We start from the raw sequence: 288,358 nt of genomic DNA on the forward strand, positions 1-288,358 counted from the left end.
AAGGACCAAAGTCGCTCACCTTACATACAAATAAACTGACCTGTTCTGTGCAGCCCAAGATATCACAAGAACAAATGTCTGACCAAGTTTTATGAAGACTGAACTATAAATGTTTCTTTAAGAGTGTTAACAAGATTTTACTATAGTCGTATAATGAAAAATGCCATACCCCTGGTGGCCATGTTTTTCAACCAACCGGAACCATTTTTCCACTCAACCAAGATATCATTGGGACAAATCTTCTGACTTAGTTTTATGGAGATCGGACAATTAATGTGTTCTCTAGACGTGTACAAGGTTTTAGTATAGCCATAAAGCCATATTAAGACAACTGCACCGCCCCCTGGTTGCCCTGCTTTTTCAAGCAACCGAATCCATTTTCGAACACATCCAAGATATCATTGGGAATTTTTTTCTTACCAAAGGTCATGAAGATCGGGCAATAAATGTGGCCTCTAGAGTGTTAAAAAGATAAATGTTGACGCTGCACAGCGCACGACGGACGACGCACAACGCATAATGCACGCCGGACGACGGACAAAAGGCAATCACAAAAGCTCACCATGAGCACATTGTTCTCAGGTGAGCTAATAAAAGACAAAACAAAATCTACGCATGTTTTGGAAAAAAGGTCATTCAATGTTATTTTTAATTATTGTTCGGTGTTTCTTTATTACGTCATGTGTTCTAGATTGTTATAAGTTTTTGATAAGAGTCCACTTTTTTGTCGCCCTTAATGGAATAATTATACTTTTTGTTTGCTGACTTAACGCAAAATATTTTGCACCGCTCGAAATAGATCAAGAGTATTGATACGGTTCTGAATGCACGTCTAAAACTTAATGGGCTTTGTCAATTCACATACTATACTTCAGCACGTGCTCAACGTGTTATTAAAGAAGAAGTCAATATTGGAAGCATGCATTCGTGTTCAATAGCTGTGTTTCGTTGTTATTATCAATTATTCAACAATTATGTCAACAAAGTCTGTAACACGTATCCGTAAAGTATCGAAATATATATATTTTGCAATGTTAGAACGAAAAGATATCATTGATTCTTCTGTTGCTTCCTAATAGTCTAAATTCCTTCACATCATAAACATTGTTTTTTTGGCCACATTTTCCTGTTTCTTTTTGTGTGTTTTTGTTTGTTGTTTTTTTTTAAAGTTATTTATCTATCGACATTATGTGTATGCTACGACTTACTTTCCTATTTGTGTGGTATAATAATACTAATAATAATCAATATTGCATACAATGATTCTCTGTATAGCCAAACTTCATCTCACTGTGTATATGTATTTATCACATGATTTATTTTGCCAAAAGCATGTTATGCTGATTATGCGAATAAATAAACCATTATCCATAAAGATTCGACCTCTGTGTTAAAAAGACCAAAAGGCGAATTTTAGAGAGGACTTAAAGTGCACGCAAAATGATAATTATGTCAGTTATTATCAAGTGATTTCTATTATCGTCATTTAGATTGCGTCCTCCTTAAGTGTCAATTTAGATTTTCTTGTTACGGTAGTTTTCTGCAACGCGGGGAGCTTCACGTTGGTCTCGATTGAATCGTTATTTTAAACAAAAAATGGAACACAATTATATAATATTTGCTGAATAAGCAGTTACACCATACTGTGAAAAAAAACACATAATGAATATATCTTAAATTGCATGTCAAGTGCGTTCATTCCCGTATCGGCTTCAAATATTGAATGAGATCCGAAGGATTATTTTTACAAATTGTGTAACTCTAAACCTTTTCGCGATAAAAAGCATTGATGGCAGATTTTCAAATGCAAAGAATGACGATGTCCTTGTCGAGAAACGTTATTTTAAAATTTCAAGTTTACGAAATTATAGCCATATTAGAATACATACTAGCAATTTAGCCATAGGCAGTATTGAATACGGAGGTGTAAGGCGTGATGCACTCTGATGAATTATAAAGAACTTCGAAAAAAGTCTCGAAAACGGCCTAATTTCAATCTGTCGATACAATTGACATGACGCCGCCTGTCAATCGAATCCTTAACTAAGAATTGATCTACCAATCAGCGATCGATTAATCGGGCGCGCGAGTTAGCAACGAACTGTCCGCCATTTTCCTAGACAAGCTATGTCTAGGTTCACTTTTATTTCAACGAGTTTTTTTTGTTTTCCTCTTTAAAAAACGTAGATTAAAAATGGTAAAACGGTGTCGATGGGGATTATGTAACTCGGACAATCGATATCCTGACAGATTAGTTAGTGGCATTGAATTTATATCGTTTCCAAAGCCGAAAAGAGATCTTGAGAAGTGTAAGAGATTGATAAATGCAAGCGGTCGTCCCCACGAACAACTGAACGTCAACACTGTCAAAGACAATTACAATATCTTTTTATCAAATATACTAGCAGATTTAAAAAGTTTATGTTATCGATCTGATCATCACATAATAGTTCATGTTTTTAATAGTTTTGTCAGTTACTAGGTGATTAATAGAAGCAAGGTTCATCTGCATTACTTTAAGAGAAGTAAAACCCAGCATGAAGCCTAATTCATGCTGTGTTTTATTACTCTGATAGTAATGCACTTTATTGTCATTATACATGCTAACTCACGCGCCCGATTAATCGATCGCTGATTGGTAGATCAATTCTTAGATAAGGATTTGATTGACAGGCGGCGACATGTCAATTCAAATTATGGAATGGCTTAATGTTTCCGTCAGCAGAAAGTATACAATCCAACAGGAACAACACAATTTAGGAGCAAATTTGAACTAGGTAAAAGAACAAAACTCGAAAATAACAAATGAATTATACATAAATATTAAAGAGAGTATGCACGATTTTGTCAAATATTTATATAAAATGTGTAAAAAAAAACTTATTATACATATATTTCAATATAAATTAAGCTAAAAGATAAGAAGAACATGTGCCGAAAAATGAGAAATAAACCAGATATTTAATTCTGAAATAGAAATGTATGTACAGTCGAATTTGCCAGCATGTATATCATGCATGTACGATGGGAATCAAAATTTAGTTTTACGGATAATTTTAATTTCCTGCAACGATATCTATTCATTCGACACACGATCCGACTTCGATCCTAATAAAAAGACAAATGCTTCGGTAATTGTAGGAAAATATGAACCAAATATCTTCGTCACAATCAGCTCGGGGCGCTAATTTGTCTTTGCTGCATTTTATGAAATACGTCTTCAATGTATAATTTTTCTTGCCTATTGTGTGTAACTGTAACATGTTTTTATCAATATATTACAATTTAACACTTATACAAATCGTGCATACTCTCTATAAAGTTGCATAGATTCTTGCTGACACCGTACGGTGTGATACATGGTCAGTAACTAAATATTGGTCAGGAAGAAAATTGTATGCGTACCATTCCTTCGTCAGCATTAGAGTTACAGCAGGAGAAACGTAATAACCTTATATAACCTTAATGTGTAGATGATCATTAAGGATATCATTTGGTTGAAACAATATATTTTAATAAATGATTGCGCTTTGTCTTAAAAATAAAATAAAGTATACGTGTATTAAAATCAGTTTAATAGGAAGAAAGTCCTCTTTATCTAATCGCTGAAATGTAATGTATCGATTTTAGACAATAATTCCCAATAAGTCTTGCTGACCGGCATGTCTGACATTTTACAGATAAAGCTTGTTTAATTAAAGGAAAATGTTCAAATATTTGGTATTTTTGAAAAACCTAATACAATTCTTTTTCTGTAAATTTAAATTAATCTAACTGTTTAGAATTTAAGTTGAACATTTGTTGTTTTTGTCCGTAACATTAGACCCGGGACAGCAAAATCTAACGCGAATTTGCAAAGTAGGTTTTATAGATTTGACTAGTGCCTGTTAATCTCAATATTACCAGTGCATTGATATTCCGAATCTGTGAAAAAAGCGTTGTTTTACTTTGCTTGATGGAATATAATGTAACTGTGTTTAATAATCTTTGAAACTTCATTTGGAATGGTCGTTTTTCGAATATGTCAACAATGCCTTTATATAAATAAGCCTGCAAAAAAGTGTATTTAACATTATATCTACGATTTTAAAATAATACACAATAATCACAAAACAGCATGGACTAAGCAAATATATGTTACATTTATAAACAAAGTGAAAATTATTTCATGAAACTTACTTTTTGCAAGATGCGAAGTCCTATGGTCGTCTGCAGACAATCTCGCAATGCCACTGCACGTCAACAGGTATACCGCTCGAACTGATATTGAACTTCGCAATACTTAACATATTTTTCGTACATCACGCTAACCTTTCATGATTATGTCAAGGCGTACCGAGAATATTACTTTATAATTGATGTACTTTTCAGGTTGAATGCAAGTACGTATTTAACAAGTTTGCTGAATATGAATAATGGTTGAATAACGGTCGTTATGTCCTTGAGTAATAACACGCGACGAACGTTCAAATAAAGTATCCACAATTATTAACTAAACAAACACAAACTGAAATTTAGTATAAACCGATTTAAAAAAATTAATATGTCGTTGTACTCCAGTAAACGATTTCACCAACGTTTAGAGAAGCCATTTTATATACTCTAGTGATACAAACATATGTTTCTTTTTTTAAAGTTTGTTTATTTTTTATTTTGTTGTTACGTATGGGGCACTGAAGAAACTGTGTGCACGTACTTAAACGTTGTTGAGATACTTTTTGGAAAACATCTATGGATATTGAACGATGTTGACTACTACTACTACTACTACTATTACTACTACTACTACTACTACTACTACTACTATTACTACTTACTACTACTACTACTACTACTACTACTACTACTACTACTACTGCAACTGCTCCTGCTCCTGCTGCTGCTGTTGCTGTTGCTGCTGCTACTACTACTACTACTACTACTACTACTACTACTACTACTACTACTACTACTACTACTACTACTACCACCACCACTACTACTACTACTACTACTACTACTACTACTACTATCCATTGAATTTACACAAGTATTTTACGAAGTTCATTGGACATAACAAGCCCACAATTGTTCGCTGGTCCAATAAGTATGTACACAACCTATATACAACTCAAACAGCTTTCAATAGCTTAAACATGAGATTGCCCTCACTGAATTGCTTTACGTCAATTGGCCACGATAAAAATACCCACATGCTTTGGTCTACATTTAAGTTGAAAACAAAACACAGCATGCTTTAGAATGGTTGGGATACGGCTATATACCAATTATTACTGGCATTTTAATTTAATTATCAGCATAATAGATTTTCTAATAAGTGCCATGTATAACTCTTTGCGCAAATTTCGTGCCCGGCAATTTAAATAAAAAACCTTTAATTGCCTTTATACATATTTTTCACACAAAAGATTTGTGCAAAAAGCTCCAATTTAAAATACGGTAAACCGTATTCAGTACTTTTGAAATGCATTGTGAATCGTATGGCATGACCTTCAAGCAGTAGTTACAAATAGTTGTTTTGATAATGTTTATTATTAATTTCCTTACGATTAGATTCAAACAAGTTTTTTTAGCTATGGACAAATGTAAAGCTTAATTAAAGACCTCAATAATGCATGCAAGAAATGCGTTCAAAAAGATGACATGCTGGAAATAAAGAGTACCAAGATGATCGGCTTACTGACTTCTTAGACCCAAGGTGTACTTTATCATTGGTGTGGAAATTGGTGCACCGTCGTTATGCGCACTTTTGCCCAGTGAAAACCTTGAGAAGCGGTAACAATAACGTACAATGTAGTATGATATCAAATTTAGTTCTGGTTTACAATATATTGGGGTTAAGGATAAGTCTAAGGTATTGCCACAGACCAAGATAATAAATATTATCACATACAGCTGCGGTAGGAGTGCATTTTAAAGTGGCATATTTGTCCAGATTGACGACTTCAAATGTTCAGCGAATGCATTTTAAATTGCTATATCATACCCGTAGCCAGAGGTGGAGGGCGCTTGGAGCATTGGCACCCAACATTTTTTGACAAGTAAAAAAATTTGTACTTTAAGTTGCACTTAACTGTAATAGATATCATAGGGTAATGATGAAGCCTACTTATTATGGGTTGAAATCCCAGTCCAATAACCCTTTTCGACAATCATCTAAATGGCTGGAAAAACTTTTTGATTAACTTGAATAAATAATCTGATAAAAAGGAAGTACATTTTAGATGATTATTAACGGAATATTATGCCAGCTTCCGAAAATGACTGACATCAAAGAACGCCCTGTCGACTATTGCCGAAGACTAATGAGTCACTGGTTAATAATTTTGCATTATACCACGGATTTATAACAATTACACATTGTTCACAGCATTTTCGACAGACTGCGTTGTTTTTTTGTTATATCCCCGTACAACCATTTTCTGATCACCAAAAGGGTTTTCCAACAAAAAAATATCAGCTATGCTCAAGACAGGATAATGTTTTGTTGTATGACAAGAAAACCAATCATTGTTACAAAGCAATGTAGCTCTTTTGTAGTTTACCAACACTATATGGCATCGGTTCTGCTCAACATACAGAACTTTGCACAATGTTTAAATTATGTCAAACTTGACACTAGGAAATATGTCCTACTCTTAAACAGTTGTAATGATACATTTAAAACGTTATAACATATGATCAGGTGGACGTTAACGTTAAATGTTCATTAACTATGACGGATCTTGAGCATAATGGGCAAATAAGTCCATCTTTTTTTCTTCAACGTTCTGGTATAAATTGTTAAGGCATTTGAATCCATAGGGCCAGTATTTTGTGGTTATAGGTTCATGAAGCCTTTATTGTTATAGGTTTTTGAAATTCGTTTAGAAAGTAACCAGTTATGCCATTTTTATTTCTGTTTAGTATTGATGCAGATTAGAGAAGGCCCAGTTTTGTTTGTTGCACAATACACTATTAGCACGTTAAAGCGGGTATATACGATTTTTTATATGTGTTTAATTGTAATATATTGATAAAATATGTTACAATAACACAAAATAGGCAAGAAAAATTATACATTAAAGCCGAATTTCATAAAATGCAGCAAAGACAAATTAGCGCCCCGAGCCGATAGTGACGTACATATTTTCCTACAATAACCGAAGCATTCGTCTTTGTATTAGGATCGGAGATAGTGTTCGTGTGTCGTATGAATAGATATCGTTGCAGGAATTCAAATAAACCGTTAAACTAAGTTTAGATGCACATCGTACATGTATGGTATACATGCTGGCGAATTCGGCTGTACAGCCGTTTTCAATTTCAGAATTAAATATCTGGCTTATTTCGCATTTTTCGACACATGATCTTCTTAACTTTTATTTTAATTTATATTGAAATATATATATAATAAGTTTTTTACACAGTTTATATAAATTCATAAATATTTGACAAAATCGTATATACCCGCTTTAATAGCAATGCGAGGCCTCTGGTACAAAAAAGTAAAATATTTCCTTTTAATTTGCTTGATTTATGAATGGTAGAATTTTGGAATGGTAAAATACACCGATTGTATCAAGATTCCAATAAATCATGATATTTTATACCGTTCTTATTGTTGATTTAACATTCTATAAATATATTAATGCCAATGTAAACAAAGTGTAGGCGCGCATACTAGTGTCGGGTTAAACACCGTATAAAGTAATGTATTTCCGTGACTGATCGAAACAGGTGGTTATTGAAAAACGGTAGTAGGGAATAAATGTTTTTTATATCATTTTTTTTTTTTTTCATGATACTTTTTTTTTATTCAATATCATACATACAATGTAAACATGTATATGATCATACAACATAGTGATTGAACAAAGCAATAAAGTTCAGACATGTTGTACAAGATATGCTAATATATATATTTTTTTAGAGAGAAAAGAAAAGAACAACAGAGGAATAGATATGAAAAATGATGAGTTGTATAAAGTCGGAAGAAAGCATACTGGACTTGTGTGTTTTGTTGTATATTCACAATGATCTTGTCAGATTAAAAAATAAAAGTATGCCAAATACTGCTGTTCACAGAACATTATTGTATTTCAGCTAATGGAACCACATATATCTCAGACACGTGAAGTATCATATGCAAATGATGATGATGATGGTGATGAAAATGACGACGACGACCACGACGCCGCCGCCGCCCCGTCACCGCCGCCGATGCTGCTGCTGCTGATGATGATGATGATGCTGATTATGTTCAATATCACGACCGCATTTGAACATAGATGTAGAAGTAGACCGCTAAACATTAGAACTGACGTGTATACATGTACATCGAACAAGCATAATAGGCTTCAATTTAACCCTTTACCACTTAGATACGTATTTTCACGCATTTGTAGTCCCTTGGAAAGTTATATTTAATTTAAGACCTTTCTTACTCGATTCAAGTTCTTAAGCCTTCATCTACAAACATTAGATACTGATGAGCAGCAAACAGCATTAAACCTGAACAGACTGCGAGTTACTCGCAGGCTGTTCTGGTTTTATGCTGTTTGCACATAGCCATTTCCACTTTGCTGATAGGGAAAGGGTTAAACAAGTGTTCTGATTAAAAATAAGTAGCTTTTCTTCACATGGACTGGGTATTAAAGATAAAGACCGCAGGAGCACATTGGCAATCGAATAGCGCGAATTCTGTACCCCGCAAATTCATGTGTTGAACATTACGTTAAGAAAATAAGAACACTGTCATTACATTATTCTTACAAAATTTCTTGCGTGTCATGAATTACCAAAAGGCTGTAATCGTCACACCATTATACGTTTGCCTTACATATACGTATCGAAGGCAATGATACGTGAAGTTTTCAGTGGTAAACCTTTATCATGATTTTTGGCAAAATATGCATTGAAACATTTGGTATTTATACCTGCTCTAACTGCCACACTTAAAATGATCGCACTACCAAAAAGCTTTAAAATTACGACGAAAATGATCACCTGAACACTATTTTAGACTTAAATAATCAATTTACATAATCGCGCCTGTAACTTAAGAAGCCTCTCCAAGCAAATATTCAGCAATCAATACAACCATGACCTACTTAAATACAATGGCTGTTTATACAAGTTAACATGTAATATAATGTGATTCACATAACTACTGAAAACCGCACTATGGCGCATAGGCGTTTGCAAGTAACAGGATTAAAGATCTTAACTACAATGTAAAGCGTGTTGTTCATGAATGTTCCTTATTCTTGATCATACAAATAGTTGTCTGAAAAGGCTTGATGTATAATACAATGCATATTGCAAAACATTTACAATGGCAGGAAAATAATATGATCGGAAGAAACACGTATTAAATATCCTTGCATAATGACACATCAGACCACCATTGCATGCACCTGTTTAATTGTTCTTAAGTGTTAATACTCTCTTGGTTAGTCGTTGGAAATTCTACACATTCGATACTTATCTTCCTGTTGTCATGGACAATTAAGAAACTATATATTCAGCCTGCTGGTATGCAAAATATATTAATGTAGAGCAGGCTTGGCTGGGATATCGATTTTATCAGACCGCCATTCCCGGGCGTTGTATCAGATTACAAAGATACAATACGTATTCAAATGTTTGTTTGAAAACTAACGGCGCACTGTCATGTTTTCAGCGCTAACATGCACGTAGGCCATGCTTAAGTACGGTATACTTTTCCACAAATTGAGGCCTTGACATAAATTATTGCATTTTTAAGAGGGTTTTAACATGCAATTTAGTTGCAGTTTCGTAACATGTTACCGCTGTGTGCTGTAAACATTAAGCTTGTAATATGATGCGGGAATAAAAGTAGGCCTGTTAAAGGGAGCTTAAACTTTTGAATGAAATAAGAAAACGAATGAGGTGTATTGCCAATATATGAAGGTGTGTCCCCCATTTATATGTGGTACTATATTATTGTGCTTTATTATTCACATATCCATAATACTTATAATGAGTTAATGGAAAAGACGATTATATAAAGTACAACATGGTAGATAATAAGACGAGACTTAATGTCATTTGCAGTACATAGGATATACACTTTTTTTATTAAAAAAATAAACATAATAAAATGCAACATGAATTCAAAACCATAAATATATATAATAAAAATATGTTATGTGTTTCTATTATACAATTAATCGATTTTATGATGCTTGTTTCAAACAGAAAATGATAACTGATCGCACTTAATAAAATAACTCATCCTATTAACTGTATATCCCAGTAAACCATGTCTCGTAGGAAAAGAATATTAATACACATCTAAAAACTTTAAGTGTATTATCAATAACGTAAATAATGGCCAGCTTGTAGGGGAATTTTCTTTTCTTTATTTAAGAGTGTGCAAATCTAGTATCAGTTTAACGATCGGTATGTCCAGTTCCGAAAATTGGAATAACAAATATATATCAAGCATTTGCGTTACACACGGAAGTTTTATACATAAAAGTAGTTAATAAGATATCAGCTATGTCTGCCCGACTTAAGTTATTCATTGAAAATAATTGGCATTGCAAATATGTTCTTCCCGTTTCACAAAATCTTAAAACAGCAAGCCCAAAAATTAAAGGACGTACTTGCAAACCTATTTTATCATATACAAAAACAAGCTTTGCAGGGGTATCGATTGCAACAGACCGGGATTTTTCAAAGCCGTATCAGATTTCACAAGTACAATTTAAACTTATGAAGCGTTCGCCATGGGTCTTATAAATATTGGGTGTATTAACATAAACGAAATATCACGCGCACAAGCCCTCCCGTTCATCATGTTTAAGGTACACGATCTTCAACAATAGACAAATACATACTAGTAATACATGCCATGGCCAATGCGTCCCAACAATATATACCAGAGTGCAAGCTTCATTTTTATATTATAACGGGTATTTGAACATAATATACATACTTTGGAATTTTTACAAGTTTAAGATTTATAAAAATATGTTATGTTAAAGGTTTTATAATCGTACGGTCAAATAAAACATTATATCAAATCGCTGAAGGCACTGAAGTTGTTCGCTATTGCATAATCTTAGTTTTCAAAATTATGTTGTAGCTTTTTATACCGCAAGTTTGAAATGCACACAACCCATTCAAATTTATAAAGAGTGTGTCGCAAAGCACAGGTTGAGATATGGGTGCACTGTTTATCCTCATATTAATGTTATAGAGATAACTTAGACAAAGCAACAACAATATATCTTTCTTTTTTCGCAGATGGTTGCTGCACTGGCAGCCATCTTTAGAATTTTGGTTGCCTTGCTAAAGAATAATAGGCCTAGAATTATGTACATGTTGTAAAATGTGTATCTAATACTACATTTATTTTCTTTAAATTATTAAGCAACAATTTTCGTTCCCGAAATAATCTACGTGATTTAACAGTGTAAACTTTAACTCAATATAGATCTAGTTATCGACATACACAATAATTGTTTTGACAGATGACATCCGATTGATAATTTAATTAAATGTATGCAGATATAGAGAAATGTTAATAATCGCACAGCGTATTTTCTGTGTATGTTTCTATATTTCGATAACACGTGTTATAGATTAGTATACAATCAATATTTGTAAATAGTTATACTCGGCGAATCGCCGCATCTACGCGGCGTTACTCCGCGAATCGATGCCGAGGCAAAAACAGACGCGGCGTCACTCCGCGAAATTTCGCCGAGTGCCTCGGCATCATGCCGAGTAAATACGCGGCGAAAATACGTTAACAGAAGAATCTGTCCGCGGCATAGCCGCGGACTTTGTTGGTTTTGCGTGAGCTGTACTGTAACTACATGTTTACGTCTTTTGACTGCACAATTTAAATAACCCTACATGTTTACGTCTTTTGACTGCACAATTTAAATAACCAAAGTTAAGTTTTTTATTTAAATTGTGCAGTCAAAAGACGTAAACATGTAGTTAACATATAATTTCCATTGTTTTGATAAAGGCATTATGCCGAAACGTATTCATTTTGTATCAAATTTAATGGAGTTGGTTATTTTTCTGTATAACAATTACTTGCATATTTCATGACAATTGGCTTTATACTAAGTATCGAACAATTCTTGTATCTGATATGTCAATCACACGAAGTTTATTCACAACAGTTATCAAACAGATATGTAAAGTTAATATTAAATGAACAATCAAAATGAGGAATTTGGTTCAACACTGGGGCATGCCTTTTGAATTGTTGTTGTGATAATGATCTTAAATGTACGTAATTAAAGGGACACATAGAAGTTTAATAGTTTATTATATTAAAACAAATATATATAAACTTAAAAAGAATAGATCAAATGGTTGCCCTGGACATTGTTTGTTAATGTGTTTTATTTTTATACATATTCATAAAACACTCACGGCATAATAGTTTGTTGAAATAAAATCGTTATGAATCACGTGGAAATTAAGTACCGCTGTGTAAATGCGCACTATTAATAAGCGGATTTTAATGTAGTTAAGATTTCACTGAATTAGACTTTCGTAGACGTAATTTCTAATCCCGCCAGAGGTATGAAGAGAAAATTGGATTGCATATGTTTTTTTTCATTAGTCGTGTATTAATATAACATCTTTACATAGCTGCTTGAAAATAGAAACAAAAATGTTGTTTTGAAAAGTGTATTTTTATGTGGACGTATTTGCCCCTTTAAACATTTGGGACTTTTGCTTCAAACAATGCTGGTGGATATTTTATCACGTTTATTTAATAAATGAAGATGATTGATACTGAATGCTAATTGTATTATAAAACAGTTTTAAAATGCGTCTTTGTTACTGCTAACATTGTTTTCAATAGAAAAGGTCATACAAGAACTGAACTGTAACTGTGTAAAAAATATATAAAGACCAGAACGATAAAAGACATGTGATAATGCTTTTGTTATTTCATAATGGCTATGACATTAAGTCAGTTGCCGATTTTATGGTATATTGTTTAAGTATGCTTTGTAACTGATTTTTCTCCAAAAATATTTTGAGAAGAGGTCTACTTGTTAATGTTTCAAACTATCTAAGCTAAAGCATGTGCGTTGTTCAAGCAAGGAGTGTGTTGAAGTTGTTTTTACTTCATGCCATTTTTACGCAAAATGTTCCAGATTTTGTAACTAAAATGTAAGGGTCGGAGGCGAGAAAGAATTTTATTTAAATCTGAAAGTGTAAAGGGGTAATTTTGTGAAAATATTTACCAAAGTTTTTTAAGAAAATTTGGATTAGTCATAGCTAGGAAATTGTGGGAAAATCTATCATGTGAAATGACGTAAATGAGAAGAATAGATACTCAGTCTTGTAGACGTCGGAAGTAAATATTAGATGGCACTTTATATACATTTATTTATAGTAATCCAGTATTTAAAATACTGGCTGCGAAAAAAAAGCAAACTGCGCGTGTATTTAATGGGGAACAAAATTGTCAATTTTCAGTAGGTGTCCCAACTAGTCTTGGATATAATCCTATCCTAGGTCTACATGTTAACTACCTAAAAAAAACAGCACGCTTCCTTCATCCAAACACTACTAAATTAATGAAAACTGTTGTGTGTGTTTTTCATTTGTATTACTAACCTCGTTCCCAATGACTCCATATGTCTACATGTAAGTTGCATTCGAGTAACATTAAACAACTTAGTCCAACCACACTAAAGTTATTCAGCGGAAAACCTTTTTATTTTAATTTGTGTAACAGTGAATTTGGACTATGTTCTTCATAAATAATGTTTGTTTATAACCCGCTTTAATTTGTTCATTAAGGTTACGGTATTTCTGTATTATTATTATTATTATTATAATTTGTAGAATCCGCAATTACAATATGCAACTTCAGTAAACTATGTGTTCACAGATCTATACAACCTGAAACACTGAGATAGCTAGTTAATAAAAATGGGTTACTTTGTTACTTTAAGTGCTATGATAGATATATAAATATAAATATATATAAATTCGGTTTGCAAGCCCCACATTGATTGAGCTTGACGAAAGCTAATGTTTTTTATTGATAACCTCGTTTTTCCTCGTTGTTCTTGCGGAAATTCTTTGTAGAATTATGGGCGAAAATCAACGAGAGCCAGGTTAATTATTTCGTAAAATACGTGTTTATTGATGTTAAAATTGCTAATTGACACGCAATTGATTCCCGTCATATGCTTGGCATATTGTTTGGAGTAGGTATGATCGTTAATTAGCAGAGTTTTGAGTACTAAAAATGCATTATTTTTTCCATTAACATGCATTAAATTGGTTTTAAAAAGTCGTAGGTTAACCTTTCCTGGAAATTAAACCGGTTAAAAATCGTTCAGTAGGTTCATCGGCTAACCTTGTGCATCCCTAATTATTGATTTAGGTTTAATAATTTCTTTTTATTTTACCAGTTATAAAAAATCTATAAAAACTAAAATCTTTCAAATCTGTAAAGAAATAGATATAAACTTAATATTCTATATTTCTTGTCTACTAATCGATGGCCATGCAATTCAGATGTAATACATTCTTATGTAAACGGGTGTTTTTTACGTGTTTAAATAACGCCTACTCATTGTCTAATCCATAACAACACTGAACGTGGATCATTAAGGTGTGCTTTGGTAGATTGAAGTAATTAAAAAATTATTTGCAGTGAAAAAATGGATAACGCCGGGTCTACTCGGCTTGACTTTTATCGTTCCTTAATGTGTGTGCGTGACAACTGGAAAGAATATTAAATGAAAATTTATACAATTATTAAAATACTTTCGCTATATTCGTTTGCCGAAGGACAAACTCTAACAAGCCAACGGAATCAAAGTTCTATCGAAAAAAATAAATATTAAAACCCAACGTTGATGATGACTGATAACACTTAATGGTGTGTTTTTTTCTAACTATTACTTTTCAAATTAATTTTTTAAATATTTAAAATAATAAATAAAATAAACACTTACCCAATTAAAATCTTTCGGAAGAAACAAGATCTATTTACAGCCCAATCCTTGTTCAATAATCGGTCGTTGCACAACGAGGGTTTAACAAATATTGATATATAAGTAGTTTAAGACTTGAGTTTCAATGCCACCTAATAAAGTTATGGTTTGAAGTATGGTTGTCTATTGAAAGACGGTTAGATAAAATATGGCTGACACTGCCATTCCATGTACGTTTATATGATGAACAAATGCCTTAAAGGTAGAATCGTTTTAAAAAGAAAATACTGCGTTTACATACTACATTTATCATGATAATCTTTGTAAGATAGTATCATTTGGTATATATTACAAATAAATTTAACATTAGAATAATATATTTTTTAAGGCAGTATATTTAAACCAAGTACATGTACTACTTCCCGGGAAGACACACACAAATCTCTAATCATCGTTTACAAGTCTGAAGTTTGCAATACCCATACATTATATTTTACTTATAAAGAAATATGCCGAACACTTGTGACGCTTTGTGTAACTTAAAGTGGAATATTATGTAAAGCGTAAATAGTTAAACATCTTGCATGCATCTTTTTAAAGGTTCACGTGATAGTGTATGTAATAGCGCTTTAAATACAAAAAACATCAATTAGTAATAAAATATCTGGACATTTTTTTACGACTTGTAATAATCGTAATAATCGTAATCATCGTCATCATCATTTTCATCACCATCATCCTCGTCATCATCACCATCACCACTTCAAACATCATCATTATTATCATCATCATCATCATCATCATCATCATCATCATCGTCGCCGTCGTCATCATCATCGTCATCATCATGATCATCATCATCATTATCAGCAGCAGCAGCAGCAGTATAATCAGTAGCAGAGTCGTCGTCGTCAGTTACGTCGTCGTTGTCGTCTTCACAGTCGTTATCGTTCGACGCCAACGCCGACACTATGGGCAATTAATAATTCGTAACTTACTGAGTTGCTCGTTATGCTTTACTAAAATTCTAAATGTCTTTTACCCAACTGATGATGAGTAGCGATTAAGTTTTGACAATTTTGTCAAATGTATCATATAATCTTTATACTCGGTAGTTGGACTGCTTTGATAAAATATCATATCATTGTCTGAATTAATCAACTCTCAAATGACTAAGCAATTGTTGAGTGCATTCATATTATCAGATAATGATTCCAAAGCACGGTATCGCAGTGTCAGAACATAGGTATAGGAGTCCACAGGTGGTTAGCGTGTGGCTATGATATTAATTAGTGAAAACATAATTTTGAATGATAAATAATCATATTATAACGAAAAATTAAATTTTATGAAAAAAATCACTATCAAATACATAATTTTAGGTATGCAACTCAAAATCACCCCAAAACGGTGTGCATCGCTTTGAACAGCCATATCTTCATCAATTGTGCAGCGATTTTCACGACCTCGGTCTTATTCAACGCAGAAATGAATTTCCTTCCTGGAAATGTATATGTCTTGCAATATTTTTACAAATGCTGGTCAAGTTTTAAAAAATAACACGAAACACAACTCGCATGACCCAGTTGACAATGATCATGCAGTCTTTATGAATGAAATCTCCAGTTGTAAAGACACACCTCCGCATCGGACCAATGAAATCACTCGTTTGTTTACGATGTCAGTTAGTTGAAATGTGTGTAAACAAAGCTTTCAAACGGCGCTGGACAGTTAGTCTTGATGCATAATGTAACGACAAGAACGGTAATAATATTTTTTCATACGCTTTATTGAATTATGGTATCGATGTACATGAACTTTGTAGGGAAGATGCACTTTACTCCGTGAAGATTTCAGTCTTAAAGACTGCATGATCATCGTCAACTGAGTTGAGTTTAAAACCTTCTGCATGTTCATTGTCAACTGAGTTGAGTTTAAAACCTGTCATTTTATCCTGGTTTGTTGTCAGTTATTAAAAAATTGTGATAAAAAAGATATGACACTTGTTCGCATTTCAAAAAAGGCGAGCTTACTAACACAATTCCTGGACGAGTTTAATAAAACATGGTATGATATGGCAACTCGTGCCAGATCCTATATATAACAATCACTTTACGACATTTTCAACTGAACTGTTCGATCAGCTGCTGCCTCTTACTGACTGCTGCTCTCTTTACAGATGCGTTGTTTGTAACCGCAGAATCTATCATGTCCAAAACTTCTACCTCTATCAGCGGAATGAATATTTCCAAGCACATGTTGAGCAGGCGCATGCAAATTTTTGATGTTCCACAGCACTCATTTGGCTTGGAAAGTCAGGCATCCACCAGTGCAATGCAGGCATCTAAACAAATATCACAAGTCTTTCTTTAACATAGCACTTAGTCTAAAAGGTTGCCCTCCTTCTTGAAAAATCGTCAACAATTTTCTACATTTTAATTGACTAAATCATGCTGTTTCCACTGAGGTTTATTTGATGTCAATATAAAGTTATACTGTATGTTCATTTTTAAAAATTGTCAATAGCCTATGAAACACGTATTTGTGTATGTATTAGCTATTTATGCACAATACCATTTAAATACACTGGAACAATTAATTTCATAAAAAGAGGACAAGCAAAAAGTATATTTAAGAGTTCAAATAAAATGTTCAGATATTGCTGTCAATTGATCTATTTTGTGAATTTATGCAACACGTTATCTTAAAGCCACTGCAATCAAACACCGAAGCATCATATGTAGCATTCTGCAATCTTTACACAGCATCAATGAACCATAAAAAAGAGTTAATGTGTTACTTAAGACAATTTTTCAAGATATAACTGATAGCTGCATTTGCTTAAGCATTAAAGAAAAGAAGCTTGATTACACAGTGCCCATGGTGTCAATTATTGGTAGTTAATGTTATTATTGCATGTACATACAATAATCATTATTTTATGTCAAAGATGATAAGCAGTACGCTAGTTCAATCTGTTGTGGTATTCCTCAGCTTTATTATCAAATTTTATTATAAGGTGATGAATCATAAAACTGCATTTACATTTACCTCATGTTGGCATCAATGAAAGCCGCTCAGTAATGTTAATAAACCCTTTCCTGCACACATCAGCTTCTTCAGATTCAGCTGGTTTTATAATTAGAATTACAGTCCCGTCTACTGCTCCAACTACATTTGGCAGCCAACATTTCTGTTTCAAAAGCATAAAAGCTCTTGTGGAAATCAGAAAATATCAATACATTTTTATTCAACTTAGTATAACAATTGGAAATAAGACAAGGGCTGTTTGTAAAACATGCATGCCCCCAATATGGGCTGTCAGTTGTAGTGGCAGCCATTGTGTGAATACGTTTTTTGGCCCTGTGACCTTGACCTTTGACCCAGTGACCTGAAAGTCAATAGGGGTCATCTGCGAGTCATGATCAATGTACCAATGAAGTTTCATTATCATAGGCATAAGCGTTCTTGAGTTATCATCCGGAAACCATTTTACTATTTCGGGTCACCGTGACCTTGACATTTGACCTAGTGACCTGAAAATCAATAGGGGTCATCTGCAAGTCATGATCAATAAACCTATGAAGTTTCATGATCCTAGGCATAAGCGTTCTTGAGTTATCATCCGGAAACCATTTTACTATTTCGGGTCACTGTGACCTTGACATTTGCCCTAGTGACCTGAAAATCAATAGGGGTCATCTGCGAGTCATGATCAATGTACCTATAAAGTTTAATGATCCTAGGCATAAGCGTTCTTGAGTTATCATCCGGAAACAATCTGGTGGACGTACGGACATACGGACGGACGGACCGACATGTGCAAAACAATATACCCCCTCTTCTTCGAAGAGGGGCATAATGAATATAATGAAATGGACATTAAACCACCAATTTTGTTTATACAACAAAAGATTATTCTAAATATTAAAGCTCTAACATGGAAGTCTATTCGAAATCTTTTTGTATTAGCCTAGGTAAAGATCTAAAATCTGGGGGCCTCGGGTTCCCGGACCACCGTTAGTGTCGAGGCCTGAATATCGTACTTAAGTATTGTTCAATTAAAACTTGTTGAAGGTCACAATATACTAAAAGATTTCCTTAACAAATTCAATGTAAAAGCAATAACTTCAACAATAAATAAAGTCAAACTTAAGCGCGTAGAGACCCCATAACCATACCTTTTCTTAAAGAGCATCCCAAGACGAATTGATTTAAACAATAAAAAATATAGATCATGTGGTATGTAAAAAAGAACTCCACGCGAATCAACAGTCACTGTTTTATGGCCATCTTTTTACCAGTTTTATATGCAGTTGATGATGGTTTCCCGCCAACGCCTTTTGGTAAACGGCCCTTCTGGTACTATACTGTCTCCAACCTAAATCAAAACAGTGAATTTCTAGTATGCAGCAATGTTTTCCTTACCACATGCACACAGACACGTTCAATAATAAAGTCATGGCAAGCACAGGGATCGTTAGGTAAAAAATACTCTATTATACTATATACATATAAACAAGGGATACAACTGTCAAATTTCCTGCACAACATCATGGTCTGAACAAAAGCAAAAAAATCGCTTCCAAAAGCTATAATTACACACAAAAAAACTGTATAACAACAGCTCAGACATTTATCTATCAGAAAATAACCATGTTTATAGCAGTAAAAGTGTTCATAGTTGTGTTTGAAACGAAAGTTTCATGAAAAACGGTTAAATTTTCGAAATGCGACACAGGTGTGCACATCCACTTTGACACATTTTGTTTCATAATTTAATTATTACAGAGAAGTTGAGCAAATTTTACCTTGTTTTTATTATACATCGACACTTTATTAATCAAAGTAGACACCTTCCATAATTGCATGTAACTGCATATATGTAAAACACCGCAAATATTAAATTGGTTTACATTTCTACTATCTTCAATGATTTCTATGCAATTTGTCAGGTAATGTTACGTGGAACGTGAATGGCTGAATTTATTACTGCAGTGGAATTTCAACCAATCAAATCGCATGTTAGAAATACATGTGAACTATCCAAAATGAAAGTAAAACATTGTCATTGTGAAATTGAAGCAGATTGATATGAATTTCTAGCAAAATATGCTCACTAAATAGTAATTATGTTCTATTTTACTATGAAAAAAACTATCCAAGGAATATGTACCAGCAAAAGAGCTTTATAACAAAGGAATACGAAAATTACTTCTAGAATTCTCAGTTTTCAGCTGTGCACACCTGTGTCCAAGTAAGGATTTTTGAGAATTTTGAATAAAACTTTCTCTCTTAGTTCAATGAAAAGCTTGTACTTTTTTGCCAAGTGTATTATTTTCTGAAAGATAAATGTCTTGGCTGTTGTAATACAGTTTAATTGGTGTATTTATTGCGTTTGGAAGCAAATTTTTCGCTATTGTTTACACCATGGTTGTGTGCAGGAATTTTCACAGTTGTATCCCTTGTATATATGTAGTATAATAGAATATTTTTACTTAACGGTCCATATTCATTATTGTGTAATGAACGACGAGTCGGTGCGTCCAATTCATAAATCAGCAATCAAACAATGAAATATATAAATAGTTTCCGGGTGAAATCGATATGTATCGCTTTCTTTTTCTTAAGGGTTGCTGCTTACCTCAAAAGCGCGTTAAATCGGCTAATATCCTCGTAAACGTTGAATGCGTTCATCAAAAGCGGCCATGATTGAGTACTGCTTTACAACTTAGGACAGGTTGAACGCTTGCTCAAATAGTTGTGCTCAAACTCAAACATGAGTTAGACTCAGTACTCAAAAACGTTTCGTGATCACCAATTTGAGCAAGGTGTTTAAACTCATCTCAACAATTGAGCAAAATCTCAAAGTTGAGTCAAAATAGCGACTTAAGTATGTTCGTGATACTAGGCCAATGACTAGCCTTTGCGGAATGCACCATCTACTATGGGACGATACTTTACGCATATGCCTTAAGCCCATTTTTTTTCAGAACCCATTTTATGTAACGAATCAGTTGCAACTTATAATAAATCCACCTAATTTAAAGGAATTTGCTAAGGGTATTAGTCTTTTTAAATGACTATTTTAATACATAAAGCACTGAATCACTTGCATGGCGTGAAAACACATAAGAACATGTTTGTGCAACATAACAAATCTGACAGTCAAGTGTTGGGCGTGTGATTTCTTGGAACATGTGTACATTAGCCGCGTGAACAAAATCGGTGCATTTTACTTTAAGTGTTTGTCAAGTAAAACAAGACAGGGGTGCAAGAGAAACAAGAGCTGTCAGAGGACAGCGCGCTCGACTATTCGAGTGCTTGACAGTATAACGTAAGCCATCATGGGGAAACTGTTCATTTTCAATAATTTATTAGACGATCTTTCCAAAAAAAAAGGGAAAAACAAAATATTTATTTAATTTTTTGGGGGGGGGGGGGTGATCGGGGGGTTTAATGTGGGGTGTGGTCATTTATTAGACGATCTTTCAAAAAATAAAAAAAAGGAAAAAAAATAAAAATTTGGGGGGGGGGGGTCGAGAGGGGGTTATAATGTGGGTTGGGGTAATTTATAAGATGATGTTTAAAAAAAAATTGGGGGGGTAGGGGGGTGAGAGGGGGTATAATGTGGGGTGGGGTAATTTATTAGATGATGTTTAAAAAAACACAAGAAATGTGTTTGTCAGAAACACTATGTCCCCTTCTGCGCCGCTTTTATTTAGTTTTTTTGACCTTTGACCTTGAAGGATGACCTTGACCTTACCACTCAAAATGTGCAGCTCCATGAGATACACATGCATGCCAAATATGAAGTTGCTATCTTCAATATAGCAAAAGTTATTGCAAAATGTTAAAGTTGGCGCAAACCAACAGACCAACCAACCAACAGACAGGGCAAAAACAATATGTCCCCCACTATAGTGGGTGGGGGACATAAAAAAAATAATTTGGGGGGGGGAGGGATTCTGGGTAGGGGCGTGGGGTATTGTTTGGATGGAATCCATTGTGGTATTCAGGTAAGTGTTGTTTTGTCAAAGTAATAATAAAATGTGATCATAAATAAAGAAGTTATGGCAATTTAAGCAAAATGTTCAATTATCTAAGTGTAAAAGGGGCCTTCATTATGTCAAAATGCTTGATACAGTTATCTGCTCTTGTTTATAGGTTGGGGTAATGTTGGTAAACAAGTATGAAACATATAAAAGCAGTATGTCAAAGGATATAGGAAATATTTGGGGTAGTACGCAAACTTTAACATATATTTATCAATAATATGCATATTCTAAGTATAAAAGGGGCAATAATTATGACAAAATGCTTGATAGAGTTGTCTGCTCTTGTTTATAGGTTGGGGTGATGTTGGTCAACAAGTATGCAAAATATGAAAGCAATATGTCAAGGGACAATGAAAATAAATGGGGTTATACCAAAACTTTTACATTTGCTGCATATTATAAGTGGAGAAGGGGCCATAATTATGACAAAAACATGCTTGATAGAGTTGTTTGCTCTTGTTTAAAGGTTGGGGTCATGTTGGTAAACAAGTATGCAAAATATGAAAGCAATATGTCAAGGGACAATGAAAATACTTGGGGTAGTACGAAAACTTTAACATTTCCACGCTAACGGAACCGAATGGAAACGCCGACGTCAGGGTGAGTAGGATAGCTCCACTATATATATTTCATATATAATAGTCGAGCTAAAAAACCAATGATACAATGTGTGTATGTGAGAATAATTTGAAGCATTCAACAGTGACTATCTCATAATAATATCGGCGGTAAATTAGCCGCATTACTCTTTTCGTGTGTAACCTGGTTTACCCTTGCTAATTGCTTTTACTGACGCCAGTAACTGACAACTACCCGGCTTGAATCAGAGGTACTTAGGGGCTGGACGTACACAGTATTTCATGATTGATTCCCACACAAGTGGCCGGGTCGAGAATCCAAGTCACTTCTAGCCCAGCGCTTTACTCGATGTACATGTACACACTTTGCACACGGTCATTAGTTTGAAATTGCTTCATGTGTTCGATATAAAGATTTTCTGTTTAAGAAGTTGTTGTTTTATGCAATGTGATTACAGCAGCGTAGGCAGTGTAAACTAAAATGTCTGGATAATGAGTATAATTCATTTGAGGTTACACAATTTGCTGTGTAATACATATATCTTGCTTTGTTGAAATACATGTACAATACACTAATCACTGATTATGAATTATTGCAGAATATCCGATTTTCTTCTTTGTTTATATGAAAGTTTACTGTATCATGCATGAAATGCACACTTTCCACGAGGATTATGAACATTGAAGTTTTCATCTCCGAAGTAACTGTCAACGATTTTACACATTACGGACCGATTAGTGCGCTAGGTATAAGCCAGTGAAATTATCGATGGATATAGACACGGGGTTATTCACGCATGACTAATACACAACAGCGCGAAATTTTGGCTGCTTGGGGTCATACTCTGATACTAGTCGGCTGACACGCAATAAACTGGTCCTGACTGGTTTAGAGACTGCAGTGAATGGTTTTCACACCTACTCGAGATAAGAATGTAATTAGGGTAGATCTATGTTAGCATGTACACTGTGTAATCGTTTTCATGACATGGGAATTTTAGCACACAGAATCGGACCGACTGTTTGGGATTTTCAATCGGTCTTTCACGACCCCAATCGGTCTAGGACCGACAAAATCGAAAAAAATATGATGCCTGCTAATCAGTATACAACGGTATTATTTGCGATGTCTTAAGCAATGGTTATTTGACTCGCATAATTTTGTTATAACAACACTACCATTACTAAAATGATTCAGATGTAAAAAAAACAGAGATTTTTAATTTTTTATTTTATAAAAACATTCACATTTACCAACATTTCAAAGCAAGCATTCGCCACACAATTCGACGTGCTAATATTTAACCTTAGACTTATTGAACCCTTTAAGATCGTCCTTCTTTACGACCTGTACGCCGTTCTTCCAGCGTCCAACCTGCCCATCCAGATGACCAATATCATTCTTGTCCCTCCTGAAAACATAACAGTATATATCATAAAGCTATTTATCAGCTCTTTGTCACAGGTCCAGCTTTGTTATCAGACACATAACAGCTGTCAGTCAAATTACAGTTGTCTATCTTTTTCTAATTTTCAGTCAGTAATATTCCATTTGTCAGTCACTTTGAGGTTCTCAAGTCACATTCTTGTTGTCAGTCCCGTTCCAGTTGGCAGTAACATAACAATTGTCAGTTACATTCTAGTTCTCAAGTCAGTCACATTTTAGCTCTTATATGTCAATAAAGTTGTCAGTCACATTCTAGTTCTTAACTGTCATTTAAGTTAACAGTCAAATTCTAGCTCTTAACTGTCATTACAATTTTCAGTCACATTCTAGTTCTTAACTGTCATAAAAGTTGTCAGTCACATTCTAGTTCTTAACTGTCATTAAAGTTGTCAGTCACATTCTAGTTCTTAACTGTCATTAAAGTTGTCAGTCACATTTTAGTTCTTAATTGTCATTGAAGTTGCCAGTCACATTCTAGTTCTTAATTTTCATCAAATGTGTCAGTCACATTCTAGTTCTTAACTGTTAATAAAGTTGTCAGTCTCATTCTAGTTTTTATCTATCATTAAAGATTTCAGTCACATTCTAGTTCTTAACTGTTAATAAAGTTGTCAGTCACATTCTATTTTTTAATATATCAATATATCAATACATTTTTATTCAACTTAGTATAACAATTGGAAATAAGACAAGGGCTGTTTGTAAAACATGCATGCCCCCAATATGGGCTGTCAGTTGTAGTGGCAGCCATTGTGTGAATACGTTTTTTGGCCCTGTGACCTTGACCTTTGACCCAGTGACCTGAAAGTCAATAGGGGTCATCTGCGAGTCATTATCAATGTACCAATGAAGTTTCATTATCATAGGCATAAGCGTTCTTGAGTTATCATCCGGAAACCATTTTACTATTTCGGGTCACCGTGACCTTGACATTTGACCTAGTGACCTGAAAATCAATAGGGGTCATCTGCAAGTCATGATCAATAAACCTATGAAGTTTCATGATCCTAGGCATAAGCGTTCTTGAGTTATCATCCGGAAACCATTTTACTATTTCGGGTCACTGTGACCTTGACATTTGCCCTAGTGACCTGAAAATCAATAGGGGTCATCTGCGAGTCATGATCAATGTACCTATAAAGTTTAATGATCCTAGGCATAAGCGTTCTTGAGTTATCATCCGGAAACAATCTGGTGGACGTACGGACATACGGACGGACGGACCGACATGTGCAAAACAATATACCCCCTCTTCTTCGAAGAGGGGCATAATGAATATAATGAAATGGACATTAAACCACCAATTTTGTTTATACAACAAAAGATTATTCTAAATATTAAAGCTCTAACATGGAAGTCTATTCGAAATCTTTTTGTATTAGCCTAGGTAAAGATCTAAAATCTGGGGGCCTCGGGTTCCCGGACCACCGTTAGTGTCGAGGCCTGAATATCGTACTTAAGTATTGTTCAATTAAAACTTGTTGAAGGTCACAATATACTAAAAGATTTCCTTAACAAATTCAATGTAAAAGCAATAACTTCAACAATAAATAAAGTCAAACTTAAGCGCGTAGAGACCCCATAACCATACCTTTTCTTAAAGAGCATCCCAAGACGAATTGATTTAAACAATAAAAAATATAGATCATGTGGTATGTAAAAAAGAACTCCACGCGAATCAACAGTCACTGTTTTATGGCCATCTTTTTACCAGTTTTATATGCAGTTGATGATGGTTTCCCGCCAACGCCTTTTGGTAAACGGCCCTTCTGGTACTATACTGTCTCCAACCTAAATCAAAACAGTGAATTTCTAGTATGCAGCAATGTTTTCCTTACCACATGCACACAGACACGTTCAATAATAAAGTCATGGCAAGCACAGGGATCGTTAGGTAAAAAATACTCTATTATACTATATACATATAAACAAGGGATACAACTGTCAAATTTCCTGCACAACATCATGGTCTGAACAAAAGCAAAAAAATCGCTTCCAAAAGCTATAATTACACACAAAAAAACTGTATAACAACAGCTCAGACATTTATCTATCAGAAAATAACCATGTTTATAGCAGTAAAAGTGTTCATAGTTGTGTTTGAAACGAAAGTTTCATGAAAAACGGTTAAATTTTCGAAATGCGACACAGGTGTGCACATCCACTTTGACACATTTTGTTTCATAATTTAATTATTACAGAGAAGTTGAGCAAATTTTACCTTGTTTTATTATACATCGACACTTTATTAATCAAAGTAGACACCTTCCATAATTGCATGTAACTGCATATATGTAAAACACCGCAAATATTAAATTGGTTTACATTTCTACTATCTTCAAGGATTTCTATGCAATTTGTCAGGTAATGTTACGTGGAACGTGAATGGCTGAATTTATTACTGCAGTGGAATTTCAACCAATCAAATCGCATGTTAGAAATACATGTGAACTATCCAAAATGAAAGTAAAACATTGTCATTGTGAAATTGAAGCAGATTGATATGAATTTCTAGCAAAATATGCTCACTAAATAGTAATTATGTTCTATTTTACTATGAAAAAAACTATCCAAGGAATATGTACCAGCAAAAGAGCTTTATAACAAAGGAATACGAAAATTACTTCTAGAATTCTCAGTTTTCAGCTGTGCACACCTGTGTCCAAGTAAGGATTTTTGAGAATTTTGAATAAAACTTTCTCTCTTAATTCAATGAAAAGCTTGTACTTTTTTGCCAAGTGTATTATTTTCTGAAAGATAAATGTCTTGGCTGTTGTAATAGAGTTTAATTGGTGTATTTATTGCGTTTGGAAGCAAATTTTTCGCTATTGTTTACACCATGGTTGTGTGCAGGAATTTTCACAGTTGTATCCCTTGTATATATATGTAGTATAATAGAATATTTTTACTTAACGGTCCATATTCATTATTGTGTAATGAACGACGAGTCGGTGCGTCCAATTCATAAATCAGCAATCAAACAATGAAATATATAAATAGTTTCCGGGTGAAATCGATATGTATCGCTTTCTTTTTCTTAAGGGTTGCTGCTTACCTCAAAAGCGCGTTAAATCGGCTAATATCCTCGTAAACGTTGAATGCGTTCATCAAAAGCGGCCATGATTGAGTACTGCTTTACAACTTAGGACAGGTTGAACGCTTGCTCAAATAGTTGTGCTCAAACTCAAACATGAGTTAGACTCAGTACTCAAAAACGTTTCGTGATCACCAATTTGAGCAAGGTGTTTAAACTCATCTCAACAATTGAGCAAAATCTCAAAGTTGAGTCAAAATAGCGACTTAAGTATGTTCGTGATACTAGGCCAATGACTAGCCTTTGCGGAATGCACCATCTACTATGGGACGATACTTTACGCATATGCCTTAAGCCCATTTTTTTTCAGAACCCATTTTATGTAACGAATCAGTTGCAACTTATAATAAATCCACCTAATTTAAAGGAATTTGCTAAGGGTATTAGTCTTTTTAAATGACTATTTTAATACATAAAGCACTGAATCACTTGCATGGCGTGAAAACACATAAGAACATGTTTGTGCAACATAACAAATCTGACAGTCAAGTGTTGGGCGTGTGATTTCTTGGTACATGTGTACATTAGCCGCGTGAACAAAATCGGTGCATTTTACTTTAAGTGTTTGTCAAGTAAAACAAGACAGGGGTGCAAGAGAAACAAGAGCTGTCAGAGGACAGCGCGCTCGACTATTCGAGTGCTTGACAGTATAACGTAAGCCATCATGGGGAAACTGTTCATTTTCAATAATTTATTAGACGATCTTTCCAAAAAAAAAGGGAAAAACAAAATATTTATTTAATTTTTTTTGGGGGGGGGGGGTGATCGGGGGGTTTAATGTGGGGTGTGGTCATTTATTAGACGATCTTTCAAAAAATAAAAAAAAGGAAAAAAAAATAAAAATTTGGGGGGGGGGTCGAGAGGGGGTTATAATGTGGGTTGGGGTAATTTATAAGATGATGTTTAAAAAAAATTGGGGGGGGTAGGGGGGTGAGAGGGGGTATAATGTGGGGTGGGGTAATTTATTAGATGATGTTTAAAAAAACACAAGAAATGTGTTTGTCAGAAACACTATGTCCCCTTCTGCGCCGCTTTTATTTAGTTTTTTTGACCTTTGACCTTGAAGGATGACCTTGACCTTACCACTCAAAATGTGCAGCTCCATGAGATACACATGCATGCCAAATATGAAGTTGCTATCTTCAATATAGCAAAAGTTATTGCAAAATGTTAAAGTTGGCGCAAACCAACAGACCAACCAACCAACAGACAGGGCAAAAACAATATGTCCCCCACTATAGTGGGTGGGGGACATAAAAAAAATAATTTGGGGGGGGGGGGAGGGATTCTGGGTAGGGGCGTGGGGTATTGTTTGGATGGAATCCATTGTGGTATTCAGGTAAGTGTTGTTTTGTCAAAGTAATAATAAAATGTGATCATAAATAAAGAAGTTATGGCAATTTAAGCAAAATGTTCAATTATCTAAGTGTAAAAGGGGCCTTCATTATGTCAAAATGCTTGATACAGTTATCTGCTCTTGTTTATAGGTTGGGGTAATGTTGGTAAACAAGTATGAAACATATAAAAGCAGTATGTCAAAGGATATAGGAAATATTTGGGGTAGTACGCAAACTTTAACATATATTTATCAATAATATGCATATTCTAAGTATAAAAGGGGCAATAATTATGACAAAATGCTTGATAGAGTTGTCTGCTCTTGTTTATAGGTTGGGGTGATGTTGGTCAACAAGTATGCAAAATATGAAAGCAATATGTCAAGGGACAATGAAAATAAATGGGGTTATACCAAAACTTTTACATTTGCTGCATATTATAAGTGGAGAAGGGGCCATAATTATGACAAAAACATGCTTGATAGAGTTGTTTGCTCTTGTTTAAAGGTTGGGGTCATGTTGGTAAACAAGTATGCAAAATATGAAAGCAATATGTCAAGGGACAATGAAAATACTTGGGGTAGTACGAAAACTTTAACATTTCCACGCTAACGGAACCGAATGGAAACGCCGACGTCAGGGTGAGTAGGATAGCTCCACTATATATATTTCATATATAATAGTCGAGCTAAAAAACCAATGATACAATGTGTGTATGTTTGAATAATTTGAAGCATTCAACAGTGACTATCTCATAATAATATCGGCGGTAAATTAGCCGCATTACTCTTTTCGTGTGTAACCTGGTTTACCCTTGCTAATTGCTTTTACTGACGCCAGTAACTGACAACTACCCGGCTTGAATCAGAGGTACTTAGGGGCTGGACGTACACAGTATTTCATGATTGATTCCCACACAAGTGGCCGGGTCGAGAATCCAAGTCACTTCTAGCCCAGCGCTTTACTCGATGTACATGTACACACTTTGCACACGGTCATTAGTTTGAAATTGCTTCATGTGTTCGATATAAAGATTTTCTGTTTAAGAAGTTGTTGTTTTATGCAATGTGATTACAGCAGCGTAGGCAGTGTAAACTAAAATGTCTGGATAATGAGTATAATTCATTTGAGGTTACACAATTTGCTGTGTAATACATATATCTTGCTTTGTTGAAATACATGTACAATACACTAATCACTGATTATGAATTATTGCAGAATATCCGATTTTCTTCTTTGTTTATATGAAAGTTTACTGTATCATGCATGAAATGCACACTTTCCACGAGGATTATGAACATTGAAGTTTTCATCTCCGAAGTAACTGTCAACGATTTTACACATTACGGACCGATTAGTGCGCTAGGTATAAGCCAGTGAAATTATCGATGGATATAGACACGGGGTTATTCACGCATGACTAATACACAACAGCGCGAATTTTCGCTGCTTGGGGTCATACTCTGATACTAGTCGGCTGACACGCAATAAACTGGTCCTGACTGGTTTAGAGACTGCAGTGAATGGTTTTCACACCTACTCGAGATAAGAATGTAATTAGGGTAGATCTATGTTCTGGATCTGGATCTGGATATGTACGTCGCAGGACCTTTCGGTGTAGGCGCGACGGAAGAGAGGGTGGTTTAGTCCCACTGTAGGACAGTTGACCTGAATATGTCAACTGTGTCCGCGCGAACAACACTTTCTTCAAGATTGTTCCACTCTATTAATGTCTTAGGGAAAAATGAGTTTTTGTATAATTGGGTTTTGCACTGGATTGGTGTGAAACACTTAGAGTTATTAACTGAATATTGTTCAACGATATTGTTTACTTTGAAGTCTTTGAAATGTTTAGGGGTAATTTTACGCTTTGATTGCCGGACTGGAGTAAGGAAGTCTTGGCTAGGCATTGCTGGCACCAGCCCCTCAACCACCTTGAAGAAGAAGATAAGTCTATTGGCCTTCCTTCTTTCCTGGAGAGGTGGGATCTTCATACTCTTCAGCATGTTTGTCACGCAGCCTGGTGTTTTGGTGTAGTAGTCGCCGGTTATGAACCTCGCTGATTGTTTTTGGATCTTTTCAATTTTATCGATGTCTTTTTGAAGGAGTGGGTCCCAGACAATGGAGCTATATTCTAGAGTTGTTCTAATTAAGGCGAAGTATGCTGTTTTACGGCAGGATTCGGGGCAGTGTTTCAGGTTGCGTCTTAGGAAGCCGAGTGTAGAGTTTGCTTTTTTGGTGATTTTATTTATGTGTGAGCTCCAAGTTAGGTCTTCTGATATTGTCACTCCAAGGTATGGGTTTTCTGGGACTTGTTGAAGGATGTGGTTTTCGAGTTGGTAAAATTTTGAGGTTTTCTGGTTTATGGTTAGGATGTAGCATTTTTTGGCGTTGAATCGCATGCCCCATGTGTTAGCCCAGGTTTCTAGTTTGTTCAGGTCTTGTTGTAAAATTTCATGGTCATGGCGACTTCTGATGGGTCGATAAAGTAGGCAGTCGTCTGCAAATAGGCGGACCGATGACTTAACTGAATCGGGTAGATCATTAATGTGGCAGAGGAAAAGCAGAGGGCCAAGGACTGTGCCCTGTGGAACACCGGAGTCGACAGTTACCGGGTTTGATTTCTCTCCCTCCACAACAACATTCATGCTCCTGTCTGTAAGGAAGTCCTCGAGCCAGTGATTTATGCTACCAGTGACGCCATACTGCTTCAGTTTATGCAGGAGCTTTTTATGTGGAACCGTATCGAAGGCCTTGCTGAAATCCAGGATAGCCATATCTATCTGCGTGCCAGAGTCATAGTTGGAGAGAAGGTCATGGACAGTGGTCAGTAGTTGTGTTTCACAGGAAAATCCGGTTCGGAAGCCATGGTTAGCATGTACACTGTGTAATCGTTTTCATGACATGGGAATTTTAGCACACAGAATCGGACCGACTGTTTGGGATTTTCAATCGGTCTTTCACGACCCCAATCGGTCTAGGACCGACAAAATCGAAAAAAATATGATGCCTGCTAATCAGTATACAACGGTATTATTTGCGATGTCTTAAGCAATGGTTATTTGACTCGCATAATTTTGTTATAACAACACTACCATTACTAAAATGATTCAGATGTAAAAAAAACAGAGATTTTTAATTTTTTATTTTATAAAAACATTCACATTTACCAACATTTCAAAGCAAGCATTCGCCACACAATTCGACGTGCTAATATTTAACCTTAGACTTATTGAACCCTTTAAGATCGTCCTTCTTTACGACCTGTACGCCGTTCTTCCAGCGTCCAACCTGCCCATCCAGATGACCAATATCATTCTTGTCCCTCCTGAAAACATAACAGTATATATCATAAAGCTATTTATCAGCTCTTTGTCACAGGTCCAGCTTTGTTATCAGACACATAACAGCTGTCAGTCAAATTACAGTTGTCTATCTTTTTCTAATTTTCAGTCAGTAATATTCCATTTGTCAGTCACTTTGAGGTTCTCAAGTCACATTCTTGTTGTCAGTCCCGTTCCAGTTGGCAGTAACATAACAATTGTCAGTTACATTCTAGTTCTCAAGTCAGTCACATTTTAGCTCTTATATGTCAATAAAGTTGTCAGTCACATTCTAGTTCTTAACTGTCATTTAAGTTAACAGTCAAATTCTAGCTCTTAACTGTCATTACAATTTTCAGTCACATTCTAGTTCTTAACTGTCATAAAAGTTGTCAGTCACATTCTAGTTCTTAACTGTCATTAAAGTTGTCAGTCACATTCTAGTTCTTAACTGTCATTAAAGTTGTCAGTCACATTTTAGTTCTTAATTGTCATTGAAGTTGCCAGTCACATTCTAGTTCTTAATTTTCATCAAATGTGTCAGTCACATTCTAGTTCTTAACTGTTAATAAAGTTGTCAGTCTCATTCTAGTTTTTATCTATCATTAAAGATTTCAGTCACATTCTAGTTCTTAACTGTTAATAAAGTTGTCAGTCACATTCTATTTTTTCCCTTTCATTAAAGCTGTCAGTCACATTTTAGTTCTTAATTATCATTAAAGTTGTCAGTCACATTCTAGTTTTTAAATGTCATAAATGTTGTCAGTCACATTCTAGTTCTTAATTGTCATTAAATTTGTAAGTCACATTCTAGTTCTTAACTGTCATTCAATTTGTCAGTGACATTCTAGTTCTTAACTGTTATTTAAGTTGTCAGTCTCATTCTTGTTCTTCTTAGTTGTTCTTAGCCCAATTTTAATTGTCAGAAACATCTAGTCATATTCTAGTTCTCAGTGCACATTATCATTGACAGTCACGTTCTACCTGGTAGTCATATGCTAGTTTTAAGTCACATTTTAGTTCTCAAGTCACATAACAGTTGCCTAGTTGACAGTCATATTCCAGGCCTTGAAGAATCCACTCGACCGCTCGCATATGCGAGTGAAGTTGATGGTCGGGCGAGTAAAGTTTGTTAAATACTCGACCAACTGGGCGAGTGCTGTTTTTCAAGTTGAGAAATATAAATTCAGTTCCAGAACTCCCACATCACATTGATACAAATTGCGAACAATTTTTTTCGAACGAACAAAAAATAGGTTTACTACACAAAGAAACTGCACTTTCGTTTTGACAATGAAAAATGACGTCACGGGCACAGTAAAAATAATTCTTGAAATCGGCTGCTCTCTTTTCGTAGGTGTCAGTGCTCTTAGCTAATCGATTCAAAATAAAAAAAACAGTTAAATATATTGATCATTCCGTGAGGAATAAAATTTAATTTTAATGTAAATATCAATACAAAAATAAACAGAAAAAATAATTATTTATAAACAGAATAATTCGTGATAAGAAGCCTTAGCCGTAATTTACCATATTGTAACCATTTGTCAATCAAGCGTGTCTTTCAGTAAAAGTTCGTATTAATTGTATTTTTTCGCAAAATAAATGCAACTATAGGATTGACTTATAGATGTTTGTTTATTACAATGAGACAAAGTCACATGATAGTTTATGTTTACAAAAAGGTTCTGGTTGATCATAACTATAAATATAGATATATTTTTTTTTAATGCAGGGCGAGTAGATTAAAGTGGAGGGCGAGTGGATTGTCAGGCTTACTCGCCCTGCAGGGCTAGTGGCTCTCGAAAAATTCTTCAAGGTCTGTATTTTAGTTCTTTGACCAATAATAGTTGTCAGACCAATTTGAGTTGTCAGAAACATTCTAGCCATAAGTCGCATTCTAGTTTACAGACCAATTATAGTTGTCAGAAGCATTCTGATTGAGTGGACAAATTTCAGTTGTGAATACACATTAAAGTTGTCAAAGCATGAAAAGCCAGAATGCAATCTTGGCCATGGAAGCCCATGGAACAACATTCCCTTAAGAGGGACTTAAATGAGGACATTTTAGTTCTCAAGTCACATAACAGTTGCCTAGTTGACAGTCATATTCTAGTTGTTTGACCAATAATAGTTGTGAGGGCATTTTTAGCATGTTTTCTATGAGCTTCATTTTCATTACCAATCTCATCATTCAGAGCATATGCCTATCAAACAACATTCCCTTTAGAGTGTAAAAAAAATGCGTCGGAAGCATTTAATGCAGGTTTCCAATGCATGCATTGCAAAATGGTTAGAGGGCATTTTAAGCAGGTTTTCTATGCAGTTTTCTTTCATTGCCAATCTAATCATTTTGGGCATACACATTTATCTTCATGTCTATAGTATACATTTTGTTAATTTAAGACATTTATATGATTTATTATCATACCACTAAATTGATATCTGCCTGATATAAGACTGCCTGATATATTTTTTTTAATTAGTTCAACAGGCACAAATAAAATAACGGCTCGACAAACCTCGCTATTAATTTTATTCTAAGCATCTCTGGATATATGACAAAACTATCAGGCAGTAACATGTTATTCACTATTTATCAAACCTCCCGCATAAAATAATTGTAAAGGGGATAGGGGTGTGGGGGCGGGGGGGGGGGGGGGGGGTAGGCTGGTTTTAGGTTTATTTGTATGTCCATCCATCATACACAAGAACCCATAACTCTTGCTCCCCTAATTTTAGAGTTATAGCTCTTTTTGTCAGGAGAATTCTCAAAGCTATAGGAGGTATCACCTTGAAACTATATAAGTAGGTAGATCGTATTGACCAATGTGAAGTGCACAAGAACCATACCTCTATCTACCCTGTTTAAACAGTAATCACACTTTGTTCATTTTCGTACCAACTTTTTTTCTGCAGCATGTCTCAACTAGAGCTTTGTCACAGACGTGACATATACCCCCACGTGCCGCATTGACACAGACTATTTTGCATGCTGTCTTCACAAAACAAGAGAATCAGATTTATGGCGATTGATAATAATTATAATGTCATTATCATTTATGGCCATTTCCACCTTTAAACTCTTGAATTTTTTCGCATGACATGCCATCCAAATTTATGGCCACTGTTACTTTTGAACTCCAAGTGTGACCTAAACCTTGGAGTTATCCACAATTCTTTCGCGTGACACACCGTCCCATGATGGTGAACAAATATGCCAAATGATTTTAAAATCTCACAATGAATGACATAGTTATGGCTCGGACAAGCTCATTTATGGCCATTTTTGACCTTTGAACTCAAAGTGTGACCTTGACCTTGGAGATATCGACATAATTCTTTCGCGCGACACACCGTCCAATGATGGTGAACAAATGTGCCAAATGATTTTATAATCTCACAATGAATGACATAGTTTTTGCCCAGACAAGCTCATTTATGGCCATTTGTAATCTTTGAACTCAAGGTGTGACCTTGACCTTCAAGATATTGACATAATTCTTCCGCGCGACACAACTTCCCGTGATGGTGAACAAATTTGCCACATGATTTTAGAATCTCACATTAAATGATAAAGTTATGGCCCGCACAAGCATTTGACCTTTGAACTCCAAGTGTGACCTTAACCTTGGAGATATTGAAGTACTTTTTTCATGCGACACCGTCCCATGATGGTGAACAAATGTACCAAGTTATTTTAAAATCTGACAAAGTTATGGCCCGGACAAGCTCGTTTATGGCCATTTTTGACCTTTGAACCCAAAGAGTGACCTTGACCTTGGAGATATCGACGTAATTCTTTCGCGCAACACACCGTCCAATGATGGTGAACAAATGTGCCAAATGATTTTATAATCTCACAATGAACGACATAGTTATTGCCCAGACAAGCTCATTTATGGCAATTTTTAATCTTTGAACTCAAAGTGTGATCTTGACCTTCGAGATATTGATGTAATTCTTTCGCGCAACACACCGTCCTATGATTCTAAACAAATTTGCCAAATAATTTAAAAATCTCACAATAAATGATAAAGTTATGGCCCGGACAGGCATTTGACCCTTGAACTCCAAGTGTGACCTTGACCTTGGAGATATCGACATACTTTTTTCACGCGACACACCGTCACATGATGGTGAACAAATGTACCAAGTTATTTTAAAATCTAACGATAAATGACATAGTTATGGTCCGGACAAACTTTCAGTTTAAAACACACTAAGTGACCCCACGACCTAGTTTTTGACCGGGCATTACCCATATTCAAACTTGACCTATACATCATCGAGATACAACTTGTGACCAAGTTTGGTGAAGATCGGATGAAATTTCGGGACAGACCGACAGGCCGACAAAGTGACTCCTATATAGCCCCCATTACCAATGGTAATGGGGGTATAAAAATTCAACTTTAAACTTCATATGTGGGTAGATCTCATACATTTTCAGGGGTGTGTGTAGTGCAGAGCAACAAAAACTCTTGCTCCACTATTATTAGATTTACTGCACATTGCTTTTTGTACTTACAGAGAAAATTAAGAAAAGTATTAGAGGTACCAACTTGACAAACTTGAAACTTCATGGGTAGGAACATTGTTTATTGTTTATATTTTTAAGTGAATCATTGTATTAAAAGATTTGTTGGTATTATTTACAGCATTTCTATCAAAAGCGCTCCTCATGTAAATGTGACATGTCTACTCCTACCATAATACTGGAGTACAGTGAATGCATTTCACATATGAATTCACTGATCTACAGGTAATATCATGACTTTCAACATGTGGTACACAACTGAAAGCTCCACAAATATTTTAAAAACTAATTTGCAACGCTCATTAGTTAAACACATCTCTCAGACCGAATTAGAGAACATTAAAGGGCTTTTTCACAGATTTTGGCATGTATCGCAGTTTGTCATTAAATGCTTGATAATAATAAATGTAAACATTGGATCTTAAAAACTCCATTAAAAAAAAAACAAGAATAAAATGAATGAAAGAAAAAAAAGTAACCCTCAGTAGGCTCGAACAACTGACCCTATCGCTTAGACCACTTGGCTATCCGTGCTCATGCAATAAGGGATGTATTTTATACTTTATATAAGCAATCCTTGTAGTATCACAAAATATAACGACAACAGAACTCTCTAAATTATTCAATCATTTCGCGTTGCAACGCTTTATAATTTTTTGGTTTTTAAAACGTCAAGAGATATTTTAGAGCATGGTTAATGATCAGTATTACTTTCTCCTAACAAATATCATAACTACAACGAAAATTTGCGAATATGAAACAATTTTTTTTTAATTTTATCAATTTACAAAAACGTGAAAAGGCCCCTTAAAAGTTTTTACACAGAAAGATTTCCAACATCAACCTTATTAAATGCATTTCTTACTAAAGATACAGTTTTTATTGAAATATACTTCATTTACCTTCGTTTCTCAGGACCACTTTTCTTCACCTTGAATCCCAACTTGCGGTCCTGAAATACAGACAAAAAGTAGGCCTTTTAGTTACAAATTTGTTTTTTTAGTAGGATTGTTTAATGTTTTCAACAGCATTAATGAAGTCAGTTAACCAACATCCACTTTTCTGGGTTTCCTAGTTTACCAGTACTAAGTGCACATACTTATTCCAGTAATTGACGCTTGATTGGTCATTGTCGGCTCAGGTACTACTTACATGTACCCCAGGTACTCTTAAGTATACTTATATGTACCCCAGGTACGGTAAATATACTAAAACGTACCCTGGAATTTTAACGCTAAGTCTGTGGTTGTTGGCTATTTTTTAAAATTTATTATTTCACATTTATGTCAATTTTCTGTTAAATAGCATCTATATTATCGAAAATCATACTCAAAAAGAATGTTGATGCAGTTTTTTTTAAAGAGAAGTTTGTTTAAGATAACTAATATGGCTTTAAGGTAATCGGTAGTGCGTTTTACGACATCAGATTTTGGAAGGAAATACAACTCAGGTACAGTCTAATATCGACCGGGTACGTTTAAGTATATTTACCGTACCCGGGGTACATGTAAGTATACTTAAGAGTACCTGGGTACATGCAAATAGTACCAGAGCCGACAATGACCAATCGAGCGTAACTGACATCTGCTCGACTTGAATCTAAGGTAGAGAGAATGGACCTAGAAAGGATTTAATGAATAATCCCCACATAAGTAATGTTGCAGTACAGGAGATCAAACCAGTTATCCTTAGAAAAGCGCCCTATCAAGCCGGTCATTTTTTGTTTGTTCTTAACTGAGGTGTCCAAACCTGCAGATTTGTAAAATCCACATAACTGACATAATTTAGTTTTTCATGACATTTGTATGTGCTTGGATGTTTAAATACCAGAAACACTGTATTATGTGAATTGGGAATAAGACATCAAACTGGGAATGGACATCATATTGGTGATTTTCTCAAACAAAACTATTCATTTCATGATCTACATATATTTTTGTAATATATTATCTATAATTTAAGCTTAATAAGAAATTTTCCATGACTTTATCATTAACAGTAATTGAATTTGTATCATTTAAAGTGTATTTTTTAACCGTGTCCATGTGCGGCATGGACACAGTTTCATTTCATGAGGATTTTTTTTTAATTAATAAAAAATCCAGTTTTGAAGTAAAATCAATTTAAATGATGCTATTATATATGCAAGTATATGTTTTAATTATAATTTGTAAAACGAGATAAATGCAACATATAAAACTGCAAATTATGCACTTTTGATAAAACACAATTTATCCCCAAATTGATGTCTTATTCCCAATTCACATAATACAGTGTTCAGAATAAGTACACTGACAAACAATATATTAGTTTTCAGAATATGTACACCATGCAGAAACAGTTTTATTTTTATTGTCTTCTGTTTGTATAATAAATTTAGCTCAAAAAGTCAGTCATACAGGTAAGTTATACGCAGACAAACTTACGATTTCTCGTTTCTGTTTCTCGTCCAATATCTGCTGTTTACGTTTCTCCTGGTACTCCTTGTAATTTACATACTTGTTCTTTGGAGGCTAAAACAGAAAACAAACAAAACTCAAAATAAAAATAAGGTCGGCAACAAAGAAACGGAATCGCATTGCGCCTGTTTCTGGGAATACAGGGCTTAATACATGTGCAGAAGGTAGTGTCCCAGATTAGCCTGCATAGTCTGCACTACCACAGGCTAATCAGGGAGGAAACTTATTGCCTAGACTGCTGTGTGGACTGCACAGGCTAATCAGGGAGGAAATTTATTGCCTAGACTGCTGTGTGGACTGCACAGGCTAATCAGGGAGGAAACTTATTGCCTAGACTGCTGTGTGGACTGCACAGGCTAATCAGGGAGGAAATTGATTGCCTAGACTGCTGTGTGGACTGCACAAGCTTATCAGGGAGGAAACTTATTGCCTAGACTGCTGTGTGGACTGCACAGGCTAATCAGGGTGGAAATTGATTGCCTAGACTGCTGTGTGGACTGCACAGGCTAATCAGGGAGGAAACTTATTGCCTAGACTGCTGTGTGGACTGCACAGGCTTATCAGGGTGGAAATTGATTGCCTAGACTGCTGTGTGGACTGCACAGGCTTATCAGGGTGGAAATTGATTGCCTAGACTGCTGTGTGGACTGCACAGGCTTATCAGGGTGGAAATTGATTGCCTAGACTGCTGTGTGGACTGCACAGGCTTATCAGGGTGGAAATTGATTGCGGTGCAGTCTTATCAGGGTGGAAATTGATTGCCTAGACTGCTGTGTGGACTGCACAGGCTTATCAGGGTGGAAATTGATTGCCTAGACTGCTGTGTGGACTGCACAGGCTTATCAGGGTGGAAATTGATTGCCTAGACTGCTGTGTGGACTGCACAGGCTTATCAGGGTGGAAATTGATTGCCTAGACTGCTGTGTGGACTGCACAGGCTAATCAGGGTGGAAATTTATTGCCTAGACTGCTGTGTGGACTGCACAGGCTAATCAGGGTGGAAATTTATTGCCTAGACTGCTGTGTGGACTGCACAGGCTAATCAGGGAGGAAACTTATTGCCTAGACTGCTGTGTGGACTGCACAGGCTTATCAGGGTGGAAATTGATTGCCTAGACTGCTGTGTGGACTGCACAGGCTAATCAGGGAGGAAACTTATTGCCTAGACTTGCCTAGACTGAATTTTTTAATGAAAAGAATTCCTTCTAGTTAAAATTACCATAAAAGTGGAAAGCGATGACCCTGATTAGCCTGTGTGGACGGCACAGGCTATTCTGGGACGACACTTTAGGCACAGGTATTAAGCCCCGTTTTCCACATAGAAAGGCTTAAGTGGAGTTTTGTCACAATAGAGATTAATAACCAGAAATTGCAAATAACTCGGGAATATTTCGATCACTAGGATGGACATAGGGTCATTGACATCTGCACTTCTTGGTTATGACAGTGCTCCAGCTAGGATTTCAAAAAGGCAGGGGGGCTATTTTGTCAAAAGGGAACTTTCAATGCGCAGAATTTTGTCAAAAGGGCACTTTGGAGCGCGCGTTCGTATCTGGAGTGCTCCCTGTTCCTGTTGCATATTTATCTTTATGTTATTAATAATTGTTAGAATATATTATTTCCATTATTATTAAACCATGCAAATAAAATGTCTACAATGAGGAATAAATTAAATACAATGTTATATTTATAAATTATAATGTCTAAAAAAAAAAAAATTTTTTTTCTTAAAAAAAGGGCAGGGCAGGGCGGGGCGCCCTTCAATTTAGGCCTAGCTGGAGCACTGTTATGAAATTATTGAAGTCTTTAAAACGAAGTCTGCTTAATAAACTTAAAACATTTTATTGCGACTGACCAAAAGACAACACAACAGAATAACTCCTGTCTTAACACAGAAAACAGGGCCCTGTCATACAAAAATGTCTTGGTACATAAAAAAAATGACTGAAATTTACTCAACCCAAGTTTTCAAGAGACAATTTCTGCTAAACGATATATATTATATACTGTGAAACCATTTATTTTCGACAGCACAAAATTTCGTCATTTTTATAAAAAAGGACGATTTCGTCAGCACTTTAATTCGCCGAATTCTGACTTTGAATTTTTAAAAAATGCGTCAGTCAATATCCGATTTGTGTATAGTACATATTCGCGATCAATCGCAGTTGCGAAAAATAGTAGTACGAATGCGGGAACACATTTGAGAATCACTGCAGGAGGTGGGGCCTGTTTGTCACATGCCAATTAACTAGTCTTTTGTTATCAAGGGACAGTAATGGACTCTTTTAATGTATGCCATTCACACGTTCATTGTTATGATTAGCGGACAAGTGGGATCGAATAACCGTTAACGAGTGTTTGTAACAACAAAGCCAATTAGTCTTATTGCAAGCAAATCAAACTAGTCACTTTTGTTTATGTTCTTGGGTATGTGTTCTAGTTGGTATGATTTTTATTAAAAATGCTGTCAATACCGTTTTAAAACTGTTTGTGTTATACGAAAGAGGTTCCAGTTTGTTAAGTGTTTTTTTCCAAATAAAATGCTTTTTTATTCTGATATCAACATTAAAATTATAAACTCTATGTGTGTGTTTGTTCTTAAAAAGTAAACTACCGGTATATAAATCAATAATGTCAATAATTTAAAAAATAAATAAATTGATACATATACAATAGTAATAAGTGTGGTTAAACGCAAACAATCAAACAACAAACAGCAATTAAAGTTTTCTTTATTAATTTGTGATAAATACACATGTTGATCACACATCGTCATCTTTTCATTTGATTTATTGTCTTTTATCGGCATTCGCTGCGTGATGGCTAATATGCAACAACCCTGAAAAACACAATGCACCTAATGGGTAATAAAGTTATAAACAATAAGCGCTAATTCATTACCAATCTACATAAATTAAGTCAACGCATTCGATACAGCTGTACTGCACACGCGTTTTAAAGAAGTGTCACGTGTCAGTTAAGTACCTTGTGTAATCTACATCCCTTTGTGTCAAAACCGGATTAATCTTGATTACAAAACAGCAGTGAATGTGTGCATGGATTATGTTGGAATTTAAAGCCTCATGTCTACGGTAAAGTTTTAAAATATTGTTCAACTTGGTGTTTGTTTTTGTTCAAACATAAAGCATGATTGTTCGTTAGGATCTTAAATTCGCCGATCGGTCGACTGACGAAATTTATAAAAATTAATGCCTGACGATTAATAATGGTTTCACAGTATATGTAATCTGCAAAAAAAGTTTTGACATATTAATTTAACAAATAAAAGCTTAGTAGTTCTTCTTGAAAGCTATGAGCTTTTGTGAGTACATACATACATCTCAAAGGTCAGTAGCTAGGCGTTAGATTATTGTAACAAGCAAGCTGACATGTTGACCATTATAATTAATTTTTAAGGTTCAACATAGCCTATAATAGACCAGGTGTCAATGCCAAAAAGCCTTCACCTTGGCTCCCAGTTTGATCAGCAGGGCTGTCATTGCTTCCTCTTTCTGATCTCCCTGGAAACCTGCTATGCCGTATTTTCGCACCTCAAACCTTGCCTGCTTCATATCAAACTCGTCCGATTCAAGAGTGAACTTGGTCCGAGGTCTCACTACGTCTTCTTTTTTAGCCTTTAATAAATAAAACCCAGTTAACAACTGTTTTATTATTTCTCATACCATAACTGTTTTCAACTTATTGGCAAATAGCCTGTCAGAAGATAAACTAGCCTTTTTAAAAGGGGCCTTTTCACGTTTCCATAAATTGTAAAAAAAAAGAAAAACAAGATGTTTTTGTGAAACACAATGTCCCCCTATATGACGTTTGACCTTGAAAGATGACCTTGACCTTTCACCACCCAAAATGAGCAGCTCCATGAGATACCCATGCATGCCAAATTTCAAGTTGCTATCTTCAATATTGCAAAAGTATTCATAAAATAAGCGATTTGGGCCACATATATTTGACCTCTGACCTTGAAGTATGACCTTGACCTTTCACTACTCAAAATGTGCAGTTCCATAAGTTGCACATGCATGCCAAATATCAAGTTGCTATCTTCAATATTGCAAAGTATTCATAAAATAAGCGATTTGGGCCACATATATTTGACCTCTGACCTTGCAGGATGACCTTGACCTTGACTTTTCACCACTCAAAATGTGCAGCTCCATGAGATACACATGCATGCCAAATATCAAGTTGCTATATTCAATATTGCAAAAGTATTCATAAAATGAGCGATTTTGGCCACATATATTTGACCTCTTACCTTGAAGGATGACCTTGACCTTTCACCACTCAAAATGTGCAGCTCCATGAGATACACATGCATGCCAAATATCAAGTTGCTATATTCAATAAAGCAAAAGTTGTTGCAAAATGTTAAAGTTGGCGCAAACCAACCAACAGACCAACCAACAGACCAACAGTCAGGGCAAAAACAATATGTCCCCCACTACTATAGTGGGGGACATAAAAAAGATAATGAATCACAAACTTTTAGTTATGATATTTGTGAGGAAACACTAATAATAAACATTTACCATGCTCTAAAATATCCATTATATGCATATTTTGGCGATTTAAAAACTTGACAATTATAAAGCATTTCAACGCAAAATGATTGAATAATTTGGAGAGTTCTGTTGTTGCGTTATATTTTGTGATACTAAGAGGATTGCCTATTTAAAGTATGAAATACATCAATAATTGCATGAGCAAGGATGGCAGGGTGGTATAAGCGATAGACGTGTACTCCAGGGGTCAGTGGTTCGAGCCTAGTTGAGGGTTGCTTTTTTTTCTTTATTGTATTCTTGTTTTTTAATGGAGCTTTTAAGATGCAATGATTACATTTATCAATATAAAGCATTTAATGACAAACTTCATTACGCGCCAAAATCTGTGAAAAGACCCATTAAAGACAAATTTATTACTGTAAATTCATTCATATTCGTGGGACTTTTGTTGATTTGGTGGGTTGACTGATCCACACTTAAAAAAAATGTAATCAGAAAATTATAGACGCAAATTCTTCTTCTGGTTGCAATTTCATTCGAGTCAAAACGTTTTAAAATCCTAAACAAATACAGGCATTATCTTTTGCTAAATAATGCTGAAAAAAACAAACACCTCTGTATTGTGATATATGGCTCTGGTGGCTTGCCATTTTTTGGCTCCACCTTTCCAGTGATTAGTCATAACACAAAACACAGGACTCAAACACACTTTTTGAAAAATTGTCTACCCTGGTATCCTCTAGTTACTAAAATGCAAATACCGGTAAGCATGAGCTGTTATTCAGGTGTATTTTTAATAATTATGTTTGCAGACACCCCCAGTTTTGCAAACTAAAATAGCTACCTCTCGTTCCTTCCTCTCTTTCCTTTTGTGTGATTGGAACACTACAACTTCTGGTCCAGCTATTGTGGCATTCTGTTTCTCTTCTTCAACTGTTTTCCTATGCAACTCTTTTTTGAAACTCACTAAACCAAGTTCCTCAGCCATTTGTCGAGCCTGATTCTTTAACCTTACAGATTTACTGACTTTTTTCTCAGGCAGTTCTTTGACATTTTCCTCTTCATCATCATCATCATCATTATCAACATCATCAAAGTCATCCATATCAATGTCTGTGTCATCTTCACACATTTCAACATCAGGTTTTTCAATTTTTTTCATTTCTTTCGTTTTCTTCTTTTTCCTCCTTTTCTTCTTTGAAATACTTTCATGAGTACTATTGGCGCTGGAGACAAGGGTTTGACTACTGTTAGACTTGAGTGTGTCCAATACAGAGCTTTTAGCACGTTTATCAAGTTTTCTTTTTTTAGTGTTTGATGATCCACCCACTAATGAATCTCCTGAAATGTTTTGCAATCATAAAGTTTTCTTTTATACAATAAATAATCATTGCAACATAAGGTACTCGAAGATGCTGATAAACACTTTTATTTACTATATGTGTACACAAATTGAATGGTAAATTTAACCTACTGACATCAATATCAATATGTACATGTACTTAAATGATGCTCAAAAACTGAATTATCAATTCGTGTACTTTACTAAAGCTGTGAAATATCCATCAGCATATTTTAGTCATTGTCAAATAAAATACTTGTTGTTAACAAAATCACATTTTCAGTAAACTTTAATGACTTCTTAACAGGAATTCCTACTTGAAAATTTAATATATATATTTTTTTCCTATTTGTTTGATCCTATTAAAAGTCCTGCTATCATATGATGGGTTACTGCTGCTTAATTTATTGGTCATTGTCAGCTCAAATAGTTACTAAAAACTCTGGGTACGCTTAGTATACTACAAATAACTGGGAGTACAAAAATATACTCAAAAGTACCCTGGAGAATGGCTGGGTGCCTTTAAGTGTATATTCTGTACCTAGGGTAATTTGTAGTATACTTTATAGCACCGCGGGTTATTTTAAAGTAGTAATTAACTGAGCCGAAAACAATGAATACGGTCTTTGTGATTGGTCATTGTCCGTGCAGGTACAACAGAGACCCTGGTTTAAGGAAAATATTATTAAAGAAACCTGGCCGGTGGCTAATCAGTTAATTTTCGTTCCCCTCCATACTTACCAGTACCTGGCTACTTAATAAGTAGTATGTGAGCCAACAATGACCAATAATTATTGAGCTTCACTGATGCAACTGGTAGAAGATAACAGTGATCAATATACCGGTACTATAGACACATGACAATTTACCATAGGCTTCCAGCCTTTTGAGAATATGTTCCATAGTACTGGGGTCCAGAGCCTGATCATCCTCCATGGCTGCTAGGTTCAAGGCTTTCACAGTGGGTTCTGAAATAAAATTAAAAGAGCTGCATTCTTGAAAAACATGCGTTAATGCATGTGAATTAAAAGTTGTCCCTGCTAGCCTATGCAGTCTGCACAGGCTAATCAGGAAATACAATTCTGCCTTGACTGGATTTTCATTTAGAAGAGACTTCCTTCAAATAAAACTCCATAAAAGCAGACAGTGATGTGCCTGACTAGCCTTAGCATGAAGTGTTACACAGACAACATTTATTATTCAATTTCAACAAATAAATATCTTTACTGAATGTTAATACAAATATTTAAAGAAACTTTCAGTCAGATTTTATCTTTTATAATTATTAATTCCATTATATTACATATACATAGAGGATATTTGTTGGATTCCAAATTTTCTTTTTATGTTATGCTTTTTTCACCGTTTATTTACATTGTAAAAGAGTTTAACTGGATAATGTCGCTGGATTTATGACGTCATTTCGTCGAAAAAATGACGTCATTTCACTGTAAAACAGTGAAAAATATTGTTATTTTTCATTATTACCTGATGTCTTATGTCAATGATAATTAATTATTTTTTGCTATTTCCTCGTCGAAAAAGAAATTTGCAATGTTTTAAATTGTAACAGGTGAATATCGAACAGTTGACCGGTCAACAGTTTGAATTATTACCTGATTTCTTATATAAATGATAATTAATTATTTTTTGCTATTTCCTCGTCGAAAAAGAAATTTGCAATGTTTTAAACTGTTACCGGTGAATATCGAACTGTTGACCGGTCAACAGTTTGAACTGTTGCCCGCTGGAATAATGACGTCATTTCGTCGAAAAATTGACGTCATTTTACAGTTAAACAGTCAAAATTATTTATTGTATCGATTACTGTTGTGTGTAAATAAAAATTTAGTTTGCTGTTATTTCTATGTTGGAAATTTGATCAGGTAATAAAACACTTATTTCATGGATGCTTGGTGAACAGTCAAAACTGTTGTCCCTCGGTATCAGGGCTGACATTTGGAACTGTTGCCCTCGGCCTATCGGCCTCGGGCAACAGTACCAAAGTCATCCCTGATACCTTGGGAAACAGTTTTGACTGTTCACCGCGCATCCATGAAATAAGTGTATACTGTTGCCCGCTGAAATAATGACGTCATTTCTTCGAAAAAATGACGTCATTTTACAGTTAAACAGTCAAAATTATTTATTTTATCGATTACTGTTGTGTGTAAATAAAAAGTTAGTTTGCTGTTATTTCTATGTTGGAAATTTGATCAGGTAATAAAACACTTATTTCATGGATGCTTGGTGAACAGTCAAAACTGTTGTCCCTCTGTATCAGGGCTGACATTGGGAACTGTTGCCCGAGGCCGATACCAAAGTCATCCCTTATACCTTGGGAAACAGTTTTGACTGTTCACCGCGCATCCATGAAATAAGTGTATACTGTTATTTTTCACTGTTTCAAACAGTGAAATACCAGTTTTATTTCACTGATATTTCTCTATAAACCACCGGAAAGCATACAATAAAATTATTAATGACATGATATTACATATTGTCCGTAATAGATCATATCCGAAACTGAAATCAGTATACAGTTCAATGATCAATCGGCAATAACAACACAAAATGAAACAATCCAGCCGTATATTACAAAAAAGTAATGTCTCATATACTTACTATTATTAGTATTTCAGTTTTCTCTCGATTCCATCAGCTGTTTATAGGTAAAATGTGTGTTGGGGTTTCATGTGTTAATGTGCGGATATTATAATCGAGCGCAAATAAATATATACCATTACACCGTTAGTACAAACGGTGCAAACGTTAGTGTTAACTCCAAAGATTAGTCCTAAAAAACATGGTTAAAATTTAATGTTAACATCGTTTTTTGGCTATCATTCTGAAGTCAGTTCACTTTGAAACAGGTAAAAAGCAGCTGACAATCAACTAATAGACACACATTTAGAACGATTTCGCTGTCATATTTTGTTATCGCTGTAAAGGATCATTTTTACACAAACACCTGATGACAGCTCAAAAAGGAACAATCCGGATATTTCAGCTATCCGGATATTTTCTTTTATAGTTGCAATTATCCAACTCCCAGCTATATACCCTGGCGTATTAACTCATAAAAGCTCAAAGCATTCAATTATAACTATTTTTAATGTTTAAATACGGTACGACTCGACACCTTTAGTCAAAGATCAATTCATAAGTGGAACAGTTTGGAAGAATCAACAATAGCTGCCACTACCTTGATCTTCGGGTCGTAATATTAGACAAAGTCTATCGTGGCCTCTCTTCTTTAAAATGTTTATACGCAACATAGAGTGCGCTACACAGTTGTTTTAAATTTTTTCGTATTCCAGTTCTCTTTGTTCAAATGCGATTTGAACACATTCAGGGATGTTGCAGAGACGTTTTCTTCTGAAAGGGCATTCCACATGTTCACTGTCCTAGCTCCAAATGAATTTAGCTTAACATTATGATGGCACTTTTTTTTGATGAATTTTAGGTGATGACCTCTCAAATCTCCTTGAGCCAAGTTAAATTATATTGCTCCATTTTAGGTCGTCCAATCCGTAAATAGACTTATACAGAGTATTAAATCATATCACTCCTATCTCTTCGGTACTCCAGAGTTGGTAGACCAAGGAATTTTAGTCTTTCTTCATATGGGAGGGTAGAACATGCAGAAACAAGTTGTGTAGCTCTCCTCTGAACATCCTCAATCTTCTTAATGTCTTTTTTAAGATATGGCGACCACACATTTGATCCATATTCAAGAATAGGCCTAACTAATGATTTATAGAGAGGAAGCAACATTTCCGTCTCCATGAATTCTAAAGATTTGTGAATAAGTCCTAGTACTCTCTGTGCCTTAGAAGTAATGCTTGATATGTGCTCTCCAAAATGTAAATTTTCATTGAAAGTAACTCCAAGGTCCTTCTCAGTCCAGGTGTATGAAATTTCCATCTTTATCCGGCATTGAATAACTATGCCTTTCATTAGTAAATCCTATATGCATGACTTTGCATTTTTTGGCATTGAACGAAAGCTTCCATTTCGAACTCCAGTCACACAGGTTGTCCAGATCTTGTTGCAATTCATCGCATTGAGTAGTGGTATTAACATTTGAGTAAATCTTTGTATCATCCGCAAAAATTTTGACTATTCCATTGACAACATCTGGCAGGTCATTTATAAAGCAAAGAAAAAGTACAGGACCCAGAACACTTCCTTGTGGAACTCCGCTTATGACTTTAGACCAATTGGACGTTGCTGGTCCTATGCTTACAAATTGAGTTCGTGCTGTCAGAAAATTCTCAATCCAATTCAGGGTATCATCATGCACACCCAGACAATTTAGTTTAAATAGGAGCCTGTCATGTGCCACGCTGTCAAAGGCTTTGCTGAAATCTAGATAAATAACATCTATAGGGGATCCGTCATCAACACTTTCAGCCCATCTGTCGAAAATTTCCAGTAATTGTATATTACATGAACGTTTAGCTCGAAAACCATACTGATTGTCCGAAAGTAGGTTCATATTTAAAAAGTATGACAGTAATTTATCCCGGATAATTTTTTCACAGAGTTTACACACAACAGATGTTAAGCTCACAGGTCTATAATTCGATGGTTCCTTCTTATTACCAGATTTAAGTACTGGTGCTACAGTAGCCCTCTTCCAATCACCTGGTAATTTTCCTTTTATTAGGGATTTCCTAAATATCATGTGCAGAGGTATCAAAATGTGTCCTTGTGTTTCAAATAAATTTTTTGGGTGAAGACCATCTGGACCAGGTGATTTATCAGGTTTCAAGGTTTTCAACACTTTTTGAACATCAATAATGGATATCTCAAAATCACTCATAGAAAACGGTATGTCATTTGGCAATTCCTCATTGAAGGCTTCACTTCTTACAAACACAGTGCCACTACTAAAAAACGAATTTATGACTTCTGCTTTCTTAAAATCTGACTTTGCATCTGAACCGTCTGCTCTTTTTAGGATACTTATACTGTCTCTTGTTTTTCTCTTAGAATTTACGTACTTCCAGAAGGATTTGTTGTTTAATTTTATTTCCATGGCGATTTTCCTTTCACAGTCTCTTTTAGCGCCCTTAACAGTGGATGAACACTCATTTCTGGAAAAGGCGTAGACTGCATAGTTCTCCCTGTTTCTCGAATATTTGTACCGCTTCCACGCTTTACTTTTCTTTAAAAATGCTTCTTTGCACTTTTTGTTGAACCAAAGAAGGTTTCTCTTGTGTTTATCATTCTGTTTTCTCTTAGGTACATATTTATTGACAAGATCAGTAAGCGAGTTCTTAAAAAAATACCACATTTCATCTATATCCTTATCTTTCATATTGTCCCAGTCTATTTGAGCTAATTATCTGTTGATAGCATCATAATCCCCTTTATAGAACTGATAACTTTCCGAAACTTCCTCTAATTGAAAGGTCAAAACAGAATGATCACTTAAACCAATGGGTGGTTGAATACTTAAAGAATCCTGGTCAATCATGGTCTCTTGGTTTGTGAAAACAAGATCCAAACAACTTGGAGTTTGTCCCTCTCGATTTCTAGTGAAAGTCTTGATATGTTGATGTAAATAATTATCCAAAGAGCAATCCAAGAATCTCGTTGCAGAGGCATTTATTGCGTAATTACTGTTGCAGTTTTCCCAGTCTATATCCTTGTAATTGAAATCACCCAATAACATGTAATGACTGTAGTTAAGTGCACAGGACTGGGTTATCAGCTTTAAAAGTCTCTCATTATTGGCCTCAGTAGATGATGGGTTACGATAAATCACTCCAATAAGTATCTTATCATCGTCTTTCAGGATTTATTTCACACCACACATTTTCATCAAAATTTATGGCTTCAAACAAGTCTATCTTTGTAGCCTTAAGGTTTTTTCTCACTAACAATATGACATCACGCTTTCCATTATGACTTGGCATGAAAATATTATAATTTAAAAATGACAAGTTATTAATATTATATTTGTCATAACTGACCTTCGGGAATACTTCACATAGTCCAACAATATCCGGATTTTCAGTTGCAAGATACGCCTCAAATTCTTCGAGTTTATTACTCAAAGTGTCAACATTAGAAAAACAAACCTTCAATCCATGATGAAAGTTAATATAATTGCTTGTTTGTGGATTCAAAATATCTGACTGAACAGTCTTTAAACTTTTAACAGGGTAACATTTGGAACTGTTAACGATAACATTTAACTTATTTACAGGAACTTGAATAGCTATTCATTTTTGATGGTCCCCGCATCAGGGACTGCATCCGGAGGGATAACTCTCGTCTGCTCCACAATTTTATCCCGACGGATAACCCACATTTTTCCCAGGTACTCTTTTCTATTCCTCCAAAAGTTTCCTCAAATTTGCGTTGTGTTCCCTCTGTTTCTGAGTAAGGTCTCGCCCGATACCAACCTTCGATGGCTTACCCATCCCTTTTAGTTTAAAAGCGTTCCTAAGGATCTCACCTCTCTTTCCTCTGTTTTCAATTCTCACCCTTATTGGACGTATTCTGGAGCCATTTTCTGTAACTCGGCCATATCTGGTTATGTTAGCCAATTGTGAATGTTCCAACTCAATGTTCAATCTATCCAACACTTCACCAATCAAAATGGCATCCATCTCCTTTGAGTTACCTCCCTTTACCTCTTCCACATGAAAGAAAATCATGTTGTTTACCCTTGATTCCTCTTCCTGCCTGTCCATTATCATTTCACTAACCTTCTCACTAATCATAGCTGGCATGCCATTTTTTATCTACGAAACATCCTTCATAAGATCATGAAACTCTGATGACTGGGTGTTCATTTTGTTGTTAAACTCCTTCATACCATTGTTCAACTTCTTTACCTCATCTTCAATTTAGTCTTGTCTTTTAGAGACTAAGGTGAGCATTTTAAACAACTTAAGTGAAGCACCCCTACAACCCTTGCAGTACCACTGTATGCTATCGTCAGACTTAGCCAGAAATTTGTAGTCCTCTAATGTGACACGCTGGCAGTTAATGTGGAACCATTTTTCACACACACAACACACTAAAGCTTTATCCTCAGATCCCACGTCCTTTTTACACTCATCACAATTATTGAGGTTTGATTTTCGCGGAGGCATTTTTGTGATGATCTCACGAGGCTTCACAAAAAAAGTCAAAATACGCCTAGCATACAAAAAATATATTGCTTAAAATAATAAACAATGATAATCCACTTATTTAAGTACAACAATGACACAATTTAACTATGATTGCACCGCGATGTTAATGGATAATTTTGAAAAACATTTTCAATTATTTCACTCTCATGAAAAGTTGTTTAGGTATTGGGGGCAAAACTTCTTAACAGCTTGAGCAATACAGTATTGAAACAGACAATTAGCCCCTCGTAAATATAAAATTTGAATCTGCAGCATATATTGTATCTTTCATACATTGTATTCCGATGGAGAGTGCTATCCAGAAACCCTATTAACAGATGCACATGTTGTAACTTTGGACCAGCTCCGAGTGGAGTATGCCGGCCACAAGTGTTAATCAATTTAAATTGTTGCTTAAGTCTGAGAAATGGAACATTAAGAAGTTTAACCCGTCTGTAAATTAAGTTTAATTAACATTTAATATTTACTAAGCGCACTCTAGAGAAGTTTTAACAAAATAGTACAAATCAGAGAGAGATTCTAAAGAAGAGACCATTTATCAGAGGGGCCACTACAGCATAGCTTAATTACGGCCCAACAGTCCAGGTATCCAGGTACAAATAAACACGTTATTATATTTATAGCTAAAGAAACTTCAGCGAGCAGTTTATATAGTATTGACAGACCTGTACGCTAAAGTGAACCCCATATCGAAAGTCATAGTTGAGATTGACCGTTTTGTCATAAGATATGTTCAGTATCAATTTAAAGTAAGTCGGTGTAGAAATGAAGAATTAATAGTAAAAGGCAATTTTGGGTGGGCGTGGTCTATGTGGGCGGGGCGCCCCAGGGTTGGTAATGGGGCCATGCATAGTTGAGATTGACCACATTGTCATAAGAGATGTTCAGTATCAATTTGAAGTAAATGGGTGTAGAAATGAAGAAGTTAATGTAAAATAACAAAAAAATGAGTGAAAATCTCTGACCTGGCCCCACCCCAACCCCCATAACCTTTGACCCAGGGGTAAGATCAAAATTCCAAATAGTGCAGGGTCGCACATATGCTCATAGCTACCATGTGTAAGTTTCAAGGTTCTAGTGCTTATAGTATAGGAGGAGATAGTGGCCAGGACAGACGGACAGACAGACGGACGACGGAGATAACCACAATATCCCCACGCTTTTCAAAAAGCGTGGGGATAATAATTTAAAATACAGAGAAATGTCATTCTGAATTTGAAAACACTTAAGCACATGGTATGTTACTAAAAATAGAAATAACATCATATGACCGTGAAACCTCGGGAGATTCTCATTTTAAAAATGTCTATCGCATCGCTGTTTTTCTCGATATGTTAGAGCAGAAAAGATATTCAAATGTTTAAGATAGTATTTTGTGAAAGAATATATCAGTTAAATGTGAAAAATGTCAATCTTTTCGATCAAATGGTTGATTTGGGCTAATAACTGCATTTAAAAGCTGTTTTGGACCGGTCTTTGTTAACTGTCAACTGTTCTGGAATTTCTGGTTTACTTACCTAATGGGGTTGGTCCATAACTTTAAAGTCGCGCCAGTCAAAAATTATAAAAAGTGACATTTAAAGTTATGGTAGCCAGAACTATTATATTTTTAACTCTGTATTTCATGTTTTAAAACTGCCAGAAGATGGCATCAAGAAAATTGGTGAAGATCAAAGATGTGTGGACTACCTACCTCAAACACTTGAATGGCGTGTTCTGCATTTATAAACCAGTGGAGTTCTCATCACGTCTCTCCTTGCAGATACTACAGGACAGACTGGTCAAGGGTATGTTGATCACATGTATGCACATGCATGAAACCCCCTTTTCACAGAGCCCAGCCAATGTTTTTTTCATCCCCTTTTCAGTCATTAGTAGCTGATGCAAATCCGGCTTATACAAAGATGCTGCTGCAGTGCAAGTCTACAACATTAAAGGTCCACACAGGCTTATCATGGACTACACTTGCCGCCTAAACTGGATATTTGCTAAGAAGAGACTTTCTTTAAACAGAAAATATCATAAAAAGAGGAAAGTGTCGCCCCTGATTAGTCTGTGCAAATCTGGGAAGACACTTTACGCACATGCATTAAACCCCCTTTTCACAGAGCACTGCTCAAATGTAGTCCAACTTGTTTACACTCTCAAATATTAAGCTACTTTTTATATTGGTAATATTTGGAGCGTACAACTGGGGAAGGACCAAAACAATGGTGGAAAGTTTTCCTTCTTTGTCTATATTGTTGCACAAGGATTTTGTGCGCAACATTCAAGCCCTGATTTCAGACACTTAATATCAACGGATTGCAATAATATTTACATACCTGTGTAGATAATTAATTTTTCTTGATAATGTTCCGTAAAAAATTATTTAATGACACTTTGAATATTGCACACCTAATCAATTTAAATCCAACCAAATCCAATTCAAATTTTCAATATCTCTTGATTCGCTCGCTGTGTAGATATAAATCGATAACACTGCCTCGATGTAAATATTTTTGTTTAAATGTGAAGAATAGACGGCGGAAAATACAGTTTGCGTTTGTCTGTTGTGAGCGCAGAGCGTTATGTAGTAAAGAGATGTTATTATACTTTTCTGGTTAAATTGAGCATTGTTTTTTTTTCTAAAGTAACAATTAAAAATTTGCAAGTTCTTAAATAATTAACATCTTTTATTTCTATATGGTACATAAATAATCATTCCGAATTCACTCGCTGATGCATTAGTAAGATGACATTAATAGACAAATTGCGCGTACATGTTACACTGTTATGCCTTTTTCTGATTGGTTGACATTTAAATCTGTTTCAAAACATAATTATGGCGTGAGGTTAGTAATTGTGTTGTGATTTAAGCAGACGTTTAACTCAAGAATTATTGCCTTTTTAACTTCAATTAGACGAAATTTGAGGTAAAGATGGACTTCTGATCTAAAACTGAATGAGTTGGTAATGTAACTTTGCAATTTAACGCAAATTGATGAAAATTTAAACTTTCTGGTTTCCACCATGTAATTGGTCCTTCATCGATAAGACGTTCCAAAGAATTTAGCCAATAAAAAAGTATCTCTAAATTCTTTGCGCGTCTTATAAATAAGACTATGCTCAAATGTGATTGTTTGTTTCAGATTTGAATAAGCTGCCTATGTTTAAGCATGAAAAGCTTGCCCAAATTCATCCTCTACAGAAACATGCAATAAGGGAGGCACCTGAAACCAAGCTATTGTTCAGCAGTGTTCAAGCTGACAGACAGGAAACAAAGCTGCTTTTGGACAGTGTACAAGAACAATTCGTACCTGATGCATCTTCATCTGTTCACAGCCACAATGTTGTACCTTTTTCCAGTAGGTGAAATCTTTGGAATGAATTCTTATGAAAAAAATCATTAATGTTGAACTTGATGATCACTGGGCTGTCTTGTCAGAAATGTGATTCTAGTAATGTAATATTGGAGTAAAATAATCTAGTAACTGTGAGTTTGGTTGTTGGATAAAGACATAAATTTATATCATTTGTAAAATTTCAATGTCTCCATAAATTCTGTATCCAGGCAGTGATGGGGCCACTTCACTGGCAGAGAAAAATAAAGATCCCAGTGACGATTACTTCCGACTGAGACTTGGTAAGTTTTATTGGAGCATTCATTTTGTTCGTAAGGAATAATTATTTTTTATTCATAAAAAAAAAAACGTACACAACTTTAGAACAGTAGCAATTGTACAGCCACCAGACACTCCTGCATTGTATCGGCTTGTATCCCTTATATTTGACTTTTGGCTGTAGGATCTTCAAGTAAAATTACTAAATGTGTATGTTGACAACATTGTTTTTACCGGTATTGTGTTACTGTATTTTTGGTTGGAAAGGTATTACTGTATGTATGTGTTCTGTCAGACGATTGACTGTTTGTGTTCTTTTAGTGGTTATCAAATGTTACTGAATGCTTGTGTTGTTTCAGTCGTTATCAATCTGTTACTGCATGTTTGTGTTATTTCAGTCTTTATCAACATGTTCCTGAATGTTTGTGTTATTTCAGTCATTACATGTATCAACATGCTACTATATGTTTGTGTTATATGTATTTCAGTCGTTATCAACATAAAACTGAATGTTTATGTTATTTCAGTCGTTATCAACTTGTTCCTGAATGTTTGTGTTATTTCAGTCATTACATGTATCAACATGCTACTATATGTTTGTGTTATATGTATTTCAGTCGTTATCAACATAAAACTGAATGTTTATGTTATTTCAGTCTTTATCAACATGTTCCTGAATGTTTGTGTTATTTCAGTCATTATCAAAATGCTACTATATGTTTGTGTTATTTCAGTCGTTATCAAGATACTACTGAAGGTTTGTGTTATTTCAGTCATTATCAACATGTTAATGAATGCTTGTGTTATTTCAGTGGTTATGAATCTGTTACTGAATGTTTGTTCTATTTCAGTCATGTTAATTACTGTCTATGTTATTTCAGTTGTTGGTAATGTATTTAAGCTGATGGACATTGAACTTTCATATACAAGCCACCTCAGCAAGAACTCTTCAGGTGTAATCGGTATGAACATTATGTTGTAACTTAATAATCCATGTGTATGCAGTGCTCCAGGTAGGATTTGAAAAGGGCAGAGGGGGGAGGGCTATTTTAACGCGCAGTATTTTGTCACAAGGGCACTTTCAAACGTGCGGTTGTATCTGGAATGCTCACTGTTGCATATACATTTTTATGTTTTTAATAATTGTAAGAATATATTATTTCCAGTAAAAAAATATTTATAAATAAAAGAGCAGGGCCGAGCTTTGGTAGGGCAGGGCGGGGCGCCCTTCCATTTAGGCCTAGCTGGAGCACTGTAATGTTGTACTGGTAACCAGTTGTTCTTAGACAACTGGCTATCATATTTTTAAAAATAGGTTATAGGGAATAAGTTAAAAGAAATACAAGTTAACAGGGACAGCCCTTACTATAAACATAGAATAATAAAAATAATTTTTTACAATAAATTATAACTATTTTGTGGATACTTCTATCTTAGCAGAACTTGACAATTAGCAATGTATATTTTGACAATTTTTTTATATTCACATGCATTTAGAGAAGTTTTCCCAGAAAATGGGTCCAGTGACAAAGCAGAAGATGCAGCCATATTGGCCCACTAATTAACCAGACTCTGGCTTGTTTTTTCCAGTGGTGGGGGTTGGACGGGAAGGCAAGGCATTGATACGAGACATCCAGGCAGCAAACTATCTGGCGGTATATATGGACATGCATAAGATTTTGTATTACAAATAATTGAAGTTCTCATTTAGCAGTAGTGATTTATTTTCAGGTATTGTTAGGTTTATTGAACCTCCATAAAATATTGAGCTGCTTCTGAGAAAACTGGGCTTAATGCATGTGCGTAAAGTGTTATCCCAGATTAGCCTGTGCAGTCCACACAGGCTAATCAGGGACGACACTTTCCATTTTTATGGTATTTTTAGTTTCAAGGAAGTCCCTCCTTACCGAAATTAAGTTTAGGCAAAAAGTGTCGTCCCATTTTGCGGACTGCACAGGCTAATCTGGGATCAGACTTTATGCACATGCATTAAGTCCAGTTTGCTCAAAACAAGGCTCATATTATTCCGAGCAACAGACACAGACTGGAGCTAAGAAAACACAGTAATTGAAGTGTATTATATTGCCTTGATGGTTTGGCTGCTAAATTGATTGAAACACTATTAAGTTGTATGGACTGATTATGTTAGATGGGACTGATTATGTCCTTGGACTGATAACATTTGATTGGACTCAATAGCATTCTTCTTTAAGATAAATGTAAATCGTAGTTGTTGAACAACAGCTTTAACTTTTCCTTGAAAACAAAGCATTGTCTTTAGGTGCAAAAAATGCTCTGTTTGTATTTAAAAGTTTTGATGTTTCAGGTATACCATGTGAAAGGCAGACTGGGTTTTTCCACACAGACTTTCTTCCACGATGGGGTTTTTGTGCAGCGAAGAACTTTTAGTAAGTTATCACTGTAAACATGAGAATGTCTTTCTTGTGAACATGGCAAACAAAAACACAATAATCCAGACTTAGAGAGAAATTTGGTATGGTTATTGTGAAGATTCTGTTTGGTTATAACAAACAAAATATTTTTTTAAGGATGACCCTACAAGTTATGAGAAGCTTTTCTTGTAAAGAAATAAGTTTATTCATAACCAATACACTGAGTTGAAAGTATGTTTTAAAACACAAAGAAAATAGTCATGTAAATGTATTTCAAAATAATTTACACGATAATCATCAGGTGTCGCGTTAACAGATTATTGGCACACTTGATTGGTATGCCAAAAATCCATAATACTGGAATGCCCTTTTTGAAAACAACCTAACATACATAATTTCAAGAAAACTGACTGCTTTATTAGACAACCAAACATTATTTTTTATAGGAAGAATTCTATATAGAGATTAATTGTTAACATGTGTATATAATAATGTTTGCTTGCAAACTGCACAGGCTCATCTGGGACAACACTTTACGCAGGGTGAAGATTAATTAAAATTCCTTGCACTATAATCTCCCATTGAGGTGATGCCCTTTGTTGATACCAAGGTTGTGTTTTGCCTCATGTTTTGCAGATCACGTTACAAAGGGCAAGCTAGACCGAGTATGTGGTGCTGCACAGAGTGGCCATCAGAGACGCATGTTTGAGTAAGTAGACTGGGTAATTGTCGCAGAGTGTGGGATCTTGGTGAATCTAAGTAGACTGGGTAATTGTCACAGAGTGTGGAATCCTAATGAATCTAAGTAGACTGGGTAATGGTCACAGAGTGTGGGAGCTGGTGAATCTTAGTAGACTGGGTAATGGTCACAGAGTGTGGGATCCTGGTGAATCTAAGTAGACTGGGTAATGGTCACAGAGTGTGGGATCCTGGTGAATCTAAGTAGACTGGGTAATGGTCACAGAGTTTGGGATCCTGGTGAATCTAAGTAGACTGGGTAATGGTCACAGAGTGTGGGATCCTGGTAAATCTAAGTTGACTGGGTAATGGTCACAGAGTGTGGGATCCTGTTTAATCTAAGTAGACTGGGTAATGGTCACACTGAATGAGGGATCCTGGTTAATCTAAGTAGACTGGGTAATGGTCACAGAGTGAGGGATCCTGGTTAATCTAAGTAGACTGGGTAATGGCCACACAGAGTGTGGGATCATGGTTAATCTATGTAGACTGGGTAATGATCACAGTGAACGATCATGGTTAATCTAAGTAGACTGGGTAATGGTCACAGTGGGGGATCATGGTGAATCTAAGTAGACTGGGTAATGGTCACAGTGGGGGATCATGGTGAATCTAAATGTGAAAGGCATAAATAACCAAAAATAAGAGAAATGGATAATTTATTATTATAAAATGATACTTGCTGTGTGTAAATATTGAGCAAAATTGTTATTGTACAAATTCCCAATAAAAAGTTAGCAACCATTTGTCAAATTATGCTAGAGTGTAAACAAATTATGTTTTGCATTATCATTGTTAATAAATAAATTATTGCCACTCATTGTTACCCTGAACACAGCTATCACCCTTTCTATGACCTGAACGATTGTTTATTGACTGATAAACAATCAGAAATCAAAAATTATTACCAGCTATATAATCAGCAGTTATCTTAAAATGAAGTTAATACAAATTATTTTGGTATGGTTGTGGTTATTTTTAATATGTTTTGCTGAAAAAACTATTGAAGGTGCATTATTTTATGTTTGCAATTGAATGAAACTCATTCTGATAACTCTAGTTATTGTAGTTATCATAACATACAAAGTTAATGATAGTAAATGCACATTCATATAATGAGCAGCATTCTTACAAAACTGGGCTTAATGCATTATGTTCCTGATTAGCCTGTGCAGTCTGCACAGGCATACATGGGACAAAACTTTACGCACATGCTTAAGCCTTTCAGGGAACCGAATTTTAAAGGCCTTTGCAAACAGTTTGGATCCAGATGAGACGCCACGTTTTGTGGCGTCTCATCTGGATCCAAACTGTTTGCTATTCTGATAGTATTCTTTGAAAAAAAATAGAAGAAAATGCAAATTTTAGAAATTCTGCAGACGACATTTTAGCAGACGACAAATTTCCCAGCATGCAAGCCCGGTTTTCTCAGAATGCAAATCATATAATCTCTCAGTGCTTTCCACAGGCCATTTAACGGTCCCTCACCGGAATTATGCGTAACTATGATGGGTTAAAACAATTTTTTAAAAAGTTGTTATGAATGACTTAATAGCTTATTTTTCAATTGAATGTATGGAGGGGCTACCCTTCCAAATCCATCCCGAACCGCCCTGGGACGTTTAAAAAAATCCTGTCGAAAGCACTGGGTCTCTATGTTATAACACTTCTTCTATTTCACACTGATTGCTGCTGTAGGTGTGCAGGCGTAGACCGTGACAGCCAGGAGGCTTATGAGCTGGCCTGTGCAGGCATCATACGACCTAGCAGCAAAGAATCGCCCCCAGTCCTGTATGGCGTGAAATGTATATACTTCAACCCTCCCGAGTTCACACTTGGTGAGTACTTGCAATCAATCAGTTGCAAACATAGTTTGTTTATTATCCCCCGCCAGAGGCGGAGGGATATTGTTTTGGCGTTGTCTGTCCATCCATCTTTCCGTCCGTCCGTTCGGCACTTTTGTGTCCGGAGCCATATCTTGGATGTGCTTTGGCGGATTTCATTGAAACTTGGTAGGAGTATATATATGGATAAGAGGATGATGCACGCCAAATGGCATTGTATATCATCTGTTAATAACAGAGTTATGGCCCTTTGTATCTTGAAATAATGCTTTTTTGAGTGTCAAATATAACACTTTTGTGTCCAGAAGCATATTGGCGGGGGATATCAATTCAATGAATTTGCTTGTTGAGGACTGTTGTCTTTTAAGTGATTACCACTGGCACAAATATCAAAGCAGCATTTATGTTTCTTGATGGCTATTTACTGCAGGCTTTGAAGTAATAGGACTGGGTGTTCATGTGCTGTTGTTAACAGTTAAAATTAAATAATCCATAATTTAGTTACTTGTTCTCGATGAAAATAAAAAGATGTGTCTGGTATCTCTTGAAATTTTGATAGCAGTACCGATTATTTCATTGTTTCATGAGAAACATTCTTGCTGATCTTTGATTAATAATAACTATATACAATAGGTATTTACTTTGCTTTTACAGAGGTTCACTCAATAAACGCAGACTGCAAATTTCTTGCTGAACTTGTACATGACATTGGGAAGGAGGTGAAGTCGGCAGCAGTTTGCACGCACATCCACAAGTTACGTCACGGACATTTCACCCTGGACGACGCACTTCTCTACAGAGATTGGCACTTACAACCGATTCTAACAAACATGCAATCGTGTAGGAGGCATATCACTTTTGATAAACTGTGCACAAACTTCAGCGTCTCAGCGGATAATCAAAATGATCTTAACATGGGTGAAACAAAGTTGATCAAGGACAACGAAAGCCCAAGTGCTAGAGAGATTTTAGAGTTTTACAAATCTGCTAAGCAGCGGTTTGAAGCTCGGAAGCTGCAATATATAGAGATGGACAGGGCTGCTTCTAGTTTTTCCAGAAATGATTCAGATTTGGTCAAAAATACTGGAGGAAGTGAGACCGATTCCGTTAAAGAAAATGTCTTGGAAGCCAAAGGAGTTTAATGCTTAATACACATCTGAGTATGGTGTTGCATATTTATGTGTTTACACATAGTATTATACACTTAATACCACATCTAAAAATAGGATTATATTTACTTCACATTCTCTTGATGCTTGTATAATATCCTTTGAATTTAAGACAACATTGTTCAGCACTCTATCGGATATGTGATAGACATTGTACAACCATGAATAGTTGTTTGATATAAAGGTATACTATTTAGATATAAAATATAGAATGACATATTAAATATAGTTTATTCCTTACCACTAAACCACACCACTACATCACTTTGTATAAATGCCGAGTGTATAATAACCGTACAAATGTATATTAGGAATGCCTAAATGCAACAGAAGCTTTATAAGATCTTTATTGTTTGATTCCTGAATACTTAAAAGGCACAGTTTCCTCTTTCAGTCTATTCTAAGTCAAGCTGGTTTAGGGACCATTCCTTTTATCATAAAATATCCTTAAAGGCGCCTGGTACATGGCCATTCTCCAGGGTACTTTCATGTATATTTAACATTATCTTTAGTACAATGTATACTACAAAGTACTTGGGGTACTTTAAAGTCGTATTGGAGCCAACAATCACGAATCGAGTCTAATTAAGAAAATGTGCAGGTCAGTCAGGCCAAATCAAAGTCGAGGTCACACTTGAAGGTCCAAAGTTTGATCTTACATTTTCATATTAATTTTGTTCTCAACTCTTTTTTCAAGGATTTTCATGTAAATTGACTTAAATGTACAGGGCCTTGAGATGATGTTTAGGCCATGGTCAATTAAACCTTGCCATAGGGATGGTTTAAATTGAAAAGTTGCCCTTTTGTTTCAGCTACATATCTTGTATGACCTTTTACAGCATCTTGTGAAACTTTGCTCAAACGTTTGGCTCACGGAGAGCATATGCAGAAAGCATATCAAGTTATAAGCCAGTCTTGCAAACTTAAGATCAGGTACACCCCTTGAAGTTGAAATAAATCACCTGCAGTCCCTTTGACTGCCATGTTTCCACCAGTGCATGTTTCAGGTTTTAATGAGGTTCATATGCTTGTTAATATACTATTAAAATGTCATCTGTCAAGCAGCTATATTTTTTTAGTTACGCCCTACACGGCTTCAAAAATTATTTTGCTAAAGGTGCCATGACTTAACCCTTTCCCACTTAGATACGTATTTTGACACATTTGTAGTCCCTTAGAAAGTTAAATTTAATTAAAGACCTTTCTTACTAAATTCAAGTTTTTAAGGCTTCATTTCCAACCCTTAGTTCCGGATGAGCAGCAAACAGCATCAAACCTGAACAGACTGCGAGTTACTCGCAGGCTGTTCTGGTTTTATGCTGGTTGCGAAAGCCATTTTCAATTTGCTAATTATGGGGGAAATTAAGGGTTGATAATGCAAAACATATCCAAACCAAAATATGGAGTTGCACAAGTTTACATGGTGTTTAATAAAAATTTAAAGTTTCAGCCAGATGTAGCAGAAATACCTTTTGAGTAATGCGAAACACAACATTAGCAAAATATTTTTTTTTTGCTAGAAGTCAATGTAAGTTATGTTAATCATTTAACAATTGAATATCCAAACAAAAAAAATAACGGTGCATAAGTTCATATAGTGGTTGATATATTTGTAAAGTTTTAACCCTTTGAGTGCTGGAACCAGATTTTGAAGGCCTTTGCAAACAGTTTGGATCCAGATGAGACGCCACAGAACGTGGCGTCTCATCAGGATCCAAACTGTTTGCTATTCTGATAGTAGTCTTTGAAAAAAAAATGAAGAAAACTGCTAATTTTAGAAATTTAGCAGACAACATTTTAGCAGACGACAAATTTCCCAGCATGCAAAGGGTTAATCACCTAGCATCAATACTTTTTTGCAACACAAAAATGTTTGACTTACAGAAAGATAGATGCAGGTACGGACAAAGGCTATTCTCTTTAAGAGGGGGCAGGCAAAAAAAACCTGACCAAACAAAAAATCATGGGCAGTTATAATAAAAACATCACTCTGATTTCAACTTTAATAGTCATGTACAGGGAATGACTGCATTATTATATTCACACCCACACATTAAATCTTAAAATTGACAATACCATTGGATATATATATAAACATAAAATTTACATCAAAGTGGTGATAGAAAGGGTGAAAAGTGCATCGTTACTGACCAAATTGTGATTCAATTAAATAAATACTGGATAAGATATGAACTGGTTAAGCAGATGCAAGTATTTCAAGATCAACTACCATTATGCTTTTTGGTATGTCAAACTGAAAAGGCCAGCTAGGGTACATATACTGTAGGGTTCGCTACCAAACTACATGGTACAGAGTGCTTAAAGGTGAGAATGATACACATTGTGAATACAAATTGCAATATAAATTAAAGTTTTAAATCTCAATTTTTTCCTTGCAATATAAATTAAAGTTTTAAATCTTATTGTTTTCCTTAGTACATACTGATACATGTGTTACATAGATTATATATAAAGTGATTTCTTAAATATTTTCTTAAATGTCCCAAACTTAATTTTGTTGAATATTTCTCAAGTAGTTTGGATTTTTTGCAGCATGTGTGCCTGAATCTTGCATAGTATTTAAACATGGCAAACTTAGAAGCAAAATAAACACAATCAAGCTATAATATTGATATTTCATATATTTCCATATTTTAGTACTATAAACACACCAACGTACACAGATTCTGACACATATTTTATACACAGTGCAAATAAACATAATTTTCTATACAAAATTATTTTCATCTGGAATAGAGCAATAAAAGAAAAAAAAAGTAATTCAATTAGATTTCCCAAATCATTTAACACACCCCAGGCTAAATGACTAAAATATTGTTATCCAAGACTAAATCTGCGCTATAAATTTGCATTTTTTTCCAGCAGTGGTAAATAATTATTTTGTACTTTATTTGTAATATTTTAGAATAACCTCAAGTTTGTTTATGGTTCCTGCATGATGACCTTATTGTGTGCAGAAATAAAATTGAATTCTTTTTCCTCATTTAGTCAATTTCTATAACAAATTGATGCCAATTTAAGTTTACACTTAAAAATGGACTTTTCAGCATAATTTAATGAAAAACACATATTTTTGTGTGTGCAAAAAACCCACATAAATACAAATACCCGGTAACACGTTAATGTGCATCTTATGGAAGTATGTGCACCTTATTTTGTGCATGTACTTATTTTTTCCTAAATTGCAATGTGGCTATGCAATACATATACAAAAATGTACATCAAATCTATGTTTTACAAAAGCTAGTGCAGAGGTTAAAGTTTAAAGAAAACTTTGTAACTGGTTGCTAACATTTACAAATAGTTGCTGAAAATACAAGGTACTATAAAGCATATGTTATAGTGAGTAGCCAGACAAAATTTCAAAGATAATGAATGCAAGACTATTCTAACTAATGTACCCGGTAATCATTTTCAAAAGATACAACATTTATACCCTCAACTCAGCAGCAGTGATTGTATCAGTAATAGTTTCGCGTTTAAAACAGATAAATCAGGTTGTCCCTCATAATCTAAGCATCTAAGAAACTACCAGTAAAGCATGTTATAAAGGTATCGCTCATTCATAAATCAAATACTGTCACTACACGTGAATTCATGATATACCTTTTTTTCTGCCACCAATACATATTGTATTAACTCTGAAATACAAGACAGTAACTTCCAGATTTTTTCCCCCATATCATACACGTAGCTGGACTACCGCTACTCTCTTGAGTCAAAACAAAGGTTTGTTTAACTTTGACAAATGTGGACATTTTTTAATTTGCACAGGAAGTGACATCAATGCCATGCATTGATGCAACATTGTTCAGGGTTTAAAAATACTTGACATTACATAGTTAATGACTTAATTTTGGTATTTAACAAAAACAGGTATATAATAATGGAATATACATAAGCATGGTGTTCTGGTAAAGTGTTGTTTGTTGTGTCAGGTGCCCTTGAGGAAATACAACACTGTTCTTGGAACACCAAACTAGCGTAATATTCCATATATACATACATTGTATATACGATCAAGGTTGAGGGTGAAATGTGTATGTGATGTATAAATGCAACATGTATACATTGGCTGACAGTAATTGCACAAACATAACTTACACTGCAAGAAAACCGGAAATAAAAATAATAAAGCAACAACAACAATTGAATGAATATTGCACACAACAGCACTACATTTTTATTTGCGAACACCAAGACACATATTAATAATCATGTTTTATCTAAGCTCTGATCGCAACAAAACATCCAAGAACGTAAAAAAGCTAACAGGAATCTTACATGAAAAATATTTTTAAAACTTATAAACAATTCAAACAATTGAAACCAAAACTCTAAAAAAAAATTAAACAGTATCTGGATTATTGATTATCATAAAGAAGAATTCATCTATATCAAAATATATTCAAGTGATCATGAATGAATGCCTTTTACATTTTTCAAGCACACAACTTTCAACATGAAGTTTGAACACTCATGTCCATTTGAATAATTTATGTCTGGATTGATTGTATATATACAGATGTCAACTTAACTATATTAAAACTTTATATTTAAAAGCCTTTCACTTTTAATGATCCTTGCACTGAAAAAACAGGGCTAAATGCAAGTGCATTAGTTGTCCCAGATTAGCATTTGCAGTCCTCGCACGGTAATCATGGACGACACTTTCCGGTTATTGAATTTCTTGTTTCAAGAAAGTTGTCTCTAAATGAAAATCTAGGCGGGAAATATTATCCCTCATATGCATGTGCAGACAATACTAATCGGGGAGGACACATTCCGCCTAGACGGTATTTTTGTTAAGACCTCGTTTAACACTTTACCACTTAGATTAGTATTTTGACATGTTTGTAGCCCTTATAAAATGAAATCAAATTTAAGATATCTTTTGCTAGATTCAAACTTTAAAGGCTTCATTTCCAACCCATAGTTACTGATGAGCAGCAAACAGCATAAAACCTGAACAGACTGCGAGTTACTCGCAGGCTGTTCTGGTTTTATGCTGTTTGCACATAGCATTTTCACTTTGCTTCTGAGAGGGAAAGGGTTAAACAAAAAATACTATAATACGCGGAAAGTGTTGTCCCCGATTAGCCAGTGCTATGAAACTTAAGTCACAGTAATGAATCTAAAACTAATTTGTATGAACAGTCACACTGTCTCCTGCATGCTATCATTAGAAACAATAACTAAATCTAGTTGCTACCATTATATTGATCTAAGTGGAATGGATCTCTCAAATAAAATCTCTAATATATGTTCACATGGTAAACCTACAACAATATGGTTACAAGATTTGTTCACAGATTCCGAAATAATGATGTACCCATCAGATCATGAATTAATACACCAAAAGAAAGCAGTCAATCACTGGGCCTTATATGTGGCAATATTTAATGTTTACACAACCCTGCTATATAGTAATACTTTGTCCAGAATGGAACACCATAGCATTTACAATGGTTCCATTTTCTGCATCAATTTGTACATGATGACATAAATATGTTTACTGTACACACGAGCAATCAAGTCACTCTTAGTGATAAACATTCACATTGATGGTCACTGTACATTTTAAAATGGAGGTATGATAGAAAAGATGTTTTCTGTCATCAAATGAAATAAAGACAGCAACAAAATACAACTTACAACCAAATGTTTATCTAATTATGATGCCTTCCAATTGTTTTGCACAGAAAAAATGAAATGATATGCTAATTATCATAATGAATTATTTTCATCCACCAAAGAAAATTATTTTGTCCTACTTCTCATGATTGATTGGGACAAAAAATACATCATAACATTAAACAAATCAATTTTAAAAAGTTTGGTTAGTAAAAATACATCATTGCACAGCCTACCAATATATAAATATTGTTTGACTGAAATCTGTATTTCTAACAATGCTTTAAAATTCCTTGCCACTTAAGTCTTTATAATAAGTCTCAACATAAAATGTTGGTAATACGCTAGATAACTGTTTCTACACAATTATTTAAGGTTAAAATTACAACTCACACATTAATTACTGTACTTTTTTTGTAAAGATTTTATTATGTTAATGTTTTTAAAAAAAATAATCTAGAGACACAGAGACAAAAAGAAGATGAACCAATCTCCATTGAATGTGAAAGCAAGTAAATTCAGTATCAATAAATTTCACGCCAAATACAGATTAGATTTAAAAATTCTATTACAAGAAGTAAAAAGCATTATACCATTTAAGATTTAAATAATAAAAAACCCTAAGCCACCCTCATTCTAATATGTCTAAATATGTTGTTGGTACTCTCCCCTTTTGGCTTCCTCTGTCAGCCATCAACCAATCAGGTCCCATGCCTGGTAATTTGTAGACTATAATCAGCTGAAATGAAGCAAATGATAATAGGTTACCCTATACACTATTTTAAACTCTTTAAACTTTTGTCAAACTTATATATTTTTATTTAAGCAAAAAATGGTCACAACAAAAACTCCTTTCTTGATAATCATCTGCACATGAAAGGTCAGCAGTGAATAAGATCTACCCAGCCATTCAAGTGGTGTTGAAAACACAAGCTTTGGGAAGTAAATAAGAAAGGACCGACTGACTGACGGGAGCAATTCTTTATGCCCGCAGCTACATGGGGCATAAGAATATATGTGTCATGTTCTGAGAAAAATGGGCTTAATGCATGTGCGTAAAGTGTCATCCCAGATTAGCCTGTGCAGTCCGCACAGGCTAATCAGGGACAACACTTTCCGCTTAAACTAGATTTTCGGTAAAAAGGGACTTCCTTTAAACGGAAAATACCATTTAAGCGGAAAGTGTCGTCCCTGATTAGCCTGTGCGGACTGCACAGGCTAATCTGGGACGACACTTTACACACATGCATTATGACCAGCTTTCACAAAACAAGACACATATTACAGAGAGATATAGCAATTTGTTAGCATAGAATTGAAAAGTATGTAACTTACGCAGATAATGACAAATAAAAACTACTTGAATCGAAATACATTGAAATTTATATTTATCACTTCAAAGCAACAGAGTAACGGTTTACTTAATTGCTTTCACTCTTGACAACACGTATTAAGATTTAAAAAAATACAATCAATAATGCAAAAATGTATTCCTTGAATAAAACACCACATGGAAAAAACAGTTGAATATAAGAAGCAAAATAATGAAAACAAAAAAATACAGCTGTGGACATCAACTGGCAATCAAATAGCTGAATTTGGACCATGTACCATAATTGTAATAATAAGCATAATGTTTTTCACTGGATAATTAGAAACATAACCTTTGTTTATTTGATAATACTGAGTTGATATCATAACATCTATTAAATAAAAGCCTATTAATTAAGGTCTAATTTTTCAGGTGTCATAACTTTAGTGTCTGTGTTATGTTAAAATAAGACATAATTTGAGAAAATTAGGAAAACTAGAACCTGATCAAAACAACATGATCAAAACATACTTTTAATGGATATTGCTTCAGACCCATAATATTAAGTAATGCAAAATTGATAACAAATATATCTTAATAAAAGGGCAGATAGTTTGTTAGTGTGCTGATACTAGTCTAGTGAGTTGCAACCAAAAGATCAACGTTCAAATGTACCTCGTCTGCTAAAAGTGATAATTCTGAAGGGTCTGCCGCATCGTAATCATATAAAACGCGCGCCTGTTTTTTCTCGGAGGCAGGGGTGGACGCGGTGACCTGTATTGCGGGTGGGTAGGGGTTGGGTGATAGAGTGCTAGCGTTATTTAGACCGAGACTGTTGGGCGTGGTGTTGCATGAAGTGCCTGTTACCCCGGGAATGGCCGTAAAACTGAAAGGACAGAAAATAGGAATACCCGACTAAATGCATGCAAACTAAGGCGATTATGAAAAACACAGAAAAAAAAATGGGGAATAATATGCACCCCTGCTTATACTGGATTTTAATTGGCAATTTTTTTCCATTCAATATAGGAAAGTGTAGACTGCAAATACAAGTACTTCAGAACCATCATGAAGACAAAATAAGTTTCTTTACTGGAAGTGGTTTGAATCAATTGAAGCATACTTTGCATTTTTTTATTATGAATTTTTCAATAAGTAAAAATCCAGTATGAGACATTATCTTCACCAAGACAAAATAGGACATCAGCAAATTAAGACATACATTAAAGTACTTCCCAAATAAACAACAATCATTCAGAATCAAATCTACAGTACAAAAGGAACTGAATAATATTGAAGTACAAAAAATATCCAAAAAAAATATTCACATCACAACAAATATGCCACCTGCATTGTCATTCTCAAATACACAGAGGTCAATACTGTGTATTATTCCCATACTGGTTCTCGTTATCATTGTCATAGTACACAGAACTGGGAACCGAGTTGGTGTAAGTATTCACTGGCTGCAAGTCCAGACTCATCTCAGTAAAGCTTGGAAAAACAAACATTGCGTAATTTTCATAATCTACCTGTACACATTTTAGTGTCCTATGTAGATGTGTTTGAACCTGGTTACAAGTTATCTTTTTTTTGTTGACAAAAGATAAACAAAAGCACGGCCAAGCCTCAAGACCAGTTTTTTTTTTATTTTACTTTTTTCTTGATTGCATACTTAGTTTTCTTGATTGAATTAACTGTGCAATCCTAAGCAGTAAGCTACCTCCACACACAACTTCAGCTGAATACCTCATTAAATTTCAGAGTGGAAACCATTTTTTTAATGTATAAAACTGCGACCTTGACCTTATCTGGACTGGCCCCAAATGCAAACCAAAGGCAGGTCTACCTGCAAGCTATTTACAAAAGCAAAATTAGCTCAATATCTCCATATTAACTTAAGTTGCATAATATACAAAGTGTCATTATAAATAGGCATGGATATATAGTTATTACCCAAATGCCCGTTTGACAAAGCATGTCCGTCCAACATCATACATAAATCTAATGACCAATTTTATAATTTGTTGAACATGTGGTAACAAATTAAATCAACTCCATTACATTAATTTGTAATATGAAAGCTTTAGCCGCGCTCCAGAAACATCTTCAGGGAAACAGTTTGTAAAAGATTTTTTAACTTCAAAATAAAATAAAGCTTTTTGACTTCATTTAAAATTCAGTTATTCCCCTCCCCCCTCCATTAGATTTCAGCAGCATTAACAAGTTGTCAATAATAGTTAAGTTCATATTTTAAGCATGTCTTTTTTAAACAATCAGACATGATATTGCAATAGATATTTTGCTTTAATAAAGTATTAAAATGATGAGTTCATGATTAGTTTTCAGAAAAAATTGTTTTGATTTTTGTTTAATAAAAAAAGGAATCACAGCAACAACAATGGTTAAAAATAATATTCTATAGTTATAGTAAAGCTCTGTTTGATATGAGTAAACACGGTATTTTCTTACAATACGTACAATCACTTGTCCCTGAAAATTGCAGACGACAAAATGAGTGATTTGACGAGTGAATGTTAAACCTGAGGATGTGCCTTTCCTATTTATTCACAGAAGCTAATTTTAAACAAGAGCACCGCATAATGGGTGCCAATACTCGGCTGGGGGTGCAGTTTTCAATAAATGAAAGCTTGTCAGAATTTTTTTTTTAAGAGGTCACAGTGACCTTGACATTTGACCTAGTGACCCCAAAATGGGTGTGGCGTGTAGAACTCATCAAGGTGCATCTACAAATGATGTTTCAAAGTTGTAGGTGGAAGCACTTTGATTTTAGAGCAAAATGTCAAGGTTTTAGCACAACGCGGACGGCGGATGTCGGACGATGAGCTGGCTATGACAATACCTCGGGTTTTCTCAGAAAACAGCAGAGCTAAAAATACTCAGAGAAAGAAAAGCACCCTGCTTGTAAAGAGAATTAAAAATATTAATTAACATGTGTAAAACTATATTGTTATTAAAAGGCAGAAATCAGTTTAACAATAAGAAATCCTGATAGATCACATTTCATTGGCTTTTTTTATGCTGACCAATCAAATCACAATATTTCAGCAATTTATGTCGTCAAAGTCGTGCAATATAGTCTTTAAATTTTATGATTTATTATGATTTAGCCAAATTTAAAGTTTCTTGTATAAAAGCTGTGATTTATAAAACACACCTGTCACTTTTTGTCAATTTTACCATATGCTGTTAAATATTTTGGACATCTTTTCGTAAGGTTGACACAGCTATTTGCTTTCTACGAAATTCTTTAACATTTTAACATACATGTAACATGGATTGAAATGGCACCTATAGTCATATCTTGTTCATGTATATCAAACACATGGCAGAAACTGTGAAAGAGATTTAAGGTTAAGTGTGTTCCTTTTGTTACAAAAATATGATAATTGCTTATACACTGACTTGTTCCTGAACGGTCAACAGATTTACCACTTTTACCTTAAAGCGGTCGCTTAATTCAAGTCTTGGGCATCAAAATACACTAAAATCAGCGGTCCCTGGTCGTGTAAGACAAAAGTCGCTTAATACAATATGAAAATATAGTTAAAACGCTCGGACGGGATATAAAGTGATCGCAGAAGACAAAAGTCGCTTAATTCAAGTGGTCGCAAGCACAAGATTGACTGTATGTTGTTGATGTTGTTGTTTTCAAACCAGATGGGTCTGAAAATTATCGCCTTAAAATAATCAAGATTGAAATTTGAAAGAAATAAGGTTTTCCCATATGCACATAAGCATCCAATACCAAATCATAGCAAATAAACAGTTATTAATGAACCCTGGCCCAAAAGGAACTGCCATTAAAACAGCATTACCAGGTCACACAGCCTGAAAATCTAAACATACAAGATCACTAGTCATCTGAAGCTTCCTCGTGTGCACGGGCTTGCAAGAGTTCGGCAAATGCCTTCATAAACGTACTGCCTGTTGCCCCTTCACTGTAAAATCAGCCCAAGACACACGTTATTAACTTCCTGTATGTTATGGAGCAGAACCATGGCACTTTCAGCAACATCAAAATAGAACTTGAAATCTGATTCCACAGCGGTTTAAATGTTCAATAATTATTATTGAATACAGTTTTACTGGAATATCATTTTTGGTACAGTCTCTAATCTGTTTGAGATGCATTCAAGGAAAACAGTGACAGAGCTTTATGCATGTGCGTAAAGTGGCCGTCCCAGAGTAGCCAGTGTTGTCTGCACATGCATTTGCATTAAGCCCTGTTTTCCCACAGCAAGGGCTCATTTGTCCAACTGTATTCTTAGTCAGTGCTGAACCACTGAAGATGTACAGTATGGAGAATAAAGAATAAACACTGGCTTATAACAAACAGTTACAATCTTATGAAATAATGAAAAATGCATTTTACCCGGTTAATGTGGGCGCAATCTTGAGATGATAATCACGTGACTATAACCTATTTAACAGATGCACTTAATTGTGTACTCGAAAACCTTCAAACACAATTGGTTACTTTCATGATGAATTTGCTAGTTGAGAGAATACCAGCAATTGAAATATGATCCTGTTGCTTGGTTTCTACTAAGAGTGGCTTGTTTCCTTCACCATATATACATGTATCACATTTACTATTTATTTCATGTGCATCATCACTGTGACATTTTACTGCGATATTTCCTATTTATTCATACTAGCAACAATTCTGTTCAAACCAGAATAGATGGCTTAATGATGTACATCAAAGTAATATTAAACTAAGACAGCCACAGTCAACCAAAACTAAGATAAGCACCACCAAACCATTATAAACTCAACTGGCTTCCACTAGTATGGACTGACTTAAAAATAGTGGACTGGTTGTCAACATAATGGAGTCCGAGTGGATTAAATAATATGGAATGCACTGTTTGAACAATTGTGGATACCACCAGTGTTGGCTGGGTTTTAATCCCCATACACAGTACATCTACCCCTTAAAAAATCCAAACCATAATGGACTAAATGAACCATAACAGACTGATTTCAGCAGATTTGACTGATTTCATTGAATAAAGGAAGACTGCCATGACTGTAAACAATTGAATAACTGTAGACAGGTTCTCACCTAAGTGGACTGGTTATCACCCTAATGGACTAGATATAATCTTGCAGACTAGTTGTCAACCTACTGGACAAGATATCATCCTAGCAGACTGGTTATCACCCTAATGGACTATATATCAAATTAGCAGAATAGTTAGCAATCTCATGGACTAGATATAATCCTAGCAGACTGGTTATCCCCCTTATGGACTAGATATCATCTAAGCAATCTGATTATCACCCTAATGGACTAGATATAATCCTAGCAGACTGGTTATTCCCCTCATGGACTAGATATCATCTTAGCAATCTGGTTATCACCCTAATGGACTAGATATAATCCGTGCAGACTGGTTATTGCCCTAATGGACTAGATAGCAGCATAGCAGACTGGTTATCAGCCAAATGGACTAGAGATATCATTCTTTGGACTGGTTATCACCCTAAAGGACTAGATATCAACATAGCAGACTGGTTGTCACCCTAATGGACTAGATATCATCCAAGCAGACTTGTTATTACCCTAATTGACTAAATAGCATCCTAGCAGACTAGATATCACCCTACTGGACTAGATATCTTCCTAGCAGACTTATTATCACCCTTATGGACTGTTTATTGTCCTAGCAGGCTTGTAATCACCATACTGGACTTGATTTTACTTTTATGGACTGGTTATAACCCTAATTGACTTGTTATCACCCTTATGGACTTGTTATCACACTAATTGCCTTGATATCACCTGTATGGACTGGCTATGGTCCACACTAATGGACTTGTTATCACCCTAATGGAAAGACTAAGGTCCCAGTGGTAATCACTCTTAAAGACAGGCTATCATCTTGGCAGACCGGTTATAGCCCAACAGGACTGGTAACTCTTGGCAGACCGGTTATAGCCCAACAGGACTGGTAACTCTTGGCAGACCGGTTATAGCCCAACAGGACTGGTAACTCTCACCTGCCAAGCTGTTTCTGCAGGTCGGCCATGTACTGCTGTGACTGGGCGTGGAATGTCATCTGAGCCTCTATGAAGTCATTCAGACATCTTAGGTGATGTGCCTACAAGTCAGATGTTAAATAAAATGTACTTGCATAAAATTTGTTCTAAATCAGCCTGTGCAGACTGCACTGGCTCATCAAGGACAGCATTAAAGCTTACAGTGGATGCATTGTTTTTGTCCTTAAAACAACAAATGCCAAATAAGTTTCGAGAAAAAACACATACTGTATATTTCCTATTTTCAAGTAGGAACAATTCCTATTTGTTGTACTTTATTATAGCATATTTGTATCTAATTCAAAAGCATTTAATAATAAGCCTTACCACCCTTTTGCCAATTAAAATAATCAGAACTGAAATTACATCGCATAGGAACCAAATAAAATCTCAACTCTTTGCACAAGACACATCATGGTTCAACATTATATTTTAAAGTAAGAAAAGGCAGCTCTTAAAAGGAATTCAGTGAGCCAAACAATGCCTTCCTTGCGTTTTTTGCATTGGCAGGCATATGCAAGCCACCCTGGTTAGATAACATCACACTAATATAACATAACCATGACAATAGCTTACAAAAATTAAGTGATTCCTCTAAATATGTTCTTAAAGCTTGTTAATTAATACGATTAATTTGGCGATTTTTTTTGCCCAATTGAGAAAAGTACAAGTTATTTACTAATAGGGAAAAATAAGTGGGAAAACCCTAAAATGGGAAAATTTGCCTCGTTAAATCTTCAGATTGGGAATTATTAGTATTTGTATTGCCTGGTATAAATTGCAGAAACTCATTCAAATATTCATTTACATGCGTTTTTAGTTTCAGTGCCTGTTGATAATGTTCTTTTGGAATGAAATTGAAGATATTTTCTTCCTTTTGAGAATTGTTCAGACCAGAATTGTGAATTTCGTCGTTTGTCCTCAATTGGGAAAGCACCTTTTACAAGAACTTTATAAAGAAGTGAAAAATCGCTAATAAATTAATATTCATCTTACATGTGTGCTTGCAATTCCCTCAAGGAGCAGTTTAGTGATCTCAGCCTGTCTGTCAAACTCCGACTGGGCATGTCTCAGATCTGCCTCCGCCTGGAATGGACAAACATTGGACATCAATTGACAACAATGGGAAATCAATGAAATATTTGAGATACTAAGAATATAGCACTAGTAAGTCAAAACATGGCATCACGACAGGGTCTTATTGGTACTAAGTGTTTGTATACATTTTTGCTCTCCTGTTTTTCAGATTGAAATCCCAATGATTTTGTATCATGGCCTTATCACAGGTCAATTTAGGCAGACAATGTCTCATTTTCATACTGACATTATTGGGAAACATGACTAAACTGATTATCAGTCTGATACAAGTAATCCCTGGATTGAGAAAAGGTTGTCATAAAGTGTCACTGCTTCTATCTGAGCCTGTATGGGGTGAATGAGTGTCATTGTAGTACAATGTATCGCACTATGTGCAAGCTTCCAACACACATCAACAGAACGTCGCTCAGGGAAATTTTCCTTGACTGGTTGGGTCTTACAATGGATAAACCCTCTCCACCCCCACCCCCCTCACCAGCATAATCTGGTGCTTTTTGTATACAACAGTAAATTCAATATTATACGCAAAGAAGTACATCATGTGACAATCACTGCAATTTACAACCAACCTGTCATTCCAATTTAAGTGTAGAACTCCATGCTACATGTATATTCAAATCTTATCAAGATTTGTCAACATGCAAATTTACTAACAGTCTGCCCATCATACTTCAAGGGGCATTTTCAAGTTTTGTTAAATTTGCAAAATTTATAAATGTTGTTTCAGATTTGCAAATTCTTTATTTATTTATGATATTTGTGAGGAAACAGTAATACTGAACATTTACCATGCTCTAATATAGCCATTATATGCATCTTTTGACGATTTAAAAACCTGAAAATTATAAATCATTGCAACGCAAAACGCTTGAATAATTTGGAGAGTTCTGTTGTTGTCGTTATATTTTGTGAAACTACCAGGATTGCTTATAAATAGTATAACATATATATTTTTCAGTGTATGTGGAAGGATGGTCGAGGGGTCTTAGTGGTACACTTTTTACACCAGCACTCCAGGGGTCAGTGGTTTGAGCCCTGTTGAAGGTTCCTTTTTTTTTTTATTCTTGATTTTTTACTGGAGCTTTTTAGAGCAAATGTTTACATTTATTAATAGAAAGCATTAAATGACAAAACATGCCAAAATCTGTGAAAAGGCCCCTTTCATACCCTGAATGGATTTTGAATTCGTTAAAAAGCTGGTTAAACATATTCATATATTTAACTGATAATTACTGATAAATAAAAAATTATCACTTTAAGACTACAATGTTTTTTTTTAATTCTTAATAACATGCTTTTAGTTTTGTTAATTACAAACAAAACACTGAAATTGTCACTTCTGCATCAATCTGCAAAAATATTTGTTTAAAATATTTTATTAAGACAAATTTTCAAAATCTATCTACCAGATAAGTCTTATATAAATCGGCAGTCACCGTTAAGAAAGCTGAAATAGACATGTATCATAAATATTATACCAAAACTACAGATAGCATTTAGACAAGCTGAAAATGCAGTTTCAAAGCAAGATAAGGCCCCAGTGCTCTGAACATTCAGTCGAGTAGTGAGGCTGTTGGTCAGCTTACAAACCATATCAAATATAAGCCATGAGAATATGCAAATATTACTCCTGAAACTCCGGGTTAAGTAAAAAAAAAAATTTGAACGAAACATTGAGCAAAGTTGGGGTAGAATATTGACTTATCCCTTTACCACTTAGATACGTATTTTGATGCATTTGTAGTCACTTAGAAAATAACATTTAATTCAAGACCTTTCTTACTACATTCAAGTTTTAAAGGCCTCATTTTTACTGTGATTTACTTGCAGGCTGTTCTGGTTTAATGCTGTTTGCACTTAGCCATTTTCACTTTGCTTCTCAGTGGGAAATGGTTAAGTACATTTATACTAGCCCAAGCTTTGAAAATCTTTGCAAAACCATGCTGAATTAGAGGAGTAACATTTATATTATATAATTCCTAAAGTTTGCATTTTAACAAAATGCAAATGCAGTTTCAAATCAAGATAGCATAATAAGCAAGCATACAGAAGTACAGCTAACCTTTCGCAAAATAGGTTCGCTTTATACCCAATTATGACGTAAGTAAGTTAGAGATGAAAACGTAAATCTGCATTCCATAAAAAAAGAATCTGAGAATAAAAATATTGCTGCCACACTCTGGAAAAATGGGACTAAAGCATGTGCCTAAAGTATCCGCACACGCTAATCAGGGAAGACAATTTCCACCTAGACTGCATATTTTCTAAGAAGAGATTTCCGTATCCCCACACGCTAATCAGGGACGACAATTTCCACCTAGACTGGATAATTTCTAAGAAGAGACTTCCTTTAAACAAAAAAATACCATAAAAGGGGAAGGTGTTGTCCCTGATCAGTCTGTGCAAACAGCACAGGCTAATCTGGGAAGAAACTAAATGCACATGCATTAAGCCCCGTTCTCCGGGACGGAGGGTCAAATGCTGCTGCAGCTTCACCTCATGCAGGATTCCAGGGCCTGAGGTCCCCACACTGAACAAAATACACTGCTTACAGTCTACAACACTGAACTTACTTTATTGATCACATCATCCTAGTGGTGGCGAGAGAGCAATGGAAAAATGGAAAACACAGAAATTAGAACAAATCAGATGAACCCAGTACTCTTTTTCAGGCTATAAAAGCAGCAATAACATAAGAACCATATAAACAATCTCAACTTTAAATACTTTAAGAAGGAATCGGTATATTATTTACTCAAATACTCACTGATAAATTGACAATTAGAACAATCATGGTAAATTATGGAGTACCAACATTTTGTGCCAGCTGCTGTTTTATTGGCCTGTCCAATATACAATCAAATACAATGAACCACAAAACTTTTCGTCTGCTTGTCTAGTTCAATCAATGGTTAAATACATTAAGTGTTTTTGTTGTATTTTAAATGATGGATACAACGCTTGCATAAGTGCAAAATAATTTACTTATTAGACTTTCACACTAATATACATATCTAACTAGTCTCTTCTAAAAAAAAATATCCAAAGACAACACTTGTTACACATAAGTTTTCACAATTATTGTGATTCAAACTTGAGGCTTAAGATATGAATAATCATGTAAGTAGAATAAGGATAAATAATCTTCAGTTCATGCCAAGAAGTATATTCCATAAGATGCAAAACACTTGACAAATAATGTTTTGAAGTTTAATTATTCTGTTGACATATGTTTACAGAAACTTCCACTATTTAGAAGCATATGTTCACCTCAAACAATGGTCACAACACATACCAACACACATCCAACACCAATCAAATTTATCTTTTTAATGCATGTGCGTAAAGTGTCATCCCAGATTAGCCTGTGCAGTCCACACTTGCTAATCAGGGATGACAGTTTCCGATGTTGATATTTTTTGTTTAAATAAAGTCTCTTCTTAGCAAAAATTTAATTTAGGCGGAAAGTGTTGTCCCAGATTAACATGTGCAGACTGCACAGGCAAATCTTTGATGACACTTAACGCACATGCATTAAACCCCTTTTTCACAGAGCACGGTCCATATGTAAATACATTTGAATCATATACTTAAAATACAATTAATCTTAGGTGTATCATTGGTGCTATGAGGCTAAGAACAGAATAATAATCACACCAGTTTTGCAATACAATACACACAAATATATGACTTGGTCCTAGTGAAAACCGGGCTTTTATTCATGGCCATAAAGTATCCTGCCAGATTAACCCTTTCCCGCTTAGATACCTATTTTGACGCGTTTGAAGTCCCTTAAAAAGTTAAATTTAATTAAGACCTTTCTTACTAGATTCAAGTTTTAAAGGCTTCATTTCCAATCCGTAGACACTGATGAGCAGCAAACAGCATAAAACCTGAACAGATTGCGAGTTACTCGCAGACTGTTCTGGTTTTATGCTGTTTTAACATCCCAATTTTCACTTTGCCTCTGAGTGGGAAAGGGTTAATTAACCTAATCTGGAATGACACTTGGCGCCCGAGATTAGATTTTCTTTAAGAATAGTTTTCATAGAAATAAGCAATCCCATAAAAGCAGAAAGTGTAATCCCCAATTAGCCTATGCAGACTGCACAGGCTTATCTGGGATGCATGCATAAAGCCCATAGATCTGCTCATATTTGCAATATTATCAGAAAATTGAAACGTGAAAGATGAATACTTTGTTCCTCATATTCAATTCATGGTATCTTGTGCAACACATGGTCAATTAACTAAATTACACAATAAAGTGCAACACCTGGTCAATCAACTGAGCGTTGTTCTGAGAAAACTGGGCTTAATGCATGTGCGTAAAGAGTCATCCCAGATTAGCTGGTGCAGTCCGCACATGCTAATCAGGGAAGACACTTTCCACCTAAACTTCATTTTCGGTAAGGAGGGACTTCCTTGAAACTTATAACATCATAAAAGCGGAAAGTGTCGTCCCTGATTAGCCTGTGCGGACTGCACAGGCTAATCTGGGACAACACTTAACAAACATGCATTAAGCCCAGTTTTCTCAGAATGCGGCTCATATATTACATAATACTGGCAACTGAAGCAGATCAAGCCCATTCATGCATAACAACATGAATGATTTCCCCCACTTGTAACAATGTCTGATTCTGGAGTTTTCTCTTCCTTGTAAACTTCTTAAAAATTTACATTTCTTCAATGCCAGCAGGACATTGTTTGAATTATTCTCATAATGACATTTTGATAAAAGTCATGTTATTATAATTTGCTTTAAATCACAGGGAAGAAAATATCTATTATTTAAATTCACCACCAAATTTTTATTTCAATGTCCGCAAAATTAATATAGTTGAAATGTAATTTAAGCAAACAACTTGTTTCATTGCTGTTTCCACATTCACTAACCCATTCATAAGATATCCTTATTAGCAATTTCTTATAAGCTAAAAATGAATTGCACTTCACACAGAATATTGTGTTTATGAATAAAATATTAACTTTACAATTACATTTTGAAGAATATTCTTTCTTCTTAAGGCTCTGCAACACATTTGGAAACGGGGACCTTATTTAACTAACATCAAAAGTACTGAAAATCCCAGATTCATAGACATGACACAAATGAAGCATGCACTGTTAGCAGACCTGCATAGCAGCGTACGGATTGTCAACTGGTAGATTAACAGGGCTGCGGGCAGGGCTCTAGAATCAACACAAGCAACATGTCACCAGACACACCATCCAACAAAATGACTTATTCTTTTTTGCTCAATTTTGAAAAATGACCACTCATCTGAAAGTATAGACCTGATAAACTCATTTTCAAACTCAATTAACTATGATGATTTGAATGAATAACAAGAGCACCGCATAACAGGTGCCACGCTCGGCTGCGAATCTTGTCAGATTATTTTTTTTTTTTTTAGAGGTCACAGTGACCTTGACCTTTGACCTAGTGACCTGGCGTGTAGAACTCATCAAGGTGCATCTACATATGAAGTTTCAAAGTTGTAGGTGGAAGCACTGTGATGTTAGAGGCAAAGTTAAAGTTTTATATTAGAGGTCACAGTGACCTTGACTTTTGACCTAGTGACCCAAAAATGGGTGTGGCGTGTAGAACTCATCAAGGTGCATGTACATATGAAGTTTCAAAGTTGTAGGTGGAAGCACTATGATGTTAGAGGCAAAGTTAAAGTTTTATATTAGAGGTCACAGTGACCTTGACCTTTGACCTAGTGACCCATAAATGGGTGTGGCATGTAGAACTCATCAAGGTGCATGTACATATGAAGTTTCAAAGTTGTAGGTGGAAGCACTTTAATTTTAGAGGCAAAGTTAAAGTTTTATATTAGAGGTCACAGTGACCTTGACCTAGTGACCCAAAAATGGGTGTGGCATGTAAAACTCATCAAGGTGCATGTACATATGAAGTTTCAAAGTTGTAGGTGGAAGCACTTTAATTTTAGAGCCAATGTAAAGGTTTTAGCACAACGCCCGGATGGCGGACGACGAAGAGGCTATGACAATACCTCGGAGTTTTCTCCGAAAACAGCCGAGCTAAAAATTGAAAATATCATTGGTACAAACATGTTTGAGTTTGTACCAACCGATTAGATTTTTTCCAAAGATTTATATTAAAGCGACATTTTTTAAGCATGGAAAAAATCTGCATTTCATCTGTGTATGAACTTAAGCGAAAATTACGTCAAAATTGCATAAACACCAACGTTTTCAATGCATTAATAAGGCGTAATTTACCAGACCGTTGATACACTACTGACATAATTACATGTGCAACATAATAAGTATTAAATCAGCAATTGTTGATACTATAAAGGCCACAACTGACTTTTTTCCTTGGCATTCAAAGCTTTTTTCCCTTTTGGTTCCATCTTTGTTGAATGGCAAAATATTAACATCTCTCAAAACAATTATTGTATTCTATTGATTATAAGGTTGCTCAAATTACAATCAGGAGTGAAATTATTATTTTCTTGTATTCATTTTTTGTTGTTGCTGAGAATTATGATAATGAATAAGAAACACCACAAACTTCAATTTAGAATTCAAAGATGTATGCAATTCAATTGAAATATCCTTTTTTCTATATCAGAATTAGTAAATATTGACCCCATCCATTGTATGGAACGAATTAAGGACTCTTGGTAACATATTATTAAACCTGCGTTAAAAAAAATAAAGTTAACATATTGAAACAAGCTAACAAATTGAGACATATGCAGAAGAAAGCACATTGCAGAAAGATAGGACACATAATGTTTAAGTTACACAATACTAACACAGCTGGAAAGAAAAGGACCACTTCGAGATTTACATCAACACATGAAAAATACATATGAGCCTCGCTCTGGGAAAACTGGGCTTAACCCTTTGCATGCAGGGAAATTTGTCGTCTGCTAAAATGTCGTCTGCTGAATTTCTAAAATTAGCATTTTCTTCTATTTTTTTTCAAAGAATACTATCAGAATAGCAAACAGTTTGGATCCTGATGAGACGCCACGTTCTGTGGCGTCTCATCTGGATCCAAACTGTTTGCAAATGCCTCTAAAATTTGGTTCCAGCGCTGAAAGGGTTAATGCATGTGCATAAAAAGTTGTCCCTGATTGGCTTGTGCAATAAGCAGTCTTATAATCAGGGTTGACATTTTCTGTTTTTCGGGTATTTTTCAATGTAAACAAGTTTTTTCTTGGTGAAAATCAAGTTTATTCCGTTAGTAATGTGGGAGGACACTTTAGGCACATGCATTAAGCCCCATTTCCTCAGAGTACGGCTCATACAATATGGACAATGTCAAGTTATTCTTTCTGGCACTGACCTCCATCTGTCCATATGGATTGCCCGCAGGCATGGGCTTCTACTTAAAGTCAACAAACATGTACATTAATTGACAGAAATGTTTGTGCAATTATTTATTCGCCGTTGAAGAAACTATAACATTGCCACTTGTGAACCTTAGCAATTAAAAAAAATATTCACACTTCAAATATTAAGGTTGTATGTTCATGCATTTTTATGTTTTGTTCATCCCCACAGCAAACGAACTTTTCATGCAAAACCAGTAAATAACTTGTTAATACATTTTCAAATTAAAACCTTAGTAAATTGTAAAGTAAATAAAGTAAAAAATAATATAAAGTAAAAGCAAGTAAATATGATTTGACAGTTCTCACTCAACATTTTATTTCGGCAAATCTAACACTAACAGATAAATATAAAGAAAGCTTTTTTATAAAATCAATTCACAATCTTTTAATGGTACCATGTACATATATATATTCCGTTACAACACAGATTCCAAAATAATGCAGGTGAGTCTTGGCTCGCATTTGTTCTCCAACCTTCCATTTTGGTCTCAAGAGTTTTGGTGAAATTCAAATATGGCAGCGCCCATTGAACTGATTGCATATTTACTTAATTATAATCAATACTGGAGCATTTGACAGTTTTTAGTGTGATTATATATTGTTTGATGCAAATAAAGGTATGAAAAATAGCATGCGTTTATCAGAGTTTCGTGCTCTTTTGCTGTTACTATGTACCATATGTGCTATTGATTTTTTAATCATGGACAGCTTTGACAGGCTTTATTAGACATGTTTCACTTCGTTGTTACAGTAGACAATATTGTAGACAATATGAATTTAAATATCAGGGCCCTTGTTTCATTTTAGGGGATTGGGGCCAAGGCCCATAGAGGGGGAAATTTCGCGTCGTTTTGGGCGAAAAGGGGAATTTTAGACAATCTTTTCACCAACCATTCAACACTTAAATTTTTTTTTTTGGTTGGGGAATTTTTAGCTGAAATAGGGGAAAAAAGTATACTGTTTTAAAATTCGGCCCCAAAAACGGCCAAACGAGAGCCCTGAATATTACCTGCTAAAATGCAATTTAATGTATTGGCCAATGACAACACAGCATGGCAATAATTTATTAATAAATGAGCTCAGAACTTATAACGTGAATCAATTTATGATGCTGTCTTGTGGATTGATATTAGAATTACAGTGTATGAAATATTGTTCTCTTTAATGAAATTCATACTACATTTTATAGATGCAGACTGACACATTAACTTGCATATCAGTTGCAGAAACACTATTATGTTGTATCAACAAACTGCACAGACTAATTTAGGTTTCCGAACAATGTTTATATCAATCGTAAATCAATGAATTTTGGACTGTACAAAGCAATTGTATGAAACTCTCAGTTCATTTATTTATTGGTAATATTAATTCATTTATTCATCAAAATGTTATCTGATTTGAATTAAATCAATAAGATCCTATACAAACCCTTTAAACACTTGGAAGATGCCGGATAATGCAGTGTTATTCTAAATAACACCCTAGCCCTAGGCCTGATATAAGCATCAATTAATTAGAAATAATACAATTATGGTAATGAAAGAGCAAGTAAATGATACAAGCATTTTTTGGAAATACATTGATTAACATCCCAAACAATTTATTCAAATTGTTCAAGCATTTGCCCTTTAAATATTTTGCTATCAACTTCTTTCCATATTGTTACAGCAACATGACCACAGTCACTGTAACTGGCAAACATACACTATTAGGCAATTGCGCCTCTTGATGCAAAAAGGTACCATGTGAGATTGAAATTAGAAGGAACATGGTATCTTTTTGCACCAACGGGACGATTTCTATATTCTTATAACTTTGGACAATTTGAAAGTGAACTAGGCAATAAAAATAGTCAAGCTAATGCCTAAATAGCCAAGATGTTTTGAGAAACTTTTTTTAAGGATGAAAGTCACATAAATGTACCTGAGTTTGAACTGCAACCTGCTTCGCTTTACGGAGACGACTTTTACATGAGTCCAAATCCAGCCGCTTTGTTTCTAAAATCTTCTTCTCCTTCTGAAAACAGTTGTAAGATAATGACATATCCATACATGCCATAATTTTTCAGACCAATTCCGGGACATTGAGTTAAATTGTCCAGGACTTTTGCCGATTTTCCGGGACATGTATAAAATGTAGCGATATTTATAGACATATGCATTTTTGGTACGTTTTTTTTTGTTTCGCATCGTTAATTGCAAAAGTTCGAAAGCCTATCCGAATTACACTTGAACTATTTAAGTCAAATTAAACATTACTACTTCCGTTACTAGATACAAGCCACGTGTTTTCAGTGTAAGCGTTCTAAACATAGATGGTGACGTCACTGCGTTATTGTTATTAAAACCGGTGTGTAACGCGTAGTTGTTGATACGCCTTTATTCATTTATAACATTTATATAATTAATTTAGGATGACGTTTTAATATGCTTACTTTTTTACTGAACTTCTTTGTCGGTTAAACGTGCGAACATAAACTGCTTTTAATTTTTTACTCAGCGATGTTGGACTTCAGATGTGTAAACAACTATCCTTGCCCTTACGAAGCGAGATATAATGACGTAGAAGATTAAAGTCAATTAACAACCACATTAAACAATGCCGCCTTTTCGGTTTGACCGCGAACGTGAGACAATCGATATGATAACAGGACCCCTGTTAATTGATCGATTTTGACACGTAGAGTAGTCTGCCTATTCGGGTAGGCATTGTCATGGAGACGCTGCAGATATTGATTCGAGGTGCAGTTAAGCCTAAGATAAGGTACATGTATATATGGATTATGTAAATTCCGGGACATTTGACAGATTTCCGGGCCAGCGGGACAAGTTCTTCATTTCCGGGACTGCCCCGGACAATCCGGGACGTATGGCATGTATGGACATATCTGTGCGTGCCGGTTTTGCAAAATCATTTGCTCATTAACAAAGTCTAAATTTATATCGTGAATGACTTAATTGCGCTGTAACCACTTTTAAAAGTACTTATATACAAGTATTCATTGAGCATAATTATAGTTGATACTTATAACAAGTTATTCTGTATATTACTCTATAATATCATAAACAACAAATAAAAAACAAGTGTCTGTATTTATGAGAACATCGACATATGAAAGAGGCACAAAGGAAGAGTGGTGCATACAAAGAATTGAGCATTTAAAAGGAATGGGGGGGCCTGCAGTTTTGCATAATCTACATCCCTATATTTTGTTTAATAACACTATCAAATCGCAGCGAGAATCTTGATAATTTTTCTAGAATATTAAAATATTTAACTGTGAAACATATAAACGTGTAGTGTGTGGGGACTTTGAAGTTTCATAAATTCAATATTCAATTTTTAAGTATATTTAATGAAACAAAAACATGTGAAGTACAACAAAATGTTTAATCAGTTAATAAAAATACTTTATTTTCAAAGTGATTAATTTTCTTACAATTAATTTAATAACAATGTGGGTGCTTATATTTTGGAATGTACAGTATGTTTCCAGAATCACAGATGGTGCTTATTTGTAAAAGTATGGTACCATGATTGTTTTGAAGATCGATTAACACTGCCCAATACTATTATGCTATGTAAAAACGTCCAACAACAAACAGTGCCATACAAAGGATAATTACAATAGGAAGACCCTAAAACAAGTAGCATTGGTGTAAAAAAGTTAAAATACAAACATTTTGGAACTTTTTAGCACTTAAAAATTGTTTCACAATGTCATCTTGTTTCGTTTTACGGATGGTCTCAAGTCACTTTTTGATTCGATTGGTTTGCAATAATTTGCATAATCTATGAGAGATATCCCAGAAATCTGTAGTTGCCGTCATCAAATTGCGTAATTCAACAGTGTTTACCAACTGCTTGCGGACCAAAGCAAATCACGCATTCCGTCTTAAATGTTCGGATATCAACGGGGGATTGATAATGGAATATATGGTCCTACAAAAAATAATAATGAGAATTTTGTACCTTGTAAAAGATATGTTACCAGACCAAATCTAGCATTGAAATTTTGGCTTTTGCTATAAGGAACACTGATTTTCATGGGTTAACTTTCTTTATTAAGTATTAGTTGATTTTGAGCATTTACGGATCTTTAAAGAGAAGTCATTTTAACAGTGTTTTACAGTGTTTTAAAATATATAAATTATGATGGGGGTGCTTATTTGGACGGTATGTACTAATTATGATGGATTGTCCTTAAATGGGAGAGTAGGGTTACCATAGTTGTGAATATATTTTTTTAGTGTTTATTATGATGGGGGTGCTTATTTGGGAAAGCACAGTGCCATGAATTCATTTTTACACAATTTGATAATGTATTCATTGTGATGGGGGTGCTTATTTGAAAAAGTACGTTGTCATGTTATTTTAAAGTTGATAAATTGCAACAGTGTTTAACAATGTATTCATTAGGATGAAGGTGCTTATTAGAGAATGTACGGTATGTATTAATATGATAGGGTTGCTTTTTCGTGAATGTAAAGTACCATTAATTAGGGTGATAATATGGGAATTCACACTTCCATTGATTGGGGTGTTTATTCAGGAATGTAAGGTACAACTGATAAAGGTGTTTGTTGGGAAATGTACATCACCATTGGGGTGTTCATTTGGAAATGTGCGTAATCATTGATTGGGGCCTTTTTTCAGGAATCTATGGTACAATGACGATGGGGATGTTTATTTGGGAATGTACATTACCATTATCGTTTTCATGTCGCCCTCCAGGAAGCCCTGTAGTGGTTGAAGGAAGTTGTTTGCTGTTGATGTGACAAACTCTCTGTATGCATTCCCTATCAAAATCTCTGTCTGACCTGTCTTTACCAGCGCATTACCTGCAAAACAAAATAATGTTGAGAAGAATAATGCCATCTACATTCTGGGAAATCAGGGCTTAATGTATGTGTGTAAAGGGAAATCCCAGATTAGCCTGTGTAGTACAAAAAGGGTAATTAGAGATGACACTTTATTTACTTTTTTATAGAATCTTTTGTTCAAAAGAAGTCTCTTCTAAACAAAAATCCCATATACACCAACAAATTTTTTTTTTTTTTTAAACCTATTTATTTAAGCTCGGTTGCATAACAAGCCTAAGCTTATATGAAACGCTCTCGAGTCCCTTTCCTTGGTGTCTACGGGGGAGATCTAAAGAACGCTCCCACAGTGGGGATCCAACCCATGACCTCCCGATCACTAGCCGGACACCATATCCACTACGCCACGTGTTGTCCCTGATTATCCTGCGCAGAGTGCATAGGCTAATCTGGGATAATACTTTACGCACATGCACTAAGCCCATTGTCCCATAGTGCGACTCATTCGATACCTTAGTTCACAGTTGTTATTTGATAGCTCAACTCATCACTAGCATCATATATTGTTAGACACAGGTTGCTCACACTGGACATAACATAAATACTGCATTAATTTGTTTTTTTATAAATCCACACTAGTAACTTAAGAGACAATATGGTTGATGACATGTTAGTAGGGAGAGATATTATATTGATTCATAAAGTATCTCTTAAAATAACAGTTTCTTGCTCTTAAGCAAGTATTTAAAAAAAATGCAATTCCAAAGCATAGTTCAATGACTGGATTATTCAGATGTATCTTCAATATCTTGCAAGCTTACATTAAATTTCCATTTTCATTTCCCGAGTGTAACTAAGCAATATTACAATCGTCTCGTTTATGCATAAAACCTAGAATTAATCCAGAAACAACAAGCAAGTAAAATTTGACAGAAGCAAACAAACAGCCCATCTGTTCTGTAAAATGCTCAAGATTTTTAACTGACAAACATTGTACTGGACGTCTAAATCTGTCATGTTATGTTGATCACCCATTATTGGAATGATAATTCTGGTATTTATGGCTTCGGCTGGAGATCACATATCAATTTTACAAGCGTACACGGCAGATTTAGTGTTTTTCTTTCCAGACAATGTCACACATATTTTGCTGTTATCTTTGCACATTGTTTTTTTTACCAAAGACTGCAAACTCCACAAGATTTGTATATCATGTGCAGTGGGTTTTTCCAAAATATGCAAAATACTTTGCAAGTAGACTCTTACAAGGTGAAAAGAGCTTGATTTAGCCTATTTTAGGAAGTCTTAACCCTTTCCCACTCAGAAGCACAGCAAAAATGGCTATGTGCAAACAGCATTAAACCAGAACAGCGTGTGAGTAACTCGCAGTCCAGTCTGTTCAGGTTTTATGCTGCTTGCTGCTCATCAGTAACTTAGGGTTGGAAATGAAGCCTTTAAAACTTTAATTTAGTAAGAAAGGAATTCAATTAAACGTATCTTTCTAAGGGACTAAAAATGCATAAAAATACATATCTTAGTGGTAAACTGTTAATAAACTGACAGTTTGAAAGTGTAAATCTACTATATCAGCTTAATATTTTGTCTCAAGATATCACAGTTTCACGCTCATCCAACGCAAGTATTATTAATAAGCTGATACAGCAAAAACTCCAAATATGCACATTTCTAACCACATGGGACACCTTGTTGACATCATAATCTGGAAAATATCATGTCTCACTGAATGCACTAAGCAGTCAGTTATGAATTCATATGCATACTCAGGAAAATAATCAATCTTCATAGGCCAACAGATATGACTGGCCATATGATGTCTACAAATGTGGGAAATTTATAATGTCAGATAATAAAAATGATATAAACCTCATCTTTAAATAAAAGTAAAATAATAATTCCTTTGATTGCTTGAAATGGTTTAAGTATATCATTGTTTTTAATGTTTGTTCTTTTTAAATATTTTGTAAAACAGAGTCTAGCAAGGCAAGTAATTATTTGTTTTTTATCAATACAGTCATATACTGAAGGCCTTAAACAGGGGTATTTTTGGGTTGTGGGGCCTTAAGCCCTTACATGGGGGAAATTTTACGCGTGATTTTCGACTTTGGGGGGAAAATTGTGCGCGTTATTTCCTTAATGGGGGAAATATTAAGAGTCTTACTGTTACTGTTAAATGGGTTATTTTCTTTATAGATCAATGTTTCTGGTTAATTTACATTTCATTAGACAATTTTACACTGGCATTGCCCTGTTTTTCTTCCCCTTTAACATTTCCACTAATGCTTCCAATGTCTAATTTCCTCCTCTGTCAATAACTGGTCTGGCCCTGACAATTAAACATTGAATAAAGTGAATGTAAAATCGTTTTAAATATACTTTAAATATTTAACATGTGCACTTATCAGTCACAGGGTGTTAACAGCAATTGATGGTGTGGGCTAAATAAAACACCTGACGAGTACATAATATTGCAATCAACCTGTATCTCAATCATTGATAATTTTTTATTTTTAACCAATGAGCTTTTAAAGTGCACATGTGCTGAAACCATGAGCTTTTTCCAAAAACAATGAGCATTGTTGGTTTTTAAATTAGTAATACAAAAACCGCAATCGATGCAACGTGACAAATCCTGGTGTTTCCAAGCGACAAGAAAATTTGGGTGATGTCTCGGCGACCGTCGCGCGAAGTATCTCGCTGTTGCGCAATCAGCGCGAATAAGTGCAAATCACCGCGAACCGCCGTGATTCCCCTTTTTAAGCGAATTACGTTGAGGGTTACACTACATTACATGTAACATATATGTATACACTTACATTATACATTGCAATAATAAAGCTTTTGTTGTTGTTGTATACAATGGGCGTATTAGCTAAAATACTCCTGTTCCGACATGAACTTGATGAAGTTATGTCGGAAGCTTTAACGGCTCCAAATTAATATAACAGCGCAGAATGATCATGCAATAATTATTGAACATAACATGTAAACATTATTTAACTTATTGCACTAGCAGAATGTTTATTAAAACTTACAATCAATTATATTCCAGGCCCGAAACCACTGTTTGAATTCCATATTGTTGCAATACTAGTACGTGTAGCGTAGCACTGTGTAAATTTAAAGTTGCATAGTGTTTCGTCATTGGTCCGTTATAAATACCTTGTTTCTCTATACATGGTATTTGATTTAGACATACTAATAATTTGGAAATTAACGAGAAATATGATAAAAAATTTCTTTAAAACTTTGATCTTACCGTGTGTGTTTATTGACTTTATTAATTATGTTAATACTTATTTTTGCATTTCATTAAGAATTATAACGTGTAGCCCTTTTGTTAACAGTGTTTAGCAAAATATTCGCGCCTTAAGGCACGGAAAATTGTTTAAGGGGTGTTGCGGCAGTTTATTTAACCGAGGATATATTTATTGCAACACCGATGCGAGTAGGTTCATAATAGGTACTCAGTGGTTCGATCCCAGGTGCGGTTAACTTTTTTAAATTCTTTTTTTCTTTCTTTTATTTCATTCTTGTTTTTTTTTCTTGAGCTCTTTAGTCCTGTTGTTTACATTAATCAATTTAAAGTATTTAATCAGAAACTTTTAAACATGCCGAAATCTGTCAACAAGTCCCTGTTATTGATGATTAAGGTCGAGTTTGATACTGTAAGGTCTTATGTTTGTGATTAAATATTGTATTAGTGTTGTTATTTTTTAGTAAGCCGTTGTGATCCCAATTAAGATTGTAAACTTAGTGTTTTTCCCAGGAGGGCAAAGGGGCATGGCGCATTACTTTCAAAAAGGGCATTTTAGCGCGCAGTTTAGGCAAAAAAGGGCAAAAACGTTCCGTGAATACCTGAATTAGGGAGAAACATGTAATCGCATCAGAGGCAGTTGTGGAAAAAAAAAAAAACATTTAATGGTAATAGATGTATTTAACTTAATATGATTTATATTAATATATTAACCTTGAAATGTTCATTTAAGTTCCATGCTGTTTCAATAAACTGTACAGCACGACAAACATAATAAAGCAATATATGCATATGAATCTGATTATACACAGATCCATTAACATATAAATGAAACCATGTTTGTCTTATCCCATTTTCTAACAATAATCTTGACAGATGTTTAAAATAACATTGTGAGTAAATTGATCGCTAACAATATGCAAACACTCTTTTCCGTGACATACATCCACCGAGTAGATAACAAATAAATAAATAATGTTGTTGCTATCTAAAACATTTTTATGCATCATTGATTATCACAGACATTTTATTAATTCCTTCTTAATGTATAATCTCCATCGTTAATTCGATCGTTTACGACGTTATTTGCCATTTTTGCCGAGTCAAAATTTAATTCTGTATAGTCCACCATGTTGATAAAATGTCAAATGATGTAAGCGATAGGTGCGCATAGCAAGGTTAAATCGTTTACGCGATTCGCATTTTGTTAAAATAGTATACGTCTCAGTAATTATTTCAATAATTAGATCTAATAATCTTAAAGACGAAAACGATAAAGAATAAATTTGTTTGTGATTTTTAATGTAATTATGCGTAAAAATATATATTTTGATATAACTGAATAATGCATGCAATGCACAATTGCCACGAGAATAACATCGAGTTTTTCATCAAAAGTCTCCGAAGTAATGGTTTTATCGTGCAGGAGTACACATTGCCTACCGAAAAGTGCGCTTGGTATAACATAGCCTTCGGCATTATCGATTGATACTGACACGGGGTTATTCACGCATGACTAATTCAAAGCTTTGGAGCAGTCAGTAAGACCTACCTATAAATCGAGCACTGTAATAGATTAAATCTGCTCAATTTATATAATCTGCTCAATTTATATAATCGATTAGACGTTGACGTCTCTCGAGTAAATCAAGCACAGTCGGAGCGTCACATACAATCAAAGAAGCTGATTTTGCGGACCAAGTTAGATCGTAAGGCAATAAAGATGTTATCCATAAGGGCGCGTGGCGAAATTTGCCTTTGAAAAAAGGGCGCGTGGCGAAATTTGCCTTTGAAAAGGGCAGAGTGGCGATCCGGGAGGGCGGCGTGGCTTTTCGCCACGCTAAAATGGCCTGGGAAAAACACTTAAACTATATATATTTTTGTGCATATCTCTAACAGTCTATGTACCGGTACTTGGGTTTTGCCTAATTGCTGTATTGTATGAAATTTGACACAGACGGTCGGGATAGTAATACAAAAAAAAAATTTGTTAAAAGTACGGTGACCCCCTTTTTTTAATTATTTTTTTATGATAACAATACGTAGATAAACATATTTGAGCAGTTTCGCAAAAAGTTATTAGATAGAACTTTTTTAAATTCCATTTTTGTGGTTAAAATAGTAAAAAATTGATGTTTTTTTGGGTGACATAAACATTTTAAAAATTAAATTACTTCAAATTTAACTTGTGTTCTCCATTTTTTTGGTTGTTTGTGGTTTAATTAAATGGTATATGATATATATTAGCTTAAATAATATCTACATGTTGCCAATTTCATAGGTTATTAATCATTTTTATGCAATTAGAGATTGTTCAGTTTTAATGAAAAAGTACATGTTATATATAAATGGTGAATAAAATCAAAACAAGGCCGGTGACCCTTATAATGTTTTTATTTCATTTTTCATATAGTATTTGTATGTAGTACTTGAATAAAAATTTTGAGCAAAAGTTATTAGATGGAAAAAAATCAGCAAAACTGCAGCAACACCCCTTAAGTAACACTTTCATTTAAAGTTTAAATGTAATCGGTAGATTACGTCTAATTATTTGGACTAAATTATGCTATACTTATTTATTTTCTGTTTCAGGCTCCAATGCGGATAACTTGTGTTACTCGCATTACTTTCCAAGCGTTGTACATACATTCACAATGTTTGATAAGCCGGAAATCGGAAATACATTACTGTTCTATTTTTAAGTACATGTTATTATGACATCGTGTTATATAATATGTTGTTATTACATCATTGCCTATATATTAAAGCCATTAAACATTGTGTTTGTTTTGCTGAAAAAAAACGAGTATATCAACGTAGCACTAAGCATTTGCAGAGTTCAATAAATATGATGATATATAATGTACATGCATTTCTCTGGGTTTTCACTCCCAAAACAAAAAACCTTCAACATTTGATTATTTATTGCGTACTGTCCAGCATGTGATAGTGTTTGTTCTAGTGTCTAATTGGCACTCTTTGTACGTGTTTAAACTGTGAAAAGATGTGACAATCACAGAAACAACAAGATGGCGCTGCCAATTGAGTGCGATAATGGATCAAAGGGCATTGACAAAAAAATAACAGTTTGTATATATTTTTCGGTGTTTACTCAGATGGTCTCTCACAACAAAAAAACTATACAAGTCAAGGTATTATGTTTTAATTCTATCAGTAACGATACGGATACGGCGTGTTTGATTTCATATGACTTTAACAAAAATATCAAATTGTTGGCTATATAACTGTTTTAAAAATACCAAAGAAACATTTAACCGAAATCAACAGAATTCAATGTTCTCTGCCCTACGCAGTTTTTATAAAAAATCAATACTTGCACACTCTATTGTAACCTTGACCTTGTACATTGCAGCATAATTTTCGCGCTCTTTTGTTGGGAAATATACATGATGGCTATATTGGAAGCATTTGTAAACGTTGTGTTAACATTCAAACATCGGAAGTGTCTTTCGGATTATAAATTATTATTCTCATATGGGAATTTAACGGAACATTTATACTTAATGTATAATTGTTTTGAATTGTATATTAATTTGTTACAACGCTTTACGTGTCGAAAAAATGTTTTGATAATATAATGCAATAATAGCCCAATTTCCAGGAGGAAAACATTTTTTACATGAAGGCGTATGACGCAATAAAACGTTTTTTGTAAATATTGCATTCGATCTAAATTTAAATACGCTCGTCCAATGAAAGCTGTGTTCCACATTATGCACTGTACTCTTAACACTTCTGAAAAATGGCGTAGTCATATAGTTGTGTTAATGAAATTCTCAAACAAATTTACCGACATAAATGTTTAAGATTATTTTTCGTGATGTTGCAATTATGTTGGATTATTTGATAATTGTGAACATTAGAAAAGCGTTATGTATACAGTTATCGATACGATTCGATTTATATGCATGAATTGGCGAATCATCAATGTCACCGATATCCACTGCTATCACGGCGAATTGCGGCGAATCACAGCAAATCACCACAACATTGAGGCCTGAGGGGATTTAGCGCGAAGATTATCTTGCTCTTGCGCGACGTAGGAGTGACAAGTCACGTGAAATCGCTGTGATTTTACACCCAAAAAGCAAAATGCCCGCCTTGACTCCGCTAATGAGGCAAAAATCAAGGGTCGCGTAGTGTACATGTTTATTACCTTCAGCAATTCCAAATGCAGCCTTTAAGTTAATTGATCTTGACAGGGTTTTAATTTTTTAGGGTGGCATTTTGACAGTTCCGAAAGGGAAAGCGGATGCGAAGATTTAGATGGTTCTTCGTCGTCTTATTCAACCTTATAGTTCTCGCAAAAAGCAGAGAACCAGTATGAAACGCAGATACAAATGATGCAGTATGACGTAGTACACATACAGTGTAACAGTAAAAATCACCTCAGATAAAGTGCGGAAAAATTCGGGTCGTGTTAAGTATTGACAAGTATCTTCTTACAGATATGGTGGGATGTCCCCCGGAACCATAATTGGACGGGTACAAAACAATGTTTCGTACGATTTCTAGCGAATTTGTTGTTATATTCAATTGTTTGGAACTGGCTGGGGGAATTTGTAGGTCCGGAAAGGGGAAAAACCCAGCCTAGATTGATGGGGGAAGACGCCGAATATCGGCGTCTGTTATATAAGGTAAAAAAAAACTGTTAAAAAAATAATATTGTTCAATTGGCTAAGAATTTTTTCTAACTGAAACCTTTAAAATTCACTTGAAAGTTATATTTCCTTTAACATTCACATTTATATACTAGTAAATTTAATCACCCAACATAGCTCACTTGATATAAACACATACATGGCAGAAAAAAACATAAAAACACCTGATGCTTCTTTATAGACCACTTTGACAGACTTATTCCCATGTGGCGTTCATAACGAGTTTCTATTATGCAGTGAGTTAACTTAACCAGACCAGACAGTCTCAATAAGATGGACTGTGAAGCCAGTGTTGATTCATGATGCCACTTTGTGGTTATGTGGGAGTAAGAACAGATAACTGATCAATAAATCAGCCCAACCAGTCCAATATTGGTTTCAAATAAGCCACGTTGCTATATGTATTAATGTGGTCTGGTCAGGAGCTACTCTTTCTGCTTATGAGTCCATAAAACCTTGCATGACTTGTATTGCTTTCTTGTAGCTTACATGTACATGCAGGTCTTAGCATGGGATTGCATTTTAAGCCAGTCATATAAAGGTGACATTCACATTACTTAACCCTTTACCACTTAGATACGTATTTTTATGCATTTGTAGTCCCTTTAAAAGTTAAATATAATTAAACACCTTTCTTACTGTATACAAGTTTTAAAGGCTTTATTTCCAAACCTAAGATACTGAAGAGCAGAAAACAGCATAAAACCTAAACAGGCTGAGTTACTCTCTGGCTGTTCTGGTTTTATGCTGTTTGCACATAGCCATGTTCACTTTGCTTCTTAGTGGTTAATGGTTAAAGGGACTGTCAACCACGACGACGAAGAAAAGGAAAGTTGTAAAATACCGTATTTTTTCTACAATTATTAGTTTATATTGATTAAAATATCACGACGGGTATAATACATTACTTGAAAAAAGTTCATATTTTCAGTATATTTGGTAATAAAATTTTGTGATGTGAAATCGAAAGTACATTGTGAAAAAAGGTGACATAACGATATACACACTATAAAAACGCAAGAAGATTGATCAGTTTATATATAAAATATGTACAATTTACTACACATGCACAATTTGCATTCCTGGGTTTACCACGTGGCGATGATGATCACTCTACTGGCGTTATTTATAGTTAATTGGCATTTACTTGGTAGACATACCCAGTAAATTTTTTACCAAATATACTGAAAATATGAAAACTTAACAACTTTTTCCAAGTAATGTAAAAAAAATACGGTATTTTACAACTTTTCTTTTCTTCATCGTCGTGGTTGACAGTCCCTTTAAAAGGCAAACAAGTCTATTATACTGGTTCTATTAACAGGTAAAACATTAAATACCCTATTTTCATATTATGATCACATTCATTGTTTATTATATTTTAGCAGAACAAACAAGAGATGTGTTTGTCAGAAACACAATGCCCCCTAATGCGCCGCTTTTGCTCTTTTTTTTACCTTTGACCTTGAAAGATGACCTTGACCTTTCACCTATCAAAATGTGCAGCTCCATGAGATACACATGCATGCCAAATATCAAGTTGCTATGTTCAATATTTCAAAAGTTATTCCAAAACTTTAATGTAAGGTTTAAGTTTTGATTACAGAATGACGGAATGACAGACGGACAGGCCAAAAGCAATATACCCCTGATCTTTCGATCCGAGGCATAAAAAGTATCAACCACAATTCAAACTCATTTGCAATATTACTGATGTGTGAAAGAGTCCAAATTAACTCTTTCAGTGCTGGAACCAAATTTTGAAGGCCTTTGCAAACAGTTTTGATCCAGATGAGACGCCACAGAACATGGCGTCTCATCTGGATCAAAACTTGCAAACAGTTTTGATCCAGATGAGACACCACAGAACGTGGCGTCTCATCTGGATCAAAACTGTTTGCTATTCTGATAGTATTCTTTAAAAAAAAAATGAAGAAAATGCTAGTTTAATAAATTCAGCAGACAACATTTTAGCAGACGACAAAAGCATGCAAAGCGTAAAACATCTCTAAAGAGGATCAATCAATAGTATCAATCACATAAATGATTCAGATGACTTCAGGGGGCGATTGGTGTGATGTGATTCAATCAATGACAGTGCCAACAGAGATTTCATTATCCAGTAATTAAAACAGCTTTATTGTACAGTGACAGCACATCTGTGTACTTGATGCTAGACCAGTGAGCGTAATAGTGGCATTAACCCTTTGCATGCTGGGAAATATGTCGTCTGCTAAAATGTTGTCTGCTGAATTTGTAAAATAAGGATTTTCTTCATTTTTTTTTCAAAGAATACTATCAGAATAGCAAACAGTTTGGATCCAGATGAGACGCCACGTTCTGTGGCGTCTCATCTGGATCCAAACTGTTTGCAAAGGCCTTTAAAATTCGGTTCCCGCACTGAAAGGGTGCAATAAGTTTCTAATTAATTCACTTCCATACACTCAAGTTCTTGATTTAGGGAAAGAACTAGACTGAAAATGATCTGATCCATTCCATTTTGCACCTAAAGTTTGATCACATACCAAAAAAACAGTCATCATCTCTTGAAATTTTACATATTTTGGATAATATACAAAATGAAACATGAAAGGAAATGCTTTCAATCATTATTTACAAACTGTGGTTGTAAAATTATATAAGCAATTTGCCTATATTTACTAGATTATAAGAAATTTCACCCTGTACCTTGTGTGAAAACAAGAGAACAATCTATATACAATACATACTACACAGTGGACATGAAAAAAAAATTTGTATATAATCTTATTTTAGATAAACCTACCAATAAAATAACCATCAAAACATAATCAATATTGGGAAATTTGCGACAACAAAAGTACGTGTATTATTCTTAATTAACTAAATCAAAGAAGCTAAAAATAATGAGATGAACGTGACTTTATTAATGTTTGTAAATCTCTAGCCTAAATAACTAGAAGACACAGTAAACATGTGAGATTTCTGCTACGCGAAGGCTGAATATTTGAAAATCAGTTTACTATCCCTGAGCTAGAAATAAGCTTGAATATTTTAATAAATACAATTCATGTTAACAAAACGAGGACTTTGTCAAATACATCTGCAAAGCTTGTTCATATATCTTCAAGGCTAATGTTCATATATCTTCAAGGCTTGTTCCTAAATCTTCAAGGCTTGTTCCTAAATCTTCAAGGCTTGTTCATATATCTTCAAGGCTAATGTTCATATATCTTCAAGGCTTGTTCCTAAATCTTTAAAGCTTGTTCCTAAATCTTCAAAGCTTGTTCCTAAATCTTCAAAGCTTGTTCCTAAATCTGCAAAGCTTGTTCATATATCTTCAAGGCTTGTTCATATATCTTCAAGGCTTGTTCATATATCTTCAAGGCTTGTTCCTAAATCTTCAAGGCTTGTTCATATATCTTCAAGGCTTGTTCATATATCTTCAAGGCTTGTTCATATATCTTCAAGGCTTGTTCCTAAATCTTCAAGGCTTGTTCATATATCTTCAAGGCTTGTTCATATATCTTCAAGGCTTGTTCATATATCTTCAAGGCTTGTTCCTAAATCTTCAAGGCTTGTTCATATATCTTCAAGGCTTGTTCCTAAATCTTCAAGGCTTGTTCCTAAATCTTCAAGGCTTGTTCCTAAATCTTCAAGGCTTGTTCCTAAATCTTCAAGGCTTGTTCCTAAATCTTCAAGGCTTGTTCCTAAATCTTCAAGGCTTGTTCATATATCTTCAAAGCTTGTTCATATATCTTCAAGGCTTGTTCATATATCTTCAAGGCTTGTTCATGTATCTTCAAGGCTTGTTCATATATCTTCAAGGCTTGTTCATATATCTTCAAGGCTTGTTCATATATCTTCAAGGCTTGTTCCTAAATCTTCAAGGCTTGTTCCTAAATCTTCAAGGCTTGTTCCTAAATCTTCAAGGCTTGTTCATAAATCTTCAAGGCTTGTTCCTAAATCTTCAAGGCTTGTTCCTAAATCTTCAAGGCTTGTTCCTTAATCTTCAAGGCTTGTTCCTAAATCTTCAAGGCTTGTTCCTAAATCTTCAAGGCTTGTTCCTAAATCTTCAAGGCTTGTTCCTAAATCTTCAAGGCTTGTTCCTAAATCTTCAAGGCTTGTTCCTAAATCTTCAAGGCTTGTTCCTAAATCTTCAAGGCTTGTTCATATATCTTCAAGGCTTGTTCATAAATCTTCAAGGCTTGTTCCTAAATCTTCAAGGCTTGTTCCTAAATCTTCAAGGCTTGTTCCTAAATCTTCAATGAACCTTTACAGTACCAATGGGGAAAAATTAGCGTAAAAATTAAAAAAAACGACAATTGTGAAAACTTGCATCATTAAATCGTCTAATTGGGAATTACCGGTCGGTATATGGGTCTTTGTAAATAGCTTGGTATAAATTGCACAAACTAATTCAAATAGTCATTTACATGCATTTGGCTTTAAATGATCAGTTTCAGAGCTCATTTTATTTGTACAAATGCAGATAATGCACTTTTGGAGCGAAATTGATAAATTTCTCTTTGTTTTGGTAATTATCCAGATGGAAATAGGGAATTTTATAGTTTTTCCTCTATTGGGAAAGTGCATTTTACGGTGCTTTATAAAGAAGGAAAAAAATCGCTGCCACTGTGGGTGAAAGTGGCTTGCACATCTTCACTAGACTGTAATGACATACATGTATTACAAAATGAAATTGATTTGCTTCAGAAATAATTTGCTCCACTAACTTTTTACAATATATGCCAAAAAACCTTCAGACTGATCGAAAGAGTGACTCCAATAGAGCCCGTAATTCCCACCTGAGGATAAGTTAACTACCTTAAACATTTACAGTAAGTTATGAAAATATGGATTTCACATAGGAGGAAGGTGTCCAAACACCTATGAATTTATTCACACTGTTACAAAGCAATGAGTGGCAAAATCAACAGCTTGTTTTGACACAGAGCATGAAGAAGTAAAGTCTACACATAATTTTCTGTAAAATTGCTTTACTAGGAAGTGAAATGGTTGGGTGCTGTGCTCTGTTTCTTTTTGAGCATCATCCAGTAGTTTCTCAGATCCTACATCTTTTAACTAGCTTTAAGCTTTTCAATAAAGTTCATGTAAGACAATATGAGATTTTTACATGCATGACAGTGCTCCAGCTAGGATTTGAAAAGGGCAGGGGGCTTTTTTGTCAAAAGGGCACTTTGGACGCGCAGTATTTTGTCAAAAGGGCACTTATGAGCGCGCCGACATTTCTGGAATTGTTAGAATATATTATTCCCATTATTATTAAACAATTCAAATATAATGTCTACAATGAGGAATAAATTAATTGCAATGTATTGTAATAAGTCAGGGCTTTCCTTTGACCCGAGCTCCCGGGTTTTGACGCTTGAAAATTACAGAAGACCCCTTTTTGACTCTTGAGAAAATTACGTCATGCGTCACATTTGACCCGGGGGAATATACCGACTTGCGTCAACGAGATCAAAAGTTGTTAAGACTAAGCGATAATTGGCTCGGGGCGGAGTATCTCATTTAGTACACGCTAATCGTTAACGCCCGTTTCCAATCATCGAAGCACAAGTCCACCCAGTAGGCGGAGTTTGGTTAATTAAGAAATCTAGTATTGACCAATTAAAACACTGCTGGTTCGATGACGCGTGTATTAACTTTCCATTATTTATCATAGCGTTTGTTATCAGCTGTTTGCGGAAAAGACGTGTATTAAACCCACCTAGTTGCAATAATCCAACTCCCAGCTATTGACCCTCTGAGCTGTACGTATGTACTCATAAAAGCTCAGAGCATTTAAGAAGAACTATAAACCCACCAAACAGAATGGACTCATCCGCGTCAGTTTTAATAATATTCAATATAAAATAATAACATCCATATCCACATTACACCGTAAAGCATATTTTGAGATATTTCCAGAGTATGGCAGAATGTATTTCCAAAGCTGAATGCAACCATCACTGTTTCGCTTCATGATTGCTCAGTTCAAAGACGCGCGAAAGTTATGCTGGCATATGTACTGTCTACAACGTCAAATTACACGCTTTGCATCAAAGTTGCTAAAAATAACTATAGAACCGATACAACTGGCCTTGTGGCAAAGTGACAATTTTTGCATGAGCTAATTGATTACAAAATACATGTAGGCGTAATAAATGACCGTTTGATAAGGCATAGAAAACGGCGTGTTTGTCGCACATCTTCCGTGAAGATGGCACATGAAATAATTAAAGGGCGTCGGAATTTTCGATGGGATTAAATACGGAGGCACCTTTATCGGCGAGTAGAAATAATTTCCGTTTACAGTTTACCGATTTATATAGGCTATTGTGTTTAGGTACCACCCGTATGTTGTTGTTTTTTTGTGATAGCCAGCGGAAATGTTTTTTTTTCACATTTTGTATTTCATTCTTAATTTAATAGCCACGCGAAACGGTCAAACAAAGTTATTGGATAAAGTGTAATTGTGCAAAGTGTAATTGTGCTAGTGCATTCGGAAAATTTCACAGAGAAACCTTTTCGAATTCGGAATCGGTAGTAACTCTGAAAGTGTGTGTAAGACGCCAACGACAAAGCGTACTTTAGATCTAAATGACTGTGCTCCTAACACCCCCAAACGTGCGAAAGAAGAACATATGACATATTACTCTGCTGTATACTTGAAGTTAATGTTGTATTAGAATACATGTTTTGTATTTATTAATCATTGAAATATTGTGTTTAAATGCATAGTGTTGTAGTGACAGTAAAATGTAAGAAATAAATGTTAACATACATGTATCTTTTTATTTGTTGCTTTTTATATATTATATCTCAGTAATTTGCTTAAATTGCAAAAAATCATTGACTCTCATGCGTTATTATTAGGACTCTCAGAAGTTTGATTTTGACTCTTGAAAATATGGTCCCAAGAGTCCTTGACTCTTGAGATTTGAGGTCTAAGGAAAGCCCTGAATAAGAGATTTATTTATCATCATATGTTTTTTGTTTTGTTTTTTAAGGGCAGGGGGGGGGGGCCAAGAAAGGGCAGGGCGGAGGTTCGGGAGGGCAGGGCGGGGCGCCCTTCAATTTAGGCCTAGCTGGAGCACTGCATGAAAGGTAGGATTTTGGTGCCTGTTACCCTGATTGCTTAGTTTTGTTCTTAACATTTCTTGCGCTTTGCCACAAAACATACATGCCATACATTTTCAGAACAATTCCGGGACATTGAGCTAAATTTTCCGGGACTTGTATACATATAGCGATATATATACAGACATATAAGCATTTTGGGTACGATGTTTTTATCACATCGTAAATAGCTATGTTCGAAAGCCTATCCGAAATACACTAGTTCTATTAATGTCAAATTAAACATCACTACTTCCGTTACTCGATACAAGCCACGTGTTTTTCGTGTTAGAAAAGAGCACCAAATTGCTTGTGTGTACATGCCACGTCATCTGCATGAAACACGTGGGCGTATCCACGGCCGCATAAAACTTCGTAGCCCATTTGTTACTATTTAAAGATGTGATGAAATAACGTGCAATCGGGGCATTTTTTTCTCACTGAACACGCATAAATCGCCTGACAGGATGTTCATGTTTTTAGTTTTTATACAACGCAAAATACAACCACACTTTCCATGCCACGTTCTACATGTCTGCATAATTTTCGCGCGCTTTTTATTGAAACAAATGATAAATCACTGTTTATTTGACGCTAGTTTTTGTAAATGTCACGTAAGCATTAAAATTCAAAAGCTTGTTTCTGATTACAAATTGAATAATGCTCATTTGAGAATCAAACGAAACTTTTACAGTTGTGCGCAATTAATTCAACAAATTGCAATAAAATCACACGTCACTAGTCATCTGCATGATCTTACTGCAGGTACAGATATGACTGCTTACGAGTGTTGTCGCTCATTCAAAGCGTGCAAAAACAAACTGCCATAAAATCAGTAAACATGTATTCAAGCCAATTAATAACCACAACAAACAATGCTGCCTATTCGGTTTTACTGCGAACGTGAGACAATAGATATGATTAGAGGACCCCTGTTAATTGATCAATTTTGACATGAAGCGTAGTCACCTATTTGGGTAGGCATTGCCATGGAGACGCTGCGGATTAGTGGGAACACAGATTCGAGGCGCAGTGTAGCCTAAGATAAGGTACATGTATATATGGATTTTGGAAAATCCGGGACATTTGACAGATTTCCGGGACTGCGGGACACGTTCTTCATTTCCGGGACAATGCCGGACAATCCGGGACGTATCGCATGTATGCCACAAAACTTAAAAATATCCGATATCCACCTGTCAGCAATATTCACTTGAAAATAACTTCTCAATCACTGAGGACAAACAGAGTCTTGGACATCTATATTTCATGGTGATAACTTATTTGAAGTTTAAAGGAGATTTCAAATTAGTTCGCTCAACAAACATATTTCATCCTTGCTCTGTGCAAACATTGCTTAATGCATGAGCGCAAACTAAAGTGTCATCCCAAATTTGACTGTGCTGTCTGCATAGGCAAATCAGGGACAACACTTTCCATTTATTTAGAATTTTTTATTTAAAGGAAGTCTGTTCTAAGCAAAAATGCATTTTAGGCGGAAAGTGCAGTCTACACAGGCTAATCAGGGATGACACTTTACACACATGCGTTAAGCAATATTTTCCCAGGGCCTTTTGCATTTAATGTAGACTTAACTGACTGACCAACACAGTGTCTCCGAGGATATAACTGGTACATAACTAACCATATGCGGTGCCTGGTCCAAGCTCGTTGCCTGCATCCACCAGGACAGAGCCCAGGGACTCCTGTACATTGTTGCGGTCTCTCTTCCTCTTGTCCAGTTTCTCATAAAACATCTCCTCCATGCGAATGTCTGAAAATGACAAATAATTGGAAATTTAGTAACTGATGACATACCAGCTGTCAATCTAACTAACAAATTGATCAGCAAATTATGTTATTCTTTATGCCCAACTTTGGTAGAACACACAAAGTTGGTCCCAGTAGCGAAAAGAGAATTTTGTGCAGCAAGCATTTATTAGGCAGCTGGTTAATTACTTGTTTTGAACTGTTGAGTCAGAGGTCTAGCAATAATGGAATACAGGGTTTTTTCTGCCTATTTTGGGAAAAGGAGTCTGACAAAATTGGGAATTTTTTAACTACAAAATTGTCCATTTTGGGAATTTTTGCTTCGATGAAACGGCTCGTTTTGGGAAAACATTGTGAATTTATCATTCTTAAATAAGTCAGTGGTTTAACAAATAAATTTGTTTTTATTTGTTATTTTGTCTTTTTTATATAAACACATGCAATATTGGGCATGATCAACGTTTATTCAAGTACTGCAATTTTGTTTTTCAGTTACAGTTACACTCTGAGATAAGAACTGTACAGTCAAAAACTTATAGCAGATATTTTTACCAAAACAAACACTGGTTAGTCACACAAGTTACAGCATAATTTTTCTCTGCTTTCTGTTTTTGAAAGCAGCTCCTCCAACGTTTTGTCATTCAGATCTAGACCTTCAATGCAGGTAAGCATCAGATGAGTAAGTTTGGTTTGTGTGAATGTGCTGCGTAATGGAGAGCACAGCTGGTTCATGGTGCAGAATACTCGCTCAACCACAGCAGTGCTTGTTGGTATGATCACATCAGCTGGACATTTAATAATCTAATAATCATAAGTCATAAGACACTTCTTTCTAAAAAAAAAAAAAAAAAAAATCTTTTTTTTTGGAAATAGGGATTTTTTTTTATAATTTCAGTTTGGGATCGGGTCCGTTTGCTTTGAGAACGCCTCCGTTTACTGGATGCGCAGACAGTGCTGAAAAAACCCTGGAATAACATCAGGGCATGTTCACACTGACTCTTGGGCTTGCGGCACCAGGACCCTTCCAGGAGGATTTTTATGTATGCCCCAGTAATGCAGCTGTTTCTGATAATTTACTTCATAGCTAATTTGTATTGACTTTTCCAAACACGTGATACATTCCAATAACGATTTTAACTTACGAAAAAAATGATTTTGCTGAGATGTAATATGAAATGAGTTGGCTTCCACCATGGATATACTTGTTTTCTTACATGGAATATGGCAGTTGTCTGCAAACAAGTTAACCGGCAAACTGGAAATGTCCAATAGTAAAATAACCTATGTAGGTATTGTAGGACAATTCAAGCATAGCAATTTACAAACCACTGGTCCTTAATGTAAAGACTATTTCAATTCACTCACTTGGGTTTGGCTGCAAAAGGGCCTCTGTGGCATGGAGTGTTTTGTCGGTCCATACTCGAGTCTTTTCTGCCCGGTTTAGGAGATTTTCAAAATGAGCATCAAGTTCTGTCTTCTCAGCAGATCCAAGCTTCTCCTCTGTAAACTGGAACATGAGCATCTCATTATAAATATGGTTGCAAGTTTGTACTTCATTATTGACTTGGTTTTTGTATAGTTACATTTTTTTGCTTTAAGAATTTTCTATTCTTACATAAAGACTTCAATATGTTGACACACTTCCTTACAGAATGCTGTTTATTGGGGACTAAAATGCAATTTTTAAAGTTAGTTACCATTCTTTATCTGTTAAACATATAACTTTTAAGCATTGATACTAAATACTATTTGTTTAATAACAGCAAGACAAAGGTAACACATAATTGTCCCTCTATTGGTCATTGTCGGCTCAGGTACTACTTAAATGTACACCAGGTACTCTTAAGTATACTTAAATGTATCCCGGGTATGGTAAATATACTTACACGTACCCGGGAATTCTAACGCTAAATTTGTCGTTGTTGGCAATTTTTTAAAAATTAATTATGCACATATTTATATCAATATTCTGTAAAATAGCCTCTATATTATCGAAACTCTCCTCAAAAAGCATGTTGAGGAAGTGTGTTTTTTTTCAAAGAGAATTTTATTTTGTATTCAGTAACACGTTTTACGAAATCGGATTTTGGCTGGGAATAATACTCGGGTACCGTCTAAATTGGCCTAGAACGTGTGAGTATATGTTCTGTAACCCGGGAACATTAAAGTCTACTTAAGTATTTTTTACTTAAACTTTAAAAGTATACATTTAAGTAGCAACCCGGGTACATTTAAGTAGTACCCAAGCCAATAATAACCAATCGAGCATAATTGTCACTATGAAACTTGACTTGCCTGACAGGCTAACCTTAGGCCTAAAAAAAACAACATGTTTGTTTCAGGTTACAGGCTCAAAAAAATGAGGGTCGGTAGATCGGGATTTTATTTGTTTTATTTTTTTACAGTAGGATCTGATATTAACTGGTTGCAACAGTGTAAATCAGATATGCGTCAATAACCCCATGTCACTATCAATCGATAATTTCAGGGGTTTATTGCAGTTTTATGGCTTTGTGTTACCTACATGTACCACATTAATTAGTCCGAACAGTGTACTTCTCCGCGAAAAAAACATGGCAAGTTACGTAAGAAACTGATGATAGCCAACGGGTGTTATCCTCCTGGAAATTGCCCTTTTAATGCATAATATTATCAAAACATTTTTTTCCGACCAGAAGCGTTTTAACAAATCAATATTTAATTCATAACAAACACTGTGAATGAACAAAAACTGCCACGTGACCACAAAAGTCAATGTCAGTAGTCATTTTATGACAACAAACAGCCGCGCAAGCTAGTTTTTTTCAATATCTTTGCTGATCATCCTCTGACTTTCATACGACCTAGTGCATGCAATATGGCATTCATATAGCTTTCGAGATTCACATTGTAAATCGAATCATTCCTGTCGTCAGTTGTCAAAACAAAAACGGTTGATATTCAAAAGCATTATATTTCTCTTTCGGGGATATTTTTTCAATATGTTGATGCTGCATTAACGAATATACGTGTATATGAAGTGCAAACACCAAAAATAAACAACGGTTGCGATAGACACCTATAAACTATTAGATGCACATAATATCACTTAAACATTAGTTCATTTTTGTTGTTGCAGAATTTATATATGTCGTGCATTAATTTATGACATCAATCTTAACTTGTTAAATCTAAATTAGCATAAATTATATTGTTTCACAGTCTTCGAAATTAGCACGCGCCCGATTGCCCGTTGCGAGTAAAGTTACTGCCGGGCACATACAAAAATTCACGTTTGCAGCCCGCCGGGCATGTAAATTATTGAAGCCAATGACAGTTTATAAAAAAAATCGTAAGCGGTTCTTGATATTTGCAGATCTATTTTTCAAATTTGCGAACAAACACCTTGCCGTAAGTTGTAAAACAATGAAATTCGATTGGTTTAACAACACGCACCTGCTTGCACACGTCATCGTTATTGTTCGGTCACATTTGGTTCTTATCGACGGTTTCTCTAGACATTAATCAAGAAGATGCTTTTTGAATCGATCATTTCAATCATGTAATACGCTTCCGTTTTTGTCAATGTAAACAAAGGTCATTGTCGACATAGAGGCAGTATCTTAGGTATGTTGATGGGGCTAAGCCCGATAAAGCACTTCCAAAATAGAAAATTGACAATGATTTAGAGAAAAAGGAAGCCAAGAAATGGTACGATGACACCAGAGAACGTTCTTTTCAAGAGCACTGGTGTAACGATCGACCGTCTTAATTCTAGTGATTGATTAGCTGTAATTGTATTCACTACTATTGAAACAAATGTTCTGCTTTACTATGTGTAGCATGTAAGTGTTAAAATGTTGTGATTTGTTATAATTTTGGTTAAAAAAGTTTGGGCATGTAAAAAATATGTTGGGCATGTAAAAATTCTTAAGTAACTGGCCCGACTGGCATGTAACTTTTCAAAGCTTATTTCGAAGACTGGTTTCACATGTTTTTAATTTAATTAAACGCTTGCATTTATTCGGCTACTGCCGTTTGCATATTTTTGCTACTGACATTTGCCATTCCTAACATACTACTGACGTTTGCCATATTTGTTTTCACTCTTTAAACGTTTATTTAATATCTGGTAGATATTTTTGTTTGTTTATGCATAGACATATGTAATATATGTTCGTCCAATAAAGCATAGACAGTTCTGTGATCATTAATTTTCGAGAACACTGACTCTTTGTAATTTTACAACTGACGTTTGCTTCTTAAATGGAAATTTGCGCAGAAGTGTTCTCGAAAACCAGAGCAACACACAAAATGCGTGATATACCGTTCGAAAGCTATATGCATGCCATATTGCATGCACTAGGTCGTATGAAAGTCAGAGGATGATCAGCAAAGATATTGGAAAAAAACCTACCTTGCGCGGCTGATTGTTGTCATAAAATGACTACTGACATTGACTTTTGTGGTCATGTGACAGTTTTTGTTCATTCACAGTGACAAATATAACACAAGTATAAATGTTCCGTTAAATTCCCAAATGAGAATGACAATTTGTAATCCGTAACACACTTCCGATTTTTTAATGTTAACACGACGTTTACAAATGCTTCCAATAAAGTCATCATGTATATTTCCCAGCAAAAGAGCGCGAAAATTATGCAGCAATGTACAAGGTCAAGGTATACGCATGGAAAGCATGCATGTATTGATTTGTTTATACAAACTTTGTAGCGCAGAGAACATTGAATTCTGTTGATTTCAGTTAAAAGTTTCTTTGGTATTTTTTAACATAATTATAACGCGAATAATTTGATAATTCCTCTAAATTAATTTCAATTAAAACACGCCGTATTTTTATCGTTACGGTCTTTTAGTTGAGTAATTATTGAAACAGTAATTTTACTGTATACTGATTTAAGAGAGCATCTGGTCGGAACTGGATTAAGTGTTGGGCGTTATGAAAACACGCACAGCACGTCTACTGACCTACATATGTATTGTGTAGACTGCTGTCTGCGGTGTTTGGACAAAAGAGATTAATATGTGGGAATGCAACTCTTCTGATTTGGTCATAATTACCGGTAATACATTGTTTTGAATGTCATTATTTTAATCAATACATTTGCAATCGAAATCGCAGCCGAATTGTGTAAAAAGCGAATTATAAAAAAATAAATTTTGGGGGTAAACTGACACGGTTGGTCGGGTAACCTGAAACAAACATGTTTTTTTTAGTCCTCATTTGAAAATCATTTGACCCCAAAATTTAAACAAAAATTGTATTATTACATGCGCAAGCAGGTTTCCGCTTTAATTAACGGTTGCATTTTTTCTTACTATAATACTAAATCATGGCTGATAGAAAAAAAGTTGTATAACATATATCCCATACAATCAGAGCTACAGATAAGCTTTTTGGGGTAATTGGGTACCGGTGATACCCTTCAAAATAAAAATTAATTGGGTAATGGAAAACGTGATTGGGTATCCAAAAGTATAATACCCGCTCATTTGAAAAAATTAATTGGGTATTTGTACCAAAACAAACAAGTGAATTGGGTAATTGCAATTAAACATGAATTTAGCTTCTCAAAAACGTACATACATACAGTCACTGTTATGTATTCAATTTCAGTATAGGTTGTTCCATCTTTCTGCTACCAGATTCAACAATGGAATTTCTCAACCCACTCATCGAATGCGTTTCTACTTGTTTTTGTTCCAATATGGGCCAGTACTTTCGTTTTGGAAACACAACACACCCCATCATAGGGGGCTGGAACGGTGTTGGATAGTATAATATAGTGTATTTTGACCGAAAATGCCCAAAACCAAAATTAAATATAATAATATTAATACGGGTTTCAACTCAATTTTTTTTATTTTCTTACAGCCATCAATCAGAGTCCGGTTGCATTGCCAAACAAATAATACAAATAAACCACTTTGGCATTTAGACGTAGCTAAGACATAGCTCTATCAATAAACAATAACAACTTACAGCACAAGGCACTGAAAATCTTATTTTGGAGGGCTTAAACATATTTGATTGATGGCTGTCAGAATTTTTTTTTTTTTGTTGAAACCCTTGTTGCTATAATTAAATTAAAAAAAATGTTTCCATTTTCGGTCTATACACACTTTATTATACTATCCCTACACCGGTCCAGCCCTCTGTGCACCCCATCAACAAGTTCATCTAAAATACTACCGTATATGTCTATGGAACAAAACATGGAGTGAATAATGTCATTAACCATGCCCTTTGCAATTGTTTTAGATTTATTTACCACGACAAAGGAATCTATATGTTTTTTTGTATTTTTTGCGGAACTTTTCGTCTGCCTCGAGACGCCAATTTGTTTGACTCGCATGTGTTATCATCTAAACGATTGGTAAATACGTTACCAGATAAAACAAGCGCTTGTCGATAAAGACTCGAGTCAAAACGGCCAAAACAAAACGGGATTTTTCATTACGCATAGAAGGCGGCTCAAATTTGGTATTGGCGATTTGTTTTGCGTACCGGTACGCACAGATTTTGAAAAAATTGCTTATCCACCTATTTTTGATTGCGTATTTACGCAAATACGCAGCTTATCTGTAGCTCTGCATACAATACATTAAAACTAACACACCAATACATAATAAACATTAATTTTCAACATAAAATAAAACAATTTCAGTGAAGACTATCCCTCACTTTCGATGATTCAACGTCATAGTTTGCTCATCAAGATTTTGACAGCTATAATTTATAAGCAGTTATAATGGCGACATTCAGGTTGACATCTGTATTAAGAAAAAAAAAGGATATTTCTATCAATTAAAATAATATTTTAGATATACCTGTACAGCTCTGTTAAAAACAGTGCCGGCAGAACCAGCAAATCGCTTTAGTTTTCCACCCAGATTATTCACGTCCATTTTGTGTTGATCTACTTTCCACTTCCGCAGATCGAAGTGAATAAAAAAAATCAAGTAAATCAATATTATGTATTGTACATTTAAACGAATGCTTTAACAAATGTTTCCCGTGGACTCATTTTGTTTAAAATACATATATGTATATATAAACTGTTTTTAATAAATATTTTTTTTATGATATTTTGTTCGTGACTGCAAGTTGCCAAGATTTGTTTCAAGATGGCCGTCAAAAGATTGTTGACATTCCCAACCTAACGTTTTTGGCGATATTTTATTCTTCTGCAATCCCAGAAAGCAAGGTATATGCACTTAATTTTAATTTTTATAATAGTGTACTGATACATTAGTCTGATTTAATATTTCTTTTTAATTAGATGACTTAAATATACAAGTGTTGCAAGTATGAAAGCAATAGCTTTGATACTTACGGAATAAAATGGACCTAAACACAAAACTTAACCAAAATTTTCAATTTTCTAAGTATAAAAAGGGCACATAATTCTGTCAAACTGCAGGCCAGAGTTATCTAACTTTGCCTGCCCAGTCCACTCATGATAGTTAGTAAGTGTACCAAGTTTGAATGCAATAGCATTGATACTTTCTGAGAAAAGTGGACCTAAATGCAAAACTTAACCAAAATTTTCAATTTTCTAAGTATAAAAAGGGCACATAATTCTGTCAAACTGCACGCCAGAGTTATCTAACTTTGCCTGCCCAGTCCTCTCATGATAGTAAGTAAGTGTAACCAGTTTGAATGCAATAGCATTGATACTTTCTGAGAAAAGTGGACCTAAACTCAAAACTTAACCGGACGCCGACGCCAACGCCAAGGTGATGACAATAGCTCATTTTTTTTTTCAAAAAATAGATGAGCTAAAAACCATTTACCTAGCAAATAAGTAATCAATATATAATTTGGTTAACATAATGCTTCACAATATGCTATTGAGCTGCATAAATTTGCTAATCGATCATATTTCATGTATGATGATAGCGGTCATGTGCAATATTTTCGTTGTCTTGTAGCAACGATTTAATGTCAGTTATGGTTTATGTCCGTGCCATCGGCGAGCCAATCAGAAATAAATAAATAAAATACTAGGCAAAATCGGTACCGAGCGCAAAGACGATGAAGTTTTAACAAACGATAATTACTTGATGGCGATTAAATAATTATTGCATCAAGCAATGTTCAACGTAATCTAATTGCAGAAAAAAACGGCGTGAAAAACAAAACCAGCCGACAATATTCGTGGCGATTTTCAATAATGACAATTAAGTAATAATTGGCGAATAAATAACGAAGATCTAACAGTTACCGATAATTGGTAAAGCACAGGGAGATTAAAGAAGTTCTCCGAAATATATCACTTCTGTCGGACACTGATTGAGAAAAACGCTCTTGGCCACAATGTGGCAGAAGTTAAATGAAGTGTGTATGACAATACACAGGGTCGAGTGTGTACACAGGCATTTTTTTTATTTAGGCGAATAAACAGCATTCATATTTTCCCGCAACATCAATCGGTACGGATTTAAATGGGGAAAAAGTGTCTGAAAATTTATATCCAAAATCATGACAAATTACGTTAAAATATATACCATTGATTTTGCTATTCATGAAGATGGTATAATAAATGTATAATTATTGCAGAATATCCGATTTTCCTCTTTGTTTATATGACAGTTTACTGTATCATGCATAAAATGCACAATTTCCACGAGGATAACATCAAGGTGTGTATCTCTGAAGTTACAAAACTGTCAACGATTTTATCCTTGAAGAGTACACATTACGAACCGATTGTACTAGGTATCAGCCAGTGAAATTATCGATTGATCTTGACACGGGTTATTCACGCGTGACTAATACACAGGTGCGCGAATCTTTGCTGCTTGGGGCCATACTCTGATACTAGTGGGCTGACGTGCAATAATCTGGTCCTGACCGGTTTAGAGACTGCAGGGAATGGTTTATCACACCTAATCGAGATAAGAGCGTAATTAGGGTGTGCACTGTGTAATGGATTTCATGACATGGGAATTTTAGCAAACAGAATCAGACCGACTGTTTGGGATTTTCAATCGGTCTTTCATGACCTCAATCGGTCTAGGACCGACAAAACAGAAAAAATATGATCCCTGCGAATAAAATAATCACCATTTTTTCTCGACAATTTTTAGAAATAATAGCCAGTTGGATAAAATAATTGCCATTGGCGAAAATGTCTGGCAGCAGCGTGAGCTCTGGTAGGGTAGGTCGATTTGTTAATTTTTTATTATATTTTTTTATTTTCTCCAGACAAGGTGCCTGTTTTTAAAAGTCATTCTATGCTGATTGTTTTCACATAAAACCTCTATGTACACCATAGAAAAGTGTTCCCATTATTGTGTAGTGATGTTTGTATATTTATCATTTTAAGAACTCTTTTTTCCAGCCAGGTGAGATTCAACCTTATAATGATAAAAACCAACAGAACAACCACCATGATGTTTTTCACAGGATTTTTTTCAGATGCCCCGGGTGTTGGGGGGGGGGGGGCGGAGGCAGGGTGTTTTCAAGCAATTGGGATTTTTTTAATCGATAAAAGTGGCAAATGTGGGAATTTTTTTATCGACAAAAAGGACCTAATTGGGAATTTTTTTATCAACAAATATTGACACTTTACAGCTCTTTTCCTGGCCTTTTTGGGAAAAATTCATTTAAATTACAGTTACATATTTTGTAGGTTGTTAAAAAAAAAATTGAGATATAAAGTCTACCAATTATAAGTCATAAGACACTTCTTTCTAAAAACATTTTTTTTTTTTGAAATTGGGAATCTTTTTTTTAATTTCGGTTTGAGATCGGGTCTGTTTGCTTTGGGATCGGGTCCGTTTTACGGTCTTTTTTACATAGTAGAAAAACCCCTGGGGGGTATGGGCTGCACCGTCTATAGTATCCATACGTTGTTTTTTTTTTACATTTGTAGAGTGAAATGACGTTATTTGGTGCGTTACAAGATCTCTTCAAGAAAAAACAGCAATAGTCATTGATAACGTCATTTTTATGCCCCGGTAGGGTGGCATATAGCATTTGAACTGTCCGTCAGTGTGTCAGTATGTGTGTATGTCAGTCTGTCCTTCCGTCCGAAAACTTTAATGGCCATAACTATTCAATATTGAAGATAGCAACTTGATATTTGGCATGCATGTGCATCTCACAGAGCTGCACATTTTGAGTGGTGAAAGGTGAAGGTCAAGGTCATCCTTCAAGGTCAAATGTCTAATATATGGCATCTGTCCTTCCGTCCAAAAACTTTAACACGGGCCATAACTTTTGCACTATTGAAGATAGCAACTTGATATTTGGCATGCATGTGTATCTCATGGAGCTGAACATTTTGAGTGTTGAAAGGTGAAGGTCAAGGTCATCCTTCAAGGTCAAATGTCAAATATATGGCGTCTGTCCGTCCGAAAACTTTAACATTGGCCATAACTTTTTTCAATATTGAAGATAGCAACTTGATATTTGGCATGCATGTGCATCTCACGGAGCTGCACATATTGAGAGGTGAAAGGTGAAGGTCAAGGTCATCCTTCAAGGTCAAATGTCTAATATATGGCGTCTTTCCGTCCGTCCAAAAAATTAAACATTGGCCATAACTTTTGCACTATTGAAAATAGCAACTTGATATTTGGCATGCATGTGTATCTCATGGAGCTGAACATTTTGAGTGTTGAAAGGTGAAGGTCAAGGTCATCCTTCAAGGTCAAATGTCAAATATATGGCGTCTGTCCGTCCGAAAACTTTAATATTGGCCATAACTTTTTCAATATTGAAGATAGCAACTTGATATTTGGCATGCATGTGTATCTCATGAAGCTGCACATTTTGAGTGGTGGAAGTTTAAGGTCAAGGTCATCCTTCAAGGTCAAAGGTAAAAAAAAAAAATCAAAGCGGCACAATAGGGGGCTTTGTGTTTCTGACGAACACATCTCTTGTTTAAAATTGTTTATACCCTTTCCCGCATAGGTACGCATAATGCCGTCTCGATCAATTCCTTAATACATCCGTATCAGGCAATCCTTAAAAATTCTTGTGTTTACCATAACCCGACCGACCCACTAAAATCGGCCGACTGAATTTTTTTTTGTTACTTTCCCAAAAAAAATTTTTTTGCTCTTTCCGCTTTTTAGCCTTTCCGGTTATTTGCGTCATTTAATTGAATGCTCTTTCAAGGATATCTAGAATAGCAATGAACAAAACGCGTACCGGTGTTTATTTGAGTCGACTATTTATTTGACATATGCGTATGCGATTAATTAGATTTTATATACAATTAAACCGCTCCTGTTTTTCTCGTATCCCTTTAATTAAAATACGCTGCTGTCGTTCAGGATAGTTTGGGAGTAAAAACTAATTAATTATCACCGTTCAATTTTATTCGGCAATCGGCAGAGATGTGTAATACATGTATTATCGCCATATAACTAATTATTTAATTATCACTCTTTAATTCAGATTGGTAAATATTCAGTAGAGGGATAAAAAGTGGTCAGCTTAGAAATATTTTTTGACGGGTATCGTCACGTTTTTGTTTCATTTGCTTATCTCTTTATACGACTTTGCGACCGGTCACTATTAAGGAGGCAGACGGCGATATTAAATGTGTATTCAAATCATACAACATCTGCACATGAATGACCCAATATTATCCGATAGCTCCACCCACGTTTCATTCGACAACGTCATGTCATGTGTAAGCGAGCTCAATGCTGATTGGCCAGCTACCATGTGCTCTTCAATAACAATAAGGTCAAGCGATGTCTAATCGGGTACAGACCGGGTTTCGTTAACTGTTAGAATTGCGAACACTTTCATTGAAACAAAGAGACAAATATAGAAAACCAGTTCGGATTAAAATGGCGGATGTTTTCAACGAAATTTTACTAGATTTTTGCATTTTCGCAATTTAGATTTTTATTGAGTCAAATTCTCAATATTTTCGCAAATGACGAACGACAGCGCGAGCATTGCGAACGTGTTATTATTGGAATAAATGCTCACTATTACAGGGCTCGCGCTGTCGTTTGCTATTTGCGAAAGTATAGCGAATTTGGCTCAAGAAAAATATAATTTGCGAATATGCTTAAAACTCGTTAAATTTCATTGAAAACATCCTCCATTTTAATCCGGAGTGTTTTTTTTAAAACTATTTTTCTCTTTGTTTCCATGAAGTTTTGAGGCGCATATAGTAGCTGGCCAATCAACATTGAGTTTGCTATCGGGTAATATTGGGTCATTCATGTGCAGATAATGGAAAACACAGTTGATATATCGTCTGCCTACATGGCAAAAGTTGTATAAAAAATAAGCAAATGAAAAGAAGCGCAAAACTCAATAAATTATTTTTAAGCTGATCACTTTACAAATTTCTACCGACTAACGATCTGAATTAAAGGATGATAATTAATAATTAGTTACATGTCGAAGATGTTGCACCTTTCTGTTCTTGATTGAAATTAAAATGTTATAATTACTTTGTTGTTGTTTACTCACAAACTACAGTATGCTATTGTAAAGTAATATGTCAACCAAATAGTATATTAATTACGTATTTGCTAGGTTACTTGTTTTCATTTTCTGTAGTCAAACGATATGCACATTTTATTTCATGTGCAAAATGCGTACAATTTTTCGGACTGTCGTTTTCGGATAAAGTATTTTTCGTTGAATATATTATATTTTCGATGTTCTTTACATTCGAAAAAATAGACTTACGAATACACGTGCAGTGATACGGACGGTGCAGAAAATAATTGCCAATTTCCTTTCATGAGGCAGAAGACTTGGAGTTTTATTTTATAAGTTCAATGTCAGAAAAAAAAATACAAAAAAAATAAATAAATCCCTACCTACCTACCCACCCAAATTTACCTGGGTCGGGTTATGCCAAACGAACAAATTTTTAAGGATCGCCTCAACCATACTTTGTATCGATGACTGCATATACTTACTACTTTTCCTGTCGCCCGGGTGTACTTTGTCCAGGGTTTTCCATGGAAATCCATGGAAAATATGAGGCTGGAGTATTCGGACTAAGTTTCCAGCCTTTTCCAGCGTCAATATTTAAAAAAAAAGGGTGGAAAATTGTCCATGGTATGTGGAAATCGCCTGGAATAGTTTCCATGGTTTTCCAGGCTACCTGGAATAATTACCATGGAACAATTTCCAGGGTTTTCCAGCCAGCATGGAATAAATACCGTCCGAATACTCCATGTAATCTGGAAAACCATGGAAAACCATGGATTTATTTCCAGGGTTTTCCAGATTACATGGAGTATTCGGACGGTATTTTTTCCATGCTGGCTGGAAAACCCTGGAAAATGTTCCAGGGTTTTTCCATGTTTAATATTCCATGGATGCCTGGTAAAGCATGGAAAATTGTCCAGCGTTTACCATGGTCACTGAATAGAAAAAGAAATTTCTGGTCTAAAAACAATATTCATGTATTAAATGAATACAATACTCACAGCTTAAGTAAATCATAATTTAACGTTAGATTAAAACAAAACACAAAATCAACATAATGCCTTAGTTTCTTTGATGTATTATTTTGTTCACAATTCATCAAAATATAACATCAGATTACAAATTGTGTTACATTTATTTAACAAATTATTCAGATCAAACAAGTGTTGTTTAATACATGCTTACAAAGCCTCTAGGTCCATTATCATAAATCAGGCCCTTACATAACAGAACAGGCGCTACTTTAAAAGTTAAAAAGTATAATGCAACCTTCACAACATGTATTCAAAGTAACAAAATACAAGCAAGTCAAGTAATATACAGTAACAATTCATGAACCCTGTACAAACGATATACAAGAAACAAAATGAAAAATTTAAGTTATTTTAGCTGCTTCATGTATGTCACAATATATGTAGCTGCCCATGAGCACAAGGATACTATTTTTATGTCCCCCACTATAGTAGTGGGGGACATATTGTTTTTGCCCTGTCTGTTGGTTGGTCTGTTGGTTGGATGGTCTGTTGGTTGGTTGTTTGGTTTGCGCCAACTTTAACATTTTGCAATAACTTTTGCTATATTGAATATAGCAACTTGATATTTGGCATGCATGTGTATCTCATGGAGCTGCACATTTTGAGTGGTGAAAGGTCAAGGTCAAGGTCATCCTTCAAGGTCAGAGGTCAAATATATGTGGCCAAAATCGCTCATTTTATGAATGCTTTTGCAATATTGAAGATAGCGACTTGATATTTGGCATGCATGTGTATCTCATGGAGCTGCACATTTTGAGTGGTGAAAGGTCAAGGTCATCCTTCAAGGTCAGAGGTCAAATATATGTGGCCCAAATCTATTTTATGAATACTTTTGCAATATTGAAGATAGCAACTTGATATTTGGCATGCATGTGTAACTTATGGAGCTGCACATTTTGAGTGGTGAAAGGTCAAGGTCATCCTTCAAGGTCAGAGGTCAAATATATGTGGCCCAAATCGCTTATTTTATGAAAACTTTTGCAATATTGAAGATAGCAACTTGATATTTGGCATGCATGTGTAACTTATGGAGCTGCACATTTTGAGTGGTGAAAGGTCAAGGTCATCCTTCTAGGTCAAGTATATGGGTCAAAATTGCTCATGTAATGTAACTTCTGCAATATTGAAGCTAGCAATTATATATTTGACATGCATGTGTATCTCATGGAGCTGCACATTTTGAGTGGTGAAGGGTCAAGGTCATCCTTCAAGGTCAAACGTACATAGGGGGACATTGTGTTTCACAAACACATCTTGTTCTCAGCTACTTTCACTTAAATGCAATTTAGGTGCTTAATTTCATTAAAATACTTTTATATAATTTTATTGTTCAAAGAAATTCAGAACATAATGCATGTACATGTATTACTTTCCAAGTGACAATTTAAAATATAATTGCAAGTCTAAAACTTGTGTAGGCAGCGTAGTAAATTATAAGTACCCAGGTGGGATAAAATTACAGTTTTTAAAAACTTTTTTGTTAATTAGCTGGGCTTCAGTAGGTCGTGGATCTTTTATAGAACTTGTACTGCTGTTATACTGTACGGCTCCTGCATGATCTCTGAAAGAAAAACAATGCAAACAATATTACAAGAAAGTCATAAGTTTTTTACAATCATCTGTAAAAGTAAATGTGCAGCAATCATATGATTGAATATCTATACTTCAATGCTCATTCATATTTTAGATATTTCATATCACTGCTCAATTCGGTACATCTGGCTTTTTTGTATTTGAGCGAACATTTACGATCCTAAGCAGTTAGCAATTATTTCTTTTCCATTTACTGAAATTTATTCTCTTAAAGTTTGCAAGCGGGCTTTAATCTTCTTGCAAACAGGCAACCACACAGGAAAACTGAGACTTTCAAGTGATTAAATTGGTGATTTAACTTATATTTTTATATGACTCTCTTTTATTTTGAAATTTATATTGTTGTTTTCTTAAATGCCCCAAAACGGGGTACACTAGCATGTATCTGGAAACTCAAACATATACAGGAATTTTATATTCAGATATTGCTATATGAAAGTTATGCTAATTTGCTAATTCATATAAAAATAACCTGTCATTGAAACTAGACCAAAATATTGGATACCAAAAAGACAAAATACTTTTAGGTGGTTAACACTAAATTACTTATATGAGCCCGGGGCATAACAATATTTACCATGAATTTGTGGCTATGTTAGTCCTCTTGGTAAATGCGCCAAAAGAGCCACTTTGCTGTCTTGGGTTATTTCCCAGCCAAACTCTGCAGTATCTTCCATCAACTGGTCAGCTACAGTAAAAGCACATAATGAAAATGTATATAGAAAATAATTCAAGTATTGTTTTAAATATTTAGTAAAATGGTCTTTAAATAATAACTTACAATGAAGTTAATACATCACAAAGCATAGCATAACAAAATTTGTTGGTATGATTAGTACAAATTTATTATTGCTATAATTAGAATGATGTGTAATTCTATTGGTATGAAAATGCACAGTGAAACCTAAAAAACAATGCTATTGGTTTAATTAATTTATTTATAAACATTAACAGCATTAATGAGCATTGAGTTCTCATCATGCACAGCACATAACTCCCTTAGCCTCAGTTCCCTAGCCATGCATTATAAACTTTTGATACTACATTCAAGCTTATTAATATCTCCACATAGGATTTCCTTTATCAAGCTGCAAACTGCACTTAGTGAAAATGTGTGTGACAGCTGCTTTTAAACTTCTATATTTGCCATACTTTTACCTAAAATGTCACATAAAAAAGGTCTACAATGATGACATAAGAAGAATAAATTTAAAGGAATATTTAGAAATAATGAAAAGCACAAACCTTCAGTTGTTGTTCTATTCCTAGACAGACTTCTGAAACACTTGTATGCATCACTTTGAAACAACATTTAATGTCACTTTCCAAATGATATCCATACATGATTATTTTAAGAAATTCTTGTTAATGGAAAAACTCATTAACTCTACTGTTTGTGAAATTACATTAACTTCATTTTAACAACAAGTTTAACCTGCATATTTTCTACAATACGCCTACTCCAGAATTTCAATCTAACAGGTAAACTTTCTGTATTTGAACTCAGCCAATCAGAAAAAGCTGTGATATTTTATAACCAATAGATTAGCCGCAGACATATCTGACACACACAGGCTTATCAGATACATGTAGTTTGTTAATTGCAAACCTGGACTGAAGTTAAATATTGAGTGTGTATACACCTTGAACAGGGTTAAGGAATTTAAACTTGTAGACATTGCTTTGAAAGTTACTACTATTACTTCTACTACTAGTACTACTACTACTACTGCTACTTCTGCAAAACTACTACTACTATTACAACAGCCACAACAAAAACAACAACAACTACTACTACTACTTCTACTGCTACTACTACTACTACTACTACTACTACTACTACTACTACTACTACTACTACTACTACTACTACTACTGCTACTTCTACTACTACTACTACTACTACTACTTCTACTACTACTACTACTACTACTACTACTACTACTACTACTACTACTACTACTACTACTACCACTACTACTACTACTACTACTACTACTACTACTACTACTACTACTACTGCTGCAACTACTGCTACTACTACTACTACTGCTTCAACTACTACTACTGCTTCAACTACTACTACTACTACTGCTACTGCTGCTGCTGCTACTACTCCTGCTGCTGCTTCTGCTACTACTACTACTGCTACTGCTGCTGCTGCTACTACTACAACTCCTGCTGCAGCGACTACTACTACTACTGCTGCTGTTGCTGCTGCTGCTGTTACTACTACTACTACTACTACTACTACTACTACTACTACTACTACTACTACTACTACTACTACTACTACTACTACTACTACTACTACTACTACTACTACTACTAGTACTTCAACTACTACTGCTACTACTACTGCTACTACTACTGCTACTGATACTGCTGATGCTGCTACTGCTACTACTGCTGCTGCTGCTACTTCTACTACTACTTCTTCTACTACTACTACTGCTGCTGCTGCTAATGCTACTTCCTTAACTACTACTACTACTGCTGCTACTAGTATTGTTATTATTATTTATACTACTATTGCTACCATTACTGCTACTATTCCTGTAAATGCTAAAACAACAACACAATAATAACTGCTACTACTGCTACTGTCACTTAAATTTGCACCAATAGTATAATTATCAGTAGTTTAACTGCTTGTACAACTTATACAACAACCACTTTTACTTCTACTCCTACAACATATTCTACTGCCAGCACCAGCATTACTACTTCTACTACTACTACTTCTACTATAACTACTACTATTTCTGCCCAAACTATGCACATTGTTTTATGTTTTATTCATATGTTGTGTAAATTGTTGAACTCTGATTTACTTTGAATAAAATGTGTTGCATTTTTATATGTTATTTTCTCCTCTGATAAAGTCTAAGTTTTTTCCAGGGTCAGCTGAAAATGTTAGAGTCTTTTCCATGCTTAAAAAATTCTATGTTCCACTTTCCATGCTATCTGGAAATATTTTCTATGGTTATCCAGCCTAAATCCAGCGTTTTCCATTCCTTGTCCATGCTTTTCCATCCAAGGCTGGAAAATGCTTGGAAAAAAGTCCACGTTTCATGGACATTTCTAGAACAAAACCCTGGAAAACCCTGGAAACTGTTTCAAATTCCAGGGATTTCCATGGAATTCCATGTTATACCATGGATTTCCAGCCTAAGTTCCATGATTACCCTGGACAATGTACACCCGGGCGCTTCTCATTACCTGATAATCCCATGTGTTCCAATTTAAAGCTAATTCTGGTTAATACGATAAAAGTGCTCAAGAATTTGAAGAAACACAAACATTGACCATTTTTCTTCAGTATCAAATAAATTTTGGCATTTGTTACTTTTTAAAGATGTGATAAAATAATGTCCAAACGGGGTGTTTTTTTTTCCACTGAACATGCGTAAATCGCCTGACCTGATGTTCATGTTTTTATACAACACAAAAAACACCCACACTTTCCATGCAACGTTCTACATGTCTGCATAATTTTCGTGCGTTTTTTATTGAGACAAAGGATAAAGCACTGTTTATTTGACGCTAGAATTTGTTAATGTCGCCCTAGCATTAAAATTCAGAAGCGTGTTTCGGATTACAAATTGAATAATTCTCATTTGAGAATTGGACAAAACATTTACAGTTGTGCGTAATTAATTCAACAATAATTTGTTAAAGCGCATTAGTAACGCGTCGAATAAATGTTTTGACCTTATTATGCATGAAATGCACAATATCCATGAGGATTTCACCCGGTTGCCATCATCTGTCTTCTAAGTAAGTGGCAACAAAAGCCAACAAACTGCCATAAAATCACACACTTTTATTATGAAAATTATGTCACTTGTTGTCTGCATGATTTTACTGCAGGTACAGGTATTACTGCTATTAGGCTAGCGAGTGTTGTTGCTCATTCAAAGCGTGCGCTCTCATTGGCCAATATCAATTTTCCATTACAACGACGATCCGCCTTAAGGCGGGCTTTAGGTGGGTAAAGAGATAGATGATGTAATTGACAGAGGATCATAAATCAGCTCTCACAATTTTAGGCAAAGTCGATATAGCTTTGATATTTATCCTACCGGAAAATGGTAAAAAAAAGTTTAGTTTAGTTTCGGCACAGCCAATAAAAAACTGTATGGTCAGCGCATTTTCCTAGGTCGGTTGACTTGAACCACAACATTTTTTTTAAGCCTAATCATTAATGGAGCTTCCTTTTGCCCTCAGCAGTGTTGTGAAATAAAGTCATTGCCAACAGCCTTGCTGTTGGGCTAGCTCTTTAGGGACATGGTTTTAATGTTTTACTACCACTCTGGAGGTATTAAAAAGGGTTCAATCCGCTGATGGAGCTCAGGATTTTTAACTTTTAAATTAAGGGCGACATGGCAAAAATGAATTGAGTAATGGTTCCAAGGAGGGCCATGTGGATCCGGCATGTGAAGCGGATGGCGCTTTTATAGCTACTGGGCCTTAAAATATTAATAGTGGGAGGAGTGTAGTGAAAGAAGGTCACTTTAAAAAGCCTTGCTGTTTGGTTAGCTCTTTAGCAAGGCGGTTAGAGTGCCGGACTATTTCACTCTGGAGACCATGGGTTGTTGACTTAATCAACAAAATAGTAGTAGAACAACTTTTGTGGATTGCTTAAGTACAAACAGTTATAGACATCTTGATACAGCTCACTAACATTGAAAAACATCTACTGTTGTAGATAACTAGAACAAGGAAGTAACATGGCAGTCCAAGTACATGTGGATGAGACCTCCTGCGGCCCCCTGTGTCAGCATCCCGCTTGTTGGCAGTCCAACATCCGACAGGAGAAGGGCTTTCCAAAACTGAAACCAAGGCCAAGAACTCCACCTGATATTGAACTTGGTATGGACTTGACATAAATTATAAACTGTAGTCTAACATTATGTGCCTGACTTTGGAAAAACAGGGTTTAATGCGTGTGAGTGAAGTCGCTTTTATTTAAAGGAAATATCTTCATTGCAAAAATCAGGTTTAGGGGGAAAGTGCAGTCCCTGATTAGCCTGTGTGAACTGCACTTGTGAAGCTTGGATGTCACTTGAGGCACATGCAGTAAGACCAGATTTTCCAGATCAAGACTCATACTGATATTTTACGATTGCTGTTGTGATTATTTTGTCTGCACAATCATTATCGGCAATCATATTGTTAATGCAAATGTACTTTGGTTGTGAGAAAGAAACTTAATTAAGTCCAGGTTCGACCTATTTTATTTTATGTTCAAAAGCAACAATAGCAAAAACAATAGTAGTGACGTCTATAAAGTGTTGCTGTTCGCTCAGTGACGTAATGCGACGTCGGGCTAAATTTATGACAATTGTATTAAACGATGACAACACCAATACAATTGTACGATATCTCTTAAAATTACCAGCACTCTGACCACCATGGTTTCAAGTAAACAACTCTAATAATTTTGCTATTACTCAATAATATTCCCAATCCAAATGTTCTGACATTTTCATGATGAAGGACAAACTTTGCAATACTTGAATTTGATTTTCGCTGATGCTTTGTAACTTGAAAATGTTGAAATAATTTGGAGGGATAATTTTAAAAAAATCTACTTTAAGTATGTCTTTGTGGTAATTATATAAGGTTACTAATAGAAAATGTTCCTTTTACTATCAAGTGGAAGAATATATCAGTGACCTGTCTTTGGACTGCTCTTGTTAGAAATACATTGGTACTTCCTTTCATTTGTTTGCCTATCTGGAATATTTGCTTGTTTTTTTCTCAATCCTGCTTCAGCTGATTTTTTTGTATCATTTTTAGATCTACCCACTCTAAAAGTGTGTAACATGCTGGAGGACTATGGCGACGACTCGAGGGATTTATTTCCGGCCCGTTTTGGTGGGAAACCCGCCCATGAGCGGAAGGACCCCTTGTATGAATGGCAGCAGCCTAATCGCCAACAGAGGTAGGCCAGTATTGGTCCAAGAAATAGTGAACTTCAACTATGAGGTGCACATTTACATTGTCAAATAAGATGCACATTTGGTTTGTTTTGTAATATGAGATGCAAGTTGAGGCATTTGAAAATAAAATAAAAAATAGCATGGAAGCTGTATTTGTCAGATTTTAGATTATTGTCAATGTTTCTTAATTGAAATATCTCCTTTATAAGATTATTCCCTGAAACAGACAATAACTTACTAGGTGAAGTTATATAAAATTATTTTTAATATTTTGTTTATTTACAGTGTGAAAGTCACCAGAGCACCGCAAACTTCCCCAAAATCAGGCACAATAGAACATCCCATGAATAAATTTAAAGTAGTAGAGGTTTGTATTTGTTTTTGCACAGAGCTGATTGAAAGTTTGTATGTTACATATGATGACAATATATGCAATTCCAGCACTTTCTTCATATATTTTCAAAGTTGATGAATATGAGGATCAGCTTCATGTTAAAATGGGTTTCATGCCAAATGTGGCCAGCATTTGCGCAGTCTGGTCAGGAGCTACCCTGTCTGCTTATGAGACCACCAAACCTTGCATGACTATAGCAGACAGGGTAGCTCCAGACCAGACTGCGAGGAGGATGCAGGCTAGTCTTGAGCTACGCTAGCTGCATTTGGCATAAGACCCATTTTTGTATGACAGGACTCGTATTTCTTTATGACAGATCATTGACAAAAGCCATGCAGATGTACTTAGTTGTATAAAACTATGTTTGCTTCATCAGGTTTAATGACAAATGCTTTTTTACCCTCTGCAACAAAGTAACAGGGGAAGTCTTAACCCACTGCACTGCAACAAAGTAACAGGGGAATTCTTAATTCACTAATGTTGCCTGATGATGTAAAGTACTCATATACTGATCAAAGAAAAACATTAACACTTGCATGTATTGCTGTTTATGATATGAAGTTGGGCTTGTATACTGATCAAAGGAAAACATTAACACTTGCATGTATTGCTGTTTATGATATGAAGTTGGGCTAGTATACTGATCAAAGGAAAACATTAACACTTGCATGTATTGCTGTTTATGATATGAAGTTGGGCTTGTACGAGTTTTATTTTTCTAGGTCCTCACTTGCTAAAGTTATGTCTCTTGTTTAATTACAATTTCTATTGTATACATGCTTGTTTATTTTTAACTTGCCGCATATGGAATGCAGGGTTTTTGCAGGGTTTTTTCCTGTTAAGTCACATGCTGTTATTATGTCTTAACACATAATAACTCCACAGGAGTGTACGCTGACAAAAGTAAATGAAGTTGAAAGTTTGACCTCTTCTTCATATTAAAATCACTTTTTAGTAATTAATCATTTATCCATGTTTAATATTAGTGTTTCCTTGAATTCTTTTTAATCACTTCAAATGGGCCATCATTTCCATCTCAATTGCTGTCAATACCTTCTTGCCCAGGCCACAAGTTGTAATGATGGTGATGATGTTTGTTCACTGCCATTCCCTCCTTACCTGTGAATCAAGTAGGGCAGTTTTCAGTAACTAGCTGAAGTGTGTGCACTAAGTAATAATAAACCAGATAACCCATGAAATTTGTGAGGAGATTAACTGATTTTAGTGATATGACTCAAATACTTTTGAAAATGGCGAAATATCCCAAAAACAAAAAATTCTCACAAAAACAGAAGACTGTAAGTGCTCTTTTACCTGTGCACTCATATTATATATCAACATTACTAAGAGTGCTAACAGTTCTAAATCTCTCTGACTTTTCAGGTGCAAGAGGTTTTTGACCCTCAAGACCTACAGGGGACGTGGGATGATACCTTCGTACCCAAGTCCTATTATGTCTGGGTGCCGAACCAGAAAAAAAAGCGACGAAAAAAGCACAGGCTTGCCAAGTCTGAAAGCAAAACGTAATCCAGTGGAAGCTTTTACCTCTCTAATCTTTTTGCATGATCTTATTGTTTATTTCACCTGATTTTTAAGACTTTTTTCAATTTTGTGTGAGTTTTGTAGCTGTTTTGATAGAAAGTATATTGAGCAAATTTAAATACAGTTTAACAATACTATTTTTAACATTTAATTTATCGCTTTTTCAACCTTTTCCTACTAATTATAAATATTAATCTCGCATTACACAGTCTAAGCTCTCTTTCAAAGGCATAGTGACTTTGCAGTCATCAACCATTATTGTTTTCACGCCGCCAGTTGTTTTCTGTTGATACATAGGCTAAATTGAAATTAACCATTTCCCCGAATAGAAGCAAAATGAAAATGGCTTTTGCAACCAGTGTAAAACCAGAACAGCCTGGGAGTAACTTGCAGTCTGTTCAGGTTTTCTGCTGTTTGCTGCTCATCAGTATCCAAGGAAGTTGGAAATAAAGCATGTGAAACTTGAATTTTTGTTAGAAAGGTGTTTTATTAAATGTAACTTTCTAAGGGACCACAACTGCGTCCAAATACGTATCTAAGTGGTAAAGGGTTAACCCTTTGAATGCTGGGAAATTTGTCTTCTGCTAAAATGTCGTCTGCTGAATTTCTAAAATTAGCATTGTCTTCGATTTTTTTCAAAGAATACTATCAGAATAGCAAACAGTTTGGATCCTGATGAGACGCCACGTTCTGTGGCGTCTCATCTGGATCCAAACTGTTTGCAAAGGCCTTCAAAATTTGGTTCCCGCACTGAAAGGGTTAAAACATTCAACATTAATTATGATATTGCACATTTCAAAATGCTTGTCTTGTACTATATCACTTTTCTTTCTTTGAATTCTGAATATAAGCTGCTCTGTGGGAAAATCAGTCTTCATGCATGTTCATAAAGTGTCATCAGAAATGAGCCTGTGAAGTCAGCACAGGCTAATCAGGGAGGAAACTCTCTGTGTAAACTGCATTTTGGCTTTTTTTTTTTTATTTAAACGAAAACTACCATAAAAGCAGAAAGTGTCCTCCCTAATAAGCCTGTGTTGACTGCACAGGCTAATCTGGGATGACACTTAACACACATGCATTAAGCCCCATTTTCCATGGGAAAGGCTGGTTTATATACTAAAATATTGCAGAGTTTATTGATGTTTATATATATAATAGTTCATACAAAACCATATCAGCTTATGGTATTATATAATGCATGTGCATTTTTGCTACACAATATATTAGTTCAACAAAGTACATCCCTTTTTCGAAATTTTCTATTTCAAACTATTATGACAGTATTTACAAGTTCAAAATAATAATGTTTGACTTAAGTTTATGGAGTAATAACTGTGTTAGTTTTCAACTATGTTAAAATATTCAAGAATTTCGCTATGTAACAGATAATCAACATGTTGGCATAGTTTTAAATTGGCCATGAAAAACACTATATTAAAAAAAAAATCTGAATATTACAATAAATGTCATATATATATAAGAATGTTAACGTTCAGACAAATGATTTATTGATTGACTTCTTTTTTATAAACAATAATCATATCAAAGGGTATTACATAATTATTCAAAGGGAAAAAAATGACTTTCAACATTACTATGTTTCTTACACTTTTACCTAGGTAGATGTGAATATAAATTCATATCATTTTTTTCAATCATAACCAGATTATAGTGACAAAATATTACATCAGGTTATAATTAAGGCTGCAAATTTTTACAGAGGTGCTGGTGGTTTGAAAAACAAACCTGGTATCAAAGATTTGACTGAGAGCATGGTACCAAAAGAGATAGAGAACATGCGACTCACAGCTCGGGTAAGTGTTATGGCAGAGATGACTTAGTTTAGTTCAAACCCAAACATGTCATGAATGGAGTTGTTGATAGCTTTAGCTTTACTTGGAACTAATTTAGTCTATTTAATGGTAAAATCAGTTCTAGGTGGCGTTGGTACATGTAAGGTCTTGAAATAAGTGTGCTGGTAAACCCAAGACCACCTTTTTTGCAAGACAGATACCATTATAAACCATGAAATTGGAAAGATTTCAGAAGAAGTGTCTTTGTGTTGAAAGTGAAATGAAAAATAAATAAGTATATGCCTTGACTGGGAATGATATTTGACATGGTATCAGTGTATATTATCCTATTAATGGTTTAATTCTGACAAGGGGGGGGGGGGGGGGGGGCGCTATTGGTAAGTTGCACATTTTATAGTGAGAAATTAATGAAAAAATTTCTGAGTTGAATATATGTTATATGTGATGAACATTGAACATTAGTAAGAAGACATTACTATGCATTTCAAAATATGCTACAATTCATACAATTGCATGTTTTCATGTTGATTGTTTTGGTCCATAAGTCTGTTATTGGTATTGTTAGATTTTATTTAACCCTTTGCATGCTGGGAAATTTGTCGTCTGCTAAAATGTCGTCTGCTGAATTTCTAAAATTAGCATTTTCTTTGATTTTTTTTCAAAGAATACTATCAGAATAGCGAACAGTTTGGATCCTGATGAGACGCCATGTTCTGTGGCATCTCATCTGGATCTAAACTGTTTGCAAAGGCCTTCAAAATCCGGTTCCAGCGCTCAAAGGGTTAAGGTTGAGATATGTTTTGATTTGCAGTGCCCTGCTTATTTGCATTGTTTTATCCCTTTGTGTTTGTTGCAAACAGAATGAAGGTATAAATGATTTTGAAAATCATTGTTCACATGTTTTACACATTGTTATCATCACCTGTATTGTGTTCACACATTTTTGTAACACAGTCAATCCTAGTTCTGGGAAATCTTTGCTTCATGCCTTTGCGGTTAGTATCATCTCAGATTAGCCCGTGCAGAAGCTTCTCAGGGACGACAATTTCCGCTTGTATGGTATTGTTTGTTTGAAGAAGGTTTCTGCTAAAAGAAAATCCAGTCTTGGTGGAGAGTGTTGTAGCTGATTAGTCCGGGATGACACTTTATACACATGCATTAAACGCAGTTGTCCCAGATTTTAGCTCATTTTTAAACACAGTACATGCTTAATGAATTGATATATCAAGTCATAAATTCATGTATCATACATTGTTTTTCAACTTTAAGTTTTGTGACATTTTTAAAAATATGGTAATAAGTGTCATGAGTTATCAAATAGTATTATCAATTTCTTATCACACAAAATATAACTTTGAAATAAGCTTTAACCCTGCAACTACATCATACATGCCATTCCACTCAATTTTTGCTAGACAGCTGCGCTTTATGAGTTGTGGTTGTCTTGCTGTTCCCACATTTGAAGATTTGTCCCTCATTATTAAAGTTCAAAAGTTTGAAGTCGAAATTTACAGTAGTGTGGCCAAAAGATTATTCTTATATATCCTGCTCATGACAGCACTGGTCAGTCAAAAGTTGTTGATACCATATCAATAAAGATCTATAGATTTTGTTAGGCTTTCATGCTACAGTGTATGATAAGGCTTGATAATTGATACCAATTGACTTAAAATTGTTATGTGGCTTCTTTAAAAAACCTGACTGCTCTCATGTTTTATGGCCCAACGTAAGATTTGTGTATTAGGCCAACAGAAGTTTAGCACTTCAAAGAAGTGTACAAAAAGATCATTAAATTAAATACAGACCTAGATTTTCAACATTTGAAAATTCACAGAAATTTACTTTTACTTACTTGAAAAAAAAACACATATTGCTTGTGTTGCATTCAATCATAATTTAATTTTAATTGTCAATTTGTAATCATAAGATTTTTTTTCCCAAAATCTGCACATGGGGCTTTTTGTTGATTCATCCCAATTGAACGTCAATTACATCAGATTTTTAAATACAAATATCATTATATCCCACAATTCTCTTCATTGTTTACTTCTGAACAATGGCGATAGTTTGTGTTTATGAAATTCTCAATCACATTTATAGCCAATATTGAGCACAATCGGATTAAAAAATCAAATGTGCTTTTAATGAATTAGGGACCGAAATGAAATGTCAGGAAAATTGTCAAGAAATGTTTTGATTTAGGCAAGAAAAGTTTTGGCATGTATGATGACTTCCTGACACATACCATCAGCTTTCAATGTGCATGATTCTTGTTTTACAGCCAGAAGAGTTTCCTGTGTTGAAGGTATTCCCTGACAGCTAAACTGCCTTCCATCTGTCTGAACTCAGACCTGTGAATGTTATGTCCTTCACTATCCCTGCATGTGGTGTTTTATTCCCTGCATGTGCGTACAGTTTAGTGAGGGACACCACTTTCTGCTTTTATGGTATTTTTGTTGAAAGGAAGTCTGATCTTAGCAAAATTCCAGTGTAGGCAGAAAGTGTCCTCCCTGATTAGCCTGTGCTGACTGCACAAGCTAATCTGGGACGACCCTCTACGAACATGCATTAAACCCCATTTTGCCAGACTGAGGCTCAGTTCTATTGCACTTAAGTGTTTCACAATCGCCCAGTTTGTAAGCTGAGTTACATTTTGTTGAGTGGCCCACAATGCTTGTATTTCCCAATCAAGCAATTCAATGTTACCATAACAATTGTTCTTTCCAAAAAGACCATGATGACCTTGATGTCCTTTGAATACTTTACCATAAGAAGTGTTTAACAACAAGTTTTTTAATTCTTTTTTTCCCACTGTAATGTATTATTTATGTATTAACCTATTTGCCTGTGATTATAGATATTGATAAATGGGGTATGAAAAGCCTCATGAAAGTTAATCTATCATTTTGAATCTCAGATGTTTCCAATGTTGGATCTTATTTGAATACTTGAATGGCAATTATTCTTTCCTTTACTAACTGTTCACTTATTGTTAATTGAATACACATGCCAACAATAAAAAAGAAGAGTCATTTGGCATTAATATATCAGACAACAAAACCCCGTCCATATGCAGAGATAGTGGAGGATGTGACAATCTTGGTTTTCATTTTTGCCCTATATTATAGACTACCTTTGATGTATTCATCAAAATTAATATCTTTGTCTTTTATCTGTTGCCAGTATTTTGTCAGTTTATGTTATATGTTGGGTGACTTGTGTATTATAATTCTGTTTTGGTTAGCACACTGCTTCTAAGGGAAAAACTGAAGTGCAAGTAACTTTCTTTAAAAAAAGAACCAAAATCTCGTTCTTTTTGCGTTTTATATATATGTCTGGATTTTCATAAACCAGTCTCAGTATTATAAATTATAACTTTTGAGCATTAAAACTAACTTTATATTTTCCAGTAATATTTTAATGAATAGCCAATGAAAATTTGATCAAGAAATATAGGTCTGGCACGAGTTGTCATATCATACCATATTTTATTAAACAAAATCAGGAATTTTGTTAGTAAGCGAGCCTTTGGCAAGCTTACTAACAAATTTACTGGATCTAATAAAATATTGTATGATATGACAACGAGTGTCAGATCTTTTTTATAACATGCTTTAAAATGAGCAAATTAAATAAATATTTACGCAAACATAATGATAAATCCCGATTGTTGTTTACATTTTATGACCTCTTTTGACATTGCAACGTCATTTCAGCAAAATAACAAAATGAGATTGGTCAATAAACAAAAACTAAGCCAATGAAAATGCTTAAAAAGTATATTACACATGTGTAAGATAAAAAATATATGTACATGTAATGGTTATATTACATAGAAAACAGGGTATGGCATGTGATAAAAATCACTTACTGGTTTAATGTTAATTTACCTTAGAAGAAATGTGCACAACAGCTCTGTTATCTTGGATTATTCATGTTTAGTTTTTGTAGATTTTTTAGTCATAATCCTGTTTTAGGGGATGATTTGCTAATTTTATGGCAAACAAATAATTTCATAATTTTGCACAATGGACATAACCACAGGCGAATAAATGCTATATTCCGATCTCTATAATGATGTAATTATTAAGCAGTTGTAAATGACTGTTCTTTGATGTTATCTTTGATGAGTTATTCCAGGATGCTATATGTCTTTGTATTCAACTTGAAGCTTTCAACACAATATTTTCATTTTAGTTTTAAAATGTAAACTTGTTTTGACAGCTTTTGACAGCAAGAATTAGAATTAGTCATCATAGAACAATCCTCTATTTTCTGTATACTAGGCGTGTAGCGGATAAATAGCTCAACAACATGGACCTGGCACTCATGAACTCCATAAGCATACATTTCATGCATGGATTAGTTTGAACCTATTTATTTTAGCTCGATTGCATAGAAAGCCTCAGGCTTATTTGAAGCGCTTTGAGTCCGCTAGAACCAGTACTTGGTGTCTATGGGGGAAATTTAAAGAACGCTCCCACAGTGGGGATCGATCCCTTGACCTCCTGATTGCATGGCGGATGCCATATCCGATACATCACTGTGACTTCTTGTTTTTAGCTCATCTATTTTTTGCAAAAAAAATATGAGCTATTGTCATCACCTTGGCGTCGGCGTCTGCGTCGGCGTCGGCGTCCGGTTAAGTTTTGCGTTTAGGTCCACTTTTCTCAGAAAGTATCAATGCTATTGCATTCAAACTTGGTACACTTACTTACTATCATGAGGGGACTGGGCAGGCAAAGTTAGATAACTCTGGCGTGCATTTTGACAGAATTATGTGCCCTTTTTATACTTAGAAAATTGAAAATTTTGGTTAAGTTTTGTGTTTAGGTCCATTTTATTCCTTAAGTATCAAAGCTATTGCTTTCATACTTGCAACACTTACTAACTATCATAAGGGGACTGTGCAGGCAAAGTAATGTAACTCTGACTGGCATTTTGACAGAATTATGTGCCCTTTTTATACTTAGAAAATTGAAAATTTGGTTATGTTTTGTGTTTAGGTCCACTTTATTCCTACAGTATCAAAGCTATTGCTTTCATACTTGCAACACTTATTAACTATCATAAGGGGACTGTGCAGGCAAAGTTATGTAACTCTGACTGGCATTTGGACGGAATTATGGGCCCTTTATACTTAGAAAATTGAAAGTTTGGTTAAGTTTTGTGTTTTGGTCCACTTTACCCCTAAAGTATCATAGATATTGCTTTCATACTTGGAACACTCACAAACTATCATAAGGGTACAGTAAAAGGACAAGTTGCATAACTCTAGATGTCATTTTTACGGAATTATGGCCCTTTTTTGACTTAGTAACTTTGAATATATGGTTAAATTTTGTGTTTCGATCCACTTTACTTCTTAAGTATCAAGGCTATTGCTTTCAAACTTCAAATACTTTCATGCTATCATGAAGTTACTGTACCTGGCAAGTTGAATTCTACCTTGACCTTTGAATGACCTTGACTCTCAAGGTCAAATTATTAAATTTTGCTAAAATTGCCATAACTTGTTTATTTATGATTAGATTTGATTGATACTTTGACAAAACTACTCTTGCCTGACATACCACAATAGACTCCACCCAAACCATCGCCCGTGCCCCCCCCCCCCCCCCTGAATCCCCCCCCCCCTATTTTTTTTTTTTTTTTTTTTTTTTTTTTTAAGATCATCTCACAAATGACCACCACACCCTCACACTATACCCCCCCACCCCCACCCCACCCCCTCCCCCAATTTTTTTTTTAAACGGTTAAAAACAAAACTATTTATTTTGATTATTTTATGTTTGAAATACCGTCCAACCATCGCACCCAAGAATCCGCCCCACCCCCCCTCCCCCCACCCGAATCCCCCCCCCCCCCCCCCCTCCCCCTAAATTTTTTTTTTTTTTTTTTTTTAAATCATCTCACAAATTACCACCACACCCTCACACTATACCCCCCCCCACCTCACCCCCCCCCCCCAATTTTTTAACCAGGTTTTCCGAAGGAAAAAACTGGTTATTAGATTGGCGAATGCGGGCGGGCTGGCTGGCTGGCTGGCGGAACAAGCTTGTCCGGGCCATAACTATGTCGTTCATTGTCAGATTTAAAAATCATTTGGCACATTTGTTCATCATCATTGGACGGTGTGTCGCGCGAAATAATTACGTCGATATCTCCAAGGTCAAGGTCACACTTTGAGTTCAAAGGTCAAAAATGGCCATAAATGAGCTTGTCCTGGCCATAACTATGTCATTCATTGTGAGATTTTAAAATCATTTGGCACATTTGTTCACCATCATGGGACGGTGTGTCGCACGAAAGAATCACGTCAATATCTCCAATGTCAAGGTCGCCACGAGTAAAAATAGATTTTTTTTTAAAACAAACTTACAAAGGGGGTTAATTTTGTTTGTTCATTTCAAAAGTTCAGTTTGAGTTTTCTCCCTTTATCAGATTTTTTTTCACAATGAAAACCTGGTTTTGTGACAATTTTGTCCCTTGTTTTTTTTTTTAAACGGTTAAAAAACACAAATATTTATTTTTATTATTTTATGTTTGAAATACCAGTCCAACCATCGCACCCAAGAATCCCCCCACACCCACCCCCCGACCCCCATCCCCCCCCCATCTCCCCCCCCCCCCCCGATTTTTTTATCCTTTTTTTCGCATTTTTGGAAGATAATGTAATAAATGTCCACACACCCACACAATGCACCCCTCTTCAGTCCACCCCTCCCTCCTTTGTGATTGAAAATGAGAGTCCCTTCACCTTTAAAAAGAAAATAGATGAGCGGTCTGCACCCGCAAGGCGGTGCTCTTGTCTGTATTTGCATTTGGTTTTGTTGATGCACGTTTTACATAAGTTATACGAGACCATAACAGTATACTTTGTGAAATATGCTTCAATCGATTAAAATAACTTCCTGATCGGAAACTAATTGAATATTTATAAGGCCACTGGTAATGAAAATTAGTTATTCATACATGTCAGTGCCACGTTAATAGTTGTTAGCTATACCAGTACTATATATCTATACTACTCACTATGTACCACAGTTTGCTTATAGTTAACTTATAAACTTTGCTTTGAAGGAGTTTTTTGTTTGGGAGGTAGGAAATACTGCACAGATGCATTCGAGTTTGACTTTGTTATTAATTCACATCGGTTTTACGGTGGACTGGTTAATAGTTTTATAGGGGGTGCAATTGGTTGGCGTATCACAGATTGATTGTGTTTTTGACCAATAGTAGATAGTTTGACTTTTAAGGAAAAGGTAATGTTGATTTAAACATTTTTATAATTATCATTGAATGACAAAGTTTAGTATCAGTAAACAAAATACTTTGTTAGAAACTTATCGATTTAGGCATCCAGTAGAATGGTTATAATGAAGTATTTATAACTTTTTGTAATTATGGGGTAGGGAGCAAAAAGTGGTCTAAGTTAGTTTGTAATAATTTTTTATCTTCCTTTTTGTATTTTTTAACTGTCTCAGTAATGATTAAAACTAACTGCATTTCTGGTGTTGGTGCACAATATATATTGTTTGTTTAACACCAATTGTTTTGTATATTCTTCACATGACACATATTGTTTTAATATTTATTAAAAATATTCCCAAACATGCATAAGCCTTTTCAAAAGCTATAAAAAAAGATATGGAGATCATAAGTGATCATTGATACACATTATAGTTCTTAACCTTTGTTAATAAAACACAATCTTATTATAAACATTGGGTACAATTGTGTTTAAGACCTTCAAGCGGTGATTATGAAATGATAAAAACCCATCATTATGCCCCCCTTCGAAGAAGAGGGGGTATATTGCTTTGCACATGTCGGTCTGTCGGTCGGTCCGTCCACCAGGTGGTTTCCGGATGATAACTCAAGAACGCTTAGGCCTAGGATCATGAAACTTCATAGGTACATTGATCATGACTCGCAGATGACCCCTATTGATTTTGAGGTCACAAGGTCAAAGGTCAAGGTCACGGTGACCCGAAATAGTAAAATGGTTTCCGGATGATAACTCAAGAACGCTTAGGCCTAGGATCATGAAACTTGATAGGTAGATTGATCATGACTCGCAGATGACCCCTATTAATTTTCAGGTCACTAGGTCAAAGGTCAAGGTCACAGTGACCCGAAATAGTAAAATGGTTTCCGGATGATAATTCAAGAACGCGTAGGCCTAGGATCATGAAACTTGATAGGTAGATTGATCATGACTCGCAGATGACCCCTATTGATTTTCAGGTGACTAGGTCAAAGGTCAAGGTCACAGTGACCCGAAATAGCAAAATGGTTTCCGGATGATAACTCAAGAACGCTTATGCCTAGGATCATGAAACTTCGTAGGTAGATTGATAATGAATTGCAAATGACCTCTATTGATTTTCAGGTCACTAGGTCAAAGGTCAAGGTCATGGTGACCCGAAATAGTAAAATGGTTTCCGGATGATAACTCAAGAACACTTATGCCTAGGATCATGAAACTTGATAGGTACATTGATCATGACTCGCAGATGACCCCTATCGATTTTGAGGTCACTAGGTCAAAGGTCAAGGTCACGGTGACCCGAAATAGTAAAATGGTTTCCGGATGATAACTTAAGAACGCTTATTCCTAGGATCATGAAACTTAATAGGTAGATTGATCATGACTCGGAGATGACCCCTATTGATTTTCAGGTCACTAGGTCAAAGGTCTAGGTCACGGTGACCCGAAATAGTAAAATGGTGTCCGGATGATAACTCAAGAACGCTCATGGCTAGGATCATGAAACTTAATAGGTACATTGATCATGACTGGCAGATGACCCCTATTGATTTTCAGGTCACTAGGTCAAAGGTCAAGTTCACAGTGACAAAAAACATATTCACACAATGGCTGTCACTACAACAGAGAGTCCATATGGGGGGCATGCATGTTTTACAAACAGCCCTTGTTATTATTATGTTTTAAATCTCATGTATTGTTTTATATCGAGTACTTTTAATAAGTTCACCAAGTAAACACTTGTAATTGTTGTAGGAAAGATAATCCAGCTGCAAATAAGCAGCCTTATTTTCCAGTTATCTCCCTTACTTTTGGTTAAGGGATCACTGTTTTCAAGAATGAAAATCTCAGCCTGGTGATTCAGGTTGAAACATTTAATTAACTATATGAAATTGCCACATAGAGGCTTTTTGTACATAGAAAGTCAAAGGGATCCATCAGACTTTTTGCAGATATGGCAATAGTCCCTTTTAGCCATCAAGGGAGCAAACTCAGGTAGCGAAGCAAGGGAGATAACTGAATAGATTTTTACTAACAAAAAAACTGTCTCCACTGTCAATCGGCATGTTGCTATATTTGTACACAGCCTCTGAATGAGAACCACAGGTTCCAGGCATACAAAAGCCCACGGGTAATGCTGCTCTGTGATTGGTTGGCTTGGTGTCATGTGATTGTCAGACATTAGCTGGTTGAGTTTGGGATTGGTCTTTTAGTCTTTTCAATTGTGACATTCTTAAAATGTAGTTGAATTTTTGGAATAAATGTTTAATTTTGTCAATGATTTGCAAATTTCAGCTTTTTTAATTGATTGAATATTAGACTTTAACTTCAGCTTGAATTTTTGTATTTGTGGAATAAGGTTTGTTACATCTAAATGTATTTGTCCAATATTGAAGCTTTTTAACATTTTGTTCCATGTTCATAAACGCTGTAATATTAATTTGATGTTGATATCTTCCAGCTGTTATTGCTTTGAAACTAGTATTTGAAACAAATTATCTGATGACCAATATTTTCATCAACAAAAGATAAACCATAGTTTATGCCAATGTGTCATTATATGCGGAAACATTTGAGTATAATATCATTGTTAAATTATTACATTGGAAATAAGAATTTGCATTTAGTTTTTAACTGGAAAATTAGACCAGTAAGGAAGCCTGGGTGACAGGCAGCTCTAGTTAGTATATTGTTCTAGTAAAGTATGTGACAAAGTTGTTATTTGAATTCCTTTTAATGAAACCTTTAAAACACAAAAAAGACTGGATTAAAAAGACTTGTTCACAGTTGGAAAAAAATTGTGTAAGATTAAACACTTTTTGTCAATTATGTAGAAAATAAATGTATAAAGAAAGTGTTTTATATGCACTGTTTAATATAAATTGCTGTGTGCCAAATGGGTAGCAAATTTGCTTTTTTCAATAGAGGTCCTAGGTTTGAATCCAGGGGAAGCATTTTATTTATTTTACTTTCTTTCTTGCTATAATAATTAATTTGAACTACTCCAACCATTATTGGTTTGTCAGTGAATGCATTTAATGACATAAAAAAAGCTAAAAACTGTGAACAAGTCCCTTTAAGAGTAAGGGTCAGGAGAAGAGACTAAGACATGGTAGGCTTGTGTCAACAAGTGGAAATGTAAAATAACTTTCAAATGTCTAACTTTGCTTCAACTCAAATTTTGATTACGTGTTTGTTGTATCATTGTTTTTTGGTTCAGGTTTTAAGTTATATATTTTTACTCTGTGTTGGTTTATGCATTTACTGAATATTAAGAAATGTGTTAAAAATCATTGTATATTTACTGAAATTCTTAACTATAAGTTGACTTTATAATACTATAAGCAACTTCAATCATATTCATTTGTTTGGGTGTTCATAATTCTCCATTTGAAACCTTTATTTCATACTACGTATTTATTTGTATTTAAGTATCAATTAGTTTTCCTTGTAATTGCAGAAGAAGCGAGCCCAGAGGTCCCCACGTCCCTACCCCATGACTCCTATGACAGCTATGACCAACTCAAAGATGGAGTTCGACCAAGAAGGGTACGCTGTATGCTTAGTATTTCATGCTGTACTGATTCAGGTGCACAATTATGAGAGAATGTGTGAGTTATGTGCCCTTAAACGTAGGCAAGTTTTTTCTATATATTTAACACAATTGCACATGTGCACCTGCTTGAAATAAGCAATTGCAGGTGTATTTAATCACTGTTCTAGTTTTAGGAGAAATTTTATTTACCTGTTTTTGAAAATATTTGCGATAATTTCTGCCTTAGGATATTTGTTTGTTTCTGTGGTTTTGTAAGAACAAAACTAGAAACAACTGATTTTTGCTGAGCTTTTAGTGTCAATATTTTTTATTTCTTGCAATCATTGACACGAATTATAGTGTTATTGAGTCAGTTAATCTTTATGACAGTCTACAATTGTTAATTGATAATTGCTTTGTATTTTAGCTTTCGTTCGTACTCAAGTAATACATTCTCTAGTGGAGACAATCAGGGGTAAACAGTCTGTGTAAAGTGTGTACCAGCATGCCTGCATGGACATTGCATGAATATTATTAATCAGTACAGTGTTTTGTTGTGATGTTTGTAGCCATACAGTTGGTCTTTTAATGATTGAGAGATATGGAACTAAATAATATCCCTGTATACAAATGAGTTATCCCATGAATAAACATGAGTAAACATCATGATTGGAATGAGAATATGCAATTGTTTAGTTATTTTCCAAATTAATTGGTTATATAAAAACAAAATCATGCATCTCTAGTTTACATTACTTTCCCAACAACACATTCATGCAATATATACCAAATAGAACATTGACAAAAACTATTTTTCAACACCATATCATGTCACTCATTCAGGTTTACAGAAATGGCTCTAATACATGTACATGAATCGCATTCTTGGAAAAGGGGGCTTAATGCATGTGCGTAAAGAGTCATCCCTGATAAGACTGAGCAGTTAGCACAGGCTATTATTTATGACAATTTCCGCTTTTATTGAATTTTCCATTTAAAGGAAGTCATTTCTGAAATAAATCCAGTCTTGGCAGAAAGTATTGACCTTGATTAAACTTTACACTCATGCATTAAGCCGCTTTTTCCCTTAGGACAACCCATTGCTCTGCCCCATAAGGAAAAGGGCATTATTTGTACTTGTATACTTCTCTTGTTTCAGCATTTATGCTTGTTGCATCACAGTATTAAAAACTGGAAAATGGTATATTATTGATATTAGACAATTACTTAATAATGTGCAATTGATATGTTGTGTGGTAATAGGTGGCTAGACATATGAAAATTAGGTACCGCTAAATAAAATGTTCTCTCAGTATTAAATAAGACTTTGTCCCTTTTAGGCATTAAAATCAATTTTAATTAAATGTGGGTTCTAAAAGATCACTCTAAACTGGTCATTGTCCAATTAATGGTGAATCTTAAATGAGTTATAATTATTCTTCAAATGTCTCATATGTTAACAAAACTTTTACATAAGTGTGAAAGCAAAATTCACAATTCACATTTCTTTATTTTTTTGTTGGGTTTTGTTTGTCGAGCTTAACTATAAGAAATATTGCCACTAGTGGGATACAACTTTATAAAAAAATACCTTTCGAACTTGCTTATCTTTGATCATGTATCTTTTTTTCAGAATCAGCTGAGTTATAGGCCTTAATTATACCCAAATAATAATATTTTTGGACTAAGTCTGTTGCATATAATTCAAAATGTATTGTTGAAAGAGCAATTAACTCTGAAAAACAAACATGTTAATCAGCATTTAAAGTTGTGCACCTCGATACTTGAAATAGCCACCAAAGCATTTGTTGGTGACAGAGGTATGGCCTTCTTAAGCAAAACAATACATTTTTTTTACTTGTGTCCCATGTTAACTCACAACTGACAGATTTACTCAACAATATAAAGATAATTATGAGTATGCGAACTATTGCAGCTGTGATTTGTTGAACAATTTCTATTGATGCAACCTGCTGCTCTCTATGACAACCAGCGTAACGTGGGTGCTTGTATTTTGTACAGTCACATACACATATCAAATTCCACTATACTTGCATGGCATAAAATAGCATGTGTATCTTAAACACCATGTAAAATCGATCCCCTGGATCAACAACTCATTGTTTAAGCTGGTCAGATAAGTGTTTATGTTATATTATATAGTCGATCCGTGTTCTGGGAACTCTGGGCTTAATGCATGTGCATAAAGTGTTTCCTATATTAGCCGGAGCTGTCTGCACAGGCTAACCTTAGACGACAAATTTGGACTAAACTGGATTTTAGTTTACAAAAAGGACTTCATTTAAACGAAAAAGGACATAAAAGTGGAAAGTGTTGTCCCACATAAGCCTGTGCAGACTTCTGAGGCTTATCTGGGAGGACACTTTACGTGCATGCATTAAGCCCAGTTTTCCCAAATCTATAACTCAGTGGTCGGGCTGGGCAGATAAGCGTGCCCATTCCTACGAGACTCAGTGGTTGGCTTACGCCCGGGCGCACTATTGTCAACAGGTATCAGCTCGCTTAACATCTTCACGACACTATTTCCAGCTCTAACAAATATAAGCGCTTTATTGTCAGTTGTATTCACAGTTTTCAAATTTCAGTTGCACAGTCTTGATTTTTGTACAGTGTATTTGCAGAGCTCCTTCAGTTGTATCTACAGCTTGATGGCTTGAATTACATGTACAAGATGCAATGTTTTGCTGTGTGCACTGCATGGCTATTTTATTTCAATGTACAGTATAATGACTTCAGTTGCATTTACAGTTGTTTAGTTTTTAGCTGTTTGAACTAATATAAGTAAACATAATAGTTGTATGCACAGCTGTACGAGTGTGCTTGTATGTAGAGCTTTAAGATTGTATATTATGCAAAGCTTTATGGAAATTAGGGAAATTATGAAAATATATGTAAATTATTATGTCGTCAGTGGATTGTACAATTTAGTGATTGTGACATTGCCTCTATTTTAGTTACTTCAACCAATGAGTAATAATAGTCCTTCAGTTTTATTTTAATATCAAAAGGTCATATGAAATACATATATTTTCACATTTAGTTTTACAGTGTACATGTAATAGTGTTGTTACAATGTCTTCATTTAATTAATCTTGAACTGTTGTCTTTATTGGTTTTATTTGTGCTTGCTTGCAAATACTTAAGAGTGATTTTGCTGTCTCTCTTTGCTTTGCAACCATGAATTTAAGTACTGTCATGATTAAATGGCTGCATCGAAAACCTAACTTGAGCTGTGTTCTGGGTAAACTGGGCTTAATGCATGTACCGGTACGTGAAGTGTCAACCAAGATTGGCCTTTGCATAGGCTTATCAGGGATGACACTTTCCACTTTAATGTTTTTTTGCAAGTCTCTTATAAACACAAATTCAGTCTAGGCAGAAAGTGTCTTTTAACCCTTTCCCACTCAGAGCCAAATTGGAAACTGGCTCTGTGCAAACAGCATAAAACCAAAACAGTCTGCGAGTAAATTGCAGTCTGTTCAGGTTTTATGCTGTTTGCTGCTCATCATTATCTAAGGTTTGGAGATGAAGCCTTAAAAACTTGAATCTAGTAACAAAGGTCTTAAATTAAATATAACTTTCTAAAGCAATACAAATGCGTGAAAATATCTAAGTATCTAAGTGGTAAAGGGTCAATAGCCTTTTCTCGACTGCACAGACTAATCAGGGAGGACATTTTATGGACATGCATGAAGCCCATGTTTTCCCAGAAGGAGTCTCAATTCTATAATTTGAACATTTGAGTACAATAATTACCAATAATTATTTCATGCAGTACTGATTCTACCCAGTAAATGAGCTTGATAACCATGTTACCCAGGTCTTGTTAAAATATAATTATGTGTATGATTTTAAAAATAAATTTCTTTGAAGTGAGAACTGCAAAGGAATCTTGATATGTGTGCAGTTTTCATCCTGAACGGGAGAAATTTAAAAACCTTCAACTCAGGTTTAGCATATGGCAATTAGAACTGAATCAAAATAGGAATGACCTTGATTTGTTATGTATTTCTAGGAGGAAAAGTGTGTTACAATCAAGGTAACAAAACATGCAAAGGATTTTTACGTTGTAACATTCTATACAAAGAATCCACAGACATTAGATGATATTTTGTCCCATACAACGCTTTTGAATGTATATGCATAGTTTTCTAGTAGTAATCATATGAAACTTTTGATGTTTTGTAAAATGATTATTTGCTATAGCCACCTTTAGGCTTGTCTTACTGTAGTAGTTTAGCCTTTTTTCAAAAAGATTTTGATTACCTTTGGATATAAAGAAAAAAAAGAAAAAAAATTAATATGAACTGTCTAACGTATGTTTCGTTTTGATACATGTTCTATCTTTGTAAGAGGTCTATGAAACGAAAATGTTATTATTCTAATTTCTTCAAAAATATATTTCTAAAACATGTTCTAATCTATGTTCAAGATTTATAAGCAATAAAATGAATATATCAATCAACAAAATGGCTTAATGCCCAGTACTGGTAAAAATAATCTTGTCAATTAATTGTAGCATGTTTAAACAAATTAATGTTATTTTGTTGTAGTATGACTCTTAGACAACAATAATCACAGGATTTTGCATTAAAAAATACCACTGCTGATCTGCTTGTTTGCCAACTTATATTTTGTAATGTGCTTTTAATATTAAAAAATTATATGTTATTGATTACCATGACTTAATATTAAAGTTTAAACTTTATTTTAGGTGAGTTTCTATTGTTAATGTGTGCATTTCACAAATTTACTAGTAAAAACTTCACACAGTCCTTCCTTACTTTTTCTATAAATGTTGTCTGTTTCACTTTTGAATGTAAAGGCAGTACATTTGACTGCAGTTATACATTGTACATTTGACTTCAATTAAACAATGTACATTTACTGCATGTATGCAATGCACATTTTACTACATGTAAACAATGTAAACATTTACTGTATGCATTTTACTACATGACTATGATGTTCATTTGACGATACACATTCATATGATGTACATTTGACCACATGTATACAATGTACACTCAAGTCTTAACTGCATATATAAGATGTATATTTGACTCCATGCATGAGATGGACATTTCCAGGAGGGGGACACATGCCCTTCCAGTTATTAAAGCAGAGACAAACATAAGCCAACCCTGGCAGACTTATGTGGTCATTCTAATTGTCTACTTCAGACACTGACCCATCCAAAAATTGGACCAATACTTGCATCCTGTTTTCAGTCAGTTTAATTAGTAATTCAATTAATTTATCCATTAGCTTGCCAACAAAAATGCAATAATTCAGTGATATATAATATTATTCTTTCAAACAAACTGGCCATTTGAGGTAATATTTTAAAACAAAAATACTTCTGATTCAGTCTTAAATAATAAGACTTCCAAAATTACTGATGGAGAGTCTAGAGGTGAACATGTGTCAGGGCCTTCACATATATGGATTGACATTTGTCTGGGTAGGCAAACATCTGGGAGAGCATACAAGCCACGTTCTGGGAAAAGTGAGCGTCATGCATGTACTTAACTTGTCGTCCCAGATAAGCCTGGGCAATCTGCACAGGCTAATCAGGGACAACACAATCCGCTCTATTGTTTTTTTTCATTTAAAGGAAGTCTTTTGTTAGCAAAAATCCAGATTAGGCAGAAAGTTTTGTCCCTGATTAGCCTGTGCCAACATGCATTTAACCTGTTTTCCCAAAGCAAGACTTACATGTGAGCCAGACTAACATTGAACAAGATTGAAAAATTATGTCTGGGATGGCATATGTCGACATTTGTATTTGACTGCATTTACGTGACTGCTGGTATTGTGTCTGTCCACAGTATCACAGAGTTGCTTGAGCTGCCGAGGGACATACTGGTTCAGGTCCTGGAGAACACGCGACAGAGGTCAGTACTAGCTTTACCAGGCTAAGAGTTCGCCATTCTTGCTGATTTAGAGCGTTTTAATGCCCCTGGCAAACTGGTTTGATCCCCAGCCTTACCATACAGTGTATGTGGGATTTGGAATCCTTTCCACCATCTCTGATGATCCATGTAACACTTATAACTTGTAGTTGCCCGTTGAAGGGGGTGTCTTTGAAGAAGTTATTCCAACCAAAATTATGTAGAACAAGGACCAGGGTATCATTTAAAGTAATGTAGGAACAATATTACACTTTCATTAAAACTGCATGAAATGTTCAATTAAGGAACTTATATCTTTGCCATTGCTTCTAGAAATCAGGTAGTTGCACTGTATGTGAACTTTATTGCAGTGATCTGATGTCTAAGGACCGCATCCGGGAGATTATCCGGAGGTTTATGCCGCTTCAGTTTGAGCGAGGAAACACTAACGTCTCCATCACCAGCCAGGATCTTCTGCAGCAGAAAAAACTTGCCCTGCATGAAGGTGAGTGGCTGGTTGTAAGAATATTATATTCTCTTTAACAGTTTAAATTACAGATGTGAAAATGTGCCTTATCAATAGTCAGGTTGTGTTTTCTTCGTTTTATGAATAAGATTTGGCTGTCAATTTGGGGAATAATTTATTGACCAAATGTCAAAGATAAACTTTGAATTTTGAAAACATTGCATTATTTTAAAAAGAATATCATTGTTGAAGGGAGCTATATGAGGCCTCAGCTACAGCTGGAAATATGCCCTAAATGTACAACCAACTTTTAGTTGAATGTTATAAGTAGACAATTCATGTAAATGGTATTTATCATCTGAATATGTGAATCTTCCAGTTATCAGTTAAACCTCCAATATATATGAGCCTTGCCATGGGAAAATGGGGCTTAATGCATGTTATTAAGTCCCAGAATAGCCTGTGCTGACCTGACAGCCTACTCATGGACAACACTTTCCCGCTAGACTGGATTTTCATTAAGAAAAGACTTCCTTTAAACAAAAAATTCCATGAAAGTGAAAAGTCCCAGACTAGCCAGTTCAGAGTGCACAGGCTAATCTAGGATGACACATTATGCATATGCATTTAGCCCAGTTTATTCTCAGAACGTGACTTTTATTATCTCTGATTTGAGTTTATCAGATTAAGAAACTGCAATTATGTACAACACTTTTCCCCTAAATCCCAGATATATTTATCAGTTAACAAGAGCCTTTTGTCAGCTCCATTTAATGAAAACCAAGCCTGTGTTCTACCTGAATGCTAACTACACTGGTTAATCTGGGATGGCACTTTATTTATGCACATCCATTCAGCCCCATTTCCCCAGAGCGAGATTTGAATTGAATGCATTCCCTAACAATCTTTTCTAGGTAACAAGAACCTGCGTCAGCCCCAGTTAATGGAAACCAAGCCTGTGTTCTATCTGGATGAGGACGTGGTAGACGAGGTGGACGAAGACAGGCAGAGGCCCGGCAGCCCCTACGGCTCTCTGAAGGAGCTCTACTTCGGGGGCAACGGGCAGGTTGGGGATCTCAACAGATACACCAAGCCCCTACCCGCTATTAGTGGTGTGTGACCTAGTGTGGTATTTGGGAGGGGTATGGGGGGTTGAAAGCTGTAAAATCAATGTTTATTGTTTTTTTTGTATTATAATGTTTTTAATACTCATTTGTATCTTCATATTTTTATTGACTTGTTGATAATTTTGACCAATCATTTTATACTTGTACTTTTAAATATGGCACATGAATACATAGTCCACTCAATTAACTGTAAATTCTTGTGCAAACAACCTGAAGGCGTAGTTATTTATTTCTGTCTACAGGTAAATTGTTCTTTAGGTCCTTTTCATGTGATACAATGTTTTTGTGTGAATGTTGTTTTCTTTCGGAGTTTATTCAATCACATTGATGTAAAATTATTACAATTACATTTTTATGCTTAAATTGATTGATAATAGTGTCAAATGTTATTTATATAATGCATTTATCACTTCAAAGAAAAAGCTACAAAATAATAGGAATTTATTATCACTGAACATTTGAAGGACAAATGGATATTTATTTTTCCTATTTTCTATATCATAAAATATTAATTGTACCATTAATATTCTGCTTAAAGGTCAAAGATCAGCCAGTGCAGGAGCAACTCTAGCTACAAAAATCCCGTCAATATCCCTCGGCCTCCCAGAGTTACCCAGCGGCATACGACACACAAAGCCTTTCACCTATAAGAAACAGGCAGACTTTGACTTCACTCTTGGTAAGGGATCATTTATTATATGGAATCGGGCAGAAGTTGTTATTTTGGAAAAGGGGAAATCAGGGATAGGGAGATGTTGTAACATGGGAATTGGGAGATGTTGTTACATAGGAATTGGAAGATGTTGTTACATGGGAATTGGGCGATGTTGTTACATGGTTATTGGGAGATGTTGTTACATGGGAATTGGAAGATGTTGTTACATGGGAATTGGAAGATGTTGTTACATGGGAATTTGAAGATGTTGTTACATGGGAATTGGGAGATGTTGTTACATGGTTATTGGGAGATGTTGTTACATGAGAATTGGAAGATGTTGTAACATGGGAATGGAAGATGTTGTTACATGGGGATTGGAAGATGTTGTTACATGGGAATTTGGAGATGTTGTTACATGGTTATTGGGAAATGTTGTTACATGGGAATTGGGAGATGTTGTTACATGGGAATTGGGAGATGTTGTTACATGGGAATTGGAAGATGTTGGTTATTGGGAGATGTTGTTACATGGGAATTGGAAGATGTTGTTACATGGGAATTGGGAGATGTTGTTTCATGGGAATTGGAAGATGTTGTTACATGGGAATTTGAAGATGTTGTTATATGGGAATTGGGAGATGTTGTTATATGGGAATATGAAGATGTTGTTACATGGGAATCGGAAGATGTTCTTACATGGGAATTGGGAGATGTTTTTACATGGTTATTTGGAGATGTTGTTACATGGGAATTGGAAGATGTTGTTACATGGGAATTGGGAGATGTTGTTACATGGTTATTGGGAGATGTTGTTACATGGGAATTGGAAGATGTTGTTACATTGGAATTGGGAGATGGTGTTACATGGGAATTGGAAGATGTTGTTACATGGGAATTGGGAGATGTTGTTACATGGGAATTGGAAGGTGTTGTTACATGGAAATCGGGAGATGTTGTTACATGGTTATTGGGAGATGTTGTTACATGGGAATTGGAAGATGTTGTTACATGGGAATTGGGAGATGTTGCTACATGGGAATCAGACGATGTTGTTACATGGGAATTGGGAGGTGTTGTCACATGGTTATTGGGAGATGTTGTTACATGGGAAATCGGAGATGTTGTCACATGGTTATTGGGAGATGTTGTTACATGGGAATTGGAAGATGTTGTTACATGGGAATTGAGAGATGTTGTCACATGGTTTTTGGGAAATGTTGTTACATGGTGTTTTTGCATAAAACAAGGATAAGTCGTAAAATGGGAATAGACACAAGATTGTACCAGTGAACAGGAATAAGTTTTTACAAGGGAATAGGGACAACTTGTACAAGAGAATAGTGATAAGTTGTGATAAGTTAATAAATTGTGAAAAGCTTAAAGTTTGTTGAAGGAAAAATAATAAATAGTTACATGTGAATAGGCAGAAGTTTCTACAAGTTGTAACATGGGAATAGAGATAAGATTGGCCAGACTAAAGGCATAAGTTGTTATATGAGAATGAGTATATGCTTGTACAGTAGAGAACGAAGTAGTATTCTGAATTGGAAAAACCAATGGACTGTAAAATGAAAACAGGATAAATTGTTAAATTATAATATTTATTTGTTTGGAGAGGGGAAATTAGTATATATAGTTACATGTGAATAGATATAACTGTGTACAAGATTTAAAAAAATGTGTGTTACATATGAAAAGGGATAAGTTTGTTTAGAGAACACAAATATGATGTTATATGGAAAAAGAGGTTAGCAGTTACAAGGGTAAAGTAATAACAGAATTACAAGATAATAGTGTATGGTGTTACAGGTAAAAACAATAAGAATGCAGAGAAAAGTGATCCATTTTAACATCAACATAAAGATACAATGTTTTTTTTCTGAAAATAGGGATATGTTGTAACATGAGATCTGGGACAAGATGTTACACGAAAAAGAGTATAACTTTAAACATGATTATAATGATATCTGATGCAAATACTGGGATATTTTCATAAGAAAAAGGAAAGGCTGTGACATGAGAATATGGATATAGCTTGACAAAAGTTATTATACAAAAATGTGTCCAAGTTGTTACAGGAGAATAGGGAAAAGTTGTTATATGAAAATATGGGTTAAGGTGTTACATAACAATAAGAAGTAACAAAAAGGGGTAAGTAGTAACATTATGATTAGGTGAAGTTTATCAAAAGGGGTAAGTTTTAATAAAGGAATGGAGCCAACTAGGTTTTCAGTTATATGATTTACTTAGTAATATGTTTGGTAAATTAGAATGATGTTGATGTTGTTTGTATGTGTAAAATCTCAGGACGAAAGCTCCACTCTGCATCTGCCAGACTGTCATCATCAAGATTGTCTTCAAGATCATCTCTTAAAGGTTCCATCATGCACCAAGTCTTGTTTTCATGTAGTCTTGTCTATTTATAGCAGCAGTACTGGTTTGAACCTGTATTTTTGGCTCTGTGTTATACTGTCTTATCATGGATGATGGTGCTATATGTGATAAGGTGTCATTTCTCCAGTTCTAGATATTTTATTATGGGAAAGGTCTAGGACAGAATGGCAGATCATGTTTCTCTTGGTAATTTTAAGTGAAATTGTAACTGATTTTAAAGAAAAATAAAGAAACAAAGAAAAAAATTGCATGGTATTTGGTTTGGAAATAAATATTTTCAAACACTTTTGCCAAATGTTTACAGTGAAATTGAAATGAAACCTGCTTTTTCAACTTTTTCTGTTTGTTTTGTTTTTGTGGGTTTCTTCAAAACAGTCAATTGAGAAATTTCAATTTATTTACCGGTATCTTAATTTGTTTCATTAAAAAATTAACAAAGTGATAAACATTTGTGTTTTGTTTATGACAATTCTAAATAGATAAAGACAAACCATATTTGCAAGAAATAATTCTACTGGCAGGCTTAATGGGAGAGCATCCTGCTCCTATGCAGTCCTAGATCTCTCCCTGTTACCGGTGATTATCACTTGAAAATCTGTTGTTTTCATTTGAGACTAGAAAGATACTTCCCTCTGCAATTTATTCTATGGAATTACTGAAATGAATTTCCTGGACTAACTGAGTTACTTACTATCTGTGAGTCATAAATTCTATTTAACAACTGTGGACTTGGAAATCCACAGTTAATGCATGTGCATAAAGTGTTGTCTCGGATGAGCATGTGCAGTCTTAGGGATGACTCGTCCTGCTTTTATGGATCTTTTTGTTTCAAAGAGTCTTTCGTAACGAAAATCCAATCTAGACATAATTTGTCATCCCTTAATTGCCATTGCAGACTGGACAGATGCGCATGCATGAAGCCCAATTTTACCAGAATGCTTCTGAAATCTAAAAAAATGCATATTTAAAAAATTGGCAAATACGTTTGCCTAAAGGCTCCTAAAGATATTGACAAAAACCTGCACAAAGGAAAGACTTTCTAGCCTCAGAATAAATATGGTGGTAGTATATAGTATTATCTCAACTACAGTTCAGTTTCTCTTCATTCCAAGAAAGTTAAATACAATCTGCATATCAAGGGTTACACATAACACTGTTGCATTAGCTTACAAAGGGATGAGTGGTTTTTCATACAAGACATTTAATAAGTATGGGTTTTTTAGGACACTTTGAGTGCTATAATTAGCTACATTTGCACATATATCCTGAAAGAGAGTCTATGATATACAGGTGGAAAGGAAGAGAAACTGGGTCTTTTTACAGGTGTGACTTCATTTACTGTAAAAACATTATGGCGGGAACATTCCATTTAGGTTGGATACATGCATGCATAATAAATTGTATACAAATATTATATTGTATTTTACCCCCATTTATGAACTCTTAACATGGTCAGTACTCTTTTCCTTTTCCTTATAACTTGTGTTACTATTGGAAACCCTGAGAGCAATATATAATAATTGTTTGAGCATTAAATCACATTTTTATAATTTTATTTTTAAGGGAGGTGTCCACGAAGTTGTTGTTTTTTAGTCATGGATGAAAAATAGCATAAACTGTATAGGAATAATATAATACTTATGCCTTTTAAGGCATAAATGTAAACTATAAATACTATTTTGTTGATTAGTGATCATCAATTGAAGTTAAGAAAATTATAGAGGGTTTGTGCAAAAAATGGAATAACTTGGAATGTTTCTGTTGTTTTTATTAGAATTGTTGACAACACGTCGATCACTTTCCTTAAGGTAGCGCACCTGTGATTTCTTCAAAGATTGAAGAGCCTTTTTACCTGTTTACTTATGGATATCTTATTTAAGCAGGTACTAATGTGAAGTTGTTGTTTCCGAGTGGTTAAGGCGACAGACTAGAAATCTTTTGGGATCTTCCCGCTCAGGTTCAAATCCTTTCACAATTGTCAATGAAATATGAAATGTCAAGGTCGTTAATCAAGGTCAAAGGTCTTATAATATTATCTCCATTTATGACATTTTAATGCCTCCAAAGATTTTAATATTTCTTCTGATTTTTTTACCCTACGACCATTACCACATGAAACTCCTATGCTGTCTGATGAAATTTCATGAACTTCACAATCAGAATCATTGGTAATAAATTGATGTCTCCATTTTCTAGTTTAATATCTGCAATTATTGAACTGTTCATTAAGATTATTCTTCTCCATTACCAGGTGATCTGGTGAGCATAAAACTCACATTTCAAAAATTAGAAATATGGTTTGTACTGTAAATTGTTGCATTCCTCAGATGATATGACATAACTGTAGCTTGTTTTTTCCCATGATAATATGATGTTTTGCAACCTCAGTGAAAGGTAATGGTCGCAATTCAAGGGTCAAGGTCATGAATGTAAGTTTCCACTCAGGGAGAATTTTAAATGTTTACATTTTCGCATTCAATACAAATTCTCCTCTGTAAAAGGTCACAATTCCAGGTTCAAGTGCACAAACTGCTGACGATCACAAGCAGTGGACTATTGGGACAGAGAACATTGATATATTATTGCTTTTCTTCCAACGTCATGATTGTCTTCTTATTTTCTTCAAAAATACGGTTGCTTTATTTTAATATTGATTTTGTCTATTTGTTCTGCTATGAGTTTGTTAGCCCTAAGCGAAATAAAGTTTGCTAAAATTCTTACTTTTGAGAATACATAAACAACGAACAATAAATGTATTGAATCGTTCTGAAGATATATCAGAGAATAATGAGGCCTATGGAAGGATATTAAAGCTACTGGTAGCACTAGCATATCAAAGAGTGTAGGTTGCATAATGGATAAGAGCCGCGCTTTGTTAAAACGAGGCTTAATGCATATGCGTCAAGTTTCGTCCCTGAATAGCCTGTGCAGTCCACACATGTTTATCTGGGATGACACTTAACGATATGATGGATTTCTTTGTTTTCGGGAAGTCTCTTCTAAATGACAATCCAGTCTACTCGGAGAATTGTTGTTCCTTATATTATAAGCGTGTGCAGACTGCACATACTAATATGGGACAACACTTTATGAACATGTATTTAGCACCATTTTCCTAGAGCGCGGTTAATATGGTTTTCATCTAGCGATCAGGATTTGCCTGGTTTGATCTTATTTCTCAGAGCATTCTCAATATCTTCTCAAAAGACACAAATAGTTTATTCTGCTTATGAAAGTGACATTATAGTTCAATACAATCTGTAGCGTAGTGTGATGGAATAAAGACACACACGCAAATCAAACAGGAAGTATTCAGCAAATTCAACAGGAGATGTAAGCAAGAAATGACATTTAAGCTTGGGGATCCAATTTTCAATGCTATTAATTTGTATATGTTAGAAATCGTCTAGGTGAATTAATTTATTTTTCGCCATAAGTTATACACATATATATGTACATGTCCTTGCTATTCTTGTAAATTGAAGTTTTGTAAAGTAAAGTAGGTCACTATCTCAGAAATACAGCTAAAATCAATAGGTTTAAGCTAAATGTGTATTTAGACTGTGTGCTTTGTTCAATTTAGTATAATTTTATAGTTTGTACGATCAATTCTGTTTGTGCTAGCAGGTTTATATTTAAACTTCACTACTGTGATGGAATTCTTCACAACTTTCAATCTGTCTCTTTTTGAATAAATAGGTCACAATTTGGTGTAGTTGAGGATTATGGTGATAAAAGAACAAGAATTACTATCAATATAAATGATATCCATGTACGAACAAAAGATTATTTATTTAAAAAGTTATTTAAACTTTATTTTGAAATAGAAACCTTTAGTTTATTCAGTATTGTACATGTATGAATCATGAGGTCGGTTGCAATCTTTCAACCCAAATCAAATTCCTTACAATCATTTATAAAAATCTAAAGAAATCCCTACCCACACTGTTTGCTCCCTAGGGCCCGTTCCTACCCCACCCACCAGTTACCGCTCGACGGAGACACCTGGCTCAGACCACGGTACCGCTGGGCGTGCCAACATGCCCTCTGAAGTGTCCAACCGCAGTGAGCACGGCAGCGACACCAAGAAAATGACATCAGCCAGGGTATATAAGACCTAACTTTTGTTATCCTTTTACTACTCAGATAAGCACCTTGAAGTGCTTGTAGTTCTTAATCAAAGTACTGACAGTACTGGTGTGACGATGCTTTGTAGTTCTTAAAATGTCACGTTAACCCCAATACCTTTCTTACTTGATTCAAGCTTTAAGGCTTCCTTTTTGCAACCTAATGATACTGATTAGCAGCAAAGGGCATTAATTGCATGCTTTTCTGGTTTATGCTAGTTGCATATACCCACTTTATCTTTGCTTTTTAGTAGGAAAGGGTTATTTAAGTAAATTGTGCTCAATTTATGTTGTTTTTCTTTGATATCCCTAAAATATTGTTTTGTTTTAATCACCCATGTTTTATTCCTTCGCAAAAGAACTTGAAACTTAATTCCAATGCAAAACACATGCTAACAATTCAAGCTCGTCAATTATGATTATATCCTTTCAGAGTACGCCAGACCGCCCACTGCACAATGTGTCTCCCACATTTTCAACGCGGGTACCCAAGGCTCCTGCGACCACGCCAGCCACCAACCAGCCCTCATCTCCCACCAAGTCAGTCCTGCGTGATATCACAGGCTCCACCATACCAGCCTCCCCTGGGGACTGGGCAATGCGTGAGAAGTCAACCTCGCCCCTGCAGATCATCAGGGCACCTGTGAACACACCTGGGTCTCTTATGCAAGAAACTGGTGGGTGGTGTTTGCATTACGAAATTTATGAGGTTGTTCCCTTTTTGAGACTGTTTTATGTGAGGACCCAGTGTTTGTTCAAGCACTCCTACCTGATTAACTTACGAGACTTCCAAAACTTCTATCGAATTTCGAATTATAGCTGCTATTTTGAGAATTTTTTTGATAATATCCATTTGCTTAAACTTTCTTTATAATATTTGTCATAAGCGTACTGGGTCTGTTTGACCTATGTTAACAAAAACATACATTTTATAAATAAAATTTATAATAACATTTAAACAAATCATAATCTTCATTGAACTTTTAATGTTTTTGCTGTTTGCTACATCCACTAAGTATCAATTACAATGTGTAAATAATGGATCATTGATTGTATTGTCTATTTATCAGACTTAATTTGCACAATTTATAAGAATTAGCTAGAGTAAATATTGTTTTGTTATCGTGTTATAGGTAGATGACACAATTAATATTGTGTTGAATGTATGTGGTAGAAAGATGGGTGAAGGACATAAACACGAGTTAATTGTTAATTGCATTAATGTTAAAATACAGACACCCGCAAATGAGCTTGTGCTTGTCGTAGATTCCAACTTAAATAGATTGGTGTTATCAAATCACTTTTGTAATGCACTCTTTACTTAATTCATATGACTGTACATTTTTGACATTGGGTTATTCAACAACAAACTACAGTAGGTGTTTGGTGAATAAATCCTGCCTTAAAATCTAGTTAAAGGAACACAATTTTCAAGAACCCAAAATGTTTAGTAGCTTTTTTAGCTATGTGTGTGCTAACAAGGCTCATGTATCAGTCGAGATGGAAAATAAAATTATGCCTAGACATTCAGTAGTTATGTTTCATAATGTACTTTTGCTCTTTTGAACTTCACCTTTTGAGAATAGTTTGGTTCCTTCAGGTCTCAGGTTAGCGCCTTCTTGTTCAATTATTTGTGCATGTTAACCATACTTTCAATCACTGCAGGGCTGGGAACCATCCACGAGTCTCACCAAGATGAAACCGGGGACCAGCTGCCAATGTCCCGGGGCCGCAGCGTCCGCTTCGAGATCCCGGAGGTACCCCCACCTCCATCCTCCCCGCAGCTGTCAGACGACGGACAGAAAGACATCAGCAGAAATACCGTGACTATTAGCACAACCTTGCCTAATCCGGATGCCGTGTCAACCAGCACAAACTATAAACCACAGTCCGGTGGAACCATCCGGACAGACGTGAATACTGTGAACACGTCCAATCTTATGGCTGAAAATTCATTTGTTCGTTCACAGACACGCGAGGTTTCATTTGTAACGTCCCCAGAACCCTGGCCCCAGGTGAATGAAGCAGATTTTCAGGATGTTCCCAAACCATCACCAGGTGAGATAACTCATGATACGGCAACAGCAACCCCTGTTACCATAACTACGGGTCACGGGTTGTCTGAGATAGACGAAAGACGGGACAAGGAAAAAGAAAGGGCTAAGAAAACTTTAGATCTTAGGGCTCCAATCAAGGTACCAAGTCCGGAGAAAGAGGACACAAAAGATAGTGAAGACATAGAAAAAACAGAAAACTATGTGAATAAGACTCCAGTAGATGAGAATAGTTCAGCTTTGAGGAGATTGATGGAAGATTCCAGAAAGACTGCCTCCCCTGCACCACCCCCACCATCACCTGAGGCAAAACAGGACAGTAATGCATCCCTGAAGAAAATGGAGTCGAGCAGTAGAAAGCCTCAAGATGATGACTCTGAAATGACAGTCGTACAGATTGCTCCCAGGGGTCTGATGAACTCTAAGAAAGGTACCACTCATCGAAAGATTGATACATTCCAAAATATTGACATCCCTGCAAAAGTGGATGCCACACTTAATGATAAAGAAGAACTAACTCTGAAGACAGCAACAGTGGAACTGAGCACGGAGACAATTCTAGAAGAACCTGAGCATACTCCTGAACATGAGGATGAACATGTAAAGACAGATGGTACACAAGAAAAAAGTACTTTGGGGAATAGGTCACTTTCCGAACCATCCACCCCAGGACCAGAGCCGGTTGCATCTGAGGTCAAACAGACGCCTGGTGAAGCTGACAAAACGGCGGGAGCAGAGGTCTTCACTGATTGGACAGGGCCTCGTGAGGATCCTGAGGGAGCCCAGACAGGGGCAGTTATCGTTCCAGACATGACGGAGGAAGGTGGGGACCATGAAGGGTTCATGGAGGACCTGAGACAAGCGTATCAAACACTGGAAAGGCAGATCTCAGAAGAATTTAAGGACGACTAACAAAACAGTCATTTCAAAAGACCCGTTCAACCTCTTAATGATAACCATTAACTTGGACTTAAATCTAAAATGGTCACTGACCTGATAACTTAAAGAGGGGAAAATATGTACTAAAATGGCTGTACACTTTTTCTGTGATAGAGCGCCTGATACTTTGTATTCGTTTTGTTATGACAATTTTTAATTTTTTATCAGACAAAATGTCTTGAATAGTTTTCATATGAAAAGTTTTGATGTCATAATCTTTGTGTCACACATCAATGTCATTAGCTTTATTCTTACTTTATTACTTATTGATAACTTTAGGTTCTAATGTCATAGGGTATATGGCATAGACAATTCATGCACAGATTTAATGTGCCCATATGGTTTGGTGTTGGATGGCGAACAAACTAGCCATGGACGTACCTATTATGTATTGTAATGGGTATTCTGTAATTGGTTTCCATGAAATTTGATTTGCTGAACATACCATTTACAAATGTATACAAACCTAGATGATTGATCACTTAGTGTAGCTGTGACGTTCAAAGTATTTACCTTTGCCTAGTTTTAAGGCATCAAGTTATTCACCCACCTGGGCTTGTATTTACAAGCACCTTAGGCAAATCTTCACTTGAATTGTGCTTAAGTGATAATTTCAGATAAAATCTTCTATCCAAAACTTTTTTTTTCTGAATTCTAAGGGATAAAATATAAATCACTTGTTAAAAGTGTATAACGTGAAAATACCTACATGTACACACGAAATATGCAGATACTTGCATATTTTTAAATCAAGGAAATTCCTTAGGTTTACAATAAGGAGCTTTGTGAATAAGGGCTCTACTCTCATACCTATTGACGGGAGCAGTGGATATTGTTTGCTGATTTGTATATTTGAACACAATCAGGTAACTTGAGCACTGGGGTTTTATGGTCCGTTTAGAAAAAGGAGGTATACAGCAGTCAGATTGTCTGTCAGTGCATCTGTAGTCTGTGCAAGTGTCTGGATATCCACCACCTGTAACTTTGCCATTTATAGGTGGCTTTTTAAATAATTTTGCGCAAATCTAAACCATCATAACACAGTGTAGGGCGTAAAGTATGTCTCCTTACATCAAAGTTCAAGGTCACATTTATAGGTCAAAGGTCATATTTGAAAACGGAAGTGGATTTTGTGAGCATCTTTATTATTTCAGTGTGTAGTTTTAGCAAAATTTGTTAGTTTTTTCAATTACTGAGGCTGCATTTAATAAGGACCAGCTGTCCTACCTGTTTGAATTACTCAACTCCTGAAAGTTGGGAAAATTTTGTATTATATCAACAATATCCATGCACATTATTGGTTTCTTTTCTGAAAAATATACTATATGCTTAGGTCTTGTGCTGTGGTGGAAAAGCGGACTACACTGAGAAAACCCCAGCAATGTGGTATGGTGACCACCAACCAAACTAACTGTGAGTTAATGGTTAATTTCCTAAGGACATCTAGCTCTTTTAAAGTTATTTTTTATACAATGTTCTGTAGAATTTGGTTCTACATTATCACATTTTTGTGATTTTTCAGTCTGTGATAACATGTTTTATGTGATTTAAACTGCGTGGTATTAATGTCAGCTTTTACCTATTTTAAAACAACTTTTTTTTTTAAATTTGTCATAATTGTATGGAAGTAAAAATAAATAAATAACATATTTAATTTAGAATATTTAGCACTTTTGAAGTGTTTTGTTTTGTTTTACTAATTACTGTCCATCTGAGATAATGCTATTTTTTTACAGGAATGTATATATTTATTCCTTAGTGGTGATGTTAATGCCAAACAGTCTCATTTGCATTTAGTTTTTGTCGTTTAACATCTAAAAAATTATATTTTTGTTGTGTATATTTTATGTCACAATTATCGGCACTGTTATTGGTTTTAACTGTTTCATTTTGAAATCACATTTGTAATAAAATATATAAATCAGGATTGACTTTCTTGATTGTCATGAATTGAATTGAAAAAGAAACACATACATTGGGGAATAAGGAAAAATATTGATGAGTCAATCGCGGCAAATGATTTCAGTATTGCCTTAAAGAGGTATGCACAGTAGTTTACAAAACAACCTGGAAACTGTACAAAACTAATCAATTTCATAAATATTCTCTCTAATACTTTTGGTGATCTTTTTTGAGTAAGTATAGCTCTTTAGATGTTATAGTCAAATATGTTTGGCAATGACAATATACATAAAGAACAACTCCAGCGGAGATAGCCCATAAGGTTCTAAGCAATGTAAACCACATCAGATAAAGGGTTCCTATACTTTCCTGGTTTCTTTTATGCTAATTTCAAAGAAACCTTGCCTTGATTAATCACTATTTAGACACACCATGCAGGTAATTCACATGGGTCAAGATATAAATGCAAATTGTTCACATGATATATAAAGTGATGCCAATATATAATAATTGTATGTATGTTTATAACAAGCTCAAAGCAACTATTGATTTGATTGTTTACATTCAAGTCAAGTGGTTTTTGGGTACAACGCAACCACAACTAGTAGGGTCACTGCACACACACACACACACACACGCACGCACGCACACACACACATTTATATATATATATATATATATATATATATATATATATATATATATATATATATTGTTTTGTTGTCGCATTCCAATAACACTTCTCCTGGGGTGGAGAGCACATAACCATTACTCAAATACAGTATACAAAACAACAATGCATTAAATTTGTCTAGAAGTAACTCGATCATAAATTAATATTACAACAAACCTAAAACTATATGCTAAACCATAACATGACTTATGCAATTATTCAGCTTATTAGTATGGAGGCGGCGCTTGTGTGCACACATTTATGCTTGGTACGCAGCCTTGATGTTTGTCATACAGTGGGTGGGAATGAGCAATAAATACTCTGGGCAGGAGTCTGAGACTCCCCGCTGGAGCCGAGTAGTCTTTACTAAACTAACTGTAGAATACTTTTATTGAGAACTATTGACTTAATTATATAGCTCATAAAACCTTAGCCAACACTAAGATAATAAGTTACAAGTATATTAAGAGTCCTTTATTATATCAATTTATCACATGCTATACCCTGTTTCCAATGTTATACAATCATTACATATTTTTTATATTACACATGTGTAATACAACATTTTTATTCGTTTTCATTGGCTTAGTTTTCGTTTATTGACCAATCGGATTTTGTTATTTTTCTTTGTAAAAGCCGAGGCATTCCAAATGACGTCAGGTAATGTAAACAATATTCGAGATTTATCATTATGTTTGCGTAAATATTTATTTAATTTGCTCATTTAAAAGCATGTGATAAAACAGATCTGACACTCGTTGTCATATGATACCATATTTTATTAAACTCGTCCAGGAAATTCGTTAGTAAGCTCGCCAAAGGCTCGCTTACTAACAAAGTTTCTGAACTCGTTTAATAAAATATGGTATGATATGACAACTCGTGCCAGATCCTATATATATCGATTAATAAAGCAAAAAAAAAAAAGAATTATTTTAGTAAATAAGTTTAGCTCCAAACTTAGTGTTTTCTAACAAATTGACATAGAAAATAATAATTGGAGACATTCTCCTATAATTCTCCCATCTTAAGTCAGCATCCTTTTAATATCATATATTAAGCCCGCAACGTAATCCTGCAACGTCAACCAAGTAAATGTTAATAGCAATTAAATAAATTGGCAACCTGTTTTCACGGGCAGCAAGACGGTAGATGTCAGATCACTTGTTTCATTATTTATGTGGTTGGACATTCTAGGGCATGGGCGGTAGTGTGGGTGGGCCTGGTTTGGCTTTGCGGCATGGATGCTCTAAATGTATGTGAATGTGGGATATGCACGTTGAAAACTGAAAAAGTTGAATACTTTGACGACTGGCTTAGGGAGACTGTTGGACTACCTCCTTCTTTTCCGCTGCAAAAACAATAAAATCATAACCAGGTGCAATACATAGCATATAATTCATCATAGCACAGTAATTCAATAATCTCATAATCAGCTTCCAAATTACTGTATACACAAATTTACGGTCATTCATGTATAATAGTATGCATGGCTCCATTATCTTTTCACTTCTCATTACTCATCTGATGGCGCACAGATGAGAGGTCTCTTAAAATGACCTCTTGAAGACGAGGAGGGACTTAAAACAATACAAACACGACTAAAGAATAACTCTACTTTGGGCCAAGGAGTGGACCCAATCTCTTGTCATCCCTCTGCCGAAAAGGGGCAACCTCAAGCTTTGCGAGAATGAGCCTCATCAGCCATTCAAGCAAAGGTTTGCTGTCCTCAACAGATTGAAAAGTAAGACAAAAGAACTTCTGGCAGAAGAGCAGGTTGGATTCAGAGCTGGGGGAGAACAGTTGAACATATCTTCAATTGCAAAGCATAACTGAGAAACACCTAATACACCATCGTGAGCTCTTCCACAACTCCACGTGTGGCATGATGGCCTATGGCAGGTTATGCGAGGATTCAACATTTACGAAGGTCTGGTCCAAGTCATCCAATAAATCTACAGAAACGCCAGCAGCGCAGTAATTCTCAATGGACAGAATGGTGACTTCAGAGGGCGCTCGTCAGGGATATATTCTGCCCTATGTCCTGTCTAACCTTTTCCTTGAGAACATAATGCAGGAAACCTTCAAAGACCACCACATCTCTATCGGTGGGAGATCCATCTCCATTTTGAGATTCGCTGATGACATTGAACTCACAGGCGGCACCGGCCATGAACTTCAAGATCTCGCCAACAGACTCTATGAAATAGCTGGAACGGAATGGAGGTCGGCACGAAGAAGACGGTGTTATCACAGTGAACAGTACGAACAACACCAGTTCATAAATCGCCATGAACGGCGAAAAACTGAAAGAGGTGATCAGCTTCCATTACTTGGGAGTGGTTTTGTCCAAGGATGGTACTAGAACCATTTAGGGTGGTGCGGTGGTCGAGTGGTAACACTCTGGTCTACCATTCCAGAGGTCCCCGGTTCAAATCCCGGCCGGGGCACTGGAAATATCAGAAATGCTTCAAGTGTTTCCCACCCAACTAGAGATGTACTGGAATGAAACCGAGGTAATTCTCGCGTGTATCGGTGCTATACACTGAGCACGTAAAAGAACCAAGGTATCTATTCGCAAAGAGCTAGGGTATCGCATCCGGATTCCTTGTATCCCAATACTGTCTCTTCTGCAAAACCAAAGGACCCCATTGGAAATAAGTGCTTGCACTTTCATGAGTTATCCTTGACCGCAAGGTCAAAATAAATACATACAATACAACCGCTGAGGTCCGAATAAAAATGTCCATGGAGACCACAGTCATTGCTTAACTGTTCAGGCTGTGGGCAAGCAGCTCGTCAGCCCCAACCAAATACAGTCTCTAAAAGTCCTTCGTAGTCTCTATCCTACTGTACGGCTGCCAGACCTGGACGCTTCAGATGGACCCAGAAAATATGCATACAGGCTTTTGACCATAACTGTTTCCGAAGACTTCTCCGTATCTCGTACATGGAGCACAAGACCAACGAGAACGTCCGAAACATGACAGCCCACAAATGCCCCTCCTGGCGACAGTCACACGTTTTAGAGTTGCACACCATGTCCATGTACGGATCTTTGGCATTTTTAATGACTGTGTTGCCTCGTTATCTTTACGGTAGATTTTCTCTACGACCGTTTTTTCCTGCTTTATATTTTTCTTTCGGATTACGAGCATATTTGGCGGAATTCAGTAACGAAGCAGCGATTTGCTGAACAATGACAAAATTTAATCTATAGCCCCCACATGTTGTAAGTTTTGAGATTTTTATTGTTGTTAAACGTAATATGATTTTTGGTTCTACCTAATTTACGGGCAAAAGATTTTAAAGTTTTTTTGATAACCATGTATTTTTTATAAATATATATGGACATGATTGTGTTCAAAATATTATAATTGTTGCAATAATTAAGTAATGCATCCAAAAAAATCAATCTTAAAACGAGTTACATGTCCCAATCTTAAAGATCTAGCATCTTATATTTTGTTTGTTTTCTAGCCACAAGAATTTATAGCTGGTAAGGTGTCTGTGGTATAGTGGACGGGGTGTCTGCTAACTGGCTTAGTCACTGGGAGGTCTCTGTATTGATCCCTTAAGTGGGAGCATTCTTTAGATAACCCTAAAGACATACTATGGCGTACCATTTGGGTTGAAAGTCAAGAAGACCTATGAGGTAAAATTGGAAATGTACGTCGAAGTACAATAATTGTACGTCGACATAAATATAAAATACACTTCGAAGCATATATTTGTACGTCAAAGTACAATTTGTACTTCGACATACATGTTTGTACTTCGACGTACACATTTTCTGAACAGCCAATCAAAACACTGTTCTCTTGAGCCGCTTTTCCTTCAGATTTATTTATAATAAATGTTTAAAATCTCTTTTTTAATTGAGGACAAAATGAATAAAAATATCAGAATGGCAAAAAAAAACACATAGAAGTTTCAAGTATTTAATGCATTGAAATAGATTATATACAAATTTAAAGAAGATTCAATTGTTACCTTTTTAAAATTAAAATTATTCAGCATATTGTGAGTATTTATTGATCATGCGGGGCGGAGTATCACAACCGTCCAGCGCATTACTGTGTAGGAAATTCCCAACGGTAACCAAACAGTTACCAAGCATTAACGGGATAAATAATATATAATAACCTCCCTGTTGGTAGTATTTTGTGATAACCATAACTTGCATAAGTCAGAGGTTAATTCCGCCACGCCAGGTCAATAAATACGCACAATATCTATGAGTTAGCGGTCGATAGTCGCATAATTTGGTATAAATTATAATAATAATAATGTTTAATAAATACGCACAATATCTATGAAAACTACAACGGGCGAGGCATGGTATGGTATTGCGCAAGGGGGGGGGGGGTAGAGGGTTAGGGTTAGGGTTTGGGTTAGTGTTAGGGGTCGGGTTAGGGTTTGGGTTAGCCTAAACCCAACCCTAACCCTAACCCGACCCCTAACCCTAACCCTTACTGTAACCCTTTTTTTTGGGTTATCACCCCTGACCATGCCTCGTCCGTTGTAGTTTTCCGTCTCCCGATACACCCCTGACCATGCCTCGTCCGTTGTAGTTTTCCGTCTCCCGATACTCATCGGTCGATAGTCGCATAATTCGGTATAAATAATAATAATAATATTGTTCAATGTCAAATATCTCTAAAAGCAACAGATGTAAGGTGTCTTCTGATTGGCTAACACTCAAGGGTCGGTGAAAATTGTACGTCGAAATACATTACTCGTTCTACCTAGTAGGTCTTGTAGACTTTTGACGTCATGGTACGTCATATAGGCACTAAATATTGGCCCTACCCAGGAAACAGTTTGTTTCATCAAATGTCTCAATTCAACTTGACAGCTTGCTAAAGCAGTTGCATTTAGCATACAGTACACTGATTTAACATAATCAAAATCATGTGATGTGTCAAATCAATTTTGATTGACAACTTTGACAGGATTTTTTTTTATCCAATAAGTTTTAGACTGTCAAATAACACACACTACGTATTAAAAGCCATACCTGGAGCTTTCGTCTGTATATCACTGACTTCATCAGAAGAATGATTTCTTCTGTTGGGAAACGTTAACACCACTAATTGTCTTCTTATTTATTATCAATGTGTAATTATGTGTAACAGCATAACAACATACTTGTTTCGCAATTAAAATATTTAATAAATACAGGTATCTTGCAGGTTTCTAATTTTCTTTCGCAAACTATTGTTGAAAAGTTTAAATTTTGTCGCCACTAAAAAACTAGCCATTTTGTAGCTATTCTAAAATCACAGTCTAAACTGCATAGACTTAGCTCTATAGTTACAATTTGAATGCAAATATTAGAATGCATCATGTTATATCATCCAAATTTTTATTTAAACATTCAAATAACACATAACATAGTACATATATAAATTGGTATGTGATATTGTGTGGAGATACTAAACACTTCACACAATTTATTTGCACATAAAATAATAGTTACAAAATAAGTAATACTAAAACACTGTCATCAACTTACAGTACAAGAATATTTACGTACTAGTATATGAAATTACAAAGTGGTGTTATTGTATTACCTTTTACAAAATTAACATTGCTTGTTTTGTACTAGCCATAAAACATTTATCATGGGTTTACAATTAACAACCAATTTATTAATTACACAATAGAACGGAAATCATATTAATTGCATTATGCATTTACTAAACAAGCTATTTGCTACTGTTTAGAATTACATTATCTTACTTAAAATGATCACAGGTACTTAATGCTTTTACATACTTGTGGTAAGTTTTGTATTACTAGTTTGACGTTTATTGGCAGACACTTGTCGATATACAGACAAAAATTGCATGGGAACTTTCATATTTTTTCAGCATAATTGCCTTCAAATTGTTAATTTAACAACCCTTTGACATTGTTTGCACATCTGATCTTATTATACCATAGCTGATTTTTGTTTATAGATAGACATATATAGACTTTTCAAAGTTCTATAAAAGTTCACACATGTTCCATCCAAGTTAACCAACAGAACCAATAAAGTTATAGCAGTTCCCGTATCATCATAATTGTTTTTGAAGTGATTAAATAGGTTCACGAAATAAGCGCTTGTTTTTGTGTTGTCGCCTTTTTGTAGACAAGGTTAACAAAGAACAGCATGTGTATAATAAATAATGATTTCACGTAAATGAATATTATAATAATAAGCTAGGCGGTAAACAAAATCAACGTTTGTATTGTGAATTAGCATGACATGACAAAATAAGTACATGTACTAATATGTTTGAAAATATTTATTGTTAACAAACTCTTATGTAAAGTGATTACATTAGGGAAAACTATATAGTGAACATTAACTGAAGCAATAAAAAAGAATATTTATAAATATTATATAACTGTTACATAAAATACACCATTTACTTTATAGTGATGGCTACATCAATAATGCACTACGCTATTGTTAACATAGTGTATTCTGTATAATATATTAAATAGTGTAATTAAAATGTAAAATAATAAAACTATATAGAAAACATCAACTGTAAGCAATAAAAAAGAATATTTATAAATATCATATATATATATATATATATATATATATATATATATATATATATATATATATATATATATATATATATATATATTACATTAAAATATACTTCTTAAATTGTAAAATAATAAAAGTATATAGAGAACATCAACTGTAAGCAATAAATAAAAATATTTATAAACATCATATATATGTTACATTTAATAGACTTATTATTTTATAGTGATATATACAACAATAAATACATTAGATTGCAATGTTTATATATTATATTGTATTTTGTAAAAAAAATATATTGTAATTAAACTGTAATAAATACATATTCAAATAATAATAGTTAATATATACATCACTATATATATAAAGTTTTTTTTAATTTTAATTGTATTTTGTAAAAAAAAACATTAAACAGTGTTATTAAACTGCAAAATTATAAATAAGTTTTCAAACAATAACAGCAAATGTATACATTACTATCTATACATATTTTTTTTATGATTGTATTTTGTAAAAAAAAATTATTGTTGTTAAACTTTAAAATAATAAGTAAGTATTCAACTAATAATAGTAAGTATATGCATCACTATATATACATAGGTCTACTGTTTAAAATAGTGTGGTGTATTTGCGAGCAACATTCTTTAAAACAGTTTTCAAATATATTGCCCTCCACCGTTGTTGTTTTTTTGTCTTATTCCTCTTTCGTAAAAGGCGAAAGGGAAGAATACATACATCTGTTGTCTCATTTTGGTTCAATATCAATGTATTTATGATGCTAATAGTTTTTGTCTTTTAGTACTCTTGCGTGCTCCTTTTTCAGGGAAAAGGGAAGCATTCATAAATTAGGCGTCTCATCTTGCTTCTTTATTCATGTATTTACACCACTAATACTTCACTTATAATACATGTTCTAGTTACTGTCTACTGTCCATGCAAATATTTGTCAATACATCGCCTTCCACGGTATTGTTTGTTAAAAAGGCGATAGTGAAGCATGCAATTAGTTGTTGTTTCATTTTGCTTTTATACCCATGTGTTTACTTTTCTTTAGAGCAATATTGTTACATACAATGCTTCCAATCTTCTCTAAAATATATCCCTGGATGCTACTTGTGTAAAATTCCTAAACCGCATCTCTTTTTTTCGTTTTCGCCAAAGAGAGCAGCTAAGGAATATGATATAGCATGTGTAACAATTTGTAGTATCTACATATGTTTCTTCTGTTGGAAGATTCATTCACACGGGGATCCATACATATTATGTTTTTTATACTAGCCTTTTTATTAAGTACCTGTCATACTAAATAGTGTAATTGCGATATACATATTTTCTTTTATTGTGTATGTTCTGGCTGCACTATCCTTAAAACAGTTGTCAACTTCATTTTATCTTCAACAAACGTAAAGTGGTGTTTTTGCGATGCACACTTCTTTTTTTCCGAAGATACTGTATATGTTCTGGCAACACTATCATTAAAACAGTTGTAAAATATATTGCCCTCAACCGTTTTTTTTTCTGTCTAGTTCGCTTTTGTTAAAGGAAAAAAGGAAACATACATATATTTTCTGTCTCATTTTGTTTCTATACCCATTGATTAACAATGATAATATTTGTTAAATAATTTTTGTTTCGTGTTCTTGTTAATGAAACAGAGGAGCATACATAAATGTGTTGTCTCATTTTGCTTTTATATTCATGTATGTAGGTTTCCAGCTGCATATTTTTGTCGATATAGTTATGCATTGTCACAAATTGTATGTAATATGTTTATAGAGCAAATCCATGCTAAGGCTGTCTGACTAAGTTGTCAGGTATTGCTTTTTTGTACAAATACTCTCTTTTTGTTGTTTCCTTTTAATCTATATATGGTTGCATAGAGAGAAAATTACGTTCTCACATATTATATTATTAAGCACAATACAATGTATTGTTTATGAAACATCCATTGCTGAGACTTGGATGGTGAATTTTTGCATACAGTGCACTCATCTGACGCATATATATTTTACACTAAACCTATTGTTTAGGATGAATAGCTCTTCTTTATTTTTTTTTAATGAAACTACCTGGATAAGCACACACAAATTATCATTCACATCACACTCCCGCTTTTTAAATACTTAAAATATGTACTTTTAATGTAAAAGGGTTAAACAATAAAGACAAACGCATAAAAATCTTCAAATGGTTAGACGAAAAAAATTATAGTATATGCCTATTACAAGAAAGTCACTTGACACATACTTTAGCACATACCTTAAAAGATGAATGGGACGGAGACATCTATCTCAGTGGACAACATACTAATAAACAAGGCATTGCCTTTTTGATAAAAAATAATATAGGGATCACAGTCGATAACTTCAACGAAATAATAATTGGCAGACAAGCAAGTATAGATATCAACATACACGAAACACAATTAACATTAATCAGCGTTTACGGCCCTAACATAGATGATTCCACTTATTACGAAACTTTACAATCCTTTATAATTAATAACCAAGATACAAAACTTTATAGTCGGAGGTCATTTCAATACTGTTCTTAACCCATTATTAGATAAAAAGAAGTGAAACCTTTATTCTCATCCTAAAAATAGAAACATTTTAAATAACTTAATTGAAAACCACAATATGATAGACATCTGGCGTACAGTATATCAAACCGAAAACAAATTCACTTAGCACTCAAACACAAAACCAACAATCTTTTGTAGATTAGACTATTTTTTAATATCTGAATCACTTTGTAACATTATTGACACATGTAGCATAAAACCAGGATTCATGACTGATCACTCTCTAGTTGAACTTAAACTAAACAAAATACAACCTGAAAGAGGCCCAGGATACTTTAAAATTAATAAAATACCAAACACAAATAAAACAAGAAATACTCAAAACAGTTCAAAATAATACAAATGCGAACCCAAACACCTTATGGGAAGTAATTAAAGGAAATATACGTAACACAACAATTAGATACACATCATTTAAACAAAAAGAAACACGCAAACTTGAAACTGAAACCATCAAAATCCTTGAAACACTTGAAACACAATTAAATGAAACAAACACAAACGATACCAAAGACATTGAAGATGAAATAACATCAAACAAACAAGTATTAGAAGGAATTTATCATACACATCTCAATGGAATTATACTTCGTGCACGTGCACAGCATGTTGAACACAATGAAAAAAATACAAAATACTTCGCAAACATCGAAAAACGTAGAAGTGAACAAAAAACTGTACACAAGTTAGTAGTCAATGGCGAAGATATAACAAACAGAACTCAAATACTAGAAGAACAACGTTTATTTTTCGAAACCCTCTATAAACGAAAACATGTTGAAAATAGTATTCTCTTTAAAAATACACATTATGCTTTAAATCAAGAGGAAAAACAACTGTGCGACGGATTACTTAATGAATATGAATGTGGATTAGCACTTAAAGAAATGCAAAATAACAAAAGTCCAGAATCTGATGGCATCACAATCGAATTTTATAAAATATTCTTGAATATTAAAACACATTTAATTAATTCACTTAACTATTCATTTAACAACGAAAACTTAAATACGTCACAAAAACAAGGTATAATATCACTCATTCCAAAACCGGAAAAAAAACTAGAATCCTTATCAAACTGGCGCCCGATTAGTTTACTGAACAATGATTATAAAATTGCAACTAAAAGTATATCAAATAGAATCAAAAAAATATTACCATCAATCATTTCAAGATCTCAATCTGGTTTCATTAAAGGACGTTACATCGGTGAAAACGTACGTCTAATACAAGAATGCATAAATTATTTCAACCAACCAAACAATTCTGGCCTCATTTTCTTTGCAGACTTCGAAAAGGTTTTCGATTCACTAGACCATTCGTTTATGTTCTCTTGCTTAGACAATATGAATTTCGGTGAAAGTCTAATTAAATGGGTTAAACTATTTTATACCGATATTAACAGTATAATAATTAACAATGGCTTTTTCTCAAACAGTTTCAACATCGAACGAGGGGTAAGACAAGGATGTCCACTCTCATCCTCACTATTTATTATATGTATCGAGTATCTATCACACTATATCCAATCAAATAAACATATAAAGGGAATATCGCTAGAACCTGACGAAAAAAATAAAAACAGCCCCTATTTGCTGACGATGCAACTGTTTTTTAAATGACAGTAGTGACTCATTCAATACTCTTATAGAATCGCTAACCCTTTTTGGAATGGCATCGGGTCTTAAGCTAAACAAAAGTAAATGCACTGTGCTACGATTAGGTAAATTTAAACAAAGCAATATTCATCGTAAAAAAGAAATCAAATTTAACTGGACATCAGATGAAGCCACAACGTTAGGAATAACCTTCACAAACAATGAAAATGTAACAATTTAAAAAAAAAACATATATTACCAAAGCTACAAAAATTAAAAATTTCTTAAAATCATGGCAGCATCGTAAACTCACATTAATTGGAAAAAACACTGTGTTGAAAACGTTTGCACTCCCTAAATTAATTTATACACTAACAGTCCTCCCAAACCCACCAAAATATATTATTGAAGATATAAAATCAGAAATATTTAATTTCATATGGGACGGTAAACCTGATAAAATTAAGCGAACTCAATTAATTCAATCAGTAGAAAATGGAGGTATCAGACTAACGGATATAGATTCATTCCTGAATGCAATCAAATGCAGTTGGGTTTAAAGATATTTCGATAATACGAATACGAGTAAATGGAAATTATTCTACCAGAAAATTCTTAAAAATATGGCGATTCCCTACTTTTTGAATGTTATATCGACAATAATATCTTAGATGAAATTTCAACCAAAAACATATTTCTATCGATTGTTCTATCGGCATGGTGTAAAGTTACTCATAATTTAGAAACCAAAATAAACAGTAAAATCATTCTATGGAACAATAAAGACATAACTACTAACAATAAAACGTTATTCTATAAACATTGGTTCGAACGAAACATAAAATATGAGGATCAAGTATACGACTTCAGAATAAACGACTTCTATTCTTTTGATAACTTATGCTACATATTTGGAATACCTACAAGTAATTTCCTGATGTACTACGTATTGATCAAAAGTATACCCATACATATTAAAGCTGTAACCAATACAAATAACACACCATGTACTCAAAAAACTTTCGTAGAAAACATAATTGCAAAACAAACAAAAACGAACAAAATATTTTACACACTTTAAATTAAAAACCCTTCCGAAATCTCTTAAGTTCAAACTAAATGGCAAAACCTTCTTGGAGAAAAAGAATTTAATTGGAAACAAATATTTGTCATGCCATATAAATCAACTTTTGATAGCACACTGAGAAACTTTCAATATAAATATATCCAGAGAATCATAGCTACGAATAAACAACTTTTTAAATGCAACCTATCCAACACGAATCTATGTGATATGTGTAGTGAACATATTGAAACAATAGAACACCTTTTCTGGGAGTGTCAACATATTCAACCTCTATGGAATCAATTGACAACCTTTCTAGAGAAACAACAATTAATTGTTAAACTATCTCTCTTAGATATCAGTTTAGGGGTTAATACCTTTAAAATACAAGAGCTTGATAACGTTGTGAATTACATAATTATATTAATGAAATATTTTATATTCAGCATGAAATACAGAAAACAAAGACCTTCAATGACTGTTTTATCAATTATTTAAAACTGAAGATTCAAATTGAAAAAGAAATTGCCCTAGACAATGAAAAACTTCATATATTTGAACAAAAATGGAAACACATTAAACTTTCATAAACATGTTCAGTATGCTTTCTTTCACTCTATGCAACTCATCCTTATCATAACAATGCTGTTGTTGTTTTTGTTTGTTTCTGTTTTTTTTTTCACATCCTTACAAAGAAAAATAATACATTATAAACTTTTTCTCTTTTTTAATCAAAAGGAAACCACAAGGTCAAAAAATAGATATATTAGCATATTTTGTATGACATGTTTAAACATTATTGCTGCTACATGATATCACTTAGTTATATGATCATTTACATGTATACATTGTATGTTTAATATTGAATAAAAAAATTGATTTTCTGAAAGATACATGACTTGATGTTGTTATACAGTTTCTTTGGCGTATTTATTGCTTTCTGGTGCGAAATTTTCAATATAGACAGTTGATGAGGGACGTCACTCGCATCTGCAAAGTTCATACCCCGCCCACTGGGTAACACACGGAGGGGTATTCATAAAAGCGCGTATGTAAAAGGTTGATAAAAGCACAGTTTGTATTCACAATAATTCAATATATATCAGTATGAACACAATGCTTTCTTAAATCATTGCTATTATTTTTTTTACTGATGAGCTTGGTAATGAACACTATGTACGTGCTCGATATTTATCTTGTTAACCACAAACTCTGCTCATCATTGCGATAAAAACGGAAAAGCTTAGAAATCGAACTTTATTCAGAACAAATTAAAGTCAACGTACCTAGACACATGAGGATAAAAACAAACAACAAATAGATCGATGACATGCACACAACATATAATTATTAACTGGAACCAAAGGTCGATCTTTGCTGGAACCAGTAGTGTCTGGGAAAGACTAACGTTGTTACACATTTTATAAAAATAATAATGCATTGTTTTAATTTAATTGTTATCACAAATCATGGCACTCTTCCTTTGAGCATTTTAGTTCAGGATTTATTTGCACCTATTTCCGTCACACATTTACCTATTATCTCCATAGATGATCAGATACTTTCCAGAAAATTACTAACTAACATCATTGTGTCGTTAACCACAAGAGGATGTCCAATCGAATGTCACACTTTTATTGAGGCCATAGTATTTCATTAAATCAATTGTACGTATTTATCTTGTACTTGTAATTTCTCGAAGCTATTTAATTGCTTAGATGTATAGTCGTATATTTGTTGTTATTGACACCTTTTATATTCCATCCTTTGGACAAACATAAACTTTGATAATTTTTTAAGAATTAGTTATTCCAAATTATTTATTTTGTGATATTTGTGATCATGTTGTTTTTTAGTTTGGACCTTATGCTTTAAATACATGTATATCATTCAAGAACACTGATAGAATTTGTATTGTGAATGTATCGTCAGATTTATGCGAGTTTTTTTTACTGAAATAATTACCATATAGCTTACAAGAAAATAATATTTTTTATTATTATTTAAGTTGATGTGTTAATCGTTTAATCCAATTAGTTTTGAGACTTTCGACATAGCTTTCTATGTCAAACATTTTAAACCGCCATTTTATGTATTCTTGTATGATTTGATTACGTTTAATCCTTTCGGGTTTGTAATGCAATAAAATTGTGAATTTAGTTATGTTTCCTTAAGTTTTAATTTTACTATCATTTTGTCTCTCTTAAACTGTAAATGAGTATATTAGTTTTGGCAATCCAACAGTTTGATCACTGTGATTTTTCCTATTAGTGAAGTATTTTATTCCATATTTTTTTCATTTATGTAAATAGTGTTCAAATTCCTGAATTGTATGACATTTAATGAGTTCAGCCGTTACATTTGTATGGCTGTATATAAATATTAAAGTGTGGTAGCGCTTTCACAGTTTCAATAAAAAATTGTATGTGGACACATATTTTGTCATTTCTGCTTATAAGTGCAACTTATTGCATTTGTTACATAGTAAATAAGAAATATTTTAAACGATATTGCTAATTCATGTTTATTTTACATTATGTTAAACACATCTACTGAAGCTGCCCATTACACCAATGTATTACATAACGGTAATCGTTGTTTTATGGCAGTTCGTGGCTAACTTAACAGTGGGTGTACAAATTGGCATCATATGTCGGCGAGAATACTCCAAGTAATTGGCCAGTTCCCGTTTCGCTAATTCCGGTCTTGGAAAGCACATGTTTTCCGTTAATGGGTGTTTATTTTCATATGAAATAAGGCAAACGCGCGTCTACGCAAGTAAACAAAATGTTTTGACCTCAGTAATGTGACAAGCACAAACTTGCTTTATGTTATGACTTACATATATTCAAGGGAACCACCTAGGCTTTACAGTTAGGGTCTAACACAGCTAAACATGACAATTAGCGAGTTATTTACTTACATCTGCCCCTTCTGGGGCGGGTGGATATTGTCCTTTAAATTTTATTCATTTGTGACCAGACTATTTTATAGCCTTGGACACCTTGTGTAAATAACTAAATACGTTACAAACATTAGTTCTTCGAGTTGTGTATGCGTTATTATTCCACCGAATTACACATCACATGTTTGTTTTGGCGAGCGTGACCAGAGATCAAACCGAAAAGTACATTTACGAGATTGCGGGAAACGAAAGCGGATAACTTCGATGAAGATGATGTCAGTTCATTTATAAATGATGGCATAATTATTTTCGGGAAAGGATGTTCAAAAACTATTCTATTAAGAAAAAGAAAGTTAAAACACGTCATGACAATGAATTTTTGAAAAATTGTTTAGATTTTTTTATATCGGTATGTTTTACAGAATACCGAATTGTGTGGGGATCAGCCTTTCCAGTATGGAAACTATCATTCTTTAATATAGTGTTATTAGAATTTAAAAAATCAGAGGCCTGCAAGTAAATAAGAATTTTTGAAGAATTTTACATCATTTTTCTCATTATAAAGGACGAAGAAATAAGGAACGTACACATACAAAAAGAACATTTCAAGAATTTTACATAGCTTTATTTATAATAACAATAAAGAAACTAAATATCGCCATATTTTGTTAATTAATATTATAATAAAGAAACTATGAGAGTACAAATTAATATGTATATCAGAATTTTGTTACATAGTTTTTTGTATTATAAAATTATAAAGTAAGGAAATGAGACATGTACACATAGTTGGGACAGTAATTTTAATAGCGTATTTAAATGGGACTATATATATATATATATATATATAATTTATCCCATCATCAGACGTGCATTGTCGAAATAAACCACTGTGGAATAAATTTTCCTCTATTTCAGCAGTGTTGAAATATAGCTGTCACGCGCGGCGAAGAATGTTCATATTACGCGGAATCAACTATAAAGTTATCATTTTTAGTAAAATCGAATCAGATTCAACAAAACAAACAATTTGATACCAAGATGTAATATATTTTTAACACATAACGCAACTCAAAAAGCAAATAAACATTATTTACAAATATTAAGTGCGCGTACTCGTGACGTCATTATTAACACGTCATACGACACAATGCATGTTGTTTCACGCTTAAGATGCAGTTGTTTAGTGTCTTTTTTTTCATTATTTCTTAAAAATCGGGGACGTTGAGGTATGATAAACAGAAACACAGGTTAGCTACTGATCAATTTGTAATGTATTAGGCTCGACACGATTAAAATAATGAAACAATGTTTGCTTAAAATATCTTTGGGATTTTCCGTCTAGTTCAATTTTCCTATTCTATTTTTAAAGAAATAATTTACGACTAAGAAAATTGATGGGATAAATCGAATACTAGGTCGGTGCCGAATAAAGCAAAGTTTATCTTGCTCGGCACGAAAATCTGAACCACTCGCCAAGGCTCGTGGTTCAGATTTTCTAAGCCTCGCAAAATAAACTTTCGCCAGACAGAAAATGCTATATAAACTATATATGTGAATACTGTCTTAAGAAAACATGACCTGAATTTGAGATATCTATGCATAAAAGTGAATATATTATTTTTGTATTAACATGTTTGCCCCATCCTTATACAATAGTTGAGTAAAATTGAAAAAATATTGAAGTCAATACACATCTGTAGGTAGAGTTTAAGGGCATATCAAATACACAAGCTTATCATTATAAAATCGCTTTTACAAGGCGATACACAGTTAAACCGTTTAAGTGAAAACACAGGTATAAGCAGGTCAATTAGTAAGCCTGCCATTTAAAATTTTTGCTTTAGGTTGTATAATGTACACACAAGTTATATAGATTCATAGATACACATACATACATTTAATGATATCAGGATGACATGTTCTTGTATTAAGGTAGTTTTGAGATATCGAATAAGGTAATTATAGTTTTATTGAATAATAAGTTCTAGTACGTTTTCATGACGATATCTAAACATCAATACAGATAATAATTACAAATATTTGCAATCAGTATGAATAACTGATGCTTTAATACAACACTTCGCCACAACGCTTTCCAAAACGAATTGAAGACGATAATTCGTGAACATTTAAAACATAGTGAAATCATCCTGTTTAGCTCACAAAATGAAACGCGTGTCATTATTGCTTGAAGACATAAAATGTGTCACAAAACTTATAGTAAATACGGTACTATGTAGGATAAATATGCAATCTTGTTACACTTTATATTTAATTTGTTCAAAGTTTCGGAATCAGAGCAAGTTAGTAGGTTTCTCGTCTCGAAAAACATTTTATTGTAATTCCCTAATATGTATCGCGTGATAAATTAAGATTTAAATGTGTTAATATGTTATAAACCATATTTTTTATTTTTCATTTACATACAATAGTGTGGTTGACGTCAAACTTCAATAACCATACATTCTACTTAATAGCTCATTCTAAAAATAGCAACTGTAGTAAATGAGCTACCGGTAGTCGTGAATGCATTCTGAAAACGAAGGGATTATTTGTAGGATTACACTTAATAGCGTATACAGTCTTATAAAATAGCTTTCATTGCTGTGTCGGACCAATTAAAGGTAGGCTACGCAGTGAAATAAAGGTGCATACACTCTGAGATAATATTAAACAAGAAATATCTTTAAAAAAGATATACGGCGTTGATTGTGGTCGATGTTTATGAACGATCAAAAGTTATCTCTATGAGATAAAAAGTAGCGGATGCCTTTTTTCTGCGCAGTTGTTAGCTTCATCATAAGCAAATCAATTACGGGGTGTTGCGCCAGATTTCGTGGCTTATTTTGCTTTATGTGATATTATTACTCAGATATCTATATTTACAGAATAGAAAAACACAAGAAACATGAAAATAAACGAGTGCATATAGGTCAGCCGGCAATACTCGAATCTTATTTAATTGCATAATTATAGTAAAGCGAATTATTGTGGTCATGCTTAATAAACTGGTCTAAATGGATAAATATTTCTAATTAATTTTATCAAAATTGGTCCTTATCATGCAAATTTTGAAACCATATTAAAAATCGATGATTGACATACCACAATAATATCGCCGAATATCTTTATTTAGTATCTTTCTGATCAAAACAGACTTCAAGTGCACAAAGTTTACGAGACGGCGTTTATATAAAGATTTCTGCAACTGACCGCAAACTGACCTTGATACCTTGCGGATTGGAATGCAATGCATTACAGTCACTACGTTATTGTCAGTAAGACACAATGATCGCAACCCCTTTTGCGAACTCCGGTGATGAACTGTATATAAACTCTGACTTTCACAAAATGACCGCGTATTGACCCGAAACCTCGCGGGTTGAAATGCAATGCAAGTAAGTACTAAATATGACAACATAGCCTTTAGTTAAACGCTTTTGCGCTGGTAATTCTCTTAAAATAAAAGGTGAACGCACAAACTGTATTTATGTCGAAAATTGATTGTAAAACTGTTCTATCTATTGGGCCTTTTCATTAGAGATAAAATTGTTTCATGCAGTAAAACAGTGTTACAAAGACGCGGATATGTTTCCAATGTTCTGGTGTTATACTCAAATCAGCCAATGGAATAAATGAAGTGTATTCATTCGTACCTAGCCGCGGGGAATTTTATTTGAGTATTATTGGACACTTACAAAGGTCAAGTCAGGGTGAAAAGCTGGCTTATTCAGCTTACGCCGAAAAATATGTGTTTCGTTTATTTGTTCTCCTTCAAAAATGTTGACATAATACTAGTGAATTATTCCTGTATACTCCTTACTGGAGCCATATCCTACCCTAAGATATCATATGATAAAACAGGGGAGCGTACTCTGCTATTAGGTAGTAGTTCCTGGTGTTTATATTCATAGCATATATATTGGAAACCCATACGCGTCACGCGGTAGCGTATTTTTGGCAAATGGAAATCCGGATTTAGATTATATTTAGCATTTTGAGGGTGGAAATTTAGAGGAACGATTCATGACCGGTCACCAAAAAGTAATAAAAAGGATTAAGGAATAAAAATGCCATTCAAATGTAAGTTTTTGATTTGATAAAGTATTGAATCTACGCTGAAGTAGATACATTTCAAATAAGCACTAGTAAGAGGGTTCTGATCGACAATGTATTTTTTTTAAATTCGCGTCCAGCGACAAATTCATAAGACCACTTACACATACATGTGTATGTATATGTTAACTGTGTATGTAAAATGGAGTAATTGTTATACCCCCATTACCATTGATAATGGGGGCTATATAGGAGTCACTTTGTCGGTCTGTCGGTCAGTCTGTCGAGCTTCACCAAACTTGGTCACAAGTTGTATCTAGATGAAGTCTAGGTCAAGTTTGAATATGGTCATGCCGGGTCAAAAACTAGGTCACGGGGTCACTTAGTGTGTTTTAAACTGAAAGTTTGTCCGGACCATAACTATGTTATTTATCGTTAGTGTTTAAAATGACATGGTACATTTGTTCACCATCATGGGACGGTGTGTCGTGTGAAAAAGTACGTTGATATCTCCAAGGTCAAGTTCACACTGGAAGTTCAAAGGTCAAATGCTTGTCCGGGCCATAACTTTATCATTTATTGTGAGATTTTAAAATCATTTGGCAAATGTGTTCACCATCATTGGACGGTGTGTCGCGCGAAAGAATTATGTCGATATCTCCAAGGTCAAATACACACTTTGAGTTCAAAGGTCATAAACCAGCTTGTCCGGGCAATAATTATGTCGTTCATTGTGAAATTTTAAAATCATTTGGCACATTTGTTCACCATCATTGGACAGCGTGTCGCGCGAAAGAATTACGTCGATATCTCCAAGGTCAAGATCACACTCTGAGTTCAAAGGTCCAAAATGGCCATAAATGAGCTTGTCCGAGCCATAACTATATCGTTCATTGTGAGATTTTAAAATCATTTGGCACATTTGTTCACCATAATTGGACAGTTTGTCTCGCGAAAGAATTACGTCGACATCTGCATCGTCAAGGTCACACTGTGAGTTCAAATGTTAAAAATGGCCATAAATGATCTTGTCCGGGCCATAACTATGTCATTCATCGTGAGATTTTTCATTTACTCGGTACATTTTTTCACAATCATTGGACGATGTGTCATGCAAAAGAATAGCATTGATATCTCAAAGGTCAAGGTCACACTTGGAGTTCAAAAGTCAAAAATGGCCATAAATGAGCTTGTCCGGGCCATAACTATGTCGTTCATTGTGAGATTTTAAAATGACTCTGAACATTAATTTTTTTCACAGTCATTGGACGACGTGTCATGCGAAAGAATTCAAGAGTTCAAAGGTCAAAATGGCCATAAATTATAATGGCCTAATAATTCTTAAAAATCGCCATAAATTAGATTCTCTTGTTTTGTGAAGACAGCATGCAAAATAGCATGCAATATAGTCTGTGTCAATGCGGCACGTGGGGGTATACATCACGCCTGTGACAAAGCTCTAGTTGGTTTAAACTTAAAGTGACATTATGGGTATTTGTCTCTGTCGAATTGAGCTGAAAAGAATTAACAGGTAAAAGAGTAAAAGAGTAAGTTAAAATGTAGTAACTGACCAATTATCTGCAACTAATCTTGCTACCAGTTGTTTATAAAAAATATATATTATATTCGATATTTTACATGACTGTCCCAGCCCTCTATGCCGAGCGAAACTGTCTTTTTATAAGAATCGGAGTTAGTGTTCGTGTAGCGTATGAATATATATCGTTGCAGGAAATTAAAATGATCCGTAAAACAAAATTGTGTCTTTGTGTCGTATGAATGAATCTGCACTGAAACTAAATTTAGATTCACATCGTACATGCATGATATACATGCTGGCGAATTCGACTGTTGATATTCAAATGCATTATTTTTCTCTTTCCGGGATATTGTTTTAGTATGTTGATGCTGCATTAACAAATATAAATGTATATGAAGTGTAAACCTCAAAAATAAACAACGGTCGCGAAAGGCATCTATAAACATAGCATGTACTGTTAGATGCGTCTTCTGTCACAAAGGCGTGTTAATTGAAAATTTGTGTCGCAGTAGTGGTAGTATTTTATCGCGCGAGGATTTATGTGCGATTATGAATTTATTTTGTGAAACATAAGAAGGGGTTATAACTTAAGTTCTTGATTTATTTGCAAGGGTCGATTGTCGTCCTCATTCATTTAGCGGAAACCCAAACACGCTGTGCGATTGTTTACAGTTGATCAAGTAAACTCCGCATTGCCATTCTATACATAGATGGTGACGTCACTACGTTATTGTCAGTAAGACCGGTGTGACACAATGCCGCATTGCGGATACAATTTGGGAACCCACACTTTACGTGACGCTTCTCAAATAACTCGCAACTGATGTTATATATAACTTTATATCCTCCATACACATATAAATCTGCTTATAAACAAATATTATATTACGTACCTAATTTTAAATATTTTCAAAAATAGTTGGATTTATTTTGCGGATGTAGAATATATATTGTAATTTGCGTGGCGTAATCAACGATCTAATGGCATTAGTTACGTATAGTGATAAATTACGTGTTCACACCACATTGGACACTTGCGGAGTTTCTCCTCTAACGCCCGTGACAAAATTCGTCTGACAACCCTTTTCACTGAGAAATATGTACATTTGCGTTACTGTACCTTATGTACAAGGTATTGCAGTTCACATGCGTCTAGTATGGCGTTGTCTTGCTGGTGAAATAATTTTGTCTACATAGAATTTATTTCTACGGCATCCTTGTAGCATATATTCTCGCGTTAATGTATAGTACTCATCAAGGTCGCTTGTACAAGACAAGCTAGATGTATTGTGATTAATGCCTAAATATCACTCCATTAAACGTTCGCGTTTTTTTATCTTACCATAATGGTTTTTCAATAAATTTACGGCGGTTAGAATAATTGTGTATAGTTTTGTTATACAGTACTCAGTTATACCAACATACATAAATAGAACTTATAGCGCGCACACACTTCCAATTAAAGGCAAATATTTGCGTTGCGCAATAGAACACACAGCAATTGTAAATACATTATTTAAATTGTGAATCAATACTACTACTTTTACGACTACGACTACGACTTTAAAAATTAATAATTAAAACGATGTATTGTTTGCAGCCTGATTTGATGATATCAGTTAATATGATAATAAAACTAATTAAGGAGTGTGTGACGATTGTATATGTACATGTGTTGACATTGTTTGTAAATATATGTTTTTTTGCATATTGTCAGATACAAAACGTGGTCAAGACGAAATGGCAGTTGTTTGTTAACGACGCACTGCTTGAGACAACTTACATACATGTAATGGCGAAACTAGCCGATGTTTTCTCGGAGAAGGAAAGGACCAACTGGTTAAAGTCATGGCTGGCTATAGACATTGCAAAGTCAGGCTTACAGCACCTCGTAAAAACAGAGGCTCAGAATTTCCACTCAAGTATTTACACCTCCATATTTAGCATGCAAACTCCTCTTGTGTGCTGTAGCACTGCAAATTTGCTGACATGTCCAACACCCAAAGTCTGCAAAATTTGGAGAAAAACATGCTCCATGCATGACCCTGCTTCAAATTACACGCGACCATGCCCGGTAAATATATGTGATAAGGTTATGGGCCAAATTGCAAACAACCACCGATACCGAGGACCTTCATGGAAGTGTACATCAGCACAACGATGGGCGTCTCATCCATGGGAAATTGCAAAATGTTATTTTCCAGAAGACGGCTATGATAAACAAATGTCGTTTGAAGACACGGATTTCAACGGGATTATCAGTTTTTTGTTGAACTTCAAACCATTTGACCAACGCTTCTCGTTCAGCATAAAACAGAAACCAACAGATCCTGCATGTCTCTTGACTAAGGTAAATTCCGCACACAAGAGTCTACAAACAGATATTTATATAAGTAAATGTAATTAAATGTTAAAAAAATAACGTTAATGGTTTTGAAGACACATATTTGCTTATATACACGGGTATTTGCCATGTATATCGTCCATATATTACATAAAAGGATATTAATTACGCATATACTTTATTCAACGTATGCACATTCATTTATTATCTCAGACAATGTAAACAATAGCATTGACGTGTAAAACGAATGAAATATTTACAAAAATTGTGCATAAAATGTATTAAAATGATGGTTGCTATATACTACTACTACTACTACTGATGCTACTGCTTTTGCTACTGCTACTGCTACTACTACTACTACTACTACTACTGCTGCTGCTGCTGCTGCTGCTGCTACTACTACTACTACTACTACTACTACTACTACTACTACTACTACTTCTACTACTACTACTACTTATACTACTACTACTACACCACACACCACCACCATCCTCCACCAACCACCACCACCCTCCACCACCCACCACCACCCATCACCACCCATCACCACCCACCACCACCCACGACCAGCAACCACCACCGTCCACCACCCACCACCACCCATCATTACCCTTCACCACCCTCCACCACCAACTACCACATTTCACCACCCACCACAACCCATCACCACACACCACCACCCATCACCACCCACCACCACCCACCACCACCCATCACCACCCACCACCACCCTCCACCACCAACCACCACCTTTCACCACCCACCACCACCCATCACCACCCGTCACCACTCCCCACCACCACCCACAACCACCCACCACCAGCAACCATCACCCTCCACAACAACCTCCACCTTTCACCACCCACCACCACCCACCACCACCCACCCACCCACCACCACCCCCCACCCCCCATCCACCACCACCCCCCACCACCCACCACCACCACCACCACCCCCCACCCCCCCCACCCCCCCCCACCCCCACCACCACCACCACCCCCACCCTCACCACCACCCCCATCACCACCCACCCCACCCATCACCACCCACCACCACCCATCACCACCCCCCACCACCCATCACCACCCACCCCCACCCCCCACCACCACCACCCATCACCACCCAACACCACCCATCACCACCCCCCACCCCCATCACCACCCACCACCACCCTCACCACCCACCACCACCCCCCACCCCCCACCCCCCCCCCCCACCCCCCACCACCACCCCCACCCCCCTCACCACCCCCCACCCCCCTCCACACACCACCCCCCCCCCCACCCCCCCCCCCCCCCTCCCACCCCACCACCACCCCCACCCCCCCCCCCCCACACCACCCCCACCACCCACCACCACCCCCCCCCCCACCCCACCACCCCCCCCCCCACCACCCCCACCACCCTCCCCCACCACCCCCACCCCCCACCCCCCACCACCTCCCTTCCCCACCCCCCCCACCACTCACCCCCCCACCCTCCACCACCACCCACCACCACCCCCCCCCCACCACCACCACCCCACCACCCACCACCACCCACCACCACCCATCACCACCCACCACCAACCCCCCCCATCACCACCCTCCACCACCCACCACCCACCCCACCACACCACACACCCCCCCACCACCACCTCCCTTCAACACCCACCAACACCCTCTACCACCACCCACCAACACGACCCACCACCACCAACCACCGCCACGTCCACCCACACCCACCCTCCACCACCACCACTCACCAACACCCACCGCCACCCACCACCACCCTCCACCACCCACCACCACTCTCCACCATTTATTGAATTAAACTTTTTATTATTATTATCATTCACTGCAAGTCTTTATTGTAATTTAATGTAAAATCTATATTGTCATGCTTATCTTATTTGCTAAATAGAAGCTTATGAGGTTTATTATATATTGATAATAGGCTCGTGATATTTGCAAAGCAGTCCGTCACACTTCTGTCTGCAAAGTGACCGACATCGATCTTAATGACTATTTCACAACGCTTACTGATCTGCTAGGAGATCCAACATCACTAGCACATGACAGCAGTGCACAGGACGCCGTGATTAAACTTCAACAGGTACTACGTATGATAAAAAATTAATGACAATAAATCTTCAGCATTTATTTATTGTTTCACATAAATTATACTCCCATTACCATTGGTAATGGGGGCTATATAGGAGTCACTTTGTCGATCGGTCTGTCGGTCTGTCCCGAAAATTTCATCCGATTTTTACCAAACTTGGTCAAAAGTTCTATCTAGATGATGTCTAGGTCAAGTTTGAATATGGGTCATGCGGGGTCAAAAACTGGGTCACATGATCACTGAGTGCTTTTTTAATCGAACGTATGTCCGGACCATAACTATGTCATTTATCGTTAGATTTTAGAATGACTTGGTACATTTGTTCACCATCATCGGGCGGTGTGTTATGCGAAAGAAGTACGTCGATATCTCCAAGGTCAAGGTCACACTTGCAGGTGCCCATAAATGAGCTTGTCCGGGCCATAACTTTGTCATTTATTGTGAGACTTTAAAATCATTTGACACATTCGTTCACCATCATAGTACAGTGTGTCTTGCGAAAGAATTACGTCAATATCTCCAAGGTCAAGGTCACACTTTGAGTTCAAAGGTCAAAAATAGCCATAAATGATCTTGGCGTTCATTGCGAGATTTTATAATCATTTGGCACATTTGTTCACCATCATTGGACGGTGTGTCACGCGAAAGAATTACGTCGGTATATCCAAGGTCAAGGTCATACTTTTAGTTCAAAGGTCAAAATTGGCCATAAAAGATTTTGTCCGGGCCATTACTATGTCATTCATTTTGAGATTTTAAAATTACTCAGTACATGTGTTCACAATCATTGGGCGGCTTGTCATGCGAAAGAATTACATCTATATCTCCAAGGTCAAGGTCACACTTGGATTTCAAAAGTCAAAAATGGCCATAAATGAGCTTGTCCGGGCCATAACTATGTAATTCATTGTGAGATTTTAAAATGACTGTACATTAATTTTGTTCACAGTAATTGGACGGGGTGTCATGCGAAAGAATTTAAGAGTTCAAAGGTCGAAATAGCCATAACTCATATAACATAATAATTCTTAAAAATCGCCATCAATGAGATTCTTTTGTTTTGTGAAGACAGCATGCAAAATATTCTGTGTCAATGCAGCATGTGGGGGTATACGTCACGTCTGTGACAAAGCTCTAGTTAAAGTCGCTTGTGTTTTTTAAAGCTGAAACAGGACACGTTTAAGATCACAACGGCCGAAATGTGTAATGGTCTAAAGGAAGCTCAGCAGATATTGCAGAAAGTGGAACACACCGCAGAAGAAGCTATAGATGAAATAAAAAAATACATACTCACGTGTACGGATGACATAAAATCTCAGACAGGTATATGCAAAGAAGAAATTCTTTATAGCAGAGACCAATGTAAAACTGAAATAGTGACACAAACAGTCAGCTGTAAAAAAATTCTAGATAGTCATACAACCACATGTAAAAATGAAATCGAAAAGAAAACTAATACTTGCAAAAATGAATTTGACGATCACATTATCAAGTGTAAATCTGAATTTGATAACAACGCAGCCAAATATAAAGAGGAACTAAAGGAAGCATCGGAAAACGTTTTACATTTCATTACGGTGGACGAATATAATCCATGTAACTATGAATTAGCTCGTGAAGGTAAATATATAATTTTATTTTATACTTTCCGGTGGTTTCTAGAGAAATATGAGAGAAATAAAACTGGTATTTTACTAATTTAAACAGTGAAAAATAACAGTGAAAAATATCGATATTTTTCACTGTTTTATTGTGAAATGACGTCATTTTTCGACGAAATGACGTCATAAATCCAGCGAAATTATCCAGTTAAACTCTTTCGCAATGTAAATTTACGGTAAAAAAAGCGTAAAATAAAAAGAAAATTTGTTGGATTCGATGGAATATCGATTTTAATTCACTCGTGATCATACAAAAAAAATATTTTATATGATCACTCGTGAAATAAAAATCGATATTCTACCGAATCCATCAAATATCCTCTATATAATATTGTAACAAACATGTTAATTGTTTGATGATACTAAGATCAAGTATTAAACTTCACATGATATATGGCAAACGGACACATACAATGTTAAGGGTTTTGAACAAATTGTTGAAGTAATCTCAATAACCATCTTGCAGGTTAGTTCCATATTCATGTGAATATAAATATGCAATTCAGCTATATAATATAGATATATTTTTCAATCCTTCCAGCTACATGTTACTGCTAATGCACATATTCTTAAAACTAGTTATATTGTATTGCTGTATTTATTTGCGCGTTGCATTTCTCAATAAACATTAAATACAAGGACTTGCAGAGTAAAACACTAGTGTAGAAATTCGCCGCTTTAATTTTTTTTGCTATTTTCGACATTGCAGATCGACAGCAGAACTGTCACTTCAAACATATTAAACTTGTACTTACGAACTAATATAATTATAGGTGCTACCTAATTTACGGGCAAAAGCTTTTTAATTTTTTTGATAACCATGTATTTTAATTAATATATGGACATTATTGTGTTCAAAATAGTATAATTGTTTCACTAATAAAGTAATGCATCCAAAAAAATCAATATTAAAAAGAGAAGCTAGCTTAAAGATCTAACATCTTATAATTGTGTGTTTTCTAGCCGCAGGAATTTAAAGCTGGTTCGATGGCTGCGGTATAGTGGATAGGGTGTCTGCTTACTGGCTTAGTAAGGTGCACTGATCCCTTAAGTGGGAGCACTCTTTAGATAATCCTAAAGACACTAAGTACTGGTCCTACCCAGGAAACAGTTTGTTTCATCAAACATCTCAATTCAACTTAACAGCTTGCTGAAGCAGTTGATTTTAGCATACAATACACTGATTTAACATAATAAAAATAATGTGATTATGTGATGTGTCATTTCAATTTTGATTGACAAATTTGACAGGATTTTTTTAATCCAATAAGTTTTAGACTGTCAAATTACACACACTAAGTATTGAAAAACATACCTGGAACTTCTATCCGTGTACTACGGACTTACTGTTGGGAAACGTTAACACCGCTAATTGTCTTTTTTGATTATCAATGTATAATTATGTGTTACAGCATGGCAGCATACTTGTTTTGCAATTAAAATATTAAATTCATACAGGTATCTTGCAGGGTTCTAATTTTATTTCTCAAATTATTGTCGAATAGTTAAAATTTTGTCGCCACTTTAAAGTTAGCCATTTTGTAGCAATTCTTAAATCACAGTCTAAACTGCATATACTTAGTTTGTAGCTCTATAGTTACAATTTGAATGCAAATATTAGAATTCATTATGTTATATCATCCATATTGTTTTATTTAAACATTCAAATAACATATACAATAAAACATAGATTATCAGTAATCATATGAGCTTATTTATATGTCAGTTATTGTCTTTCTTGGCTAAGCCGCTAGCAGAAGCATGTAAATGATGTAATACAATACCACGTACCTTTTATATATGTACTGAGAATATATATATATATATATATATATATATATATATATATATATATATATAAATATATATATATATAGTACTTAATATATATATATATATACTAATATATAGTATCTCATATATATATATATGTATGATATTATATTATATCTATATTCGTATATTATGACTGATATATATTATATATCACTTGCATCTGCTATATCTATATCTCGTATGTCCTGCATCTTCTATATCATATCTCTGATACCCTCTGTCTATCTATATCTGTCTGATCTATATATCTCTCTCATGTATCTATCTACATCTCTCTCTCCTCTCTCATCTCCTCTATATCTATCTCTCTATACTCTCTTCTCATTCTATACTCTCTCTCTCCTATTCTCTCTCTCTCTCTGCTCTTATCTCTATTCCTGATCTCTCATCTATCATACTCTTATATCTACTATATATCTCCATATATCTCTTCTATATCTTCTTCAATCTCTATATGTATATAATCTCTCATATATATTATCTCTATTCTCTATATCATATATCATATATCTATATATATATATATATATTCAGTACATATATCAAAAAGGTACGGTGGTATTGTGTGGAGGCTACAAAACCCTTAAGCGTCCTTTATTTGCGCATTAAATAATAGTTTACACAATAAGTAATACTAAAACACTGTAATCAACTTACAAGAATATTTAAGTTTATGAAATTACAACGTGATGTTATCTTTTGACAAACTGTGGAATCAATGAAGTAACATTTTATTACCTTTTACAAAATTAACAATGCTGGTTTTTTACTAGCGCACAAAACATTTATCATGGAACAACAATTTTTAAGTTACAACCAATTTATAAGTAACACAATAGAAAGGAAATCATATTAATGGCATTATGCATTATCTAAACAAGCTATTTGCCACTTATTAGAACTACACTATCTTATCTAAAAATGATAACAACAGGTACTTAGTGCTTTTACATACTTGTGGTAAGGTTTGTATTACTAGTTTGATATTTATTGGCAGACACTTGTCTATATACAGACTAATTTTGCATTGGAACCTTCATATTTCTTCAGCATAATTGCCTTCAAATTGTTAATTTAACAACCCTTTGACAATGTTTGCACATCTGATCGTATAATGCCATAGCTAATTTTTGTTTATAGACAGATAAAGACTTTTCAAAGTTCTATTAAAGTTTATACATGTTCCATCCAAGTAAAACCTACAGAACCAATAAATAAGATCACCACAGCTAATAACTGTGTGTATAGCTTGGGAACTCAGAAATCCCTCATTTGTTGATTTCTGGAAACCAAAACTGTCAGTGTTGCTCGAAAGAATGACTTGGGTGATGCCCAGCTCTTGCCTTGGCAGAACAGCTTCTAAAAACGGAAAACCAAAAAAAAAATATTAAAATTTTATAAATGATGCAGACAATTTATAAATGTCCTGTTTTTGTTGTTGATTTCGAATCTGGGAGGTTTGTTACGAAAGATTTTGGTACGAAAACCCAACGGTATCAGATTTTGTTGTTTTAGGCCTAAACTTTACATAGTGATATGTAACCTTTCGGGATATTGGCAAATTGCGAGCAGACTTTTTGTAAATACGTTTAAATAAGCTTAAAGATTAAAAAGTTAAATCGGAATATCGTTAAATTTTGTGAATAAATGCGTTTCTGATGGATAACAACCACAACTCACCAGAATATTGCCCATGATCACACGTAAAACTGCTTTCTGAGAGCGAATGGAAAATGAGTCACGAATTTTGACAAGTATTAAAACACCGGACGCTTTATGCGCAGTGGTTAGCTCCCCTTAAAAATTTGAGAGCTTGAAATCAACGCCGATGTTCATGAATTCAGCGAATCAATTATACCAACAGTTTTATGTATTGATTTGTGAGGATAATAATAATATTAAGATATTGAATTAATCGAATCAAATAAATTCGCAACTAAACAAACTGAGGCAGAACATGGACAAGATAAGTATTCAAGGGGGATAAATGCATCGCGAAAATATATGTCGCGTGACAATTCTTTTGTAGATGCATCCCCTATGCATATTATTTGTCTAAATTGCCATATGTATGAACGGTCAACGCCCGCTATGCGGGCTTTTGCCCGTAATACGAAAACAATGTTTTCACCTTTTGATCTTTGTCATGGCTTTACCATTGTATAAATACTAAAGAACTTTAACTATCTTAATTTCAAATTGCTCGTACGCACAAGTTTTAAAAGAATATAGCTTTTGCAATATTTGTTATTTTACTTGGCAAACATGGCTGCCACTTGCGATGCAGTTTACCGAACATGGTTCTATGCAATACAGAGTATATTATGTTGTTAAAAAAAGTGGCGGTGTTTCAAAATTTCTTGCAAATTGTTCGTTTGTGATGATCCTATATATGTAATGTAAAACTAGATACCAATCTAAGATAACATTTGTTTTCATCAGTTGGTATTCATTAAACATATATTGTTTGTTATTTTAGCGCTAAAACAACAAATGAAGCGGTATTACAGCACTCGTTTTCGACACACACCTTTATCGGTATTGATGCTACTCATAGACAAACCTTTGATGGACATATATGTTCCTCCAAAAATTCAAAAACATGTCGATGGCAAAACAAAATGCGTGGATAAATACAAAGATATTCTGATGAGAGACGCACAGAATAATCTTATTTTCTTAAAAGGTGAGGCTGGAACAGGTAAAACGACATTTGCTACAAAAGTTGTTCTAGATTGGTGCAGTGATTCTTCGAAGTCGGATCCGACATCACAGCTTAGGGAGAACTTTAATGATAAAGAGGCACTGCACGAATATGAATTTGTATTTCTAGTTACGTTGAGAGATTCGCCTTCTCAGTTAGAAGTTATGCATATTATCAAAGAGCAGATAATTGACAATATATACGGAGATCTTGATCGAGAGAAAATGTACATACTTCTCCAAAAAGTAATGCTTAAAGAGCCGTGTTTAGTGATTCAAGACGGATTAGATGAGTGGACTTACTCCGATGGAAAACTACCCCAGCCGTTGTTGCCTACATGTTACAATCTTTGTACAGTATTGATAACAACTCGTCCGTGGAAACTTGAAAACTGTATCAGAGATTCCTGCATTGGGAGTTTACTAGAAATTACTGGAGTAAACAAGCCGTACATGTTAGCCAATAACATATTAGTAAGTTGTTATAATGAGCACAATAAAGACTTCAACTCGGAATTCAAAAAGTATATCGACAAGAATCAACTTGAACATTTTCTAGAGGTTCCAATGATGCTGACAATGATCGTGTGCCTGTGGGTCGATGGTTTATGCCTAAAAGGAACAGCTTGTCAAATCTACAGTTCTCTGCTTGACAGTCTTCTTGCAAAAATCAACAATGAAAATGAATATTTTTATGATTCACCGGTATTTTGTTTGAAAAACACACATTTTATAAAACCAAATATCAAGTTTGTGAAATCTATTGCTAAGGTAGCATTTTACTGTCTGTTTTCATTGGAGAGGGAGAAATCACTTGTTTTTAGCGAAATGGAGTTTAATCAGTATTTGCAACATTCCGCCGACAAAGCAGAAATAAAATCGTTTGCACTTAATGCTGGAATTTTATCTCAGAGACGAAGTTCATCCTTCACAAATAGATCACCCTCTCTTTCATTCGTACACAAAAGTATTCAGGAGTTTCTGGCTGCGTTTTATATTGCTGATAATATGAACGTCATCGATGGCGAAATAAGTGAATTTGTTTGGAGATTTGATAACGGCCATCTCCAAATATGCGAGTTATTTAAATTTCTGTGTGGACTTAACATCGATGCTGCCAATAAATTGTCGTGTGTTTTGTATGGTCATGTAGCGAGACTTAGTTCAAATCAGCCACATTTCTGCAAAAGTCGTTCTTTTCAGAAGATATTGATTTCAGGATTTAAGGAAGCAAAAGCAAACCGCAATGATGAAAATCATATCCACTTCAAACTTAGCCACATATATTTTGATTTTTCATTGTCATGTAAAACTGAAATGGAAATTGCAACTTTTCTCATGAAAGCCAATGCATCAAACTTGCGTTTCTGGTATATATTTGGTGATGCCATTCCTGATTATGAGATGCTTGTCTCTGAAGGAATAACATATAATAATGTTCAAGAAAATGAAAGAATGTATAAAGCACATGAAGGTAAATATGAACTATTCGATATATCACCGTGCACTTATTTGGAAAGCATTCATCTCTTTGGACAAGTAACCTTGTTACCATTGGCATTAAGCAATTTGCATAATCTGAAACACATTACAATACAACACCGTGTTACGGTTAATGGCAAATTAGATTTGTCTGCAAGTCACAGTCTAGAAACTGTTGACATCGGTAACATCGACGTGGTATTTCCAACTATTCTACGCGGAAATATGACATCGCTTAAATTCACATGCAACTGTGATTATTTGGATTTGTCTTTATGTCACAATCTTGAAACTAATGAACTCAGCTCGGGAGTGCAGTTGAACTGCAATTCAATAAGTTTGCAGTGTAAGATTAAACATCTGAACATTCTTGGCTCATGCGATGGTTTAAACTTACCACCGGATCACAACATAGACACTCTAGTTATCAGTAAAAATGTAAGATTGCTACCAACAACACTAAGGGGAAACATGGAAAACATTAAATTATTCTGTATGTGTAGCGGATTGGATCTTTCACTGTGTAATAATCTTCAGGAAATTGAGCTTGGGCCGGATATTACATTGGCACCATCGTCCATTGCACATCTACATAATTTGAAAAAACTTACGTTACAAGGCACATGTAATGGATTGGAATTGAACAGTTGCCATAATCTAGAACAAATAACGATCGGTAATAAAATAACTTTGGCGCCAGTTGCACTTCGAGGAAGACTTAAACACGTTAATGTTAAAGGCACATGTTCTGGATTAGATTTGACATCATGTCATGATCTCGAATCCATTGAACTCGGCGATGACGTTATCTTGATACCAGGTTCTCTGTCTGGTCGCTTTAAGTCATTAACATTACAATGTAAATGTGCTGGACTAGATATTAAAGCATGTCCTGATCTTGAAACTTTTAAACTCGGTTTTGGCATAACCTTGATACCGGGTCCTCTTCCTGTTCGAGTACTGAGCATTAACCTACAATGCACATGCGATGGACTCGACGTATCTGCGCTCCATTGTCTTGAATCAATTGCTCTCGGTAAAGACATTACCTTGCTGCCAGGTCGTCTTCCTCGTGGAGTACGAAAAATTGACATGCATTGCAAATATAGTGGACTCGATATTTCTGAATGCTATGAACTTGAATCAATCGCTCTCGGTAAAGACATTACCTTGCTGCCAGGTCGTCCTCCTCATGGAGTAAGAACCATTGACATGCAATGCAACTGTAGTGGACTCGATATCTCTGAATGCATTCATCTTGAATCACTTGCTCTCGGTAAAGACATTACCTTGCTGCCAGGTCGTCTTTCTCGTGGAATACGAAAAATTGACATGCATTGCAAATATAGTGGACTCGATATCTCTGAATGCGTTCATCTTGAATATATTGCTCTCGGTAAAGACATTACCTTGCTGCCAGGTCGTCTTCCTTGTGGAGTACGAACAATTAACATTCAATGCAACTTTAGTGGACTCGATATCTCTGAATGCGTTCATCTTGAATATATTGCTCTCGGTAAAGACATTAGGTCGTCTTCCTTGTGGAGTACGAACAATTAACATTCAATGCAACTGTAGTAGACTCGATAAAGACATTACCTTGCTGCCAGGTCGTCTTCCTCGTGGAGTAGGAGCCATTGACATGCAATCCACATGTAGTGGACTCGAAATCAATCTTGAATTACTTGCTCTCAATAAAGAAATTAACTTGCTGCTAGGTCTTCCTCGTGAAGTAAGAAAAGACATTACCTTGCTGCCAGATCGTCTTCTTTGTGGAGTACGAACAATTGACATGCAATGCAACTGTAGTGGACTCGATATCTCTGAATGCGTTCATCTTGAATCACTTGCTCTCGGTAAAGACATTACCTTGCTGCCAGGTCGTCTTCCTTGTGGAGTACGAACAATTAACATGCAATGCAACTGTAGTGGACTCGATGTCTCTGAATGCGTTCATCTTGAATATATTGCTCTCGGTAAAGACATTACCTTGCTGCCAGGTCGTCTTCCTCGTGGAGTACGAACAATTGACATGCAGTGCAACTGTAGTGGACTCGATATCTCTGAATGCGTTCATCTTGAATCACTTGCTCTCGGTAAAGACATTACCTTGCTGCCAGGTCGTCTTCCTTGTGGAGTACGAACAATTAACGTGCAATGCAACTGTAGTGGACTCGATGTCTCTGAATGCGTTCATCTTGAATATATTGCTCTCGGTAAAGACATTACCTTGCTGCAAGGTCGTCTTCCCAGTGGGGTAAGAACCATTGATATGCAATGCAAATGTAGTGGGCTCGATATCTCTGAATGTCATCATCTTAAATCAATTGCTCTGGGTAAAGACATTACCTTGCTGCCAGGTAGTCTTCTGAAGGTTGATTGTCTTTACTCGACCACGGACAAAAACTGATAGAAGGGTAATATCATGCCCAAGAGCAATTGAATCAATACTATGGTTTCTAGACCTCCGAATGTCATCATCTTAAATCAATTGCTCTCGGTAAAGACATTACCTTGCTGCCAGGTCGTCTTCCTCGTGGAGTAAGAACCATTAACATGCAATGCAAATGTAGTGGGCTCGATATATCTAGAAACCATAGTCTTGATTCAATTGCTCTTGGGCATGATATTACCCTTCTACCAGTTGTTCTCCGTGGTCGAGTAAAGACAATCAACCTACAATGCAAATGTACTCGACTAAATTTATCTCATATTCATACACTTAGATCAATTGCTCTCGGTAAAGACATTACCTTGCGGCCAATTCGTCTTCTCGTGGAGTAAGAACCATTGACATACATTTAAAATGTAGTGGACTCGAAATCTCTGAATGCCATAATCTTGAATCAATTGTTTTCGGTAAATACATAACCTTGCTGCCATCGCATCGGCATATGCTAGGAAAGAGGTATGACCCACTATTCGACTCGAAGAATCTGAATTCCATCATCTTGAATCAAGTGCAGTCGGTAAACACATTACCTTGAAACCCGCTCAAATTATATATTCAATAATAAAGGAATATGTTAACAGAGTAATGAAAAAGGATTATTAATTTGATTATAAATGCCACGGGCGATATGCATTAAAGATGTTTGATAAAAACGCGATTTAATTAGAGTTTTCAAAACAAAGTTTTCTATAAAAAGGTTTTCCAAAGAGAGTATACACACTGGGGACGAAAGATGCATAACAAAAAGTGGTTTGCATCAAAATCATGTGGACTGTTCGCATCTTCATTTTGTGTAAACAAAGCCTCATTAACTGAGTCCTACGTGAATTTTGAGAAACGTGTTATTGAAACTAAGACAACCCATAATTTTTTTACCTATTTGCAATTTGATCCGGTTTCAACGAATATGTACAATAATTTGTTCGCTTCTATCACATTGTGCTGTAAATAAACTCTTCATTATGTGTAAACAAACAGTCTGGCTTGATTTTATTATGATGATTACCTTTTCTCTAATGTTTAGTATTCATGATGCATGTCAGAACCATATTTAGGACGGCTTGCATGCCAAACAGAGACAAACATAATTGTACTTGTCGCACTAGACATGTCTGTAAGGTGGCAACTGAATTTTTGTTGCCAACAGAAAATGTATGTGTCTGACTCTGAAGTGAATTGTGTATATTAATAAGAGACAATCATAAATCTATGTAACCTATAGGCTAGATGAACAAGAAGTAGGGTATAGGAAGCAGTTACACAGGTATTTAACGACATATTTGGGTGTAACATTGTAATAGTTGGTTTATCAAAACGTCAGTATCACACTTTTTAAATATATCTGTAACAACCATTCTGCTTGTCGAAAAACATACTACATTGATTTTTTATTTGTTTATCATGGATCGCCCTACTGTCTGATTAATTGTTTTTGTCACGGTGATAAAATATTATCAAATATAATTGTCTATAAAAACCTTGATTGCACAATCGAATACTATGTCATCATGTAGGAATTTTCTTAGCTTTTTACAATGTTTTTTTACTCAAACAATTTCAACACTTGCTTTTCATGGTTCTGACCTAAATTGTGTTGTTGTATTTTATATTATCTTTTTCAAGTGCATGAAGATTTTTGTATATTAATAACTCCTCCAACACCTGCTGACCATATGATTCTCTAAAGTATAAAAACAAAGCCCCAATTTTGACGCACAATTATTAAAACGTCGTCTTTTACTACAATACTGTCTTCATATTACTATTATACATGATTGTATTATTTCTCATTACTTATACAAATGAAAAGTTCCGAGTTTTTGTGTACTATTCTTCTCCAAATAGCAAATGTTTATTTAGTACATAATAATGTGTATATCAAGTGTTTTATAACCATAACAATTGTCTGGTATGCTATTGACACCATAAACTATGTAAATTGTGAAGGGGATGATCTCGATCCGTTTCATACCTACCGGTATTTACGGGAAAAAATACAAAACGTTAGATACACACACGCACGCACACACACACGCACACGCACAAGAACTAGCATCAGAACTGATTGCAGAAGATGGACATATCGAGCTAGAATAACATGCAAAACGACGACCCCTGTGCTATTTTAATCAATTTTTTGTTAAACAATAATTGACCAAATCATTGTAAAAAGTGTTCAAATAATCTTATGCAAGTATTTCATGTCGAAAATGTCAAGTGTTGTTAACTTACTGAAAAATATACATAATGGCCTATCCACATTGATAGTTTGTTTGTATAAGTAAACAACGAGTGGTTCGCGAGCTTCTTTAATTTTTATTATTTTCTTTATTGCAAGAAATATATTTGTTAATATGAGCAAGCACTTATAACTTTATATTGATAATGATCATTGTGCATTTTCTTATTTTCAAATGTTTTTGTTTTATTTTTTCATTGCATTATGCGTTTGTGTCAGATGTTGCGATATAGCATTTAAAGCCATCGTATAACGTTATTTCATGTATGGGCCCATGTGTGTAAGTCACATGTACATATAGATTTTAAGGAGATAACTCGTATTGCTTCCTTCATACGATACGCGCGATAGATTAGTTTTTGCTATCGAAATTCTTTCAATGAGATTCAGTGTGAAATTATTGTTTAATGCGAGAGGGTCCAAAGTAAATGCTTCTACATCCATCATAATGAGCAATCGGAAACAATGATCAAATGTATTTCACGAATATACTTTTTAAGTTGTATATAATGTTTATTCTTTCCTTCATTAATTAAACTTATTTTAAGTTTAACTTTTGTCTGCACTGGGATATACCGTCATGGTTTATTTACCGTTTTTAACAGCTAATTCAAATGGGTTTTTGTTAATTTATTTTCTTTATAAACTGCTGTTGACACCGCTATGACATCTTTAAAATTTTGAAACTATACAGCTGCATCAAAAACATTTTTATGGAACACGATTCTGTACATTTCGCTTGTTTTGTTTTGGTTTCATTTGCTGATGGAAGCCTACGATATTGAGTACGTTACTGTCGTTAGTACGTTAACGTTTATCATTTTATCCATATTTTCACTATTGTAAGCCAGAAGCTTTATTGTATGCATTTTTGCGGAAATTGTTATTGTTGTTGTATATTCATTCGTAATTTTGTACTCACCAGTTTGTATTGTTTGCATTGTTGCCTTATCAATGGTTTTGATTTTGAATTGTAATAACTATCTTAAATTTTTATCTACTAATCAAAACAGGCAAACTTAAATGCAATCAGTTTAATGTTATTAATTTTTATTGAAGCCAACATTCCGAATTGCAAAGATACTTAACATTTTACATTGTTTGCGTTGTACAGATGATAGTTACACTTCTCTTTTGGCCTGTTTTGTGAAATGAAAAAAATAGTGTTTGTTTTTTAAATTGTTAACATATGCAAATGCATTATGGTTTCATTATGTGCATCGTTTACGCAACGTAAGATTGTTTGTAATAACGTTCTTGTTTAACAGTTACGTTTTCTGTTATGAATGTTTCTCTAAGAATCGTTTATAATTGTTAAAGGGGCCTTTTCAAGTTTTGTTAAATTGACAAAATAAAAATAAAATGTTTAAGATTAGAAACTTTTCGTTGTAGTTATGATATTTATGAGGAAGCAATAATACTGAACATTTACCATGCTCTAAAATATTCATTATATGCATCTTTTGATGATTTAAAAACCTAAAAATTATAAAGCATTGCAATGCGAAACGATCGAAGAATTCGGAGAGTTCTGTTGTTGTCGTTATATTTTGTAAAACTACTAGAATTGCTTATATAAAGTATAAAATACATCACTCATTGTGCGAGCACGGATAGCCGAGTGGTCTAAGCGATAGACTTTTACTCCAGGGGTCAGTGGTTCGAGCCCATCCGATTCGTTTAAAAAACACGCAATTGTACATGTAAGTGTTATAACCGCTGTTGTTTCGAAATTGCATGAGATAATTTTAGAATTAATGATATATTGAGGAAGTCATTTATAGAAATGATACTTATTATTTAACATTTCTATTGTTTAATCGTGGTTAGAAACAACTGCTTAAAGAAGCACGTGTGTTATGTGTTCGTCTTATCTATTTAAAGTATATAATATCACATGTGTAACGTTGGGCATATGACTTCTTTCTTTAGTATTTAAATATGAAGGAGACTATTAAAACTACAATTGAATAAACTTGGCCAACAAATATTCAATGCGGTTATTATTATACTTAAAAATGACTTAAGGCAATAGTTTTATTAATTAGCATAAGATGGGAACAGGAAGATGATGTGTTATAACGCAAACAATGAAAGGATGAGTTAGATTGCACAAGTTAGATGTATATTTCACCGGACATACATTTTTATAATGTATGGTAGATTAACGTGTAGGTTTATATAAAATATTTAATTGATTGCAATTCTTTGTTCAGGTAACGGTATTTAAATGAGCCATAATTATTGTATTATTAGACATGTAGTAGTAACTTCAAGTTATTTTAGTAGATTATAATTAGAAACTTATACAAATCCCCATGTTTCACTTTAAAAAATACTCACAAATTTCTCGTGCATTATATGAATCAGTTCTTCGTTGATTTAACAGCTTTCCAATCAAATAGCTGATTTTAAAATGAGTTAACCGATCAAATGTGTCGTTTCGACATGGATGTGCCAAAAAGGAGCATTTTTACATCAGCATGTGATCACCTATTTGAAGGGAACGTTAATAAATATATATTTAAACTATATTTGTTTCTTTACAGGTAACTAATTCATATTTTATGTGTACGATTACTTCTCACAAATAACGGTTTCATATTCTGCATTTCATTTTGCTTTTTTATGTGTATGTCTGCCTGTGTGTCTGTCTGTGAGTCTGTCTGTGTGTGTGTGTCTGTTTGTGTGTATGTGTGTGTGTCTGTATGTGTGTGTATGTGTGTTCGCGTGTGTCTGTTTGTATGTATGTGTGTGCGTGTGTCTGTTTGTGTGCATGTCTGTGTGTGTATCTGTTTATGTGTATGTCTGTGTGTCTGCCTGTGTGTCTGTATCTCTGTGTGTCTATTCTGTTTGTGTGTGTGTTGTGTGCGTGTGTGTCTGTGTGTCTGTCTGTGCGTGTGTCTGTGTGTCTGTCTGTGTGTATGTATGTCTGTATGTGTGTCTGTCTGTCAGTCTGTCTGTGTGTGTTTGTCTGTTTGTGTGTATGTCTGTGTGTATGTATGTGTGTCTGTATGTGACCAACGAAAGGCGGTTAATAATTTAAATGTTAAATAAAAACATTATGCTTAAGTGAACTATAAATTCAAACGTTAAAATGCCAATTGAATGGCTGTTAACAAGAAAACAATTTCGAACGCAACACTTTCGACGGAGCTCTACGCTGCAAAGCATCAATAACTGTCTATATTTTTTATCATACTCGCACACGTTTGTTTCTTTAAGGCGGCCTCGAAATACAGCCCATGAATGAAAACCAAAACTTTGTATAATTGCTTATTTGAATTTGACGATCCGATGTTTAAAATGCACATTTTGAACAAAAAGTGTCTGTATTATTTTATTAAGCAAACACAAATATAACAAATCCATGAATTAGATTTAAGAAATTACTTTGATAGTATGATTGGCGGATAGACATCTTTCAAAAATGAACACAAACAAGAAAGCAATTTTCTGCATTTTAAATCCAAACCAATTTATTATGTTTTATTAATGCATTTTGTTTAACATGATTCTAGATCTTTATGGTATTTATTCATAAAGTACGTGTAAACTTCTACTATAAAATAGTTCTAAAAGTAATTGGTGAATAAGACATATAAAAAGTTCACGTCTTTAAACCAAATCCAAATCTTGACCATGTAAATGAATACTTTATTGAATATTGGTTGAACACTATTCATTCGACATCTTGGTTTAACCTGAACCTTATTTTACTCTGAACTTGTTTGTAAATGGAAAATTTGGACGAAGATACACAATTGCATATTTTGGACACATTGTGCTAGATCCATGGATCCCATCAAAACTAGAAAATGTAAGGGCACAATTCTAAAGAAAAGTAAAGAAATTTTTTTTCTCTAAATAATTATGCATAGCCATGTTTACCGTGCTTTAAATATTTAACGTGTGTATTGCAGATATTTGCATGCCCAAGCAAATAATGCATTCAATCCAGATATACATTTAATTTAAAAACAAATAAAACGTTTAACCTTTGAACTAGACTCTTATCCGCAAGATTTCTTGCTCTTGTTTTACCAACTATTTGACTGATCCATTACCACGATCAACCATTCATGATTGGTATTGTAGGTTGAAGTAATTCACGCTTATGTAAATAAACGGAATGTTTATCAGCTCATTATTAAAACATGTAATAGATTTATATGTGCGTTTACTAACGAAAATAATCATGTATAACAGCCAACGTATCGACTTATCTTAAACAATGTGGGATCTAATAAAATTAGAAAAAGACGGAATAAATTATACTATCTAACTGGTCAATAAACGCCCAATTTAATTTTGACATTATTTCAATTGTAAACAACGTGATTTGCATCTTATTGAATTGTTACTGCTCCTATCGCCGCGTTCGAATGCGACGGAAATAAATGCGCATTCAAAGAAGCAACGTGTGCTTCGGTTGACTTCCAGAGTATTTCTAGACATGACTTGACAAGAACAGCCACGCATACATGCGTTGTTACCTCGGACCCATGAACAGCGTAACTGACTGTTCAAACCTTGTGATGTGCATACGGCTCGTTACGTCTGTCGCGCATTCAATATCAATGTAAAACTAATAATCTAATATAGGATAAAACAAAACCGATCAATCATAAACCGAATACAACATCTTGAAGCCAGAATATATAGTAATGATAAGTTTTAAATGGTATTCATTGACGTCCACTGGATATAATTTGTTCCGGAAGTTCCAGTCGTTATATTGTTTTCGGAAGCATAACACAAGGGTGGCACGTGCAACATATACTTCTTACCTTCAAGCTCGTATCTTGATTTTTCATTATACAAAAATAGACGTTTTTAAGTAAGCACTAATGTGACATAAGTAAATAAGCAGTATTGGAAGTTGAAAAGGCAAACGCAGTATCAATATCACTAGAAATTCATTGACCATGATCATCAATATTAATGAATATAAATAATATATGTAAAGATTGTTTAAGCCTAAACTGAGGTAAGTGCTTCCTTGTTAATATGCATATAATAAACTGTGTGTTTAATTTTCTAACATTTTTTAAGTTAATTGAAAATACATGTATGTGTTATCAGTTGTTATTGATATATCATTTTTCTTACAGATATCAATTTAGTTTACCCAACTTAAAAAATAAATAAAATGTTATTAATCCCGTAAACTCAAACAATAACATAAACGGTACACTTGTTTCAGAATGTGGTTAGCTATAAATATATTCGAGTAGTTATTGTAACTAGTCTAAACATATTGTAAAAGTAATTGTTCATTATATGTTCGATTTGCATGGTAAAAACTGCTACACATACTGTGCTTAATACGTGCATGTAAAGGTGCCATTCAGGAAAAAGGTAGAATGTGAACATTGAAATATACTTTATAAAACACAGGTATTCGTCAATCTTCATTTGTTATGGTTTGAATGCCTTATATATTTTTATATGTCTGAGATTAATGTAGAAATCTATACAGATGGTAATGTCAATGCAGGTTTATCTTGGACAGCCGCAAGGGGATTAGCCTATTCAAGAAATGGGTGAGTCAAATAACTGGTGAAAACACTTAAACACGTGAACAAATACGACAAAACTGGCAGAGACCTTAAGTTTGGCACGCCCTATTTCGACCCCCAATTCGCACATCAATGTGTCCGTGGTACATAGCTTTGAGAATCTAATATATTCATAAAACATTACATATATGCACAAAACTGACTTTCATACATCGATGGCGCGATAAAAAGTGACTTTAAATTGTTTCTCGGCTGGTACCAAATATGCAAAAAAATCAGCAATTTCATGTGGGGTGCCCACTTGCTATTTATTTATATATTTAATATATATTTTTTATTATATTTTTATTGTATATTTTATTATATATTTTTTAATATTTATATATATATTTATATATGTGTTACCTAGTATATAAACAACTACTTTTTTGTGTTATATACTTAATTCATATAACTGAATAAGTGGTAAAAACATTACGCAACACTTAGTCCTAGGGGCATATTAAGATTCTAGCGAAGAACTCAGTTCTGTATACACAAGCAATGACTTTGAACTCTGACATAAAATAGATCATCAGGGTTTGTGTAAAAGTGAACTTAAACGTTTATAAGAGTTTTTTTAATGCACTTTTGTATTTTAATTTTTTATTTTGTTGTAAACGTGTGTTTTATATAAAATGATATATTCTTTTTCATTTATATTTAGAAAGTTTGAAATATTTGTCGGAAATGCCCCCGCCACCACACAATTATCGCATGTTGCTGGTAACGGTTATTTCTCTGGCGTTTTGTATTGATATATTTCATGATTATGTACTTACTTAAATGCCACACTTACACAAATAATATTCTTTGAACTATATGATTAAAAGTTGGTAAACGAGAACGAACAACGACGCGTTTGTTCGAACTGGCACTTCATTACAAAGAAATACGAGATGTGTGTGGTAAACAAACACAAGGTTCAAATTATTGTTACCGGGGAGATAAACAAACCAGAAATTTAGACAACGACATGCGTATTGGGTTCAAACGGGTAGTTTATTTTACCCGAAAATCTTTTTTAAAGTTTTAATCATACAACATTGATATATTTATATAAAAAAGGGACACAGTCAGCAAGTAAGCTCAGGCTTCTTGGTGCAAGAAAACAAACGTCTCAGCCATTTTCCAATCCTGGCCGCCACACTTTGCTTCTTGTTGGCCTTCGCCGCGGTCATAGAGTTGTCTCCCGTGGCCAGTATCGGGTCAAAGATGGCGGACTCTTTCACATCAGAAACCTGTAATATGGTCAAGATATACTTATTTTTACTTATACATTAACATAATCAAATATTATCATAAATTTTAAATTAAAAAATGTTCATGATATGTTATTTTCTATACGTGGAAGTTTAACCATAGATAATAATTTGTAAACTAAATCATAAATATTGTATAACCTGATAAACATTTACTAAAAGTTGAAAATTGCTCCACAACGCGTTGTCAAATACATTTTAGCCTTGCCCATAGCTTGGTTAATGGGCACATAACTCTGGTAAAAGGTTATTACTGAATATGACATTTTTGTTGTAAACATTTGCACTTCATGGTCATTTAAAGTTTCAAATCAATCACTTGAGAAATGTAGATTAGATCTCTCTACCAATATTATATGGAGTCAGACAAACCGACCGACATATGGAATAATCGTTAAAATTCTTTTTTTCAATCAAATACCTTTCGATGACTTTCGACTCGATTTATAATATGTGACAGTTTATTTATTGTACTTAAAATATAATATTACTTAAAATATAATATGTTTGTATAGCCATAAACGTATTGAACAGAATATTATGTTGAGATGTATAACATACATGAATTTCACATCCATAAATGGTTAGGCATGAGCAAGCATTTATTCTAGTTTTTATAAACTTAATTGCGCGTGCAATATCACCAGTACTTACCATATCAGTTACTTTCCTGCGGATGTTTCCTTTCTGATCGCCCGCTGCAGACGATTGTATCAACGTCGAGAACTTTGTTTTCAGAGCAGTAATGAACATTTCTCTGTCGTCGTCGGTACGATAGCCGGCGTGAGTAGATCCGTTGTCCGACACTCGCGTTTCTTCTTTTGTCTGAGTGTATTTGACCTTTTCCGAAACCGGTTCAAATGGAGCTCTCAGAGCTTCTTGAATGGTCACATGCGGGTAATACCCTAGCATCAGGGCTTCGAAGCTTAGTGTTGGCTCTTCTGAACTATGCTTTACCGGCGACGGCGGTTGTGATTGCACGTGACATATGCTATGCCTGGCATGTGTTATTGTGTCGACTAAAATATCGTCGATTTTCAACCCAGAATAGGGCAAAAGGTGGTCGAATTTCGTCGGCGCTGTATATTCTTTACCTGTGAATATATACACAAATTTAAAAACGTATAAAAAAGACCAGTGTTTTAATTGCTATCGCTAATTATTATCAGAGCACATATATTTGAAAAATGTATTATTCAAAACGTATATCTGTGATAATATGTAATAAATGTAACGGCAATATATACTAGCTAACATGAAATATGTCATAATATACCGGTTATTAAATAACGCTCCAATTCCGATCTGCACAAAGTGTAGTAATTATGGAAGCCAAATCCAGCAACATATTCATTAAAAGTGATGCCTCGATTTTTCTGTATTTTGATTTCGTGATAAATTTTCTCCCTCGCTTCCTGCGCATATTTCGCCTGCATATCTCGAAGTTGCTGAAGCCTGATTGTCGGCTCTTCAGATAGATTTTTAATTTCAAATAAATATTCCATTGTGTTTTTTTAGCGTCCTTCTTGCTCAATACTTCGTTTGCGACTGATCGGCGTGTCCTTGACGCTAACGTCATCAATATGCACTTCCGGTGACGTCATAAGTGTATAAGACGTAATGAACGTCATTGATATCAGATTGATCTAATATTTGTAGTCCATGATAATATGATTATAGGTGCTACCTAATTTACGGGCAAAAGCTTTTTAAGTTTTTTTGATAACTATGTATTTTTAATAAATATATTGACATGATTGTGTTCAAAATATTATAATTGTTGCAATAATTAAGTAATGCATCCAAAAAAATCAATCTTAAAACAAGTTACATGTTCCAAGCTTAAAGATCTAGCATCTTATATTTTTTTGTTTTCTAGCCACAGGAATTTATAGCTGGTTCGGTGTCTGTGGTATAGTGGATGGGGTGTCTGCTAACTGGCTTAGTCACTGGGAGGTCTCTGTATTGATCTCATAAGTGGGAGCATTCTTTAGATAACCCTAAAGACATACTATGGCGTACCATTTGGGTTGAAAGTCAAGAAGACCTACAAGTTAAAAAGAGAAATGTACGTCAAAGTGCAATAATTGTACGTCGACATAAATATAAAATACACTTCGAAGTATATATTTGTACGTCAAAGTACAATTTGTACTTCGACATACATGTTTGTACTTCGACGTACACATTTTTTGAACAGCCAATCAAAACACTAGTCTCTTGAGCCGCTTTTCCTTCAGATTTATTCATAATAAATGTTTAAAATCTCTTTTTTAATTGAGGACAAAATGAATAAAAATATCAGAATGGCAAAAAAACAACACAGAAGTTTCAAGTATTTAATGCATTGAAATAGATTATATAAAAATTTGAAGAAGATTCAATTGTTACCTTTTTAAAATTAAAATTATTCAGCATATTGTGAGTATTTATTGATCATGCGGGGTGGAGTATCACGACCGTCCAGTGCATTACTGTGTAGGAAATTCCCAACGGTAACCAAACAGTTACCAAGCATTAACAGGATAAATAATGTATTATAACCTCTCCGTTGGTCGTATTTTGTGATAACCATAACTTGCATAAGTCAGAGGTTAATTCCGCCACGCCTCGCACAATATCTATGAGTTAGCGGTCGATAGTCGCATAATTTGGTATAAATTATAATAATAATAATGTTTAATAAATACGCACAATATCTATGAGGAAGCGGTCAATAGTCGCATAATTTGGTATAAATAATAATAATAGTTATGTTCAATGTCAAATATCTCTAAAAGCAACAGATGTAAGGTGTCTTCTGATTGGCTAACACTCAAGGGTCGGTGAAAACTGTACGTCGGAGTACATTTCTCGTTCTACCTAGTAGGTCTTGTAGACTTTCGACGTCATGGTACGCCATATAGACACTAAGTACTGGTCCTACCCAGGAACCAGTTTGTTTCATCAAATGTCTCAATTCAACTTGACAGCTTGCTAAAGCAGTTGCATTTAGCATACAGTACATGTGATGTGTCAAATCAATTTTGATTGACAAATTTCAGGGCTCGAATTTAACTTTTCTTTCTACTAGCAAAACATTGCGAGCAGCTTAAATACCAGCTTGCAAAATCAAAAACATTCTCGCAAATTTTGCTGGAAACATAAATAAAAGAAAGTTTGGACATTAGTTTAGTACTATTCAAACAAAATAAAATATGACATCAACCACAAGTTTTGGTATTATATATGAAGTTCTTTTTCCCACTTTTTCACTGTTTTCGTGGAAGAATTTAATTTCCGTTTTTTTTCTCTCAACTCAGCGCTTAACTTTGCTTTATATTTCTTATTGTTATTTCAATCTGTGGGAAAAAAGAATCTAGTAAATTTTCGCATCAACTACATGACTGTTCAGGTTTTTTGTCTTTTATAGTGAACATGTGTGGATAATTGACTGTTTCATGTTCTTGTACCAATACCATCCGCATATATGTACTATAAGTATACCAGTCTACATACAAGGTTCGAGCTTCCGCATATGGGTATTCGGCCGTTCTATTAATTGACCTGCGGTTTAGCGTTCACAACGTCGAGCACATTTAGCAATGTAACTTTTTTTTAATTATTTCTTCATTCGCAAAAAAAATCTAGTGGCTTTAAACTTAACTCGCAATCTGTATTTTTCACTCGCATTTTGCGAGTGTGCGAGTGTTAATTTCGAGCCCTGAATTTGACAGGATTTTTTTTAATCCAATAAGTTTTAGACTGCCTAATAACACACACTACGTATTGAAAGCCATACCTGGAGCTTTCGTCTGTATACCACTGACTTCATCAGAAGAATGATTTCTACTGTTGGGAAACGTTAACACCACTAATTGTCTTCTTATTTATTATCAATGTATAATTATGTGTAACAGCAAAACAACATACTTGTTTCGCAATTAAAATATTTAATAAATACAGGTATCTTGCAGGTTTCTAATTTTCTTTCGCAAACTTTTGTTGAATAGTTGAAATTGTGTCGCCACTAAAAAACTAGCCATTTTGTAGCAATTCTAAAATCACAGTCTAAAATGCATACACTTAGCTCTACAGTTACAATTTGAATGCAAATATTAGAATGCATCATGTTATATCATCCATATTTTTTTATTTAAACATTCAAATAACACATAATACAGTTCATATATAAAAAGATATGTGGTATTGTGTGGATATACAAAACACTTCACATCATTAATTTGCACATAAAATAATAGTTACAAAATAAGTAAAACTCATCAACCTACATTTCAAGAATATTTACGTATATGAAATTACAAAGTGGTGTTATTGTATTACCTTTTACAAAATTAAAATTGCTGGTTTTGCACTAGCCATAAAACATTTATCATGGATTAGCAAGTAACAACCAATTTTATTTTATTAATTACACAATAGAACGGAAATCATATTAATTGCATTATGCATTTACTAAACAAGCTATTTGCTACTGTTTAGAATTACACTATCTTACTAAAAATGATCACTGGTACTTAGTGCTTTTACATACTTGTGGTAAGTTTTGTATTACTAGTTTGACAATAATCGGCAGACACTTGTCGATATACAGACAAAATTTGCTTGGAAACTTTTCGTATTTTTTCAGCATTAATTGCCTTCAAATTGTTAATTTAACAACCCTTTGACATTATTTGCACATCTGATCTTATTATACCATAGCTGATTTTTGTTTATAGATAGACATATATAGACTTTTCAAAGTTCTATAAAAGTTCACACATGTTCCATCCAAGTTAACAAACAGAACCAATAAAGATCACCACAGATAATAACTGTGTGTATAGCTTGGAAATTTTGATAGTTCGGGAATCCCTCCTTTGTTGATTTCTGTAAACCAAAACTGTCAGTTTTGCTGGATATAATGGCTTGTATAATGCCCAGCTCTTGCCTTGGCAGAACAGCTTCTAAAAACGGAAAACCAACAAATATCTTAAAATTTGATCAATAATGCAGACAATTTACAAATGTCTTGTTTTTTGTTGATTTCGAATCTGGAAGATATTTTACGTAAGATTGTGGTACGAAAATTCCAACGGTATCGGATTTTGTGGTTTTAGGCCTAAACTATTTATAGTGATATGTAACCTTTTTGAATATCGGTAAAGTGCGAGCAGACGAGGTGAAAATACTTTAAAAATTAAAGCTAAAAGACTAAAAAGTTAGATCTGAATATCTTAAAAATTTGTGAATAAATGTGTTTCTGGTGGGTAACAACGACAACTTACCAGAATATTGCTCATGATCAAACGTAAAACTTCTTTCTGAGAGCGAATGGAAAATGTGTCACAAATTCTGATACATAAACAGTAGGGTGTCGTTATTGAAATACCGCGAGAATACTTGAAGGATAGAGATGCCAACTATAGTGTTTAAAACAAATAATTTTTTAACAAGCGTTTGTGATTTGTCAGGATAATAATAACAATAAGATATCGAAAAGATCAAAGCAAATAAATTCGACAGAAATCGGAGATTCGGCAATATATTAAAGACGGGTTATGTTCCCTTAAATTGTGATCGGTGAAGACTGTTACTATATGTAGTGAACCAGTCTTCGGCTTATACCCACTGAAGAAGAGCATTCAGGGGAGATAATTGAGTAATGACCTAATTCTGGAACGGTTGCGAAGAAAAACAAATAATGCGAGAATATTTAGTGCAATTCGCTACACAATTATGATGTCATTGATATAACTTTTTCTGAGGTATGTATTTACATGTGATTTAGCATATGTCAAAGTGTTTTTGATTTGTTCAAGTTCATAAATAGCATCGCGAAAATATATGTCGCGTGGCAAATTTTTTTGAGACGTATCCATATGTGGTATTCTTATGTAATTTTATGTCTAAATTCCTATATGTATGAACGGTCAACGCCCGCTTCGCGGGCTTTTGCCCGTATTACATGCTTTTGTGGAATGTGTGTCTTTTTCTAAAATCGATATTAAACCATGTTTCTAGTACACGCTGGGTATGCGGATACTTTGATAACAGATGGCACTTCGATACCAGATAACAACAAAAGCCACGCGCGAGAGGTAAGTTCCTCAGTTTTTTTTTAAAGTTATATCACAAAGATTAGTTTTTTAGACAAGGCACATGGTCATGGTCGAGTTTATAAATGGTGTATACTTTTTATATTGGAAAGAAAAATATCACGGAAGTATGGTAAATTTTTCTCCCAAAAATAGAAAATTCGGTCGGAAAACAGAATGAACTCGATGAACAGTAAACATTTCAACAAAATAAAACTACTTAGAAATATTTCAAGAAATTGTTCGATATTCCAGCATGTAGGGTAATCACTGTGCTTCAAATACTGAAATTTTGATAGTATCTAATGAAATATAAACGAAGATAGAGAATGTTTTAACAGGTGGTATTCATGAAGTTGCGGATACTTTGATTCCCGATATAGGGCACTTCGGATAACAGAGACTTTCAACAAATTGGGCACTCTAATAACCGAGTTTTATCTCCTACATGAAATGCATTTATGTTTATTATGGCTATTCTTACCAAATATATTGAAGTACGAATCAATTTGAATTGTCAAGCGGGACACATTGGGAATCTATGCATAACGTAATTAAATACACATGCGAAATATAACCAATGGCGTTGTTCGCTTTCAAAAATTTTATTACTACTAATTTATATAATTAATATTGTGAGTGCAAATTTTAAATAAGATTCAAATGCTAATTTATGCTAATATAATTATGTCACGTATATTCAAGTTCGTATGCAAAATGTTTTGAGTTTATATTAATAACAACGACGGGTATGCACAACTTTGACACCACCATCATGTGATTAAATCGACCGCCTGTACCATTATTGCTATTTTTTATTTCATGGCATTGAGCCAAAAAGTTTAAATAGAATTTTGGACCTGCATCGCTGCTGAAATTTAGCTCTTAGCAGTTTTAGCGGAGTGATGTTTCATGACACGGTATCTAGTATAGAAGTTAATGGCCTTAGTACCTTCATTAGGACATAATTAAACATGCTTTAGATCAGCATTTTCGCTGCAAAGAATGTAATTTAAAATTACATAGTACATAAGGTTAAACAATTTTAAATAAACATCTTCGATATGTCTGATGAGTTACATGTTAAATGTAATTTAAAATTGTTTAAGCTCGTGTACTATGCGAAGATCCAGCTGTTGGGTGACTCGAAAACTGGAACATTTATGGTCATAAAGACTGTACTCATTAGGCATATCGAATTAGTTTCACGGGTTTCACATTTCTACGAAATCATTATCATATTGCAAAGGGATAAGAACATGTTTCGGTAATTCGTTTTTAATTTACGTCAGTACATACATTTTTTTTATTGCTTGCTTACTATAACAGTACTCCACAGCGAATTCTGCATTTCTGATTCACTAAAAAGAGTGTGTTGCATCTGGTAAAAAGTGTCGAGTATTCTGAAATCGAAGTGACATTGTCTTTGAGATGATCGGTAAAACAAGTGTCCATGAAAGAAAATTTGGCATCCGACTCTTAAAACATTTGAATTTCCTCAAATACGTTAGTGAACTTAATTTTAAAATGTTGTAACATTAAAGGGCATATTGATATTTTATTTCGATTAGTTGGCACGTTCTTGCTCTATTTCCAAGTATTTTTATTTTGTTGAAATACATACTGATCATCGAATCCATAATGATTATCGATGGAATTTTCTCTTTTTTTATTATAATCCACTGTTTTTTTCCACGATTTTTTTTTACTCCGCAATACGAAGTACTATACCATTAATCGACCAAACAATGTTACGTGTCTAAAAACCAAATGAACAGAACATAAATGCAAAATAGCTGAAGAACTCACCACTCGCGCGTGGCTTTTGTTGTTATCTGGTATCGAAGTGCCATCTGTTATCAAAGTAGGTTACAATACACTAAATGATCGCTTCATGTAGGGCTGTACTCTCTAAAAAAATATCATAGTTGACAGGAAGGCATGTTTTACACTTTTTACCATTATTCGGGTGTTATCTTGCGGAGATAATGGTAGGGCATGAATAGGTGTTCACTACTGAATCCCTGAAATATGATACACTTGAAGACTATAGTAAACCATTGCACTAGAAAAGGTTACATTCCACTAAGAAACGGCCGAAAAAAAAAGTTGCAAAAACAGTCGATTTTGATTTGTGTCAAGTTCTTTCTTGCATTGTACATGACATATCTTTTTTATTGCATAAATCGATTCCGCTTAGAATGGCCTTTAAGAAAAGGTATGGTTATGGGGGTCTCTATGTGCAAAATGTTGCATTTATTTTCGCTCAAAGTTGTCGCTTTTACATTGAATTATATAGGAAAACTATTTGGTGTATTATGACCAGTATCCGCATACCCGGTGTGTAGTACTGAAGTATTTATTATTCATCCCACTACTATGTTTAGGGATGTGTACTTATGAATGACTAGGGATGATTTCTCCCACACTTCTCATCATGCTACATTCAAACATTCATTGCTGAGCCTCCTTATAAACATTTCCGATTAATATCATCCCGTGCGAACAATTGAAAAAGAAAGACCCTTTATCAATAAGGAATTTCAGACATTTTAATCATATCAATTTTATGAACAAACGTTTACATCTCTGAAACCACAAGATTCAGATGTGCTATATTTGTGACATCACGTTGTATAGTGACTCTTTATAGTATAGATTAGTTCTATCAAACAAATTCGGGCAGAACCGGTAAATTCACGACAGCAAATTGATGATATCTCCCGAGTGCTCTAATGAAACGAACATGTATTTCATTAATATTTATCAACTTATTATTGCTCTTCTATTGAATACGTTTGACTTCCAATATTTGTTTGAAAAGGAATGAATTAACCTAGTATACGTTGTAAATGCTTTGAAACCTTCAATCTAGATTTTTAGGGGAAAAAACATTAATAAAAGGACGATAAGTTGTAATCCCACGCGCCAAAACAAAATCACGCAAACTGCAATCACATGTTTAACAAAATCGTCCCACAAATGTGACAGACATATACAAAAAAATCACGTCTTAATGCCGGGCTAAGCCTTTAATTGTCAGTCAGCATTCCGCTGAAACAAATCAAAATTATTCTATAACACGAATATGCTTGTAAACGACCATGGTGCTATTATTTGTTCTTGGTGCTTTCTCAATTTGTGATCTCATAATTTGTAATTTGCGTTTTAAAAAAGATATATATTTAAATACTAGACACTAACTAAGTTTTATATCGATATGCACTGAACTTTATCTTTAGATGAGTAATTGTTGTTGACTAAAACTACTAATGTTTGATTAAAAACAACATCCCTTCAACATATGCCTATGATATTCGTTCTGAAATAATTATCAAAGTTTGTCAAACAATAAGCTGCGTCATGCGAAAAGGGGTCATAAGTCATAAGTGACCTGCATAGCGGCAGACCGGCCTGCACATCCCATTACAGTGTTCATGTGTTATCACGTGCGCTATTTAGACCATAAAACCCTGCGTGACTCAAGGGTAAACAGGAAAGCTCCTGAACAAATTGCGCAATTTCGATTTCATGCGTTTGAGCGAAGCTGGCAGCATTTTGTATAAGGCAAATTTTCGCATGACGCGATTCTTATTTAGTTGATGTTCGTTTGCTACATGTTGCGTTTTTAATTATATGTTATACTGCGTGTGTAAAGGTCTATTGTTTTACTCACATTTATTCTTATTTCTGTTTTCAGATATACGGTTGACATGGCATAATTAATACATTGTATTCATATACAAAATATTCCTGTCAGGTTTTGGACAGCACCGTTTGCATATCTAACATAAAACGTTGATAATACAGATTGACTGTTGATTTCATTTTTTTATCAACTTACTGTGGAATCGGGGTTAGTGATTTCAATTATGACAGTTAATTTATAAACAATTGTAAAGTAAAAAATAACAATACGGTATTAACTACGTGAGGTTATAATATGTCGTGCATTCCGAGATATAAGAAAGATTAGCTAAAGAACCTGTGAACGAATCACTTTTTTCCTAAATGTATGCTCGTTATTGAATCATTGGAGCGACCAGAGAGGTGTACAAGTGAATGTTCTAAATGTGCCATCCAGTAATGTGTGAACGATAGAAAACGAGAAAGCATTTGCCAAACGGTTAAAACGTTTACACTTTTATCAACGTACACTTGACGTAAAAAACGCAATTCAACATGGCGTACAACGTGACTTACGGAGCGCTACAGTCTCTTAACATCAAACACCTGTTCGCGACACGGGAGAAAACCATGCACCATAAAATACCAAGGCAGAAATTACCGGTATACAGACCAGGTGAGACGACTTTGAGTTTTTTAAACACAACTGTAAGCCTTTATAACGTTTCAATGCAATTGTATGTACGGAATAATGTAGCTTTCCTGCAGAATTTGTGCAAAAAAGGTGTGTCCATTTTCCTGTCCTAATGCAGTTTAGTTGTTGTTGTTTTTTGCACGCGCATGCTTCTTCCTTCCCGGTTTCCTCGTGAGCAAGGCTATTTACGACGTGTCTCCTAGACTTAATTGTTTCCTTAACACGTATAGAACCCGTGAATCGGAGCCGACGTCTGACAATCGTCCTCTTAAGGCCGTGATGATATACAAATACAACTAATATACAGACACCATGGTCAATTAAGTTAACTGTATATATATTATATAGGTTTTACATATGAGTTTTGAATCTGTCAGTTTGTTTTGTGTGCGGGTGTGTTTGTATAAAGATATGCGCACAATCATACTGATACTAAAAACGTCATATACCTGAAGACGAATTAAGATAAATGCATGTTTGTTTGAAATACTTATAAAAGTAGATGATAAAACTGTGTTGGTTTATTGATAATTTTAATACATAATAAAAAAATTATACACATGAACAGCATTGACATCCTACGCTTTTATTCTTATTCAAAGGTTTGCTCGGTTATGTATGTCAGAGTAAACTTTGTCTCGTTTTGGGAAAATTAATCTTAAAGGGGCCTTTTCACAGATTTTTGCATGTTTTGAAGTTTCTCATTAAATGCTTCATATTGATTATGGTAAACATTGGAAACAAAAAGCTCCAGTGAAAACTCGAGAATAAAATTAAAAAAAGAAAAAAGTAACCCTCAACTGGGTTCGAACCATTGACCCTGGAGTAAAAGTATAAACTATTTAGACCACTCGGCCATCCGCGCTCACGCAATGTAAAAAGTATTTTATACTTTATTTAAGCAATCCTCGTAGTTTCACAAAATATAACGACAACAACAGAACTCTCAAAATTATTCAATCGTTTCGCTTTGCAACGCTTTATAACTTTCAGGTTTTTAAATCGTCAAAAGATGCATATATTGGCTATTTTAGAGCATGGTTAGTGTTCAGTATTACTGTTTCCTCACAAATATCATACCTAAAACGAAAATTTGCGAATCTCAAACAACTTTTTTAAATTTTGTCAATTTACCAAAACGTGAAAAGGCCCCTTTAATGTGCGTAAATTTTCATTCCAGAAAAGCATGTGCATTTCCGCACAGGCTTATCAGAGACGACACTCTCCGCCTCGACTGGATTATCGTTTAGAAGAGACTCTCTTCAAACGAAACGGTACATCAAAGCGGAAAGTGTCATTACTGATAGGCCTATGCAGACTGCACAGATTAATCAGCGATCATTCTTTACACACATGCATTACGCCCAGTTTTTTAAGAACGCGTGTAATTTATGTACATTGTGACATTATCTACGTTCCGCTGTTATGGTATTTTTCGCTTAAAGGAACTTTCTTCTTAACGAAAATCGAGTTAAGACGAAGAATGTCGTCCCTGATTAGCCTGTACGAACTTACGGTCTAACCTGGGAAAAAACTTTACGCACATGAATTAAGCCCAGTTTTTGCATTACGCGGCTACATTTTGACATTGTTGTACAGAATTTCTGGAGTTTGACAGAAAATCCAACGAGCGCCACAAGAACAGAGCCCGGATTCGTCCGAATGTGAACATGGAGTTCGTGCCGGAGTACAACATCGACGTACCCCGGGCGCCTGCGTTCAGATGAGAGTGATGTCATATTCGGCGTTTCATATACAGTGTTTCATAGCAAGTGTTTCATAACTGGCGTTTCATTGTCGAGTTTTTATTTCCAGTGTTTAATATCCGCAGTTTTATAACCGATGTTTGATATCCGGTGTTTTATGTTCGATGTTTCAAAATCGGTGTTCCATATGCAGTGTTTCATATCCGGTTTTCATAACCGGTGTTTTATTACCAGGTTTGGATATCTGGTGTTTCATAACTGGTGTTTTATAACCGGTGTTTCATATACTGTTCTTCATGACCGAGTTTTCATATTTGGTGTTCATGTCCGGGTTTTCATATGTGTTGTTTATTTTCGTTTTGTTTTCCTATACGGAATGTTATATCCATGGTGTAATGTCTCAATCGAGATGTTACTTTACTTCGCTCGTTTATAGCTTAGAACGCTTTTGACAGTCACGTTCTACAAAAGTGTAGTTAGGTTCTGCTACGTCACGCCCCGGCTTTTTATAATGTTTTGCACCGTGTCGGCTCGGGTACTACTTAAATGGTCCCCGATTACTTCTAAGTATACTTAAATGTACCCCGGGTACTTTTACGTATACTTAAATGTACCCCGGGTACGGAAAATATACTAAAACGTACCCAGGAAATATAGACTGTAGCCGAGTTTATTCCCGCCCAAAAGCTGATGTCGTAAAACGCGCTACGCAATACGAAACAAACTTCTCTTTAACAAAACCTGCCTCAACATTCTTTTTTGAGTATGAGTTTCGATCATATAGAGGCCATTACAAAAATATTGGCATATATATGAAAATAATTAATGCTAGGTTAAATTGCATTCGACAAATTATAAAAACGGGTCATAAAGTAGCGCTACGATGAACTAGCAGTACATATCATTAAATAAAATATTACTCTTTTTATTGCGCAATAATGGTCCATTTGTAGCCGCACACAGTTTGTTAAGGTTGAGCCGACACATTTTACGACATAGACTTCTGATGATTTCAGGGTCGCGAACAAAGAATTCGTCGATGATCTAGTAGCCCGGCTAACAAAAAAAACCGCTGCGGCCATTCCAACGCGGTTTCCACGAATATGAATGGGAGGAGGATATGACGTCATCATCGGAAACAGTGCCCGCACGGAGAATGAAGAGTATTCTCAATCGTCTGACGAAACCTTGTGGGTGTGGAAAGCGTCATCCAAGCCCGGATTTACGCGAAGACGACTATTTACCAATTTTTGTGATTTGATATTTTTAGGGTTAGAAATTGTTTATATATTTATATTGTTTTACTATATTTAATTCAATAAGAACTCTATGTGCTTTGTGCATATACATACAATCAATCTGAATATATACAGGTGTAACAATCATTTTTTTAAATTAAACACGGAATGCTAAGCGAGCAAGGAGAGAACATGCATTTAAACATTATAATATGTATGTGCAGTTAAATGTTTTATAACACATTTGTATATTAAGATCTTTAAGAACATTTTTCGCGTTTGAAAAAGTTTATTGATAATGTTCTTCATTAAAATCATTATTCTTTACATGTTTTATTTAAATTGTTCATTTTTCATCAGTATTGTATAACTGTTCATATTGCATCAGTTTGATATGATTATTTTTTATATTATTAACGAATAATAGTTTCAGGTAGTTGTTGAGATAAAAAATGTTTTGATTACTTGTATATGATTGGAATTTATTGCTTCCTATCATTTCTGTTTACTACTTGTATCAGTCCTATTTATGAATGTAAACGGTTTTGATTAACAATATAGCCTTTTCCAACATCCGGGTTGATTTATTGTTTCTAAATGTATAACCATACTTTTTTGTGTGGAAAATATATGTTGATGTCGAATAAACTCACGAGCTCCAAGACGCAAGTCATACGATAAATGGATATTGCACGATAAGTTTTCCTCTTATATTACTTCGCAAGCGATATGCTTAATTTCGTAACAGGAGGATATAAATCGTATAAACACTACAAAACAATCTGGTTGCGCGTTAAACCCGCTTCTCACAAAGAATACTAAATACTTGCCTAAACATTAAAGATCCATAAATGCTCAAAATCAAAGAATACTTCATAATAAAATTAACCCATAACAAAATCATTTCTTAAAGCAATAGCCAAAATTTCAACCCTAGAATTGGTTTAATATGTATAAAATGCTCGTTATTGTTTTTTGTGAGACAATATATTTCATTTGAATTGTCCGCGACGATATTCATAATTTTAAGAGCAAACACAAGATTTGATTCGGGCAGCGTTGGAAACATGACGCAGCCCTCATGTCTATTTTTTTTTCAAATTTATGAATTATGCAATATTTATTTTTATTTACTGAACATGACGAATACATTGGGTCCACTAGTGGTTTGTGAACACAATTGAATTTCAGAATTCGATGACGGCAGCTAGCGTGCATAAATTATGCAAATTAACGCAAACCGAATGAATCCGATCCTGACTCGAGATCATCCGTAAAACGAAACAAGATGACATCGTGAAACGATGTTTGGATGCTAAAAAGTTTCAGAATGTTTTTATTTTTGGCCTTCGTATGTCACTTTGTGTTGTTGTGAGTTTGTAACAAGCATGATAGTATTGCGCAGTGTTAACGGATCTTTAATACGTGTCTTAATGTTGAATCTTAACTTGATTTCCCATCTCTAATTACAGTGTCTTTATTTAGAAAGATATGTTAAACCCATTAAAAACTATTGTTACCTAGTTTGTGTTATATATACTAAATTCATATAATTAAATAAGTGGTACAAACATTACGCAACACCTAGGGGCTTATTAAGAATCTAGCGAGGAACTCAGTTCTGTATACACAAGAAATGGTTTGAACTCGTTGTATTTTTTGTATTTTTTTGTTAATGTGTGTTTTATATAAAATGATATGGTCTTTTAAATTTATATTAAAAAAGTTTGAAAAATTTGTTGGAAATTAGCCCCCCCCCCTCCCCCAAACACTGAAATACCTGTAATACAAGTGCGAATGAATCCAATATCGACAATCGTTTTGGTTAATATTATTTTACGCATATTTATAAGTCAATACAGCTATTATTCTGAAACGGTTCTCATTAATGTGAAAATACCGCAAAATATAATGATATAACAAAAATGCAAGACACGGTAGTATCGAATCCTAGGCAGAATGTATATTTATATATTCCGTCACCACATACGTATCGCATGCTTCTGGTAGCTTTTATTGCTCTGGCGTTTTGTATTGATATTTTTTCATGATTATGTACTTACTCAAATGCAACACTTACACAAAGAATATACTTTGAATGAAAACAATTCTTTTAAATGCATATTGATTGAATATTGATGTGCTAAAGTAAGTAAAGTCTTTCTACTTAATATACAGGCAGTAAATGGAGAAAATAATTTATTTTTGACAGTTATTAATTTAGCCGGAAAAATGTTTATAGATGGTTAGTATGTATGCTGTAATCTAAAGTTGGTTAACGAGAACGAACAACGACGCGTGTGTTCGCACTGGCAATTGATTACAAAGAAATACGAGGTTTGTGTGGTAAACATACACAAGGTTTAAATTATTGTTAGACAAACAAACAAGAAATTAAGACAACGACATGCGTATTGGGTTCAAACGGGTAGTTTATTTTACCCGAAAATCTTTTTTAAAGGTTTAATCATACAAAATTGATATATTTAAAAAAAAAGGTACACAGTCAGCCAGTAAGCTCAGGCTTCTTGGTGCAAGAAAACAATCGTCTCAGCCATTTGCCCATCCTGGCCGCTGCACTTTGCTTCTTGCTGACCTTTGCCGCTGTCATAGAGTTGTCTCCCGTGGCCAGTATCGGGTCAAAGATGTTTCCTTTCTGATCGCCCGCTGCAGACGATTGGTATTTTACCATTTCCGAAACCGGTTTATATGAGCTCTCAAATGGAGCTCCCAGAGCTTCTTGAATGGTCACATGCGGGTAGTACCCTAGCATCAGGGCTTCGAAGCTTAGTGTTTGCTCTTCTGAACTATGTTTTACCGGCGACGTCGGTTGTGGTTGCACGTGACCGATGCTAGGCCTGGCGTGTGCTTTTGTGTCGACTAAAATATCGTGCATTTTCAACCCAGAATAGGTCAACAGCTTGTCGAATTTCGACGGCGCTGTATATTCTTTAAAAAACGTATAAAAAAGACCAGTGCTTTAACTGTTATCGCTAATTATTGTCAGAACATATATATTTGATTTTTTTTAATTCAAAACGTATATCTGTAAATAATCTGTGATAAATGTAACGGAAATATATACCAGCTAACAAGAAATATGTAATAATATACCGGTTATTAAATGACGCTCCAACTCCGATCTGCACAAAGTGTAGTAATTATGGAAGCCAAATCCGGCAACATATTCATTAAAAGTGAAGCCTCGATTTTTCTGTATTTTGTTTTCGTGATATATTTTCTCCCTCGCTTCCTGCGCATATTTCGCCTGCAGATCTCGAAGTTGCTGAAGCCTGATTGTCGGCTCTTCTGAGAGATTTTTAATTTCAAATAAAAAATCCATAGCGTGTTTAGCGTCTTCCTTGCTTTATACTTCGTTTGCGACTGATCGGCGTGTCCTTGACGCTAACGTCATTAATATGCACTTCCGGTGACGTCATAAGTGTATAAGACGTAATCAACGCCATTGACGTCAGAGCAATCTAATATAACTCATGCATTAGCCATTTTCTTAAATATTATCAAAACTGTTGAAATATTAAAACGTCTGAACGCTGTTGTGATTAGAGCTTTCGCCTAAGGTGCAGGATGTCGATGACGCAAGTATCACTTAGGGGTCGTTCTTTAATGACCGGTTGCCTGCCGTGACACAAGTAAAATCGTCATGCAATGTGTAACAAAGAATTCGACGCGAATGGAAGTAAAATATTTTACGGCAATCGGCTACTCTCCAGTTGAAGGTGTATCGCCAACTGTTGACACGTCTCTTCATGTAGTCTCCAACCTTCAAGTAAAGTTGGGAATTGTGCAAACATATATTATACTTCATATAGATATACATATAACGGGACCTGTGTATTCCCACCACCTCACAATTTCGACATAAATTCGTCGTTTTATTTGTCAGAATTTGAAGACATTAGATTTGAATTGTTTAAAGAGGCACTTTTTCCCTCAATAATATCCCCTCATGTCGCGCATATATTTATCAAGTAACAACGGTTTGTTGAAAAACTCGTTTAGAAAAAGGATCCTATATACAGAGCAAACAATTATGCATGCGATAAAATTCGCACTCATGGCTACTAAAAATCGCTCGCTTGAAGACCAACTTAACCATACTTTTTTTTTAAAGAGCATTTCAATTCGAATTGATTTAAACAATAAAAAGATAGATCATTCGATGTGTAACAAAGAACTCGACGCGAATAAAATTGTAATATTTTACGCAAACTTTAATCGGCTACACTCCAGTCGAAGGTATACCGCCAACTATCAACGTTTCATCATTTAGTCTCAAACCTTCAAGCAAAATTGGGAATGTGTAGTACCCTATAATGATTTTCCTACTAAATGACCAAGAACTATTTTAAAACAAGCAAATTCGTTGAATTGATATCCCCCGCCAATATACTTCTGGACACAAAAAGTTGTCTGGACAGATGGACAACGCCAACGTGCATCATCCTCTTATCCATATATACATGTATACTCCTACCAAGTTTCAATGAAATCCGTCAAAGAAATTTCCAAGATATGGCTCCGGACACACAAAAAAGCATTTTTTCAAGATACAAAAGGCCATAACTCCGTTATTATCCGATGGCGTACAATGCCATTTGGCGTGCATCATCCTCTTATCCATATATATACTCATACCAAGTTTCAATGAAATCCGCCAAAGCACTTCCAAGATATGGCCCCGGACACAAAAGTGCCGGCCGGCCGGACGGACGGACAACGCCAAAACAATATCCCTCCGCCTATGGCGGGGGGATAATAAAGTCATGAAGTGCCCATATAGAAAACTGTGCCTTCAACTTAATGGATTTGATTTATTTAGAGAGTTAACGCTCAAATACCGACTACACAAAGTATAATAATAATCGAAGCCGAACCCGGTACCTCAAATTCTCAAAGCGGACACCATACCAATGAGTACCGCACAGTAACAAATCACATATTTGTATGGATATATGAAATAATTTTCAATTAGCTACGGGTAACAAAACGTGAAACAAAACTCAAACAGAATGTTGTATTGTATTGTATTCGGAATACACTTTAACATTGAACAACTACGCTCACTTTCAGCAACACCCAGTGATTTCTTATCAAATTAATACACTTAACATACTTTCATGCTGTTTTACTACGATATAAAACATAATTGATATATATATAATAAGACTTAATATACAAAAACCTTTCTTGTTTTAAAATAGCGAGAACTGAAATGAAAAAGATAATGACGTCACGTTTGCGCATGCTCGAATTTTGGCCGTCAACACTGCGGCCATGTCGCTTTTGTTTGCATTTGATGAACCGCATCGTGATAAGGTTATCATAATAATCTCAACTTGACATATATTCGCGACCATTTTTAAGAACAACAAAATACTCAGAAATTGAAATTCTTTCAGAATAAATTAAATTCAATGAACGAACACAAATAAGGACGAAAATAAACAACTATAGATTGATTTCATGTAATCAACATATAGAAACTGATTTGAACCTATATGTCTGTAAAAACTTACCTTGTTACAGATTAACTAAATCCTCTTGATAAATTTGTTTTTATTTAATTGTTCACACCAATTTTGACACTCTTTGTTTTAGCATTTTTAACCCAGTGTTTAATTGCCCCTGTTCATCACAAACCGATTATCTCGTTATGATCGGATACTGTCCAGACAATTACATGTACTAACAAAACAGGGTGTCATAAATCTAGGAACCTAAACCCAGAATAAACCAAATGTGTCTGGTCATAAAACACAATTTATGATATCTCCAGGTCATCTCTTGGCATATTGAGCAGTCATTTAAGCCAAATACAAAAAAAACTTAACAGTTACTTTATTTAAAAAGTATACATTTGTCATAAATGGATTATAAGGAACTGTACAGTATATATATATATATATATATATATATATATATATATATATATATATATATATATATATATATATATATATATATATATATATATATATATATAAGCCAGCTTAAGCATAACAATAAAGTGTTTAATAGCTATAAATTTAAAATATTGTACTAATTTACTGCTACACAATTAACGTATTTAACGGGTACCTGCAAATGTAAACTCTGCTATAATGTGTAAAGATCGTGTTCGAAACATCATCATGAAAACAAGCAATCACGTTTGATCATGGTAGGGATGTAAAATACTTGCGTAAAATAAATTAAATGTATAGATTTATGGTATCCTAAAATGCTAGATTTGTATCGCTCATTATCACTAGTAAATCGTTTTCAATTATCATGTAAAGACCGTTCAATTTTCAAAATATGCAGGTGTTTTTTTCCATTTGAATGCTAAATTTTATTAATAATTTCATTTAATGTAAAACAGGGACCTATACAAACAGGGACCTATACAAACAAAGGGAACTTCTCTTCAAAACAGTTCACCGTATAAGGACTGACAAGGAAATTGTTAGTAAAGGAGTGATTTTGATACAATCAAGTGTAAAAGCACAAAGTGCAAAAGACATAAACAACTTCCTCCAAATTATCATTTTAGAATTAATTGCTGAAGTTATTAAAGCAAGAAGGCAACTTGAAGAAAAAACATCTGCAGCAAAAGTATCTGAAATAAGTGACTCAGACAACAAAGTCCTATACTACATATCTGGATACATTATCAAATATTTGGAAAAAAAACACTCAAAACAGAAAAATAAACAACTAAGGGACAGAAGTCTTAAAACAGTGTCAGCATTAACAAATTCTTCTGGTGCAGTATCCTTTACTGACAAATTTTCAGTGTGGTATGATAAAAAGAATCGAGGTGGACTCAAGAAGCCATGTGAAGACTTCTTTTGCATGATTCGTGAATTTGAGCGTGTTGTCAGGGAAAACCAATACACTGAACACAACATTGCCTCAAAAGAGGAAATTAAGGAAAAGGTCCTTGAAGCTTTCATGATTCAGCACTATGCCGACAAATTATTTTACTCTGAGTTTTCCTCTGAAGAGGATGTCAGTGACATGTGCTTTCTTGAAGACTGCCTTGAGATTTTTTTAACAATAAGAGGTTTTGCTATGGCTAGGGCCATTCAACGCACAATAAGTAGAGGAAAGATTTTTGACAAGTCAGCTCCATCAAAAAGTCTCAGAGGAAGTTTGAAAAGCATATCAGCCGATCAACTAAGCCGTAACTAAATACAATTGGTAGGTCAATAAAGAATATGAACTCCTGTACGAAATGTCACCAGGATTTGATGGCTTTGTAGAACTATTACATGTATTTGAATGAAACTGAAGGGCAAGAACATTTAATGTTTCTTGTATTTGCTTGAAAGTAACAATTCAAAGTTGTGTTTCCTTCAATGTTTTTTTCCCCTAAATGTTGATACATATGTTTCTAATTTTATACCAATGATATGTGAATTTTATATCTGGAAATGTTACTCTTTATTACATCTTTATCCTTATAACATATTATGTTCTATACAAATAAAATAATGCTTAAAATAGTTTTATTTTGATATAATCACCATTTTCATTTAAATTGAGTTGCATAGGAATGTCACATGTTCGTTCACACTTTATATCAAACCGGCATTATAACACTTCGGATGTGATATTGCTAACAACTTTATTCAGAAAATGGATGTAGATGGAAGATGATAGTGAATATGAAGATTTTTCTATCGAATCGTGGATGTATGCGCCAGCATTTAGTTACTGTACTGTCAGTAAGATACTTCTGAATATGATTAGGACATCAAGTCTTTTGCATATTCTCAGGATTACAAGCTCTTTGAAAATACAGATTTGTGAACATATAATTGTCTTACTATGTTTAAAGCACATGTTGATATTAACAAAACACTATTTTAATGTCCTTTATTGTTATTCTACACTACAGTACAAGCGCGTAATAAGCAACACAGAATGGGTACTAAAACCAGTTCTGAATGGAAAGAATTTCTAAATTGACATTCAAAAGTATTAACTGATTTTGATTTTCATCTACAACACTGTTATTTAATAAATAAAACTAGTTTCATGTTGTGAAAATGTTGCTAAGCTTATTAAAGCTTCAAATACAACTTTATTAATCATGATGATGACATTAAAACAAGGACATGGTGTTTGTCCAAGGGGGAATGGGACCATGGTGGCATAGGGGCACCCCTTTGTCAGGCATAGGGATAAGGTTTATCATGCAAAGTTGACTTAATTGGGAAAGGGATATCTCTCATCTAATATCATACTGTGCCAGACATAATCAAATGGAGATAATCCCTTGATAACAGATAAGGTGCATATCAACACACTAATAGCCATAAACTGTATGACACAAAAGGCATTTATGTATGGAATATATAATATACAGCACTAGTAACTGGTGTCAATTTGAGACCTTCCTTGATTGGTGTGTTGCTATGGATATTTAAGATATTAGTGCAGCAATTATCCTTCTATTTTTGGCCCTTAACTAATTGATTCCAGATTTTATCCTTACTAAGTAATGAGTCAAAGATGTTTATTGTTAACTTAATGAATACTAATTTCTAATAAATACAATTTATGCGCAACCCTTAGCATATTGTACTGTGATTTTTTCACTATAACATACATTCTGAATAGTGGTTCATACTTTGTGTGAGCGACTCATAACTTGATATATTTATGCTGTAGGTTGCACTTGTCCTGTTTATGTCTTTTACCAATTCAATATTAGTCTTAAATAATAAGCGATTGCTTCAAATCACTGTTTCCAACGCATTCATGCATACATGCTCATGAAAATGAGAGAATTTTGAAAACTTAAGGCATTATGATGATGGATTTGCATGTTTCTAGCAACATAAATAACGAAGCAGTTTACAGAAATTGGAATTTGCCAATTAACAAAAAAGTTGTGCTTAAGAATCAAAATGTCTCTTTTTTAGGATTTCAATCAGCTTCGGATATATCTATTCATAAAATAGAATTTATCGTTTGAATACAACTATAGATAAGTAAACTTTCATTCATCTTCTTTGAGCTATTACAAAGCTACGTGTTTTCAAAAAATGCATTTAAAATATGCACCATACAGTTCATTGAAATGTAACATTGGTACAAACACAAACAATAATATAGCTTGTATTGACCAATCCATAAGAAAAAGCGGAGACAATTGTTAATCTCAATTGTTTTGTTTAAATAATTGATTAAGGACTAGAATTGTATCATCATTGAGCTTAAACAAATCAAGAACTTTGCAAATAATGCAAATTAAATGTACACCACACAATGCACTGAAGTGTACAATTTGTTAACCCTTAGCATGCTGGGAAATTTGTCGTCTGCTGAAGTGTCGTCTGCTGAATTTCTAAAATTAGCATTTTCTTAGATTTTTTTCACAGAATACTTTCAGAATAGCAAACAGTTTGAATCCTGATGAGACGCCACGTTTTGTGGTGTCTCATCTGGATCCAAACAGTTTGCAAAGGCCTTTAAAATTCGATTCCAGCGCTGAAAGGGTTACGATACCAACATGAATAATATAGGGCTAGTATTTACAGAGCCTTGGCCCTTACGCAAAAAGCAATGACATATGTATACAAAACAGAAAGCGGTCTAACAATTAAAAAATGACTAAAGTTGTATTGTCCTTGAGCTTATACAAAGTTATGAGTTAGTAAATAATGCAAATTAAATGTGAAACACACAATGCATTGAAGTGTCACATTTCTAAAGATACCAACATGATTATCATAGGTCAATTATTGACCGAGCCTTTTGAAAAGAGCATTGACATACACATTCAAAACCGAGACTGGTTAAAAAAAAAAAAATGACTAAAATTGTATAATCTCTGAGCTAATACAAAATTATGCCTTTGCAATTCATGTAAATAAAATGTGCACCACACAATTTATTGAGGTGTAACATTTGCAAAAATACCAACATGATCAAAATAGTGCTACTATTGACGGAGTCTATTGAAAAAAGCCTCAACATATGTTGATAACACGTTTAACTAAAAAAAAAAAAAATAACTGAAATTGTATCATCTTGGGGCTAATACAAAATTATGCCTTTGCAAATAATACAAATAAAATTAGCATCACTCAATGCGTTGAAATGTAATGTTTGTAAAGATACCCATAAGATTAATATAGGGCTAGTATTGACTGAGCCTTTCAAAAAGAGCCACGACATATGTTGATCAAACTGATAGTGATTACAAAATAAAAAATGACTAAAGTTGTATAATCTTTGAGCTAATACAAAATTATGCCTCTGCAAATAATACAATTAAAATTAGCATCACTCAATGCGTTGAAATGTAATGTTTGTAAAGATACCCATAAGATTAATATAGGGCTAGTACTGACTGAGCCTTTCAAAAATAGCCACGGCATATGTTGATGAAACTGAAAGTGGTAAAATATAAAAAAATGACTAAAATTGTATTGCCTTTGTGCTCATTCAAAATCATGAATTTGCAAATAATACAAATAAAATTAGCATCACTCAATGCGTTGAAATGTAATGTTTGTAAAGATACCCATAAGATTAATATAGGGCTAGTACTGACTGAGCCTTTCAAAAATAGCCACGGCATATGTTGATGAAACTGAAAGTGGTAAAATATAAAAAAATGACTAAAATTGTATTGCCTTTGTGCTCATTCAAAATCATGAATTTGCAAATAATACAAATAAAATTAGCATCACTCAATGCGTTGAAATGTAATGTTTGTAAAGATACCCATAAGATTAATATAGGGCTAGTATTGACTGAGCCTTTCAAAAAAAGCCACGACATATGTTGATGAAACTGATAGTGGTAAAAATTAAAAAAATGACTTAAATTGTATTGCCTTTGTGCTCATTTAAAATCATGAATTTGCTAACAATACAAATAAAATTAGCATCACACAATGCGTTGAAATGTAACGTTTGTAAGAATACCAAAATCAATAGTATAGAGCTTTATTTGACCAAGCCTTTTAAAAAAAGCCACGACACACGTTTCTCGGATTATGGAAGTGTAAACAATGATACGCATGATTTGGTGAAAATACCCACCGTTGTTTTATAAGTAAAATACAAAGAATAGTCGAAAACAAATGAAACAATAAGATGTATCAAACTCAACAAACCTTTGCAATGAATACTTCTGTGTTGGCAACACTTGGTTAATTTGTACTCTTATTATTTCTCGATTGCTTTGTCACGGTCTCGCTTTGTCAAAATGGCGGCTGTTTAAATTTGCCTCGAAGCGCGAAGTCTCGTTGGGTCGCAAGTCTCGTTCCCTTTTGCGTAACAACGCGATAGCTTGTTCTTCGGTTCAGTGAGTGTCTCATCCCTTTGTTTGTATAGGTCCCTGTTTGTTTGTATAGGTCCCTGCGCTGATGAAAAATAACACTATCGCATCCACACCACTTATAATTATAATCAAATTATTATATGTTTTGTTATTTTTAAATGATCATTTATTTAAGTCTTACTTTAAGAAAGAATACGGGTATTTATAGTCTTGTTTTGTGAAATTGTCAGTATTTAGTCTTCCGACGACCTTTACTCTAAAACAATGTAAATGGCCGCGATCGAGAGGTTTGACGGCCAATCTATTTTTAGTAACGGAAAACCCCTCTTGTGACGTCACGCCAAAACCTCCTATAAGCAATAAAACGTTTTTATTGAAGAAAAGTGAATTAGCCAACTGATTCGACAAGCCAAGAAATGTCATTGACCGCAGGTATATTTCTAAAGAACCATACAAATGAATTTAGAAACACGAATCAGGTTTGTATTCAAACAAAAGGGCCAATTGCACTAGGTCGCTCACCTGAGGCAACACAGGACTGAACTATTCTGAGCAGGTAGGTTTAACGATAAAACTGCCCCAACACCAGGTAGGTATGTTTTCGAACAAACATTTTCGAAATCGACCCGGATATCATTACAGCACATTTGCTTTTTGTTCAAGTTTCATGGTGAGGGAGTAACACATGCTTTCAAGAGTGTTTGCATGGTTTTATAATAGCCACATAAGGAAAACTGACCGCCTCATGGTGGCGATGTTTTAATGAACTAGAATCATTTCTCATTCATCGGATAAATCAATGTTAATGAAGATTGGACAATAGAGGTGGCCTGAAGAGTGTTCACAAGCGTTTTCGTTATTTGACCTAGTAACCTAGTTGTTGATCCCATTCGACCAAGTTTCGAACTCGATAGATATATTAATAGGACTATTGTTATAGCAAGTGTTTATAAGGCATTACATGTTGCCTCTAGAGTGCTCACAATGTTTTACTATAGCAAAAATAAGGAAGACTTCTCTGCTTTTAATGGCCATGTTTTTTCAAAAGATTGGCACCATTACTTAACTCAGCTGAGATTTCATGAGAACAACGTTCTGGCAAGGTTCGTGATGATTGGGCAAAACATGCGACATCCAGAGTTTTCACAAGCTTTTTCTTTAAGTTGACCTAGTGACCTTTTTGACCCCTCGTGACCCAGTTTTAAATTTGGTCAATATATCATTGGGGCAAATATACTAACACAGTTTCATAAAGATTGGGGAATAAAGGTAGGCTCTGCAATGTGTACAAGGTAAATGTTGACGACGTGCCACAAACAAAACGTGATCGCAAAGGTTTACATGCGCAAATTGTGAGCTTTCAAAAATAGCACCAGAATATTGACCAGACAATGGTTATGTAACAATTACTGAAAAAGCCAACCAGCCAACATTTAATGACATTAAATTTAAATGTTAAATGTGCTTTTTGTGGAAATATAGCTTAAATAGACTGCATATTCATTCACAATATCTTTACAATTTTCATATATTTAACAAATTACATATGATGCATCCCCATATTGATTATATGTATAACTAGAAATGGCGCGGCAGAGGCCAACACGTATCCCCACGCTGCATGTTTGACACAGGGGTGACCCAGGGTTGGTAATGGGGCCATGCATAGTTAAGATTGACCGTATTGTCATAAGAGATGTTCAGTATAAATTTGAAGTAATTCAATGTAGAAATGAAGAAGTTCATGTAAAATAACCTAAAAAATGAGTGAAAATCTATACCCTAATTTCTCCTCCTCATTCTGCTCTCCTTACAAATCTTATAATGAATCAACTTCACTGTAGTCAATTATGTACATGTCATCCTAATTGGAATGACTTATGAGATGGCTGAACATGCTCTCTTATAGCCAATCTTCTTGCTCCTGTTTTGGAAAAGTTATGTTTTGAGGTTAAATGGTTGACTAAATAGTAGCGTCTCAGAAATTTTCTATCGCAATCCTGTACACAACAATGAATATGTTGAATTTCATGTCTGTCTTTGATGTGCCTGTTAAAGTCCATCTTGCTTAAAATTGTTTCTCACATTTTTCCCACTTGAACATTTTGACAGATTTTCAGTAATGAGTCTAAAATTGTAATTGCACAAATTGAAAGTTTCAGCCCTTTTATAGATTCTTGAGGCTCCATTCCATGAGTTTCTCATGCTTTTTATGCTTGACTGCATTCTATCTCTTCTCTCATATACAGGTGTCCCTTTGCCCCAATATTTTATAATCCCTTGTATAAACATTAGATGGATGAGCTTAACCATTTCACAGACGAGTTAACACAAACAATTGAATACTAAATACATCTATGCGCCACTACTGTGTAACGCTCTGCACCACTTTGATTTATTTATTTTTTTTATATCATTTGGCAAGTTATTTACTTACCCCCCTTTAAAGCTTATTACTTCCCTTGGATTTTTTTATTTTTATCTTTGACCTTTGACCTTGATGGATGACCTTGACCCATTAACCACTCAAAATGTGCAGCTCCATGAGATACACATGCATGCCAAATATCAAGTTGCTATCATCAATATTGCAAAAGTTATGGCCAATGCACCATACCGGTGGCATAAAAATAAGTGAAAATCTCTGACCCGGCCCCGCCCAAACCCCCAAAACTTTTGACCCAGGGGTCAGATCAAAATTCCGTCACTGTCACCGTCGCACATATGCTCATAGCTACCATGTATGTAATTTTTAAGGTTCAAGTGCTAATAGTGTAGGAGGAGCAGGTGGCTAGGACGGACGGACAGACGCATATCACCACAATATCCCCACTTTTTCTCCAAAAAACGTGGGGATAACTATATCCCTATATCACATAGTCTGCTGAAACTGACAAAATATATTGGATATCAAGCATGGATTACATACACACTAACACTATGAGCATAATCAAATTCATATGCTCAATTCCGCATTTTGATTAGTTGCATATGCAGTAAAACACTGAATCAGTATGTATACATGAAATATTTTTTATGAGCTGAAACAATTCTCATGCTTCAGCATTTCCTTCCACCTCAATTCATAATAGGAAAAACATTTCTGATAAATATATTTATTGATATATGAATGTATTTAGTGAAGAGATATCACTGGAACAGGAACAATAGTAACCATCAAAAAGTCCTTTATTAATGCATGTAAATAACAATTACGAAAAAATATGAGGTATTATGGGACGACATATTCAATCTAGACTGGATATTAATTTAGACCAGATTCCATTTTTTTTTTTAACAGAAGCGGTATGAGTTTTCACTGATTTTTGCACAGGCTAATCTGGAAAATTGTTTCGGCAAATGCATGCAGCCCAGTTTTCGAAGAGAGCTGCTCATTTTAAACTACATATTTGCCTTCTCAACGTATTTTTCTTTTTTTCCTATTTAAAAGTATACAATAACTATTAATGACTAATTTTTTATGTCTATAAATATAACTGTTACAAACTGGACTTCACAGAGCTGGAAAGCACTTTCTTCATATCACGCAAACTGTTCGCCACAAGCTCTGACATTTCAGCCGCTGGTAGAGTTTTGTCATTGCTCTTGAAGGAAGAGACACCAAATAGGATGCACTTTTCCTGGGGGTTGTAGCAAAAACCGTATCCATCCGGGACCACTGGCCCAAAGAACATAACTGACTCGGATTTTGCAGGCACCTGAGGACAAAAAACAGGTAATGGTATATAAATTTAACTGCAAACAGATATAGCAAAAACAAATCCACATCTACAACGTTTTTTTGAAACCTTGCATGATACAGAAGAGAACACTTTAATTCAGTTTTAATTCTTAATGAAGTATACAAGAAATAAGCACCAACAATGCCCAACATATATCATTATATTTTGCCAGTAATCTATACAGTTTTCTTCATTTCATCTAAATGTCAAGTATTTTAGAAACAAATTGATAACAAATATATCTACTTTTAAATTTTCAATCACATCTTCAATTTGTCATAAATACACAGGAACCCTGTTGATATGAAACAGTGGAAAGGTATGATTCATCGCTGTTTACTAATGTGTTAGTTTCAAACAGTGTTTCAAAATAATTCATTTCTTTGCTTCGAAGTTGCCGTTTGGTAGTAGGTATGAAGCACGTCTAATTAGCAGGTTGTCAAAGGTTTGATTCACACATTCTGAGCCTTCTTAAAATCTTCCCCACCACATCAAGTACTGGTTCTACACAGGAAACAAAACTTGAGAGATTTTCAATAATCAATAAGCTTCTAATGTAATCAAGCTAAAATATGTTGAAACTAATAAAAAGGTACCAGTTTCTTCTTAATCATCTTGAAACAGAATTCATAAGTTTCAACACACATTGACTTCAGAATTCTATTTTGCTATTGGCATTGTGAAAGCAGGCTCCAGATCTAGCATGCCAATTAATGCGAATTTATTTAACAGTATTTCAGTCCTATCATGGCAGTCAATTATTTTTTCCTGGGTAGTCCACAGATATTAGACGCGTGGCAAAGTTACTTAAACACTATCAATATGCCGTTAAACAACATTTTTCATTACTTTGACAAACAAAAGCTGTGTTTGCGAAACACAATGCCCCCTACTGTGCCGCTTTGAAGCCGCACAACAGATATTTTAGAAAAAAAAAGACCTTTGACCTTGAAGGATGACCTTGACCTTTCACCACTCAAAAAGTGCAGCTCCATGAGATACACATGCATGCCAAATATCAAGTTGCTATCTTCAATATTGCAAAAGTTATGACCAATGTTAAAGTTTTGGGACAGACAGACAGACAGACAGACACACACATACAATGAAAGACAGGCCAAAAACAATATACCCCCGATCATTCGATTCAGGGCATAAAAAATATGATATATTATATATATCCATATAATATCATATCAGCATTTTAGGTGATGACAAAGTGTTGTTTTTCATGACATATTGATTAGTGTTTTAGTGACTTGGCAACCCGTCAAACACCTGTGGGGTAGTTTGCCTTTCCTGGAAAAAGAGCACCTATGCATGACCTAACTGGTGATAACACTATCTGAACAAACACAATGATGTCTAGACCAATCATGACACAAATTTTGAGGCTGATCCAGCCATCGGACATAAGAGCTTGATAGTAAAGAGTTCAAACAACTGTTTGAGCAAGCCAGCCTAACTAAAAAACAGCAACCAACTGTGCAAGCTGCGATATAACAACAGCAACGAACTGAGAAAGTCCGACCAACTAAACAACAGCAACCAACTGAGCAAGCTGCGATATAACAACAGCAACCAACTGAGCAAACCCTACCAACTAAACAACAGCAATCAACTGAGCAAGCTGCAATATAACAACAACAACCAACTGAGCAAGCTGCGATATAACAACAGCAACCAACTGAGCAAGCTGCGATATAACAACAGCAACCAACTGAGCAAGCTGCAATATAACAACATCAACCAACTGAGCAAGCTGCAATATAACAACATCAACCAACTGAGCAAGCTGCAATATAACAATAGCAACCAACTGAGCAAGCCTGACCAACTAAACAACAGCAACCAACTGTTCAAGCTGCGATATAACAACAGCAAACAACTGAGCAAGCCCGACCAACTAAACAACAGCAACCAACTGAGCAAGCTGGCCCAACTAAACAACAGCAACCAACTGAGCAAGCTTGCCCAACTAAACAACAGCAACCAACTGAGCAAGCTGCAATATAACAACAGCAACCAACTGAACAAGCCCAACCAACTAAACAACAGCAACCAGCTGAGAAAGCCCACCCAACAAGCAAATTCGTTGAATTGATATCCCCCGCAAATATGCTTCTGGACATAAGTGTTATATTTGACACTAAAAAAAGCATTTCTTCAAGATACAAAGGGCCATAACTCCTTCATTAAAAGATGGTGTACAATGCCATTTGGCGTGCATCATCCTCTTATCCATATACATACTCATACCAAGTTTCAATGAAATCTGCCAAAGCACTTCCAAGATATGGCAAAAGACGGACGGACGGACAACGCCAAAACAATATCCCTCCGCCTATGGCGGGGGATAACAAAACAACAGCAACCAACTGACCAAGCCCACCCAACTAAACAACAGCAACCAACTGAGCAAGCTGCAATATAACAACAGCAACCAACTGAGCAAGCCCACTCAACTAAAAAATAGCAACCAGCTGAGAAAGCTATGATACAACAACAGCAACCAACTGAGCAACGTATGATATAATAACAGCAACCAACTGAGCAAGCCCGACCAACTAAACAACAGCAACCAACTGAGCAAGCCCGACCAACTTAACAACAGCAACCAACTGAGCAAGCCCGACCAACTAAACAACAGCAACCAACTGAGCAAGCCCACCCAACAGAACAACAGCAACCAACTGACCAAGACCACCCAACTAAACAACAGCAACCAACTGAGCAAGCTGCGATATAACAACAGCAGCCAACTGAGCAAGCCCACCCAACAAAACAACAGCAACCAACTGATCAAGCCCACCCAACTAAACAACATCAATCAACTAAGCAAACTGCGATATAACAACAGCAACCAACTGAGCAAGCCCGACCAACTAAACAACAGCAACAAACTGAGAAAGCCAACCCAACTAAAAAAGTAACCAACTGTGCAAGCTGGCAAAACTAAACAACAGCAACCAACTGAGCAAGCTGCAATATAACAACAGCAACCAACTGAGCAAGCCCGACCAACTAAACAACAGCAACCAACTGAGCAAGCTGGCCCAACTAAACAACAGCAACCAACTGAGCAAGCCCAACCAACAAAACAACAGCAACCCACTAAGCAAGCTGGCCCAACTTAACAACAGCAACCAACTGAGCAAGCTGGCCCAACTAAACAACAGCAACCAACTGAGCAAGCCCACCCAACTAAACAACAGCAACCAACTGAGCAAGCTGGTCCAACTAAACAACAGCAACCAACTGAGCAAGCTGGCCCAACTAAACAACAGCAACCAACAGTGCAAGCTGGCCCAACTAAACAACAGCAACCAACTGTGCAAGCCTACCCAACTAAAAAACTACAACCAACTGAGCAGGCTGGCCCAACTAAACAACTACAAGCAACAGAGCAGGCTGGCCCAACTAAACAACAGCAACCAACTGAGCAAGCCGGCCCAACTAAACTTAAGACAATCAAGTGTGTTCATATCATAATCATACCTGACTAGTAGAAATCCTCCAAGTTTTGCTGAAGATGAAGTTTCTGTTCTTAAATAACTTTGGCAGCTCTATGTTGTGTTCTTGTGCTGTTAGAGCCAGGCCCAGGAAATGTCTGTCTATGCCTTTCCCAGAGATGGCCTGCAGTTAATTTATAAAGATTACTAGTTAAGCGCGGGATAAAGATAAGTTGAGTCTGTGGTTTATATATAGAGTAAACTAGGTAAGCTCGGGATAAAGATATTTTGAGTCTGTGGTTTATATATAGAGTAAACTAGGTAAGCGTGGGATAAAGATAATTTGAGTCTGTGGTTTATATATCGAGAGAATAATGGGTAAGTGTGGGATAAAGATAAGTTGAGTCTGTGGTTTATAAAGAGAGAATACTAGGTAAGTGTGGGATAAAGATAAGTTGAGTCTGTGGTTTACATATAGAGTAAACAAGCAAATTCGTTGAATTGATATCCCTCGCCATATGAATTTTGTTTATGGATGGGTGTAGACCTTTGACCTCAATGTGTGACCTTGACCTTAGCCCCTAGGATTATGGGTGTTGAATGTGAAGCAACCCCAGATGATAGAGAACAACTATAGCAAGTTTAATGGCATAGTAAAAGAATGACTAAATAATGAATAATTGATCAAATTTGTGACCTTTGACCTCAATGTGTGACCTTGACCTTAGCCCCTAGGATTATGGGTGTTGAGTGTGAAGCATCCCCAGATGATTGAGAACAACTACGGCAAGTTTCATGGCTCTGGCTCATGAGTTAATGGAGATAAAGCTGTAAGCTTATATTAAAAAGCATTTTTTCAAGATACAAAGGGTCATAACTCCGTTATTAACAGATAGTGTACAATGCCATTTTATCGTGCATCATCCTGTTAGCCATATATATACTCATACCAAGTTTCAATGAAATCCGCCAAAGCACTTCCATGATATGGCTCCGGACGGACGGAAAGACAGAAGGACTGAAAGACGGACAACGCCAAAACAATATCCCTCCGCCTATGTCAGGGGATAACTAGGTAAGCTCAGGATAAAGATAATTTGAGTCTGTGGTTTATATAAAGAGTATACTAGGTAAGTGTGAGATAAAGATAAGTTGAGTCTGTGGTTTATATATAGAGTAAACTAGGTAAGCTCAGGTTAAGATAATTTGAGTCTGTGGTTTATATACAGAGTATACTAGGTAAGCGTGGGATAAAGATAAGTTGAGTCTGTGGTTTATATATAGAGAATAATGGGTAAGTGTGGGATAAAGATAAGTTGAGTCTGCGGTTAATATAGAGAGAATAATGGGTACTGGTAAGTGTGGGATAAAGTTAAATTTAGTCTGTGGTTTATATATCGAGAATACTGGGTAAGTCTGGGATAAAGATAAGTTGAGTCTGTGGTTAATATAGAGAGAATAATGGGTAAGTGTGGGATAAAGATAAATTTAGTCTGTGGTTTATATATAGAGAATACTGGGTAAGTGTGGGATAAAGATAAGTTGAGTCTGTGGTTTTTATAGGGAGAGTATTCTCCCTACATATAAACCACAGACTCAACTTATCTTTATCCTACACTTACCCAGTATTCTCCCTATAAAAACCACAGACTCAACTTATCTTGATCCCACACTTACACATTGTTCTCTCTATATGTAAACCACAGACTCAACTTATCTTTATCCCACACTTACTAAGTGTTCTCTCTATATGTAAACCACAGACTCAACTAATCTTTATCCCACACTTACTAAGTGTGGGATAAAGATAAGTTGAGTCTGTGGTTTACATATAGAGAGAACAATGTGTAAGTGTGGGATCAAGATAAGTTGAGTCAGTGGTTTATATAGAGAGAAAACTGGGTAAGTGTGTGATACAGATAAGTTGAGTCTGTGGTTTATGCATAGAGCATACTTAGTAAGCGTGGAATAAAGATAAGTTGAGTCTGCGGTTTATATAGAGAAAAACAGGGTAAGAAATCATAAACCACGTGCCTGAGGAAAACAAGTTTTCAATATATGAATAGTACATACAAATGTTAACTTTGTAACAAGAGCACCACATAATGGGTGCCAACGCTCAGCTGCGGGTGCAATTTTGAATAAATGAAAGCTTGTCAGATTATTATTTTTTAGAGGTTACAGTGACCTTGACCTTTGACCTAGTGACCCCAAAAATGTGTGTGGCATGTAGATATCATCAAAATGCATCTACATATGAAGTTTCAAAGTTGTAGGTGGAAGCACTTTGATTTTAGAGCAAAATGTCAAGGTTTTAGCACGACGCGGACAGCGAACGTCGGACGACACAACGAGCTGGCTATGACAATACCCAGCTAACAATAAACACTTTCACTTAGCAAGCATTTCAATGCATTAAAATTCACCATAAATAGAATACTTTTCCATTAAAGGATTACTTTCCTCAGGATTTGCCTTAAGTACTGGATGCCCAATTTTGATTCATCCAATAATTCAATGATCTTGGGATGACCTCATGAAGCTCCTTTTGAGAATTTAAAACAACAACAACATAGACTTCGACAATAAAAAAGAATGCCCTAATAACATGAAATGCACACCTATACACTGAGTAAAACAGTTCTCATTTTGAGAGATTGGATGGTATTTACTTTTGTTTGATATAAAAAAGATATATTACTCTTAATTGTCATAAAAATATTTATTATTTGAAAATAACCTGTATATTTTTTCAATATACGGTTCAAAGTTATGGAAACAATAAAATTGAAAATAATTATACATCATTCGTATATTGCTTGTGGCTGTCTATGGCCCGCCGCAGTAGCTCCGCCTTGCGCCCGTCTGACACGGCAGGGTCCAGCATGGCCCTGGTGAAGGCCACAGACTCTGAAGAGCAGGAGCGTATTGTCTCCGTACGGCCAAGCTGGAACATTCGGATTGAGCCTGACTCGTAAGTTCCGACTGGTCGTTTGTGATGTCTGGAGTGATAAAACAACAGTTTAAATTTAATAATCATTAAATAATATACAGTGGAAACCCTCTTAACCTGATCCTCTCTATACCAGAATCCTCTCTAAACTGGAAAAATTGTAATTGACCTTCTAAAAGTAAAATAGTCAATTTCCCCTCTACACTGAAATCCTCTCTAAACTGGAATTTCCTCTTGGTCCCGGTTAGGAGAGGTTTCACTGTATATAAATATATTAACACAAATTCATAAAATTAAATTTCGTCATGTTTGCACAAAGTGACTCCAAATCATAAACTAGAATCTCACGCAGCATAGACTCATTCCTCCCGACATTTGTCAGATGCCAAATTGTGTAGCAAAAAAATCATATAATAGAAGTTTTTAGTTTAAACATTGGCAAATCTTTTGCACTTTAGTTGATAACGTAGGATGATCTCAATTGCACATGCACATGTTCATATCATAATGGTTAATGCGAACAATTTTGAATGTTGTATGTTGCTAAGTTTAGATTTTTGTCTTCGTGTCTATTGGCAAATGTATGGACATCTATGCTGATTTATGGATTCATATATCTACCTGGCAGCAGAGGTATACATCTCTTCAAAGCCATCCTATAGCATAAGCCATGTCAAAATGCTGGAACTAACTTAAAACACTTAACTTATCAACAAGTGTACTTTTCACATCTTTATTGCAAGAAAAACACACTTTTATTTTTAATTTGTAAATTACAAGTGATCTGTGTAGGATGGACTTGGTTTAAAACTTTTTTCCATATAGAAATGATACTTTGTTGGTGTTATTCTATTCAGGCTGGAAAGATTAGGACATATTGAATGTGTTATTACATTTGTAACATTTTTTTAGCATAATAACCAAATATAAAAAGAACAAGCAAATTCGTTGAATTGATATCCCCCGCCAATATACGGTACTTCTTGACACAAATATTTCTAGACGGATGGACGACGCCAACATGCATCATCCTCTTATCCATTTATATACTCATACCAAGTTTCAATGAAATCCGTCAAAGCACTTCCAAGATATGGCTCCGGACACAAAAGTGCCAGTCGGTCGGACGGAAAGACAGACGGACAACGCCAAAACAATATCCTCGGCATATGGCGGGGGATAATGACTTCCAAGATAGTAGACATTTTCAAAATAACAAATGATTTGTGTAGTCTTAGAGATTTGTTCATTGTTAAAGTAACCATCTTGGGATGCCAAATGCAACTTTAGAAAATCCCACTTCATCCAAAACAACAACTGACAAACTCTTGATATTTAACTATTAATTTGATTGCCAATATCTTTATCATGGCAACTCAGGATCTGAATCCATTTAATACTGACTAGATCTTTAAAGGAACCTTTTCACAGATTTTGGTCTGTATTGAAGCTTGTAATTTAATGCTTTAAGTCTGACAAATGTAAACATTGGAACTCAATTGCTCCAGTAAAAAAAGAATAATATTTAAAAAAAGAAACAAAAGAAACCCATAACTGGGCTCCAACCACTGACACTTAGTGTAAAAGTGTAGCACTTAAACCACTTGTCAAAAGGTGCATATAATTGATGTTTTAGAGCATGGTAAATGTTAAGCATAACTGTTTCCTCGTAAATATCATAACAACAGCAAAAATGTGCAAAGCTGAAACATTTCTTTTCAATTTTGTCAATTGACCAAAACTTGAAAAGGTCCCTTTAAAGGGTGAGGCATCAATCAATCTAACCTATAGTAAGCCAGCTGAATGGCGTTCTGTATAAAGCTGTCTGGTGACACCTTCTGTGACTTGGGGAAATCTTTTCCAAAATCCTCAAAAGTGAAAACTTTAAGATCCAAATCGCTCACTAGTCTGAAAAGAAAAAAACACACAATGCAAATGCTGTATTATTGTCATTTTTACTCTTTTATTTAACTTTTGACTATAGGCTCCTCTAAAAAAGCTATTTTTAGAGCCTTATTCAAAGTTTAGTATCTAAATACATATTGGAGGCTTAAAATGTTCGAGTACAAGTTTATGTTATGTTTTGAAAAGATTATTGTTGATGATGAAGAAACAGTAGTTTGCTTAATTAAGTCCTCTTTATAATTGTTTTGTGACAACTCTGTGGTATTATTTATATGAACTATTTTCATTCAGCTGCACTTTGTTACCTTGAGCTCTATGGGAGTTTACAAAAGATCAACCTTTCTACAAAATTATTTATAAGAAGTTTTAAGGTATATTATGTTCAATTATTATTTGGAGTTGGTACAATACAATTCAGATAGTGCATACTGAACATGAGCAGAAACAACTACATTATTAACCCTTTATCACTTAGATATGTATATTGATGGGTTTGTAGTTTGAATATTAAATTTAATTAAATACCTTTCTTGATAGATTCAAGTTTAAAGTGTTTTTTTTCCAACCCTTAGATACTGATCTGCAGCAAACAGCATAAAACCTGAACAGCCTTTGAGTTACATAGACATTTTCACTTTGCCTCTGAGAAGGAATAGGTTTAAAAACAAAACACAAAAAACACCCTGGCTACGATTAGATAAAGAGTTTCCAAGAGTGAAATGTTTCCAACCCTGTTTTTAACCCTTGCCCACTCAGAGGCAAAGTGAAAATGGCTTTGTGCAAACAACAAACATCTGTAACTTGCAGTCTGTTCAGGTTGTATGTTGTTTGCTGCTCATCAGTATCTAAGGGTTGGAAATGAAGCCTTTAAAACATGAATCTAGTAAGATAGGTCTTAAATCAAATATCACTTTCTAAGGGACTACTTATGCATCAAAATACTTATCTAAGTGGTAAAGGGTTAACAGATCTACATCTAGACAACAAGAGTTTTCTTCATCTTACAACCTAGACAACAAGAGTTTTCTACATCTTACAATCTAGACAACAAGAGTTTTCTACATCTTACAATCTAAACAACAAGAGTTTTCTACATCTTACAATCTAGACAACAAGAGTTTTCTACATCTTACAATCTAGACAACAAGAGTTTTCTACATCTCACAATCTAGACAACAAGAGTTTTCTACATCTTACAATCTAGACAACAAGAGTTTTCTACATCTTACAATCTAGACAACAAGAGTTTTCTACATCTTACAATCTAGACAACAAGAGTTTTCTACATCTTACAATCTAGACAACAAGAGTTTTCTACATCTTACAATCTAGACAACAAGAGTTTTCTACATCTTACAATCTAGACAACAAGAGTTTTCTACATCTTACAATCTAGACAACAAGAGTTTTCTACATCTTCAACAAGCTTCAACAAAGATAAACAGATTACAGTGCAAAACTATTTGCAGGGAACAAAAACTTCAACATAATTGGTAACTGTTATTTAAGTTAAACTTGAAATTCATTTTATATGTAATAGTGAGGGATCTGAAATACATAGAATATCCAGATTTTGACTCAGGAAATGGAGTTTTGGATTACAAAAAATCAGCTGCAATAATGTATTAATCACAGTTCATTTATCAAAGATAAAAACTTCAAATGGCTTTTATTGTGGGATTGATAAAATGCAATCTGAAATACATAGAATATCCAGATTTTGACTCAGGAAAGGGAGTTTTGGATTACCAAAAATCAGCTGCAATAATATATTAATCACAGTTCATTTATCAAAGATAAAAACTTCAATTGGCTTTTATTGTGGGATTGATAAAATACAATTAAAATCTTAAAACTGCAAAGAATTTGTGTTCATGTTATACATAGAAAACAAAATGATTGTGACAGTTCAAAATTTACTTTTAATGGTAGTGAAGCATAGGACATTTTCCTTTGCTGTGAGTTTGAACTCCATGTTTGGACAATTTATAAAACAAGATCTGTTCCAAGAACGCAAGCTCAACTATTCTCCCGCTTGATAGATTTCATGTTTTATTGCAGTAACCTAATATTATGAGATATTTGAAGTTGAATATCACTTTCCGCTCTTATGATATTTTGCTTTTAAAGAAAGTTGCTACTTAGCAAAAATCTAGTTAAGGCGTTAAGTGTTGTCCCTGCCTGATTAGTGTGTGTGTGCAGACTGCACAGGCTAATCTGGGACGACACTTTACACACATGCATATAAAGTATTATTCTATATCCAATAAATTCATCCAATCGGCATTCTTCATATGTACCACGTGACCGTCCAATATATTCCGGTATTGGATCCAAAAAGTCTGTATTTTTTCCATATTGGACAGTTGAGTACAAGTGCACTAAGCAATTGTTTTATAACGATAAAAGCCGTGACCGAGAAAAAGTATCTGAATGTACTATAATCGACTCACACGGGCGCTTGTCTTGAAAATAGCATAGATGCAATTAAAGCATTTTAAAATCAAAATCCAAATGAAACAAAGAGATGAAGAAAAGGATATATAACAAGGGACAAAATTGTCACAAAACCAGGTTTTCATTGTGAAAAAAAAATCTGATAAAGGGAGAAAACTCAAACTGAACTTTTGAAATGACCAAAAAAAATTAACCCCCTTTGTAAGTTTTTTTTTTTTTTAAATCTATTTTTAGTCGTGGCGACCTTGACATTGGAGATATTGACGTGATTCTTTCGTGGGACACACCGTCCCATGATGGTGAACAAATGTGCCAAATGATTTTAAAATCTCACAATGAATGACATAGTTATGGCCAGGACAAGCTCATTTATGGCCATTTTTGACCTTTGAACTCAAAGTGTGACCTTGACCTTGGAGATATCGACGTAATTATTTCGCGCGACACACCGTCCAATGATGGTGAACAAATGTGCCAAATGATTTTAAAATCTGACGATGAACGACATAGTTATGGCTCGGACAAGCTCATTTATGGCCATTTTTGACCTTTGAACTCAAAGTGTGACCTTGACCTTGGAGATATCGACGTAATTATTTCGCGCGACACACCGTCCAATGATGGTGAACAAATGTGCCAAATGATTTTAAAATCTGACAATGAACGACATAGTTATGGCCCGGACAAGCTTATTCCGCCAGCCCGCCAGCCAGCCCGCTAGCCCGCTAGCCAGCCAGCCAGCCAGCCCGCCCGCATTCGCCAATCTAATAACCAGTTTTTTCCTTCGGAAAACCTGGTTAATAAAAAGCTTGTTAGACTTTTAAACTGTACAATACGTAGATACATGTATATTTGGACTCGCACACAGTTTGAAGTCATATTGGACTCGCCGAACGGCTCGTCCAATATGACGTCAAACTGTATGCTTGTCCAAATATATCTCCGTATTGTACAGTTTAAACGTCTAATAACCTATAATTATAAAACCCTTTTCACAGAGCGAGGCTCATATATAAAGCAACAGAACACTTAACCTTGACCCAATCAGTCCCGAATGCAACCCATGCTAGGTCTGCATGTGAGCTCAACTCTTTCAGTGCTGGAACCGAATTTTGAAGGCCTTTGCAAACAGTTTGGATCCAGATGAGACACACCAGAACGTAGCGTCTCATCAGGATCCAAACTGTTTGCTATTCTCATAGTATTCTTTGAAAAAAATCAAAGAAAATGGTTATTTTAGAAATTCAGCAGACGACGTTCTAGCAGACGTCAAATTTCCCAGCATGCAAAGGGTTAAGATAGGAGTTGCATGCAATGTTATAACCCTTTCCCCCATATAAAGCAAAGAAAAAATGGCTTTTGCAACCAGCATAACTCGAGTAACTCGAAGTCTGTTCAGGTTTTATTCTGTTTGCTGCTAATCAGTAGCTAAGGGTTGGAATAAAGCCTTTAAAAATTGAATTTAGTAAGAAATGTATTTAATTAGATGAAACTTTATACAAATGCGTCAAGATACGTTTATTTATGGTAAAGGGTTAACAGAAGTACAAAAAGGGGCATAATTCTGCTAAACTGCATGTCAAAGTAATGGATAACTAGCATTTTAAAGAGGCCTTTTCACGTTTCGGTAAATTGACAAAATTGAAGTTTTTTCCGATTCGCATATTTTCGTTTTAGTAATGATATTTGTGAGGAAACAGTTATACTGAACATTCACCATGCTCTAAAATAGCCATTATATGCATCTTTTGAGGATTTAAAAACCTGAAAATTATAAAGCCGTTAGCGTTGCAACAAGAAACAAATTAATAATTTGGAAAGCTGTGTTGTTGTCGTTATATTTTGTGAAACTACGAGGATTGCTTATATAAAGTATAAAATACATCAGTTATTGTATCAGGAAGCATGGTCGAGTGGTCTAAGTGGTGGACTTTTTACTCCAGGACTCCAGGGGTCAGTGGTTCGAGGCCTGCTGAGGGTTACCTTTTTTTTCTTTTTTAAATTTTATTCTTGATTTTTTACTGGAGCTTTTTAAATCCAATGTTTACATTGATTAATATAAAGCATTTCATGACAACCTTCAAAACATGCCAAAATCTGTGAAAAGGCCCCTTTAAGCCCGCACAACAAAGGTAAGTTTCATTTGAATATCTGTGGTAGTAAAGTTATATGTACTTGTTGCATTCAGAACTGTATCTACATTACATCTTTCATGCAAACCTTGACCAGGCTTTTGTACCCTCTTAAAAATCCCGTCACAGTTGTAGGTCTTGGTCAGTAAATGTTCATGTTCAAGATAGACCTTTAACACATAGGTCAAATGTTTAAATATATGCAGTAGATATATGAGAGAGATTTAGAGTAGTTCCATGCAAATGTTAATCAGAATTTTATAAGAACAAAACGAGGAGAGTCATAGCAAAGTGCACATCTGAGTTATTCATTTCGACAGTGACCTAAAAAAATGATCCCAAACACAATGTGTACAATTTCAATTGAATATCAGTAGTAGAAACGAATATGTTGCAAGGTTACCTTAACCAGAGTATTACACAGATGGCAACATCTGGGCAAGTAGTAAAGCTCTTACTATTCTATGAATAGTAAAACTTAAAATGGGAATTCATACATTTTTCCCTGAGCAATAAGGTCTGTGTATTATTGCAACCATATATAAAACAAGCAAATTCGTAGAATTGATATCCCCCGCAACATATGCTTTGTTTGAGGATGGGTGCAAATCGGAATCCGCCAAAGCACTTCCAAGATATCGCTCTGGACATAAAAGTGCCTATAGTAAAAAGCCTTTTTTCAAGATACAAAGGGCCATAATTCTGGTTTCAACAGATGGTGTACAATGTCATTTGGCGTGAATCATCCTCTTATGCATATATATACTCATACGAAGTTTCAATGAAATACGCCAAAGTACTTCCAAGATATGGCTTCGGACACAAAAGAGCCGGACGGAGAGCCGGACGGACAGCGTCAAAACAATATCCCTCCGCCTCTGGCGGGGGATATATACTCATACCATGTTTCAATGAAATCCGCCAAAGCACTTTCAAGATATGGCTCCAGACACAAAAGTGCCTATAGTAAAAAGCATTTTTTCAAGATACAAAGGGCAATAACTCTGTTTTTAACAGATGGTATATAATGCCATTTGGCGTGCATCATCCTCTTATGCATATATATACTCATACCATGTTTCAATGAAATCGGCCAAAGCACTTTCAAGATATGGCTCCGGACACATAAGTGCCTATAGTAAAAAGCATTTTTTCAAGATACAAATGGTCATAACTCTGTTTTTTCAACACATGATGTACAATGCCATTTGGCGTGCATCATCCTCTTATGCATATATATACTCATACCAAGTTTCAATGAAATCCGCCAAAGCACTTCCAAGATATGGCTCCGGGCACAAAAGTGCCTCTAGTAAAAAGCATTTTTTCAAGATACAAAGGGCCATAACTCTGTTTTTAATAGATGGTGTACAATGCCATTTGGCGTGCATCATCCTCTTATGCATATATATACTCATACCAAGTTTCAATGAAATCCGCCGAAGCACTTCCAAGATATGGCTCCGGACACAAAAGTGCCGGCCGGACGGCCGGACAACGCCAAAACAATATCCCTCCGCCTCTGGCGGGTGATAATAATTTTTTTTTTTTAAGTGGTAAATGTTATATATTTTCCCTTCATTTATGCATATATTTAGATAAAATACTGCAGATATGATATCCCCTTTTAACCATCTCCCCTCATAAGAAGCTAAGTGAAATGGCTTTTGTAACCAACATAAAACCAGAACAGCCTGCGACTAACTTGCAGTCTGTTCAGGTTTAATGCTGTTTGCTGCTCATCAGTACCTAAGGGTTGAAAATGAAGCCTTTAAAACTTGAATCAAGTAAGAAAGATCTTTAATTAAATTTAACTTTCTAAGGGACTACAAATGCGTCAGAGTACGTATCTAAGTGGTAAAGGGTTAATAGCAAAGATTGCTTCTGCATGAGCTATATATTTATATTTGCAACTAACTACTGATTAGCTTACTTATCTGCATTCTCCTTAGCCAGATTTAAGCTGTTCTCCACATCTGATGACAGATTAAACTGAAGCATCTTAGGAGTGGTCACTTGATCAGCTGCTGGCCAATCAGAACCCTTGTTACTACCAAGAGATAGTGAACATTCATTAACAAAATAATGTCATATAATATAAGGATGATATTCACTAAAAAATCTTTAGTTTTTGTACTTGATATTGGAACTCTAGCGTAAAACACCTTCCATTTAAGATAATGATCATATATACCAATAGCCTTACTGTGGAATTCACTAGTTATAAGAGAAACCCAGTAATCTGGTACACAAACATGGCTTTACCATTTTAAATATTTTCATATTAACATATCATGTTAAATATAAAACAAGATGTGTTTGTGAAACACCACATGTATGTCCCCCCATATATTTGACCTTTGACCTTGAAGGATGACCTTTCACCACTCAATGTTCAGCTTCATGAGATACACATGCATGCCAAATATCAAGTTGCTATCTTCAATATGCAGGGCCCTCTATCTATCAAATCTGCCGCTGAATTTCGGCGGCAGTCCCCCCATCTGAAGAGTATATTTTTTTTCCCCCAAAACTGATTTTTCCCCCTCAGAAAATGAAAACAAAATTTTAAAGAACTGCTGATTTATAGTTGAAAATTGACCGTTTTCGCCCACTAAAGTATCTACACTATCTACGCTTATTTCGTTCTTATGGAATTGGTGGTATGTAACCTTATATCGATTAGACGCAATAAAACATTGGAAAAAAACAACACCTAGACGATCAAGAACGGCCAGAAGGTGAAGGTCATAAAAACATCATGTATCATAACAGCAAGTCTTATCGTAAAAAAATCAACACTAAAACATTCGCCAAATGTTTACAAATTGATCTTCTGTTCAAGCAACAGTCCCTTGCCCAGATGCAGATGCATTTTGTTCCACTAGTACTACTAGTCACGATTCTAGTGAAGATGACATGTCGAGCTCCGAGATCGCAGAGGCACTCCCTGACTCTGTTGATATGGTCTCGGTATAATATAACAATTTTAAATAGGAGCATGGATCTTTTATTTTAAATTATTTCAAGAAATGATGTTTAGAATAGTAAACTGCTTTGATAAGGTTCCTGTTCTTGCAATTTTTTGCTGTAAAGTAAGTTTGCTTTGAAAAATTCCCCCATTTACAAAACATTCCCCCTCCTAAGGGCTGCGGACCCCTTCCCCCAAAGTAGTGTGAGGGCGCTGATATTGCAAAAGTTATGTTAAAGATTGATGCAAACAAACCAACAAACAGACAGGGTAAAAACAATATGTAACAAATTCATTGAAACTACCATTGATACACATCAGGCGAGCATTGTTTGTACTGGTACCTACAGATTTGATGCATTTTTCCAGATTTGTTGAGATCTGATCTACAATAATTGTATCAGAAGTTAATTTTTAAACAAGAAATGTGTTTGTCGGAAACACTATGTCCCCTTCTGCGCCGCTTTGAATTTTTTTATTATTTTTGTTTTTGACCTTGAAGGATGACCTTGACCTTTCACCACTCAAAATGTGCAGCTCTATGAGATACACATGCATGCCAAATATGAAGTTGCTATCTTCAATATTGCAAAAGTGGGGCAGTTGTTGCCAATGTTAAAGTTGGAGCAAACAAAAACAAACCAACAGACAGGGCAAAAACAATATGTCCCCCACTATAGTGGTGGGGGACATACAAAATATGACCCATGTTATGCAAAAATCAGTTGTAATCAATATGTGGCCACTGAAGCTTCAAGCTAGCCTGCACATTTGCACACATAGGTCAGGAGCTATAATGTTGACTGTTCATGTGACCACCAAACCTTGCATGACTTTATAGCCATTGGGGTAGTTCCTGATCAGACTGTCCAACTGCACAGGATGGTCTGGAGTTACACTGGTCCAATATGGTATTAGACCCATGACCCGGCTTATGTAACTTTCAAAGTGGATAGTATTACACACATACATGTAATCCAGACAGTGGTCCATGAGTTGGACTATAGGGGGCCCCTCTGCCGTTGTGTGCTCGTAGTTAAGTCCACATGATCCGTCCTGACCCACCACAAACTGAAACCAACAGATGCAATAAATAAATTGCCCTTCTCAAAACAAGTGTATTCAAGGCATTAAATGCATTTTAAACAACAGTGGTGTTGGCATTTATCTTCCCCCATTTAAAAAGCATTTGATACACTGGACTATGTAGATTATGCACACTTTTTGTAATAATGTTCATGCATTTATGCACTGAATTGTATTTAAAGTGTATTTCTCTCTTAGGTAAATACACTTATTATCATAAACTTACAAAACTTAAAAAATTTATCAAGTACATGTTTAAGATAATTAAGAACATAAAAAAATCAAGTTTTATTTTAATTGCCATTTAGTTTGGTGCAAAAACTGCTTAAAACATGTTCCTATTTTTTTGTTAAACGCATGATTTGTCTTTTATTTTAAAAAATCATTTTATATCCTGGTTGTTGGTGCAACATTCTCTCATACAGATTTACACTTTTTAAAGTTTTTTTGAAATGTTAACAGTTAAACTCTTGTTTGTCAAGTATGAATTAAAGCATTCACCCAAATAAACCTACCTGAATAGTTTTATCAAACCACCGGTTGCCTGAGTGCCCATGTGAGCCTGCGCCATGTAACATTTGCTGGCCTGATTTAGTGCGCAGGTCGGTGCTGGAGGGATTAGGTTGGTCCAGGCAGAGCACCACTATACTGCGCTGTATTGACTCCAAGGATCTGCGGTTGGTTTCATCTGCAAATGAATTGGCCAATGGAGAAAAAACACTCTACACATGTATTATCTTAGTAAAAATATCCAACTAAAAACAGAGCTCCAGATAAGGGTCGTATTTTCGTAATTACGAATTATTTTCAAGTCCGTTACGTATTTATTTTTTAATCTTGTTGTACCATTAAGAATTACAAAATCAAGTTACGAACATCATTTTCACATCGGTTTGTATCGATTTTATTGAGTTCTTATCGCGTATTAAAGATCTTTTCGGTGCTTATATAGAATGATTATCGGGTTTGTTTAACAAAGCGCATTTTTTCCAATAAAAGCAGCATGTACAGTCTATCTGTCAAAATACAATGGCAGCGCCCAGAGAGCTTCCTAAAAAACTGCAAAGTGTGCAAAAACACGCTTTTAACATATTGTACGCAAAGTGTGCCGAAGTTGAATGTTAAGAAAGACATTATAGAAAAGATCTTACACGATGTTGTATGTTCAGTTGCGAACACAGTCGGAAAAGCTAAAAAAACGCGACACGACGGGTCCAAACTTAAACAAACAAAAAACATTGAACGAGTGGAAGGGACAATTCCCGTGGCTAATCGTTGAAAAGATTGAAGGGGAGACCCGTTTTAATTGTGAAATATGTAAAAACAAGGGACAAAATTGTCACAAAACCAGGTTTTCATTGTGAAAAAAAATCTGATAAAGGGAGACAACTCAAACTGAACTTTTGAAATGAACAAAGAAAATTAACCCCCTTTGTAAGTTTGTTTTAAAATAAATCTATTTTTAGTCGTGGCGACCTTGACATTGGAGATATGCACATGAATTTATTTTTTTTGACCTTTGACCATGAAGGATGACCTTGACCTTTCACCACTAAAAATGTGCAGCTTCATAAGATACACATGCATGGCAAATATCAAGTTGCTATCTTCAATATTGCAAAAGTTATGAGCAACATTAAAGTTTTCGGACGGACACACGGGCGGACGGACGGACGGTCAAAATTTGTGTGCGTATGGAAAGGCGTTGTCCATATACACATGCATACCAAATATGAAGGTTATATCTCAAGGGACATAGAAGTTAAGAGCATTTTTCGAAACCTAAACGCAGATTTTGAAACCTAAATGCAGACCCCTACTTCAAGGTCAAGGTCACAGGGGTCAAAATTGTTGTGCGTATGGAAAGGCCTTTTCTGTATACACATGCATACCAAATATGAAGGTTATATCTCAAGGGACATTTATGGCCATTTTTGACCTTTGAACTCAAAGTGTGACCTTGACCTTGGAGATATCGACGTAATTATTTCGCGCGACACACCGTCCAATGATGGTGAACAAATGTGCCAAATGATTTTAAAATCTGACAATGAACGACAAAGTTATGGCTCGGACAAGCTCATTTATGGCCATTTTTGACCTTTGAACTCAAAGTGTGACCTTGACCTTGGAGATATCGACGTAATTATTTCGCGCGACACACCGTCCAATGATGGTGAACAAATGTGCCAAATGATTTTAAAATCTGACAATGAACGACATAGTTATGGCCCGGACAAGCTTGTTCCGCCAGCCCGCCAGCCAGCCAGCCAGCCCGCCAGCCAGCCAGCCCGCCAGCCAGCCAGCCCGCCCGCATTCGCCAATCTAATAACCAGTTTTTTCCTTCGGAAAACCTGGTTAATTAATCAAAGGCATGCAATCTAAGCACAGTTTGGGCATATGAAGGTATTTGAAAAATAAAATTGTATAATACTGAATAGACACTGTTGAACTCGTATAAATAAAGTTGCTAGTATGTTTATTTTGATTTTTTGCATGAAAATAACCATTATTATTAATTTTTGGGTCATTTAGTAAAGTTTAGAATTCTTTTTGAAAATCTGGTAGTAACGTTAAGAATTTCACAAAACCTTATCTGGAGCTCTGTAAAAAGGTTAAAATGAGGTAACATAGCTGAGCCACAGAAATATATTCCAATATCCCAAGCCTTTTACTTATCAGCATACATAAAAGAGTAAGAGTCATTTGTCAGGTAAGTTTTACTCAGTACAGCATGATTGCTTATGTCATTGGCATAATTTGGTCTGGAGCTTGCAAATAAATTACAAATGGCAAAATCATTCAGGAAAAAGATAGTCAAGGATGCCTTTGTAACCTTAGAACCAATGTCCGGGCCGTCAAATAGTGAAAAACAAAGCAATCTACCTTTGTGTCTAAAACAGCAAGTTTACAATATTACACTGATTACCTTTGCACATATTCTGGTAAGCGTTGGCCCAGTTGTTTCTGTACTCCAGAGTAAAGAGACCAAGAGGTGGCCCCTGTTTTGATCCCTGTTTCACTACATGTTCAAGCTGACCCTTAAGCTGGGACGTGTTTAAGGGTTTGTTGTCACTGCCGTAGACTGGTACCTCAAAGAACTAAAATTAATAGATTTGTACCAATAAGAAATGAAATGTACGGACTGGTACCTCAGTGAAGATTCTGATAATGCAGAGTAAAACATGTCTATTTTGGGTAATTTGGTTCAAATAAATGTTAATCTCTTGCCCTGCTTGTTTCAACTGTCATGGAAAAGGCCACGGGCCCTTTTCAAGAGGTATTTTCATTTTGTATCCATTTTTTTTTCAAAATAAAACTTACATTCAGAGGGCAATTTAAAGGCAATTATAATGAAAATAACACCTTTTGAGCAATGTAGCCAAAATCAGGGCCCCAATTTTGCCCTTAAAAGTCACAGCTTGAGCCTAGTTATAGGAAAACTGGCCTTAATGCATGTGTGTAAGTCATAATGTGGGATGTAATTTTCCAGAGCATATTTGTTAAAAAGAGACCTCTTTTAAATGAAACAATCTATAAAAGCCGAAAGTGTTATTTCCCATAAGCCTGTGCGAACTTGGCTTAAACCCAGCTTTCACAGGCATAGGCTCATTTATTTATTAGACAACACACTTGCATTGGAGTACATGAGATTGATGTACTCACATTGTTGTTGTACACGACAGTGATGTGTCTGGGTGGGTCGGGCCGGTCCGGGGGGAAGCACACCCACTCATCCTTGTTGACTCTGGGTATCCTGCACGCAGAGAGCACCTGGTAGTACTGCATCATGCACAGCGGGCTCTTGCCTAGGTGCTCCACTGGTAAGGTCTGCCTACAGAACAAAGGAACCAGTCAAAGTCAAATTTGAGCTTCTGGTAGGGTCTGCATACAGAACAAAGTAATCAGTCAAAGTCAAGATTGCGCTTCTGGTAAGGTCTGCATACAGAACAAAGGAATCAGTCAAAGTCAAGATTGAGCTTCTGGTAGGGTCTGCATACAGAACAAAGGAATTAGTCAAAGTCAAATTTGAGCTTCTGGTAGTGTATGCATACAGAACAAAGGAATCAGTCAAAGTCAAGATTGAGCTTCTGGTAGGGTCTGCATACAGAACAAAAGAATTAGTCAAGTCAAGTTTGAGCTTCTGGTAGGGTCTGCATTCCGAACAAAGGAATCAGTCAAAGTCAAGATTGGGCTTCTGGTGTGTTCTGCCTACAGAACAAAAGAATCAGTCAAAGTCAAGGTTGGACTTTCTGGTGAGTTCTGTCTACAGAACAAATGTTTTGCCTATATAACAAGGGAATAAGTCAAATTTAAAATTGAGCTTCTTGTAAGTTTTGCCTATAGAACGAAGGAATCAGTCAAAGTCAAGGTTGGACTTTCTGGTAAGTTCTGCCAACAGTACAAAGGAATCAGTCAATGTCAAGATTGAGCTTCTGGTCAGTTCTGCCTACAAACAAAGGAATCAGTGAAAGTCAGGTTTTAGCTTCTGGTAAGTTCTGCCTACAGAACAAAGGAAACAGTCAAAGCTAATGTTGAGCTTCTGGTACCTACTGATCAAAGGAATCAGTCAAAGTAAAGATTGAGCTTCTGGTAAAGCCTACCTACAGAACAAAGGAATCAGTTAAAGTCAAGTTGGAGGTTATGGTATGATCTGCCTACAGAACAAAAGAATCAGTCAATTTCAAGATTGAGCTTCTGGTCAGTACTGCCTACAAACAAAGGAATCAGTGAAAGTCAAGTTAAAGCTTTAGGCAAGTTCTGACTACAGAACCAAGGACTACAGGTAAGTCAAAGCTAAGTTTGAGCTTATGGTAAGGTCTGCCTAGAGAACAAAATAATCAGTTTATGTCAAGATTGAGCTTCTGTTCAGTTCTGCCTACCAAACAAAGGAATAAGTCAATGTCAAGGTTGAGCTTCTGGTAAGTTCATCTTACAGTACAAAGGTATCAGTCAAAGTCAAGATTGAGCTTCTGGTAAGTTCTGCATACAGTACAAATGAATCAGTCAAAGTCAAGACTGAGCTTCTGGTAGGGTCTGCATACAGAACAAAGGAATCAGTCAAAGTCAAGATTGAGCTTCTGGTAAGTTCTGCATACAGAACAAAGGAATCAGTCAAAGTCAAGATTGAGCTTCTGGTAAGTTCTGCAAACAGAACAAATGAACCAGTCAAAGTCAAGATTGAGCTTCTGGTAAGTTCTACATACAGAACAAAGGAATCAGTCAAAGTCAAGATTGAGCTTCTGGTAAGTTCTGCATACAGAACAAAGGAATCAGTCAAAGTCAAGATTGAGCTTCTGGTAAGTTCTGCATACAGAACAAAGGAATCAGTCAAAGTCAAGATTGAGCTTCTGGTAAGTTCTGCAAACAGAACAATGGAATCAGTCAAAGTAAAGATTGAGCTTCTGGTAAGGTCTGCCTACAGAACAAAGGAATCAGTCAAAGTCAAGACTGAGCTTCTGGTAGGGTCTGCATACAGAACAAAGGAATCAGTCAAAGTCAAGATTGAGCTTCTGGTAAGTTCTGCATACAGAACAAAGGAATCAGTCAAAGTCAACATTGAGCCTGCTAAGCAATAGAAAAAGATATCAATTATCCAGAGGCAGCTATTTAATACTATGACAAGAGCTGTCTTAAGTGAGTGCGCTTTACTAATCTTCTGCTATGATAGCATGATGTATGTTTTCTTTCAGTCACGTGATATTATGACAACTAAAGACTATTTGAAGTTGACTGTAGAGGTTAAATAGGATATTTAAATTTAAAGATGAAAAATAATAAATTGAAACAAGACATGTGACCATGCCAAGAAATTTAATTTCAAATTTACCGGTACACCGATTAATTTAGGTTCATTTAATTTACTTTTGCAAGAACAGGGATGCATATAAGCTTTCTACACAGAAAAGTACAGCACAATACCTATCTTCAGACTAAGGTTCTATTTTAATTCACAGCGACTTTGACCCAATATGGCCCAAATGCAATTCCAATCAATATAAGCTACCTACAAAAACAATAACAGCACAATACCTGCATCCAAACGTAACTTATCTATAGTTTTTTTCTATTTTTAACTACAGTGAACTTGTTCCCACTGCTCCCGAAATGCAATCCCAACATAGCATGACAGCATACAATGATAGAACAAGAGATTGCCAAGCAATATGGTCCCCTACCGGTGAAACTCCACCATTGTCAGTAAAAAATATGTTTTTTTATATATTTGTTGCCATAGCAACCATAATTTTTGACGTAGGAACAAAATGAAATGACGTGCATAATCTCCATATTGCCATCTATCCATGTTTCAAGTTTCATGAAAAAATATTAAGAACCTATAAAGTTATCGCAGGATCCAGAAAAGTGTGACAGACTGACTGACAGACAGACAGACGGAGTGCAAAGTTATTGACTAGAAACAGTTTTTATATTTTTATTAACAATGCCCCCCTAATGGCCCCAAATCATGCTTGTGCTAGATCAGCATTTTACCTGCCAACACAAAATTTCACCATATTGACCTCTATTCTTACTGAAGTCACTCATAGCCAACTTGTTAAATGCCCCGTGCTCTAGGAAATGGGTCTATATGCATAAGTACAAAGTATTGTCCCATATTAGCCTGTGCAGTCCGCACAGGCTAATCAAGGACGACACTTTCCGATTTTATGGTATTTTTCAATAAAAGAAAGTCTCTTCTTAGCAAAAATCCAGTTTAGGTGGAAATGGTCGTCCCTGATAAGCCTGTGCAGACTGCACAGGCTAATCTTGGGTGACACTTTACACACATGCATTAAATCCCATTTTCACAGAGGGCTGCTTATATATTTTCAGCGACAGAGACTCCGACCTAGGATGCAACTCTCCCAAAATACACCCTCATGCTAGGTCTGGAAATATGTACAGAAAAGAATTGTTTGACACACTTAAACAGTAATTTTCTTAGTACACAAAGGGGCTTTATTCTGCTACATTGCTGCTAAAAGTTATGAACTTGATGATCCCCAAAACATGTGGGAATTGAATATCTGTAGTAGTTACAGAGAAACTTATTTTTGCACACGAATGTTAACATACATTTAATCTTGCCAGAAAACATGGACAAGACTTTTATAAGTATAATCTTGCTGAATCACTCTACTGCTATAAACACTGTGCAAGTTTGGAAAGAATAAGATGGTAAACTTCTTACTTAATCGCGCAAACAAGGAGAATTTTCTAAAATTCAAGGGGAGATTATTGTGTACTTATTTCTCCGATACCGCTCTTATTCAATAGGGTTCAAATCCTCATTGATATAAAGATACTGTGCAATTTTGGAAATAATTGGATGAAAACTGTGGAATTAATTGCGTAAACAAGCTTTCGAGTCACTGTGACCTTTACCTTTGACCTAGTGACCTGAAAATCAATAGGGGTCATCTGCCAGTCATGATCAATGTAACTATGAAGTTTCATGATCCTAGGCCTAAGCATTCTTGAGTTATCATCCGGAAACCATTTTACTATTTCGAGTCACTGTGACCTTGACCTTTGACCCAGTGACCTGAAAATCAATAGGGTTCAAGTCCTCATTAATATAAAGACACTGAACAAGTTTGAAAAGAATCGGATGAAAACTGTGGACTTTATCGGATAAACAAGAAAAGTCTAAGGCACGCACACACAGACACCATGCCATCCCATAAGCTCTTCTGCCTTTGGCAGTAGAGCTAAAAAGTGGTGATGCACTGTTGTTATTATAGGCCTAGGACAATTCAAAAACATAAAGATCCTGAACACATGTATGAAGAGTAAGTTATTTCAATTTCTGTATATGGATGAGTTCCACGAAATTGTTAACAAGAATTTTGTAAGCACAAAAAGAGGCATTATAATTTTGCTAAATAGCAAACCAGAGTTATAGAACTTGGTCAATGACCTCACACAATGACCACAATCGCACGTGTGAAGTTAAAGTTGAATACCTTGAGAAGAAACAGTGATATGGAGATTATGCATGTTTACCTTAACCAGTTTTTAAGCAAAATAAGGGTCATAACTCTTCTTAATTGAAGGTCATAGTTTAAAAAACTTAGTCAATGACCTCAAACAATGACCCTAAACAAGTTAAACGTTTCAATTGAATACTCTTCATTGCATTAAACTACCATTGAAACACTGGAAGTAACAATGATTGTATGGTAAATGGATACATTTGTCTGTAAATACTTAACCATACAAGCCATGTAATAACAAGATGTGTTTGAATGACCTTGACCTTTCACCACTCAAAACGTGCAGCTCCATGAGATACACATGCATGCCAAAAATCAAGTTGCTATCTTCAATATTGCAAAAGTTATGGCCAATGTTAAAGTTTGACGCAAAACAACAAACAGACAGGGCAAAAACAATATGTCCCGCAGTATAGACGGGGGGACATGCAAATATAAGTCATATACCATATGCAGCCTGGATAGCTCAAGCCCAGCTGGTGCATATGCGTATTCTCTGCACACTATAAAGTCACACATGGTGTTGTGGTCTCATTAGTTGTCAAGAGTAGCTATTGACCAGACTATTTAGATGGGCTGGCTGGTCTGGACCTACGCTAGCCACATATGGTAAAAGACATATTTTCATATTTAAAGAATCCATAACTGCTGCTTACTCATCAATCATGACCTTGTAATCCAGTAAACCAGCAATCAGTCTCGAGGCATAGCTGGAAAACAAAACATGAAATAATTATAGGATCAGATTCTCACATGCATCAACCTAACATACTTATATTTGTAATGCATAATTTTTTCTAAATTCTATTAAGTCATGTCAAACAGTATTTAAGTATTACATAAAATCAGCTATCTTGTGTTATGTTTTTGTCTTTAACCAATACTTGTTCGTGATATCAACAATTTAAGTGGATGAAGCATGGACAAAGACTGAAGATTAATTAGTGGGTTGGAGTAATGGAGGTGGCGGAGAGTCATTTAATTGGAATTATTACTTCATAGTCCAATTTCAGATTGTGAAATTGTGCTGGGATTTAATTTTCTTTATAGAGACCTGGTGGCAAATGCTTAACATTTAGGCTAAAAATATATTATTTTAAAGTTTGGTTGAGTATAGCCAGTAGCCCACTTGCATAATTACAATAGCTCCAAATAAAGCTTGCACAAACTTACTTTAATTGACCTTCAAGGTCGTTGAAATTTCCCCTAGGAAACAGGACCCCTGGGTTTGAATTGATTACACAGGGTTCCCTGACATCTAGGTAGGCAATGTTACGCCACCAATCAGAAAGCTATAACAGAAATGTATGAATACATGTAACATTTTAAATAATAAAATCCACACTGAAAAAGAGGACCATACATATCTAATAAAAATCTGACTATTCTGATCATTTATAAACAGTCTTGGAAGTCACATGCAAATTATTACAAATCATGTTCATATGTACTCATACTCAAACACTAGGTTGAACTCTTTGTATTTCAACAATAATGACAAATGTGGAAATACCCTGCAACAATTATAAGTCACACTTTATTTCATCTAAAAAGTGTTTACTAATAAAAACACTTCTTACAATAGTTTTTACATTGGTAGAATGATTAAAGGTCAAGATCAAAATGTAAAAGCTTTTGTCATTTAGTAGTTGATATTGTCCAAGTACCCAGTTTGTGTGTTTCCCAGCTCTCTCTATCAGCTTGGCTTGTAACTCGGGACCTACACCATTCTTGAAGTCCTCACACAGCTGAAAGTTAAATATGAAATTTCAACCTTATATGTCAATAGGATTCACATAGGGTTAAGTGATACCTTTATTGAAAAAACAGATTTGTATGAATGAAGACACAATGGCCTCAGGCACCAGATGTGGACAGAAGAGACCACGATGCAAGTGAAGTCTATACATTTGCGCAGAGATCCTGCTTGTCATTCAGAGTGTTCGACATGATTATGGATGAAGGGTAATAAACTAATATTTTGACCACATCTGACCACACATGTTCCAGTGATTTTTTTCCTTTCTTTATAAAATTCCTGTAAAAGGTACTTTTCCAATTGAGAAAAAACTACACAATTCCCAATTGTAGTATAGAAAAAATTCCCAAAAGGAAGGCCCATTTTGTCAATGCATTTCAAAAGTGCGTTATCTGCAAGTGAACAATTAAAATGAGCACTGAAACTGAACATTTCAAGCCAAAATGCATATTAATGAATATTTGAATTGGTCTATGCAATTTATACCAAGATATTTAAAATACCCAGAAATCCCAATTCAAAGATTTTAAAGCGCAAATTGCCCCAATTTCAGGGCTTTTGGCGTTTTTTTTCCTTAATTTGTTTGGTACTGGTACTTTTCCCAATTTGGCAAAAAAAAAATCGCTGTGTTCTTTAAATACATCTTATATAAAGAATATAGCAGCTACATGTATTTCACAGTTGATCCATAATTGTCTAGGCCATGGGCTAGTAGGCTCCCACTCATTGCTATCTCTCATAATGGATACTTCTTCAGGTTAAATGCATTTGAATCAAGAAAACAAGTGTGATTCAATCATAACTGTAAAACATAAGAAACAGAATACTAGTAAATGATGAGTTTTTTAACATGTAACTCAAATTATTAACTTCATTTACTATGTCTTAAAGAATCATTACCAATACACAATGGATCATTCCTTGCATCAGTCTCTTCTTCAGGCGGATTCAAGAATCAATATATATTTTAAAAGGTAAGGCTACCTATTGATTCCACTTTTCAAGTCATACTTAAGTGCCCTAAAATTTAACTTGTCCTGACCTAAAACTTACAAGTTCTGAGCTTAAAATATAACTAAATATATCTCACCTTCTACAAGAATGACATAATAATCCGATTGGCTTAAATTAGAGCGGTCACGTGCACATGAAGTATTTTCCATACACCCCGAGTAATTCCCATACTACCGGAGTAATCGAGTAGTCGGTTGAGATATAATCGTTACACCATCAGTAACTGACGGTGTATGGGATATACACCCTCCGTAATTTAATACCATAAAAGCTCTTGTATGGTATGAAATTACTGACGGTGTTTATCCAATACACCGTCAGTTACTAACAGTGTAACTAATAATATTATGTAAGTATTCAATAATTGTACAACATATATTGAAAAAAAATGATGCACACTTACTAATATTGTAAAATATCAATATACTTTTATAAAGATCACAGTCCAAAAGAAGCCTGGACCGCATAACAGCCAGTTATTGTGCATAACAAACAAAACTGAATAATTTGCGCTTTATCATTTTATTGTACATGTAAACCTAACGCTTTGAAAGCAAATAAAAGCCAAATTACTAAATTTGTAAACAAATTTTCTAGTTTATTTAGAAACCTTTCACTTGTACAAGGGACTGTCAATAACGATGACGATGAAAAGAAAAGTTGTAAAATACCGTATTTTTTTTACAATTATTAGTTTATATTGATTAAAATATCACGACTGGTATATTACATTAGTTGAAAAAGTTCATATTTTCAGTATATTCGGTAATAAAATTTTGCCATGTGAAATCGAAAGTACATCGCAAAATAGGTGATATAACGATATACAAACTATAAATAACGCAAGTAGATTGATAATTTTATATATAAAATATATACAATTCACTACGCTTGCACAATTTGCATTCCTGGGTTTACAACGTGACGATGATGATCAATCTACTGGCTTTATTTATAGTTAACTGGTAGTTACCTGGTAGACATACCAAGTAAAATTTATTACCGAATATACTGAACATATGAAAACTTAACAACTTTGTTCAATACCAGTCATGATATTTTAATCAACATAAACTTATATATATAATAATTGTTAAACACAATGTCCCCCTATATGACGTTTGACCTTCACCACTCAAAATGTGCAGCTCCATGAGATACACATGCATTTCAAATATAAAATTGCTAGCTTCAAAATTGCAGAAGTGACATTACATGAGCAATTTTGACCCATATATTTGACCTTGAAGGATGACCTTGACCTTGACCTTTCACCACTCAAAATGTGCAGCTCCATGAGATACACATGCATGCCAAATATCAAGTTGTTATCTTCAATATTGCAAAAGTATTCATAAAATAAGCGATTTGGGCCACATATATTTCACTTCTGACCTTGAAAGATGACCTTGACCTTGACCTTTCACCACTTAAAGAGTGCAGCTCCATGAGATACACATGCATGCCAAATATCAAGTTGCTATCTTCAATATTGCAAAAGTACTCATAAAATGAGCCATTTTGGCCACATATATTTGACCTCTGACCTTGATGGATGACCTTGACCTTTCACCACTCAAAATGTGCGGCTCTATGAGATTCACATGCATGCCAAATATCAAGTTGCTATCTTGAATATTGAAATACGGCAAAAGTGTACATTAAATGAGCGATTTGGCCACATATATTTGACCTCTGACCTTGAAGGATGACCTTGACCTTGACCTTTCACCACTCAAAATGTGCAGCTCCATGAGATACATATGCATGCCAAATATCAAGTTGCTATCTTCAATATTGCAAAAGTTATTGCAAATGTTAAAGTTGGCGCAAACCAACCAACAGACCAACAGACCAACCAACCAACCAACAGACAGGGCAAAAACAATATGTCCCCCACTACTATAGTGGGGGACATAAAAATACGGTATTTTACAACTTTTGTTTTCTTCGTCGTCGTGGTTGACAGTCCCTTTAAGACCAATAATTTGGTCATACCAGACAATCAGACTCCTATTAATGTCAAACCCTGCACAGGTGTATCAGTGATTAGAAATCCACCTTTTTTGCTTGTTCAAACTCCTGATCAGACACAAGTGGTCGAAGTGTCTGCAGGTACTTGTCCAGCGTTTGCTCCAGAGGGGCAACTGGGAACTTTGGCAGCGCAGCTTGCACAGAGAACATGCGACCCTTGAGTTTCTGAGGCTGGGTGGACGTCATAGTGACAGCAGACAAGGAGCTTATAGAATTCTTCCCAATTTGACGAGCCTGAAAAGGCAAATACAGTCAATGCAGGTTAATATGATTATTTTTTTCTTTTCTATGAAGCTAAAAACAATTTAATCACACTTGAAAAATGTGATGAATTTTTTTTTACTTAACTTAATAAATTTATCAGCAAAAGGAAAGTATATGTTAGTAAAGTTTGGTCATTGTAAATTGATGACCTTTAATCTTGCAAATGACAAAACACCTAATATTTATATAGTGTGAAGTAGTAGACTTCCTAACAAAGATAAAGAGATGCATTTCGGGAGAACCAAATCAAAACCTTTTTTTAAATTTAATTGTTTCCATTATTGATGTTTACTTACCAATTTTAAACTGCTAGTTTTAATGTCATTAATGACATGTTAACAATTATCAATCAAACTAAAACATCAATATCATATTTTTGGTAGTGCTTAATAATGTAATAATAATATATGTGTTATTATTTAGATCTCTATAGGAACATATACATAGTAATACATAAGTGTGTTATCTTATAACATTAGCTAATCCCTGGCTAGACTAGTCTTTATATGTAGATATAAATTATGAACTTTGAAAGACAAATAACTATATATTGTTTAAATATTATTTTAAATCACACTTTACAAGATGTACTAGTCTTTTCTTACTTACAGATCTTTAAACAAACAACTATCCAGCTAGTAAAATTACAACATTTATTATTATGATTGTCAAAATTTATACTGTAAATATCTACCTATACCTGGGGTCATAAATTAGATCGAACTTAAATTCACATTTCAAAATAAACTACTGTATAGTACCATTGGTGAAACGATTAAACGGAACATATTGGTCATCATGTGCTCTTCGTTAAATTCTGTCAACCTTTCAATGATGCACAGTGTCCAAAGTCTACATTCGGCTCGATAATCTCGAAAATAACCTCTCTATGAAAACGTGTCAAGTCATTCCGGTCACATCTAGGTATACCGGTTATTTTTCCTCCAAAACTTTTGGTCTTCGTTTATAAATAGTTGTTTTTCAATAAGGCCTACTTATTAAAAGAAATTAGTTAAATTCATTAAATACAATTTTGACAAGGAAAAAATGAAACTTGGATATCAATATATGACCGTTTAGACCAAGCGCCGGCTAACATAGATGAAAATGGCGACCACCTCAAGTTTGTTTATTTTGCAAATTGTTATTTTTTTCTTTTTGGGGGGTAAAGTATATAACATTTCAGTTTAGTAGTAACTCATTAATTGTATCCAATTTTAATTAGTATAGAGTGCAGTAAATGTACTCGTGTACTACATAAGGATCGGTGCTAATTAGTGATATTTAAAGGATATATGTTTTCGGACTTTGTGAACCGGACACAATGTTAAGATTATATTTTTCATATTTAATGTTTACCGATTGTATGCCTTAAACTCAAAGCGGCCATATATATAGTTTTGGAGCATTTAAATATTTTAACAATTGTTAGTGATTAATTGTTTGCAGCTTTAATATATATGACTAATAAACAGATATATCAACGTACGATGCTGTCCGGTAATCTTGTGCATTTAAGGGTCAATTGGTTTAAAAACATGTTCTTTTATAAAATGACAACAAAATATCTAAATGTTTTATGAAAATAAGAAGTTCATGTGCTTATTAACACAAAAATATCTGGTTAATTCAGTGAAGAACTGTCTTATTTTATTTCAAAACAAACATTACTCACCTCATTTTCAAACCATCACAGTGTCCGGTAATGTTGCGCGCATGATGTAATGACCTCATTTAGGCAATATTGTAGACATATGGTGTCTATTTAGGGACAAAAAAACATTCCAGAAAATTATTAAAAAAGCAGTTCAGGGTTTTTTTAAGCCCGATTTAATAGCCGAAATTCGGCTATGTTCCCAATCCCAAAAAGTATACTTTTTTCCCAAAATGTGGCAAAAAATTCCCAATTTCCCCCAAAAAAAAAAAAATTTTTTTTTTTTCTTTTTAGAAAGAAGTCTTATGTGTATTTTATCTCAATTTTAATTCAATTACATCTAACAAAGTATTATATGACTTTGTTCTTTTAATTTGAATGATTATAAAGGGTTATATCAAATTTAGTATTTCCCTAATCAGTGGACTTTTCGTGTGGAAAAAAAGGCTAATGAATTTATTTTCCCAATTTCATGAAAATGCCGATAAAATTCCCAATTCCAAAGCCATGAGCTATCTTCCCAAAAAGTGGGAAAAAAACCCTGCAGTTTGTTAAACCATTCTAATTTAATGCGGATATTTCGGTTTATTTGATGATGATGGTGGCATTCTGTTGACTGTAGCAAAAAAAAAACAACAAAAAAATAGCGTGAAGAAAATGCAAAAATGTTTATGCATAACAGGGTTAATTTTACCCAGATCATGCTTCCATAGTTTACAGAAAATATCAAAACTAGGCCATCGCGCATGCGGAGATCAAACCAAATGTGGTTTGACAGAATGGCGGGAAATGACAATGGCGTCTGATGCGATATATTTTCAATTGCCAAAAAATACATAACTGATCGGATATTTTGCAATGGAATGCTTAATTACACTTTGGATTTATGAATTCTTAATTTGAAGTATGAAAACGCTAAAGACTGCAGGGAATTTGTGATTCATTTCAAATGTATCGTAAGTAGGTCAGTGTTTACAATACATTTGTAGGGATGACACAAACGGTGTTAAAATGTAATGATCGAATTTTATTTTGCATGGAATATGTACTTTTTAAATCCTTTAATTCTTAAAAATGTGAAATTCCATCTTTCATTACTAAAGAAAACCATTCGTCGTCTGCGAAATTCGCCAACTGCGGAGTGCGCAAGTTTACCGGACGCGCAAGATTACCGGACTTAACTGTATCTATCTTAGTCTCACCATCATAGAATGAAACCTATTTGTGGGCTTTTTTCGTTCCTCAGAACTTGCGTTGCCATTCATCAAATTGCATTTTCATTCACCAAATTAGCCTATGGCTACAAATTTGCAAATTTGACTCTAGAAAATTGTATTTAGCTACAGCTTATTGTTATAAAACCTCTGACATACATTACTGCCATAATAAAAATAATTACTGTTTTAACCATTTACCACTTAGATACGTATTTTGACCCATTGGTAGTCCGATAGAAAGTTAAATTTAATTAAAGACTGGTCTTACTAGATTCAAGTTGTAAAGGGGTCATTTCCTACCCTTAGATACTGATGATCAGCAAACGGCATAAAACTTGAACAGACTGCGAAGTTATTCGCAGGCTGTTCTGGTTTTATGTGGTCTGCACATAGCCATTTTCACGTCGCCTCTGAGAGGGAAAGGGTTAAGGTATTTTGGCTATTATAAAAGAAAATGTTCAGCCCTGTAACTTTTCTTTACGCTCAAGCAACATTATAGATGATTAATCTTGTTTTTCTTATTTTTAGTTCCGAGGGAGGAGATCCCCAAGTTTGATATTGAGAACCATCAGTTTGTGGTACCCACAAAGCAAGTAGGGATGGGGCCTGAGGATATTCCTAAATGGGAAAACTCAGAGGTAGAGACACTGAGATGATCTTGTATGTTGTGGTAAAAGTAACTTTTTATAAAACTCTCCTAACATACCCCTTTTTTAATATCTGTATGAATAAAGTGTGAAATTGTTACATTACAAATCAAATGTTATGACACTTGTTTGAATTGTACATTGCTTACATTTATCCCAAGCTGTGTTGTTTTATCAATGTGCATGTGATGGTATTATGCTAGTTTTATGATTCTGAGTGATTTGGGTATTTAATCTGCTATTTTGACTTTCAGATTTCATTAAAGAATACACATGGACAAAACCCCTGGTATTTCCTTTTGAAAAGGGCCATATTATGTCCTTATTCATCAGCATGATTAGATGGAGTGCAAGAGGAACAGTTAATTGATTGAGACAAAAGCATTTATTTAAACAAAACACGATTTTAAAAATTATTGTTGGAAAAATAAAATAAAAGTTGATCACTTGTTAATGGTACACAAATAAAATAAACAAAATTCATAGTGTTGGGAAACTCATTGTTAGACTACTAAATGTTTAGGTGCTCAGTATGACAAATAGCAACATCCATCAAGAATAATGACATCACAAATGTTCAGTGCTTTCTATTTGGAAAGAAAGCCCTAATTCAAAAAAAAAGAAATACTAATCTAGATGACAATTTGTTAAAATTGTTGTCACTTAGTGTATAGATGATTGTTTGTTATCATGGTTGTGGTATATTTCTGTTTGACAATACCAATGTATATATATATTTTAGTAACAGCTAGAATATCCCACTGTTTCATTAAATGACTAAATGAGAAAGAAGTTAAAAACTACAGATCAAAAATAACTTTAAAGCCACAATCTGTTTTTCTTGAGCCAAAGTGACTCTTTATCTAAGCAATTGGTTAATGCCGTTTGGAAAGCTGTTTAATAGAAGCTTGATATTTTTTAAATGTTAGTAACTGGACTTTTGAATATTAGGTGGACATAGTAAATAATATTCAAATGTAAATCAGGGAATAAAATATGATTAGTCTAAACAATTATCCGGAGATCCAAACGCCTCAATTTAAGGTAAAAAGTCAAATTAGGGAAGCATAACCTGAATAATTTGTCCTAATCATAACTTTTTAAAGCACATGTGGATTTTAAAATAAATTCTAACATGTAATTACCAAAAAAAAATAGATTAAAGGAACTGTGTTATACCGAAAAGACGAAACCTAATAATCTTTGCTTCAAAAAATAATGTAGCAGCTTTTAATAAGTATTTGTTTATACTGGTTTTCATGATTAAAGGCAGTTTCTAATACGTACACAATGTAAATACATGTACAACTAACCATCAATTGATGACAATTAGCATCTGGAAGGAAGATATTATCAGTGCTCCAGCTAGGCCTTAATTGAAGGGCGCCCACCCTGCCCCTCCAAACCTCCGCCCTGCCCTTCCTAGGGTCCCCCCCTGCCCTTAAAAAAAATAATTTTTATGCTGCCCATATATATCAGGCCTGCTATTTTTCCGGCCTGGGCCGGATTTCCGTTCTTTAAATCCGCTCAGGATTGATTTAGAGACACAGGCAAATCAGTTGAGAAAATTGGAGGGTGGGTGGGGCGCCGAACTATGTATTAACTATTAGTGTTCTCGGAGGAACCTCATACAATCTGTACCTGTAACCCTTAATAATAGCACACCATCTTTTTAACACCTTTTCTCATTGGACACAATTTTTCTTTTGTCCAATGGAACGCACACTAACAATTGCTGATCAATGGCGTATAAACGCTTATGATGTTATGTTAGTTTTTCAAACATTCAAGAGACTCATATTTGAAGAAATTTTGAAAACAAAATGGCAAATTAAAATGAGCAGATGTTTTTAAATGGTTATGTGTATGTGTCAAAGGGCATTCAATTTCATTATAAAATACATGTACGTATGAATCATTCAGAGACTAAAGGCTTTCTGAGAGCCTGACTAATGGGTTTTAGAATGCTCAAAATTATTTTCGTCCGGATGGGGGGGGGGCATTGACCCTGGACCCCAATGGAGGCCTAAGCGGCCGCAAAACCCCTGCTGATGAGTTTCAGGCATGGCCTTCAGCGCTTAATATCAGGCCTGTATATATATGGGGAGCATATAGTTGCCAGTTTGTCCTTCCGTACAAACTAAATTCTTGTCCGGAGCATAACTCTAAAACTACTGAAGGGATTTACTTGAAACTTGAAATATAAACAGATGGCAACTAGGAGAAGTGCAGTGACCAAGAACCATAACTCTATCTACCTTAGTTGTTGAATTATCTCCCCTTTTATATAATTTCAAAGTAAATTTTTGTCCGGAGCATAACTTTAAATCTACTGAAGGGATTTACTTGAAACTTGAAATATAAACAGATGGCAACTAGGAGAAGTGCAGTGACCAAGAACCATAACTCTATCTACCTTAGTTTTTGAATTATCTCCCCTTTTATATAATTTCAAAGTAAATTTTTGTCCAGAGCATAACTCTAAATCTTCTAAAGGGATGTACTTGAAACTTGAAATATAAACAGATGGCAAGTTGAAGAAGTGCAGTGACTAAGAACCATAACTCTATCTACCTAAGGTCTCTGGGGTCAAGGTCAAGGTCACCAAAGCTAATACAAATGTAATAGATTTTCCTTCACACTTTTGTTACAGTTTCTCATAGCGCCTTCAATACTTTACCGATTTCTTTCATATTTGGCATGTAGGTACCTAACCTTGCATGGACCTCTACCTTTTGATGACGTTTGAGGTCACTGGGGTCACCAAGGCTAATAATAGATTTTTCCGTCACACTTTTGTTACAGTTTCTCATAGCACCTTCAATACTTTACCGATCTCTTTCATATTTAGCATGTAGGTACCCTGCATGGACCTCTACCTTTTGATGATGTTTGAGGTCACTGGGGTCAAGGTCACCAAAGCTAAAAATAGATTTTCCTTCACACTTTTGTTACAGTTTCTCATAGTGCCTTCAATACTTTACCGATCTCTTTCATATTTGGCATGTAGGTACCTTGCATGGACCTCTACCTTTTGATGACATTTGAGGTCACTGGGGTCAAAGTCAAGTCACCGAAGCTAATAATAGATTTTCCTTCACACTTTTGTTACAGTTTCTCATAGCGCCTTCAATATTTGAAAGATCTCTTATATATTTGGCATGTAGGTACCTTGCATGGACCTCTACCTTTTGATGAGGTTTTAGGTCACTGGGGTCAAGGTCAAGGTCACTGAGGCTTATATTAGATTTTCTCAAGGTCTTACTTTTGTCCAAACAATTAACCCATATATCGACAAAGCATTATTGGGGAGCATCCATTAGTTTTACTGATATCCTTGTTGTTGTTTTTATCCCCACGCTTTTTGAAAAAAAGGTGGGGATATTGTGGTGATCTCCGCCGTCCGTCCGTCTGTCCGTCCGTCTGTCCGTCTGTCCGTCCGTCCTGGCCACTATCTCCTCCTACACTAAAAGCACTAGAACCTTGAAATTTACACACATGGTAGCTATGAGCATATGTGCGACGGTGCACTATTTGGAATTTTGATCTGACCCCTGGGTCAAAAGTTATAGGGGTTGGGGTGGGGCCGCGTCAGAAATTATCACTCATTTTTTTAGGTTATTTTACATTTACTTCTTTATTTCTACACCGATTCACTTCAAATTGATACTGGACCTCACCTATGACAATACGGTCAATCTCAACCATGCATGGCCCCATTCCCAACCCTGGGGCGCCCCGCCCACATAGGCCACACCCACCAAAAATTTCCATTTACTATAATTTTTTCATTTCTACACGGATTCACTTCAAATTGATACTGAACTTTTGTTATGACATTAGGGTCAATCTCAACTATGCATGGCCCCAATCCCAACCCTGGGGCGCCCGCCCACATAGGCCACACCCACCAAAAAAATCCATTTACTATAAAAAATTTTTAGGTTATTTTACATTAACTTCTTCATTTCTACACTGATTCACTTCAAATTGAAACTGAACCTCTCTTATGACAAAACGGTCAAACTCAACTATGCATGGCCCCGTTGCCAACCCTGGGGCGCCACGCCCACATAGACCACACCCGCCCAAAATTGCCTTTTACTATAATTTCTTCATTAATACACTGATTCACTTCAAATTGATACTGAACCTCTCTTATGACAATACGGTCAATCTCAACTATGCATGGCCCCATTACCAACCCTGGGGCACCCCGCCCACATAGGCCACACCCTCCCAAAATTGCCTTTTACTATAACTTCTTTATTTTTACACCCATTCACTTCTAATTGATACTGAACTTCTCTTATGACAATACAGTCAATCTCAACTATGCATGGCCCCATGATCAACCCTGGGGCGCCCTTGGGTCAAACATGCGGCGTGGGGATACGCGTCGGCCTCTGCCGCGCCATTTCTAGTTTTACAATTATAATTAATACGGTAATGTACAGCTGTAATAAGAGATTTATTCCTCATTTTAGACATTATATTTGAATGGTTTAATAATGGTTTTATAATAATGGAAATAATTATATTCTAACAATTATTAATAACATATAAATTAACATGCAACAGGAAGCATTCCAGAAACGCCCATGCGCTAGAAAGTGCCCTTTTGACAAAGTACTGCGAGTCGAAAGTGCCCTTTTGACACAAAAAGCCCCCCCCCCCCCCCCCCGCCTGCCCTTTTCAAATCCTAGCTGGAGCACTGTATTATTTGAGCACTGTATAGTTGTTAACATGAAAGAACTGGTATAGAAACTTTTTTTTAACTTTGATTTTTATGCCCCTGGATCGAATGATCGGTATATTATTTTTGGCCTGTCTGTCTGTCATTCTGTCCCAAAACTTTAACCTTGGTTATAACTTTGTAATATTGAAGATAGCAACTTGATATTTGGCATGCATGTGTATCTCATGGAGCTGCACATTTTAAGTGGTGAAAGGTCAAAGTCATCATTCAAGGTCAATGGTCAAATATATGGCTTCAAAGCGGCTAAGGAAGGGGAATTGCGTTTCTGACAACACATCTCTTGTTTAATTATCCCCACGTTTTTCGGAGAAAAAGTGGGGATATTGTATTGATGTGCGTCTGTCCATCCGTCCTGGCCACCTGCTCCTCCTACACTATTAGCACTAGAACCTTGAAACTAACATACATGGTAGCTATGAGCATATGTGCAACAGTGACAGTGACGGAATTTTGATCTGACCCCTAGGTCAAAAGTTATGGGGGTTGGGGCAGGGCCGGGTCAGAGATTTTCACTCATTTTTTTATGTTATTTTACATGAACTTCTTCATTTCTTCACCTATTTACTTCAAATTGTTACTGAGCCTCTCTTATGACAATAATGTCAATCTCAACTATGCATGGCCCCATTACCAACCCTGGGGCGCCCCGGCCACATAGGCCACTCCCACCCAAAATTGCCTTTTTCTATAATTTTTTCATTTCTACACAGATTCACTTCAAATTGATACTGAACCTCTCTTATGACAATACAGTCAATCTCAGCTATGCATGGCCACATTACCAACCCTGGGGCGCCCCGCCCACATAGGCCCCGGCCACATAGGCCACGCCCACCCAAAATTGCCTTTTACTATTATTTCTTCATTTCTACACTGATTCACTCCAAATTGATACTGAACCTCTCTTATGACAATACGGTCAATCTCAGCTATGCATGGCCCCATTACCAACCCTGGGGCGCCCTGCCCACATAGGCCCCGGCCACATAGGCCACGCAAACCCAAAATTGCCTTTTACTATAATTTCTTCATTTCTACACCGATTCACTTCAAATTGATTCTGAACCTCTCTTATGACAATACAGTTTATCTCAACAGTGCATGGCCCCATTACCAACCTTGGGGCTTCCCGCCCACATAGGCCACGCCCACCCAAATTTGCCTTTTACTATAATTTCTTCATTTCTACACCGACTCACTTCAAATTGATACTGAACCTCTTTTATGACGATACGGTCAATCTCAACTATGCATGGCGCCATTACCAACCCAGGGGCGCCTCGCCCATAATAGGCCACACCCACCCAAAATTGTCTTTTACTATAATTTCTTCATTTCTACACCGATTCTTTTCTAATTGATGCTGAACTTCTATTATGGCAATAGGGTCAATATCAACTATGTATGGCCCCATTACCAACCCTGGGGCGCCCCGCCCATAATAGGTCACACCCACATAGGCCACGCCCACCCAAAATGCCTTTTACTATATTTTCTTCATTTTAACACCAATTCACTTCAAATTGATACTGAACCTCTCTTATGACAATACAGTTAATCTCAACTATGCATGGCCCCATTACCAACCCTGGGGCGCCCCGGCCACATAGGCCACGCCCACCCAAAATTGCCTTTTACTATATCTTCCTTTCTGCACCGATTGACTTCAAATTGATACTGAACCTCTTTTATGACAATACAGTCAATCCCAACTATGCATGGCGCCATTACCAATCCTGGGGCACCCCGCCCATAAAAGGCCACACCCACCCAAAATTGTCTTTTACTGTAATTTCTTCATTTCTCTACTGATTCACTTCTAATTGATACTGAACTTCTCTTATGACAATACGGTCAATCTCAACTATGCATGGCCCCATTACCAACCTGGGTCAAACATGCGGCGTGGGGATACGCATCGGCCTCTGCCGCGCCATTTCTAGTTATGTTATTGTTTTGACTTTGCTTTCAATTGTTGGAAAGCAGTGTTTTAGATACACCAGATTTTGATATTGGCTTTTGGAGGTAAAAACTGTGTCGTTTTAACTTTATACAGCAGTTCATAGTATTTGATGTAAATGCCTTATGCATTACAGGCATACAAGGACCTAACAGGATTCATTCAAGCCATGAATGAAGCAGTAAAAGGCAAGAAAGTTGGTGCTAACAGATCCCTCTCACCAGTAGGTACAGGTTTCATTGCAGGGTGTTAAAGGGACTTAACTCTGTATTACTAAATTTAAAAAGAATGAAATAAAATTGTGATAATACTCCTTAATTACTGGTACCTCCAACATGAAAGACTTTAAAAATCAATACAGATATGTTTCATTTACCTGAAAATACTGTTTTAAATCATCTAGTTTTTATTTATGTTTTTTAATCTTAAATGATTAATCTATATCATAGATTTGCTGACATTATAAATCAATGCATAATTAAGAAAAAAACATCGTTTATAATAAAGATAATGAATAGACAGTACAAATTGTGTGGAGATGCAAATATGCACACTTGCATCAGGTGCTTGTATTTGGGGAAATCACTGTATTTTTTCCAAGCCTCTTGCAGAAAGCTCAATATAGCAGTCAAAATTGTTGAGGATTTGTTTGTGGGTGCCTCAGTCAGATCTTGAATGGACTGCAACTTTGTAATTTATTGTGAAATTTAAAAAACACAGAAGAATTTTACTATTATAGGACAATGGGTTTTCAAAAAATTTCACAGGGATGACCTTTGAGGGCTCCCCTGAAAAAGTTGTTCAAAGAAATTTGATTCGTCAAAAAACATGGCCGCAGGAGCTTGTTGAACTTTGCATGTTTATTCGTTTTTGCCTATTTTGTGAAAACTTTCAAAAATCTTCCACATTTGTCTGATCCTTTCCAAATTTGCACAGTGTCTTTATATCAATGAGGATACGAACCCTACAAAAAAATTAGCATTATTGGTCCATGAAGTACAGAATTACCTCCCCTTGAATTGAGAAAATGGTGTTTATGCAATGAAGTCCAAATTTTTAATCCAATTCTTTCCAAACTTGTAAGGATTTAGCATGGTTCAAACAAGGGAAACAACTACGGTTTATGCATGTTCTTTTTATTACAGATTTGCCTCCCTTTAATTCATTCAAAATCTCATTTTACAGCAGAGATTCCAAATCTGACTTGTAAATGAGCCCCATATTTACTGCCAGTGCTAGGTTACCTTTTCCCATTTGATCATTCTTAAGTATTGGTCTTGTAATGCTGCTACTGCTTCTGCTACTGCTACTGCTACTGCTACTACTACTACTACTACTACTACTACTACTACTACTACTACTACTACTACTACTACTACTACTACTACTACTACTTCTACTACTACTACTACTACTTCTACTACTACTACTACCACTACTACTACTACTACTACTACTACTACTACTACTACTACTACTACTACTACTACTACTACTACTTCTACTACTACTACTAGTACTACTACTACTAGTACTACTACTACCACCACCACCACCACCACCACCACCACCACCACCACTATTACTACTTCTACTACTACTGCCACTACTACTACTACTTTTACCACTACTACTACTACTACTGCTACTACTACCACTACTACTACTACTACTACTACTACTACTACTTCTACTACTACCACTACTACTACTACTACTTCTACTACTACTACTTTTACTACTACTACTACAACTACTATTACTACTACTACTACTACTACTACTACTACTACTACTACCACTACTACTACTACTACTACTACACCACCACCACCACCACCACCACCACCACCACCATTCACAGTGACAAAAAACGTATTCACACAATGGCTGCTACTACAACTTATAGCCCATATAGGGGGGCATGCATGTTTTACAAACAGCCCTTGTTTCTATGGGATTTTAACCACAACTGTTCATGTTTATCTCCGACACATATTTTTAGGTCACCTGTCATTAAGTGACACGGTGAGCTTATGTGATCGTGTGATGTCCGGCGTCCGTTGTGCGTGCCTGCGTTTGTCCGTGCGTCCGTCCGTCAACAATTTGTTTGTGTAGACAGTAGAGGTCACAGTTTGCATCCAATCTTGATGAAATTTGGTCAAAATGTTTATCTTGATGAAATCCGGTTTGGGATTGTATTTGGGTCATCTGGGGTCAAAAACAAGGTCACTAGGTCAAATAATATAACAACCTTCTGTAGACAATAGAGGTCACAGTTTTCATCCAATCTTTATGAAATTTGGTCAGAATGTTTATCTTGATGAAATCTGGGTTGGGATTTATTTGGGTCATCTGGGGTCAAAAACTAGGTCACTAGGTCAAATAATAGAAAAACCTTGTGTAGACATTAGAGATCACAGTTTTCATCCAACCTTTATGAAATTTGGTCAGAATTCTTGATGAAATCTGGGTGGGATTGTATTTGGGTCATCTGGGGTAAAAATCTAGGTCAAATAAATAGAAAAACCTTGTGTTGACAATAGAGGTCACAGTTTTCATCCAATATTTATGAACTGTGGTCAGAATGTTTATCTTGATGAAATCTGGATTGGGATTGTATTTGGGTCATCTAGAGTCAGGAACTAGGTCACTAGGTCAAATCATAGAAAAACATTGTGTAGACAATAGAGGTCATAGTTTTCATCTGATCTTAATGAGTCAGGTGAGCGATTCAGGGCCATCATGGCCCTCTTGTATTGCATTACAGATGATTGTGGGCCTGTTGAAACTCCTGGAAACGTTGGACAGCTACATAGCAGAGTGCCCACCAGTAGATCAGCCTCAGAGGTTTGGAAACAAGGCATTCAGGTCCTGGTTTGACAAGATGAAACAAGTAGGCATGGTTTGCTCCTGCTCTACTTATTTTTGCCTTAAACCCTTTCAGTGCGGGAACCAAATTTTGAAGGCCTTTGCAAACAGTTTGGATCCTGATGAGACGCCACAGAACGTGGCGTCTCATCAGGATCCAAACTGTTTGCTATTCTGATAGTATTCTTTGAACAAAATCGAAGAAAATGCTAATTTTAGACATTCAGCAGACGACATTTTAGCAGAAGACAAATTACCCAGCATGCAAAGGGTTAAACCCTTTACTACTTAGATATGTATTTTGACACTTTTGTGGTCCCTTGGAAAGTTAAATTTAATAAAATACCTTTCTTACTAGATTCAAGTTTTAAAGGCTTCATTTCTTACCCTAAGCCTTAGATACTAATGAGCAGCAAACAGCATACAACCTGAACAGACTGCGACTTACTCGCAGACTGTTCTGGTTTTATGCTGGTTGCAAAAGCCATTTTCACTTGCTTCTTATGGGGGCAAGGGTTAAGGCATGTGTTCATTCAAAACATTTGTTCTGATATGCAGGCTTATGGTGAATTTGAGCTTTTTCAGTATTAGGGACCAATCTTATAAAACGTTGTACAATATATGAGCTACTAAATGCGAAAATGGGTCTTATGTCATGTTCAACATGAGCTCAGTCAGGAGCTACGCTGTCCACTAATTAGACAACAAAACCTTTATACTGGACAGCTTAGCTTCTGACCAGAATTCATTATTGCGCAGGCTGATCTGGTGTTAGCTTGCCACGTATGGCATATGACCCATATTCGATATTGGCATGTTCCAGCTCTTATGTATATGCTTCGATTCAATTTTCAAAGAATCATAAACTTTTTTCTTATTGGTTTCCTTGGTATCTTATTATGCTTGAATTTTTTGTATTTGCAATAAAATTTCAAACCTTTTCAGAACTCTCAAGATCTCATCTCAAATCTCTTGGACGAAAATTTCAAGAAGGCCAGTGAAGAGATTGCAGTCTATCTCTCTGACTCTTTTGGAAACCAAACCAGAATAGACTATGGGACAGGTACAACAGAGATGTGTTCTAGATGATTTTACTTTTGTTTACAATAGTTAACTTGTCTTAGTTTTAACCTTTTTATTTAAGCCTGATTGCATTTAAAGTACTAATAACTTATTCGAAAAGCTCTCGAGTCCGTTTCCTGTAACCAGTACTTGGTGTCTTTGAGGGAGATCTGAAGAAGTTGGATTGAACCCGTGACCTCCCTTGGCTAGGCAGACACCATATCAATTACACCACAGTGACCTGTAACAAGTGTTAAAGGGACTCATGCATTAACATCTATTGGCAAATGTTTTTTCCCCATGTTGAGTATTTGTTGGTTGCATTTGGCTATATTGTATATATATATATACAAAGCCACACAATACAGCCAAATGCAACCATATATATATATATTCGTTATAGTGCATATGGTTTACTTTCATTGTTATAATCCTTCAGAGAGGGGTTTTGTCAAGTCATTATGTTTGTTGGTATATTCTACTTATTCAATAAGTTAACTTCAAATCTATGGTATTAAATTTACTGGTTAATTGAGGTCATCGAGAGAGTGTTGCTTGGGAATAACCCGTATTGTGTTTGTTGATATGAAAGTAAATTATAAAGGCATCCAATCCTAAGCTAGATATTCTATCTTTGTCAAAATGGGAACTGTTTGAATACAGATGTTATAACCCAATGCCTTGCTTTAGGTCACGAGTTGGCTTTTTTGGCCTTCATGTTGTGTTTTTACAAGCTGGGGCTGTTGGAGGAGTCTGATGCTGAAGCTCTCATTCTCACAGTTTTCACCAGGTAATGCTCACAGTGTCTTTGTTAGAATTCACTTTTACAGTCTTCAAATTAGCCTATAAGTTCGTAGCCCGAGTGGATTCTTGGGACGGTCAGTCGATCATAAATGCATATTAAATAGCCCGACCGGTCGATTGAATATTTTAGTGTAAAATAATAAACAGAGTGAAAAAAATTCATGAACACCGGTCAGCCACTTTGGGTTAAAGACATAATCAATGGAAGTAGTCGGTACAAGTCGTTAGCCAATCAACATGTCTGAGTTTCACTCTTACGGAGACTCCGGAAATGGACTATTTTATTATTGATTTTTGATTGGTTAGCGGATAGAAAAACAACTGACGAAAAATCTTCGCTACTTTCCGAAAATCGTACAAGTCAGCAAACGTTGCAAATGAAAAAGTTTGAGCGATCGATTAGCAAAATAAAGCACTGCAATAGCATATAATTAAGCAATATGTTACAAAATTATATATTTATTACGTGTTTGCTAGGTAACTGGTTTTCATTTTTCTTGAATCATACGATATGCACATTTGATTTCATGTGCAAAACACTTTAATATTTTCGGACTGTTATTTTCGGATACAGTTTTGTTTTTGTCAATTAAAATTTATTTTCGGCATTCTTTAAATTATGAAAATGTCTATAGAATTAATACACATGCGATGATACGGATGGTATGATTTATAATATTTCGCTTTGTTTTCACCAGAAATTGCAACTAGAAAGACTAAAAAAGTACAATAGGTTAGGGCTCAGGGCGCTAACAAAACTGTATGAAAATTGTTTCATGATTTAGGACAAATGTCCTGAAAAAAATTGACCATTTAGCCATTTGAGGAAACCTGTCCTGAGGAAATTGGGGCCAATCTGAAACACTGAGATATGGAGATGTCAAGAGAGCATGCCTTTGCTGTTGTTATCAAAAATAAATAATACAGTCTGTTGAAAACGGGACAGGCAAATGTTTTTACTCATTAGAAGTTATTTCTGATTGGAAATGAATATTTTTGTTGCTCCGAGCCAAAAAAGTCATAAAATGTATGTTAACGTTTTCGGGCTATTGAAACTGTCTTCGGGCTATTAAAAATTCTATCTGATTAGCCCGAAAGGCTATTGGTCTAAAATATTTAGCGTGAAGACTGCTTTTATTTAATGTATTTTAGCCTCAATCTGAGAAAAGGGGCCTTATGCTCCAGACTAATCTGGAATGACACTTTACACTCATGCATTACGCCCAGTTTACCCAGATAGAAGCTCGTGTATAAAAGGTCATGGTACAAAATGTATACAAAATGTCAAATTCTGAATTTGGTTATGTCTCTGTCATGTGAATGGGCATAAATGAGTACTCTTTCATTAAATTTAAGAACATGGGTCAATTTTGAAGTGGATGATGAGCTGTTGGTATTTGTGACCAGTTGTGGTATGGTTCTTGGTCACATTACTACATGACCATGTCTTTTACATATTTGTATTCATATTTTTGTACTGACCCATCAATATCTTATTTTGAAACAATTGCTATTTTCGAAAAAATAGTAAATTTTTAACACTGCAAAAAGTGCAGCTTTTTCGGAATTTGTCATTTTCATGCGTTTAATTTGCCAGTGGCCTTTTGTAATTTTAAGTGCACAGAGCTATGTATTCCATTTTATAGGGCTTTGGTATTGAAAGTATTCGTTAATTAAAAATTTGTAATTCAACAAAGCATTTTCCTTTAGACAGGAAGGTAAATTAAAAGTATGTGATTCTATCATTTCCATTTGACAGGCAATCATATGATCCGCTGTCTGGGAAAACAGGGCTACATGTATATGCATGTGCATAGAGTGTCATCCCAGATTAGCCTGTGCAGTATACACAGGCTAATCAGGGACAAAACTTCGCTTTTCTGGTATTTGTTGTTATTTTTAGCTCGACTATTATATATAAAATATATATAGGGGAGCTATCCTACTTACCCCGGCGTCTGCGTTAGCGTCTGCGTTAGCGTCTGCGTTAGCGTGCAAATGTTAAAGTTTTCGTACTACCCCAAATATTTTCTTTGTCCCTTGACATATTGCTTTCATATTTTGCATACTTGTTTACCAACATGGCCCCAACCTATAAACAAGAGCAGACAACTCTATCAAGCATTTTGTCATAATTATGGCCCCTTTTCCACTTAGAATATGCAGCAAATGTTAAAGTTGCATACTACCCCAACTATTTTCAATATCCCTTGACATATTGCTTTCATATTTTGCATACTTGTTAACCATCATGACCCCAACCTATAAACAAGAGGAGACAACTCTTTCAAGCATTTTGTCATAATTATGGCCCCTTTTCCACTTATAATAAGCAGCAAATGTTAAAGTTTGTGTACTACCTCAACTATTTTCAATGTCCCTTGACATATTGCTTTCATATTTTGCATACTTGTTAACCATCATGACCCCAACCTATAAACAAGAGCAGACAACTGTATCAAGCATTTTGACAGAATTATTGCCCCTTTTATACTTAGAATATGCATATTATTGATAAATCTATGTTTCAGTTTGCGTACTACCCCAAATATTTCCTATATCCTTTGACATATTGCTTTTATACCCGTATGTTGCATACTTTTTTACCAACATGACCCCAACCTATAAATAAGAGCAGTACACTGTATCAAGCATTTTGACATAATTATGGCCCCGTTTACACTTAGATAATTGAACATTTTGCTTAAATTGCCATAACTTCTTTATTTATGATCACATTTTATTATTACTTTGACAAAACAACACTTACCTGAATACCACAATGGATTCCACCCAAACAATACCCCACGCCCCTACCCAAAATCCCTCCCCCCCCAACCTCCCCCCCCCCCCAATTTTTTTTTAAACATCATCTCATAAATCACCCCACCCCACATTATACCTCCCTCTCACCCCCCACCCTCCTACCCCCATAAGCCCCTCCCATTTTTTTTTAAACATCATCTAATAAATTACCACACCCCACATTATACCCCCCTCTCACCCCCACTACCCCCCCTACCCCCCCCCCCCTCATTTTTTTTAAACTTTTTTTATTTTTTTATTTTTGAAAGATCGTCTAATAAATTATTGAATATGAACAATTTCCCCATGATGGCTTACGTTATACTGTCAAGCACTCGAATAATCGAGCGCGCTGTCCTCTGAAAGCTCTTGTTGTTTAAATTGCATCTCTTTTAAGCAAAAAACCAGTTTTTGCGGGAAGTAGCACAGGCTAATCTGTGATGATACTCTGTGCACATGCATTTAGCCCCATTTTCTCAGAGCAAGGCTCATATGTATTATCTATTCACAAGGTACTTGGTTCTGGTGCGCAGGCTACAGCTGTCGTACCGTATGGAGCCCGCAGGCTCTCAAGGGGTCTGGGCTCTTGATGACCATCAGTTCTTGCCCTTCATATGGGGATCTGCACAGCTCGTTGGTATGTGGTACTTTGTGTGAAGTATACCATAGACATGCATGAATCTAGGGGATTAAAATACCGGTACTATCCATTTGGTCCCATAATGTCTCAGTCTTTCAAATCATGCTTTAAGTAGGTTTTTATCTCGCCAATTATGCCACTTTGCCATGTTTTGTAAATATAAAACTGACTATGCTAGTGTTGCATCAGAATGTTTGCTTTGAGTAGTTTGTGTTTCTTCTTTGGAATGCAGGTAAAATGTATAGTGATAATATTCAATGTTAATTTTGCATCTTTAATCGCTAATTGTAATAGAGATAAAGATTTTTTTATTTAACCGATGTAAACTTTTCTGTTTATGGCACGACTGTTTTGTGTAAATACGATTACGTCTTGTATGTTAAGAAGAATTTGTTGTCATGTTTATGTCAACATACAGTTTATGTTTTTTTTCAGGCCACCCAAGAATTCAGCCAAAATCTTTTATAAAGCCAGAAATCTATGAACATTTTGCAAAAGACTACATGTTTCTAAGCTGTATAAAGTACATTAATGAGGTATGTAGTTTGTACATTTACAACACATTTTAAACATTTAAATCCAAATTGTTTAGATAATTCCACAGCTACTTTCATCAATAGTATCACACCCATATATATACTGTATAAGGGGGTGTTTGGGACTTATGATGCAAGGGGCTTAGGGATTCCCTATAAAACCATACATGTATAAACCCGCCTCACTTTACCTATGAACTAACTAAATGATTTTAAAATCATTTTTTGTTTTGGTTGACTAGATTTAACTTATGCATTGATCACCAACAGCAACACCGCTTGAAAAAGCTCTTTGGTACTGACATATTTGTTATGACTTAAAATTGGAAATGGGCTTTCCAGTACAAAACAGGGACATATCTATGTGTCAAACACCGACATTTGTGGATGTTTGTATTGATTCCTATTTACATAAATTTCTTTCAACAATTCTATTGCTTCTTGTATCTCATGTTTGAATTGCAGGTGAAAACAGGTCCTTTTGCAGAGCATTCAAACCAGCTTTGGAACATAAGTGCCGTCCCCAACTGGGAAAAAGTCAACGCTGGTCTCGTGAAAATGTACAAGGCAGAGGTAAATATTGTTTCATACGTTTGGACAACTGCTTAGGGAATTGCCAGCTATAAATGTTCCTGTAAGTATTTGCTTTGTCAATGTGGAAAGTCAGTTATGGCCTTAGTAAAATGTTCACTATGCTGCATATTCAGTGTGAACTTATGGTAACATAAGCGTAATTATTTGAATAGCCTATGCTGTAAATTACATATTGGGCTTGTCAAAATTTAGAATTATACTGTTTAGTTAATGTTAACCTTGATATGAATTTTTTTGTTATAAAAATATTATGGAAAATGAAAGCTCAACTTTTGCCATGTAAAAATGTGACAAAGAACTGCTTATATAGTTTGAGCTTCTGGGAATATAATTTGTTGATTAACAAATTAATAAAAAACACATTTTACCTTGTCAAAATATGCACAATTTGTTACAAATTGATAATGCAATATGTTACAGGTTATGTAAAGCTCGATTGGTGGTTGTCAGCTAGTATACTTCTTATATGTACACCGGGTACTCTTCAGTATTCTTAAATGTACCCCGGGTACAGAAAATATACTTAAAAGTACCCGACCAATTAAGACTGTAAGGTTTATTCCAGCCTAAAATCGGATGTCGTAAAGGCGCTACAGAATAAAAAACAAAATTCTCTTTGAAAAAAAACCTGCCTCAATATTCTTTTTTGAGTTTGAGCTTCGATAATTAAGCGGTTATTTTACTAAATATTGACATAAATATGAACATAGTAAATTTGAAAAAAAGGTGACAAAAACGAATTTAGCGCTAGAATTCACAGGTGTGTTTTAGTATATTTTCCATACCCGGGGTACATTTAATTATACTTAAGAGCATCCAGGTTGCATTTTTGTATACATAAGAGCATCCAGGGTACATTTACATATACTTAAGAGCATCCAGGGTACATTTAAGTATACTTAAGAGCATCCAGGGTACATTTAAGTATACTTAATAGCATCCAGGGTACATTTAAGTATACTTAAGAGCATCCAGGGTAGATTTAAGTATACCTTAGAGCAGCCAGGGTACATTTAAGTATACTTAAGAGCATCCAGGGTACATTTAAGTATACCTAAAAGCATCCAGGGTACATTTAAGTATACCTAAGAGCATCTACAGTACATTTAAGTATACTTAAGAGCATCCAGGGTACATTTAAGTATACCTTAGAGCATCCAGGGTACATTTCAGTATACTTAAGAGCATCCAGGGTACATTTAAGTATACCTAAGAGCATCCAGGGTACATTTAAGTATACCTAAGAGCATCCAGAGTACATTTTAGTATACTTTAGAGCATCCAGGGTACATTTAAGTATACCTAAGAGCATCCATGGTACATTTAAGTATACCTAAGAGCATCCAGGGTACATTTAAGTATACCTAAGAGCATCCAGGGTACATTTAAGTATATTTAAGAGCATCCAGGGTACATTTAAGTATACCTAAGAGCATCCAGGGTACATTTAAGTATACTTAAGAGCATCCAGGGTACATTTAAGTATACTTAAGAGCATCCAGGGTACATTTAAGTAGAACTCAAGCCGACAATGACTAATCAAGCTTATGTAAATGTAGAAGTTATTATCTTAATAAGGCAAAGCCAGAATGTTCACCTTGTTGATAAGGCAGTATATAACATGTTGATGATGCAATATGTACCCAATTGATGAGGCAATATTTTAAATGTTGAATAGTTGATAAGGAAATGTGATGCGTGCTGTATGTTGATGAGGTGATATGTCACATTTTGATGGGGCAATTTCGAATATGTTGATGAGGCAATATTTTATGTTGTTATGGCAGGATGTTACATGTCGAATTGTTGATTAAGCAATTTGCTAGTTGTTTAATTGTTGATTAGGCAATATGTTACAATTAATGAGCAATTATGTTACAATTTTACCATATTATACCCGATGGTCTTTATGATTTGATTTCAGGTATTGGCAAAATTTCCAGTGATCCAACATTTCTGGTTTGGCAGTTTGCTAAGTATCCGCCCTGCCACATGATGCATCAAACAGACATGTGCTTGAACCCTTACCTTCTTAATGCTGCTTCCGTATTGCTCACCCAGTTGCCCATAAAATAGATGCTTCCAATAAATTAGAATTAAAATCAATTAAGCGCTAAAATATTATGAAATTAATGCACTCGTACATTGAGTGTTTAGGGGGTAAATATTTTATACAAAAGAGCGTGAGCATTTTGTTTGTGATAATCCAAAGCACATTTGGTAATATTTGTGATTTTGATGGAATGTAAATTATTCCTTTGACACTAACTGGCAAGGAATTAACATGTTCGTGAAGTTTCTGTGAAGTTGAACGGATCTATATGCAAATGGCTAGTAAAGCAAAATCTGGCAATTTTCCTACTTAGGTACTTTTGTCCTAGGAAGTCCCAAATTCAAATGGTTCGCCTCCACACCTGAATATTTGTTACGCTTTATTATCTCAGCCAAGTATGATGGTCAACAAAAATTCACCTTTAAGACTGCTGAGATTAGGTTCCTTTTATTTTCTAAATTTGACCCTTTAAACATGGTTCAATTACCGGTACTGATTTGTTTTTTGCAAACATAAGATTTTTGTTAAAGGGGCCTTCTCACAGATTTTGGCATGTTTTGAAGTTTGTCATTAAATGCTTTATATTGACAAATGTTAACATTGGTTCTAAAAAGCTCCAGTAAAAAATAGAATAAAATTAATAAAAGAAAAAAAAGTAGACCGCATCAGAGCTTGAACCAGTGACCCCTGGAATCCTGGAGTAAAAACCAATTAGACCTCTCGGCCATCCTGCCAAGTATGTATGAAAGACGTATTTTATATTTTATATAAGCAATCTTCGTAGTTTCACAAAATTAAACTACAACAACAAAACTCTCCAATTATTCAATCGTTTCGCGTTGCAACGCTTTATAATTTTCAGGTTTTTAAATCGTCAAAAGATGCATATAATGGCTATATTAGACCATGGTAAATGTTCAGTATTACTGTTTCCTCACAAATATCATAACTAAAACGAAAATTTGCGATTCTGAAACAACTTTTTTCAATTTTGTCAATTTCCCAAAACGTGAAAAGATCCCTTTAAAGAGGCAATATTTGTTTATTAAAATCTCCTTTAAACGTGTTCTGCAATCTCAATTACAGATGCTTGCATAAAGTTGGGTACGTTTGGTAAGCATGTGAGTCTTTGTTTGACTACAATGTTTGTATGTTTGTTAAAGCGATGGGCAAAAGGCTTGGAAATGTACATCATACACAGACTGAATATAAATCTGACATTTTGTATATTATTGTACATTGTTATGTTTTATTTTATGTTATAAATACATGTAAATAGGATGTAACTTTATAAAGTGCTTATAATACTGATATGTATTGATTGTGAATAAATTTAAATGCAATGTGACTTTATACCGTGCTTTAGATATTAAAATGTATTGACTGTTAAAAACAGTGTTTTTCACTTTTGATTTAAGGTATTAAGGTCAAAACAAATCTCGAGCTGAAATGCACAAAACAGAAATAAATTCTCTTCTCTTATAAGAAATTCAGCTTTTATTACTTATTCTACCACGGCACGTGACTTGTTTTCCACATACAAAGAATTAAAACTACCGTGGGTTATTACCCCGATATACTAAGGGAGATAAGTATGACGTCACTTTGATTGTCCGCGCACTGTTTATGAATGAAGAATACGTCATTTGATTGTCATTGTTGTGGTGTCGTCACGTTTTCGCGGAAAAGTGGAAGACGTTCGGTTAATATAGTTCTCATTTATAACCTTTAAATCGCGGATAACTTATAAATGAAATCGTGTTAGAATCGAAATAATCGACGGAAAACCGTTGGTTACTGCGTAATAACCAACGGTATGTCGTTCCAATGCTTGTTATCAAACCACTCGGGCTACGCCCTCGTGGTTTAATTCCTACGCATCTGAACTCCATACCGTTGGTTATTACCGCAATAACTAACGGTTACCCGTCAATTACTTCTTAATTCTACCACGGCACGTGACTTGTTTTCTATATTCAAAGAAGGACATGTACCGTGGGTTATTATCCCGATATACCAACGGTTGTTAGTATGACGTCACTTTTGATTGTCCGCGCACTGTTTATGAATGAAGACGACGTCATTTGATTTTCATTGTTGTGGTGACGTCACGTTTTCGCGGAAAAGTGGAGGACGTTTGGTTAATATAATTCTCATTTATAACCTTTAAATCGCGGGTAACTTATTAATGAAATCGTGTTAGAATCGAAATAATCGACGGGTAACCGTTGGTTATTGCGGTAATAACCAACGGTATGTTGTTTCCGATGCTTGTTATCAAACCACTCGGGCTACGCCCTCGTGGTTTAATTCCTACGCATCGGAATTCCATACCATTGGTTATTACCTCAATAACCAACGGTTACCCGTCGATTATTTCTTAATTCTACCACGGCACGTGACTTGTTTTCTATATACAAAGAAGACAAACTACTGTTGGTTATTACCCCGATATACCAACGGTTGTTTAAAGTGACGTCACTTTGATTGTCCGCGCACATTTTATGAATGAAGACGACGTCATTTGATTGTAATTGTTGTGGTGACGTCACGTTTTCGCGGAAAAGTGGAGGACGTTCGGTTAATATAATCTCATGCTTGTTATCAAACCACTCGGGTTACGCCCTCGTGGTTTAATTCCTACGCATCGGAACTCCATACCGTTGGTTATTACCACAATAACCAACGGTTACCCATGGATTATTTCTTAAACACCTACTATCAGAAGGTTTAAGTTGGAGGGAATAAGAATGACTTGGTCCTGTTAGTGTGCAGGTCAGTCCAGCATGTTCAAAGCAAAGACAAACATACTTATCTAAGTCAGACTATTATCTAAGTTTAATGTTTCCAGTATCCGGCAGTCTTTGGCACGTATTGCGTCGCGCTGAATCTATAGAACATACCCATGAATTTTGCCTATTCTATTAATACGTTTAATTTAATTTCGAATTGTAAATAGGTCATTGATCATTTGCTTTATTTATAAGGTTAATGATCATTTGCATGGATTACGATGGGGATCAGTGACTATTCAAAGTAATATTATCTGGAGCTTGTGCTTCCTATACATTTGATGATAAGATACAAGTTAGGGACAATAAGTGTATTGATAAGATATTGTATGGCTTTGAAGTGGAATTCGTCGAAAAGTTTTGGCGCAATCATTTTCTGAGTATTATTAATTTTTAACAACGATATTTTTCCTTTAAATCAACAAACTTAACGCTTTAATGTATACATTAATAATTTATCCTTTAAAATGGAAAGCTTATACAAATAACTAATTGATAACACAATTTTGTCAACAGTATATGTGTAACATAGTCATTGGAGTACACCATAAAATACACCAGTCCATTTCAGTTTTAATTTCGATTTATTTTGCTTATTTAGTTCTGACACAACGTTCTCCAATGTCGGTAAAATATTCTGAACAACGAGTATATGAGGCGGCCTAACGGCCGTGACAACAACAAAATATGTGACCGCAATGTCCGGCTGTGTGCGTAGTACTCGCAAACTACTCAAATTAATAGCACTAATATACATTGAACCATTTAGTGGTGACGTGTGCAATTTCTGACGGGAACGTGCGTAAAATCACTTGCTTAAAGGTAACGACGTAATATGACGCATGCAACAGACGTATATGGACGTCAGCCCGCCATTTGCATGAGATTATACAACAATCAATGGACCGCATGCTTACCCAAGGCATGACTTATCAGCGAACAATGGGCAATTAACTTTTCTTCGTCTCGTTTGACGTTAACATATGGTGTGTATTTGTATAGATCTATCTAGGTAGACACGGTATTGAACTTTATGCAAAACAAACATATATTAATACTATC

The 288,358-nt window shown here is 35.1% G+C and overlaps 8 protein-coding genes and 1 long non-coding RNA gene across 24 annotated transcripts; 5 read left to right on the plus strand and 4 right to left on the minus strand.

Annotated features, from left to right (window-relative positions):
- Positions 1-23,790: 23,790 nt before the first annotated feature.
- LOC127837849 (uncharacterized protein C1orf131 homolog) lies at positions 23,791-47,427 on the minus strand. 2 transcript variants are annotated; one of them, XM_052365257.1, is made up of 7 exons: positions 47,272-47,427; positions 45,516-45,614; positions 44,149-44,645; positions 42,249-42,416; positions 38,746-38,832; positions 37,222-37,271; positions 23,791-23,990 (listed from the first exon to the last, which is right to left on the minus strand). In XM_052365257.1, exons 2-7 carry the CDS (start codon positions 45,580-45,582, stop codon positions 23,873-23,875), a joined length of 987 nt encoding a protein of 328 aa, XP_052221217.1. In that variant the 5' UTR covers positions 45,583-45,614; positions 47,272-47,427; the 3' UTR covers positions 23,791-23,872. The 2 variants fall into 2 exon arrangements, with proteins under 2 accessions (XP_052221217.1, XP_052221216.1); XM_052365256.1 differs by lacking the exon at positions 23,791-23,990 and adding an exon at positions 31,585-31,784.
- Positions 47,402-65,381, plus strand: LOC127837845 (pseudouridylate synthase TRUB2, mitochondrial-like). 3 transcript variants are annotated; one of them, XM_052365251.1, is made up of 11 exons: positions 47,421-47,519; positions 50,867-50,980; positions 53,446-53,590; positions 54,935-55,150; positions 55,357-55,428; positions 56,287-56,367; positions 56,996-57,060; positions 57,732-57,813; positions 58,435-58,507; positions 60,235-60,374; positions 61,035-65,381. In XM_052365251.1, the coding sequence occupies exons 3-11, from the start codon at positions 53,449-53,451 to the stop codon at positions 61,520-61,522; spliced, it is 1,359 nt and encodes a 452-aa protein (XP_052221211.1). In that variant the 5' UTR covers positions 47,421-47,519; positions 50,867-50,980; positions 53,446-53,448; the 3' UTR covers positions 61,523-65,381. The 3 variants fall into 3 exon arrangements, with proteins under 3 accessions (XP_052221210.1, XP_052221211.1, XP_052221212.1); XM_052365250.1 differs by lacking the exon at positions 50,867-50,980 and having other exon boundaries at positions 47,402-47,519; XM_052365252.1 differs by lacking the exons at positions 47,421-47,519; positions 50,867-50,980 and adding an exon at positions 52,068-52,396.
- On the minus strand, positions 63,539-111,648 carry LOC127837847 (endophilin-B1-like). Of its 2 annotated transcripts, XM_052365254.1 has the most exons (10): positions 111,547-111,648; positions 106,081-106,222; positions 104,591-104,719; positions 87,773-87,906; positions 84,989-85,081; positions 78,257-78,274; positions 75,582-75,671; positions 74,547-74,647; positions 69,192-69,402; positions 63,539-67,943 (listed from the first exon to the last, which is right to left on the minus strand). In XM_052365254.1, exons 1-10 carry the CDS (start codon positions 111,622-111,624, stop codon positions 67,836-67,838), a joined length of 1,104 nt encoding a protein of 367 aa, XP_052221214.1. In that variant the 5' UTR covers positions 111,625-111,648; the 3' UTR covers positions 63,539-67,835. The 2 variants fall into 2 exon arrangements, with proteins under 2 accessions (XP_052221214.1, XP_052221215.1); XM_052365255.1 differs by lacking the exon at positions 78,257-78,274.
- A 170-nt stretch (positions 111,649-111,818) lies between these two features.
- On the plus strand, positions 111,819-159,877 carry LOC127837841 (uncharacterized). 8 transcript variants are annotated; one of them, XM_052365235.1, is made up of 16 exons: positions 111,819-111,923; positions 124,478-124,641; positions 125,572-125,716; positions 126,000-126,081; positions 127,492-127,631; positions 129,371-129,464; positions 131,746-131,769; positions 140,198-140,286; positions 140,700-140,747; positions 146,125-146,190; positions 146,559-146,692; positions 147,568-147,765; positions 148,319-148,459; positions 154,793-154,938; positions 155,393-155,636; positions 156,625-159,877. In XM_052365235.1, exons 2-16 carry the CDS (start codon positions 124,500-124,502, stop codon positions 157,923-157,925), a joined length of 2,994 nt encoding a protein of 997 aa, XP_052221195.1. In that variant the 5' UTR covers positions 111,819-111,923; positions 124,478-124,499; the 3' UTR covers positions 157,926-159,877. The 8 variants fall into 8 exon arrangements, with proteins under 8 accessions (XP_052221195.1, XP_052221193.1, XP_052221198.1 ...); XM_052365233.1 differs by lacking the exon at positions 140,700-140,747 and adding an exon at positions 142,703-142,783; XM_052365238.1 differs by lacking the exon at positions 140,700-140,747 and adding an exon at positions 144,309-144,332.
- A 19,341-nt stretch (positions 159,878-179,218) lies between these two features.
- On the plus strand, positions 179,219-187,002 carry LOC127837846 (uncharacterized). Its single transcript, XM_052365253.1, has 4 exons — positions 179,219-179,319; positions 182,550-183,182; positions 185,117-185,275; positions 186,448-187,002. The coding sequence occupies exons 2-4, from the start codon at positions 182,625-182,627 to the stop codon at positions 186,985-186,987; spliced, it is 1,257 nt and encodes a 418-aa protein (XP_052221213.1). The 5' UTR covers positions 179,219-179,319; positions 182,550-182,624; the 3' UTR covers positions 186,988-187,002.
- Positions 187,003-194,647: 7,645 nt separating this feature from the next.
- Positions 194,648-199,036, plus strand: LOC127837863 (uncharacterized). Its single transcript, XR_008029507.1, has 2 exons — positions 194,648-194,966; positions 195,207-199,036. It is a non-coding gene; the product is annotated as an uncharacterized LOC127837863 (long non-coding RNA).
- A 5,165-nt stretch (positions 199,037-204,201) lies between these two features.
- LOC127837852 (uncharacterized) lies at positions 204,202-206,131 on the minus strand. Its single transcript, XM_052365266.1, has 3 exons — positions 205,757-206,131; positions 205,135-205,574; positions 204,202-204,459 (listed from the first exon to the last, which is right to left on the minus strand). The coding sequence occupies exons 1-3, from the start codon at positions 205,983-205,985 to the stop codon at positions 204,295-204,297; spliced, it is 834 nt and encodes a 277-aa protein (XP_052221226.1). The 5' UTR covers positions 205,986-206,131; the 3' UTR covers positions 204,202-204,294.
- Positions 206,132-232,232: 26,101 nt separating this feature from the next.
- On the minus strand, positions 232,233-263,963 carry LOC127837844 (carnitine O-acetyltransferase-like). 3 transcript variants are annotated; one of them, XM_052365246.1, is made up of 14 exons: positions 263,664-263,963; positions 262,666-262,872; positions 259,499-259,579; positions 259,005-259,123; positions 258,488-258,541; positions 253,498-253,666; positions 252,761-252,932; positions 250,347-250,519; positions 249,716-249,816; positions 247,708-247,824; positions 241,066-241,188; positions 239,131-239,329; positions 236,374-236,511; positions 232,233-232,851 (listed from the first exon to the last, which is right to left on the minus strand). In XM_052365246.1, exons 1-14 carry the CDS (start codon positions 263,700-263,702, stop codon positions 232,633-232,635), a joined length of 1,911 nt encoding a protein of 636 aa, XP_052221206.1. In that variant the 5' UTR covers positions 263,703-263,963; the 3' UTR covers positions 232,233-232,632. The 3 variants fall into 3 exon arrangements, with proteins under 3 accessions (XP_052221206.1, XP_052221208.1, XP_052221209.1); XM_052365248.1 differs by having other exon boundaries at positions 263,603-263,963; XM_052365249.1 differs by lacking the exon at positions 263,664-263,963 and adding an exon at positions 263,512-263,617.
- On the plus strand, positions 263,701-285,847 carry LOC127837851 (serine/threonine-protein phosphatase 2A activator-like). 3 transcript variants are annotated; one of them, XM_052365264.1, is made up of 11 exons: positions 263,977-264,025; positions 266,302-266,411; positions 266,675-266,709; positions 273,276-273,362; positions 275,910-276,035; positions 276,956-277,073; positions 277,763-277,862; positions 281,194-281,318; positions 281,757-281,857; positions 282,323-282,430; positions 284,376-285,847. In XM_052365264.1, the coding sequence occupies exons 2-11, from the start codon at positions 266,396-266,398 to the stop codon at positions 284,445-284,447; spliced, it is 888 nt and encodes a 295-aa protein (XP_052221224.1). In that variant the 5' UTR covers positions 263,977-264,025; positions 266,302-266,395; the 3' UTR covers positions 284,448-285,847. The 3 variants fall into 3 exon arrangements, with proteins under 3 accessions (XP_052221225.1, XP_052221224.1, XP_052221223.1); XM_052365265.1 differs by lacking the exons at positions 263,977-264,025; positions 266,675-266,709 and adding an exon at positions 263,701-263,826; XM_052365263.1 differs by lacking the exon at positions 266,675-266,709 and having other exon boundaries at positions 263,994-264,025.
- Positions 285,848-288,358: the final 2,511 nt, after the last annotated feature.

Source organism: Dreissena polymorpha, chromosome 7 (genome assembly GCF_020536995.1).
Source record: "Dreissena polymorpha isolate Duluth1 chromosome 7, UMN_Dpol_1.0, whole genome shotgun sequence".
Taxonomy (NCBI): domain Eukaryota; kingdom Metazoa; phylum Mollusca; class Bivalvia; order Myida; family Dreissenidae; genus Dreissena; species Dreissena polymorpha.

Bases quoted from the DNA above. Each gene is read 5' to 3' on its own strand.
- LOC127837849 (XM_052365257.1), bottom strand. From the start codon at position 45,582: ATGGAGGATGATCAGGCTCTGGACCCCAGTACTATGGAACATATTCTC. The intron at 44,646-45,515 runs GTAAATTGTCAT...AAAACATTTCAG, and splicing joins CAAAAGGCTGGAAGCCTATG to GAGATTCATTAGTGGGTGGA. The intron at 37,272-38,745 runs GTAAGTTTGTCT...TCTGTATTTCAG, and splicing joins AGAAACAGAAACGAGAAATC to GACCGCAAGTTGGGATTCAA.
- LOC127837845 (XM_052365250.1), top strand. From the start codon at position 53,449: ATGGCATCAAGAAAATTGGTGAAGATCAAAGATGTGTGGACTACCTAC. The intron at 53,591-54,934 runs GTATGTTGATCA...TGTTTGTTTCAG, and splicing joins ACAGGACAGACTGGTCAAGG to ATTTGAATAAGCTGCCTATG. The intron at 60,375-61,034 runs GTGAGTACTTGC...TTGCTTTTACAG, and splicing joins CCCTCCCGAGTTCACACTTG to AGGTTCACTCAATAAACGCA.
- LOC127837847 (XM_052365254.1), bottom strand. From the start codon at position 111,624: ATGGACGTGAATAATCTGGGTGGAAAACTAAAGCGATTTGCTGGTTCT. The intron at 106,223-111,546 runs GTATATCTAAAA...CTCATGTTCCAG, and splicing joins TTTTTAACAGAGCTGTACAG to TTTACAGAGGAGAAGCTTGG. The intron at 104,720-106,080 runs GTGAGTGAATTG...TGTCATTTTCAG, and splicing joins CCTTTTGCAGCCAAACCCAA to ACATTCGCATGGAGGAGATG.
- LOC127837841 (XM_052365233.1), top strand. From the start codon at position 124,500: ATGGCAGTCCAAGTACATGTGGATGAGACCTCCTGCGGCCCCCTGTGT. The intron at 140,287-142,702 runs GTACGCTGTATG...TCTATAACTCAG, and splicing joins ATGGAGTTCGACCAAGAAGG to TGGTCGGGCTGGGCAGATAA. The intron at 155,637-156,624 runs GTGGGTGGTGTT...CAATCACTGCAG, and splicing joins GTCTCTTATGCAAGAAACTG to GGCTGGGAACCATCCACGAG.
- LOC127837846 (XM_052365253.1), top strand. From the start codon at position 182,625: ATGGCGAAACTAGCCGATGTTTTCTCGGAGAAGGAAAGGACCAACTGG. The intron at 183,183-185,116 runs GTAAATTCCGCA...TATTGATAATAG, and splicing joins CTGCATGTCTCTTGACTAAG to GCTCGTGATATTTGCAAAGC. The intron at 185,276-186,447 runs GTACTACGTATG...TGTTTTTTAAAG, and splicing joins CCGTGATTAAACTTCAACAG to CTGAAACAGGACACGTTTAA.
- LOC127837852 (XM_052365266.1), bottom strand. From the start codon at position 205,985: ATGGAATATTTATTTGAAATTAAAAATCTATCTGAAGAGCCGACAATC. The intron at 205,575-205,756 runs GTATATTATGAC...ATATATTCACAG, and splicing joins GGAGCGTTATTTAATAACCG to GTAAAGAATATACAGCGCCG. The intron at 204,460-205,134 runs GTAAGTACTGGT...ACCATATTACAG, and splicing joins GCAGGAAAGTAACTGATATG to GTTTCTGATGTGAAAGAGTC.
- LOC127837844 (XM_052365246.1), bottom strand. From the start codon at position 263,702: ATGATGACCAATATGTTCCGTTTAATCGTTTCACCAATG. The intron at 262,873-263,663 runs GTACTATACAGT...TTGCCTTTTCAG, and splicing joins GTTTAATCGTTTCACCAATG to GCTCGTCAAATTGGGAAGAA. The intron at 259,580-262,665 runs GTGGATTTCTAA...TTTAACTTTCAG, and splicing joins AGTTTGAACAAGCAAAAAAG to CTGTGTGAGGACTTCAAGAA.
- LOC127837851 (XM_052365263.1), top strand. From the start codon at position 264,004: ATGAAAATGGCGACCACCTCAA. The intron at 273,363-275,909 runs GTAGGTACAGGT...ATTGCATTACAG, and splicing joins CTAACAGATCCCTCTCACCA to ATGATTGTGGGCCTGTTGAA. The intron at 277,074-277,762 runs GTACAACAGAGA...GCCTTGCTTTAG, and splicing joins CAGAATAGACTATGGGACAG to GTCACGAGTTGGCTTTTTTG.